Raw genomic sequence first — 288,358 nt, forward strand, 5'->3', positions numbered from 1 at the left:
CTCCCTCTTTCTCTTTCTTTCTAACATGAGGACACAGCAAGAAGGTGGCTGTCTACAAGATAAGAAAAGAGAGCTCACCAGGAACTGAATCTGCCAGTGCCTTGATCTTGGACATCCCAGCCTCTGGAACTGTGAGAAAATTTTTGTTGTTTCAGCTACCCCATATATGATATTTTGTCCACGGCAGCTCGAGCAGACTAAGACAGTAGGACCATTTTGTTGACAATATTTTGAAATTGATAATAGTGACTTTGTACTGACAATGTGGGGAGGAAAGTTGCTAAACAGCTATAATATTTCAACAATGAAACGATAGCTTTTCTGAAGACCACAGGATAAGAGATCACATTGCTTGATAGCTTGGAAAACCATTTACAGCAAGAATGAACTTGCTAAAAGAGAACACCAATTTTTATTTAACTACAAAGTAGATGCTTGAGACGTGTGGCTAAATAAATGGACCAAAATATATAAAGAAACAATGACCCATGTTTCTTAGAACATAGCTGTAATTTTCCAAAAGACAGTAAAAGGGAAGTGATGAAACTTCACTCAGTATTGGGTTGAATCATATTAAAAGTAATACTTTGGTAAGGCAAAACTGATCTCATAAGAGCAGTTTCATCTGGTTTAAGATAATACTAAACAGTGATGTTGCAGTAATTCTTAACATATGAGTTTTATGTAATTTATCACGTTATAGTGTTAGAAAATAAATTCTTAACTGAACACAAATTAGTAAAGTAGCTTTTTAGAATTTGTTTTCTTAAGACTGTGATCAACCAGATCACTAGTAATAAAACTGTAAATTATGAAATTAACAGAATCTGATCTTTGGCTATATTTTAGGGAATACTTTCTCATAAAAGATAATTAAATATTAGTTGAAATAAAGTATTTAATTTCAAGGTTATTGCTTTGTAATTCGTTTCCTTTTAAGAGTAAAGTAAACTGAATTTATATTAAAAGTAGACAATTGTATTTTTATGCCACTTGAAAAAAATTGTTGTTTTAAATAACCACAGGATCATTAAGTTACATCCTTTGTGGAAGAAGGATCCCAGGCCAGGATTTTAAAACTCTATGTACTGGCTGTCTCTTAATACAAGATATTTTGGGAATGTATTTTTATTTTTCCCACAAAAATATTATTTATTTCTCTAACTGAAAATTTATAAAAGCTACACTTTCCTTGATATATTGGGAGACTAAGGCCCTGAGCCAATCAAATCTAATTGTGTCCACAACAGAATATTTTAAATACACATACCCTGGCATGAACACACACATGCACACACCTCCCCCAACCACACACACACACACACACACACACTCAGTAGCAACAACAAATAGCATGCCCTGATAGCCCTTTTCCTGAACAGGAAAAAAAGAAAAAAAGAAAACCTTTCCTATTAACAAATAACACTAATTTAACTGCAGTGTTTTCTGTAAGAATTTCTTTTATTTTCATTTTTATTATTTTAAATATTTTATTTTTAAATAGATAATATGTGCATGTGGGAGAAAAAGCTGAAGGCACAAGAGAATAAATGGTAAAAGTTGAATCTCTCCCTCACCCTCCTCAAGTCTCCCAGTTCCTTTCTCCGGAGTTAACTACTGTGAACTCGTTTTGAAAATCATCCCAGACATATTTGATGACAGCTGAACAGCTATTACAGCACAGCACAGCGGAACGAAAATGCAATCCACGTAAGCAAGTGAAAATTTTCTAGTAGCTACATTTTAAAAGTGAAAAGAAACAAGTAAAATTAAATGTAATATTTTATGTTATTTAAAAACTAATAGAGGCAAGATGTTATTTTGAAATGTAAGCAAGACCAAAATATTAATGAGATATTTTACATTCTTTTTCTCTACTAAGATTCTGAAATCCTATGTGTAGTTTATACTCAGAGTACATCTTAAATCAGACCAGCCACATTTTGATGTGAAAAGTGGTCACTGTAGTAGACAGCATGGTTCTATAAAGTCTATAAAGTATAAGAATCTTAAAAAGAAAAAATGTACAAAGAATCTCTTTAAAAATCCTTTCATACAAAATACATTGTTCTTCATCTTCTTACTTTTCCAAACATTGTTAGAGTCATATACTTATAAGTGCACACATTATAAAAATAAAATACAGAGAAAAAGTTTTAATCATCTATAGTCCTATTTTAGTACAAAGCTAGTTCTGAACCTCAAGGAATAAGTATATAATATAAATACATTTCAGTCAAAAACACATAGCTCTTTAGTAAGCTGTGTACACTAAACATGTACAGCATTTGTATGTTAATTTGACCTCAATAAAGTGGTTGGGTTTTTTTCTTTAAAAAAATTAAATAAGTAAAACCACCATTTCCCAAGCAAAAGCAAACAACTCCCAAAACTCATAAATCTGAGAATGCTGCCCAAGATGTCATTCAGTTAAAATTCTTATTGTGAGGTAAGGGAGACTTCACTAACCAATAATAAATGTGTATATTTTTGTTTGAAATGTGAAATCAATCTGTTTCTCTCTCCCTCTTTCTCTCTCTTTCTTTCTCTCTTCTTTCCTCTTGCAAAGAGAGGGCCAATGGCAGATATCGCCAGCAGCTGTTTTGGGGTTTGGATTTATTGTTTTACTCTAGTTGGGGTAGGGGCCCTGTAGTACATTTGATTGAACAAATAGCACGCCTTGCTTTGAAACAAGGGTGAGCAGGCTTATTCTTTGCCTGGAGCCAGTTTTTGCCTTCATACAGCTGTGTTTGGATATGTAGATATGGTACAGAAATTTGGAAAATTACCACGTGAAATTATTGTTTATCTTTTCTTCTCAGGGGAACAAAGTTTTGAATAAGCTTTTCATTGACGAATAAAAATCTCAGTGTCTAGTTAACAACAAAGTATGCAATACAAAATCACGTGATTCTGTGCCGTGGAAAGAACACCAGCCTGGATTCAGGAATGTTCCGTGTCAGTCCTCACTCTCACCTGGGGCAAACTTCTAGTGGGACCTCTAGGAGCCCACTCAGCCGGCTGGGCCCCATCTCCGTGTTCCCTGGATTAGGAGGCGGGACCAGGGATTTGTATAACAATCCTACAATTCTTCTTGCCATAGATCTGCGCAATGTTTTCAAAACTTTCCTTTCAAAATAATGATTCTAAATCCTAGTTACAAGAAAATGTATTATTCACAAAAGGACTCTTGGATAAATTTTTTGGTTTACAGCAGGGATTGGCAAACTGCAACCTCCAGAGCTAACTGTTTCTGTATGGCCATTGAGCTAACAATAGTTTTTATGTTTTTAAATGACTGGGAAAAATCGGAAGAAGAAGATGTCATGACACATGAAATTTATATGAAATTCTAATGTTAGTGTTAATAAAGTTTTACTGAAAGCCGGCTACACTTATTCATTGATGTATTAACTGTACTGAGTGGTTGCAACAGAGACTAAAATATTTACCGTGTGACCCTGTACAGAAAAAGTTTGTTGCCTCTTGATTTACAGTGTTTGAAAATAAATGGTAATCTGCAGAAAGAACAGGTAACATAGGAAGGCGCTTAGAATACGTTAGGCACTGTACTAAGTGATGTGGCTGAGTTTTAAAAATATGACCATCTTATGAAGTAGGTAGGAGCATGAGCCCCAATTTCGTGGATGAGGAAATTCAGGCTTGCCCATGTCATGTACCTTCAGGCTTCCCATGTTGCAGAAAAGTGGCAGAACCCGAATTTCATTCCAGCTCAAGCTGCAGAGCCCTTGTCTTCTACCTCTGCTCCAGAGCATGGACCTTCCTCCTCCTTTCACTCAAAAGACAGAGTTGTTTTGGCAATGCAGAAAGGACCAATCTGCTTAGGAACTCCCTGCCAACAAAGGTATTGGTGTCTTTGGGACTATTAAAAAGAACTTAAAATGACATATTTCACTTAAATCCATCCATCTACAGAATGTGTAACAATGCAAAAGTAGAAAGTTAAAGTTGTATCTTCAAAACAGCAAATAATGTGTTGCAATATTTCAGAAGCTGAGTGTTCTACTCAGTGTTACCAAAGTGCCAACTAACAGACTGTTATCCATTCCTGATCAAACTGTCACTGATATAGAGTAAAACAATAAAAAGAATAAAAACAACATACTGAGTTTTTCATGGAACTAATTATTCAGCTTAAAGATAGTTCTCTATTGTGAGACTATATCCTCTCAAATTTTGGTGTAAAATAGAGTCTCTATTATAAATAATCATGCTATACCTTAGGCTTTTTTCTTTAGTGTACTTGCTTGACAAAAGTAAAACATAAGCAACACTATTTTGGGCCTTTATTTGTTTTATTTTATTTTGAAATTTCTTGGTCTGTGGAATCCTAAAGTCTGGGAACCTCTGGTTTGAATGTCTTTTGACCCAGTAATTCAATTTCCAGGAAATTATCCTCTGGAAATAATATGTGGCATAAAAAACAATCTATAAGCAAAAACATACACTGCACCATTATTTGCAAATAGCAAAATTTCAAAATAAGATTGTGCAATTCTCAAATTATGATATAGTCATGTAATAAAATAACATGTGGCCATTACAAGTCTTTTGTGTAATGTATCCAATGCCATGAAAAATACTCACAATATAATGCTAAGGGGTTAAAAAAAAAGCAACACAATTCTATAGATACAATATGATTGCAACTTTAAGAAAATTAAATGTATTATCGTAATATATTTTTAAATGTCTGAATGTAGGCACAGTTATGGCTTTTTTTTTTTTTTCAGATGAAGAATGTTTTTTTCAACTTCTTTTCCAATCAGTCTGGGCTTTTTTTATAAGCAGCCATAATTGCATGTGAAATCTGGGGGTTTTTTTGTTTTGTTTTCTGTTTTATTTATTTATTTATTTTTGGTGCTTTTGCCTTCTGTTTTTTCTCCCATTATTCTCATCTTATTGTCTTTTACTTCTGTGTCCTGGGAGAGCTCTAAATGTTGATGCTATTGTCTGTGGCATCCATTCCGCAGCCAAGGTGTGGAATGAAGCCTTTGATTCTATTTGACGTTGGTTTCTTTTTGATCCTTCTCCTTCCACTCATCATTGTCATCTCTTCACAGTTTCTGCAGCTGTTCCAGAGAGATCATATATATTTGCATCCTCATTGTCAAATTATTTTCTTCTTGGTACCTTGGTAAATAATGTTTAGAAGGCTTTCACTGAATGGCATTCCTCAGGACATTCCTTTGCTCTTGACCTAGAGCAATTTTTAGTAGGTTGTGTTTGATCTTGTTTATTCTTAATCGAAGAGAGATCTCAGCAGATCCAGTATTTGCTGACAGGGGAGGTGGCCCCCTGCTCCTCTCCTTTCTCCCTGCCCACATGGGGATGGTCCAACCCCTCTCAGACCCAAAGCCGGAGAGTTGGTGGACTTCAGGATCCCTCCCAGTGTTCTGCAGTGTGCATCCACTGGACTGAAGCAGGGTTTTCCCCAACACCTTCAGGGTTTCTGCCACTGTGAACCAATAGGGACAACAAGCTCCCCAGGCTGTAGGGTCGTGAGGCCTCTTAGTGTCCCTTTTGTTTTTTTTTTGTTGTTGTTGTTGTTTTTTTGAGACAGAGTCCCGCTCTGTCGCCCAGGCTGGAGTGCAGTGGCCGGATCTCGGCTCACTGCAAGCTCCGCCTCCCAGGTTCACGCCATTCTCCTGCCTCAGCCTCCCCAGTAGCTGGGACTACAGGCGCCTGCCACCTCGCCCGGCTAGCTTTTTTGTATTCTTTAGTAGAGATGGGGTTTCACCGTGTTAGCCAGGATGGTCTTGATCTCCTGACCTTGTGATCCGCCCGCCTCGGCCTCCCAAAGTGCTGGGATTACAGGCTTGAGCCACCGCGCCCGGCCTTAGTGTCCCTTTTGAACCTCCACCACCCATCCCCACTGTTATGGTCGAATTATATCCCCAGAAATTCTTACTGAAGTCCGAACTTCCAGGATCTCAGAACGTGACCTTGTTTGGGAATAGAGTGTTGCAGTCGTAATTTTGTTAAGATGAGGTCATTGTGGAGTAGGGTGGGCCCCCGATCAGGTATAACCGGTATCCTTATGAAAAATAGGGGAAATTTGGGCACAGATACCCACACGTGCAGAAAGCCATGTGAAGACACAGGCAGGGATGGGGTGATGCCTTTCCATGCCAAGGAAGTCCAAGGATGGCCTTCAACCACTAAAACCCAGGGGAGAAGCATAGCACAGTTTCTCACGACCTGAAGAAGAAACCAACCCTGCCAGCACCTGGACCTTGGACCTCTGGCCTCAAGAACTGTGAGATAATAAATGTCTGTTCTTTAAGCTGCTCAGTTCGTGGTGCTTTGTTACAGCATCTGTCACAAATGATACACCCTGCCCTGCTAGAGGATAAGACCTCATCTCTTCTGGCTCCATTCAAGTCAACCAGTGCTTGAGTGACATTAGAGCTGCCTCATGGTTCTTCACACACACTGTGTTGTTTCTCTATCAAGGAAGTCTTCTCTGTCTGGAATCCCCCCCTTATTCCCACCCTAATGCCCCATACATACAACCTACAACCCACCCTTACCACCTATCCTTACCCCCTCACTTTTACCAACCTATCTTACCCGCCCACCCTTTCCGCCTACCCTTACCCACCCACACTTGCCAACCTATCTCTTACCCTCCAAGCCCTTTTTTTAAAAAAATTTTTTTATTTTTTATTTTTTTGAGACAAAGTCTAGCTCTGTCGCCCAGGCTGGAGTGCAATGGTGCGATCTCAGCTCACTGCAACCTCTGCCTCCTGTGTTCAAGGGATTCTCCTGCCTCAGCCTCCCAAGTAGCTGGGATCACAGGCGTGCACCACCACGCCCAGCTAATTTTTGCATTTTTAGTAGAGACATTGGCCAGGATGGTCTCGATCTCCTGACCTCATGATCCGCCCACCCTGGCCTCCCAAATTGCTGAGATTACAGTCATAAGCCACTGCGCCCAGCCCCAAGCCCTTCTTGACTTGGAGACTGAGTTCAGAAGTCCAGATTGATCTACTCCAGAAAGCCTTTTCTGGGTTAGATGGCCTTTCTAGAGTGACTAACTATCTCAGTTCGTCTGGAACTGGGGGAGTTTCTGGGAGGCAGGATTTTCCATTCTAAATAAAACCAAGAAAGTCTTAGGCAAATGAGGACAAATTAGTTGCTCCATCTTTCTCAGTCTTCCTGTAACTCCCTGTACATTTCTTTCTAAAATTGTTCTTCCTAAATGTATAATATGATGATCTGATTTATATTAGGATAATCTGGTTTGATCAGATTCACACTAGACCAGGAGCTCCTTCAGAACAATATTTTTTCCTATCTGTATCTCAACCCTTCCTACATAGTAAGTGCTTAGTTAACATCTTTACTTTTTCTTTTTTGAGACAGAGTTTCGCTCTTGTTGCCCAAGCTAGAGTGCAATGATTCAATCTCGGCTCACTGCAACCTCTGCCCCCCGGATTCAAGTGATTCTCCTGCCTCAGCCTCCTGAGTAGCTGGGATTACAGGTGCTCACCACCACCCCCAGCCAATTTTTTGTATTTTTAGTAGAGATGGAATTTCACCATGTTGGCCAGGCTGGTCTCGAACTCCTGACCTCAGGTGATCCAAATGAATGAATGGTAAGAGCACTGCCAAATCTCTTCAGGGGTACCTTTGCATAAATGCCTCCATCTACTCCACATTCATTCCTGGACAGCTACATTCTGGGTACTTTGCTCCAATTAATAGCTTTCATGTCTGCTCAACTTAGGAACCAGAGGCCTCAAAGTGACATTACTCTAGAACTGTTGTATGTGATACCTACTGTATTTCACAAACACACCAAAAGTAAACCATAACTGCTCAGCCTGCTAACAAAGTAGTTTTCCAAGAATCAAAATTTGACATTCATCAAGTCTCTTGGAAAAATATATTTCACCTGAAAGTTGTTTGGTTGTTGCTTTTTTAAAAATACAGCCTTCATATCAGAAGCTGCTACAAGTCCCCCTTCTTAACTGATAACATGTGAATAGAAAAGTGATCAACTCAAAGAATACTAAAACAATTCTTTCGAATCATTCCTAAAAAATGATTCAAGAGCATCTTGGAGTAACTCTGTATAAAGTGAATAGTGTCAATCTAGTTCTCAAGGCTTTTTGAAAACAATGAGATATCTGCTCAGAAAAATATTATTCTGATAAATTTTTAAAAATATATTCTGGATTATATAAATAATATATGTTTAATGTTTTTGCTTGTTTGTTTGAGACAGAGTTTCACTCTGTTGCCCAGGCTGGAATACTTGGCACGATCTTAGCTCACTGCAGCCTCCACCTCCCAGGTTCAAGTGATCCTCCTGCCTCAGCCTCCCAAGTAGCTCAAATCACAGGTGCCCACCACCACACCCAACTAATTTTTGTATTTCTAGTAGAAACAGGGCTTCACTATGTTGGACAGGTTGGTCTCAAGCTCCTGACCTCAAGTGATCCACTGGCCTTGGCCTACCAAAGTGCTGGGACTACAGGCGTGAGCAACCATGCTTGGCCTGTTTAATTTTTCAAAATAAGAAAATATTAATGATTAGAAAGAAAGGAAATAAAAACTAACCCATAATTATACCATTCTTAACACAGTTAAATGAACATCTTTACAATATATAACTATAATTATCCAAAAGGATATTAATATCTATAGTATTTACTGTATGAAAACATTTTTCAGTATTATTAACAATTCTGTAAGGAATATCATTTTAACCAAATATTTGTGTATATCCTTATCCGTTACCTTAGAATAAATCCTTAAAGGTGGGATTTTCAGGTTAGGTTACATTTTGAAATTCTTTTGCTTTAAATGTTTCGCATATTTTTTCTAGTCATATATTTTTGAAGTCCATAAAAATATTTATTAGCTATGATCATTTTTTATGGACTTGTATGGCTATTTTTCATTCTTTTCTAATTTTCACAATTCAGTTAGGAAGATAACATTATTGTAGATCAAGAATCTTCTTGATGACAAAATGTTTACTTTTACCTAAAAGAGAATTATGATGAAGTTATTGCATCTTAAGTTAGGTATAAAAATTATCTCTATATTTACATTGCTTAGGAGAAAAGTAATTTGGAAATGTAGGTTGGAGATGAGTGAGTTAAATGTACCAACGGTATTTTAGCTGTCTCACTGAAGAGACATTCCAAAATCTTGCAGCACAAGAAATACTTTGAAAGTCGGCCTTAAACTTAATCCCATAGGAGTGGGGCTTGGCAAACGAGTCAGCAACTTTCTTGTAACCCTAAGAAGTTCACAGATTCCAGTAAGCTTCCATGTGTTTTGCAATCCAGATTCTACTCCATGAATCTTTCTTTTGAGTTCATGAAATTTCCTAATTTTCCTAATACATCCTACAAATGCTCTCACTGCCGTCTGTCTCTCAATCATAGAAGTGCCATATCGATTTATAGTCTCCAAAAGTCAATAAAGCCTCCCCTCCCCACGTAATGGGGAGAAGGATCTGGAATCACTTTATGAAGTATACTTAATAATAATATGACAACAACATGCCACGTTATCATAGCTCAAACTAAGCTGAGACAGCCTGGTCAGTACTTGGCTATCTTTGAAACAAAATCACATTCTTCAGGAAGTGGTGCCGGTAACTCAATAAGCAGCAGCTGTTCCTGGGTCTTTGAAAAAATGTTTCATCATTTGACCAGTATTCAGTATCCAGCATTATGTCCCATTATAACTGACGGCCAACATGGAAAACCTCTGGGCAAATAAATACATGAAAATAAAAATCGCTCTTAATCTGAGGATCCTATCTCAATTTAAATGTACTCTGTTCACATCAATTTCTCTGTAATGTTAATTTGCACTTATTACCCAGAAATTCCATACACATAAAATGATTGCTTCATTCCTTCCAATCTTTATAATGAGCACTCCATCCCTATGCCATTTAAAAGCTTTCTAAAGACCCTTTTAAAAGGAAAGGTGATATCACCGAATGTAATGTTTATTTACAAGATAGTATGATCCCAGGCTTCCAGATGCTCAGTATAAATAAGAACCCAGAAACATGCACTGCATTTAATAGAAATTTGAGCCCATCAATTTTACATGATCCTACCAAGGGGAGTGTAGAATGCTAATGATGCTAATGAGAACTAGATGTTGACAGAAGATTCATTTATAAATAAAAATATCGAGAAAGATGATTAAATCAGAGGATGGTTTGTCAATATCCACCCCACAGTAGGCCTATCAAGATGAGCAACCGCAGTTTCAATAACAATAACAAAAACAATTATGATTCTCTGTACTTATGTAGCACTTTTCATCAGTGAACTGAAAAAGATCTGTATTAAATGATCTTCAGAGCCCTTGACCACCTGGGCTTGAAGTATCCCCTTGGAGGAAGAACCTAAATCAACATCGTGTTCATTATTATGTTTAAATGGCCTTAGCAATCCATGCTCAGCCAGTGACATCTCACACTGTGTGCACCCACACCCAGATGACAAACAGAAGAGGCCTCTGGAAAGGAGAGAGGGTGACAAAATCCAGCTTGTGCTTCCAGTCCGATTCTTTCCTATGCCTTACTTCCCCCAAGGTACCTATGGAGCTGAGATGTTCAGGGTTTATACAGTCCAAATAGAATTACTAAAATGTATACATTACGCTTTAAGGTTAGTAGGGGTCTCTACTCATTTTTAAGGAAAAACAAAAAGCTAACTATTTTTTTTAATCGAGCTTGAGTAGTAGAAATACAAATGGAAGGACAATTCATAAACTACTGTGTATTCTCTTCTATTTTGACAGGTTATGACTGTCACAAACTTTGGTATGATATTAGAAAAAATTAATTTATTGCCACTTGTCATAAAGATGCCAACTCTGCCAGCCTCTGATACAATTTGGATGTAAATATTTAGTGATAGATAAAGAAGCTCACCCAAAGAGCTTCCTGGGTCAGATTTTCACCATTCTCCTTTAACAAAGGCAGAGACGATACTGGGCAGGCTGATAGGACAGCAAGTAATCCTCCAGCAGGAATGGAAATGAAGACAAGTATGAGGCATGGTTGAAGAAAATGAATAAATAAGGAAAAGGGAACACAAAGATATAATAACTGCTTCAGGTATACAGAGGCCTATGATATGAAAGAAGGAGATGCTTGATCATTACCATCCTAAAGAGGCAGAGCCAAGGCCAGTATGAGGACACCCATTGGTGGATGTTTCAGTTCCCAGTGATGAAGCAAAAGTCATGACTATTCTACAGAGTCGCATCATCAGGAACAAGAAAGGAGACAAGGTATAGGTGTGCTCACTATGTACTCACTAATTCCGCAAATACTTGCTAAGCATGTATTCAGTGTTGGGCACCATGCAAGATACTGTAGATACAATGGTGAGGAAAGACAAATATGGTACGTGTTATCTTGGATGTTGGTCTGGTGAGGATTCTGGGCATCACACCCATCAGTGCACAGCTCCAGCTTCAGCACATCCTGTTGAGGGGCAGTGGGTGGACTGTGGGGCTGTGGGGCTGACCTAGTGTTGAGTTCAGAGAAGCTTCCCTAAGACAGAAACAGTTGAGATGAGATTAAACTAAGAGAAGTAAAACAAGTTAAAAAGCACAGGGGACAAAAAAGATTCCAGAGAGAGTTAGAAATTCCAGCTCAAGAAAACAGAAGAAACGGGAAGGGGTAAAAGAGCCCTTTTAGGTCACATTTGAGAATTTTGTCTTATTTTAGGAAAAAACATAAAGTCATTAAAGATGGTGCTGTGGTTTGACTGTGAACCCCACAAAGAATGCATTGGAAACGTAATCCCCGACGCAGCCGTGTTGGGAGATGGAGCCTGGTGGGAGGTGTTTAGGTCATGAGAACTCCACCCTCATGAATGTATCAAAGCTGAATATTCCAGGGCTCAGGGCTGGGAGTTCAATCTCTTGCTATCTCTAGTCACTGTCTTGCCCATCCACCTCCCTCCATGGGATGATACAGCACCAAAGCCGGGGAGGCATCTTTTTGAGAAGTGAAGGAGTGGTGACCTGGTCACATTGCTACTTTGAAAAAGTCAAGTCAGATATACGATGGAAAGTGGATGGAATTGGCCAAGGTCTATCCAAGGAAGCAGAAGGGGTCTGCCCTAATGTCAGATGCTCCTGGATCTAGAATAACTTTTGTTTCATGCACTTACTAATTTAGTCAGTATTCAACATGTTAAATGATATTTTGAAAGTAGAAGTTAGATTTTATGTCAGCAAAATAACTTGTTAGTGTCTCTGATATTACTGCTGTGGTTGCCAACAATATTTCCTTTAGACTTCAGGAGTATTATTCTGTGTTCTTAGCGATGTCAAAATAATGTAATTGAAATATGTCGTAAGTTATTATATTATCAAAATAATCACAAGACAGCATTTGTTGATACCATTTATTGTCTTATCCAGTTGTATGCCAGATTTCAGAAAACAGCAGAATGAAGTTAACTTGAACAATTCGTTGCTTGAAAAATCTGCAAAACTTAGGATGAACTTAAATTTTCTCACCTCCGTAAGTTACATTATTTCTTGTGATGACACATACTTAATACACAAATGAAGCAAGCCCATGATAGCTTTTACATACAGTGATATTATAAATAAATGTGTTTATAAAGATTTTATGGAACAGTATGGAGAAGTAAAGAAAGAGCTGCTATAACTCGAAGGTATTTTCTGTAAGTGTCCAGAAAGCAATGTCAACAATTTCCGCAGGCTGGTTATTAAATCAATGTGAGTGAATGTTATTATTCCTTTGTAGAAATATGTTATTCTTTCTACAAAGAACATGTATGCAAAGCTATTCCTAATTATTCATTTATTTATTTTTTAACAGTGGTTTATTTTGTGGCTTAACCCAGTCACTTACAACAAACTAAATGAGCTAAGGATGAGTTCTTGTTTTGTATGTGCATGTATGTTTATGTGTACGTTAAGCCTTTGTTGTGGGTGGAGGGTGGGGATATGTGGGAGGAAACTAAAAGTAAAGGAACATGATGAATCCCACTTAGAATCAGAAGAAAGGGATGTAAACTTTTAAAGCGGGCTATGGTCAAACAGAATGATACAATGCAGTATTCTCATTTTGCATGCGCTTTGCCATGGTATGAGTCTAGTTTGACATCTAACATTCTGACAAAATAAAAAGCAAAAACAAAAATATTAGCCAACAACAAAAACACATACATGTACTACTGGGATTATCCTGTTAGGGGATAAAGCTTTCAGTTGCGCAATACGGATCAAGTGCTTAAGAATAATAGACACACAAGAGCGTGGGCACGTTTCCCACCTTCCATCCATACTGTGAGAACAGACACAGAAACACACCTGGAGGCCCCTGGGCTGCAAGGGGAACCCATGAAAGGAGGATACTGTCTTCCTTAGAGATCTCCAAATTGTGCGCTCAAATTCTTCAATCCATTCCCTCACACAATCATTCATCATTTATTTAACAAATATCTATCTCCAGCACGCCAGGCCCTGTTTCAATGATCCTGACATATGCTACGGGGTGAATGAATGAAGCAGGTGGCACTGCACCCATTTTACAGGTGTAGAAAGGGACAACAAAGGACCAAGGGGTGACAAAGTGGAAACCAAGGCCAGGGTCCCAGGTATCTTGTTCAATATTTGTTCACTTTGGTTTAGTTCAGAACAGTGATATTTAAACCATGGCTGATTTTGGCTTCTGAGGGGCCAGGATTTCTGCTACAGTGCACAGAACAGCCCTAACAATAAAGAATGATCAGAAGCAAAACGCTGATAGTGCTGCTATTTAGAAACCCTGGTTCAGGGGGACGACTTGGAAACTTCAGTGGATGATCCAGAATTTGTTTTTGCCTATCTGGGTAACGGGAAAAGTTTAAAACAAAAAAAGTGAATTTCTTCTAAGCTGTTGACACAGACTTGTGATTCTTTCATAAATGAGTTTCAATCTAAGTTCTGATTTTTGAAAAGAGGTGTTTACTTTGCAAACTTAACTTGGATTAAAAAGAATTCTACAGTGTGACTATCCATTGCCACCATAAGCAGCAGCACTTTTACCTGTCAGTGATGGCGCTTTAGTGTGCAGTCACAGAATGCACAGAACAGAGGACTTCTCACTGCTGTGTTAGGACACTGGATCCATGTGTCGTTTCTCAGGTGAAACTGTAGCCCTCCTGCTGTAAAAGTCACCCGCTCAATGAGGTGCATTTACCCTGTATTAGTAAGAATCTGTAGTTCAAAAAAGCTATATTTGGGGCAAAAATCAACATCTTCAAATTCAAGTCACCTCACCCCCTCTCTCAGCAAGAAGTTTATGTGAAGAGACAGCTGGAAATTCTAGCCCTTAAGATGTTAAACAAAAATGGGATAAATTTACTGTGTTTACATGGCATCTTTAGTTTCCAAATGTGTTTATTCTAATATCCCTGGGAGATAAACTGGGGCAAGACTCGACATCACTACTTACTGAACTGGGTGCAGGGCAGGGTGCTTAGATGTAAAGACAAAGTGGCTTACCTCTATGGCTTCCTGGCCAGGACAACACTGGCTTTGTTATTTACCTCCCTCTCAAAGTCATAGTCATGCCCTTAGATCATGACTGTAAGCATTTCAGAAGGCTGAATGGTTCTAAACGCTATAGTTATATAATTTTGAAAATCAGTTATAGCTATGTTTTTGCTCTTCAAATCTCCTTCACTTAAGTAAAGGCCCCACTGGGAAATTTTTAGATTGCCTGTTAAAAAAAACCTTGTCCAAGAACAATTGTTCTACCAATAATCATGACATCAAACAAAAGTGTAAACAAGAATATCTTAATTTCTTTCAAAGCATCCAATCTAGTTTTCCCTAAACAACAAAATGGAAAACCTCAGGCTTCAAAAACCTCATGGATTTTTCTCAGCTTTTCCACCAACACACTGGACTCTATTCTCTCTCCTGTCTAATTGGGTCTGATAAACATATTTATGTAGGCAAATAATGAGCCCATTTGAGTTTCTAGCTTTGTCTTCCCACAGGGAGATGCGCAAAGATGTTCAGTTCTTTCCTTCTGAAGGCTGGTCAGTTCTGTGTGATGCACACACATATTTCTAAGCATTTTGCAGCACAGTGACATTGCTTAATGCAACTCACAGGGGTGTGAAGGGCTGAACAAGACCGTTGAGGTGAGTACATGTGATGAAACAACACAGAGAAAAAGTATAGCAGGGACTAACTTATTTACAGTAAAACAGTTCCTATTTCTTTACCTTCAGTCACTCTAATCATGTTGAAGTGAGGTTCAAAGAGAAAGAAATGGAGCCCGCACCACACCATGAGAACCTGGAAGGAAAAGGGTAGCCCTGAGCTCATCCCCTGCAGAGGGGCCAAGGTAGATGACAAGGATAGCTGACCTCCACCAGTAACTGCCAAAAGCTCCAAGAAGCTCATATCTGCCTCCAGGCCCTTCATAACCAGAGGTTGATTTAGACCCTAGGAAGAAGACAATGTGATAGGACTTATATAATTTATATAATTAATAATTATGTAATAATTATTATAATTTATGTTATATATTACATATTATATTTATATAAGTATATATAATTAACTATATAATTTATATAATTAATTAGAATAAATATTAATATAAAAAGGGGCTTTTAATATATTGAATACATATCAACATATCATTTTGATATTATATATCCTATTGATATGAATTATAAATTGCATTATATAATTATATATTATACTTAATTATATAATTTATATAATCATATTAACTATTAACATAAAAATTGTGCTTTTAATGTATGGATTACATATCAATATAGCATACTGATATAAAAATTAATCCCTCAATTCAATTCCATTCATTTATCACCCACAAGCATTTACTGAGTACCTGCAAGCCTAGGTTGAGTACCTCCATGCATGTATGGAGCACTCAGTCTCTTCCTGGCACCATTCTTATACTGAGGACACGGAGATGAAAATGCACAGCGCCCCCAACCCCATGGCTCACAGCTCGTTGCACAGACTAAAGCATAAATAAGTCATTACAAAGTGAAGGGAGCCACAACAGAGGTGTAGGCAGAACAAGACACAGCACAAACAAGGGCCTAAAATCTTCACCAAGAAGTGATGGGTGAAGTTCTCAAGTATGACAAAGGGTGTGATATTTGACGAGGGTGGGTACTCTGAGTGAGCAGAGATAACATGGAAAAAGGTATCTGAGTCAACTGCACAACAATTTACGAAGGGCCCTCCAGGAAGTATGCTATGCAAAGTATGGAACAAATGAAGAAAGATGGTGTCTCCAGGGGAATTCCTAGTTCCTATTTTTAAAAGGATGTATGTTTTTAACTCCTTGAGATTAGCAGAATATGAAATGGACACCAATTACCCATACTTTTGATTGATTGCCTTTAATCCTCCATTCCTCTTATATGTGGTTACAAATCCTGCAAAATATTGATGAAATATCCTAAAATGATAAAGCAGTGATGCCAACAGATAGATAGCCTAATGATATGCAGAAACATAGAATTAGTGAACACAGAAATGGAAAAATCTCAATCTCACTATTAATTGAAAGTATGCATTTAAAAAAAACAGTAACTTTCTGTTTATTGTGTTACCACATATTTTGCACAGTGATCATGTCTAATCCTGGGAAGCATCTAGTGAATCTATATATTTACATGTGGCAATTGTACTATATGTCTTTAGACCCTTGACGTCAAAGGAAAGGAGAAAAGGAAACCTCTATGCACGGAGATGTTCACATCAGTGCTATTTATGAAATAAATAACAAAAATAGAGAAGCAAATGAAACTTCCAAAATTAATAAGAGTGCAAAATCACTGTACATTTCAGATGAGTCATGGTATTATTCTTATTATTCTTAATATTAACATTTATAATTATTAAAGCTCTTGCCACATGGAAATACTTTCAACATAATGATTATTTACAAGGGTTAGAAAATGGCATGAATACTATGGTTTCAACTGTATAAAATATTTATTTACATAGACAAGAATCAGAAGGAAATATCAAAATAATAATATTACATAAACACTTTTTTGTTATCTTGAATACTCAGACTTCCTGCTAATAATTTTTAAGCAGTTCTAATAAGACTAGAATTTGGATCATTTAATAAACCACATAGTAAGGAAACAGCATACACAGCAGTTCTGCAAAAGTCTTAGACACACACGCAGACCTTCATACTAAGGTGAAAAATGTACAAGCATATGAAATTGAGAAAAAAATTTCTCCCATGGGTGGGAGTGAAGATTCATTCCAAATTTTGCTTTGAGTAGATCTGCAAGTTGTCATTACAGTGCCTTGTCTTATTTATCAGTCTGAGCACAATGGCAGAACACGGTCATCTAAATTATCCATTTACCTTCTATATGGAATTCAGAGCTCTGTGTTAGGGAGCTCCAAATGTCAAGAGGCAGAGTCATGCCGGGGATTGATTCTGCAGATTAGAACATCTCCACCAAGGCATTTGGCCTGTGAGATGTCTAAGTAGATTAATTGAAGTAGAAATGCATTATTTATTATTTAACACTTAGTGAAAGCAATCAGCAAGCTAGGTTTAATAACGATTTCTTTTAGACACTCACCGATGCATAAGAATTAGGTAAACATGACCCAATCATTACTTGAGAGGTTTATCAGGTTTCAAAATCAGAACTTTTTTTAAAAAAAGAGGCAATTAGCATTGTGATATTCTTCTTGCCTGTTAGAAAAGATAAGTTTTATGATAACTATGGGATCTCTAAGAATTAGGCTTATTTAGACAAGGAATGAGAGAGGACTTTACAATGTTGACAGAGGTCCATTCAGTCAGGGCTATGTTTCTGATCCCTGTAGATAAATCTAGAAGACAGGAACACAGTAACTGACCTCGACACTCCTAATGGTGACTATTAATTATTTCAGAATTGGAGGAAGACTTGCCTTCCTGTTACAGCTGCCTGGATTGCTGGAGTCTAATTCATACCTATCCATGTAGGGGAAAGCTGATCTGCTGCCTGGACAGTATCTTGTCACTCCTGGATGCCTGGCCCCTTGGTGTGTGCTCCCTCTAATTCTTAAGTTGCAGCATATTTCTGGAGTCACTTTACCCAGCACAGACTGATTGAATCTTCTTCTTTTTCAGTGGAGTCAGGCTTTGACTGGAGAATCCCTAACCCGTGGCTTCTTTCTGGCTTTGGAAGATGGGACAGAAGATGTAGATGGTTAACCATCCCCCAAGGATGGAGGATCTCACTACCCTTCACACCCAAAGATGACCTCATCATTAGCTCATATATGAAGTCTAATACTTCCAGTTGCATAATTTGGGGCAAAATACTTAAACTCTCTAGGGTTCACATTTTTCCTTGTAAATGACATCTACGATAGAGGGGTTACTGCTGGGATTAAAGACAGAAAACAGGCCAATGGCATTCTCCAGTGGCTTATAGACAAGCAGTGCCTGATGTATTTTGGGTCCTCCATAGCACTCCTTTTTAAAAAATTATGGTAAGAACACTTAACATGAGATCTGCCCACTGAACAGATGTCTAAGTGTGCAACACAGTACTGTTATCTACAGGTACAGTGTTGTACAGCAGATCTACAGAACTTACTCATCTTACCTAACTGCAACTTTATGCCTGTTGAATAGCAACTCATCACTTTCCCCCCACTCCCAACCCCTGGCAACCACCTTTCTACTCTCGCTTCTGTGAGTATGACTATTTTAGATGCCTCATGCCACATTTGTCTTTCTGTAACTGGCTTATTTCACTAAACACAGTGTCATCCAGGTTCATCCATTCTGCTGCATATTTCATGCTTTCCTTTTTTGTTCAGGCTGAATAATATTCTATTGTATGCATATACCGCATTTTCTTTTACCAATCTTTGTGTGTGTGTGTGTGTGTGTGTGTGTGTGTGAGAGAGAGAGAGAGAGAGAGAGAGAGAGAGAGAGAGAGAGAGAGAGAGAGAGAGAGACAGAGACTCACTCTGTCACCCAGGCTGGAGTGGAATGGTATGATCTTGACTCACTGAAACCTCTGCCTCCTGGCTTCAAGCAATTCTCCTGCCTCAGCCTCCTGAGTAGCTGGAACTACAAGTGTACACCACCACATCCAACTAATTTCTGTATTTTTAGTAGAGATGTGGTTTTACCATGTTGGCCAGGCTAGTCTCGAACTCCTCACCTCAGGTGATTCACCCACCTTGACCTCCTAAAGTTCCGGAATTACAGGCATGAGCCACCACGCCTGGCTTCTTTCCACTCTTTCAGCAATGGACATTTAGGTTATTTCTATAATTTGACTATTGTGAGTACTGATGCAATGAACATGGGAGAGCAAATATCTCGCTGAGGTCTTGATTTCGATGATTTTGGATAAATACCCAGAAGTGGGATTGCTTCCATTGGTAGTTCTATTTTTAATGTTTTTCATTATCCTCCACAGATTTCTCTAACACACGCTTCTAACTTCAAATTTCTTTACTCATAGCACAGATTCCATTACCCACCCACTCTCAATGCTGCCCATTTCTGTCTTTTTCTGAGAATTTCTAAGTATTTTACGAATAAGTATCTCTTTTCTTGGCTAATGGATAGAATTGAAATTGCTTTACAACTACCAGCGGTAACTTTGATGGGAAGGATGACAGCTGATGCTAAAAGATTAACACTGACTTCAGAGTGGTAGCAAAAAGAAGAGGGTTATTTCAGAGACCACAATTTATAAACAACAGATTTCCTAACAGGCTAGAACAATAAGAAAGTAAAATTGTGGATTCCTATTCTTTCAGTGTTGGTTTGTTTTGTTTGGTTTTATTATAATTATATAACAAATACTATACTTTCATTTTATATACAGAAATTTGAATACTAAATTTTATTGTAATAGAATCTTTAATACAATCAACAAAAATAGTACAGTGTAACAAATACACCTATCTCAGAAAACACATTGAGGGCAATGCCAGAAAGAATATTTACTTGTAAGTACAATCAGTGGCTTCAATTATAGCTGAGTTCCATAGACATAAAATGTAAAATGTAACTGTATCATATGTGATGGTTTGCGTCCTGTGAACTTCACTCATTAACACCTTAAAGGCCTTCCCGTGATCTTGTTTAATAACATGTTCTTAAAAGGGTGTTATTCTCTGCAACACACATTTTTTAATTCTGGATATTTAGAAAAAAAAAAACTCAACATTTTTCTTGGCATTTTTTGCAAATGAATTGGAGTTCATTCAGACATTCAACTCAGTAAAAACAAAAACACATATATTTCTGCAGAGCCACAGCTGGAGAGCATGGGCTTCGGAGAGCAGACCCCCGGGTCTGGTCCCAGTTCTCCTGCCCCGCCCCAGCTTACTGTGTCACCTTGGCTGTCCCAAGACGTGCGTTCCTCCCTGGAGATGCAGTTCACAGCCAGAGTGATCACTAAGCTTCCTCCCTGCATTAAAATTCTATTATTCTAAGTCTCTCTCACTTCTCTGGAATTTCCTGTGATATGGATGCTTGCAATTATTACACCTCTGACAATTGATGCCAATAAAAAAGCATCTACAACATTGGACAATGAATTTCTTATGTTTTTATTCCATACAAAATCATGTAGTTAGGTTCAGAAATAAAATATTCATCACACATTTTGTGGTAGGCTGGTCTTGCTTCATGGAGTGAAAACGTATGTTGCAAGAGGGAGCAGGTTTGCCTAAGGACCCCTACGAACAAATTCAAGAACCTAAACTCCCAACAATGCCTATCTCTCAATCAAGAGCTTGCTCTCACTACCAACCACTGTAAATATCAAAAGTTGATCAATGTAGAAGACTTTCATTACACATTGTTCCCACAAACTGCTGTGACTCACACGCTTAGGACCCCAAACACAGTGTTCTCACTTGCATCCGCTGGGTACACACTGGGGAAGTGTCTAGGACCTGGTGGCAAGTAAGACTTTTGGAAGTCTTTTTCCTGGAAGAAAACGATGGCAGGACGGTGAACTGACTGGAGGCAGACAGAACAACCACAAAAGGCTCGAGAGTACTTGCAGCGTTACAGGCTGATCATTTTTATTCTGTGTTATTATATTTAAGAAAGCTCTAAATATTTTTCCAAAAGCCTGAATGTGCTTAAAAGGAGATACTTTTGTTATCCAATTGCTTGTTCTCTGCTCAAAGGACAAACAAATGAAAACATTAGAAATTCTCCAATAGCGGGAAACAATGCAAAAGCAGTCAAACCTCCAGGAAAACTTCTGAAAGTTGAAGCAGGTGTGTGAAAAATCAGCTTCATTAAAGCAATCTATGGGGGCTGCTTGTCTAGTAATAGCTACTGTATGTTGTGGCACACACTGGATTCCTAGGGACTCCTGGAAGTTACACTCAAGAGTGCATTTCATACCAGTCACTCCTCCATATCCAATATCTTATTTTACAGTCTTGCGGAGGGGGGAGGGGGAGGGACAAATGAGAAGGAGAGCAAGAGGGAGTACATCAATGAGAAAGAATGATGCTGAGATAGTTACAGTGAGCAACAAAGAATTCATCATAGGGACAGAGGACCAGACCAGGGATCAGCTGCCGTATCTATTGCCTCGTCCTTGTTGTTCTCTTTTAGTAAGACCTGAGTATAGAATAGAGTGACACAGTAGACCAGGATCTTACATGTCCATTCCTCTTCCTTAGGAGAGTCTTCAGATGATCCTCACACAGTGTGGCCTCTCCTTTAGGACAGGGCTAGCTGTTTGACTGGGGCTGCAGTCCCTGGTCATTGTCATGAGATTCTGGGTCTTCACAAACAGGCATAGAGAACCTGCTGAGTGTTTTTCCTTAGGCCTCAGTCCACCGATGAAAAGCTTCCTCAGTTAAAAGCCCATTCATCACCATTTGGGCACCCAAATAGACCCAAGCTATGCCTAACTCCACCCATTCACTGTGTGATTCCATTCCTGGTACAAAGTACATGGTATCAGGAGCAGTTCTTACAGTGGGCCCAATGGTAGGATTGTGTCAAGGCTGGATTATGTCATTGTAGAAGGAATTGAGAGGGTACAAATTACTGATTAGGAAAGACAGAGTCTTCAAAACTTAATAAGCCATGTTTTCAGTAACAAAAAGAGGAAAAAGGATTGGGTTGGATGTTAGTTTTTTCAAAGTTTAACATAGACTATTTTTTAAAAATGTACTAAGCATCTACAATATAATGTAGAAATGGAGATAATGAAATTACAAGTATTCTTTTTTAAAAAATATTTTTTATTTTATTCAAATATTGTTAAAGACAGGATCTCGCTTTGTCACTGAGGCTGGAGTGCAGTGGTATAATCATAGCTCACTACAACCTCGAACTTCTGGGCTCAAGAGATCCTCCTGCCTTGGCTTCCCAAGTAGCTGGGACTGCAGTGCGTGCCACCATGGCCTGTTAATTTTTTTTATTGTTTTTAGAGATAGGGTCTCACTATGTTTCCCAGGCTGGTCTTGAACTCCTGACCTCAAGCTCTCCTCCCGCCTCACCTCCCAAAGCAATGGATTACAGGTGTAAACCACCACACCTAGTCTATAAGCATTCTTAAAGAACTTGAAAGACAGAAGCTAACCAAAAAACAGACAGAAATGGGGAAATATTCAGCTGAATGCTTAATTATTTTGAATATGCAAAATTTAGCAACATCAACCTCTAACAATTATTATGGAACTGGGAAATTATTTTCCATTTACTTAAGAGATACCTCTATTGATTAAACACATGTTACATGTTAAGACTTCCCTGGGCATTGTACTTGTATAACTTTATTTAATCCCCAAATCCTCTGAGGTAAATCCTATTATCAAAGGTTGCAAGTTTTAGCAAATAAAAATACAAAATGCCCAGTTAAATTTGAATTTCAGATACAATAAATATTTGTAATATAACTATGTCCCAGGCAATGTCTGAGACACAGCTACGCAAAACATTATTTGCCATTAATATGAAATACACATTTAACTGGGCATCCTCTGTTTTACCTAGCAATGATATTATTATTATTTCAGTTAAATGATGATTAATCTTCAGGCTACCATCTTGGTCAAACTCTTCTTAGGCATTACTTGGTGTTAGCCAAAGGGTACAATAACTGGATGAGGCCAAGGTTCAAAGAAGCTTTGAGACATTTTTAAGGTGGCTTACAGACTTAAAAAATGTGGCACATATACACCATGGAATACTATGCAGCCATAAAAAAGGATGAGTTCATGTCCTTTGTAGGGATATGGATGAAGCTAGAAACCATCATCCTCAGCAAACTAACACAGGAACAGAAAACCAAACACCACATATTCTCACTCATAAGTGGGAGTTGAACAATGAGAACACATGGACACAGGGAGGGGAACATCACACACCAGGGCCTGTTGGGGCATGGGGTGCACGGGGAGGGATAACATTAGGAGAAATACCTAATGTAGATGATGGGTTGGTGAGTGCAGCAAACGACCATGGCACGTGTATACCTATGTAATAAACCTACACTTTCTGCACATGTATCCCAGAACTTAAAGTTTTTTATATATGTATACACACACACACACACACATATAAAGTTATATATATATAAAGTTTTATATATATAAAGTTTTATATATATAACTTTGTTATATATATAAATTATATATATAAATTATATATAAATTATATATATATAAATTATATATATAAATTATATATAAATATAGATATAAATTATATATATAAAATATAGATATAAATTATATATATATAAAATCCTTTCCATTGTCTGTCTTCCCAACTCCCAAAGGTAGGCTGAACTGGGGACTTAGAGAGGGCTTACATCACTTGCCCAAGACCTGTGCTAAGCTACCTCATGTACCCTTAAAATGAAATATGACATATTATTCTGAGTTTAATACATCTAAAGTCAGGCTACCTTAACAAAACGTCTGGCTCAAAAATTAACCTGTGAGCACAAAAATCCATGGCAGAGCTGAGACCTGGTTTAAAACGGTGATGCCTGAGGAAAGCTAGGAACAACTAACATTAAACCCTAGGCCCCCAACACCCAATTCTCTCAGGCCTCTCAAGAAAGATAATTTTTATCTAACTGATATTTGTATTGCATTTACTGTACTGGGTGTAGTTCTGTATCTTTTATTCTTCTGATCTTCATAAAACCCTACGATGTCGATCCTATTATTATTCCAATGCTACAGAGGAGGAAACTGAGGAATAGAGGGGTTACATAATGTCCCAAGGTCACACAGCTAGTAAATGATGAAGCCAGGTTTCAAACCTGGGCAAGCAGGCTCCAGAATTCATGTTCTGAATCACTAAACAATGCCAACTCGAATTCCATCTATCGTGAAGTTTTGGAAACAGATCAAGAATTCTCTGCATGTATGAAAAAGCACATGATCTATTCATCATTTCCAAAACTATTTTACAAACATCATCTCCTTTGGATCTTAGAGCAACTAGATAAGGTGTAAATGACAGGTAATATAGTATTATTATTGCTATTTTGCAGACGAGATTAAGAGAGATAAGATTGTGAGTGGTGATGCATGACGGGTTCAACATTAGCAAATTAGTAAACACGGAGTCTTATCTAAACCAGATTCTCTATCCATTCTACCTAGGATCAATATGGTAAGCAAAAATAGAACCCAGAAAATGCTAAGAATGATTGTCTTGCTCTGATTTAAAAATCTGGATTTCTCAATGCGGGAATGTCTTTAAGTTTGGGATTACAAGAAATCTGAGGCAGGGCTGGGCTTGGTGAAGCAGGATAGAAGGAAATGAAAGCCATCACTCTGAATTATTTGCTCAGTAGTCTTGGGGTAGCTTGGTAACGAAGCCAGAATGGGAGGCTTAGGAGTCATTATAAAGGAAATCTCTACTTTGGAAAGTGACACCAAGTGCAGTTATCAACAGAGAGCTAACACCTTTTTTCTGCCAACTGGAGGACTTCTACTACCAAAACTCTGATCTATGCTTAAAGTGCTTATCAGTGTGCCAGGCGCGGTGGCTCACACCTGTAATCCCAGCACTTTGGGAGGCTGAGGTGGGTGGATCACCTTAGGTCAGTAGTTCAAGACCAGCCTGGCCAACATGGAGAGACCCTGTCTCTACTAAAAATACAAACAAATTAGCTGGGCGTGGTGGCAGGTGCCTGTGATCCCAGCTACTCAGAGGCTGAGGCAGGAGAATCGCTGGAACCCAGGAGGCGGAGGTTGCAGTGCGCCGAGATCATGCCCTCCAGCCTGGGTGATGAAAGCGAAACTCTGCCTAAAAAAATAAATAAATAAATAATAAAAAAGTGCTTATCAGTGAAAAAGGTGAAAAGGTGATTATAGTTGAATGAACACAAAAGTTGAAATCTGGGTACCTCACTTACCAAAAGTTAGTTAGTTTCCGAGGTACAAAGTTTTATTTCTGAGAAATCACTATGGCCTGGTATTAAGTAACAAGATGATGATGGATTTAGATCTAAAGCAAAAATGAGAGAGCTATTAAACAGAAAAAGACATTAGTGTTTATAATGTATATTTTAGAGAAAAAGCTGTAATGTATGACTTTTCCAATGGAAAGCAGAAATCAGCTGTGAAAATAGCTACTGTTGTTGAGCTCGAAGTAAGTCACTGTCTGCAGAACTCTTCTGAAACAGAAGAATGTGGGCCGCCAGCGCCCAGTCGCGGCTGTGATCTTGGAGATGTCGGAGCAGGCAACATGCCTGCTAATGAGACCTCAGAAGTGTCTGATCATCTCTTCTAATTGCTCTAAATAATTGGAGAGCCGCATGGCCTGGCCTCTCCTTCCTGAAGACGGTCAGTTCAAATATGCAAATATAAAATTATTTGAATACTGCTCTAATTGGCGTCCAAGCTACCCATTATTTGCTGGAGAACAAAACAATATGACTAAAACCATTGACTATCAAATCCTTCATTTTAAGCTTCACTGAGCTCCCCAAATTACCACAGGCAGTCCTGACAGGGACCACTTTACAAGAGAGTTGATGACCCCTAATTAAGACACAAGGCGCTTCTAGTTATGTTAATATTTGAAATTGAAATTGGTTTGACCTTGCAATTCCATATAATACCACCAAGTGAAACTCAAATCCAGGCACCTTAAGTTGACAAAATGTCCAAAGCCCATTAAATACATTGCAAATTCAAGTTCCATCCACCCCCCGTATTCCCCCAGTTGATTGCATTACAGAATGACAAATCTAAAATATCATACCTGATCACATGGTTTTCTGTAGAAACTTTATCCAACAAAGGATATTGGACAGGCATTACAAATTCTTCTTCCTACCAGAAGTTGGGATCCACCATGCACACGTTTGGCCACTCTGAGCTGGAGTGAGTGGTCTCTCTCAGTCTCTCTCTGAGAGGCAGGACTAGCTGGATTTCCTAGGCCGACTAACAATCACTAAGCCTAGCTGAGAAGGTGACCGCTTCCACCTTTAAACACGGGGCTTGGAACTTAGCTCACACACGACCAATCAGATAGTAAGGAGAGTGCACTAAAATGTTAATTAGGCAACAACAGGAGGTAAAGAAATAGCGAATCATCTGTTGCCTGAGAGCACAGCAGGAGGGACAAGGATCAGGATTTAAACCCAGGCATTTGAGCCGGCAAGGGCAACCCCCTCTGGGTCCCCTCCCTTTGTATGGGAGCTCTGTTTTCACTCTATTTCACTCTATTAAATCTTGCAACTGCACTCTTGTGGTCCATGTTTTGTTATGGCTGGAGCTGAGCTTTCGCTCACCATCTGCCACTGCTGTTTGCCACCATCGCAGACCCACCGCTGACTTCCATCCCTCCTGATCCAGCAGGGTGTCCACTGTGCTCCTGATCCAGCGAGGTGCCCATTGCCACTCCCGATCGGGCTAAAGGCTTCCCATTGTTTCTGCATGGCTAAGTGCCTGGGTTCATCCTAATCGAGCTGAACACTAGTCACTGGGTTCCATGGTTCCCTTCCGTGACCCATGGCTTCTAATAGACCTATAACACTCACAGCATGGCCCAAGATTCCATTCCTTGGAATCTGTGAGGCCAAGAACCCCAGGTCAGAGAACACGAGGCTTGCCACCATCTTGGAAGTGGCCCACCACCATCTTGGAAGTGGCCCGCCACCATTTTGGAAGCAGCCTGCCACCATCTTGGGAGCTCTGGGGGCAAGGACCCCCACGGTAACATCTCCACTTGTCTTCTCATCAATCTCTTCTTTTTTAACAAGTCTCATCTTCTGTCCTCTCCCTATTCCAGTCTTCATCTTTCATTGTGTTCCAAGGTACCTTCCCCTTCACTGACAGGCCTGCTCACAACTTAGAAATTTGGGTGTTTTTTTTTTTTTTAACCTTTCTAAAACTATTTCTGCATCTACCTCAGTAATATCTAATCCCATTCTACCACAATTTTCTAGATGAAGTTACAAAACCCTGCCTTCTCTTTTAATTTGTGTTAATTTCATCTCTTCTTCCTATATCCCATTTCCTCATCCTCAGAAACAAAAGTGAAACTCTCACCTTTTCCCAACTGCACTCAAATTTACTCTCTCCACCCTTCCCATCCTGGCTGTATTTCTTGAAAGAGTAGTTGACACCTCCTGCCTTCACTTCCTCATCACGCAAGAGTTCCTTGATGTTTTATAATCTGTTCTCCAGCCCTACACTAGAGATAAGTTTTTGGCAGAAATTAAATGTTAAGGAACTCTTGCTTTGGAGTCAGATCCCAAGCGCTGGATCCCCTGTTCTCTTAAGGGCTAAATGCCTAGCTACGCAATTTGTTTTTTCTTTTTTTGAAATATATTTCAGTGCCTCACAGTTATTGTAATTAGTAAGTGACACACGTGCTTGATACCACACTGGTCCAATTTTAAGTGGTCAGAAGTGCTGAATTTTGTGTGTTTTCCATTGTTATTATGCTGTGAGGCCAAATTCCATGATATTCCTCAATTTTCATCTTCTTTAACTTCTCAGCACCATTTATTTCGAGATTGTTTAAGGTATTTAAATGTTCTCCTTACCCATGACAATTACTCATCTAATTCTGCCCTTATCTCTGATGATTTTTCTCCTGTCTTCAGTGGATCCAATTCCTCCCCCATCAAACTATACACTGTCTTTAGAAGTGTAATCAGCTGATCCTCACCTCCTCCTACACTATTTTCCCTTGTGATCTCCCCATGACCAGAGCTCCTATTATCCCTGTTGTATTTATGGGTAACTCCCAAATGTGGAAGGACAGGCTCAGCCTCTCCCACAAACTATCTGCTAAACAAATCCTGATATGCCATCATCTCACATCAGCAAGTTAAAACTAACAAATAAAACCAAACATCTTTGCCCTCCCTCCTCCATAAGGTCTCCTATTCCACTCTCCCTTATTTCTGCAAAAGTCATTGGTAAGTCCCAGGCCCCAGGCTGTGAAACTGAGAGCCATCTCTAACTCTTCTTCTCATTTGCTCCCAAACTCAGAGCATTATCTTTATCTCTTAGAGATACAGAGAATTATTATGCTGAATCCAAGCAGATGGTTGGAATAAGAAGAAAGGAAATCTTGGAAGAAAGTGTTGTTTTGGAGGTTGTAATGGCTGCGAAAGAATTAAGGAAAACAAAAGTTTCCTTTAACACCTACCACATTTCAAAGACCATGTTAGGTGTTTCTTTCCCGATATAATAATGAAAAAGTCATTATTTCAAAAAGAAAGGGAAGTGTGCAAAAATGAATTTCTGATGATAAACTGGGAATGTCTTTGATGAGGGAAATCAAGGAGCAATGTCTACAAGGATGAGATGCCCAAGGGTCATCCAGTGGGCTGGGGCTTCTCAAAAACAAGGACAGAAGGGGAGAGGAACTCATAACCAGTAATATTATCTTGTAATGAGATTATTGACAAAGTCTAGAAACATAAACCTTTAAAAAAATCCCCAAGGCCAAGAAGGAAGAGGTGGATTTCAGTGTTTTACTGCACTGAGAAATAGGTCAATGTATGTCACAGGTAATGGAAAGGAACTGAAACTACCTGAAGTCCTATTTGGAATCATCTTTTCTGTTGACAGTCCTCTTCCACCTAAAAAGATTTAGTGCTATGATAAAGCTGAGGCCTGAGCTAAGTGAGAGTTGACATTGATTATTTAATTACTGTGTGTCATGGACACCTCATTTAATCTTCACAGCCACTCTCTGAATTAGAAAGTTAAGTTTCCAGATAAAGACTGAGACCCCACAGGCTGGGCGCGGTGGCTCACAGTTGTAATCCCAGCACTTTGGGAGGTCAAGGCAGGTAGATCACAAGGTCAGGAGTTCAAGACCAGACTGGCCAACACAATGAAACTCCATCGCTACTAAAAATACAAAAATTAGCTGGGTGTGGCGGTGGGCACCTGTAATCCCAGCTACTCGAAAGGCTGAGGCAAGAGAATCGTGTGAACTCAGGAGGCGGAGGTTGCAGTGAGCAGAGATCGCGCCACTGCACTCCAGCCTGGGTGACAGAGCTAGACTCCGCCCCCCAAAAATAAAAAAAAATAAAAAAATAGATATTGGGACTGCATAGATGCTCACGGCACTCAGTTATTTAATGGCTGAGCCAAGATGTTTGCACTGTTGACTCAAAAAGCCAATGAGTTGACAACTACATGATGCAACTCCTCACGTCTGTTATCTCTATAAAACTAACTTGGAGACTGGGACACTTTACAGGGGCGATCACTGAATCATTGGCAATCTCTGAGGAGATATGGAGGACAGGAAATTTTCAAAAAGAAGAATAAGGTCATCTTAGTTTTCAAAAAGAAGAAGAAGGTCAATTCTAACATGACTCAATAATCAATTGTTATGTAGATGGTTGTGAGGACTTAAACAGGACATGGTTAATACTAGGAGCAACACAGATTCTTAAAAACAGACTAAGTCAGACTTACTGCATTTTCATTTTTTTCTGCTGTACGCTTACAAACGAGGGAGGGAGTCAGCAGACTGATGCATAAGCACAGAGTTTCACATTGGTGACGAACTTCAGGGCTGGTTGGATGATGTTTAAGTTCACATATGACATCTTCACCAAGATGTCACTTGGCCTTGTCAAATCTCTAGCGTATGGAACCCACTGTCTCACTGCCTTGCATAATAACACATTTCATTTGTGAAGAGTTGAGACTATTTTGCATAGCCTGGATGAGTTAGCAAGTATTTTCCTATATTAAGTTGAAATCTAGTGAAGGTTTCCACCACTTGGTTTTGCTTTGAACATTTGGAGGAAATTTGGCATAGATCTGACTTTCTTGCCCCATGGAAAGTGGTTCATACATGAACACAAAGACTAGGCCCCTTTCTCTCACCTCCTCCCTCTGTTTCTTTAATCAATCTTCCTTGGAGAGTTCAGTTTCCAATTTGCTACACAGCGTGAGACCACGTAGGGAGATTTTTGATATTTTTAAAGATCTTCAACTACGAAATCATTCCATCAATCAGACAAAACTATAGAAACATTATATCCACCATCCAACTTTATCAGTTTATAACATTCTATCATATTTGCTTCAAATCTCTCTCTATATTCAATGTATAATCATTGCAGACACATTAGACCCCCCATTTATCCTTCTCAGATGCCATTTACTTCCCTCCTCCCCACTATGGGTTGAATCGTATCCCCCCAAAAAATTCACATACTGAAGTCCTACTCCCCAGTAACTCCAAATGTGACCTTCTTTGGCAATAGGGTCATTGCAGATATAGTGAGTTAAGATGAGGTTATAATCAAGTACGAATAGGGACTTCTGGCCTCCAGAACTCTGAGATGATAAATTTCTGTTGTTTAAACCTTCCAGTTTATGGAACTTTGTAAAGGTAACTCTAGCACACTAATTCACTCCCCAGAGGTAATCACTATCATGGATTAAGTATTTATCACTCATAGAGATATGTAGTAATATATTAGTTTGTTCTCATACTGCTATAAAGACATACTGAGACTGGGTAATTTATAAAGGAAAGAGGTTTAATTGACTTACAGATCCGCACAGCTAGGGTGGCCTCTTAAAATCATGGAAGAAGGCAAAGCAGGCACCTTCTCCACAAAGCAGCAGGAAGGAGTGAGTGCGAGAACAAGGAAAGCCACACTTTAAAACCCTCAGTTCTTCTGAGAATTCACTTACTATAATAAGAACAGCATGGAGGAACCGCCCCCATGATCCAGTCAACTCCATTTGGTTCCTTCCTTGACATGGGGGGAGTATAGTTTGAGATGAGATTTGGGTGGGTCATAGACCATATCAAGTAATATGTCTAAAAATATGTGAAAGTATTGTTTTCTAGTTTATACATTTTATATAAATGCTGTGGAATTATAAATATCCTTCAACAACTTACATTTTCTTGGTGTTTGAGACTTACCCATTTTGATACAGATACAGTGCACTTTAAATGGGCTACCGAAAGTTAGGATGGCCAGAGCCTCAGGGAAGTTCCCATGGAAGGCTTTTCTTAATACTCTAGTGTTCCATGAAATTACCAGCAATTGCTGTTCTCATTCATATAAGTTCCGTACTGTGTTCTAAGAATAAACCATGATTTATTTGTCAATAGCATAAATACAGGTCGATTTCTGGACTCTCTTATTTTGTTCCATTTGTCTATTTATCTGTCTTATCCCCAAGTCACTCTTTCTTGATTACTACTCTACAGACAGCCTTAAAATATGCTGGTGTATAGCCTCCTCATTCTTTTTCTAGATGGTTGAGTACTCTTGATCCTTTTCATTCCCATATAAATTTTAAAATTCCCTGGAAAATTATATAAAAGAAGCCTAGGAGATTTTAGTGGGGATTGCATTAAATCTATAGATCACTTTGGGTTGAATAGAAATCTTAACAATACTGAGTTGTAAATCTCTGAACATAATATATCTCTTCATTTTACTTAGATCTTCCTTAATTTCCCTCACCAGTGTTTTGAATATCCAGTATAGAGATCGTTCATATAATTTTTTATGCTATTGTAAAATGGTACAGTTTAAATTTTCTGGTCCAATTTATGTTGCTACTATATAGAAATATAATGTTTTATATATATATGTTATAGTTATGCTATATAGTTATGCTTGAAGATATCAGTACCATCCCCTTAGGATCTTTAAGCATAACTATATTTTCAACCTTAAAACTATATATATATGGTTTTATATATACACACATATCTGACTTGTTTATAAATGACATGTATGGTTTTATATATATATGGGTAATGTATGTATAAAATATATATACATATACATATAAAAACATTGTATTTCTATATAGTAGCAATAAAAAAGGGAAAGTAAAATATATATACATATATATAAATCTATATGTATACATATGGACTTTGTATCCTGCAACCTTGTTAAATTCACTTTTTTTTTTTTTTTTTTTTTTTGAGACACAGTCTCGATCTGTTGCCCAGTGAGCCGAGATTGCAGTGGTGCAATCTCGGCTCACTGCAAGCTCCGCCTCCCAGGTTCATGCCATTCTCCTGCCTCAGCCTCCCAAGTAGCTGGGACTACAGGTGCCCGCCACCACGCCTGGCTAATTTTTTGTATTTTTAGTAGAGATGGGGTTAAATTCACTTTTTGGTTTTAGTAATCGATCCATGATTCCTTAACATTTTCTAATATACAGTCTATGTAAATACAGATAACCTCATGTTTTCTTTTCTAGCTTTAAGGAATAGGCTAGAAACTCTAGTACAATATTGACTGAAAATTATGAGAGTGGATATTATTTCCTTATTTTCAACCTTAAAGGAAAAACATCCATTTTTTCCCCATTAAGTATAATGTGAATTATAGATTTTTGTGCATGCCCTTTAGTCATCTGAGAAAATATCCGTCTATTTCTATCTGTTTTTTCCTTACTTACTGAGATGAAAATGTGATTTTTGTCCCTTATTTTCTAAATTGCATTGATTGATTTTGAATGTTTAGCCAGCATTGTATTTTTTGGAAAAACACATATACACACACACAAATGGCATGATACATATCATTCTTTTCTATATATTGTGGATTCAATTTGTTAATATTTTTTACAGAAGTTTTTCATCTATATTCATGAATTTTTTTTTGAAATGTCTTTATCAGGGTTGTCCTGGCCTCTTAGGAAGTAATCCATTTCATTTATTTTTAAAAGAATCTGTGTAAGGTTAGTATTATTTCCTCCTTAAATATTTGAGAGAGTTTACCATTAAAGCTAACTGGAACTGGAGTCTCTTTTTGTGAGATTTTATTTTTTATTTTATTTTTTATTTTATTTTTTATTTTATTTTTTGAGACGGAGTCTCGCTCTGTCACCCAGGCTGGAGTGCAGTGGCCAGATCTCAGCTCACTGCAAGCTCCGCCTCCCGGGTTCACGCCATTCTCCTGCCTCAGCCTCCTGGGTAGCTGGGACTACAGGCGCCGCCACCTCGCCCAGCTAGTTTTTTTTTTTTGTATTTTTAGTGGAGACGAGGTTTCACCGTGTCAGCCAGGATGGTCTCGATCTCCTGACCTCGTGATCCGCCCGTCTCGGCCTCCCAAAGTGCTGGGGATTACGGGCTTGAGCCACCGCGCCCGGCCTGTGAGATTTTAAATTACAAATTTTATTTCAACATCAGAATATGGATAATTTCCATTTCTTCCTGTGTACATTCTGCAAATATCTGGTTTTTAGAAGAATTTATTTAAACCACCATGGCACATGTATACCTATGTAACAAACCTGCACATTCTGCACATGTATCCCAGAACTTAAAGTACAAAAAAAAAGTTTATGGTGTGAATTATTGCTAATTTAAAACCCATGTGCTTTAATACAATTTATTTAAGTTGTAAGATTATTAAATTTTTAGTTTAATACAAAAAAAATTTATTTATTTCAATTGGCCTGATATCTTGGTATAAAAATTGTTCCTAACATTTTTTTTCTTTTAAGATTGAAGGACCTTAGTGTTGCTTTTATTATTTTATTCATAATATGGTGATGGTGATTTCTGTTCTTTGTTTTCTTATTACATCTACAAACAGGATTATCAATTTTGTTAATTTTTCAAAAGAACAAGTTTAAATTTTATTTATTCTCTCAATCTTGTGTCAATTTCCTCTTTCATTTATATCTGCTGTTTCTTAGTTTCTCTTCTTTACTTCATCTGAGTTCAATTAGCTCTTCTTTTTCTGCTTCTTATGATGAAAGTTTATATCATTTATTTTAAACCATTTCTTTCTTTCCTAACATAAGCATTTAAGGCTACCAATTTCTCTCTAAACAGTACTTTAGATGACTCTCATACACTTTCATCTATTGTGTTTTCAATATCTTTTAGGACAAAATATTTCCAAATTCCCAAATTTGACCCATGAGTAATTTAATTTTACGTAGCTTAATTTCCAAATATGTGAGGATGTTTTAGATGTCCTGTTAGTGATTTCCAATATAATGCTGATGTGGTCACAGAGCATACTCTATATAATTTCACTTCTTTGAAATCTATTGAAATTTATTTTGTGGCCCAAAATGTGGTCTATCATGGTGAATATTTCATATGTCCTATAAAAGAGTATATTTCTGTGGTTGTTGGCTGGTCATTCTCATAAATATAAACCATAAAGACTTGGTTGATAGTACTGCTCAAATCTTTTACAGACTTATTGATTTTTGTCTAGTTCTATCAATCCTGAGGGAATGGTATGGAGATATCCAAGTATAACTATAGCCTTGTTTATGTCTCATTTTATGTCTAAAAGTTTGCTTCCTGCATTCAGATTGCCGTTTTTGATGCATACATATTTAGGATTATATCTTCTTGAAAATTTTATCATTAAAAATAGTATCTTTATCTCAAGTAATACTTGTCTTTAAGTCTATTTTGTTGATATTCATATAGCCACTTCTGTTTTCCTGTGATTACTATTTGCATGTTTTAGCCTGTCTATCCTTTTTGTTTAACCTAGCCATGCCTATATATTTAAAGTGAATCTCTTGCAAGCAACATATAGCTGAATTTTGCTTTTTTTTAAAAAAAAGGCTTATAATGTTTGTATTTTAAGTAAATGCCTTCATATTTAATAATATGATTGTATGGCTGAATCTCCTAACATTCTATTTGTTTTCTTTTGTCTCAGAAGTTCATTGTTTCTTTTTTTTTCTCTTTCGCATCTCCTTTTGAATTCAATTTGTATTTTATAATATGCTCTTATCTTCCCTTATGAATTTTTAGAACACCATATATTATTTTTCAGTAGTTGCCCTAAGGATTATGATATTTGTCTTTAGCACAATATAATCTATGTTGAATTAATAATATAACACTTATTATATAAGAAACTAACAAAAGTATAATTTCATTTACCTTCACCCATCCATTGTGTTACTATTGCCATATATTTTTCTACATGTTATAAACCATTTTTATTATTTTTATTATTCTTGCTTAAAGAGAAATTAATAATTGAGAAAAGAGCATCTTTTATATTTTTCCACATATTTGTAAGGTGTATCACTCTTCACTTCTTCCTGAATATCCAGATTTCCATCTGGTAACATTTGTCTTCCACTTGCATAATTTCCTTTAACATTCTTTGAAGTATAGGTCTACTACACGTTCTCTAAGTTTTGGTTACCTGAAAAATGTTCTCATCCTGCTTTTATTTTCACAGGCTATATATGCTATATATAGAATTCTATGTTAATCTTGTTGTTTCTTCAGCATTGTAGATATATTATTCCATTGTCTCCTGGTTTATATTGTTTTTGCCAGAAGTCTAAAATAATTCTTATCATTCTTCCTATGTATCTAATTTGTCTTTTTCCTCTGGATGCTTTAAATTTTATGTTTAGTTTTTATCAATTTTATTATAATGCTCCTAAAAATGACTTTGTTTTGTATTTTCTTTGTCTGGGTTTATTTGAGTTTCTTGAATCTGCAGATTGACATTTTTAGTCAAATTTGGAAATAACTTGATCTTTTATCCTTCCTTATTTTCTTCTCCAATTTCTCTCCTTATTTTTTAGGATTCCAATTATAAATACATTAGATCACTTGATATTGTGCCACAGGTCACTGAAGCTCTCATTATATTTTTTTCAGTCTCCTCCTCTCCTCCTTGTCCTCCACCTCAGTGTTTCAGTTTGGGTAGTTTCCATGGACCTCTATGTTAATTCACTTCTTTTTTTTCTTACTGCATTTTCCAATCCACTGGTAAGGCCATCCTGGGAAGTTTCTATTTCTGCTATTTTATTTTTAAGTTATAGAAATTTTATCTTGTTCTTTTTGATACTTTTCATTTATCAGCTGGTAGTTCCCATCTGTTCATTCATTATGTTGATATTTTCCTTTAAAATTGGAACTTCAACTTTGGTTCATTAGCACCCCAACATCTCTTTACACTATGTGTCCTCAGGATTCTCCATTCATCTCACAGTACCTGACAACTATGCTCTGCCTGACCTCATGGAGTCTTATCTGCCCATACAGAGCTTAGTATGTCACTCAAAACTCCAGGGAATCCCTATGGTGATATATAGAACTCCTCTCTGTGAGGTTCTTCTCTCTCTAGTGCCTCAACCAACAAACTCAGTTACTAATGCTGCTCCAGCCTCTAGTCTGTTTCCTCTGCCCAGTGTTGGTTCTGCTTCCTTGTGTCACAGGCTAGAAAGTGTACCCAGGCAAAAGACTGAGTTGAATGTGGGGTTGACTTTATGTGTCTCCCTTCTTTTGAGGAGCACAGCCTTGCATTAACTGTAGAATTTAATATCTGAAAATAGTTGCCTCATGTATTTTCCTTACTTTCATTAATTGGCAGCTATGTCTAAAACTCATCAATTCATCATGGCTGCAACTGGACATCTCATTTAGCATTTTATTAATAGTAGTGTAGCTAAAAGGGTATCTAAAAATATTCTATTTCATTCAACTTTTCATTATAGTATGCTTCTTTAATTTGGTATTCCAAAGACAATACGATCCTTAAGCTCTCAAATACCATTGTATAGAACAAATGTTCATGAAACGGTCATAAAATAAATTAATGAACAAAAGTAAATGTAATTTTGTTTTATTATTTCTAAAAGCTTTTCACTGTTCATTATTTCCCAAGTGAATTTGCATTTTTAGGTTTGCTTTCTCCTTAGCTTAATTTGTTTCCATTCTGTTTCTCCTGGTGGAGGCTGGGATAAAGATGTAAGGTCAACGCTCACAGAGTTTCCAGTCTAGAGACATAAAGGGGCCAATTAAAACAATAAGAATTAGTCTGTATCAGTTGGACCACTGAATGAGACCTTATCTGTAAATAATAATAATATTTTTAAAGTATTTGTAAGATAATCTTATCACCTAATACAACGAACACTAAACATACAATGAACACTTAACAAATGCATATAAAATTAGTCTTTTGCTCTTATTTTAGTTTTAAAACTCAGTTATTGGAAAAGGCAGAAGCTCACTAAGGAAAATCAGAGTTTTGTTTTACTTCTATTTTGCATGCTACATGGAAAGTGTCACAATAAGAAAATATGAGATTAAATTGACTTAAGAGCAAAGATCCATTGTTTTTTAAGTACCCTATCAAATTATTTTCAGAATATAGACTAGAACTATGCTCTGGAAACACATCCAACTATTTAAACCTACAGTAATTTATGTTGATTTCTGTTGCCAGCTATTGCTGCTCAATGCTCAACATTATATCCTGTGTTGAGGTGAGTAAGGTAATGAAGCATTAAGTCAGGCCTGGACTGAAGAACAGGCCCCATCTTGGCTGCATGCCCATGAACAAACATACGTTAGGGCACCGCCAAACTGGTAGTGTCTGGCATTTCTTCCTGGCGGTCGCCACAGCTGACCTTTTTTTTTTTTTTTTTTTTTTTTTTTGTAATACTGTGAATGTGTGCGTGTTCCAATAACTCAGCTTAAGTTATGCGTTGGAGATGCAAGACAGATCTTTGGCTTGTCTCTAGCTGAGCTTTCCCTTCAAAATTTCTGGCATGCTTTAGAATGAAGACTTAGACAAAATTTGAGACATATCTTTTATTAGGACGCAACCATCAGTTGGTCAAATATAATAAACTTCCTTCTCCCACAGATAGTAAATGGATCTTCAACTCTCACTAGCACATTTACCAGTCTGATGAGATATGTTTTAAATTTTCCAGGAGAAGGGACCTCTATCAGGCAGCTGTCCTGGGAGCTCTGCCCTGACTCATAAGTACCATGAAACTTACTAAACTCACAGCCTCTCAGAGAGGTTTCCATAAACTGACCTACTTTTTTCAGTCATTTCACAGAAATACTAGTGTTTAGTTGGTGACTTTGTATTGTCATCTAGGTGGACATCTATAAATATACTTTCAATTGTAGGATAAGATCAGGCTCAAGAATAAAGTTGATCGGCTTCCAGCATATTCATAAATGTCTAGACATTCACACTTCTTTGTAAAGAAACCCTTTATATTAAAAAGGTAAGACATAGCAGCCCAATAGGCAGAGGGGAATGATTCTTTTGGGAACCAAAGGATCCAGAAACTTTAATGTCTTCTTTTCTTCTCCACAGATGGCTACAAACACAATTGTAAAAAAAACTGATTTCCAGTGGCATCTGGATCCTACTTCCAGGCCCTTTCCTCATGAATTGGTTGTTTCCCAACCACCTCTTCCATCTTCCCTTCAGGCAACCTCTGTATTGCCATGCTCCCTTATCTTTATCAAAACCTTATCTTAGAGAAGGTCATTATATCAGTCATTCACACCTTAGTATAAACTAAAGTAGATGTCTTATCTTGATAGTTATATTATACACCACCTTCCTCCACTAGAAGGAATTTCTAATATCAGAGTATAAAGAGTTATTTAAGATAAAGGAAGAATTTCTTAGCACCATTGAACCTGAAAACTTACTCTCCTAATATGTAAGACCATCTCTGGACTACCCTAACCATTTACTTTTGTGTTCAATCTCTTGGCCAACAATTAGGATAAAATTAATTCTGGGACAACAGTCTTGAGCATGATGAATATGGTATTTGGATTCAGAGATTCAGACGAGGAAGACAGCCCTTCTGGTTGAAAAAATCCTGGAATTCTTTATGGAGGAAGTAAGATTAGTACTGAGCCTTGAAATGTGCATGCTAGAATCTTCCTCTGTTTCTGCAGCTGTAAAATGTTTGTGGTGAGATTTGACTAGAACAAGGTGCCTAGAAGAACCTGACCAAGATGCTCTACTGGTTGACTGCCGGAGTTTGGGATTTGTAGGGAAGACAGAATCACAGGTAAGTTTTGGCCTCACTGTGTCATTTTTAGAGGCCACCTTCAAAATATCCAGCTAAGTGCACGTTTTTCTCCTGTTGTCCCATGTACACCAATCAACATTTCCTTTGGGGTAAATCCCCTTAAGGCTACCTCTGGGAACTGGGAGAGGCTGTGTAGCCCTCTCTCATTGATCCATCTCTAGACTAGATCCCATAGCTGATGGGCAGACAGTAGCTTGAGAGACGCTAAGAGTTGGGAAAGGTAAATAAATCAACAAAGAGACAGATGATGACAATGTAAAAGCCAGTGCAGACAACGTATTCACATCTATTTATCACATTTTTATTGAGTGCCTCTACGCTGCTTGCTGGTGCGATAGTATCTGCTGTGCATTGAATTGTCATGGGTTCAACAACATTCATATGTTGAAAGTCTAACCCCCAGTACCTCAGAATGTGACTAATTTAGAAATGGGGTGATTACAGATGTAATTAGTTCAGATGAGGTCTTGCAACAGGCCCCTAATACAGTATGACTCGTATCCTTATAAAACGGGGAAATTTAAACACAGAAACACACACACTCAGGAAGAATGCCAAGTGAAGATGAAGACAGAGATGGGGTGATGTGTCTAGAATCCAAGAAACACAAAAGATTGCCAGCAACCCTCAGAAGCTAGGAAAGAGCCTGGAACACATTCTCCCTCACAGCCTTAGAAGGAACCAACCCTCTAATGCTTTAATATCAGACTTCTGATCTCAAGACAATACATTTCCTTTTTTAAGCCACCCAGTTTGTGGTGTGGCAGCCCCAGGAAACTAATCCAGCATCAAATAAAGTATACTTCCTCTCTTGGGGCCCTTATAGCCTGAAGAGAGCCAGGAGAACTTTGATAGGGGCTGGAGGAGAGCAGGGAGGTAACTCCACCATGTGGTACGAGTGTGCAGGAGTTGGGAGGGGCTGCCTGAGGCCCATTTCTGGAAGGTATGGGGGAAGAGCACCGGATGAAGAGTGAGGAGAGCCAAGCTTAATTCAAGCTTTGCCACTCTCTAGGTGACCTTGGGACGTCACTACTTCTTGCAACTACAGTTTCCTAAATCAGTAGATAAAAGGTTCCTAAACTAGTAAATCAAAGGTTAGGATGAACGAGGTCATTTCTAAGTTCCTCCAGCTCCACTATTCACCTGGCTCTGTGTCTGTTCCAGACGTTGCTGAAGCCAAGGAGGTTCAAGGTAAGAGTTTCCAAAATAATCTCTGAAGCCTTTTTAAAATTCACCGAGGGCTAGCTCTCAGCATATCTTGGGTATGAACGTTACATTATCCATTGGCTTCATTTTATTACTCTGTTTTGTTGTCTCTGGCTGTGCATGGGACTCAAGTTGCTCACTCTGTGAGGTTGGGTCTATGGATGTAAAATGCTCTTTAAACAGCATGCAGCACAGCATGCCATGGAGCCAGATGTCTTGTAAAGGCCTCTCTGTTGATTATTTTCAAGAATGGCTTCAGACTATCATCTGTTTGGTATTTCTTTTTCTTCTTCTTTTCTTTTCTTTTCTTTTTTTTTTTTTTTTTTTTTTTTTTTTTTTTTTTTGAGACACAGTCTCACTCTGCACCCGGGCTGGAGTGCAGTGGCACAATCTCAGCTCACTGCAACCTCCAACTCCCTGGTTCAAGCAATTCTCCTGCCTCAGTCTCCCAAGTAACTGGGATTACAGGCACGCGTCACCACGCCCAATTAACTTTTGTATTTTTAGTAGAGACGGGGTTTCACCATGTTGGCCAGAATAGTCTCTGTCTCCTGCTCTCGTGATCCACCTGCCTCCCAAAGTGCTGGGATTACAGGTGTGAGCCACCACACTAGGCAAACCTGGTTGGTATTTCTAAGACTTTCGTATTGCTCAAGATCACTGTTGAAAATTACAACTCTCCTTCTAGCCTACCACCCAGCACTTCTTCCCCAGAACATTATCACCCTCTGGCCCATTATATACTGTATCATCTGTGATATTTACTTTCTGTCTCCCTTGCTGATAATGTCAGCTCCAGAAAGGTAGGACTTTTTAACTGCTTTGATTGCTGGTGTATCGTCAGTGAGAAATGACTGCTATGGTTTGAATGTCCCCTCCAAAACTACTATTGAAACTTAATTCCCAGTGTGGTAGTATTGAGAAGTGGAGCCTTTAAGAAGTGATTGCGTCATGAAGGCTCTGCATTCATGAGTGGATGAATTCACCCATGGATTAATGGATTGATGGGTTAATGGATTAATGGCTTATTGTGGCAGTGTAACTGGCGGCTTTCTAAGAAGAGGAAGAGGGACCAAAGCAAGTAGGTGAGCACTCTCAGCTCCCTGGCCATATGAGGCTCTGTGCCACATCAGAACTCTACACAGGGTCCCCACCAGCAAGAAGGCCCTCACCAGATGTGGCCCCTTGACCTTGGATTTCTCAACCTCTATAACTGCAAAACATAAATTCCTTTTCTTTATAAACTAGTTTCAGGTATTCCGTTATAAGCAACAGAAAATGGACTAAGACAATGAAAAAGAGGATCTCTTAAACATACATCTGCAACTGGAAGAAGTCCCAGCCCCCTGGCACCCAGCCTAGGACCTGGCATTTAATAAATGTTCAGTGACTGTTTGTTGAGTGAATACATGATTGCCTGTCACATCACATAGATTTACAGTCTTCACTGATAATTCCATATGTACAGACATGGATTAAATAATTGAGAAAGTGAAAGGACTTAATCAAGTTCATGTTAATTAAAGGTGGCAACTTACATCCTCGGTCTTGGTAACCAACCTGCACAGTCCTATAAAGCAGAACACGAGAAATGCCTTAGCAGAAATTAAGCACAGAAAGAACTACTAAAGAGCATTTGGGCTGAGGGATCTTGGCCCTAGTAGAATGTGGGGCCAGAATTCTAAGATGGTCCCCAAGATACCCTCTCTTGGTGTATGCAAGCCCTATAAAATCCCTTCCTCCAAGTATCAGCAGAACCTTCGAATACAATAAGGTATCAGTCCTGGAATTATATTACATTATATGCAAATGGCAGATTATTTGGGATGAGCCTAATTCATCAAACAAGGTTTTTAAGAGTGTTTACTCCAACTGGTTGCAGAGGAGAAAGTCAGAGAGATGTGCTGTTGTTGGCCTGAAAGAAGCAACTATCATGTGGTGAACCACCTACAGGGGCCACATGGCAAGGAATGGCAGGCAGTCTCTAGAAGCCAAAAGCCTTCCTGGGCCAACATCTAGCAGGGAAATAAGGACCTCTGCCATACACAAAGAAATGAATCCCACTAACAGTGAACTTGGAAAAGGATCCTGAGCCTCAGGTGAGAACCGTAGCACCTTCAGATGAGAAGAGTACAGTAGTCCGTTCAGCATCTTAATTGTGGTCTGTGAAACCATCAGCAGAAAACCCTGCCATACGCAGCCTGGACTTCATACCTACAGCAACTGTGAGACCATTGATACGGGTTGTTTGCAGTCACGAAGTTTGTGGTAATTTCTTATTGGGCAATAGAAAACCAATACACATCGTGAGCTAACCGAGTTTGCTTCTTAATGGTTAAAAAGATGAACAAATAGAGGTTACCAAGGGCTGGTGGGGGTAGGAGAAGCTTTTGCTTAATGGGTACAGAGTTTCTGCTGGCAGCAAAGAAGAAGTTTTGGGTATAGATAGTGGTGATGGGTACACATCACTGTCAGTATATTTTAATGCCACTGGGTTGTAAACTTACGAATAGTTAAAATGATAAATATTATGCTATATATATTATCAGATTTTTAAAGGAGGAAGGATGAATAAATAAAAAGAGTATTGGATCACTCTACTTCTTTGATTATGGTCAGTGAAATTCTTCTCGGGCTCCTAGTCTCAGTCCTATTCAAAATTAATTCTAATTGACTCAAAATATGCTTCAACTTAAAAATAAATTTTATTTTTTAAAATATTTTTAAAATATTAAAAAATAAGTTCTCTATCAAATAAATGTTGAGTCTTGCTGACTCATGTAGTAGAGGGATTAGAGAAACCAATACAACTCAGTAAGAGTGAAAAATAGCTTGAATAAATATGAAACATCTTGAGCTTTGACAGACAGGAAAAGAAAAGACAGAGTTATATGCCCTGGCAAGATGAGAATGGGTCGGGTCAGAAGAGTAGCACCCATAAGGCAAGATGGAAAACCTTCTGGCATTTTACTTAAGCCCTACGGCTGCTCAGGGCTGACCTAAGCAGGACAAAGAGACCACCAAGGCAGGTGAAGGGCAGGACCCAGACAGGAGGTAGAGAACACCAGCCAAACTGTGGGAGAGGAAAGGGGAGAGCCCAGCAATGACCAGGAAGCTTTTTGTCTGGGGCCATGAACCTGGGACCCTACCCAGCAGTGATGGTCCAGATGACCTATCAGGGAAGAAGGTCCTGGGAATGGTGACAACATGATGCCATGGAGGGCTGGGATGCTCAGGACTGAGATGTAAGGATTGTCTCAATGGCGCCTTTCTAGAAGGGGAGGATTTTTAAGAGTTTCACTTCAGAATTTGGTTCCCTAGGCATTGATTTTTGTGCATGGTGAAACGTGACTATCTCAGTACAGGCCTATAGTCTGATGAAAAGAAGAACTGAGCTCTCCTGGAAGGTAGACTTCATGGCTGTGGATTGTGGTCTGCTCCGTATGTCCTCAACAACTCCACATGGAGCTTCTTTCTTGGTTTCCTAATCTCTCATCCACACAATACCCACACCCATACAAAACCCCCTGCCCTACATACCATTCTGCCTTTTGTTTTCATCTCACATCCTGTACATCACCTGCTTCTATGGAGGATCCTGCAATTTATTACTAATAATAATAACAGCAGTGGCAACAGTACAAAACCAATATTGCTTATTGGCCATCCACAGTGCACTGAAGCCGTGCTAAGCACTCAAGAGACCTTGTCTCCTTCAGTTCTCACCGTAGCTTTAGGAGATGGGGGAGGAAACAGCTCACCTCAGAGAGGGTAAAAACATGTCCAGTGTCACACAGCCAATGAGTGGGTTATGAGTTTTAACTTAGGCTCATCTGACTCCAAGACCTGTGCTTCCAATTTAGGACAACCCAACTCTCCATTCATTATGGAATGAGAAGGAACTTCATAAGAGGCGGGCCATGGTTTCTTTACGTGGCCTTTCTTGCCAATAGTCTGGAAGCGGCACTCTATGTCAGAGGTAGAAAGGAAGCAGGCATCTTGCCATCAAAAGGAGAAACTGGGGGCAGACACTTGATGACTTACAGAAATTTAAGAAAAAGCATAACACGCATGAGTATATTCTAATCAAGCAAAAGATGAAAGGCCTGATGGCAAACAGGATAGACAATTTCAAAATAACAGAAAATTTGGTTGGTGTGAGGTCTTGTTTAGTGAGCATCATTCATAACGTTCACTAAACATTAGGAAACAAAACCAACACACTACACAGTTGTCCACAGAAAACAGTCTGGGCAGAACACAACACTGCTTCTCAAAACATTTGAGAGCATGCGTTTTCGCCAAGCGCTCCCTTAACATGTTAAATCTTCTTTCGCTGCAGTATCTCTTAAAAAATACAATGAAATAATGAAAGCTGTCTCTCACTTACATAACACTCCAAATATTTTGAGTGCTCACAGTACATATATATATATATATATGTGTGTGTGTGTGTGTGTGTATATAAACACATTTGTAACCCTAGTTCTGCAAAGGTCCTTTATCTCTCGGATATTTTGCAATGGTTTCCATAACCTGGGATACTGCTTGTAAAATTTATCTTGACAAGCTAACAGATTTTCCCGAAGGCTGGCCAAGAATAATTTTAAAGAAATAAAGTGGCTTAACCCAGTTTTCTTGTATATTCAGGAAAAGACAGGATATACATTTATATCCTTAAGAAGTAAGTAATCCAACTTTCTTGGCCGGGCGCGGTGGCTCAAGCCTGTAATCCCAGCACTTTGGAAGGCCGAGATGGGCGGATCACAAGGTCGGGAGATCGAGACCATCCTGGCTAACACGGTGAAACCCCGTCTCTACTAAAAAATACAAAAAAACGCCGGGCGCGGTGGCTCAAGCCTGTAATCCCGGCACTTTGGGAGGCCGAGACGGGCGGATCACGAGGTCAGGAGATCGAGACCATCCTGGCTAACACGGTGAAACCCCGTCTCTACTAAAAACTACAAAAATCTAGCCGGGCGAGGTGGCGGCGCCTGTAGTCCCAGCTACCCGGGAGGCTGAGGCAGGAGAATGGCGTGAACCCGGGAGGCGGAGCTTGCAGTGAGCTGAGATCCGGCCACAGCACTCCAGCCTGGGTGACAGAGCGAGACTCCGTCTCAAAAAAAAAAAAAAAAAAAAAAAATACAAAAAAACTAGCTGGGCGAGGTGGCGGGCGCCTATAGTCCCATCTACTCGGGAGGCTGAGGCAGGAGAATGGCATAAACCCGGGAGGCGGAGCTTGCAGTGAGCTGAGATCCGGCCACTGCACTCCAGCCTGGGTGACAGAGCAAGACTCCATCTCAAAAATAATATAAAATAAAATAAAATAAAAAACTTTCTTTCCAACATGAGTTTGAACATGTTTGGAAGAAGAAAAATAACTAACTTATTAAGTATGTCATTTTATTTTGCTTTGATTGTTCCAGAATTACTTAAAGATAGGGAAGATAGACAGCCCCCAAAATGTAAATTATAGAATAATCATAAAAGTAAAAATATTGTGTTAATTACTTCAAAAATAACAAATCGAATTGGGAGTTGACATATTAAGAATGACACTTTCTGTGTCTGGAATTTTTGGAGAAAAAGTTACTATAGATAATGTTTGAATAACTAAAGCCTGATTCTTAGCAGAAAAATCTTTTGCTTTGAAGTATTTTAAGTTAAATGTTTCTAAAATCTGCCTTTAAAAAAGTATGTCCTATATATCAATTATTGTTCTGAGGTCCAATGAACAAATAAACCCCATGCTATTGACCCAAGCAGGACTAAAATTACCCATTCACAGAATGTTCCCTAAGGAACCCAGGTCTCAAACTTACACTTGTCCAATTTGTATTCATACTTAATCTTTTCCTTTTTGTTCCCTGTTTATCATGAGAAGCAAGACTGTGGAGTAAGTACTGCTTTACCTGAGAGGGAGTTAAGAGCTAAGAGGAGGCTGGCGGGGCGCGGTGGCTCACGCCTGCAATCCCAGCACTTTGGGAGGCCAAGGTGGGTGAATCACGAGGCCAGGAGATTGAGACCATCCTGGCTAACACAGTGAAACCTTGTCTCTACTAAAAATAGAAAAAATTAGCCGGGTGTGGTGGCGGGCGCCTGTAGTCCCAGCTACTTGGGAGGCTGAGGCAGGAGAATGGTGTGACCCCAGGAGGTGGAGCTTGCAGTGAGCCAAGATCGTGCCACTGCGCTCCAGCCCGGGTGACAGAGCGAGACTCCATCTAAAAAATTAAAAAAAAAAAAAAAGAGCTAAGAGGAGGCTTTGCCCTTCTGCAACGCGTGGGTTTTTGTTGGTGGTGGTGGTTTTTCTTTTTCTTTTTCTTTTTTTTGTCAAGAATGCTGGAGTTTTCACTTAGGTTGGGCCCACCTCCAAGTCTCAGCTCCTCTGGGGTGGAGACTGCCATACGTCTGATGGCTGGCTAGAGAGGAAGACGGAATAGGGCAGAACGAACATTTCCACTTTGCTCTTTAACAGAGGTTTATCTCCATTCATAGAAAAATGCTGCCTGTGACAAGCAGTTCCAAGCAAATTCCATCAAAAAGTGGTAAGATGGTAACATAGTCATGGTAGAATAAACTTCATAGCTGTGTGGAAAGGTGCTGTAGACAGAGGGGAATCCAATCAACTGACTTTCTGTGGAATGGAACGACTTTCTACAGGGATCAGGAGTAGAAAATAGGGAGGGAGAATGAAAGTCCAAGAAGAAAGGCTGTACCCTGTAGCCAAAGGTGGGAAAGAAACCAAATTGTCCCCTACAACACTAGGCAGTGATTCAGCGCAAATCGTCTGAAGGCTTGAATTCATTTGGACTATTATGTGGATACTCAAATGGCTAAAATGAAAACGTCTACGTCCTTAGCAATATTTTTAATTCGAGATCTGATTAAAAAGCAATCATACAGTCAGCAAGGGCTGTGAAGACCTCTGGAAAAGGTAATGCTGTCAGAAATAATCTGAGCTTTTTACAGAAATGGAGCGAGGTTCCCCTATGCACACACTAAGCGTGTGTATGAGTCACAAGCCAATCAGAAAGAAAAACAGCAGAAACAGAAGAAGCTGTTTAGGAACATAATACATACTTTTAAAACATTAAAGTTGGCATGGAAAACAGTAGCAATTTGCAATTCTTACACTTACTTTGCAGGTCACTGGTGTTTTATTTTTGGATTACAAACAGGCATTAGAGGGGCCATGATCATTTTTGTGCGAATGGCCTCTAGACATCTGAAGAACAGCTTGTTCAGAAAGCAGGGAGACAAAACTACGGGAGTGGGTAGACCACAACCAGCAGCAGAATTAGGGTGAAGAGAGCCAGGCACTCTCCTTGGACACAAAATTTGAAGAGGCAACAAAACAATGCAGGAATCAAAATCAATCATGTTTTAATGCAATATTTTTTAAAAACCAAGATCAATGCTAAAAGTTGTGATGAACAAAATATCAAAATTTTAAATAAAGATGGAATCAGCATTCCTGAGCCTTAGGCATGAACAGGCTCAGCTCAGCACTGTTACAAATCCTGTCATTATTTAGACTTTGACAGTTTGTTCATCATAGATTTTTCTGCATTAATTTTGATTTTAAAAATATATAGCATTAAAATATTATTTATCCTGATTACAGGGGTTTTTGTGTGTGTTTGTCCCCTTAAATGATATGCCTGACCCCACCCTAGAGAGATTTAGAGAAAGCTCCATGGATAACTGCTCAGGGCAGACAGAATGCCACAGACATGGTCATTCGCCATCTGTAAAAGCCACCAAGACACCTGGCGATGGTTTCTAAACTCTTCCCACTTGAGTGTTCCTAAATTAGCTCTAAATACTTACTTTTTAATTCAGGAAAGAAAAACAAAAATCATTGGCAAAAGGCATAAAGTTAAAATAATATTGAGAAGGATTTCTAGGTTAATACCTTGACTTCCATTTCAAGAGCAAAATTCTAAGTTTTCAAACAGATCTTTTCCATCTCTGAGATTCCTAAACTCTAGCATGTCTGTGAACTTGTTACTACTCAACTTTCTAAATTCACAGCCTAAGCTTCACTATATATTCTGCTTGTAAATCAATGAAGAGTGATAATTTTAAAACAGCATAAACTAGCACTGTTTTTACTTTTGTTTTTACATGCCGAAAAAGAGGAAATATCCTTTAAAATGAAAACAAATTTTCTAGCCACAGGAAGAAGACAAAATTCAAGTAAATAAATTATACCTATAAATATTTTGGCTGATTGTTCTAAGGCTTGAAGTTTTAATTAATTGGAAATATTTTACACAACGTTCGGCATTAACATATATAAACATATAAAATGTGCAAAACTTCTAAAATGGCCTGGTTGTTAAAGCGTTAAAGTATGTGCTAATGGAAGCCAGCGAGGGAGCTCTGCAGAAGATCTCTCTATATGTCCTCACTTTGCAGCATACGAAAGATTGCTCTGCCACCTATTGGCCTTCCTCATGAAATAGATTTAATCTTACCTGGTAGCAAGCATTTACCTGGTCCTGGACTTGCAGAAAGCCTCACCTTAGCAAACTGCAAGCAACTCCATCTGGTCCTCTCTCGGGCTTTTGGTCAAGACTGGGTCCACCATGGAAAATAGCAGGACTCCCGCTGTCACCTCTGTGGACCCACTCTGAAAGGCAGCAGATTACTCCCCTCAACTGCACTTAAGAGGGCCATGTATTCACAGCACAGGAGGCCAGAGGCTGTTCAACAAATGCTTGCTGGCCCCACCAGCCAGGACACAGCCAGGAATTTGGGCTGAATTAACCGCTCACTCTCTGTACATGGCCTGAGCACATCAAAAAAGGATGTCCTCCCCAGAAGGGTTTGGAGGACCAGGATGGCAAAGAAATATAGTAATTTAGCTCATCACTGGGTCCCACTCAGGGAATTCTACGAATGTGTGTGAGTTTACCCTGACCAGGTATCTTGACCTGGAATTTCTTGAATTAACTAGAATGAGATGTACCTAGTTGGGATGGGAACATCTAGGACAAAATGATGACTCTTTTTTGTTTTCTTTTTTTGAGACAGGATCTTGCTCTGTCACACAGTCTGGAGTGTAGTGGTGCAATCACAGCTCACTGCAGCTTCAAACTACTGGGTTCAAGAGATCCTCTAGCCTTGGCCTCTCAAAATGCTGGGATTACAGGCATGAGCCACTGTGCCCAGCCAATGACAACTCTTGATTTTCTTTTCTTGCTGATTAAATAGCACCAACCACTAATCTTTAACAGGTTGGGTCAAGTAACCAATAATATGTGTGTTTTTAGCAGGGAAATGACTAACATGTAGCTCTAGGCCGTTGACACAGTCTGCTTGGGTCTGTCTACCTCCTGCCTACCCTCCCCATCCACAATGCCGCCATATTTGACAGCTTCAGTGGCCTCTCCATTGAGCCTGTCTGGTTCTAGTCTTATTCCCCCATCCCAAGATCACCTACTCCTTCTCTAAGCTGCTTCCAGAGCGGGTTTCCGAGATGCAAATCTGGTGACAACATTCCTTTGTTTGAAATTCTTCAGCAGCTCCTCATCCTCCATCAAAGGAACCTCAGATCTTTATCATGGAATATGTGACCTTCTAAGATTTTACCTTCCTTTCCAGAGTCCTTTCCCATCAATCCTTCATCAACCTAATCAATAGTATGAGTGGGGTGGAGGGAAGATTAGAACTGGTATAGCAGGAATGCTAAGAGAAAGCATCTTCCACTTGAATATTAAAATGTTCAAGGAAGAATGAAGTTTTAAAGAATCTTTTAGAGTCCATTCATGAAGTTAATAAAACAGAAGAACATCAGATACATGAAAAGTCCATCCATGGTGCTGTGAATCCATCCTATATGCTAGAACCATGGGAGGCAGCCGCCTGGCACATCATTCAGAATTTTTCAGGACATAGTAAAATTATCTTCGTCCTTTTGGTAGCTTCTATTTAAAACACAATTTCAAAGGTCTAATATGACTAACTTCATTTAACAAATCTCTAAACAAGGAAAGTAAGGTTTGCAATACCCTTTTGCAGCGGAGAAGTATACAGAAAGATCAAAGTATTTCCAAAAGTATTATGGAGAATTATTTATGTCTTCTAAAAGATTATATCCCTGTGCAGTTTCCTACGATAAGGACTTGGATTAACTTTGTTCTACAGAGAAAGAAAGCCTGATGTATTATATGCTTTTCCACTGCCTCCTTAAGTGGAGCCAAAGAACAAAGCATTTTCCAGAAGGAATGAAGTTGTATCTGTCCTCTGAGCTGCCTAGAGATCAAAAGAATCTTTCTAGCAGTTTTATTGGAAATTTCAGAGGCCCTTAACTAATATTTAGTTTCATAAATGATGGGTGTTACGGGGTGGTTGTCATTCATAATTTTTGAAAAATGTTACCTAACTCAAATAATTTCTGATTTCTCCTTGTTAGTATGATGGTTTTCAGTTTGTTTACAGGTAATCTCTCAAACCATTGCTTATTTCTTATCTGCCCAAAGGTAAATAAATCATGGTAAAGCAGCATTCTATTTTTCAGACAAGAAAAATGTACAAATGAAACTCTGTGAGCCTATTCAACTCCTGGGGCTGCTATAACTAAGGTCCACAAACACAGTGGCTTCAACAACAGACATTCATTGTTTTCAGGTTCTGGAGGCTCCAAGTCCACAATCAAGGTGTCAGCAGGGTGGGTTCCCTATGAGGCTGCGAGGAAGAATCGGTTCTAGGCTCTCCCTGGCTTCTGGGGCTGCTGGCAATCCTTGTTCCATGGCACATCACCCCATCTCCACCTTCGTCCTCTCATGACACTCCGTGTGTGTGTGTGTGTGTGTGTGTGTGTGTGTGTGTGAAAATGTCTCCTTTTTATAGGAGATTAGGGCCCAGCATAGTGACCTCATCTTAACAAATCACTCCTGCAACCACCCTATTTTCAAATGAGGTTACATTCTGGGACACTAGGGGTTAGGACTTCAGCGTGTGGATGTGGGGGAGACAATTCAATCCATAACATTCAGGTAACCATGTTTAAGGCCTAATTTTTAAACAAGAATAATCGGTTGCAGCTGACGATTCCTCATGTGACTCTTGCCTCCTTCAGTTCTTAGAGGCCCATTTAGTCTGGGGTCATCCTGAAAGCTGGGGTCAGACAAGGGAGTCTGCGGCCACAGGAGTCTAACCTCACAGGGCCACTTTTTCTGGACAGTTCAGGACACCAGGGCCTGGTGCTTCCTGGGCCGGCTCCTTCAGTGGCCTTGGCTCACGTGCTGGGGCCACCATCGTCCCCGGTGAGGTCGGTCGGCACTTTCTTCCTGCAGAGCAGCTGGGAGCATCCTGGCCCAGCCCTGCCTCATATCAGTCCTGGTCTCTTGGCCTGCAGATCTTTGTTCAAACTCAAAAAGATGCTTCTGTCTTGAACCAGGTGAATATACACTCACATCAGATACACAGAGAACAGTATTTTGAAGAGTAATGTTACAAAATGTGTGACTCCTAGAGTATACACGTGTCCTTATTAACTGGCATACTTTTGATCATCTCCACATTATTTTCCAGGTATCCTCCCAACTTGATAGTACAAACCACAGCGTATCGGAGTTCTGAGCATGCCAGTGTCCTTTCTTCCCGGGAGAGACACTTCTGGCTCTTCCCTAAATGCAACAAGACCCTGGAACTCTACAGAGTTTTTCTTACTAAACTAGGATATGTGCCAGCTGTACTTGCTACTCCACTCATAGCCACTTGAGTCCCTTTTAGCAACTATGCGATAATCAAGGAGTCACTATCTCACCTCCTATTTCTTCTCAGCCTGCTGGGGTGTCCTGATTTGCCCCGGACTTTCCCATTTCAGCACTGGTGTCCACATTCTGAGAACCTCTTGGTCAGGCACGCCTGGACAGTCCCCCTACTGTTAATTTACTTTTTAATATTTTAATCAACACACAGCCCAAGTATTCTCAGCTTGTAGCTAAGCAGAATTTAAAGATACTATCCCTAAAACAAGCAAAAAAGTGAACTACACGGAAAATTAGTTACCCCTTCCTCATAATTTTTCTGGAATAACAGAGGGCATCAAGAATCTCCAAACAGGTAGTTTCATCCTACCTGGGCCTTGCTAGAGCTCCAGTCCTGATTCTGCAGCCATCTTCCAAATGTCTCTGTGTGTGCCATAGCCCTGCTCAAACCCAGGCTGTTTCGACAGCCCCCAAACCTCCCGAGCTCTCTGTTTCCGCCCGGGGCTCACCTGTTTTCCTCCTGCTCTCGGTAAAAAGGCAGGTTCCTTTCTTCTCTCCTTCTCAGTCAGCAAATCATGCTGCTTCTTCCTCTCTTAATAAGAACAACTTAGTTTCTGTGATGCTTCCTGGGTTTACAAAGGGCTGTTGTAACCATTCATTACTAGATCTTCATCGCAACTTAGTGCAGTGAGGTGGTGAAGGAGAATTACCTTTATTTTCAGATACAAAGACCAACTCAGCAACACCGAGGCTGGTCAAACTCACATCACTAATCAGTAAGTAGCAAATACTGGTTCTTGAACGTGGGTCTCTTTCCCTACGCTGTTTCTTCCTTTTAAAAGACTCTGATGTTCTGTGTGTGTGTGTGTGTGTGTGTGTGTTTTCTCACTGCTGACACCCTAGACGAAGCTGTCACCACCCGCCACCCAGATCATTTGGCCCTCACTGGATTTCCTGGCTGGAGATTATCTTGCCTCCAGCAATACTATACACTAGAACCACAAAACCTGGGTCCCATCATACCCGCTCTGTTACAAACCTCAGTCACTCGTCCCCACACGCAGGAGGAAGTCTTCAATCCCTTTCTGGTAGCCAAATGCTTTCAAACCCTTGCCCCACTTCTGTTTGGCTTTACCCACTCGGACCCTGAAATATAGACTCCCAATCCAGCCCGCCACTGCAGTCTCCAGGCGTGGCACGCATCCTCAACCGCACGTCTTTGCTCTCCTTTCGCTGGGACAGTCCATGTCCCTTCTTGGAACAATCCAAGACCTATTACTTCAACTCATGCACTGCTCCCCGCTTAAGGTCCCCCTCAACCACTCCAGCCCCCATTTATTGCCACCACCTTCAACCAAGTCCTGCGGCCAGTTTGCAGATCCAAATGGGCTCACTCCTTACCCACTATCATCCCCTCTAGTGCACCTTTATATGCAAAATTTGATGAAAACTATGTTTTCCATTCTCATTAGCAGCTCAGGTTCTCTCTGGTCAGTAGCTACATTCTGCCAGGCAGGTCACCCAGGGGAAACTTGGAAGGGAGCTCCCTAGGAGCACCCTGGAAGCACACACAGCTGTGGCAGTCATGAGGTTTCTCCTGTAACAAATCCATGCTGTGGGTGGGTGTTCCTCCTGCTGTGTTGCACACAAGCATAGCTCTCTGAACCTCTTTGTATTTCCACACACTGCCCGATGTCATATAGCTTACAGAGCTTCAATTAGCTAGACTGGCATACGCTATAATGCTCCTGCTAATTTTGGTACTTCATCAAATACCACCATACATTATACATTTAAATCTCTAATTGATCAGATACTCCAGCCCCCAGCAGACACATGTAGCTCCTTCTGCCTTCAGGTCCACAAGAAGAAACACTGCAATTGTCCCCTGCCAAGAATGCTATTGGGCCACATGGCTGAGCAGAGATCTTGGAAGGGAAGGAGAAAGAGTAAACACTAGGACATGAACCTGAAGCACCCCGCTGCCTGGGAATCTGCTTTTCAGTTTCTCTCTTGGATTCCTTTCTGACTTGCCTTTCTTGGCAATCCATGTGTCTGGGTAGGAAGAAGAGCCTGGAGGTGCTTTTCACTTGGAAGGGGTCTCCAGAATAAATCAAGAGTCAAGTAGGAAATGGAGCAGGGAAGCCAGGTAACCTGCCTCTGGCTTCAAGCCACATGCTGGCAAGACACAGATAGGTTTCACACCAGCATGTTAAAAAGCTGGCACAGATGGAAACAAAAACACTTCATTCTTCCATCACAGCAAGTGTTCATATAGAAATGCATTCACCTCTTTTAAACAAAGTAGAGATATTGGGGGAGGAGTGGGAAGATGGTACAGATCAATGTATATTGTCCAGACTGGTTTCTTAATTTACATGTATTTTTTTCTAAAATAAAATAAAAATTCCTTTGCCATTCTTTCCCTGTTCCTCAACTGTCTTTTGTACCCATCATAAAACTTGAATCCATTGACTTGTTACCAGGTGACAAATACTTGCAGGCTGAGTCCTTTCATTTGTTGTGTCTATAATGCTCATGGCTGGATCAGGGCTTAGGACATAGCAGCCACATGTGCTAAAAAAGAAGTTCTCCAGTCCAGTTTAGTTTACCAAGGGTTGAACTTCCTTAGAGAGGTTTACACCAATGCCCTGGACATAACACAATATACCCAGTGATCTTGAGTCTCTCTCTCTCTCTCTCTCTCTCTGGCCACACATGGTCGTAACTAGCATAACTAGCCCTTGCCTACACTTGCAGTATAAACCGCAGAAGTGCAGGAAACAGGCTCTGGGCTTCAGTCATCTCTCCATCTGCTATCTGGTAATTGCACAAATACTTGCTGAACAAATGCATTTAACACTTTACCCCTTGAAAAATTCGCATGGAGTCCATTTTTATTTCTTACTTGATAAAAAGACCCCTTCCAGAGTTATGACTTTAGAAATCTGGAAATTCAATGTGGCACACATATGCTGAGATCCCAACACAGGAGAAAAACTAAAAACAAACTGGGGTTTTTTTTTTAAGTAATAAAAGACAATAAGAAGTCTAAACCATATATAAATAACTGATGGGAAAAAACTCTTTTTAACAAATTACATCACAGCCAAAAGTAAAATAAAGTAAAATTCAGTGTTATTTTATTATTTTTACTGATTTGTAATTGTTTAATTATTATAAATGGGAGTCATTGCAAAAATAGCCATTTTTGTCATAGTAGCCCATTGATGAGTAAGTTCCACCGAATGTTTAACAATGTATGGAACATTTTAAACCAAAAAAGTTAAGAGTAGCGAATACATACTCCTTCATGTTGGTTTCGCTTATAGCTCTAAATACTGATGGAAAACCTGTTCCATGTCATAGAAAACTACTCCTCTAAGCACTTGCACTGCACTAATTGGTCTTTCAATTGGCTCAGTCAACACTCTAGTCTTTCTACACAACAAGTTCTAATTGCTACAAGCAACTGGAGCAACACTCAGATTGTCAAGAAGACAGAGGCATCCTATCAACCTCTGCTTCAAGCCACATGCTGGCAAGACACAGATAGGTTTTACACCAGCATGTTAAAAAACTGACACAGATGAAAACAAAAACACTTTATTCTCCCATCATAGCAAGTGTTCATATAGAAGTACATTCACTTCTTTTAATCAAACTAGAAGTACTGAGGGTGGGGGGGATGGTATAGATAAATGTATATTGTCCAGACTGCTTTCTTAATTTACATGTATTTTTTTCTGGAATAAAATAAAGATGCCTTTGCCATTCTTCCCCTGTTCCTCAACTGTCTTTTGCAGCCATAAAACCTGAATTTATTTACTTGTTACCAGGTGACAAGTACTTGCAGGATAAGTCCTTTCCTTTCTTTGTATCTGTAATGCCCACAGCTGGATCAGGGCTTAGGACAGAACAGTCACCTGTGCTATAAATGAGTTTACGTCTAAAATTCACTCCTATTTGATGAATGTCTTTTCTAATTAAGTAATAGCAAGCAATCAGTAAAATGTTATAATAAAGCAGGATTTGTTAACGCTGGCACTATTGACATTTGGGGCCAGATCATTCTTCTTTGCTGGGCTGTTCTGTGCACTGCAGGGTATGTGGCAGCGTCCCCAGCCTCCACCCACTAGACACCAGTAGTACAGAGTAGCCCCCCTAAAAATCATTACTTCTGTTGAGAAGTCCTGGAATAAAGATGCCATATATACACAGATCAGACACCTTCCTACAAAACTATACAATTCAGGCTTATTCATTTTTTTCTAGAAAGTTCTATTCACGAAAACAACACTCCCTGGATAGGCTCAGAAACGAAATAGAGAAGAAGAAGGGGGAAAAAAAAAAAGCTGATCTAAAGTAAGTGATCTCAAATCAAGCAACTTTAGTGGATTATTAAAAGCCGTCGCAACAAAAAACAAATAAACAAAAAGCCGTCGTAATCCACATCTCTCTGAAGGAATTGTCTGGGGTTATTTAACCCTCCAGCCAGCCTTTCTGTGTGTCATCCTCCATCCATTCTTGATGACTCGTCTCCTAAGGAGCTTGTTAGGAGTTCCAAATGCAACCAAGGAGGAGTCAGGTCTCTCGCTGACAACGGATTATGCTGGTGTAGAGCATGCTTTCCAATTTACAGACAGAAGAAACCGACTGGAGAATGATTCTTCAACTCATTGATTCATTTATGTCCTTATTTCTTCCCTCACACCCTTCCTTCCTTTTTTCCTCCTTCTTCTCGTCTTTCTACTTCTTCTCCTCCTTTTCCTTCTTCTTTTGACTTCTATACTCTTTCATTTCTCTAGATAAACATCAATGTTTTCTATCTAAATGCTGAAATTAAGAAATCCTTTTAAAATAGTTTTGGAATTCATGGCTTAAAAAACATTCAAGGCAGCAATCTTTTTATTATTATTATTATTATTATTATTATTATTATACTTTAAGTTCTAGGATACATGTGCAGAACGTGCAGGCTTGTTACATGTGCCATGGTGGTTTGCTGTACCCATCAACCTGTCATCTACATTAGGGATTTCTCCTAATGCTATCCCTCTCCTAGCCCCTCACCCACCAACAGGCCCTGGTGTGTGATGTTCCCCTCCCTCTGTCCATGTCTCCTCATTGTTCAACTCCCACTTATGAGTAAGAACATGTGGTGTTTTGTTTTCTGTTCCTGTGTCTGCTGAGAATGATGGTTTCCAGTTTCATCCATGTCCCTTCAAAGAACATGAACTCATCCTTTTTTATGGCTGCATAGTATTCCGTGGTGTATATGTGCCACATTTTCTTTATCCAGTCTATCATTGATGGGTATCTGGGTTGGTTCCAAGAATTTGCTATTGTGAATAATGCTGTAATAAACACACGTGTGCATGTGTCTTTACAGTAGAATGATTTATAATCCTCTGGGTATATACCCAGTAATGGGATTCCTGGGTCAAATGGTATTTCTGGTTCTAGATCCTTGAGGAATCAAGGCAGCAATCTTAACAGTGCAGAGTTAAACCTCTTCAATCGTGTTTATAAAAATGCAATGCTTGTTCCAAAAAATTGACTTCCATTGTTGGTTCTTTAATAATGAGAGAAATTCACACACTTACATGCACGTACACACATGCGCACGCACACACACACGCACACACATACACAAGAAAAATGAACTCTGGCCCATCACAGTACTTTATATGTATTCTAAAATATTTTAAACCCAAGCACTAAACACCCTGAACCCCAACGTGGCATTCTGAACTTCACAAATACTGTGGAGTGCTTTCTGTGTAAAATTGAAAGCCATTTCAACAGAGTTCCTCCTGAATCAACATCACCGTGCCTTGCCCTTGTGCTGCTTCCTGACTGGTGTCCAGCTGCATCTATTGTTAGGCTTCTGAGAAGCAACACCTCTTTCCTGATCCAAGTGGTCCACTTTGCAGACCTTGCTTGGTGAGAGTCCAACTCTGCTTGTGCAGTCTGATAAATTCTCCTGGGCTTCATTTCCCCACAAAGAAGGAGGAACTCTCTGTGAACTGAATCCACTGTGCCTACTCCACGGGATTCCTGGTGAAATTAAAACCAATAATGCATCGGAAGCACATAGCACAGGGTTGGGCACATGGCCAGTGCTCGGAAAATGTTACCTGCTACTGTGCCTTTACTTTCTTATGTTGCTGCCTCCTATTGTTGATCAATTGGATCGTTAGCACCAATACCAGCATTGTCATCCTGAACACTCAACACTTACCATTTTTGCCACTTAGTCACACTCAGGCTCTGCTACCTTGCCTTGCTCTTTATACTTAGAGAGCATGCCTTGTGTCCCCAACTTTATCATAAGTTGTTGCAGGATGGAAAGGAAATCATGCCTGGTAGATGCAAAATAACCCTAATAACTAGCGCAGGACAGGGAGAGAAGGCTACAGATACCTATGTTGTTTGGGTCTCTGTAAAGAGAAGCTTTGCTCACCCTGACATTTACAATGGACGGGAGCTCACTCTGTTTAAACACTGTATGTGCAGGAGCTTTCCTGCCTGATCTTGTGTCATCCTCGCAGACCCATTTTATCTGTATTTTGCAGGGATCTGGGGCTGGCTAAGGAGAGGTGCCTGTGAGACAGTGAGGGGTGGAAGTGCGCCTTGAACCTACTTTATCTCACTCATTCTTACCCAGTGCCAAGTGCTGCTCTAAATAATTCGTATTTAAGTTATTTAATATCACAACTTAATAATATTAATTAATGCAATCAATTATTTTAATTAATATATTTTAATCAATTTGATTTAATTAATTTAATTAATTGACAATTATGTTGATTAATTATGAGTAATTTAAATCCATATTTAAGTTATTTACTGTCACAACTTAATAATTCATATGATGTTATTTAATGTCACAACTGCCACTGGTGGCTGAGCAGGGGAGTTTCCGCTTTTATCCCATTTTACGGATAAGGAAACACCTTCCTATCTTTGTTTCTAATGTTCATGAATTCTAAGTCTCTCCTGCTGGGAAAAACAAGGAAAAGAAGGATCCTGAGAAGAGAAGGAGACACGGTGCGAATGTCAGAGAGAGAGGGAAGCTTTGGGCATGAAGCCACCTTGGAAAAAAGAGAGGAAGCCTAGAGAGGAGGCTCCGAAGCTGAGCCCTGCACCCCGCGTGGAGAACAGCGCCACCGCACGCACGTGGGCCAAGGCAATGCCACCTGCACTGGGTGTGTGCTGGGAACTCAAGAAACAACTGTCAGCTCTAATATAACATCATGATGAACTCAACATGGATGCAAGTCTGTTTTTCCTCCTCCTTTCTTTTAGTTAGGGTACATGCAAGCTACTCTCCCTCTTTGGATCCATGGCTGAATCTGGAAACCAGCAGTGACCAGCTCTAGAGTAAAAAAATCAGGAAGGGGGCTGGCCACACTGGGTTGGAGAATCAGACTTGAGGATACCATGCCATGAGGTGTGTGGCCTCTGGGCAATACAACAACGCCAGTTTAGACTCATCTCCTTGAAACTGAAGGAAAAGCCAGGCTTGAAAATATGGGTTAGAATAAGGTATCTTGGGCCAGGCACAGTGGCTCAGGCCTGTAATCTCAGCACTTTGGGAGGCCGAGGCGGGTGGATCACTTGAGGTCAGAAGTTTGAGACCAGCCTGGCCAACATGGTGAAACCCCGTTTCTCTACTAAAAATGTAAAAATTAGCCTGGCATGATGGCTGTGCCTGTAAAACCAGCTACTGGGTAGGCCGAGGCAGAAGAATCGCTTGAATTTGGGAGGCAGACGCTGCAGTGAGCCAAGATCACACCACCACACTCCAGCCTGGGTGACAGTCTAAAGAAAAACAAAACAAAACAAACAGCAAGGAATCATGGATGAATAACTAACTTAGCATGCAGAAGATGTCAACAATACCGTGTTTAACATACCAGCTGTCTTGATTTAGGGCCTTCCACGAGTTCATTCTCTTTCATTCTACATTCCCTGTGAGGTTTGCATTTCTCAGGTATGAGTTAGGTTTAAGGAGAATTCTCAGACACCCAGACCTCACAGAGGAGAGACACCATCCTACGGCCACATGGCATTTAAGTGAACTCATCTGATAGTGTTTCAGGCTCGCCTAATTGGAGCGGGTGGGGTGTGGACCCTAGACTCTAGGACAGAAGCTTGTGCTTAAGGAACTCGGCCAAATTACACACTGGCTGGAGAAACACCTCAGGTAGATCTAATAGGCCTGCACAGAAAGCATAAGGAAGCTGTGTCCTAGAGGGAGCAGATGCTCTGTGGAGGAGGAGCCTCTGTGAAATGAAATGACAAAGGCTGACCAGAGCTGAGTGGAGCGTCTAGACATGGAAAGTGGTAGAAATGATTCCGGTACTACAAAAGGATTTACGTCAACCCTGGTTCAATGCTACCTCCTCCAAAATGTCTTATTTGAGGCTATTTTTCCCCTCTGAATACACATCTCTAGCTTCGTAATAGGAAAGAAGAAGAAAAATGAATTTATTTCATGGCCAACTTTCTGTGGTGAGAGATAAGAAAAACAGACTTTTTAAAAGGTTCACATTTAGCATTTAAAGAAACCAAATTCTGAAAAATGTGAATTCCTTACCTGCATTCACACAGCTCATTTGGGAGGAAACGTGGGTTAAAGTACAAGTCTCGTGGATTCCAGCAAAGTTGGAATAATCCACCACTGTTTGTGTAGGAAAAAGGCACAACAGGAAAACGTGTATATCGGCCTTTTTTTTTTTTTTTTTTTTTTTTTTAAGACAGAGTCTCTCTCTGTCACCCAGGCTTGAGTACAGTGGTAAGATCCCGGCTCACTGCAACCTCCACCTCCCGGGCTCAGACTATTCTTCTGCCTCAGCCTCCCAAGTAGCTGGGATTACAGGCATATGCCACAACACCACGCTAATTTTTGTATTTTTAGTAGAGACGGGGTTTTACCATGTTGGCCAGGCTGGTCTTGAACTCCTAACCTCAGGTGATCCGCCCACCTCAGCCTCCCAAAGTGCTGGGATTACAGGCTTGAGCCACCATACCCGGCCAGCTTACTTTTAAAAAAACAATAAAAATACAGAAAAAGGGAACACCAAAAACACTAAAATCAGGTTACCTACAATGGGGTGTAAGATGCCAGTGACAAGAACATGAAAAAGTGAAGCTTCTGTAAGTAAAACGGTAATATTTTGATTTTTGAAGACATATTTAGAGTCCACACATTTTTAGAAAAATATTAGTAAGAATGAGGAGGAGAAAAAAAAAAAACTAAAACCAAAAGACTGAAAAAAAAAAAGAAGATAACTGTATTTCAAATGAATATCAGACAATGATAAAGGGGAATAAAGAAAGTGAGAAAGCAGGAAAGCAGTACTGGAAAGAAGGGAAGGAAGGAAGAGGGAAGCAGAGGCGGGGGAAAGAAAATCCAAGTAACTTGAAGGAGTGAAAATCCAACAAATTTATGAACACAATATCTGACTTTAGAACCTCTGTTTTGGGTAGAGTGGAACGGGGACAGGAGAATTGCAAACAAATCCTGACTACTTTTAATAAATAAATTAATAATTAGGTAATAAATTGCATGAATAATCAGATGAATTAAAATTCATCCAATCAGAGGAATTTCTTGTAGTATATGGGCAAAAAAAAAATTCTGTAACTGTTTCGGATGTATTTAAAGAGCAGCAAATATAAAAATGTGCTGATGTTTGAGAACCTTGCGGTGTAGAAAAAGGAATATACAAATATGTGATGGAAGAAGGCAAGAAGGGATTCTGTGGGGATAGATTTGAATTAGAGGTACTGGCATGAAGTCATGATTTCTAAAATATGTGTGCTTATATGGTATATTTTGTGTATATTTCCAATATATAATGGAAATATATGTACAGGATCCCTCTGGTATCAGGTAGTGCATTTAATGGCCCTGTCTTTTTAGTTTCCCTGTTTAATCAGGAATATTTCCATAGGCTTTCTTTGTGTTTTAGATGTTAACATTTTGAAGAATACAATCAGCTCACGCCCCTACTTGTTTTAATAGAACATTTCTCATTGTGGGCTTCTCTGATTTGTGTGTGTGTGTGTGTGTGTGTATCCAATATAAAATGGAAATATGTATATATTTCCTATTTGTCCACTGAAAGAGCCAAGAAATTGTGAGAAGAAAATAAAATCTCAGAACCCCAAACTCCCTATGCCAAATAGAAAGTTAAGCTTAAGAACTAAGTCTCTCAAAAACTTCCTAGCTGTAATTTCGCATGCTCACTTTGTCTTATGTAAAATGCAGATTTACTGAGCCGGAGATGAATGCACAATTGACTTTTCCTCCCACTCCTTTCTTTTCACATGTAAAATGTAGATCTACTGAGTGCTAATCAGCCTCACAAGCATGGAACCACTTGCCTCATTGCCTACCCTCCCTCAGCCCTCCTGCTGGTTCTTTCCACTTTAAATATTGAAGCCCTCAAAACCCTCTGGAAAAAGCACAGATCCTACTGTGACTTGTGTTTCTTTTTCCTGGGTGCATCCTCAGCGTTGGCAAAATAAACCTTTAAACCGATTGAGATCTGCCTCGGTCATGTTTTACAAAAACAAAGACATTCAGTAGCAATGAGTACTCGTAGAGCTCAGCTCTTCACTGCAAACGCCATCCCCCACTAAAAGGAACAAGAGCTCTTCAGAGGAATAGCTAATTCTAGGGCTTGGGGCAGGGTAGGTCAGCATGAGCTGGAAAGGAAGAAAGTAGCTTATAGAATGAGAGTTATGTTGCAAGGGACACAGGAGCCACTGAGGGAGCTCCCAGTGGCCAAATTGTGGGCAATTGGAACCCCAAAATAATGCAAATAGAGTAACGAACTATTGACAAATAGGAATTCATGAATACACAGGCATAAAAAGTAGGGAGAGAGGGATGGATCCTAGAGTAGAATGCCAAAATCTGACTGACAGGTGTGGAGAGCATGGCAGAGTTGGAAAATCAGCATTCTGCAATAATCATAGCAAAGACTGGATCAGGCAAGAATTGTCAATGTACGCTAAATCTAAAGGGATTTTTTAAAATGAGAATCAGGATATTTTCAGGGTCTTAAAATGTCATCCCATTGACTGCTTATTAGTTGTAAAGGAGAGAAAAATAGTAATTAAACAGTGAAGATATCAAACACCACTTGAACCAACTGATCAATATTAACATCACCAAAGATGGCCCTTGAGTGTCCCCAGATATGGTACTCTGAGAAGGACACACCCTTCCCTATGCGTTATTTCAGCATGGAGCACATGACCTGAATGTAATCACACACACACACACACACACACACACACACACACACACACAAATCAGAGAAGCCCACAATGAGAAATGTTCTATTAAAACAAGTAGGGGCGTGAGCTGATTGTATTCTTCAAAATGTTAACATCTAAAACACAAAGAAAGCCTATGGAAATATTCCTGATTAAACAGGGAAACTAAAAAGACAGGGCCATTAAATGCACTACCTGATACCAGAGGGATCCTGTACTGCAGGAAAAATGCGCTAAAGGACATTACTGGGTCAACGGACACAATTGGAACACAAATGGTAGATTAGATAAAACATGTTGTCAATGTTAAAATACCAAAGTTGATAAGTGTACCGTGGTTACGTAAGGGCATATCCTTATTCTTAGGAAACAGCCCAGGAAGAATTTAGGCATAAAAGGGCATGAGATATGTAACTTACCCTCAATAGTTCAGAAAAACAGGTATTTGTGTGTGTGAACACACGTGTGTGCATATGTGTGTGCACATGTACATGTGAATGGAGAGAGAAAAAACACAGAGATAAAGCAAATGTTAAAAATGTGTGTGCTAAACGATTCGTGTCTGCTCTTCACATTATTGTCATTTTTGCAACGTGCCTTTCAGTTTGAAATCATTTTCAAATAAAAAGTTTGAAAATGATGCTTGTACACATTGAATGCATGTATAAATCGCTGTCATGAAACAGCCCAGCAAGTGTTGCTGGGAGGCCCTTATTAATCAATACATATATATTAATATGTCATTTCTGATGTTTTACACCACATTTTAATTGTCCACTAGAGCTTTGATTTCCAAACCTTGCCCTTTAATGGGCTGTATCTGAATCCTCTAGGATGCTTTTAAATAATACAAATTCCAGGAACCCAGACCCTGATATAGAAGATCTGAGGCGGGGCTTGGAATCTGTTTTTCAAACAACCACTGCAAAGAGAATACATCCACGCATATGCTTATGAGCACCATATTCTTTAAAATTGCACCCAATTTTTGCGTTTGCGAAGTGACATTCCAATCATGTCAGTCCTTCACACTTGCACTGTATACTTAATCTCCTTTGGTTCTTTCCTATAGACCATCACTCCATCCTGGACTGCCCAGGCATCACCCACTGAATATCCCCCGAGGCCAGGTTAAACTTTGGTTCAGGGCACCCTATTCCCTATCTCCCTCACTCAGTCTTCCTGCTCTCTACTGTTCTATAGACCACCACATGTATCAGCTCTATTCCCCTTCTGATCTTCATCACCCCTGGGATCAAACCTGAGCTATCATCACAGCCTCCAAGTTTCACCTATTAGAGAAATGATCCTCAGGTAGAAGGGCTTGTAATCCTTCCAGACGTCTCTGTGATTCTCAGCCTGCCTGGTCACCTTTCCTGTTTGTTCCTTCTTTTTTATCAAAACATCTTTACGTGTTACAGAGTGATATTACCTCGGTTTCAGCATAGCAATTTGTTCATCTGATCACATCTAACTGAAGCATCTGTCAAGGATGAGATAAACATGGTTTCACAATGGGGACTGTCACCCAACCTGGCAGTCTCACCTCTCAACTGCCTTCTGGGCCTGTCTAGATAAAAGCTGTTGTTCTGTGCTATAAAATAACAATATAACGTTGGTGTGTTTTTCCTCCCCACCAAATAGCTCACAGCTATTCTCCTAAAATTGATGGTGTTTTCTTTCTTTGACACCTTCTTTAACTGGTTCAATCACAAGCTCATCTGATTTTAATATCAGCATCTCGATTCCAGTTTAATCCTTAAATAAAGGAGCATCCAAGTAACGAATGAAGCAAGGACTCAAATGGCATCACTCTGTTTTATGAACCTGAGCATGTTTCACACAGTGCGCCCACTGCTTGACCTCATGGGCACTGAGTTTTCTGTGTTGTAGTGAACAAGTTTTCAGCTAAAACTAATCAAGAAAAGATCAACAGGCTGCCCTATAGGAATATAAACTAAAAGGAAATTTTATGATTTGTGCATACACTTGTTTTCTAAATACTTGTTTAGAAAATAATAGAAGGTTCACTTTTTACCTGCAGCCTCAACATTTTACTGAATCAATAAAAATTCAAAATGCCTATGTTTTATGAGTGAACAGGAGTGACCTTTCCCTACCCCTCTACCCAAGGCTCCAGGGTAACTTGAAAATGACAGAAGTCTCTGAAAATGACAGCTCTGCATACAGCAGTGGTTCTCCAAGTGTAGTCCCTGGGCAAACAGCATCACCTAGGAACTTGTTAGAAAAGCAAATTCTTCCTTCCACATGTCCACGTGTTCTTGTCATTTAGCTCCCACTTACAAGTGAGAACATTCGGTATTTGATTTTTCTGTTCCTGCATTAGTTTGCTAAGGATAATGATTTTCAGCTCTATCTATGTCCCTACAAAGAACATAATCTCATTCTTCATGGCTGCATAGTATTCCATGGTGTATATGTACTACATTTTCTTTATCCAGTCTATCATCACATTTTCTTTATCTAGTTTATCACGGATGGACATTTAGGTCAATTCCATGTCTTTTCTATCATTACTAGTGCTGCAATGAACATACATGTGGTTGTGTCTTTGTAATCAAATTATTTATATTCCTTTGAGTATATACCCAGTAATGGGATTGCTGGGGCCTATTGGACAGTAGAGGGTGGGGAGAGGGAGAGGATCAGGAAAAATAACTAATAGATACTAAGCTTAATACATGGATGATGAAATAATCTATACAACAGACTGCATGACACAAGTTTACCTATGGAACAAACTTGCACATGTACCTCTGAACTTAAAAGTTAAAAAAAAAAAAGAAAAGCAAGTACTCAGGCCCCACCCCAGATCTACTGAATGAAAAAATCTATTATGGGGCCAACAATGTTTTAGCAAGCCCTCCTCCAAGAGCTACATCATTGTCCAGGTGCTGGAGATCTGAAGGCTGACATTAGCTTCAGGAATTCTTTGACCAACTGAAATCAAACAGGAAAAGAGAATATACATAAGTTTTCTAAAGTTTTTCTTAAGCCTAAACTATGTGTTTCACTATCCAATTAAAGTTGAACATTCCACTATTTTTCCTGTTTTCTGAAGTGATTATGGAGAACATTTGCCGCATTCTTTATTTGGCTGGAGATGCTTGTGGTAACCAAGGCTGAGTTATGGTGCTTGCCTGCATTGCAAATTCAAAGGCACAAAACTCATGAATCAAGACGAATATTAATGCAATATTTAAAAAGTCAAAACTAATCCAAAAAATGGTGATGAACAAAACAACAAAATTTTAAATGGAGATTAGGCCAGCCCGGAACTTATATGACTAATTCCTCTTACATCACTCTAATCGTGGCCTTGATAGTAATAACCTCATATTATCATCAATACATTGTGATAACCTTGGAAAAGGAGTGTATCAGTTGTGCCTCATATATGCTCATTTTTTCCTGAGTGTTTTGCCAACGGCATGGTCATAGATGGCAGCGTATAATGGGAGCAGAGAGGACTGGGGAGCAGCTGAATGGAGCTCAGGCAAAGTAATGTTCCAGAAGCCTAGGGACAGTACCATGGTGGGGGGGGACCTAAGCCAGGACTTAAGGTAGACGTGGGAGACTAGAAACAAGTGGGAAACTGGAAACAGGTGGGAGTGATGGACATAACTATTTGCCAAACGCCATCATGGGACAGGGATTAAAACAAGTAAAAAGTCACGGTCAAGTCTACACAAATAGCAGGAGACAGAAAAAGTCTGAGCCATAAAATCAGGCAAAGCTGAAAGGAGGGAGTTGACCTTGAGACCAGGAAAGAAAGTGAGCCTGCACTAGAAGAGACAGTCCCAGAAGGTAGCATGACACATATAAAAAGTCAACATGCCAGGCATAGTGGCTCATGCCCATAATTCCAGCACTTTGGGAGTCCGAGGCAGGAGGATCACTTGAGGACAGGAGTTCAAGATCAGCCTGGGCAACACAGCAAGATCTTGTTTCTACATAAAAATGTTAAAATTAGCTAGCTGTGGTGACTTGACTCTCACCTGTAGTCCCAGCTACTGGAGAGGCTGAGGCAGGAGGATTGCTTGAGCCCAGGAGTTCAAGGCTGCAGTAAGTTATAATCATGCCACTATACTCCAGCCTGGGCGACACAGCAAGAAAACACAAAAATACAAGTCAACAGTCAGGACATCACTGAGAACTATGCATATGTATATAGGTCTGTAACCAGCTTTTTTCAATTAGCAATATATTCAGGAAAAATTTTGTATCAGAAAATATGGCAGTGCTTCATTTTAAGGCGACACCGTGGTATCTGTATTAGTCAGGACTTTCCAGAGACAGAACCAGGAAGAATGGATGGATAGAGATTTGATACAGAGATGACTGACTGATAGGTTGACAGAAGATAGATAGATAGATGGTAGGTAGGTAGGTAGGTAGGTAGGTAGATAGATAGATAGTAGGTAGATAGATAGATAGATAGATAGATAGATAGATAGATAGTAAGTAGCTAGCTAGATAGATAGATGGTAGGTAGATAGATAGAGAGATAGATAGATAGATAGAGTGATTTATTTTAAGGAATTCGCTCAGGGGATTGTAGGGCCTGGCAGATGTAGATGCTGCAGCTCTGGTCTGAGGGCAGAGTCTGGAAGTACATTTTCTTCTTCCTCTGGGGATCTCAATCTTCTTCTCTTAAGGCCTTCAGCTGATTGGATGAGGCCCACCCATGTTATGGCAGGTAATATGCTTTACTAAAAGTCTACAATGTAGCTAAAAAATCATAGCTAAAAAATAAAACAGCTTCACAGTAACATCTAGACTGGTGTTTAAGCAAACACTGTGCACCATGGCCTACCCAGGGCAACACAGAAAATTAACCAACATTAACCATGAAATTAACTGTAACCATTACAGTTTAGCCACAGTAATTTCTATACCCAGCTAATGATTGATACAGATTTTTCCTTATTTTTCTATTATCATGAATAATGATACATACAAATAAAAATGTTTTATATGCTAAATGATGATACAGATTTTATATCCATATGTGACATGATACTGTTACATGATAATATTGTATTACTTTAACATGATAATATGAATATTTCTGTTGCATACATTCCTCAAAGTGGACCTGCTGCTCAGAAGGTATGTGCACTTAAAAAATCGTAATGGATACTGTCAAACTGCCTTCCACAAAGCTTCATTCCACAACAGCGTGTGAGAAAGCTTGTTTCCCTACATGTTCTTGGACACTGGGTATTTCCAAACATCACCATCTTTGCCAATATACTTTTCACGAGCATAGCCAAGGGAAGTGGGTGGAAATGGGAGCAAGAGCAGTAGTGGCTGGAACAGGCAGGCCCTGGGACTTTCTCCACACAGAAAGCATGCTGCCCACCATGAGACATTAGAATGATTCACCAAGGTAGTCGATGTCTTAAAAACGAGAAGCATAAAAGAAAGGCACTGTGTCGCTCAGGGAACACTGGCACAATTGTCTTTCTTGAGATCCCAGCTGATCCTGCCTCATCCTTCTGCAGAAATGACAAAAGGAGTCACCCCAGGGGGATCTCCTTCAAAATGTTCTTTCAAGGACACTTTTGGAAGAGGAAGGAAACTGGATTAGACCACTCTTGGATTTCTACACAGAAATACAAGATGGGCAATTTATAAAGAAAAAGAGGTTTGATTGGCTCAGGGTTCTGCAGGCTGTACAGGAAGCATGATGCTGGCAGCTAATTGGCTTCTGGGGAGACCCCAGGGAGCTTTTACTAATGGCGGAGGGCAAAGTGGGACACCTTGCTATCCCATGGCCAAAGAGGAAGTAAGAGAGAAAGGAGGGGGATCTAAGTTCCTTGAAACAACCAGCTCTCATGTGAACTAAGCAAGAACTCACTCATCATCAAGAGGATGGCGCTAAGCCATTCATGAGGGATCTACCCCCATGACCCAATCACCTCCCACCAAACCCCACCTCCATTGGGAATCACAATGCAACTGGAGATCTGGAGAGGACAAACATTTAAACCACATCAGGAACCTGCCTGAGCTGCTGGGAACTCACCCTCATCTACCCTCTAGCCAGAAGATCCACGTGGCAGGCACTGTTCAGACACTCTATGTGCATTGACCTAACTGAGTTAAGTACAATGTTTCTCCCATTTTAGAGATGAGGAAACCGAGACACAGGGTATTTAGGTATTGACTAAGATCATACAGTTGAAAAATTGAGGAGCCAGATTTCAAACCTATAGGCATTGACTGGGGGACCGTGTGAGAGGTTCCACTCACATCTGTGTAAGGTTTCAACTGGCCAGAAACATGAACAAACTGCTGCTATCGATGGGGCCAGAAGTGACACCCTTGGACTAGGAATTTGAAGAAAAGCCCCAGAGTAACATTCCAGGTACACACACATGCATATAAGTGCACACTGGTTCATGAAAGCACCCACACTTTTCCCACTCAAACTGCCATAGCATCCAAAGTCTACCATGAGAAATTCATGCCTATTCTTCACTACCCTTTCTTCTTTTAAAATTCAAATTCCACACCATGTCAGATTACAGCAATCATCAGGTTATTTGATCCCTGTGAGAAGATGATCAGATTCAAACTTAGGAATAAAAAGCAGGAAGGTGCTGGGTGAACTTAGAAGGCATGGTGCTAAGAGAAACATGGAGTGCTAGAAGAAGACCCACCAATGCATTCCACCACTTTCTGGAGTGTTCAGGCTTGTCTGAGGATGTCTGGCAGAATGGTGGCGTGCAGCTGCCTGGAGTCAGTTTGCATGCAGGACCTAGGAATATTCTAGAAAAAAGCATGTGCAGATGCAATACAAAGATAAGCAGACAAGGCTGGCTTGAACAAGAGTCTGCTTCCGCAACTTTCTGAGTGTAGCAGGGTCTGTTTTCACTAGAGATTTCCTGAGACATCTGTGCGTAGGTCCTGCCTTGATGATCCTCTCATGACACACAGAGACCAAGTGGGAGAGAAGCTTCTCCACACTTCGGAAGGCACCTTGGGTGGAGAGGACTCCAGAAAACAGAGTAGCCTCATCACCCCAAGACCCAGAGATGCTGTAGATTGCTGGTGTGCCAGTGGTCATGGGCAGAAGGAACCAGGGCACAAGTGCTGGTGCCCAGGAGAGCCAGGGTATCCAGGAGAAGAGGCAGAGGTCCTCTGTGAACAGGCTGGTGGTAACAGAAAGCAGTGTTTGATAGGCATATTTGAGAGCACTATCATTCACTAGGAAATACTTGCTCAGAAATATGTGAGGGGGACTTAACAGAGAACTAGGGATGAGGAGGCTAGGCAATGTCATCTAGGGGAGGTGATAGCAAAATGTGGAAAAGAATTTTCCTATTATTATGAGTGAATTGTGTCCCCCATCTCCCAAGGTTTATATGTTGAAGCTTAGTACCTCACAATGTGGCCTTACTTTGAAATAAGATCATTGCAGATATAATTAGTTAAGATGAGATCATACCAGCTTAGATCTACCCCCAAAATGACTGATGTCCTTATAAAAAGAGGAAATTTGGTGGATGCAGTGGCTCTCTCCTGTAATCCTAGCACTTTGGGAAGCAAGGTAGGCAGACTGCTTGAGCCCAAGAGTTTAAGACCAGCCTGGGCAACACAGCAAGACCCTGTCTCTACAAAAAGTACGAAAATTATCTGGGCATGATGGTATATGCCTGTAGTCCCAGCTACTTAGGAGGCTGAGGTGGGAGAATTGCTTGAGCCCAGGAGGTCAAGGCTGCATTGAGCCATGATTGTGCTACTGCATTTCAGCCTGGGTGACAAAGCAAGACTGTGTCTTTTTAAAAAGGAAAAAAAAAAAAAAAAGGAAACATAGACATGCACACAGGGAGAAGACCATGTGAACATGAAGGCAGACATCTGGGTGATGCTTCATAAGCCAAAGGAATGCCACGTTGCCAGAAATCCACCGGAGACTAGGAGAGAAGCACAGAAGCTTCAGCCGACAGCCTTAGAAGAAACCCTCCCCACTGACACCTTGATCTCAGTCTTCCAACCTTCAGAGCTAAGAGACAATCAATTTATGTTGTTTAATGCGACTCAATTTGTGGGACTTTGTTACAGCAGCCCTAGGAAACGAACACAATGAGGAATGTAGCTGCATTTGTACCCACAGGCCAATGTGACCTGGGTCGGCCAACATCTGCAACTAGAAGCTCACCTTGAAAATCAATGCTCCTTAAACTCATCATCAGGACCTGATTATGATACAGTCAGCCAACTAATTACTGCCAAGAATAAGAAATAAAAGTTTTCTGTTTTCACCAGTGTGAGAAGGTCCAGCTGTTCCATTAGGAGCAGTGATTAATCCAGTTTTGAAGAGCTGGGTATTTCCTGTTGAGCTAGGTCTTTCCTCTGGGGAAATTCTTATTTTTCACAACCAAGGAAGAAAGTCTTATTCACTACATGGCAGGAACTCAAGAAACATGGTATTGAGGATGTTGATGACAAAGATGAAGGGAGTAGTAGTGGTAAAAATAGAAATTAGCCATTTCTTCAATAATCTTCGCTATAAGAGTTGGATGGAGCACAACCATCTTCCCCTGGAAATTGTTCCTGTTTTCTCATTTCACCTTCTGACATCACTTGTAAAATGTATATTAAGAGAGCAGCATACTATTTTTTGAAATGAGACACTTAAAATACCTTGACTCAAGTAAAAATATGAAAATCTTTAAATTAATAACAAGGACTTGCTGGCCTTTACAACATTCGTTTGAGCTATTTTTGATATGTGAGAAAGCTGTGCAATCTCGTCTCTTGTAATGTAACTTTCACTAATATATTAGAGAATATGTTATTCCAATTTGCAAAAATTATGTAACCAAGAATTTATTTGCTGGCTTTCATATGCCAAGCAGTGTGTAATGGAGAATAAAGAAACTCAATACGTGGTTTCCGCTCTGAAGGACCTTACTTGTCAAGCAGGGCAAGACCTTAAGACAAGAAGCAATAATGGGTGAATAAGGTGAGGTGTTGAATTTTTCAAGACTAAGAAAGCTCAAAGAAGGAAATATGCAGTCCTTGGAGAGACAGAACCCAAAGCAACCTTACAAAACCAGTCCTGTTTTGACTGGAGAGTCTGTCTGGCTTAGGCAATCCTTTTCATCTTTTGGTTTCTAGTTTGGTACAGGGAAAATGTCCTTGATACTCCAAAGCATACTCATGAGAAATGCACCAATATTTTTAAAATGTGCATTTATTTGATGGTCAGCAAATGTTAGGTTAATTGTGATAAAACTTTTTCTGACCAAATGGACACCTGTTGGTTTTGCCTACTCAGCACCCATTTCCTTGTTGTTGTTGTTGTTGTTGTTGTTGTTGTTGTTGTTATAATGCAAATATTTTCCTTTGGAAATCACCTCTCACCCACCCTCAGACCAACCATATTGGCTGGGACTGATCCCACTTATCCCTATTTTCCTATGGGCCCCGACAGCAGCCTGGCCATTCAGAGCAGTCCATGCCTCAGGCCAGACTTGGGCTCAAGAATTGGCATAGCTTTGTGTATATGGAGCCAAGACTTCCTTTGAAAAGTACAACGTTGTTTAATAAGTATTTAAGTGCCCTTTTCATCTGCCAATCAATTTATAATAAGGTACTGAACTACTAAAGTCTAAATTAATGTCATAATATTAAAAATAAAATGAATATGATATTCAAAAATATATCAATGTCTTGGGAGGGTTTTAAACAAGCGTTTTAGAAATACTTTAGAAAGAATTATCTGGGCCAGACAGATATAGTGCTTTATGGACTGAGTTGTAGGTTTATGATCCTTACATTATCTGAAGCACCTGATAAATCATAGGGCTATTTCAGCTCTTTCCAATGGTCACTGAAAACTTTGAGTAGATATAATTATCAATGTTATGCACATTTTCTACATATTGAAAGCACTGGAAACTCAACATAAAGTGTAAAATCATGAAATAGTTTGAAAAATGTGTCAGGCTTCATTTTATTTGATAAAATGCTGTATTTAAATATAATTAAAATAAAAAGTCAAGACCATAGTAAAACTGTGGCAATATTTCAGCAAAAGGTGATTTTCTTTCTCAAAATTCAGAAATCTATCCCATCTCAACTGATGTTCCACGGACTATATGGTATATTTCCTGTACGTAAACAAGTAAAAATAACACAAGACTGCTCCAGGGCTTCTGTGTCAATATGTCATCAGAAAATGCCACCTATCTCTCTGCCTTCTTGGGCTTATTAAAATGAAATTTGGGAAGTTAAATCAATTAGATGAAAAATACTTTTTTTAAAAGTTCAATTTTATATTTTAAAATTGGAAGCAAAAAAATCATACTAGACTTTTGCTATGTTGAAAGCATTGCTCATTTCTTGATAATGAAGAAAAGGGAAATGTCGCATCCAGTTGAGAGGAAAAAAAAAAAAAAAGATGCTGATGGTGATGCCGACTTAAAATAAATAATCACAAATAGCCACGCATTTGTAGCCCATGCACTGCCAGACTTTCCCTTCATGAAAGCCCCTGGGATTGGGGCCATTTTTAAAGGCTCTGGAGTGACCAGAACATTAGCTAATTTCAGAGAGTACAAAATGAAATACTATCTATGAATTCCAATAAGTATCGTCTCTAAAGATGACTTCTCAGAACTGCGGAACTCTTTATGGAGATTTTAGCTGGGATGATGGTGCTTGTAAGTAATCTCACCCCAAAGCAGTTCATTTTCAAGAAGACACATCACTAATTGTTCTCACTCAGAGAGCTATTTAATGCTCCCAGACCCTCCAGCCGCACCCCGCCCCCCCGCCCCCCACTCCTCTCCTGTGTTCCAATGCTGTCTTGTCTCCTAATGAGAAGCCTGCAGCATCTATCAGCCCTCCCAGAAGCCCTGTACTTCCACCTCCTGCAGGGGAATGTGTAACTGCAGAAGGGCTCTGAGCAACAAATGACTCTTCCTTAGTGAGGAACGAGACAGACTAAGATAGTTCATGGCAAGAAAGCTCAGAAAGTGCAAACAGAGCACCTTAAAAAACAATGACCAGCAGTTTAGTACAGATAGAAGTAACAGTGAGTTAGCAAGCTCTAAAACGGAATTGTAAACCACTGTTTTTCAAAAAGCATAGTACATTCTAAGGAAAAACCGAAGTATTGCACACTCTAGAAATCTAAAAAAGGCAACTCTAAACCAAATGAAATGTTTCTACCCCAAAGAAAAGACAAATGCTGATCCTGGAGAGTTTACATGCTCCCAGAAATCTTTGAGGTTAAAAATTCCCCAGATGGTTCCTTTTGACCACCTCGATTTTGGTGAGAAAGGAAGAAGACAGCTTATGATGTTGAAATTAATGTGCATGGTGAGTATTCGCCCTGCATGGAAATCACTTCAAAGAACACCTTAAGTTGTTAATTTCATAGACTTAAAATACTTTAAGCTTCTTAGCATTTATAGGAAAAATTAATACATTTTGTGATAAGCTGAAAACTAACAATTTTCAAGAATTTTCTTGTATGAAAAGAGGAGGAGATTAAAGGTATCTCTCTTGGGATCATGGAAAGTCATCAAATTGATACAAATTGAGTGCTAACTCCTTTTCTGTTCCTTTATATTGCATATCCCCCTGTCATTTATTCTCTTTGTGGTCCAGCGCCCTTCTTTGTGGAATCAAGCTGTTTTGAAGATGCTAAATTCTCTACCCAGGAGGATGGTGTACATTCTAGGAGTAAGTGAGCCCCCACTGAGAGATGTGTGAATTCGTCCTACTATAGAATGGCGGACAATGTGTAAACTCTCTTCCAGTACATATACACCTAGTAATTTAGGTAATTCTATTAGCCATATGTTGCTAGAGATTTCCCTTTTCCATAAGCAAATCACAACAAAAGGAAAGGTTGTTTGAGCATCAGCCAAAAAATAAATAAAAAAAGAAAGAAAGAAAGAACGTTTACTGATTGCTTTCATTGTGCTAGATTCTGAGACTCCGTGAGATAGCCCATTCCCCCTGGGTTTTACCTGCCAGCCCGGGAGCTATGTATGACACAAAGCCCCAGAGATGAACAGAGCAGCTTCAGCTCAGTGTTGGCTGTGAAGGCGAGAGGCACATATTCTAGGAATTGCAGAAAGGAGGTGATACAAGCGACCGGACTGGGCAGCAAACAGCATTCTGCAGGGATTATGACTTTTTTTTTTAAGACCTTTTTATTTGGAAATAATTTCAAACTTACAAAAAATTACAAAATACCACAAAGAGCTCCTTTATGTCTTCACCAGATTTCTCAATTATTAACAATTTGTTATTTTTGCTCCATCATTTTCTACCTATGAATCATTTGAGAGTAAATTACAGACAAGATGCCTCTCTACTAAACACTTCAGTGTGTATGTCCTAAGAAAGATACTCTCTTACATAAGCTCAGTGTAGTTATCAGAGTCAGGAAGTGATCATTGATACAACACTCTCGTCTAACCTTGGAGATGACTCTTCAACTGCCCCTTTTGCACAATTTCTCCTATTCCATGGGTTTCTGTGTATTGAAAACAATAAAAAACAACCCTCATTTTTATTTGGGTCTTAAGAGATTCCCAACAGAGAGAGAGGTGGACCTCAAACCATCCAAACCTCGGTCCAAAGAGTCTCCAAAAAGATGGCATTCAACTCTCAAAGGAAACACATTTTCAACTCATCATTTAGCCAGCTTCATTTCTCAAAATTCCCTCCGACGGCAAAAGTTTTAACAGTTAAGTTTCTGCCAGAAGAGTTGTCTAGCAGTTGTTCCCGTCCCCTGTTCCTCCGTGCCAGCTTCCTCCCCCTCCCTGTCTGCCCTATGTCTGACACCGAAGCCACATCAGACGCTGGGAGAAGAAGCAGACACACACCCTGTCAACACATCTTTGGCTGCCTGACTCTCAGCACAGTAATGGCGGGGGGTCACCAGCAGACAGGATGCTTCCCACACGGGGATGATTTAATCCCCAGCGTTTTCATCCAGTGCAAGAGAGAAGCCCGCTGCTTGTGAGCCAGGTGATGGGAATTAGGCAGGAGCCGTGGTAAGAATAAAGGCGCTCCTGAGTGACAGGCATCACCCCTCCTTCACTGGGGTTTTGCCATAGTAAGGCTCAAAATACCCGACAACAAAAAACTTCAGAAATTAATCTGGGATTTTCATTTTTAAAAGAGTTTTGAGCCCTTTTAGGCAGATGCTGAAATCATTTCAACATGCTCTTCCATAACAAGGTTCAGTGTTATTTTAAAAAATTACTTGGAGCAGGGTGTTCATGCTTGGTAACAGATACATTTTAGGACTTGGCTCCTGGGAGGGCCTGTTAACCAAATACAATCATGTGATTATTCTAATGACACATCTGGGTCCTTCCAGAAATGTGAAAGAATGAACAATCTAATAACCAATTCCTGGAATAAATCACATGTGCTTTTCCAGAACTTTCTCACAACCTAATATAGTTTTCTTCCATTACAAAAGGCATAACATTTAGCATTTTCTCTGGCAAAAAAAAAAAAAAAAAAAAAAAAAAAAAAAAAAAAAAAATCATAAAGAACCCACAAAAATTAAAAAAGTAAGTGTAGAGAAATATTTTTATGATTGTTTTATAGTTTTATTTATGATTAGTTGAAATGAGAACGTGGATTTTTTTTTTTTTTTTTTGAAACAGGATCTCGCTCTCTTGCCCAGACTGGAGTACACTGGCACAATCTCGGCTCACTGCAATCTCTGCCTCCCAGATTCAAGCAATTTTCCTGCCTCAGCTTCCTGAGTAGCCAGGACTACAGGCATGCACTATCATGCCCAGCTAATTTTTGTATTTTTAGCAGAAATAGGGTTTTACCATGTTGGCCGGGCTGGTCTTGAACTCAAGTGATCTGCCTGCCTCGGCCTCCCAAAGTGCTGGGATTACACCACGCCCAGCCAGAAACTTGGGTCTAGACATTTTGCTCAAAATGCGAACCAAAATGCGACATCAGCATCACCTGGGATTTGTTAAAATTCAGACTCTCAGGTCCCACCCCAGGATCCCTGCATCAAAGTTTGGAGTTTAACAGGATGTGTGAGTGATTTGCATACACACTAAACCGTAAGAAGCCATTTTGTAAACAGGTATGCCATCCAGGCAGGGCTAAAAGAAGTTACCAGAGAGTGAAGAAAATCACAACAGAGCTCGCAGAAGAGGTAGGGGCCACAGTAAACTTAAGGAGTACGAGTATTTTCCAAAGAACCAAAAAACTAATATCCCACTTAATTTTTCCAAAATAGAGTTACCAGATTTAGCAAATAAAAATACAGGGCACCCAGTCAAATTTAAATTTCAGGGCAAAAATGGACAATTACTTGGTATGTCCCAAGCAGTATTTGGACACACCTTTACCAAAAAATTATTTGTAGATTATCAGAAATTCTAATTTAACTGCACATTCTATATTTTATCTAGTAATCCTATTTCCGCACTCTAGGTTAAAAAGCAAATTGCAAATATGTCTTTCTGAATGAAGGTTTCCCTAATAAACTTTGATGAACTTTGCTAAAAGAATGATAGCCTTTTCTTTCCTTAGTTATTTGTATTTGTTTTTCTCTTTTTTCCTTCCCTTCCCCTTCCCCATCCCTTTCCCCTGCCCCTTCCCTTCTTTCTTTTTTTCTCTTTCGTTCATTCCTTCCTTCTTTTATACCTGAAGTTCATCTTATTTCTCATGTGTTCCTGAGAATACAGCCAACCTATTTTATTATTTTTTACCAGAACCCAGGCAAGTAAGTGTTAATCTGGAATAGTTCTCCTTGTTGTGGCATGAGAACTGCTCACAACTGGAAAAAAATGGTTTTTACTTCCTGGGAGCATCCTGGCTAAATTTGTAAACATGTCCTTCCATTACTGATAACAAATGATGTAGGACCATACCACCCAAATACCTATCTTCCAATATTTTAAAGTCCTTAATTATGAAATGACACATATAAGAAAACTTAATAAAATATAGCAAATATTTTATAGTTCAAGAGCAAGATTTTACCTTCTAAGAACAGAATGAAAACAACCAAACAAAAATTCTGAGGCCCAGTGATTTCACTCAAATGAGAAACACAGAAAACAATGAGCGGGCCAATATGCAGTAAAAGGCACATTACATTCATAGAAAAGGAAAGAATTCAAGCATGTGTTAAAAGGGCAATAAAATAAAAAGGAGAAAAAATATAAAAGCCTATCTATTAAGCCACAAAAATATTTCTTTTGATGCTTATTTTTGTATTAAATACCACAAGGATAATGCCATCAATTAACCATGACCTTCGTAATAAAACAGAATATTTTACAGCCAAAAAATATTGGAAAACCCAGCTTTTAGTTCCCATGCAATATCCTAAAATTACTAGAACAAGTTCGTTGCTAATTTTCTTCTCTGTTACAACAACAGAAATAAAATCTAGCAGAGAACAAAACAGTTACCATACCCACAACCAACATCTCTATGCATCTTTTTTTTTTCCAGCTGCTATTCATATCAAGTTTAAGAAGCCACCCCGTAAGTCTCCCAGAAGTCTCTGAAAAATAAAAATAGGCAGAAAAGATGATTACTGAGGACTGTGAGTGGGAAAACTTTGTTCCCAAAGTTTTGCAAGAAAGCAAGATGATTGTAATAACATATTTGCAGTGATTACTCTAAAAAGACCATGCACTATAATGAGTGCCGAGTAGTGGAGTTGGTGGTGACAGTTGGGTTGGCATTCTTAGACCCAGATGTTCTGAGCCAGCATCAGCCCTGATCTCCCTGATGACCTGCACACTCTTAAGATGCTGCTTTAGAAGATTTTTTTGCAGAGTGGAAAATACTGAGGAAAGATGCACAGAGGAGTGCTGAAACCTAAATGCTGTCTTAGTTTGGTCAATTGTACCATCGAAGGAATTGAATTTCTAAGATATAAGAGTTTTTGTGTACACTATAAGATGATTTTTTCTATTCCTGATCACTAGATGGGGTGTAGCAGTCCAGAATATACCACCCCAAAATATGCCACTTTAGCATGAGAATTATTTTGAGCTGAAGGCAACTGTGAATCAACAGAAGCAGGGCAAGTTATCTGCCCTCCCTTATCTGCCTAAAAACAGGGCATAAATTTCCCTTTGTGAAAGTGTCATATATTCCCCAATCCCTCCTGGACCAGTATGAAAAGAATGACCTTTATCACTGGAGAAATATGACTGACACTAAGTCTGCATAAACAAATTTTAAAATTACCCTTAACTTTTGTATTAATCAGAGGGACAGAACTCTAGAGGGACAGAACTAATGGAATAGATTAGATTAATAGAAAACTCCATTAATTACCTGACCTCCATAACCCCTCCTTTAACTGAAGGACCACAGTGACATTTAAGGTCCCCTGTGATGAACATCAGTTCAGAGCCAGTATCCAGTAATCCTCAAAAAGTCTGATCATTTCACTTTTCCCAATGCACAGTTACCCTGGTAAAAGACTGGAGGTGTCTTTGGGGAAGGATAGGAGAAAGATTCACTGCAAAAATTGTTGGTAATGTAGTGGGGTCCTTCCTCAAAAGGACCTAGACTCTCCTTCATTCAAGGGGTTCTGGGTCTGTAAACCGTCTCAAGTCTGGAAATTGATTGAGAAGCCATGATTCTCTGCTTTTATAATTCAAATTAGTCTTTCGTCCATTTGACCTAGAAGTTTTCTGCTTATGTAAATCAAGTAGGAATGCAGTAGGCTTCCTATCAATTTCACGTCTAGGAACACCATGATTAATTATCCAATGCCAGAGCTCTACATGAGTCAGACTATTCTGATTGCCACTTTGCCTCTGCTCTCCATTACAGTAGCTACACCCACCTTGCCATTGGTAGTTGAATGCTGCCACTTGGCCCCTGCCACCTAAAGATCCAATTATTGCCATTGTATTTAAATTTTGTAGTTGAGTGACTGTGGTTCCCACTGTTAGATTTGGCATACAGAAAAGAGCAATTACAGGGCTCTTCAAAGATGCAGGTGCTGCCCTCAAAATCCATTTTGCAAAGCATTGGTCAAGGGTATATTTTCTGGACCCTCCCAGCTGGGATGAGTAGGTCTAAAGTGACTAATTCACTCCACCATCCCAATCTCCCTAAGCCTTTGGATCCCTTCCTCTACATTAAACCAAGGGAGATCAGGCATTTCCACCTTGCTCACAGGGGTCATTTTTTGATACAAATTTTAGCTAACCAGGCAAATAAACTATTAGAACCTTTTTTTAACTTCCCGAGCTGTAGCATTAAAAGGAGAGTCCCTACTTAGTGGGCCCAAATCAATAAATTCAGCCTGATTCAACTCTATGTTCCTTCCACCATTATCCCGCATCCTTAATATCCATTCCCATGCCTGCTCTCCAGATTTCTGTTTATATAAATTAGAAAACTCAAGCAGTTATTTTTGAGCATAGTGCACCCCCACATGGGTCACACTCTCAACCTCACCTCTAGAGGCCTGCTGGAACTTTAGTCTATTTAGAAATCTAGAAGCAAACAGGGGTGTTAGGGGTGGCTCCTGAGGAGAATCAACATTATTTTGCCTAGCAAATGCCTCAGAGGAGGCCATCACTGTTGCCTCAGGCAGTGTAGCGTTTATCTCCTCAGACAAAGGGGGAAAGGCTGATGGCAGCATGGGTCGGGGAGGGGATATTGCCACTAATGGGAATGAGGAAGCTGTTTCTTCTGGAAAAAAGGTTCATCAGAGTTTACAAACACAGTGTCCCCAGCTTCATCAGGGTCCTCCCACACGTCCCCATTCCAAGGTGCAGGGTCCCATTCTTTTCCAATCAATGCCCTCACTTTAACAGTAGACACCTAGTGAGGCTGTGCATGCACCTTTTGTTGTAGGTCAGACACTCGCATGATAAGAGCTTGCATCTGTTTTTCCACAATTTCAGCTCTTTCTCTACAGGAGGTAAGACTCTCAATCAGGACAATCTTAGCAGATTTGAGGCTCGGTACCTGCTTCTGAAGTTGGGAAACAGAATCCCTGAGTTCATCATTTTATTCCAGTGAAATAAAATGTCCAGTGAGCTTCGGAACAACCTTTGTCCAGTGAACTTCGGAATAACCAACCAGCTTCATTATGTTCCTTGGTTCTCCACATATGGTCAAAGGTATTATGTATAGAGTCACTTAACTCCTTGCCTCTCTTGAGTGATAAATCAGGAGTGTCAAATGCATTTATTTTGCATAATTCTCTAAACAGTTCATACCAAGGACTATCAGTGCTCTCCACACTATTAGAAGTAGAGTCCTTAACATTTTTTGGTCTAATCATATTAAGCAGTCAGCTTCAGAAACCCCAAAACCAATGAAAGAACTCCATCCTTAATATTCTTTTCCTCTAGAACCACTCCTGGTACCAAAATCTGTATTAGTCAGGGTTTTAGTCAGGGTTCTCTAGAGGGAAAAAAACTGATGGAATATATATATGGAGTTTATTAAATATTAGCTCACATGATCACAAGGTCCCACAATAGGCTATCTGCAGGCTGAAGAGCAAGGAGAGCCAGTCTGAGTTCCAAAACTGAAGAACTTGGAGTATGATTTTCAAGGGCAGGAAGCATCCAGCACAGGAGAAAGATGTAGGCTGGAAGGCTAGGCCAGCCTCTCTTTTCACATTTTTCTGCCTGTTGTATTCTAGCCACATTGGCAGTTGATTAAATGGTGCCCACACAGATTAAGGGTGGGTCTACCTTTCCCAGCCCGCTGACGCAAATGTTAATCTCCTGTGGCAACATCCTCACTGACATACCCAGGATCAATGCTTTGTATCCTTCAATCCAATCAAGTTGACAGGCAGTACTAACCATCACAACAGTCATTAGTTTTTCCTACAAATTTCCTAGTTACTTTTCCACAAATTTTCAGTCCTGGAAACACAATTCCTCTTTCCTTCGTCCAGGTACTTCTTCACAATTTATTACCCTTTGTTAAAATGGTATATAAGCCCCAGAGTCTAACCACTTCTTTGTGTTGTCAACTCCTGGGCACATAAAAATATTAACATCAATAAAGTGTATATGCCATTTTCCCTGTTAATTTGTCTTTTGTCAGTTTAATTTCTATGTCCCAGTTACTAAACCTAATAAGGTAGAGGGAAAAGTGGTTTTGTTCCTCCCCTACACGTGGCACAGGGTTGTAAAATATGTTCAAGTTAATTGAATCTGTTTTAAGATTTAATGAGACGGGTTTTATTTCAGAGCACAATGAACTTTGGAATTCTTTCCTCTCAGTTGCCTAGAGGCAGGTATGACACATCTGAGAAATTATCCAAGAATTAGCTTTATCACAAGAAGAAAAAGTCAACCACCTATGATTGTTGCATTCCCAGAAACCAGGGGTGCATCTTAGAATTTCTGCACCTCTGACTTGGCAGGAGCCTCAGCTTCATGAATAGTTGCAGGAGGTAAATTGATGCAATGGGATGCTGGGCAGGTCTCCCAAACCCAAATCTCCTGCCTCCTCATGTTCCCTGTAATTTCCATAATAGAAGACAACAGCTTTTCATTTCACAATTATTGATAGCAATCACAAAAGAATACCTGTGAGAAAGGTTACACTAACAATCCCACATTCAGTTTTCAATGGTTAAGAGACATCTTTTCCAGCAAAAGATGTGGATGAGACTGAAAAGGATATCACAGATGGAGGAGAGAAACACTTAAAATGGGGTCTAGACATGATGGAGATAAATTTCACCTACTTCTGAGTTTGACAGGTCAACCCCTACTAGGCTTCCATCCATCAACCCAAAAGCAGCTACTCAGATGTCACTTTTCAAGCATTGTTTTTTATGTGTGTTTAAAAAAAAAAAAAATCCTGAGTTCATCATTTATTTTGTTTTGTTTTGTAAAACAATTAATTTAATTCTTGCCTTCAAAGAGCTTTTCAACTGGAGGAGGATGTAAAGAAAAATGCATAATTACGTAGAGTAGAAACATAAATATATTCTAGCAATTTACAGTCCTTTAGAGCCTAAAGTTTAGAAATACATACATTTCAATACATATTCCAAAAATACTTCTGCAAAGAGGCAACTCTGTCCTACCAAGCTACTAAAAGAGTCCACCATAATGTCTAGATATTAAAAATACATAATCATACAATTAGTGAAAACCTATTTTTCATTGTGTAAAATTTCAAATATCTATCAAGGTTGGTTCTGTCATTGGTGTGCTTGAATTGGAGGGTGAGCAAGGCTCCTCTGCTGCACCTGGGAACACACCTCTTAAATCTGTTAATACGTTATCCTTCTCTTTTTAGTTTTCTTAAAATTTGTTTGTTGAAAAACCTAAAGCATATTTTCTACATTTTGCATGTTGCTGACTGTATCTTCATGGTGATTCTTGATAGATTTATTTTTCCCTTGTGTTTTCTACAGGCCTAGTAGTTAGATCTAGAGGCTAAGATTTAGCTTAGAAGGTTTGAGTGATAATGTATCAGGAGATGTGCTGTGTCCTTCCCATTGCGTCCAACTGGAGACACGTAGTATCTGGTTATCTGTCTTTTTGTGATATTGGCATTGACCATTGGGAGTAGGTGATGCTAGCTTCATCCAAAGCTTCCCTTCAGCTTTTTGTCTAACAGTTTTAGCAGTCATTGATAATCCCTGCCTAGACTCATTGTTTCATTAGTGGTTACAAAGTGGTGGTATTCTAGCTCCTTCTAATGCCTCCTTTGTTTATAAATTATTTTGCAATAGAAAAAGCTTATCTCCTCAACTATTTTGGTTATCCCAAGGTACAGCTCTTTCTGGAAATTGGGGATAAATGCTTGATTCTTGACCTTTATTTGCCAGTTTTCAGAACAATGAGTTGGTTTCTGGCATCCTACAAGGGGATTGCAAAGCTTTTAAAATATCACTATAAATGCTTGGATTTTGACATACCCTCTATGTTTCAATACATGGTGGACATTATTCTTTGTTTGTTTGTGTTGAAAATGGATTTCCTGCTGTTGCCCAGGCTGGAGTACAGTGTTGCAATCATAACTCACTGCAGCTGCAGCCTCGACTTCTTGGGCTCAAGTGATTCTCCCACCTCAGCCTCCTGAGTAGCTAGGACTCCAGGCATGCACCACCACATCCAGTTAATTTTTCATTTTTTTATTTTTGGTAGAGACAGGGTATCACTATGTTGCCCAGGCTGGTCTTGAACTCCTGGATATTGTTCTTTTTTAGATCCATCTTTGAATATAGTTTCTTCATCTTTGGCCAGTAGGAGGCTTTACCTGTTGGGTCCTGTGTGTTTTGAGTCTTTTGCCACTGCGTAAGCTGTCTCTGAAGGCTTCTTTGCTTTCTGGTATGACAAGATGTTACCAGCTCATCTTGAACATTTCTTGCCCCAGGCTGGAATTAACCTTTTTTTTTTTTTTTTTTTCTCAAGGAGCCCTGGTTCCTTTCAGTAAAAAAGGCATTTGGATACTAAAGCATGGATGCTTGGGAGCTCCTTGTTCTTGGGGGGTTAATCATTGGTTCTAGATCTTTTCAGTGGACACATCCAGAAAATGTTTTTAAATAGAAATACATCAGGAGTTTATACTGATGTTTACAATCCAAGTTAAGAGCTACAGATTTTTAAACACAGTGTCTCTGATTTTCTATTTAATTATCTTAAGTCAAAAAACTTGATTTCTTATGACATAAATATAATAATTTTGTGCTTTTCCTGGTTAATGTAAGAAAAAAATTTTTTTAATCCATACCAACATATTATTAACAAAATAACTACTGAAGCAATTTAATATTTTGTTGCAGTTCTTTTTGTCCTGAGGACATATCCCACTGCAGATATACAATCAAATAGACAAGAGTGTAAATCACTTCAAATAATTCCTTTCTATGTGGTTAATACTCAGATTGATTTATTTCATTTTGTTTTTGAATTAAGGGATTTTATTTTACATTTTGTTTTATAATTTTGTCAAATATTTGTATATTTTCAAATGAACAAAACAAAGCAAACTGAGGAAAACCTTGTTTCCAAATCTGTTGCTTTCACTGTTTCCTCCCTCATCTAATTAATCACTTTTATTAATTTGTTGTTTACTATCCTACTGTCATTGAATGTGTTAAATATTAAATATACACTCACTTTTCTTAGGCAAAAGGTAGCATAATATACATTCTAATTTTTGTCTTGCTTTTCGCACTTAAGAATATATTCTAAAGATTACTCCTTGGCAGTACATAAGTTAGTCTTTTATCTCTTTTAGTAACTACATAGTAGTTCATTGTGTAGATGTAGCATAGTTTATTCAATCAGTCCCCTCCTGGTGAATATTTGGGCTATTGCCAGTCTCCTTCCACTGCCATCAGTGCCACAAAAATAGGCTTTTGCAATTTTTTTTTTCATATTTGGTAGTCTATATTTGGGATAGATTCCTAGAAGTGGGATTATTTGGTTAAAAGACATTTAGAGCTATCATGTTGCTGAAATCCCTACCTAGGGGCTGTACCAATTTGCATTTCCACCAACGATACATAAGAATGTGTGTTTTCCCAAGAAAATATTTTCAAATTTCAAAGTATTCAGTTAGAACACCCACCAAGAAAGATCTTTATTAGGAGAATCAATATAAAGATATTGATACTTAAAATACACCTAATAACAACAATTTTTAAAGCTTTTGACAGGTGCTTTTCATGCATATAGACCTAAGAATTTGACTTAGAAATAACAGAGAAGTTGTACTGAAAAGATAGAACTAGAGAGAGGAGACCCAGTGGAAGAGTAGAAAAGTAGAGTCATTGGCTTCAAGAGTTGAAAAATAGATCCTTATCTCAGCCCTGCTGTGAGCCAGGTGTGTAATCTACACAAAATTGCCTGCCACTCTGGGTTTCAGTTCCCTCTGATGCATAAGCAGGGGGTGAGGTTTCTTACCTCACCCTGCTGTCAGTTGCCTTCCAGATCTCTCATCTGCGTGCCTGCATGCAGAAGGCGAAAGGAATGCTACAGGAAGCCATCAGACCAGGGTGGAAGTAACTGGGGGAAGCCCCACTTCCACATTAGACCAAAACCAAGTCAGAATACCAGACACTCCCAAGCTGGGTGTTGTTTGCAAAACATTGTGTTCCTGGGACCTGGGACCAAGGCTGGGCAGAGGGTGGAGTCTTCAACATTTACCAAGTTCCTATTTTATGCTGGGTATCCTGTAGCTGCCCAGCATTCGTCAACTTGCTATTGTCACTGTAATCTGTTTTGCAAATAAAGACACATGGTCTCAGAGAGATTAAGGGATTTGTCCCAAATCACACAGCTGGCAGCAGAGCTGGGGTGAAAGTCTGCTTACTGCTTTGTACCTATGAGCCCTACACTGCTCAGAAATACTGCAAAAAGTTGGTTCTCTCCTAGACGACAGAGGCCATGTGCTGAACACAATTAGTTAAACCCCGTGTAAAACTGGAGCCTTCTGGGCATGCTACAGAACTTCTAGCTGCCTTTGAACTGTCTCCCAAGAAAGCTGTCAGATGACTCACTGCCTGATAAGGAATTAGAAAACCATAAAATAAAATAATCCCGTCAATCTACTCACTGAAAGCTAGAAGTTCATTTGTTACCAAACTCCTGGCCAAGCAAAAAGGTGTCAAAACAGAAATTAACACTTAATTGATCAATAACTATGCAGAAAGCATCATGTTGGGTGATTTACAGATGCTACTTAATTTAATTTTCATAATATTCCAATAAAATAAGAGTCGTCTTTCCATTTTACAGATGAAGCAACTGAAGCTCAGAGAGATAAACTAAATGCTGTAAGTTCTCGCATTTAGTAGTGGTGGGACTACAATTTTACCATGTTTCTTTGTGATTTCAAACTCACTCTCAATTCCCCAAGTTGTATTAAGCCAATGTGACAGGCCCAAAGGAGCCCTGCAGTGGATACAGAGCAGGATTTGTTCTCTGGTTTTCTCGGTAACCAGCTATGTGCACATCACATAAAGACTTCGGAGTTCAGCTAATTTTTGTCAACATCTTCTCGTTCCCTTCAGGTCACAGCCCACATTCTTAGGATGGCCACTCTGCCCTATGGCTACCATGGCCTATATGACCTCATCCCTGCCTACCCAATAGAAGTCACTCCTACCTACCACACTCTAGCTCCCCTGGACCCACTAAGTTCCTTCAGAGCATCACGTCATCCCACCTTGGAGGCTTTGGGTACACTGTTCCTTCTGCCTAGGACTCAGTCCCACATGGCATGGGCAGAATCCAAACCCAGGTGGGAAGATTTGGAGCCCACTAGGAATCCCGCCTATTTGTAAACTTGCTTTGTATTAAATGATTAAGCACAGACACACTTATCCTAAAATGGGGAGCACATTCCCTGCTTCTCAATTGAACTTGAATTCTCAGAAACATCCCTCTCCCACTCCATCCCCTGGGTAACTCTTATCTATCCTTCACGGATGAGTTTAGCCATGTTTTCCTCAAAGAAGTTCCTGATCATTCGATCACATAAGATTACTCTGCTATTTGCCTCCATAGTATCATAGCCTCCTTTCCCTTTTTAAAATAGCATTTGTTAATTTTAACATGATTTCTTCATCGTATTTTCTATTTCAAAGTTCATCTTCTTTGTAAGCTCCATGATGGTGACAAACACACTATCCGTCTTATTCACTGATGTTTCCCCAGAGTCACACACAGCATCTGGCTCCATAAACACATGCTCCCGACTCCGTCCCTCCTGCTTACCCCTTCCTGTAGCCTGGACAGGAGACTTGGGATGCTTCCAGGAGAGATGCTCTAGAGTGGACAGACTTCATCTATCATTGGCATTTTTAAAAAGACTTGATTAGAAGCCAAAGTAACAAGTATGAACTTCATAAGTCTAGATTAAATGATGAAAATGCTGGATGTTAAAAACCAAGATTAGAACTCCACGTTGTGTCTTGTGACCTCAGTTGCCCATGAGTTTGGCAAATTGCAAAACCACTCATAAGAAGGGTTATTGCCTCAACTGTTGCTTTGGATCAGTTTAGTCAGATGTGTATATGACAGAATTTTTTTTTTTTTTGTTGACGGAGTCTCGCTGTGTTGCCCAGGCTGGAGTGCAGTGGTGTGATCTCGGCTCACTGCAACCTCCACCTCCAAGGTTAGCGATTCTGCTACCTCGGCCGCCCAAGTAGCTGAGACTACAGGTGCGTGCTACCATGTCCAGCTAATTTTTGTATTTTTAGTAGAGATGGGGTTTCACCATGTTGACCAGGGTGGTCTTGAACTCCCAACCTCAAGTGATCCACCCACCTGGGCCTCCCAAAGTGCTGGGATTACAGGCATGAGCCACTGCACCCAGCCCAGAAATTTAACATTAGGTATATGTCATCAATTATAAGGCCCTGAGCACGGAGAATTCATCTGTTGCGGAAGCTTCCCCTGTGGCCAATTTACTAGAAAAATACAAAGAAACCACACCAGGAACCAGGAGGTAACACCATCAGCAACATCTTTGCATAAGACAATCTCTCCGTCTAAACACATTCATTTTTATTTTTACTTTACGATAATTTGCTTGATAAAAACGCAAAATACTCTTCTGTGATAAATTACAAATACTTTCCTTCAATATTACAATTAACTTATATTCCTGAACCCCAAACCATGGCACACTAAGTGCCTTGCACACACTATTTTGATTGACTCCCACAGTGACTTTAAGGATGGGACTGGTGTTTTCCTTGTAGACAGCCAGGAAAGGGAAGAACAGAGAGATCGAATACTGGTCCCACACGGCATGGGTGGAACCCAAACCCAGGTGGGAAGCTTCTAAGCCCACTAGGACTCCTTCCTGTTTGTAAACTTGCTTTGTGTTAAATGATCAAGCTCAGACACACTTATCCTAAAATGCAAAGCACATTCCCTGCTTTTCGATTGAACTTGAATTCTCAGAAACATTATTTATGGGGGAAAAGTCTTACAACTAAAGAAGTCAGCTAGCTTCTCAGTCCAAAAGCTATCTAAAGAAATCTTTTATTATTGTCCAACTAAGTTTGGCAAATTGCAAAACCACTCGTAGGAAGGGTTACTGCCTAAATTGTTGTTTTGGATCAATGTAATCATATATGCATATGGTTGAAATTTAACATCAGGTATGTGTCATCAATTTAAGGCCCTGAGTATAGAGAATCTGTTGCATTTTTTTTATGGTGACAACATTTACCAAATTGACAGTTTTGAAGCATTTACCAAGTCAACCGTTTAGTATTCTATAGTTCAAAGGTGATGGGTGTTACATTTAAAGGAAAGATGACATAGTCAACGATGCCACTAGCATAAAGCACCTAATTTCTAGCCTCTCCACTTCCAGCTCTCCTCTGTCAGGCTGGAAGTCACTGTCATGATCTCATCACTAGAAGGGAAAAGAGAACTCTATCCAGCTATGATAGTGAAGAGAAAGCTCAAAACAAGTGGATCTATGGCAGTTGTGCTCAGACTTGAGCAGACATCAGAATCCCATGGAGGGCTTGTAAAGATCCAGATTGCAGGCTCACCCCTAGAAGTGGATCTGGGGTGGGGGGCGGGCATGATTTTGCATTTCTAGCAAGTTCTCAGGTGATGCTGACATTGCTGGTGCAGGGACCACACTTGAGAACCACCTACCCATGACACTGGTGCTCAATGTTTCAAACTCATGCCTACAGCAGACAGGATGCATCTACCCACTTCTTTTTTTTTTTTTTTTTTTTTTTTTTGAGACGGAGTCTCGCTCTGTGGCCCAGGCTGGAGTGCAGTGGTGCAGTCTCGGCTCACTGCAAGCTCTGCCTCCCGGGTTCATGCCATTCTCCTGCCTCAGCCTCCCGAGTAGCTGGGACTACAGGCGCCCGCCACCACGCCCGGCTAATCTTTTTGTATGTTTAGTAGAGACGGGGTTTCACCCTGTTAGCCAGGATGGTCTCGATCTCCTGACCTCCTGGTCTGCCTGCCTCGGTCTCCCAAAGTGCTGGGATTACAGGAGTGAGCCACTGCACCCGGCCTACCCACTTCTATACCTGGCACACCTGCACCACACAGGAACACCACATACCTGCACAAGGTATCACAGGCATACCCATCACACACATACACACCCTTTTTTGCATGTGTATGCCAGAAACACACTATACATCTGCACCACTCAAAGGTAACACAAACTGGCATCATGCACACAAACACCACGTGCCTACATGACACACTGTCAGGCACACACAGCTGTACCACACGTCTGTAACTCACATCATACACATTCACCTGTATGCAGACAGGCACTCACATACACACTGCACATAAACAGTGCATACCTACACCACACACTCCTCACACCTGCTCCACATATTTGCATGCACGCATACCCCCAACCTACACATCATATGCGCTGTTCCTCTGCACCACACATGTGTCTCACAGCTACACCACACCCACCGTATTGCGGATTCTGAGTTACCTGCTGCTATCACCTTGCTCTTGAGACACTCCCTCAATACTTCTCCTTTTCCCCTGCCCTTTGACCTCATCCTATTTTTCCTCCTGGCTGGCCCAAATACTTTTCCTGAAGTGTCCATCCAAAAAGTCTCCCCACATTGGAGGCATCTCTGTATTTTCTTCCCACCCCCATTTGACTTAGCTACTCTTTATGAACCAAGTTCTTTATGTTCAACTTCAGTCCAAATACTTTCATTTCAACTTAAATAAATGCAGCAAATAGTTACAGATCTTTTCCCTGTGCAAAGCCTTAAACTAAGCATGTTGATGAGCAAAAGTGATGAACAATATGACCCTGACATTCATTCATTCATTTGTTCATTCGTTCGTTCATTCATTCGTTCGTTCATTCATTCATTCAATGTATTAGCTAGGTACTGGTGAGCCATGGCCAGCACAGGTAGGAGGTACTTGAGAAGTTTCTTCCCAGAACTCTTCAAATTCCAGAGAGTGGACAGCAGGGTCCTCTTCCCTCCTCTGAGGTAACTTCTGGCCCCTACTACAACTCCAGATGGTTCTCCGAGTATGGAAGAATCATCCATACCAGCAGACAAAAATTAACATTTTTATAATATTAACAATAATACTAGCAGCAAAAAATAAAAAATAAAAAATAAAAAATTGCCACCTTTTAGTGAGGACAGTATGGATATGCAGGGCATATCTACATACTAAGATATGTAGCACAATGCACTACATATCTTAACTGGTAATTACTCCTCCAGATACTATGAATCCATTTTCCAGGTCAGAAAATAGAACCGTGGGATGAATCTTGCAGGTGGGGAACGGAGTTTCAATCCAAGTGACTGACATGAGCCAGCGGCTGCTTCCTTTCCATTTCAGCACATGCAGCCCCTTCTCCAAATTCAGACAGAGCTCCCTTGACTGTGCGATCTGAGGCAGCATCATGGCAACTCACAGAAATGGACGTCTCTGTCTCACCTGCTCCGTGTCTGTTATCAGGGAGAGCAGTGTCATAAGGTCAAAGGCATTAAAGGTGAAAGCAGGCATCCAAGACAAGCAGATGAAATCACAGTAGGAATTTATTTCTTTGTATCATTTGAAACAAAGCCTTAACTTAGAGTAAACAGGCTTTGGCAAAGAGATGACTCCCACCATGCAAACCCTGAATTCCATTCTTATGTTAGGAAGGTCTCCCTGTTTTAATGGAGCCACATACCTTCATGTGGCTGGTTACATAGTGGGTATCCAGGTAGTGTAAGGACTGATTTAATTTCTCTGTGATTCAGGCTTGTCCAGACATTTGTCCTCAAGCTGTATTTGAGGGCAACAAGAATAAAGAGTCTCTTGGCCAGAAGACACTCCGTTGTTCACCTCCCACTTGCCCTGTCTGCTGACCTCCAAGGAAATTTAGTCCTGCAGTTAACATCTGTGGTCCCATCAGCTGGGCTGAAGTAAAAGGTACTTAATGCACGCAGCTCGTTTTGCAAGGTTAGAAGGAATCAATAGGAGATGTGTTTAATGTGGTATCACTATCAGGGCTCATCACATTTTCAAAATTGAAATATCCACAGTGCTGTATAATCTTAGTCTCACTGTAAAGAGAATGGGTTTAGTGTGGTTTAAAATAGATTTCATGCTTATTACAGATGCACACACAAAAACATTGGTGAGTGTCCTCTGGAATTTCACTATTTACTTATCTTCTTACATATCTTTTTCTTTTCTTTTTTCCCTTTCTGCTTTTCTTCCTTTCAAGCATTCTCTTCTCTCTCTTTTCCCATCTCTCTCTTCTCTCTCTCTTTTTCCCTTGCTTCCTTCTTCCCTCCTTTCTCCTCTCTTTCTTTGTTCTATCTTTCATTCTTCCCTCTAATTTTAGGTGTCTAATTCCCTCCCATGGAAATTTGCCAGAACTTCAGCAAACCACCAAAAAAAAGCTAGCTAGGTGATTTCTCTTTGAGTTCCCTGGAGCACACAGGTCTCCGGTAAGATTAAGGCTTGAAAACTTTCTCATCAAAGAGAGGAGCTGATTGGAACCCATAGCCTTATAACAAAACCAACTTTTCCATAAGCTTTCATGAAATTATTCTGAAAGAGAAACCTGTCTGAACAGAGCATAATTAAAGATAGCATATTGTTCTTTTGCTAAGTAGATTGCAAGGTAAAAAATCTTTGTTGATTTTCACACATCATATATAACACTAGGGGAAGATTAGAAATAGTAAGGTCAAGAGTGTATTATGTGTTTGCGGGGCAGTGGGGGTGCTGTTCAATTTCATAATGACCTATGTAGGGAAATCATGGTCCACAACAAAGGGAAGTGTCAGAAGAGATGAAAGAAAGCAAACCTTGCTTAACCAGTCCCTATCAACACTAGCAACACTAGCACAAGGCAACCGTATGGATATTCAGCTCTATGAGCATTTGCCTACAGCATTCTTAGTACACAGTTCTGATTTAAGAGTAACTCAGCAGTACAGTCTAACGCTATTCCCTCAGATGACTGTTTAGAGAAGTGACTCAATTGCTTGACTTGGAAAGTTACTGATAACTACCACTGGTACAATTTTCAACCAAAATGGCTAAACTGGGACTTAAACAGCTCATACTGGTTTGCTAGAGCTGTCATAACAAGTACCACAAACTGGATGACTTCAACAACAGAAATATGTGTCACTTCTTTCACAGTTCTGGAACCCAGAAGGCCAAGATCAAGGTTGGTGAGGTTGGTTCCTCCCGACAGATGTGAGGAAGAATCTGTTCCAGGCCTCCCACCTAGCTTCTGGAAGCTTCAGGAACTCTTCAGCTTGTTACATTCTCCCCATGCCTTTACATCACCTTCTATTTGTGTGTGTCTGTCTCTGTGTCCAAATTTCCTCTTTTTACTAACTTTTCTTGTTTTGTGAGACAAACTCTAGCTCTGTCACCCAGGCTGGAGTGCAGTGGTGTAATCTCTGCTCACTACAACCTCTGCCTCCTGGGTTGAAACAATTATCGTCATTATCGTGCCTCAGCGTCCTGAGCAGCTGGGATTACAGGCATGTGCCACTGTGACCAGCTAATTCTGGTATTTTTAGTAGAGATGGGGTTTGCCATGTTGGCCAGGCTGGTCTCGAACTCCTGGCCTCAAAGTGATCCACCCATTTCGGCCTCCCAAAGTGCTGGGATTACAGGCATGAGCCACTACACCTGGCTCAAATTTTGTTTTTTGTTTTTGTTTTTCATAAGGACACCAGTCACGTTGGATTAGGACTCACCCTAATAACATCATCTTAATTTGATCATCCACAAGGACCCTATTTCCAAATAAGGTCACATTCACAGGTGCTGGCGGTTAGGACTTCAGTTTTTTTTTTTTTTTTTTTTTGAGATGGAGTTTTGCTTTGTTGCCCAGGCTGGAGTGCGATGGCGTGATCTCGGCTCATGGCAACCTCCACCTCCCGGGTTCAAGCCATTCTCCTGCCTCAGCCTCCAGAGTAGCTGGGATTACAGGCATGCGCCACCACGCCTGGCTAATTTTGGATTTTTAGTAGAGATGGGGTTTCTCCATGTTGGTCAGGCTGGTCTTGAACTCCGGATCTCAGGTGATCCACCTGCCTCGGCCTCCCAAAGTGCTGGGATTACAGGTGTGAGCCACCATCCCCGGACAGGATTTCACATCTTTAGGGGGACACAATTCAGTGAATAACAACAGGCATTCATTTTCATATCCACATGTTCATCACTTAATTTTATCCTTACTGAGTTGTAAATGCACACTGTATGTCACTTTACATATTCACACCAAATTCCCTTTCATATGCCCTAAATACCTCTGACTTGAGGGGCTTACATGCCAAAAAGGAAATGAAATTCCACTTATTTTCCCTATTTGACCATCCAGAGAATAAGCCTTTCCAATGACACAGGACAAAGATGCAACCCATGCCATACGAGAAGGGTTGAGGTCCCAGCCAATCCAAACAGAAGTGTCCATTGTGGAATGAGGGTACCCATTGTCATAGCCACTGTCCTTCCTCCAGGAATTCACCAAAAGTGAGGATGAGGCCTAACTAGGCTAGACTTGGTTATATGAACGCAGTACTCTGTCTTTCATGTAAGCAATAAAAACTAGTTCATGACATGGGTAAGCTACACATCAAATTCAGTCTTTTGGCAATATTACATAAAATCTGACATGACTAATGAGGTTGTCCATCCTATCTCATTAATATCCAAATTAGTAAATTTCTTTTGCTGATTTTCCTCCACGTTTATAACATTAAATATGCAAAAAAGTACTTTTTTACTAATGCCCTTATACCAAGTTCTTCATAATTTATTTTTTTCCTTTTTGTGAGACAGGGTCTCACTCTGTCATTCAGACTCTGTGATCCATCCACCCACTGCAGTGCGGCGATCTCAGCTGACTGTTTCATCATGTTGGCCAGGCTGGTCTTGAACTCCTGACCTCAAGTGATCCTCCTGCCTCACCCTCCCAAAGTGGTGGGATTACAGGTATGAGCCACTGGGCCTGGTCGGTCTCCATGATTTAAATATCGTTTCAGTATCAGTGTCAAAAATTTGGTGAACATGTAAGTATCGAATAAGTCTACAAATCCTGTGACTATGGTCCCAGGAAGTAACAGGGGATTTCCCTTCAGAGAATCAGCATTTTGCCACTTCAGGCCACCACTTGAGGAGCAGTATACTTAAAATATCATAGCTAGAGGTTAGGGCTTCCTTAACTTGATTAACCCAATTTAGGGCCCAGCTTGAAGCCACAGCAGACTGTACTCAATCTTATTATTTTATTTTAAAACGAAGAGTGCATGTACAAAGTTCCGAGTTTACTAATTTCATAAGCCCACTCAAGAGTGTCTCAGATCTGAGAAACAAGAACTTTTTACAAGAAAAAATTCAAAACTAAAGAACAATCACTTTTAAGCACAAAGGAAGGACAATTGAAAAAAGGAACTATGTGTTTGTAAAAGTAAGAATATTTTCCTTCTCTTGGATTTATAATGAATTTCATTTTTCCTGAATAAATCACATAGACATTAAGGTACCATTTAAATTTATTTGCAAATCAAGAACTTAACGACCCCTTGAAACTGGAAGTAATTCTAATATCTATAATATTCTTTTTTATCTTTGGTGAACACTGCAATGAGACAAATGCTTGTGATTATTTTCAGTCTCCGGATATAGATGGATAAAAAGTACCAGAGCCCTATGAATATTTTTTTGTATGATTCTCTATATGTAGTATGGCCACTGTTGAAACTCTGGGAAAATTCTGAATTTTGTTATACTCATATAACCTACGTAAAGACAAAGACCATGTATGTGCCTAACCAAGAGCACCTCATGGCCTGATACCAGCGGAGTGAAGAATTGCAGCTGGACCATTCATCCTCCTGACTCCAGCCTCACCCGACTCCCACTCACCCTCTGTGTCCTTTAGTTTCGAGCCACTGAAACCTGTAATTCAGCACCTTCCTCCTTCAGGAGGTCATCCTGGCTTTCCTGGTCTGCTTATGAACATTCTCACATTTACCCATTGATTTCTGTCCTAAGAACCTCATTCCCCATGCTCTATCCCACATGGCTCATACTCCTAATAATGCACCAAAGGTGAAGAAGGAAAAGCTGAGCAATGGAACATGTTGACCTCGGTGCCCCGAGGAACCAGAGACTCATGTGACTGGATGAAAACCAAGGCTCTGGAGCATTGGTTTTCTATAAAGGATAAACTATTTCCAAAACCACATTGTGATTGTGAGAGTCCAAGGATCTAGTGAACCTGGTCAGAGTAAGTGCTCGGCAATGTTAACTATTTTATTAACAATAATAATAACTAGTTATTATTGTTAATATTTTGCCATCTAGATAGGTATCAATACTTTACCACCTAGATTGTTGGTCAATACTTCACCACCTAGATAGATGTTATCTATCACTTGTTTACCATCATATCATGAATATATTTACATTTTAACAGCAAATGAGACACTGGGGCTCACTGACTTTACCATTCTCATCTAATACATGGAAGGGAAAGGGGATCTGTACAGCAGCTACCAGCAGAGCCAGGGCTAGGACTCAGCTGCCCTAATTCCCTAATTCCTTACTTGCCCTTGGCACTAGGAAGTTTCTCTCTTGAATCCTGAGAATCAGAGGATTCATGTTCACCTTATCAAAGAAGATCTATTAAAATTATAAACTCAGGAAGAGAGGAGACTATTTCATAGTTAGAGTTCCAAATTCCTCTTCATTCCCGTCTGCATTTGGGGGTGTGGAATGCTTTGAGATATCCCTCTAAAGCTTCAAGATACTCTCCTGGGAATGCAAGAGTCATGCCCAGGGTCATTTGATGTCAATGATGCACCAATAAAAACAATGCTAAAAATAGCATTAGTTAACATTTTCCAGAATCCATATCTTCCTTAATAGACATTAAAAATCCCTAAAAATGCAAAATTATTTTTTCTTCTGGTTGAGTAGACTCTCATGAAACAATCATGAGGAAAGCACACTGCTTCCCTATACTCTCACCACTTTTGACACCATATGTAAGAATAGTGTCACACTATCTACCTGGAGATAGTGCTAGATCCCAGAGCTTAAGAGCTCTGCCACACAGAAGTGCCCCCACTTCATATGCCAATCACAAGCCCCAGGTTGTGGCTTGTGCTTTTGACCCAACAGCTATAAATTAATGGTTCCCATGACTCCCATCCTTGGGTTTTATAATTTGGTAAGACAGCTCACAGAATGCAGGGAAGTACTTTACTATGTTTACCAGTTTGTTATAAAGGATATTATAAAGGCTGTACATGAACAGCCAGATGAAGAGGTACTAGGAGCAAGATACTGGGTTGAGAGGGGAGAGGGTGGAGCACACAGTTTTCATGACATAAAGCTTTTTCCATGAAAAAAGTAATAATATATGTGTATTGATTTCCTAGTACTACTGTAACAAATTACCACAAACCTAGTGGCTTAAAACAACACAAATGTCTCATATAATTCTTAAAGTCAGCAGTCTAAATGGGTGTATTAGGCCATTCTTGCATTGTTATAAATAAATACCTGAGGTTGGGTAATTTATAAAGAAAAGAGGTTGCATTGGCTCAGGGTTCTACAGGCCATGCAAGCATGGCACTGGCATATGCATCTGCCTGGCCTCTGGAGAGGGCTTCAGGGAGCTTTTACTTATGGCAGAAGGCAAAGCAGGAGCAGGCAAGACATGTGGCAAAAACAGGAGTAAGAGAGAGCACAGAGGTGCCATGCACTTTTAAACAAGCAGACCTCATGTGAACTCAGAGAAAATCTCACTTATCACCAAGGGGATAGTGTTAAATCATTCACGAGGAATCTGCCCCCACGATCCAATCACCTCCCACCAAGCCCCATCACCAGCATGGGGAATCACATTTCAACATGAGATTTGGAGGTGATAGACACTCAGTATATCATTCAGCACCATGGCCCCTAAAATATCATGTCCTTCTCACATTGCAAAATACAATCATCTCTCCCAACAGTTCCCCAAAGTCTTAACTCATTCTAGCCCCAATTCAAAAGTCCTAAAGTCCAAAGTCTCATCTGGAGATGAGTTTCTTCCACATATGAGCCTGTGAAATCAAATACAAGTTACTCACTTTCAAGATACAATGGGGGTACAGGCATTAGGTAAACATTCTTATTCCAAAAAAGAGAAATCAACCAAAAGAAAGGGGCTACAGGCCAGCAGGGCAATCATTAAATCTTAAAGCTCCAAAATAATCTTCTTTGACCCCATGTCCCACATTCAGGGTACACTGGGGCAAGGGGTGGGCTCCCAAGGTCTTGGACAGCTCCACCCCTGTGGCTTTGGAGGGTGCAGCCCCTGCGGCTGCTCTCACAGGCTTTCAAGTTCCTGTGGCCTTTCCAGACCCCCACATTTCCCCTTGGCATTGCCCTAGTAGAGATTCTCTGTGATGGCTCCACCCCTGCATCAGCCTTCTCCCTGAGCACCCAGGCTTTCACATACATCCTCTGAAATCTAGGTGTAAGTTGCCAAGCATCCTTTACTCTTGCATTTTGAGCAGCTACAGGCTTAACACCATGTGGAAGCCACCAAAGCTTATGGTTTGTGCCCTCCAGAGCCATGACCCAAGCTACACGTGGGACCCTTTGAGCCAAGGCTGGAGCCAGAGAAGTGAGGATGCAGGGATCAATTTCCTGGGTGGCTTAGGCCATTGGCACCTCGGACCTGGCCCACAAAACCATTCTTTCCTCCTAGGCCTCTGAACCTGTCATGGGAGAAGCTGCCTTGCAAATCCCTAAAATGCCTTCAGGGCCTTTTTCCAATCCTGTTGGCCATCAGCACTTGGCTCCTTTTTAGTCATGCAAATCTCTCTAGTAAGTTGTTGTTCTGCAGCCCACTTGGATGCTTTCCCTGAAACTGGGCTTTTCTTTTCTACCACATGGACAGGTTGCAAATTTTTCAAATTTTTATGTTCTGCTTCCCCTTTAAATATAAGTTCCAATCTTAAGTCATTTATTTGCCCATATATCTGCCAGTCCACCTCTTAAAGGCTTTATTGCTTAGAAACGTTTTCTGCCAGATACCCTAAATCATCATTGTCAAGTTCAAAGTTCCACAAATCCTTAGGACATGAACACAATGCAGGCAAGTTCTTTGCTAAAGCATAACAAGGGTGACCTTTGCTTTAGTTCCCAGTAAGTTCCTCATCTTCATCTAAGATCTTATCAGCCTGGCCTTCACTGTTCATATCTCTATCAGCATTTTGGTCACAACAATATGACCAGTCTTTAGGAAGTTTCAGACTTTCCTCATCGTCCTGTCTTCTTCTGAGTCCTCCACACTCTTCCAACCTCTGCCTGTTACCCAGTTCCAAAGCTGCTTCCTCGCCTACAGATATCTTTATAGCAATGCCCCACTCCTTGGTTCCAATTTTCTGTATTAGGCTGTTTTTGTGTTGTTATAAAGAAACATCTGAGACTGGGTAATTTATAAAGAGAATAAGTTTAATTAGAGTTCTGCAGGCTGTGCAAGCATGGCACCAATATCTGTATCTGTTTGGCTTCTAATGAGGCCTCAGGGAGCTTTCACTCCAGTTAGAAGGTGAAGTGGAAGCCAGCACATCATGGGAGAGCAGGAACAAAAGAGTGAGGTGGGAAGTGCCACACACTTTGGTGATAAGTGAGTACTTGCTCAGAGTTGCACGGAAAACTCACTGAATTTGCATGGAACTCTGAGCAAGAACTCACTTATCACCAAGGAGATGGTGCCAAACCATTCATGAAGAATCTGCCCCCAGAACCAATTACCTTCCACCAGGTCACACCTTCAACATTGGGAATCACATTTTAACCGAGATTTGGAGGGAACAAACATCCAAACCATATCGATGGGTCTCTAGGTTAAAATCAAGGTGTCCAGAGGGCTGTGTTCCTCCTGAAGTCTTCCATCTTCTATAGACTGCTCACTTTCTTTGGCTTGAGGCTCCTTTCACTGTCTTCAAAGCCAGCAATGGTACCTGGAGACTTTCTTGCACTTCATCTCTCTGATCTCTCCTGCCTCCCTCTTCCACTTTTACAGACCCCTGTGATTACACTGGAGCAGCAGAATAATTTCAGATATTCTCCTTACTTTAAGGTCAGCTGATTAACAACCTTAATTCCATCTGTAATCTTCATTCTTCTTTGTCATGTAAGGCAATATGGGTTCTGGGGATTAGAATGTGGACATCTTTGGGGGAGCCATTATTCTGCTTTCCATAAGATGTAAAGTACCTGTTTAGTTCTAGTACTTTTCTGTCATAGAGAATTTATTTTTTTCAACTGAAAACACAGACAGACTAATTAAAACTTAATTTAATGCTAATGCAGCAAACAGGTTTACCACTTTGGGTTGAATTGTTTCTCCAATTCTGGGCTTCCTAAGAAAATCTTCTCTAACACCCCCATTTCACAGATGAGCACCTGGGGCTCAGTGACTCACGTGGCATTGAACAACCAAGACAAAATTGGAATCTGGTGTTCTGTGGTTTCTCCTTATCACATTCCACCATCATGAAGCCCCTTGTAGTTACTGCTCCAAAAACTGGTGACTGTCCCCTTATTCAACAGAGTGGACTGACCCACAAGGCAGCCTACAATGGCTGATCAAAACACCCATGTATATTCCAGAGAAAATTCGTGGAAAGCACAATTTTTTTTTTTTAATTCTAGGACAGAAAAAGTTTCATCAGCATTCAGAGTATTTTTTTAAAATTCTGACATGTATACACAAGCCTTTCATCCTTTGTATAATCAAAGGCCTTCATACAATAAAACTACTAGGTTGGTGCAAAAGTAATCACAGTTTTGCATCAACCTGACACATCCACCAAGTTTTGAAGGGAAAATATTTTATTAAAGAATCTTGTTGGCTGAGCACAGTGGTTCATGCCTATAATCCCAACCCTTTCAGAGGCTAAGGCAGGTGGATTGCTTGAGTCCAGCAGTTCAAGGCCAGCCTGGGCAACATGGCAAAGACCCCGTCACTACAAAAAACACAAAAATTAGACAGGCCTAGTGGCACACAACTGTAGTTCCAGCTACTTGGGAGGCTGAGGCAGGAGAAAAGCTTACCCCAGGAAGTTGAGGGTGCACTGAGCCATGATTGTGACACTGCACTCCACCCTGGGTGACAGAGCAAGACCTTATCTCAAAAAAAAAAAAAGAAAGAAAAAAGAAAATTCTGTGGCCCAAAAAGTTGGTGTCTACATGTGAAGGGACGTGAAAGAAGTTTGGAGAAAGCACACAGGTATCCCTGGGCATCTGTGTTCAGGATCTGCTTCAGCTTACTAAGAGAAAAACCCTATAACATAATACGATAACATGTCTATAATCCCACTCTAAAATCACAGGTGACACCAGCAAAAACTGGGAAGTGGGCCTAGATATAATATGGGAACTAAAGACTACTAATATTCTCACTTTACGTGGAGGCTAATCAGCATTTAGTGCTTTATTTCTATGTCAGTGGCTTAATAAACATAAATGTGTTTAAAATACTAATATTATTAAAAGCATTTTGACAACAAAGTATATTACTAGTAGAATTTAAAATAAAATTGCTACAGAAAAGAGCAAAGAAAACAGAGTTCCTTTTTTTAAAAAAACTTACTAGGAAAATAGCAGGAAAAAAATTTTTTAATGAGAATAAAACAAGATAAAGAAAGGAAGCACAATGACATCTGTAATAATAACATACACATCTACCCTTAACTGCAAAGTAAAAGACAGCCACATGGCTTGATTTGGTTAGTTCAAGCGGTGAGTTAATCAAATTCAACCTAGTATTATTTAACAGCCCTAACACTTAAAAGAAATTGGCACATAAGCATTATTAAGTGATTAGGCAAAGATGTAACAGCTAAAGGCAAGAAGAAATAAAATAAATATAAGAAGAGAAAGTAGGAGTTTTCACATTCTTATCAGGTAACAGAGAATTAGAAGAAAAAGCCATTTCCTGAAATGAAGAGAGTTATAGTATTTTGATGATAAAATCCAAAAGGAAACCATGAAAGTCATAAATCTTTAAGCTCCAAATAATATTTTTCAAAATACAGTAATCACAAATTATTCGAGGAATAAAGATAAGTTAACAGTAGTGGAAGCCTTCCTCCATCTTTCACAGTTGAAGTATGCAAATACGTATACACCTGAGTGGGGCATAGACAAAGAAGTTCCAAATAACAATAAGATTTATTATGTTTACAGAAAGTTTGGTGTCTTACGAGAGAAAAGGATGATATATTTCCTATCATGCTTACAAAGAATATTGGCAAATAGTAATTATATAGTACGCTATATACTCTCATAAGCCCAAAAAACAGAAAAAAAGACCGTCCAAAATTACCACATCACAAATTATTCTCTAAAAAAACAATTGCACCACAACATGGAGAAACTCTGTCTCTACTAAAAATACAAAATTAGCCGGGCATGGTGGCACATGCCTGTAATCCCAGCTACTCGGGAGGCTGAGACAGCAGAATTGCTTTAACCCAGGAGATGGAGGTTACAGTAAGCCAAGATCACACCATGGCACTCCAGCCTGGGCAATAAGAGCGAAACTCTGTCTAAAACAAAAAACAATTCCACTAAAAATCAGGCACACCACTAAGGATTATTTGGACACTAATGAAAGTGAAAACAAAATTTATAAAAACATCTGGAATGCTGATGCCGTTATACACCAGAGCAAACCTATAGCCTGTAAGACTTTTATCAGGACATCAGAAAGAATGAAAATTACTAAAATAAGTGTTCAATTTTTAAGAATGGAAAAACAAGAACAAAGACAATTTAAGGAAAACAGAAAGGGGGAAAAATAACAGCAGAAATTAATGAATTAGAAAGTAAATTCTAGACAAAATACACAAATCTAAGAGTGGATTCTTTGTAGAAAAAAAATTTCTGATCAAACATTTAGCAGGCCTAATCAAATAGAAAAGAGAAAAAACCTACATATATAAAACTGGGAAAAACAATGAATATGACCACAGACACGAGTAAAAATTGTGTAATATTGTATTCTGACAAACTAAAATTTTAAATTAAATAGATGATTGGTAAAGAAAACATAAATGATGCCAAAACGCTTAATGAATAAATAGGGAAGAAAATTTCACAATTGTCTAAAATTCCTTGTGGAGAAAGATGGAAGACTTTTCCATTTTTTATGGCAATCTCTACACAGATATTTGAAAAAGTGAAAAACTCCAGAAATATAAATTTAGAGACCAATCTTCCTCACAATTATAAATGAAAAAATTCTAAATCAAATATTGACAATTTAATTTGTAAATGCAGTCTAAAATTATTATATCATGTTCAAGAACAATTTCCTCTAAGAATGAAAAAATTATTTACTATGGAAATTTCAAAAGAATTTACTGCATTAGGTCAAAAGAGAAGATGCTCAAGGGTACTGATTCTGGATAAAAGAAGTGACAAATTATATTTTAGAAAAGAAATATCAACATTAAAATTCTTCCCCCAAAGAATTAATAGGCATAATTAATTTTGTTTAAATCCAGTAAGATTTTTGGAAACATGGTAATAAAAAGCTAAAGTACATCTGGGAGAAGGGAATACTTAATAATTGGACCATTCAGTTAGAAAAGCAAGAGATATATAAGTTGATTTCAGAAAATACATAAAATTTATGAATATGTAGTATAATTACATGTAGAAGCATATATATTGTGATATTAGTTAAAATGACAAAAATGAAAACAAATTTGAAGGTACAATACAATACTCTACACCTAGACTATTAGGTATAGAAATTATGGAATAACTATATAGAGATTTCAAGGCAGATGTTAAACATCATATAGAAAAATATTACACCAGTAAGTCCATGTTCACATATTTAAAATGATCCCAATCCTACAGATGTATATGCACGTAAACTATATATGTAATACATAAAATATATTTGTGCTGTCCCCAAAACATTTTTTATTTATAAAAAAAAAGCCACAATGTGATATCAGCCATAACAATCCACATCAACAATGTGACATTGCTATGTTGATTCTCTCTAAATGACATGTTTTTGGATGACTATTATTTTCTTTTTGTGCTTTTCTGTATTTTTCATATTTTCTGAAAGGAATGTGTTATAATATCAGAAAAGATCTTTTGTATTAATCACGCCACACTAGTATTGTGCATAATGTTTTGCATAATTCTAATCACAGAAATCTGAAAATCTTATAAAATTGTTAGCACTTTCCCCAGAAAAAATAAATGCATTATATACAAGTAAGCATCAAATTTTATATAACGTTACAGATTTTACAGACCCACTGAAGCCCATTCAAGAGCTCTAGGTGAGAAACACTGTGGAAAAGTTCAAAGAAATTCCTTATGCATTATCTCAATGGAGTCTCATCAAAACTTTGTAAATAGGAATAGCTACTATTTTTACCAATTTAAGAACGAATAAACTATGTCTCAAAGAGGTAAAGAACGCACAGTTGACAGGGAGAGAATTCACACCAGCAGCCACATGCTGTTGCCTTAGCATTGTGAGTTTCATGTCGTAGCACAGGGTGGTTTATTATATACAGAACAGGATATTGTCAAATAACAAAACCAGACCTTCCTTGAATCCTGATTCACTCGTGAAATTTTGAAAAATCTCCTGACTTTATCATGCCTTGGTTTCATCATCAATAAAGTAGAGATAATAACACTTGCCCTGCATATCCCCCAGAGTTGTCATAGAGATAAAATGTAGGGGGAAGCACTTGCAAACATAATTTATCTTTATTATTATTAATACATAAACGTGTCTATTACGAATCTATTACAACTCAGGCCAGCACTGGGGTAAGTGCTGATGGGACCTAGGTGGGGGAAGAAAAAGACAAAGCATCTTACTAAAAGGCAATTAAAACGCACCGTTCTAGTTCAAAAAGTCTGTTTCCATGAGTAATTAGCAATCTATTATGCATCTGACAATGGTTTGTTGGCTATTAACATCAGTTCCGTATGGCCATCCTATAAAGGGAATCAACAAAGCAGGGAGTTCCCAGCTTTAAAAAATGTTTGCTTTCACAGGTATGTGTGTAATTTACGTCTGTGATTTAATTTCAATGATTAAAATTTTAAGTTAATTTTGAAGTCTGCTCTTTTTCCACTGCATTCATCACAGACTTGCTGAAGACTCCCGGACAATTAAGGCACATAAAAGCGTAACAAAGCTCCCTCTCCCTATTTGACGCTATCAGCCTTCATATTCTTACTGTTAGAGATAATCCACATGCCTTGATACCCCGGATACTTTGGTTGCATAAGTAGGCTAGGTCTTTCATAAATGTGAGTTGAGCTGAAGTATGTGAATAAGATGCGGGGTTAGTGCTCCCTGAGGTGCTCCAACCGTGACTAGCTGGGTACCATCTCACCTCCATGCAACTCAGTTTTCTCATCAGTAATCTGGGTATCATGAAGCCTGTTTTAATGGGAAAAGTCTCTGCAAATTGCAGTGGCCCATGAAAGTGGAATAAATCATGATTTTTTGCATTTAGAACTTCCCTCAGCCAGTTCTTTCCAGTATCTTCTTCATCACAAACAGTCTATGACATCACCTAATGTACTTAACAGTCTGCCTCTAAAACTGAACTGAGACTCACGGCCGGTGTTCTTGTTTGGGGTTTTTGCTGCAGATTGCACTCACCTATTTAGATACCCCTTGTTCACTATTCACCAGGGGATGGGCCATCTGGATCCATTATCTGTTTTATTTCTTATGTACCCCACAGAAGGGTAGTTAAAGCGAAAAACTTCACGTGCTGATCCTTTCATTCTTAGTCATAACCCTTCTACAGTTGCTCCGGAGTGACGGTACGGAACCCGTAAGTGTGAGATCACTCCAGGCTGCTCTTCTAACCTCTAAATGGAGTCAGTCCTCAGGGATGGATGGAATTTCACTGCATTTTCTCATTTCATTTGTATAATGAAATCATTGTTTGGCCTTTTCGTTCTGTACTTTTGCCCTTTTCGGTCTTAAGGTGGACCATTCAGTAGCCCCTTCCTATTTTTCTACGAAAACTAAGAATCATAAATGGACTCTCATCAAATCTCAACAATTTCATGTATTTCCAAAAGTATCACATCAAATACATTCCGCCTTCACAGCAGTATCCATTTGTTATATACTTGCATGTACTTATATACACATAGAAGTGAATATGTATATAAATCTACAATGTGTGGACGTGGTAAAACTCAAACCGTCACCAGAAAAATCAATCGCTTATCATCACTGATTGGATCAGCTGTGTGATGATATGATCCACGTGTGATCGGATTCAACGCCAAAGAGCAACATGCAATGAAACATCAGCCTTCCCTGAAATCACCTGGGGTACTTGTTAAACTAGAGACAATCAGACCTCGCCCCAGAATGATAGGTGGTTTATGGAATAAACAGAGATAAAGTTTTTTAAAAAATGTATCTGTTGATTTATAGCCAAAAATCTCCCCAACGTTACATGGAGGGCAACAAAATGGAGAGTTGTTGAGTAAATTGTACAATATTCATTTAATGTGAACACCACAGTGATTAGCAAGAAGCCAGTTAAACAGAAAAATGCATGTGGTATTATGATAAATAAAAAGCCAGCATAATAATTGATGGATCAGAGAAAAAGATCAGCAGTAAATCAACATACTTGGGAAGCTTTAGTTTTGAGCAAAGATGATCATTCACATTAGTAGGGAAATAATGTATTATCTAAGAAATAGTGGTGAGGCATCTAAGCAGCTACCTAAAAAATCGTATCCTCCTTTACACTTACACCAGCACAAATTCCAGAAGAATGAATGAAAATAAAGCCATAAAAGCAATAAAGAAGAGCATAGAAAATATTATAATCTCAAAATAAGAGAGTTTTCCAACTGTAACCTAAAACCCAAAAGACAATTAAAAATACTGATCAATCCAACTGTGTCCAGGCTTGTTTTTAGAAGCTTTTTCTCCCCAAATAAACACCATAAACAAAATAAAAAGACAAAGAACATACTGGAGAAAACATTTACAACTCTTAATGTACAGGGCTAACTAATACATGAGTCATTAAAAGTCAGTATTTTTAAAATTCCATTAAAAGTGGGTAGATGACAGAAAAACATACAGAAAATAAAATGTGATAGTTTTTCATCATATACAAAGTTTCTCAACCTTATTGTAAAGAAATAGACAACAAAACTTCAGAAAGATACTATATTTCACTTAGGTTAACAAAGATCAAAAACCTGATGACACACTATGTTGTGAAGAAATGAGCACTGTCATTCATTGCTGGTGGGCGTGTAAATTGGTAAATCTCTAGTCAATTAAAATATAAAACACACACACTATTCGACCCAGGACTTCCATTTCCCATAAATTTCTCACGTAGTTGAGAATTTAAATTTTAAAGGAAAATGATAACTCTTTCTTGGTCACAGTCCTAAGGTATCAACAAGTCACTACCACAACTTGTTATAACGACATCAAAATCGGCCGGGCGCGGTGGCTCACGCCTGTAATCTCAGCACTTTGGGAGGCTGAGGCAGACGCATCACGAGGTCAAGAGATGGAGACCGTCCTGGCCAACATGGTGAAACCCTGTCTCTACTAAACATACAACATTAGCTGGGCGTGGTGGTGCACGCCTGTAGTCCCAGCTACTTGGGAGACTGAGGCAGGAGGAACACTTGAACTGGGAAGACAGAGGTTTCAGTGAGCCAAGATCGCGCCACTACACTCCAGCCTGACAACAGAGCGAGACTCTGTCTCCCACACACACACAAAAACACATCAAAATTGATCAGTGACAATCCACTTTAGTAACATACTTCTGAAAGCTAGCCAATCAGTAACAGCCATACTTCTGAAATCCAACTATTAGCAACAGGCACACTCCAAATGCCAAGCTTTCACCGCTAAAGGTCAATTAATTTCCACACACACTTCTCACAGTGTTTTAATTCCTGAACTTAATGCTTCCCAAACCCTATATATGATCAGCATTTGCTTTGTTTTAACAGAACTGTGTCCTACAAGCACTGCTGTCTCTTGTTTAGCAAGCAATAGAGTCAGATTTTTACTTTAGATATTGAGTGGCAGCCTTTTCCTTCCATCCAAGAACTAGAACATAGGAGAGACAGCATACGCATAAAGATGTTCTACTCTTTTTCAAAGCATTGTTTAGCATAGCAACAGATTGCAAACAATGTAAATAATCTCGAAGGACCTGTAAATTAGAAAAACAGAAACATCAGATGTGTCCTAGAAAGGGAACTAGCTGGCATGGGGCAAAGAAGGAAGGAGAGACAAATACATTTCATATACACAATTTTGGAGTTCTTAACATTTTGCCCCATTGGCAGATATTACATATTAAAAAGTAATTGATTTAAAGTCAGAATTTTAAATTGTATGTGTAAAAGGAAAAAATACATATGAAGTTGGTATTAAACCAGTAACTGTTGCTATGCTAAATTATCAGTGGAATAGTTTTTTCAATGTCTCTTTCCCTAAACCTTTCATAATGTTGTGATATAACTTGTCATTTTAAATGGAAATGATTTCTAAATTTCATGCACAATATCAAACCAAAATGCAGCAAATGAGATTATTCCATTTTAAATTGGCATATAACCACAATATTGAAGGCGCATAAAGCTAATTTCTCTTATTAGGAGAAATAACCAAGGAGAAAAGAGGAATTGGAGAAGTCCAATTACATTGCATGAGAGAAACTGGCAGAACAAAATCTTCTTGTAACATTAAAAGGCATCAGGCAAAGCCCAAAAGCTCTGTGAGACTTAGAGCTAACACTTCCATTCCCAACAGCTTGGAGAGCAACACTCTTGTTGCACTGGCACTCAGGTGCAACTATAGACACATGTAACTATTTACTTGCAAAAATAGACAAGAAATGCATGCGTATTGCAAACTTTGCAATTACTTGTCTATTTTTTAAAGTTAACCTAGTAAAGAGTAGACACATATTTTGCTTTATTTTAAATTAGTTCTTTCTCCCAAAGATCCCAGCAGCCTCTACTTCCAGAAGACAGCTACACGTACAGCACAATAGCCATCAGAAATAACATCTCCCACTATCACACTTGCTGAGTCACTCAAGTCCTCAAAAAGCAAAAAAAAAAAAAAATAGACCTTAATTTTCTTACCACTGTGCAGTGTGCTCTTGGAATTCAGAAGCCAGGTGAAGCTTTCTTCTTTCAACTGGAGAACTCTAAAAGGAGGAAAGAATAAAACAACTGAAATCATGTTGCTTAAAAGCTATCCTGAGCTGTTGAGTGGGGAATAAAACAGTACATTAAAATGATCCAAAGTATCAAACAGAACTATTTTCATCCATCATTGGATAGTGACAGATAACTCAGACTGTGCCGACTTGCATGGTGAGGTTAAGTTGCAGGGTTTCAGCCACCCATTAATTCTAAGGAAACTCACAAGGCATATTTGTATTATTCCATCACTTAAGACAACTTTAATCCAGTCTCCCATTCCATTTTCATTTCTAGTGTTGAAATACTTAACACAGGGTAAACTGATTACAGAAAAAAGTAACACTCTTGGCATAGAATTTAATTTTGCAGTTTATTCATTTTAATTGGTGACTATACTCAAAACTCCTGACAAACAAGAAATTTGAAAGATCTGATGATTAAACTGTTAATCCAAACTTCCTCCTGCACAAAAAATTGTAATTTTTAGGATGAAAACCAAAAGGCAAACTTTGAATATATTTGTATTTCTTTTCATGTTTGAGAAATCACTTAACTAATCACTCGTATCAGTCTTATACAGAAAATTTAGAGTTTTAAAAGTTTTTTTCAAAGGCTGTCATTAGCCAATCTGGCAATATCTAATAAAATTAAAAATACGGAAGGCCAGGCACCATGGCTCATGCCTGTAATCCCAGTCCTTTGGAAGGCCAAAGTGGGGATATTGCTTGAGCCTGGGAGTTCTAGACAAGCCTAGGCAACATAGAGAGAGACCTAGACTCTACAAAAAATTTTTAAACATTAACCAGGCATGGACATGCATGCCTGTAGTTCCAACTACTTGTGAGGCTGAGGCGGGAAGATTCTTTGAGTTCAGAAAGTCGAGGCTGAAGTGAGCGGTGATTATGCCACTGTACTCCAGGCTGAGTGACAGAGCAAAACCCTGTCCCAAAAAATAAAATAAAATAAAATCCTTATGCTACAATTCCATTTCTGGGGATCTGTAAAGGCACATGTACCATGACTCTCATTACAGCATTGCCATTTGGAGGTCAAGAACTAGAAACCATGTTAATGCCCATAGATGAAAGAATGGTGGGATAAATCCATGGAGCAATGTTATATTCACTGGACAGAATAAGAAGCATTCATGGAAAGTAATTAAATAGCATTAATTATATGTTAAAGAATTTTGTCAATGATTTTGATTGGGAAAAGCAGTAGGCAGAAAGAGAACAAAATGGTTTTGTAATAAAATGGTTACTCTATATATAAAAAATATGTGTATATATGTAGATATTATATATCTATATATATACACACACACACATATATACATATATAAACAAATTGTAAAACTAAGCCTTCATATCAATTATTCCCAATCAAGAGTGATGTTGCCTGCTAGGGATATTTCATGATGTCTGGAGACATCAAGGCTGTGGGGAGCATGCTCTTAGCACCTGGTGGGTGGAGGCCAGGGATGCTGATAAACATGCCTCAGTGCACAGGACAGCCCCCCACCTCAAAGACTTATCTGGCTCACGTGTCAATAGCACTGAGGCTGAGACATTCCTGTATGTGGTGATGACATGATTTTATAATTAAATTACATAGGTATAGAAAATGTGTGGAAGCTCACACACCAGGATGTACACGTAGCTCATCTAGCAAGAGATGGGGGTGGGGATGAAGGCTGAGATGCTAGTGGAGAGGAAGAAGTAGTAGATGGAGGTGCCCAGGTTAGGGTCAGTTTTATAATACAATCTTTTCTCTTATATCTTGATATGCTTCCGTTCTGTGTTTCCACCCAAATCTCATCTTGTAGCTCCCATAATTCTCACGCATTAAGGGAGGAACCCAATGGGAGACAATTGAATCATGGGGGTGGGTCTTTCGCATGCTGTTCTTGTGAGAGTGAATGCGTTTCATGAGCTCTAACGGTTTTAAAAAGGGAAGCTTCCCTGCACAAGCTCTCTCTTTGCCTGCCGCCACCCACGTAATATGTGACTTGCTCCTCCTTGCCTCCTGCCGTGATTGTGAGGCCTCCCCAGCCATGTGAAACTGTAAGTCCAATTAAACCTCTGTCTTTTGTAAATTGCCCAGTCTTGGGTATGTCTTTATCAGCAATGTGAAAACAGATGGATACATACCTGTATCAAATTACCTTGAAATTATTACTGTCATGTTTCTTTTTGTTTCTTAGATGCAGCAAAGTAAAGGCATAACTTTAAAATTTCACTAAACCACACTCTTCCCAGATAAATGAAAAATAAACCCAACTTGGAAGGAAATCCCAACTTAAAGGCCATCAAAGGGAGAGAAATGATAACTTAGCCAGCGTGGCCTTTGGCCAATCTTTGTACAATATTGCTTCTATTCTCCTAAATAATCTTGTTGATTTCAGTTAATTTGAACTGGCCTCACCCTCTTCCACTGTTCATATAAGTAGTTTAGTATTTTTATTACATGATAGGGCATTCAATTTTAAATATAGCAGAGCACCAAAAATATGAAAAGTCATTCATTAACTTTGCACAGATATGAGTATGGCTGTTGTAGTTTTCCTGCTAGCAAATCCACAAAATACACTTCAAAATGAGTATTCTGCCTTATGTCAGATGTGAACCACACCTAGTCAATGCCATTTCTGAATTAAGAGGTAGTACTTTTTGTCATCTTTCCTAAACTGCTAGTCTTCAGGTGTTTTGTGTAGATTTTAGCAAAAGCACAGAGCTTCATTGTATTCTGAGTAAACCTTTCTTTGATGAAAGCCCTTGTGAAGCTTGTATATGGCTATATGGCATTACTGTCAGACATCAGCGCCACCAAGAAAAAGTACCTATTCTCACTAAATGCCACATGTCAGGTTACTGCATACACATAAAACGCCAGGAACACAGAGGGTGCTATGGGAGGCCAAACTGATCCTCACTATTCATCAGGGGAAAATAACATTTTTTTGTACTCCTATTTCTGACTCTTCCCAGGCCCTTGCCCCTTGATTCCATTCATCCTGCTCTCACTGGGATGATAAATTCTCCTTCTCCCATCTTTTGCTCCCATCAGTTCTTCTCTCACTCCTTCCTGATGATTTTATTTTATTGTGGAATATTTCCTTACTGGACTGTAATGTTCTGTAATTCTCAGCATAAAGTATTTTTCCACCTGAAGTCTCCTTACCCAAATATCTATCCTCAAGCTATTGTCTGATTACACTTCCAATCTCATGAAGATGCTGCCTCCGGTCCAGCCTACATATCCACACTCATCTGTGTGCACTAAGTGCTTGTTTTCTGATTACCCCTCTGAAGAGATGACACCACAACCCTTTGATGCCCACTCTGTTCTGATTCTCAAGGTCTATTTTAACTTTCTTGGTTATGTCACAAAACACAGATTATAAGACTATCAGAGTAAAGCCGGGAGCACTGACCCACAGTAGCCAATAGGTTTCAATTCCCCTGCTAATGCCATTCATTGGAAAGTTTGTTTTTGCAGTGTCCAGAGGAATGCCTGTAGGGGAGGCCACCATGATGCATTGGCAGTGCTGGCATCAGTAGAAGTGGGTAGTGGCAGTGGACATGGCCAGTACCTGTTTATTGCCCAAAACTAGTCATAAGGGACCTTTCAATGACAGGGAAAATCTAGGGTATATGTGCCTGGTCTATGTCCCTGAAGTGCATTTAAGAGTGTGGATATATACATAGACATGCACACAAACCACATGTGTGTGTCTCCCATGTGGAAAAGACCAAAAGTGTTTGTAAGCTGTAGACAAGATACCAGCAGAGATTTCTTCTTGTTTCTTCCACATTTTCCAGGAAAGTCCAAATTCCTTCCTGACATAACCTTCTTCCCTAGCCTTCTGTTGGGCAACTCTTTGAAGAGCCACCCAGAACATGCTTCTTGCCAGCTCTTGTGACTGGTTCCTTCAATGTATGCAAGTGTCTACTCGAAGGTCACTGTGATGGTTAATATTAGATGTCATCTTGATTGAATCTGAAGGATGCCTACATGGCTAGTAAAGTATTATTTTTGGATGTGTCTGTGTGAGAGTTGCCAGAGGAGACCGACATTTGAGTACGTGGACTGGAAGAGGAAGACCCACCCTCAATGTGGGTGAGCACCACCCAATTGGCTGCCAACATGGCTAGAACAAAACAGACAGAAGGGATTTGCCTTGTCTCAGATGAGACTTTGGACTTAGATGTTTGAGTTAATGCTGGAATGAGTTAAGACTCTGGGGGACTGTTGGGAAGGCATGACTGTATTTTGTAATGTGAGAGGGACATGAGATTTCAAGGGGCCAGGGGCAGAATGATACAGTTTGAATCTGTGTCCCCACTAAATCTCACGTGGAAATGTAATCCCCAGTGCTGGAGGAAGGGCCTGGTGGAAGGTGAGTGGATTATGAAGGCAGAATTCCCACGAATGGTTTATCACCATCCCCTTGGTGCTGTTCTTGTGACAGTGAGTGAATGAGTTATCACAAGACCTGGTTGTTGTACAAGTGTGTGGCACCTCCCTGCTGTCTCTCTTCCTCCTGCTCCAGCCATGTAAGACTCCTGCTTCCCCATTACCTTCTGCCATGATTGTAAGATTCCTGAGGCCCCCCCAGAAGCAGAAGCCACTATGCTTCCTGTATAATCTGCGGAACCATGAGTCAATTAAACCTCTTGATATGGTTTGGCTGTGTCCCCACCCAAATCTCATCTTGAATTGTAGCTCCCATAATTCCCGCACGTTATGGGAGGGACCCAGTGGGAGATAATTGAATCATGGTGATAGTTCCCCTATATTGTTCTCATCGTAGTGAATAAGTCTCATGAGATCGGATTGTTTGATAAGGGAAACTCCTTTCACTTGGCCCTCACTCTTCTCTTGCCTGCCGCCCTATGAGATGTGCCCTTCACCTATCATCATGATTGTGAGGCCTCCTCAGCAACATGGAACTGTGAGTCCATTAAACCTCTCTCTTTTGTAAATTGCCCAGTCTTGGGTATGTCTTTATCAGTGGCATGAAAACAGACTAATACACCTCTTTTCTTACAAATTACCCAGTCTCAGTTATTTCCTTACAGCAGTGTGAGAATGGACTAATACAGTCACCTCCTCAGAGAAGCCACGTCTGACTGCTGTATGAACAGGGCCTGGCCCTGCCTCCTGGCTGTTCAGTCCCAGCCTCACTCTATTCTATAAGCCAGCATCATTTTCTTCACAGCATGTGTCCCCTTCTGATGTAACACTATCAATGTTTGCTGGGTTATGTGAATCTTAACCCTGTGTTCATCCCCTGTCCATGCTCACTGTGTTGTGATCACCACCGTGGGAAAGGCTGGGGTGTCCTCTGGACCAGGCATCTACCACAGGGCAAGGCATGAGGTGGACACTGGACAGAGGTTCATGCAATTTCTTAATCTGTTTTCTGTACGTATGAGGAAGAAAGGCCCAGAGAGATGATGCAACCCAGCCAAGGTCACTCAGTAAATACTAATAAGTGAACATTTCATTTGAGCCCAGAATCCTTTAACCTCAAGCACTGGCTCAGATTTAATTTACTTTGTTTTGTTTTGTCTTTCAGAAAAAACTATAAATAACTGATGCAGACTGTTTTTTCCCCAAGGGAAGCCCAGAAAAGTGGCTGTATATTCTATGAAGAACATAAGTATGTCTCAGTCATGAGCCAGACATTTTCAAGTAATTCTCAGGAATTCTCAAGGAATTCTGAGTTCTGACCCTCCTCTTCCCATGGTGAACTCAGAGCCACAAAGTCTGCTGCACACAGAGCTTCTACAGATGCAAATCTGAGAACCCTGTTGGCTCAAAGGTATCACTGCCGCTCATGCTAAGTTGCTTTGCCTCAGCTTCCAAAAAACCTCACTGAAAAAGCAGGCTCAAATTCTAATACCCCTTATCTTGAGTCCCTGAGACAAGTCACCTCCTTGCCCCAAGGCTCCCATCATCTCCTTCTCCTTCTTCCTCCTCTTCCTCCTCCTCTTCTTCCTATTCTCTCATTTGGCTCTTCATTTGTGTTTCGATTATTCCTTGCACCTAGTTCTTTTACAACATCCATGGCACTTCTTACTGTTAGGTATTTGCTTATATACACAGTGAGCATCCTAGATTTCAGAACCAAGCATGTGCCAAGTGTCTTGTATGTTACAAAGTTAATTTATTTAATCCTCCCAATACATTTATGCAGCCAATATTTGTATCCCAGTTTTAAAGATTAAGGCAACTGGGTCTCAGACAGATGAATTCACTTGCCCCCTGATAGTAGAGCTCACAGACACAGCCTGTCCCAAAGTCCAGTTCATCTCTTTACATCCTTGTAAGTCATTATAATCCCTTTGTGACTTACATGAAATGCAGAATGGGGAGAGAGTGTAGGGAGAATGGGAGACAGGCAGGCAGTATAGAAGACGTAAGAGCTTGGGCGTTGGAGTAGACTTTGTGTTTGAATCTTTATGAACTATGGACACGTGATGTAACCATTCCAAGCTTCACAATTCTCTTCCAAGCTTTACAAATCTCTCTTTCAAAAAGTAAAGAGAGGATAACATTTTCCTCATAAAACTGATACAAGATTAAATAAGAAAATATATGAAATGTATATTTGCCCCAGAGTCTAAAGGATAAGTGATGTGTAAATACATTATCTAGGAAACGCCAGAGGGGCGCCAGTGTGTACATCGGTGGGGCTAAGTATCTGGAGGCCCTGGTTTTGGGCCTGTGTGCAAAACCTTAAGGTATAGCAAGATAGGAGTCCTGAGCTGTTCTGACCCTGGAGATGTGGGCTTAACTACAAGTGCCTATTACCATGTCTTCCCCAGCCACCGACAAGCTAGAATGCCTAAGATCACCAGACTGCCAGGAACAGCTGGAAGGACACCAGCATATGATAGGGGACAGAGATCCAGAGCACTTCAGGAGACCACGGAGAGCAGGCACCATCTTCCACTGAAGGGGAGGCTGTTATTAATCGGGGAAAATAATTGTTCTCAAAATCCTGGTTCTTTTAAAATGCAACTACCATATTTTATTTTTCTAGTGAGTAGAGTCACCAAATTTAGCAAATAAAAACGCGCTATAGCTAGTTACATTTGAACTTTAGGTAAGCAACGAGTGAATTTTTATTGTAAGCATTTCCCATGGGATATTTGGTAACCTTAGCTCTGAGCACTGTTGATTTCTAGGTATCCCTTCTCTAGTTTAACCATCGGAGATGCGACTGTGTTTGAAAACATTGGTTCCCAGATGTCACAGGAATGGCTGATAAAGGATGGCTCTTACAATTCTGAATCAAGGAAAGACCCAGGAACGCACAAGTATTCTATATCTTAACCACTGTCCCCAAACAGCATTGCTATTGCTATTCTTAATTCCCTCTGCAGTGGCAACTAAAACCCCTCATTCTGCACACGTGAAGTGTCTCTCCACTGTACGTTGTTTGTTTCCTTTTAATTTTCAAAATTCATATTCTTCACATTAAAATACCAGACACTTACATTAAGACAGAGTCTCTGTCTGTGGCTCAGGCTGGAGTGCCGTGGTACAATCATACCTCTCTGCAGCCTTGACTTTCTGGGCTCAAGCAATCCTCCCAATTGCCCCTTCCCTCGTAGCTGGACTGCAAGCATGTGCCACAACGCTCAGCTCCTTTTAAAAATTTTTTGTACAGACATGGTCTCGTTATGTTGCCCAGGCTGGCCTCAAACTCCTGAACTCAAGCAATCCACCTACCTCAGCCTCCCAAAATGTTGGAATTACAATGCACCCAGCTCTTTCTTCTAAATAAATCAACAACACTTTGATTTCTATTTTTAATCACTCCATCCCCATACGAGATCACTATTAATCCTGGTTGAAATTTCCCACAAATTCAGTGCTGTCTTGCTTCGCACTATCAAAAGTTATCCTTATGGCCTACAAGGAATTATTGGGTTGGTGCAAAAGTCATTGTGGTTTTTGCCATTACTTTCAATGGCAATGGCAAAAACAGCAATGACTTTTGCACCAACCTAATACAACTACTTAAGATTGTGATGTGAGTTCTTTAAAAGTTTGATTATCCCAAATTTGTATTTAAAAAAACTACTTTGAAACGTTTTAGGTAAGTATCTATGAGTCAAAATATTTGTGAAGGGGGAAAATGACAATTTATCCGAATAGGAAAATAGTATTTCAAAGATCCTATCTCCAACTTTACTGAGGTACGACTCGCGAAGGACAGTGAGAGACGGTCCCAGTTTTGTGTCTGGTTTCATGTCTCTATTCCACCCATATGTGGAGGTCATTTGATGAGCATGGGTCCTCCTCATGGCAGGGGCAGTTCCTTATCCATGCTCATGGCCCTAATAGTGATCTTTCACGTCATTCCTTGGGCAGAAACACATTTAATTATTGTTATGCAAGAAATGTATCCTTGTAAACCATGGAACTTGTCAAAAGGTGGTTTGTAGACGTTTCTCATGCAAATAACTCTCTGGTGATTGACAGCAGTCCCTTCTAGGGCCTCTTTCCTGCAGTGCTGATTCAGTGGGGCGGGATGGCTGGTGGGTAGGGTGGGGGATGGGGTGGGGTGGGGTGTGGGGAGTGGGGCCAGGATCCTGAGTTTTAACCACTACCCCAATCTGACCCAAGTGCCCCTGATTCTCTCAACGCAGTTCGAAGAATAATGCTGTCCCCTCTATAAATTGCCCCCAGATATAGGAAGATGCCAGCAAAGTGACAGAGAAGGTTTATAGGTTTAAGATCTTAAAAGAACTTCAATCCAGGATTAAAGAGAAAAGCAAAACGAAAAGTTAAACTTCAGAAGGATACCTCAATCAAATGAGCCTTCCAGGGTTCCTTATTCTTCCCCAATTCCTGAGCTTGATATTGACCTGGGAAAGGTCAGGCTTTAAAGTTAAATGCAGGCCGGGCGCGGTGGCTCACGCCTGGAATCCCAGCCTTTTGGGAGGCCGAGGCGGTCGGATCACAAGGTCAGGAGATGGAGACCAAGGTAAAACCCCATCTGTACTAAAAATGCAAAAACTTAGCCGGGCGTGGTGACGGCGCCTGTAGTCCCAGCTACTCGGGAGGCTGAGGCAGGAGAATGGCGTGAACCTGGGAGGCGGAGCTTGCAGTGAGCCGAGATCACGCCACTGCACTCCAGCCTGGGAGACAGAGTGAGACTCCATCTCAAAAAAAAAAAAAAAAAAAAAAAAAAGTTAAATGCAGAACTTTTTAAAAGCTACCTCTCTGGGGCCAAGGAGGGTACACATGTGGGGCAGGACCGGGGGGGCCATGCCGTTCCTGTGGCCCCTGCACCCCTGGTCCTGCAGCACCTAGCAACCCAGCCTGGATCGGGCATGACATGTCATGCCACAGAATTCCCCTCTGCATCTGAACATAGTCTTTCTTTCTCAGATACCCTCCATGGCCACTATTTTTCTACCACTGCTCTCTTCTGACCTAAACTGGTAAGTACAAGTTTTCCCTTTGTTAGGCAGTACAGGCATGATCTGCTTTTATCATTCAATGGCAACAATATCTTGATATGGTTACTTGGTGTCCTCTGAAAATTACTTCTTCTGGGACACAGGTCGCGTTTTGATGCAAATAAAAAAACTGTTGTCAAGGACAATAAAAGTCTTGGCTTCCTGCAAATAGCAAAATTGAGATAAGGAAGCAAAGTTCACAGCAACATAACTGAGTGGGGCTCAGCTCCAGGGCCTGACCAGTTAGGTTTCACAGCTCCACCTCCACCATCCGACTACCCCTGGGTAAGTTAATGAACCTCTCTGTGCCTCGGTGTCCTCATATTTATTTTTTTTATATCTCTTAATTTTTATTACTCATAAAAGCTTTAGTTTGAATTTAGCTTTCTGCCTCTGTGCTTGTTCCTTCAACACTTTTGACAATGATTTTCTGCTCCTCAATAAGGAAAGCATGCTTGATTCCTTCACAAGCACAGTTAGCACACATGGAACCACCACAGGCCCTGCTGACATGTTTCTGTGTTTTGGACAAGCTCATAAGATTTTAGGTCTCACAGCATGAAACCCTTGAACACGCTGAGTACAGATTTTGGTGCTATCGCAAGCTTCTTGGTGTAAAGGTAAACAATTTTACTACCACAGGTTCTGGGTAGCCGAGTGTAGTGAGAAGCTGGATTGTGGGAAAGCCTGTGATGGTTTGTCAAACACTGGATCATTCTGAGTGCCTCTAGACAGCGTCCCCAGAAGAGGAAAAAGCTCATCTTTAAATCAAAGAAAACTCCAGCACGGCCAGGCGCAGTGGCTCACACCTGTAATCCCAGCACTTTGGGAGGCTGAGGGGGGTAGATCACGAGGTCAGGAGTTCAAGACCAGCCTGGCCAAGATGGTGAAACCCCGTCTCTACTAAAAATACAAAAGAAAATTAGCCAGGTGTGGTGGCACGCGCCTGTAATCCCAGCTACTCCAGAGGCTGAGGCAGAGAACTGCTTAAACCTGGAAGGGCAGAGGTTGCAGTGAGCCGAGATGGCTCCACTGCACTGTAGCCTGGGTGACAGAGAGAGACTCCGTCTCAAAAAATAAATAAATAAATAAAACTCCAGCACCGATCTGGTGAGGAATGCTTTGAAATTTAGATGTTGGTTGATATCAAGTGCATAGAATCCAGTATGCTCAGTAAATATGAGCTCTCATCATCACAAGAAGAGAATGTTCGGAGCATTGATGCCTCCATCGGCTCCTATGAACAATGATCATAGTTCCTGTCTTTCTGTGACCTACTCAATAAGAAACTATTATTGCCACTGGTTAGTTGCATCATTCCATTGGCCACGCTAAGTACATTCATCTCCCCTTCCTTCCGTAGAGCATGAACATATATGCAGTCTCTGAGACTCTGTTATGCCTATGCTTTTCAAACCTCTGTCAATTATAGATGTGTGTGTGTGTATGTGTGTACGTGTATGTGTGTATAACTGCAACTTTGAGAGCAATGTTTGTCCCCAAAATAAAGCAAGGATTCATTCTGTCTGCCCTTCTCTGATTCTCCTATCTTTCCTCTTTCTCATTCTTTCTTCTATCCTTTGTCTCTGTCACAGTCTCTCCCTCTTCCTCCCTCCCTCCGTCTCCCTCTCCCTCTCTCTCTGTTTTCCTCTCTCTCACACATACTCTCCTAAAATAGAAGCATAGTATTAAGAAGAAAATAAGTAACTGTCTAATTTCCTAACATAAACATTTCATTTTATTTCCTATGGTTCCCCCCAACTACCCATGTGAAGAGAATTGAGAAACTATACTACCCTAGAAAATCAAATGACTAGAAATAAGCTTGCAACAGTCAATCTTTAAAATCCTTTCATTCCCTCCCTACACTTTCTCTCCCTTAGCTATGTACCATTTGCCTGTAAGGCTGGGTGTCCTGGAAAATAAGTGAACATGTAGATTTGCCCATAGAGAAGCCATGCTTTCTCTGCAACTCAATTGTTATTAAATACTTCAGAGCTATCATTTGGTAAGATGAGCTAATAACCACCCTTCATCCTAACTCCTTTAATTCTTTGCCCTTAAACTGCCAACAGGGAAGAAAAGTTGGAAAGCCCCAAATTCTTTCACTGGGGCTATACCTGCAAGCATTACACTTCTAAATGAAGCCGCAAAGGCGCAAACAATGGAATAGTGAGGAACGTTGCAGAAGAAGTCATCTAAATATGCCATGAGGAGTTGTGCAGCTTCAGAATCCAGTGGACTTTTTTCAAAGGGAGAATGCAATTGGGGAAGAGAAAGTGGAAGACAGAGGGTCTGAGATCATAAAGTCTTATTCTGATGAGAACTAAAACGTTTCCTAGAAACCAGAATGGGAAGTCAGTTTTTACAGGTCCTAGCATTTCACAACTTCCGAAGATGTGCAGGTGGCTAAAACTGACTTTTTATTTCTTAAAAAAAAAAAAAAAAAAAAAAAACTACCTGGCATTGCATTTGCAAGAGGGCTCAGGCCTACTGCTGCTTTGTGTCAGAATAATTATCACCCAGAAGTCCACGGTACCATTTTCTCATGAGAACTACACAATAGCCAAATTTTCTGGAAACTTAAAACATCTCAAAATGCATGGTACACTTTCTTTCTTTTTTTTTTAACCAAAATTTCCCTAAAATATACTGTTTTACAAGGTTAATTCCTAGAATTACAGAGGAAAAAACCCTGAAATTATGAATTCATGCAGAAGAAATTAACTACAGTAGCTTGTACTTTCTGAAATCATATTCTGTGACTTTGTTATAAAAGTTCCAGGCTAGGCATGGTGGCTCATGCCTATAATCCCAACACTAAGGGAGGCTGACGTGGGAGGATCACTTGAGGCCAGGAGTTTGAGATCAGCCTGGGCAACATATTAAGACCTTGTTTCTACAAAAAATTAAAAAATAGCCAGCTGTGGTGGCACATGCCTGTGGAAGCTACAGGAGGATTGCTTGAGCCCAGGATTTCAAGGCTTCAGTGTGAGCTGTGATTGTGCCACTGCACTCCAGCCTGGACAACAGAGCAAGACTCTGTCTCAAAAACAAACAAAAACTCCAGCATATATAAAATACTTTCTTGTTTTTCTGACCAGGGTTTCAAAAAGGGAACAACCCAAATGTGATGGTCTACCTAGTAAATCACAACCATATTCATATCTATAAACTCAAGTTGCTTAACAAAGGCAAATTAGAATTTTTTTCTCTTTAGGTATTTGTTAACACCTGTAAAGAATGGGACACAGTGGAAACTTGATGCAATATATAGTAACAACCAGTGTAAAATGAAGAGGCCAGGCACAGTAGCTCACGACTGTAATCCCAGCACTTTGGGATTATTAAATCCCAAAGTCTCTATTAAAAATACAAAAATTAGCTGGGCATGGTGGCAGGTGCCTGTAGTTCCAGCTACTCGGGAGGCTGAGGTACGAGAATCGCTTGAACCCGGGAAGCAGAGGTTGCAGTGAGCCGAGATCACGCCACTGCACTCCAGCTTGGGCGACAGAGCAAGACGCCATTTCAAATAAATTAATTAATTAAAATAAAATAAAATGAAGAATGTAACTGAAAGAAATAAATATGACGTAAAGAGAGATTTATTTGTATATTATTTCCCTAAGACAATTTCCTTCTAGAAACTTCTAGAAGTTGAATGACTGTGCAAAAGTATCTTCTTGTTTCTTAACTCGTATTGCTGGGATGCATTTCAATGAAAATGGTAAAGTGGAATGAGATCTCTGCTTCCCTTAGTTACTCTCAGATTGAGTGGCTGGTTAACAAAAGCCGTCTTAGGTATTAGTAGCTCAAAAACCTTCTCTACATATTACAAAGCCCTACAACAAGTGAGCCCAGGAGGTCAATGAAAATGCAATGTATGGACTTTTCCTATCCAGGCAGGACTCATTTTCCATTGTTTTTATTTCTGAAATGAAGAGCATTTCCCAAGCTGTTTAAGGAAGTTGGGCTGCTTGATGATTTAAGAGACATGTGATAAACACCCAAGTTCTCCATCTTAGTCACCACATCAGCATCAGGGATGTGATAATAGCTGTACTGTCCTAAATGCATACTTTCCAAAGACTGGTCTTGTTTGTTGCTTTCTGGAAAGGAAGTGGCCAATGCACGCCTTTCTTCTTTAGGAACATCCTCCATTATATGCAGCTTCAGTAAACATCTCCCTTTGGTTTGATTTCCCACTCTTCAGACAATTAATTATACTCTTCAGGCTCCTAAGAGTAAAATCTAAATTCATTACTTTTTTTTTTTTTTTTTTTAATTTATGACTTTAAACAGAAAACTAATGTTACTGGAATAAACAGACCTTTAGAAATCAAGCCAGTAACTGTATCCCACATAACCCCCTATAAAACAAAACAAAACACACAATTAAAATAGAAAGTCAAACAAAAATTAAAAAGACAAAAGTTAGACAAAAATTAAAAGCCGAAAGTGCCATGTAATTGTGTGTACAGTTTATCACCCTGTAAAGATCTAGATGAATTGGTGCAATGCAAATAAGACTTCAAATAAGTACATCAAGTTAAAAAAGAAATGAGTTCCTTTTCCCCCATAAAATTAGAAAGTGATAATAGGGAAAACAAGAAAATGTTGAAAAGATAACAGATGGGTTGGGGTTATTCTGTTTCAGACTTTACCAAGAGAAAGCGATTGGAGAGTTGCCTAATCCTGGTATCATGTTTCCGGCTATGACAGGAAGAGATAGATCATAATAGATAAAAATGGAAAATGTTGTGAAAAAATCAAATACTTCTAAGAAAGACAAAATGCAAGACTCAGCTGTGGTGAGTGTTAAAGGAAATGAGTGTCGCAACTAGATGAAGCTCAAGACATATATTTAAACATGTTCTAATGGTGGAACAGTGAGAAGAACAGCTAAGAATAATGGCCTAAGACAGTCTCAGAAACCCAGAGCCCAGCCCCCGACTCCTTACCCTCAGTGATTCTCGCCATCAAACCCCATGATCTGTCCTATTCTCAACACATCCCTTGATGGAAGTCTAATCTCAGCTTCTAGATACTCTAACCAGAGGTCTAAGTCAATCCTTTCTGAAATTTAAATTCAATTCTTTTTTTAACCTGACTCTCAAGAGAAAAATTCAGGTACTTTCTACTTCCAATTCCCTTCTCTAAACTGAAACATAATGTAATTTACTTACTCTTCTCCCCATGAAATAGCTTACAACTTTTTGACCTCTACCAATGGAATAACTCTCAAAAAAGTAAATGATCCTTACCCTCACACACCTACTCCTATGATCAAGTACCTCTGATAAATATTCAATTATGTTTTCCACTTCTTCCCAGGGAGCTGCATGCAACAGAAACTGCAAATGGCATATGAAAGTTTCCTAATTAAAAAATAAACCATATGAGTGATCATCTGCTTAACGTCTTCCTCCTCACTGGAATACAGGGTCCATAACAGCAGAGACCCTGTCTCTCATTCTCAGCTGACCCATGGCAAATACTGAATATGCATTTGCTGCATGTCTGGATCACTGAGTGAGGGAATGAATGGACCAACACAACTCAGGGCAGAATTTGTCTTTTCTCATAACCCCAGACTTTCCCATCTGTTTTGTTAACATGAGACACAACACTTCCAGAGAAGTGAACAAGCTAGTACTGAGGTCTGGGGGGCCTTCACAGAGAATGCTGGTGTTCTTGGAAAAACACGATAGTGGTCAAAGGAAAAGGAAATGCAGCCATCATTTGTTCCAAGGGAACTAAGCCTAAATCAAACACGTTTGACGACTCAGATGGGCTCCAAAAACAAATACAGAAATATTTATTACCCGAGTCGTTAGGCAGACTTAGAACAAGCAGACTTGTTTAGATCTCCTTTTATAAATAGAGTTAAGTACAATATGCCTTTTCAAAAATATATTTTCTAATTGTAAAGACTCTTGAGATTGTCTGGAAGAGAAAACAATAATAAAAATAGCAACATTCCTTGAAACATACCTTTCTGATTACTCATGAATCCTCATGAAAACATTTTGGGGTGAAAGATATTAGTATTTAGTTTAAAAATATAATCAGCAAATCCAGGAGAGAGCAGCTTCCCTGAAGATAGCTCCCAACACTGATCCTGGGACTGAAAGGGGCATGGAACGTTCTATCACCTCACTGACATTCTGGACCACCTGGGAACCAGCTGCCACTCTCATCTTTAACCCAGACACCAAGTTCACTGTCCTCATCAGGACCATGATCTTAACTTCAGATATGCATCAGAAGTAGAAGAAAAACAAAGCTGTGTTCTATAAACAGTAGTAGTATCTTACATTTTGCATAGTGCCTTGCCATTTACAATGAGCTTCTATTATTTCACTTAAAGACCAGGACAATCCTGTGAGGCAGACATGCTAGTACTATGAATCCCCGTTTAACAGATGAGAAAAATGGATCTAAGAAGGTGAAGTGAAGGTTGCCCACCATCATGTGTTAGACAAGTCTAGAGCCTAGGATATCTAAACCTCAAAGGAGTGGGAGTCTTACTACCAACTGTGGTTAGATGACAGCTACCATTTGCCCTCTATTCAAGACAGATATCACAAATTAGGTTCAGAGCCTAGCAAGTAAGCATTCATCTGTTAAAATTTTATTTTTCCATAGTAAAAAGCTTATTGAAAGGAAGCAGTAGAGAGGGAAGTCATACTTAGTAGCTCTGTGTCTCAGTTTTCTCACCTGTAAAATGGGTCTAACTATAGAACCAAATGCATAGAGGGTCTAACTGTAGAACCAAATGCACAGAGTTGTTGTGAGATTGTAGAGACCCTGTAAAGTTGCTGATGATGGCTTCTGGATGGTAGTCATAGCTTAGCTATTACCATAAATGAAATTGTCCAGACAACTGCAATAGGAAACTTATTTTGCATCTCTTCTTTCACAGGATATCTGGCCTGAGGTGAATTCAAACTTTAAAAGGTGGATTAATTACAGCAGTAAGTTAATAAGTCACTATCATGTAGATTGTAGGAGTGTTTGCTTTAAATTATATGTAAACTAAAGAGAGTCTGCGCTAGAAGGATAAGCACATGCTTGGAACCAAACAGATGAGGCAGCCCTGAAAATCAATCTCTGTTGCTTCTTTCTGGTGTTGGGTTCAGAGATACTCTGACTTTCTCGTTCTTGATCCATGTCCCCATCCACTGCTCATGCTTAGACATGAGCCTTTCTTACTTCCTTTTATACACAGAAGTGATGCTAAAGCAGGTGCCTTCCTCTTCTTTTCTGAGAAATCCTGCAGTACAGAAACTTGTTAAAATTAGTTTAACCCATCATTTTCCAAACTTAAGTAAATAAAAAATGATTTTTTAAGTATTAATGTTCCACAAACATGATCTGGAAAACACTGCCTTAGAGTACAGAATGAGCAAAAGTCAGGAACCTCTTAGATACCACTGAAAGTTGACAGTTGAGAGGTATTATCACCTATGAGTAATCCTGTGATGTGAACCCAGAGAATAACTTTTTGGCTGCCCCAGTTAGTTCCCAAGAACATGGATGAACCTCGGTCCCAAGCTTCATATCAAGTTAGCTTTAGAATCTTTCCAGATACTGCTGGTTCTGGCTACAGAATAGACTAAGTTATTATGGAAATCTTAATACTATAAAGCAATAACAATGTTGAATAAAATAAAAATAAGTTAAAAATGTAACTGTGTACACAAGAAAGAAAGTAAAATCACAGATTCCAGAAATAAAGAGGGAACTGAAGGCAGTGTCTGTAAGCACTGGAACTGAAACTGGTGAGCCTAGGGAGGGAAGAAAAGAAAAGGTTTGGGAGGAAGGAGATTCTAATGGCTTGGGAAGTGAGAATCCCAGAGCTTGGAGACCAGGTTTTTGGCTCGCTCAAGGTGGGATGTTGACACTGAGACATTTTCATAAACTCAGAATTTTCAAATGACCCCACCCCAATTCTTCTCTATCCAGCTAGTCAACATTGCAAAGATTTTCTATGCCCGGAGATCTTCATGGAGAAAGAAAGATCTCCATGAAAAATAAAAACCCTATGCCAGCATGAGGCACAGGTTGAGAGACTGCCATTATACTACCTCTCTGGTATTCAAATCCCCAGAATAAGAATTTAACATAAAGTTTGCCCAGCCTGGTGAGATGCTGGAGGGCTCACATTAGCAAATGCAAAATCACTTCAGAGAGACTCTCCTTAGGCCACAAAATGTATTTCTTGTAAAAACAAGTGCATAGTAAAAAAATATTAAAATACACCAACAAATTTATTAACAATAAACTCAAAAAACAGAAATACTTGAAATCTAAAGATATCAGGGGAAAAATCTGAAAAAAACTATCAATTCAAGATGTTAAAATAAAGATATGAAATAAAGAATAAAGCTCAGTAGGTAAAAATAAGACTACATGTACAAAAAAGCATAAATTTTATAAGAATAAAATAAATCTAGAAATTAAAAAATAAGATACCAAACTTAAAAGTCAGCGCATGAGTTAATCAACAAATTAGACAAAGCTGAAAACAGAAATGGTGAACTGAAAGTCAATGCTGAGGAAAATTATACAGAATGAATCAGAAAGAAAGAGATTTTAAAAATGGCTAAGTTATGATATGGTGGATAGAATGAGAACAGCTAGCATGAATCTAATAGGAATTCCAGAAGGAGCAAATGGAATGTGAGAGAAGTAATACTTGAAGAGACAATGGTGAAGAATTTTTTAAAAACTAATGAAAGTTGTAAGTCCTTAGATTAATTGAATTAGTAAATTCTAAGCTGAATGAAAAATAAATAGACTAAATAAGTGGAACTGCATAACATCTAGGACAAAGAGAATATATCTGTAAAAGCTAATTTAAAAAATCTACAAATTAACAGCAGTTAGATTGTGAAGAACTGATCAGCAACAGTAGAGCAAAGAAGAGAATGAAGTAATACCTTCAAATGGTTAAGGGATATTACTAAATTTTAAAAAAAATGAGAGTGTTTGTACTCTTAGACCTGCACTGAAATAATGATTAAAACATGATCTCTGTAAAAAAGGAAATTGAACTCAGAAAGATGTGGTGAGATTAGAAAAAGCAAAAATAATAGTGAGTAGTGAGTAAAGGCATTTATAAACATAGTTCTATCTCATAAACATGAGTTATAAATATAACAATAATGATGGTATTTATATAAAAGCAAGAGACCAATGGAACAGAACAGCGCCCTCAGAAATAATACCACACATCTACAGCCATCTGATCTTTGACAAACCTGACAAAAACAAGAAATGGGGAAAGGATTCCCTATTTAATAAATGATGCTGGGAAAAATGGCTAGCCATAAGTAGAAAGCTGAAACTGGATCCTTTCCTTACTCCTTATATGAAAATTAATTCAAGATGGATTAGAGACTTAAATGTTAGACCTAAAACCATAAAAACCCTAGAAGAAAACCTAGGTAATACCATTCAGGACATAGGCATGGGCAAGGACTTCATGTCTAAAATGCCAAAAGCTATGGCAACAAAAGCCAAAATTGACAAACGGAACCTAATTAAACTAAAGAGCTTCTGCACAACAAAAAGAAACTACCATCAGAGTGAACAGGCAACCTATAGAATGGGAGAAAAGTTTTGCAATCTACTCATCTGACAAAGGGCTAATACCCAGAACCTACAAAGAACTCAAACACATTTACGAGAAAAAAACAACCCCATCAAAAAGTGGGCAAAGGATATGAACAGACATTTCTCAAAAGAACACATTTATACAGCCAACAGACACAGGAAAAAATGCTCATCATCACTGGCCATCAGAGAACTGCAAATCAAAACCACAATGAGATACCATCTCACACCAGTTAGAATGGCAATCATTAAAAAGTCAGGAAACAACATGTTCTGGAGAGGATATGGAGAAATAGGAACACTTTTGCACTGTTGGTGGGACTGTAAACTAGTTCAACCATTGTGGAAGACAGTGTGGTGATTCCTCAAGGATCTAGAACTAGAAATACCATTTGACCCAGCCATCCCATTACTGGGGATATACCCAAAGGATTATAAATCATGCTGCTATAAAGACACATGCACACGTATGTTCATTGCAGCACTATTCACAATAGCAAAGACTTGGAATCAATCCAAATGTCCATCAGTGACAGACTGGATTAAGAAAATGTGGCACACATACACCACGGAATACTATGCAGCCATAAAAAAGGATGAGTTCATGTCCTTTGTAGGGACATGGATGCAGCTGGAAACCATCATTCTCAGCAAACTCTCACCAAGAACAGAAAACCAAACACCGCATGTTCTCACTCATAGGTGGGAGGGAATTGAACAATGAGATCACTTGGACACAGGAAGGGGAACATCACACCAGGTCCTATTGTGGGGAGGGGGAAGGGGGGAGGGATAGCATTAGGAGATATACCTAATGCAAATGACGAGTTAATGGGTGTAGCACCCCAACATGGCACATGTATACATATGTAACAAACCTGCACGTTGTGTACATGTACCCTAGAACTTAAAGTATAATAAAAAAATAAATAAATACAAAAAAAGCAAGAAAAAATAAAATATTAGACCACAATATGATAGACTATTTGGGGTTTTTACAGTTATAAATACCTTCTAAGGTGTTTATATTGTGGAAAAGAAGAATAGAAAAGGGTAGAGATAAAATTTAGTGTTTTTTTTTTTTTAAATGTTAAGTTTACTTGTTAACATAAGAGTAGATACTGAAAATGGAAATAAAATGCATGCTTCCCAAAGCAAGGAAAAGATAGGGTGGGGGTCAGGACATAATGAAAAGTCAATCGAATATGAGTATAAATATTAAATTTTTAAAAAAGAAAAGTATAACAAATGTCTCAATTTTAACAACCAAGTCAACATATGAAAAGAGAGAAAATTAACCCTCATCTTGCACTATGTGGAGAAATATATCCCATATAAATTAAAATCATAAAAATAAAAAAATACAGTATATATATACACACGTATATTTTTATAAACACATACATCTTTATGTATGTAAATTATATATATATATATAGCTAAAATTGCAGAATATGATAATGATGTCTTAGAAAACCAATAAAAGAAGCACAAACCAAAAGGAAAATGATTGATACAACTGACTCTATTGTAATTAAAATGTCTGTGTATTAAGAGGGACCATTAAAAACTTGAAACAAGTAAAGACTTGGAGGAATTATTACTACTTTCTGTGGTGGAGAAAATGTTTCAAAGATGGCTGCTGTGACATATTCCATTGCATCCTGTGTGTCTTTCTCACAGTGTGATGTTGACACTCTTTCCACAGAGTGGCAAATTTCACGTCCCGTACCTTTGACCCTAGCTGAAACTTCCAGTCTGCCTTGATCAACAGAGTACATGGAGAGCAAGGCTAAGTCAGTTCTGAGGCTGAGCCATAAAAAAACATCATGCACTTCTGCTTTGTCTCCTGTGAGGCTTGCTCTTGGAACCCACCACCACACTGCAAGGGAGCCCAGGGCACAGTGGAGAGGCCATGTGTAAATCTCCCAACTGATAGCCTCATCTGAGGTGGAGTCAACCTCCAGCAATAGCTACCAGATGCGTGAGTGAGTGAATGAGCATTTCATTAACCCAAGCCCCAGCCATCATCTGACTCAGCTGCATGAAAAACCCCATGTGAGCCTCCTGGTTGGGTCCAGTCAACCCACAGGACCATGAGAGATAATAATAGAGTTACTGGTGTGGTTTGAAGCTACCTAGTTTGGGATAATTTATTGTATAGCAATGCATAACTGACCACTATTCAAAACCAAAAAGAAAAAATAACTCAATAAGTAACTTGGTGAAAAAAATATGAACAAGTAATTCACAAAAGAGGAAACATGGTTAGATGATAAAGATACACAAAAAGACTCAACCTCATTTATATATACCAGAAATCAGGTATATACAAATAAAAGCAACAGCCTAAGACCATTGTACACTTATCTTTTTGTCAAAAACTTAAAACTCTTTTAATAGCAGATATTGAGAGATACAATCTACAGTTATGGTTAAGAGGGCAGGATCAGGGGCCAGGTTGCCAGACATGTAATTCTAGTTCCACTCACAAACTTTGTAGCCTTGAGAAAATAATATAAACTTTGTATGCCTCAATCTCCTCATCTGCAAAATGGGTTTTTGCCTAGGATTGTTGTGAGAGTTAAATGAGTTAATATGTGTTAAGTGCTTAGACTGTGCCTGGCAGAGGGAGCAATGAGTAAGTGTTTATGATGACAATAACGATGACAACAATGAGGAAAGCCTAGAAGTCTTGGGCAGTTTTGGTGGGACTGGAGTATAAACTGGTATAACCAAGATTTAGAGAGCAATTTTTCAATTCTCTTGTTAAGGTGAAGATGTCAATACCCTTCAACTGAACCACTCCAATTGTAGAAATGTGGCATAGAGAAGTGCTAGGACATGCACAGGCAGACACAGGCAAGGATCTTCACCGTGGCCTCATTTTCTAATTGCAAATTCTGGAAACAACCTGGAAGTACTCAGAGTGATTAGAAAAAGTGTAGTAATGGGCATTAGCTCGGTTTCTTGGCAAAGGAGCCTCCAACACTGAAGATATCATTTCATTCCTGGGACTGAGGGCTCAGACTCATCCATGGAAGAATGGCGTGGGAACAGAATGAAACGTTGTCTGCCATCCAGCGTTGGAGTAGAAACATCTCTTATAGTCAGAAGGAGGAACACGGGGCCAATAGTAATGGAACCCCCATGACCCAGTGTAGAAGGCAGAGCTGATGAGCAGTTCAGGACCGGATTGATGGTATAGGACAGTCATTTCTGTCCTGTGGGTCTTACTCATCCCACCTTAGCTTTTCTGTGTTTTCTTACATTGGTACAGAAAGATGAATAAATCACAAGTGTGAATCATCATGGAGTAGCACTTAGAAGCTCCAACTTTAATCCTATTCCTCTGCCCTAAGAGACACGGTGGGGCAGCTCTGGCCAGGGTGGTCAGTCCAATTCAGGTTTCATCAGTAACAAGCAGTGCAGTTGCATGGCCTCTGTAAGTATCAGTGAAAGTCTTGAGTTCAAACCCCATCAATGCCATTTAGGAGTTGAGTTTCCTGGAACAGGACATGCAATCTTAATGAACCAGCATCTACATCTGTGAATTGGGACTAGTCATATCTCCTTCCAGGGACATTATGAGACTCAAGTGTTTGTTAAAACACCTTATAAGCTGTACTCTCAATGGCAAGATTGACTATTCTGCTTGTGAGAGAAACCTTGGATTTCTGTGATCCGGTAATCCCACATAGTGTAGCTTGGATATCAGAAATAGCAACAAATCTGGAGATGATTTAATACAACCCTAGAGTTCCCATTATAAAATTTACATAGCCCCATTTTTTTGTTGTACACATAATAAATCGTGGTGTTAGTCATTGGTCTTTGAGGACAAGCTATTAAAGCAATAGAATTCTTAATTAATTTAGTGCAGAGTTTATCAGTTCTGTGTACAAAGCTTACTCAGAGCCCACTATATCACCCAAGTGTGGGGTTGGATAAAGTCAGCTCCCATGGAATAAGCCTTATCTTGTGACCTGCAGTTTCCAGAAGCAATTCTTCCTAAGTTGGAGATTTGTTATCTGCTAGCTCCTTCGTAATGCATTTCCTGGAACAGGTCATGAGTAGTTGAGTCAAAACCTTCTATAGAATTAGCTCAGCACTAATAGAAAAGGGTCACTGTGCCGCCATGAGACTCACAAATATCTCAATGTACCTGTCAAAACTAGACCTCAAGTGTTCAGGAAGAGACAGAAAATGTTATAAGTAAAAGACGTTTTCAAAGCATTTTTGACGTTTAAAAACCATAGAGCCAGTTGCATTTTATGGTGTGTAACTATAGAAAATAATTTATCTAAATAATAATCATTCCCATATAATTATTTTTCACCGTGCACCTTTTCTTCTTAAGTTCATGTGCAAATCTAGTCATAGTAAGTTTAGAATGTATAATACATAAAAAGCTTTGACACAACCTGTCATGCCATTTTAGGAAGCATAACGATGTCCCATCACTTTCTCTCTGCAAGGGAACCAGGGTGGGGGGAATCCTTAATTCATTTCAAACACTTTGACAAAGTCTACATGTGGAAAAACACCTGTGTCTCATTTTTTACTCTGCCTCTTCCTCTGTACCATCCTTAATTCCCACAATAGCATGTTCTTTACGGAAAAAAGTGGAACAAGGATTCTTAAGTGAAGGGTGTTCCCTATTGCTGATTTGGCCAGGAATAAATAAAAGGCAGACTAAGATGCGTTCATTGCTCTATCTGCCCCACGCCACCCTCCTCAGGCCCCCTCCCACTCTCTCCACCTCCCGATGCTCCTCAGATGACCTCATCTGCCTCTTTAACTAAAACTAGGGGGTATCAAAGACAATTCCCTTGTTCACTCTTCCCTCCACCTCTAAACTGATCTTAATCACCCTTCCTTCCCTACTCCGCCTCCATAAGACAGATATTTTAGTAGATAATCCCTTCATCTGGGCCCTTGATTTTAACCCTCCCATCTCTTTTGGACCGTTTTCCCAGGAATTATTGCCTTTTACCCTGTATCCCTATTCTATGCCTGATGCCTCTACTGGTTCCTTGTCTTCGAATTATAAGCACCAATGGTCTTGTCCATATTACATATGTATTTTAGATGTATTGTATGTGTCTGTTTCTGCATGTGTTTATCTATATTCAAACCCTAAAATGATCTTTTATTCTTCTTGTTCTTGCTTCCATATTTTCCAAACAAGTGAAAATTCCTTCCTGCCATCCTTAGCATCCTATTGAGGAAACTCTCTAAAAGGCCACCTGTAGCATGAATCCTACCAAATCTCCAGGCCTATTTTCAATCATCATTTGCCTTGGAACTCTCTGAGACGTTTTCTCCCAGCATTGCAAAGCCATCGTCTTCCCATTACTCATCAGCTCCTGCTCTTGAAAGCATCTTTCCTAAGCTCAGAACCATCCAGCCTGTCCTTTCTCTTTGAGCACTGCTCCTGATTTTCTTTTGCTTGTTTCTCTTATTTCCATTTTCAAAGTGTTCAAAGACCCTGCCCACCCTCCTCTTTTCTCTATTCTCCCTCCCCAACAAGTGATATATAAGTTTTTGGTTTCAGCTGTTGCTGCCCTAAGGATAAGGCTGAGGCTTATTTCGGAAGCCTTGATCTCTTCAATGAAGGGCAGGGACACATTTTCAGCTGTCATCTCCAGTGTTCACTAGCACTTCAGGCTTCTTTCCTTTCAAAGTTGATTCTGCCCTCCCCTTAATCAGCTTCTCCTCCTAATGTCCATCCTACTTTTGTTAATGGCAACCTGTCTGGCCAATTAGCCTGACCTCAAACCGTGGAGAATTTTTTAACCCCTCCCCTTTTGCTTCCTATATTCAATCAGGTATCAGATCTTGATTCTACCTAAGCAATGTGTATTCTCTTCTTGCCACATTACCTGTGTCACCATCTGTAGTCTCTTCTGTTCTAATCACATTTAAAATTATTCTAAAACTAATATTTGGATGCATGAATCATGTCTCTTCACTAAAATGTTCAATGACACCTAACTGTTTATAAGAGTAAACCTTATCTCCTCAATGTAGCAAACACCTTTGGGACTTGACTTCCAACTAAATCTTGCAATCCTATTTCCTATAACCCCCTTCACTACCATCAGACTCTTATCTGTGGCCACCCTGTGTTCCCCTGTAGCCACGACTTATCTATAGTCCTTCTGCTAGAAATGCTCGCTCTCCATCTCCAGATGTATGGATCTGTGGTGCCTTTAAAGGTAAGGTCGAATAATTTCTTTTTCTGCAAAGCATTTCCTAATCCTTTAAGTTGACTGTAATCTCCCCATCCTTTGCAGCCCAAATTATTTTCCTGCTGTCAAAATTACATAACTTGGTCCAACTGCATTTGGGAGGGGGAAGAAAGTAGACGCATACTACAATACCATGAATGCATCTATTTTCTTCTCCCTACTTGATTAGAAGGTCCTGGAAACAGAGATCATGCTTACTTCTCCTCTGTGCACCTGCTTACAGTGCCATAGCACAGTACCTTGCACTTACTAGATGCTCAATAAATGTTGATGTATGATATGCCATGGCAGCTAAGAGCCAGGTTTCAGAGTTGAAACCAGAGTCACGGGATTATGATCAAATGAACTCAAGCTCTCTAAGCTTCATTTCACACATCTGCTAAATGCAAATGACAGCAACATTGCTTTGGGGAATGATTATTGAATTAAGTGAAAAAATGCATGCTTATGGTGACAGTACAGAAATGTGGGGGTTTGTTGTTTAAGTGAGTATAAAACGTTGTAATTTTTCTCTGGGCAATTGGACAATGGGTATAATAGCTTTAAAAAGTGTGTATAACATTTGATCCTGCAATTCCATTTCTGGGAATGCATTTTAAGGAAATAGAGGCAGTTCAATGCAAAGACTGTCATGAGATAGAAATGTGTATAATGCCTAAGCAAGCAAAGCAGCACAAATTTGTAACAGGAGGACATTGGTAAACTTTGACACATCTGTAAGAAGAGACATGAGGCAGTTACTATACTTGCTCTGGGAAAAAAATGCTTACAATATATTGTAAAGTGCAAAGTACAGGGAGTAAAATACTTTCTACAATAAAATTTTCTTGTGGTAAAAGAAGGTGCATGTGTCAGTAGAATCTGTATATGTGTGAACATATGGGAATATAGGACACAAACAAAATGTTTGACAGAGGCACTATATGGCATGAAGTGATTTTTATTTCTTCCCTGCGCTTTTTTTCCTTTTAAAATTTTCTGTTTTATACTTTGAACATGTATATTTTTGGTAGCCAGAAACAAATGTTACTATTCGTGTGTCTATTTTTTTCCCTTTTTCTCTTCAAGCATGCCTAAAAATAAGTAATAAAACATTCTTTTTAACAACTTATCTCCCTGAGTCCTGCAAAACAGAGCACCTCCTTCCTCCTCAGCTGTTAAGTGTTCCTCGTCTGGATTGAGGGTAAAACAAACTCAGAATGAATAAGCCAAGGTTCATTCATGCATTCATGACAAGGACTGTCAAGGCAAAAATCATGTGAAGAAACCCACCAGAGCCCTCTGTAAACCTCAACTTGTAGAAAGATAGGATGTGTTGTGTCTGGGCCAGGGTTGTGGAGGTGGCTGAAAGTGGCTCCCATTGGTGACGGATTGTTCTGGGTGATTCTGTCAAAAGCACAGCCCACTCCCCACCATCACAGTGGCAGGAGCACTGGGCTTTAGCCACACCAGAAGCATTCAGCACCACAGGTATGTCCAGAAATGGAAAATTCTTGGAGCTTTTGCCAATTTCAGGAAGGCAGGGTAAGACAGAATGGGTAGGGAGGGCAGAAAGTTGCCCCTTTTATAAAACACTTATTGACATTGGTTATCAAATCAAATTGATTATTGGAACTTGAGTCAAAGAATAAAACAATCTGAAAGTAGTTAAAAAGAATTACACAAAGTATATGTACAAATTACACTACTTTTAAAGTGTGAGCTATTATAAGTCCTAAAATGATAAGTCATTTATACTGAAACAGAGTTAAACCATCTCTACTGTGAAAATAAGTTAACTAGCAAATGGTCTGGAAAATGATAACATTTTGTGCTCTCTTCCTGACAATGAACAATAGACATAAATGCTTCTCTTCTTTCAAGATCTCTTCTGAAAAGAAAGCCTAATTCAAAGCAACAAGTTGAATAAAGCTTCTATGAAAATGCAAGCAAAACTCTTAGACTAAATGCAATTCAGGGACCTCCACGTTAATGGATAGTCAGTGCATCCCGCATCCTGTCTCCAATGATAGTTAATGCATGCAGACTATGAGGGGGAAACACCCAAACCATACCACTTACAATAATGTAATTCTGATGTGAGAACTCATAGCCTTCCTTGACCTTAGTGATGAGCATTTGTCATTTGTCAAGCATTAGATTTAATTACCCTTATTTAAGTACTTATTCAGGCTTCCTGGACATGATGGTCCCTTCTCAACACATAGCAAAAGCAGAATGACTAGCCATTGGGAAATGCAACTGAAAACCCAATCTGGAGATGTATGTCTCTAGTTTGACAACATCACCTACAGCTGATGACCTGGTGTACCGAGGGCAGGGTAGCTCTCCCTTTCAAATGCACCCCACTGTTTGGCTGCCTCTGTGGAGGTCAGGAAAAGAAAGTCGTTGGAACACACAGTGGACAGGTGGGCTTCTATGGTTCCTACATATGTTATCAGAGAGCTGGGGGGAATGGAGACTCCACTGCCCAAGGCCTCAAGGGCAAAAAGAAGCCTGGCAGGAGTAAGGAACTGAGGCAGCAGGCAGGGAGCACCGACATCATATTCTATGCAAGTGTTTTCTTGTTCCTCCTGAGCATTCGAAAATGAGAAAGGGGCATGTGGGTCGAACCCCTGAAAGATTGACTTTTAAGTGCTTTTTCCCCTGGAGAACGTGCGATGGAGAGGAAGAGAAAAGTGAGCTTGTGATGGAGGCAGGAGCCATTTGAAAAATGATTGCTTGTCTCTGGGTATCTGATGATGTTAGGGAAACAAGAAGAAAGGCTCAAGGGCAAATGGAACACTCAACCCCAAGTGAGACCTCCATGTGGGGCTTTCTCATCTGTCAGAGGGAGGCTTTGGGGATGCTTAATTAAAGAATCAAAGTAGGATTCTCAAATTGCTTTTCTGTATCCACTTTATCCTGTTCGATTTTTTTTTCTTATTCAACTACAAAATACACACTTTTTTCATTCCTTGTTTGTTTGTTTGTTGAGACAGAGTCTTGCTTTATCGCCCAGACTGGAGGGCAGTGGCACGATCTTGGCTCACTGCAACTTCCGCCTCCCAGGTTCATGTGATTCTCCTGCCTCAGCTTCTCAAGTAGCTGGGATTACAGGCACCCACCACCACACCTGGCTAACATTTTAATCACACTAAAATTAATAGTTAACACTTCTACTGCTAAGTTTCCATTATTTTCTAGTCTAATTATTTTACCTCCAAACAGAACTAAAATAACTTCTTAAATTTCAAGTGACCTTAAAAAATGTGCTCATGGTTGATCTGGAGATTGACCTTTAATTTGGGAAAATGACCTTATTTGTATCAAGAACCTTTATTTTTAATGAACTTCACAACTCCCCACACAAGTGGACACACAGTGTAGCAACTGAATGCATGTTTTTTGAATGAGTCAGTGAAAAAATGATCTTGAAGGATGATGATTATTAAAGAAAAAGGTGGAAACCCAAACCATTGTCTAGACATGAAAGTGATGGACGGTTTATGCAAATCATTCCTAATGCACAATTTCCCAAGGAATTTTCATGTGGTTCTTTCAGCTTTCCTTGTAGATTAAAATCAGCTCAGTCCTGATGTTTTAAATCCTTTCTATAGGAAAGGAGAATAGGAAAAGAAGAAAACCAAATAGGATATATGCACAGAAGCAAAATTGCATTGTTGATGGAGTTTAGCTGTGGGGGTAGGGTGTGTTTAGTCCTTTAATAAATTGTTATCTTGTATTGTTGATTAAGGCAGGATATGTATGCTTTGTATTTGCTGCATTTTTGATATCCTTGATGTCCTAAGAGGACATCGCACCCTGGGAAAAAAGAAAGGCTGGCTGGAGCAGCAGGCAGCACACACCATTAGAGGCAGCACTCGGTAGCAGTGGCCTTTCCGGCAGCTGGCGTCATTATAGGAAGAAATGGTTTCTAATTGTGCTATTGATTTTTCCCCCTCTTTAATGGATTATTCTCCCAACACACTCTAAGTTGAGACACTACCACATACCACAGGCATGTTGCCAGAGATGTATGTAAAACTATGCATTGCACGCACATGGAGCTTTTCCCTGTGTCTTACTTAGCAGGTGGAAAACCCCAGGAAAAGGGATCTCGAGAGCCGTGGGTGAGCATGTGCTTACTCCAACTGCAGCCTGGGTGAGTGCTTTGCACATCATTTCACTTAGTCCCGAGAATACCCTAATGATGTAGGGTCTACTCATTTTGTAGATGAACAACTAAAGCTCAGAAAGGTAAAGAAACATGACCAGGAGCACACAGCTAGTAAGACATGGACCAAGGATTCCATTCCAGGGGAGTCCAAGTCCCTTTATCTTGGAAGTGGGGGCCAGAGGACAGGGTCCCCACAAACACGGGACCTGACAAGACCCTGCCCTCAGAAGAGCCTGTGCTTGGTTCGATTCTCTGCAGTCACTGTCTTGAAATGCTCAATAATTTTTGGGTAAGGAGTCCCACATTTTCATTTTGTATGTGGCACCTGTTATGGCCCCAGGATTCACATGTTGAAGCCCTAACCCCCAATGCAATGGGATTTGGAGATAGAGTATTTTGGAGAAAGTTAGAGTTACATAAGTCATGGAGATGGGACCCACATGATAGGGTTAGTGGCATTATAATAAGAAGAAGATAGATTTCTCAATCCTCTACTCATATCATGTAAGAACACAGTGGCCGTCTACAAGCTAGAAAGAGAACTCTTAACAGAAACTGACCATGCCAGCACTTTGACCTTGAACTTCCAGCCTCCAGAACTATGAGAAATAAATTTCTGCTGTTTAAGCCATCCAGTCTAAGACATTGTTGTTATGGCAGCTTGACCTAACTAAGACTCATATCTAGATCAAGTTCACACACATCACAGGAATCCAGCATGGTCTCACCACAATAGTGGGTAACCTTGACCCCACCCACCACCCACACTTCACCTTGACTAACACACGATAGAGGCACTTCATTGGCATGCACTGTATATGGAGTGCAAGCTTTGAGAAAGGCAAAATCAAATCCAAGCATAATAGATTCCTACTTTTCTGTTACACCAGCAAGAAGAAAATGCATGTAACAAATTGTTCCTACATTACACACACACACACACACACACACAAAGTAGACAAGTGATATACCATATTAAGAAACAAATTATCTGTGGACACTACAATTGAATAGTGTTCAATTGAAGTGAATTCCAATCCTTTGAAATCTAGGAAGTCTTATGGGAGATATTTTATGACTTTGTTGAGTGCAAGTAGTTTATTTGGAAGGTATAGAAATGGGAGAATGAAACAGGGAAGGAGGAAAAGCCAGTGAATAGATGTTACTGAGCTGGACAGCAATGGAAAGCCAGTGAGAAACCTTTTAGAAAGTGCCTTGCGTGTCCTCTGAAGAATGGGAAACAGGCATCTACCTCTGGCTCCCATCCTCCAGTAATTAAAAAGTACCTTGGAAAGTGCATCTCCCCCGCATTTATGGGCTACTCTGTGATGGATCGTGGCACTCCTGCCTTCATAGAAAGCCCTGAAAGAAAGAAGTCCAGGGATATTGAGGGTTGCCCTTGGGTTGGGATTCTATCAGCCTGCCTGGGAGCTGTCCATTCCCATCACAGCTGAAATCAGAGGGGACCAGCACTTGTGCTGCAAGACACCAAAGCATTTGTTCCACCTCTGATTTGTTGACCCAACAGATTCATCTCTCAATGCAATTATTGTTCAATGTGACTACTCTCCTCAAAACCCTTCAGTGGTTCTTTGCTGTCTCCTGAATAAAGAACAAATTCTTCAGCCCAGTTATCAAAGGCTTCAACATTCCAGATAAATTTTCATCCAAATAGCCTTAGTTCTCTCATTCACACACAAACTCTGCTCTAAGAAGCACAGTCTCATGTCCCTCTAGACACTTTCCTCACATCTTCATTCAATTCCTCTCATGTGAAAGAAACTCCTACATCTTACATATCCCTCCAGAACTAGCTCAAATCTTCCCAACACTGTCCCTATATACCTCTCCACTCCCTGGGAACTTAACCACACTGTGTGATGTGTATTATCTGTTTTCCCAACAAAATGTATATACCTTCTGAGGAAAATGAATTTGCTTACTCTTTCTTTATCTCCCACAATACCTATGCCATTGCACAGTTACACATTACACCACATTAAATACTGTTGAAATGTGTATTCAGGTAACCAGAAAGATGTATGGCCCAGTAGTTGCATTTTTCTGGTTAATTCTAATTAATTTCTCTCTATTTTAGAAAGTGAGGGTGTTGGCTGCCCAAAGTGGGTTATTATAAGGATAGGAAATGATCTCATAGGTAGGGAGAGGAACCAAAAGCACAGCTGGTCCACACAACCAGGAAACTCTTGGAAAAAAAAGCCTCCTCATTACTCAACAGCCCTGTGGTCTTCCTTCTTCCTCTATTTCTCACTGTCTCTTGGGATTTTTCCTCTCTGCCTCTTCTGTCTCTTCTGTCTCTTCAATGAAGTCAATGTAGACACCAGCTCTGAGTTTATCAGGTGCAATACCCATCACCAATTGGAGACAGTCTCTGTCTCTGTTTAAATTTGTAAGAGAGATACTGATTGGTCACTGGCCAACAAGCTGATTGGTTGGTATTGGGTCACGTGTCCACTTCTGCTGCAGTCACTTATGGCAAACCTGGTGAGGTAAAGGAGCTAAGGATGGCCACCTGGGTCAACCTCCTCGGCAGGGGTTATGAGAACAAGTCCTTAGAAAACAGGTCCAGGAGTCTAACAGATGCACTAAAGTATGCCATCAGGTGTGAATCATTAAGGACTTGTTAAGACCTTGAATAATGTGTGTGAACTGGGCAGAGCTCATGAAACACGTAGAAGAGATACAATTAGGATTTGCTAAATACTGGTCCTAGGAGAGCACAGTGTGTATGCAGGAACGTTTCTATACGAGCCGTGCTCTTTCATGCCTGTCCTTCCATAATTGTGGGACGCCCTTTACACATCGCCCGTCATCAAAGGCCAATTCACTCATCAAAGGCTGGAACCAACAAAGAGCTGCTCTGCTTCCCTCGCAGAAATAGTAGCTCCTACAGCAACATGTCTTCATTCATTTTTTATTCATTCATTTATTCATCTATTTAATTATTTCTTGAGTCCCTTATTCGTGCCAATTCTTCTTCTAGGTTCTGAGGATACAATTGTGAACAAAACAAAGCCCCTGCCCACATACACTTTCTATTCTGTTGAAGGAGACCATTAAGAAACACTCATCACACAGACACTTGGTCAGCTATGGAGAAAGTACTAAGACAAGTAACACAGGGTAAGAAAATAATGATAGAAAATGGTATTTAGGGTGGCCAGGAAAGGCCTTTCTTAAGAAGTGATATTTGAACAGAGACTGGTACAAAGATGTAAAGCAGATGAACACCTGGGAAATATGTTCTAGGCAGAGGAAACAAGGGCGAACCTCCTGAGGTGCCATGTTTTGAGTCTTAAATGTACAGCAAGAAAGTCAGTGGTGAAGAGAAGGAATGGCTGGAAATGAGATCAGAGAAGTAGCTATGGCCCAGTTTATACACACATTTCCCCAATGCCATCTTCTATTGCAGTATGGCTAATACTATAAGTGGGGCCGGCATTCTAGACATGCAGAGTTACACAGGGACCCTCATTCACAATGGTTCCCAAGTTGATTCAATGATATGTTATGTGGTCATCATCTTGAAATTCTAAGTTTTGAGCAAGGGGCTCCACAAATAGATAGCCAGCACTGCTGATTATAATTATTTGTATAAATGTTGAATTCTCTGTCTCTCTCCTTTTTTTAGATTTTGAGTTCCTGAAAGCAGAGGATGTCTGATTTATTGTTATAAATTTTTATTTGTAAATATTAATTTTAATCACCCTGAAAATTGACTACCATTCATAGCTCAAAAGTAGTGCACCAAAAGAAACATCAAATGACAATTTCTTTTTTTCAAATATTCAGAACAAATACTACTTTCAAGAAGGAGGTCACCTTGTATTCCACATAAGTGCAAGAGTGTTTGAAGCATGAACATGGAGTCTCCATTAATATTTTTATAAAAGCTAAGAAATTCAAAATGGAGTTCACCCTTTGGAATAATGAAGAAGAAATAATGGGCCTACTCACTGAATACAAATTCAACATATTTAGAGTCATCTTTGTTGTTCCTTTTTTTTTTTCTTCTCAATCTTAACCACCACTGCTGCCTACTTTTATTGTTCCCATTATAGAAAATGCTCAATATACTCCTTTATAATTAATTTCACAGTAAATTTGCATGCAATTGACCTCTGCATGGCATTGACAAGAAAGATGCCCAAGATAAAAATGGAGGGAAGAACTACTCACATCTGAGTTTTTCAGTCAATCCAGTTTCCTTATTTGTTCCCCTTTTATTTCTACTCCCAGACTTCCAATGTGCCTAGAAATGGTCTCCAAACTACTGCAGAGCTACCTCCCCACAAATACACCGAATTCATCAGAATGTATATTAATACCAATGAATAGTGCTCCATTGGAATTTCCTATTTTAAAAAACCTATAAAAGAACTCTCTTCTCTCTCTCTTCTCCACCACATTCTGTTTTTTGACTTGTTCACATTGAGCTAAACAGATGGGTAACTGAGCCTCAAACAGGATCACTCCTTCTTAATGTCAAATGGAAGGAGAAATCAATAAATTTAAGATGGAACCAGGACCACCATTTTGTGTGACTGTAGTGATTTCAAACGAAATATTTCAAAACTCTTCATTGCTACTGAGATTTTCATAGCTTGGACCTTTCTAGTCCCAATTTATCTCATGCATTTTTTTTCCCCTAGATTTTAAAAAAAAAAAAAAAAGAAGAAGTAATATGAAGTATTTAACCCTTTCCTGACTCCACATGCCTTCCATCTCCCCATCTAAAACGAAAAACAAAACAAAACAAAACAGGAAACAGCCAACATAGAACAAACTCTGTTCTTTTTTATTATTGAAAACTCTCTTACAATCCAGGTTTCCTGCTCTAATTCTCTACGCACTTTCCAGCTTTCTGATTAATTTGCATTTGTGGGTCAGCTGCCAGCGCCTGATCGGTCAAGTGCTGAAAAACTAACCTCTTGCACTCCTACCTCTGTTTCAGTTGTATAACCAGCACTCTCTCACTCGCTCTCTCTTGTCTCTCTCTCTCTCTCTCTCCCCTCCCACCTCCCTCCCTTTCTATACCACCCCTCTCTGGTCTTTTTTACCCCCATCTCCCACCCAACATTCTATCAATGGGTAAGTGGTTAGTTCCAAATACCTGATATCTCTATCTCCCTCATGGATCTACCATTTTTATTCCCACTGGCAGGCCATGCCCCTGTCTGCTAGGCTAGTGCAGTAACCTCCCAATGGCTAGCCAGCCTGGAGTCCTCCTCAATCTCCCCATCCTCTATTCTGCTGCAAGCATTAGGATTCTAAGAATGGTATAATCTCAAGCTTTTCCATAGATCCCCTGCTCCCCATACCTACAGTATATAAAGCAACATCCACATTCATTAACCTGGCACCAGAATCTCTCTAAATTCCTTTTTACTTAATCTGCCATCCTTGCCTTACATATTGTAGTGGATTTATTTGGGTCCCCAGAGACGGTATGTTCAAGTCCTATCCCACCAGGTACCATGTGACCTTATTTGGAAATAGGGTCTTTGCAGAAGAGATAAAGTTAAAATGAGGTCGTACCTGAGGTGGGACCTACGTCCAATGACTGGCATCTTTATAAGAGAAAGGGAGGTGATTTGGATGCAGAGATATGAAGGAGACCCAGGGAAGAAGGTTGTGTGATGGCAGAGGGAGAGATTGGAGTAACGCAGCTATAAGCAAGGGAAGACACAAGAAAGGATGCTTCCCCAGAGGTTCCAGCCTCCAGAACAGTAAGCAAATAAATTTTTATTGTTTAAACCACCCAGTCTTTGGTATTTTATTACGTTTATGACACCCCTAGCAAACTAATAAGCCAAATTTTAAAAAGGAAAAGGAAACAATTGGAATTAATTTTAGTGACATAGTATTGGCCCAATATAGCCAATATATTATCATTTTAACATGTAGTCTATACAACAACTATTAGTCAGATATTTAACATTCTGTTTCTGGTACTGTACAGAGTCTTTGAAATCCTTAGATACCTCCCAAATTCCCTTCCCTTCCCAAGACACTCAGCCTTGTCTCTCTCTGTTTCTCCCAAGTGTCCAACGTTTCAGGCACCCCAGTGAGTGAGATGGAATCAGTGAGCAACAAAACTTAACATTGTGTCCACTGGTGCGGGATTACCTGTAATTTAATGTTTACTTTTTCTAGTAAAGTTTAAGCTCTACAAGGGCAAGAACCAAGTGTGATTATTTTACCAAAGGGGGCATTGATATTTCTTGAATGCAAGAAATAATCATTAAATGAATGAATAAACTTGATCTTTATAGCATAGGGCAGTTAACCTAAACTGCATATTTGACAGATGGCCTGTATTACATTGTAGCATAATAATGGCTTTTTCCATGAATGAGTTTCTGACCTTTCCATTAGAACTTTAAAAACCAGGAAAGAGGATCTCAGGTTAAATTTTTCGGTGTCTCTCCCAGCACCTCATGTCATCCAATATGCATAGTAGATACTCAATAGGCTATAAACAAAAAGTATTTGAAGATATGGATTGCAATAAATTTTGTCTATTTTCTTACCCATTTTGTTATTACAAATAGATGTGAGCAAAAACAAAAAAAAGAAGGGGAGAAAGAATGGGACCCCAGAATGAAATGCTGGCCACTTACTTCTTGATTTGAGTGGAATTTCTTCCAGACATTCAAATGGCACTTTAACTAAAATCAAAGCCTGTCAAATGTGACTGCAGAGAATCCAGATTATGCCAGGTCTGTGCAGTGCTCAGTACTCACATCTTACACCTTCAGACACTTTGTCCCAACTCCACCCAGCAAAAGGCCAGTAATACAGACTACCTCCTACCTCCAAAAAGTTTGCCTTTTAAATTAATAGACTTTAATTTTTTAAAAACAGTTTTGGGTTTACAGAAAAGTTGAGCAGAAACTGCAGACAGTTCCAAAAGACTCCCTCCTTGCCCCAAGTTTCTTTTTATTAACATATTTTATCAGTGTGGTACATTTGATACCAATATTGACTAAAGTCCAGAGTTTACACTGGGATTCCTCTTTGTGTCCTGTATCCTATGGGTTTTGATGTATGCATGATGTCATGTATCCCCTATGACGGAATAGTGTCACTGCCCTAAAAGTCCCCTGTGCTGCATTTACTCACACCTCCGTCTCTCCCTCCAAATCCCTGACAACCACTGATCTTTTCACTGTCTCTATAGTTTTGCCTTTTCCAGAGTGTCATATAGTTGGAATCATACAGTGTGTAGCCTTTTCAGATTGGCTGTTTTCACTTGGCAAGAAGCATTTAAGGTTCCTCCATGTCTTTTGTGGCTTGACAGCTCTTATCTTTTTATTGATGAATAACATTCAATCCTATGGATTATTCCAATGTATTTCATCACCTACTGAAAGATATCTTGGTTGCTACACATAAGGATGCTATAGACTTTTGTATGTAGGGTTTTGTGTGGACACAGGTTTTGAGCTCATTTGGGTAAATACTGAGAAGCATCCTTGGTGAGTTGAGTCTCCTGATAAAAAAAAATGTTTAGTTCTGTAAGAAACTGCCAAACTGCAAAACATGGTTTTGATTGCCATTATCATTTTGTCTCCTTTTTTGGAATAATGATGTTTGAGAGTTAATCCAGCCCACACTGATCGTGCTATACCCGCAAAAATAAAGGCTTCAGGGTAGAAGGAAAGGCAGGGGAAAGAGAAAGGAAGAAAGTACATGTGAGAACATAAGCTTCTCAGGATTTTCAGCCAGCTTGTCAAGGGGGAGGGTTTCCTGTTTTTCTCCTCCGTGTTACAGACCAAACGTTGCTGGTCTCATCATCACAGACAAATTAAAGCAGCTGCCAGCGCTGCTGGGAAGTCCTAAGTCCAGCAGGCAGCTTCTCAGTTGCAGAGACACCTTTGGGTAAATTCGACTCCTCCAGGGCCTGTTTGGAGGGACTGTGTGAGCTGTTCAGCAGTCAGGGCACAACACATAAACCAGCAGCAAGAGTCTTCTCCGCATCAGTGGTTGACATGCATTTAACAGGCAAATCTGAACCCACATCTGTTCATCCCCGTAACACACAGAACATGCTATGATTGTCAATGCCAAAAGCCTGAAGTTCTAAAAAGCAGCTCCTGAAAGTTCCTTTCCTAAACAGTCTGGGGCTAAACCCAAAGCATGTGTCCATTGGTGAGAGAGGAGGAGTGGGCTATACTCTCAGATATGGAGCCATAATCTTAGAAACTTCCCTGCCTCCCACCTCCACCCTCAGCAGCCAACATTAAACAAGAATAACATCGGAAACCATAGGAGCCACCCAGACACAACACAATTTATAATAGTTTAATCACTACTGGGCTAGACAAATGTCTTCCAACACAAACTTCCCACACATCCTCCATTCCTTTTATTTTACTCCCACGAATCCATAAAGTTCCTGCATGCAGATATTGCAAAACCTCTGTGCAAATGGGATAGAGCTTCCAGCCTTTTGCATGATTTCGTGGGAGCTTCGGTACAACAGAGTGGTTTAGTATCTTGGAAAGGCTCCTTCCAGAGAGAAATGGGATGACATTGCACATTTAAGGTGTCAATCTAAGACTAATTTGCAAGTGACGCCTCTGTACAGAGTATGTCAGTGCTAGAAGCCTAGGAACCTGGGTGGGATCTGCAGCTGGCTTCTGCTAAAGCAAAGTGTGTGTAAATTTGGAGAAAAAGCTCAGGGACTGTGCATTTCAGTTCTCTCTTCTCTTGTGAAGGAATTGCCCTAAGTGTTCCTCTGAAGCGTATAATAAACTGAAAAGTGTATTTATTTATTTTTATCAAGAGATGTCAAAAAGAAGCCTATCCTTTATATTAGAGTTAAAATTAGTACCTTTCTGTGCCTGGAAAAATTCTCCTGATTTTTAAAACAGGTCTCCATACCTTTTATAAGCCACAAAAGGGCTTCTTTGGGGGCAAGCCGCTGTCAGCTGGTCTCAGACAGAAAGAATTCTTGCAGTAAGCCAGGCAAGCAGTACATATCTAACAATCTCTATTCCTCCTCTTCTCCCTGACTTTTTATTATTTTTTTTTATTTTTTTGCCAAGAGCAAGTATCGAAGTATAGAACCTTCAAAAGTGCTCTGGATTCCATTACAAAGAAAATCATGAATAATGCATCCCCACCTCCTTCTTTTATTTAATCTCAATCAGTGAGAGCTAGAAGTCCATTACTGTGTCCAGCTGCATTCCTGGCTCTGGAGGCTGGAACTTGGGGCTGAGAGAGCCACACGCCCCACAGGTGCTGTGCACCGCAGAGCCAGTTAACCAGCAATCCTGCTCAAGCCCTGGGAGACTGCAGCACCGAGGGCTCAACCCTTCCGGAAGTCTGGCTTGCCATGGATGGTTCCCTATACCTAGGGAACTGCAGAACCCACTTGGAAACTGGCACGGCTTGTGTATCCCGGGGTTACGTCTTCCTTTGTTTTCATAAAGCCACGTTGTATTCCTAATAAAAGGAACAAACAGCCTATCCCACATTTTGAAAGATCATGACAAGAAGTCTGCCCAGTCTATTGATTCGATGTCCCACAAGCTAAGTCTCTCTGCGCTCGTGCACATTAAGCATGAAATATAGGCAAATTATTATTTCTATCCATCAAGAGTGAATTATGATGATAGCTGGCTTTCAAATGTTAGATATTGTAGTGTTTTTAATTTCTGGGAGCACATCTTGTATGTCACTATGTGCTATGCCTTTATGTTAAATAATATGTTTATGTTGGGATACAAAACAGTACGATGGCCACATGAAAAAAACTTCATAAGGTACATACATATGTCATGTAGCAACATAGTTTAATTAGTGTAGGTTCAAAGTATAGAAAAAACAGCTACTCTTGGCTGGATGTGGTGACTCACTCCTGTAATCCTAGCACTTCAGGAGGCCAAGGCAGGTGGATCACTTGAGCTCAGGAGTTCGAAACCAGTCTGGGCAACATGACGAAACCCCATCTCCATAAAAAGAATTAGCCAGATGTGGTGGTACACACTTGTAGTCCCAACCACTCCGGAAGCTGAAGAGAAAGGATCATTTAAGCCCAGGAGGTCAAGGTTGCAGTGAGCCAAGATCACAGCACTGCACTCCAGCTTGGGCCCCAGAGTGAGACCCAGTCTCAAAAATAAATAAATAAATAATAAATAAAATAAACAAAAAGAAACAGCTACCTTCTGTGATGCAATCAGAAGTTTTATATAAGATAACACTTTTGAAATAATCAGGAATGTAAATTTAGCTGGGACTTTGTGTTAACATCTTTCTCATTGTGCCTATTTTTTATGTTTTGTCATGCTAACATTTGCTGTGTGCCCCCCCTCCAAACACACACACGCGTGCAATTCTTTTCTACTCTATTAGCCTCTGGTTCTGTACGTTTCCATCATTAACTGAAGCATTTGCAGAACGAAATGGAGGTTTAGCACTTTGAGAGTTGTTTTATTTTTACAACCTTGGCAAAGCAAGTGTCATTGATTAAATGTCTGAATTCCAGGAGAGAGAAACTTGGCAGATTTTTGCTAGGATGTTGGACAGGTCCCAACTAAAGTAGAGATTCCAAGTGGTGGTTCTTATTTGAATGTATGCTAATAGATATCCTGTGGTTTGTCATTGGGTCTCCAAGGGGAAAAACAAAAGGAGTATGTGGTGTGTTGGGGAGAAGGATAATAGTCCCTGCAAATAGGGTGGAGGGAGGAGGAATCCTGAAGATGAACAACCGCTTCATTCATTTGTATCCCTTAGAGCAACATGTGCCTGCATCGGTACTTAATAACTCTTGTTCCAGAGTGTCCCCAAATCATTATCCACTGGTTTCACTAGTTTTGGTGAAAAATGATGGATCAAAGCTTCATCCTAGCTTGAGATCACTTTTGGATGCTTTTGCTGTTTTGACACCGGTATGCACAGCTGGATCCAAGGAGATACCACCCTTATATAGTTTCACTGCAGCCCACACTTGGTTTTGATTAATTTATTAACCCAAGGTGTCCCTGGGGAGAGGGGGGTTACGGGAAACACCTTGAATTCTTTTGTTTTAACATTTCAGCATTGCTATTCATAGGAACTACAGAGCCTTTAATTCCCCTATCTGTTCTTGCCAGCAAAGTAAAATATGTTTTTAAGTGTTTGAAAACAAGGGAGAGTAAATGTGTTTTAAATGTATCTCGCTCACACACACACACACACACACACATACACTTGCCCATTATTGTTCCTGGTCACTTCTTATATCCAGAGGCTGAGAACTTAGACTTGCCCTCTGACCTCCTAAATTATCAGAGGTAAAACTCCCTTTTAAGCAAGATCTATATCTTAGAGAGTTTCCTTTCCCTCCGTGCATTCCCCAGGCCCATCTTTTCTACAAAGTGCTAGAGTGTCAGTTTTATGGGATGTTGAAACCTTCCCAGTATAAATTCTGCCCACATTACTCTTTTCAGGAAGGCTCTGCAAACATTTAATAATAAAAGTGAAGTGGGTGCGACTCTTAGTTAATAAAGACCTCATCTTGTGGGAAACATGAAGCCTTGAGCATAACACCAGAGCTATCTTTTCATCTGGGCCTGTCCATCATCACAGTACCCAAGTGCTTAATTTAAACTGCCACTTCGCCAAAAACGCAACTGGGCAGAGAATGCACTGTTCATGCCAACCACTGAAAGGCCAAATTATTCTATTTCTAGCAACAATCACCTTCCTCAGAAATCTATAATTTTCAGCTTATGATAAACCTTCAATACTATGGATTTCCCGGGGGAAAGTCAATATTAAATTAGAAGGTAATTATATAGCATTTTGCATACAGGCTACATTTTTATAGTTACATAAATGCATACTTTATTCAAAGAGGTCTTAACCATATGTGTCCCAATTCAGTTTCTAACAAATTTCCTTTCACAAAAAAGATAAGAACTTATAATGGTCACATAATATAGATAGGTTCTTTTAAGACGTATGAAAAATGGTTCTTTTAAGACGTATGAAAAATTAAGTTGAGCATCTTCTGGATATGTGCCTGATTTTGTTTGTCTAAGCGTTAGCCTTTGAGCAAATGGTGCAAACTATCTACTAGTGACTTAGGAAATAATGGTATTTTTATTATAAAATTAATAATTGGTCAGAAAGGAAACATTTGCCAATATCATTCTCCTTCAATGTCCATCATTTCTGAAAAAATAACTAAGATAACATTTTTATTAATATTTAAAAATTGATACTTAAAAACTTTCTTAAAAAACTTACAGTCTGAAATATAATAGATTCTCAAAGAAAAATACACATTCTCCTTTCCTCTTCATTTAGTATCTGTTGTTGGCCAAATTACAGATGATGCCTTGCCTTCAGGATAAAAATCCAGCTTACATGTAGGAGCTTGAATGAAATTAAGCTCCACAAGGTGTGAATAACAAGGGGTGGCCTGCTCTAGTGACAATAGGCAGCTCTTCTCAGGCAAGGACCTTGAAAGCTCGTTAGTGCTAATTGAACTACTTTGCAGCGTATGTCCCCATCTGGAGGCTGACATCAAATTTGAGAGTCACAAGGAAACACAAAGGTCACTGTGGCAAACCGGGGCCATGGCATTGCACAATTCTAGCCAGAGGCCAGACTCCTCAAAGTCTAGGGGAATGGTGCCCCCTGGAGCTGTGCAGTGCACAACCTGTGCATCTGGATAGGTCAGTCCTGAGGCCAGCTGACTCATTTTATAAGGCAAGAAACTGCGGCCCAAAGAATATATATGCCTGGATGAAAGTTAAGCAATGAGGCACATTTCAACTCAATATGAAGAAAACATTTTTGAAAGAGGAAGCTGTCAAAGATGATATTGGTTGACTCAGGAGGTAGTGAGGACCCGTTATAGGACATTTGCAAGCCTAGGCTGCTCTACCATCTGGTATGGACTTTCAGAGGCGGCTTGAAATTAAGCTGTGGGTAGGGGCTGGCCTCCATGGCTGTTAAGGTTTTTCCCAACCCTAAACTCAGGAATCCATTGTTCAAACACAAGTTTTCAGGCTACTGAGCACCAATCGAGGTATGGGGACACTGAAAGGCAACAGAAATCAAAAGATCTAGTTCGAGAGGACTCTAACTTAACTACAGCAGGCAGCAACATTAGTGACTTTCTCAGTTGCTACAAAAAGTAAACCATTGTTACAGACACGATTTACCCATTCCGCCCCTCCCCGCCCCCACCGCGCACTTGTGTCATATCCAACTTCCCCTTCCCCTCAACATTGCAGAACTTACTGATAACTAAGCCATGTCTACCCTCTAGGAGTAGTTCAAGAGTCCTGGTAAAGACCTAACCGGAAGTAGAAATTACGTGTAAGCTGCATGAGTGCATGCCTGTGTGTGGTATGTGTGTGTGCATGTGCGTGTACACAGGTGCGTGTGCATATGCACACTCCATGGCTGTATTCCCGTAAGCCTGCTTTGCAAAATCAAAAAGTACTTCCAGCATCCACATTAAGGCTGTCCCCAGCACTGCACGCCATTGACATGCTGTAAGTCACATAGGGTCAGGCAGGTCAAGAAGGCGCATTTGTAAGGGCTGGTGGCATGACAGCTCCCATCTGTTCTCTCACTTTCTTCAGAAGTGAAAAACTAGCCCGGGATGGTGTTTCATGATATACTGAAACTAGAAGTCCCTTAACCTCATCCCTAAAACTCAAAAGGCGGGTAGCAATTAGAAAGGTCATGGTGTTTTGGATCTTCAGTCCTGAGTTCCCATCCAACCTCTGCCACCTTGTAGCTGTGAAACATCTGCAAGTCCAATTAAACTTTCTGCGCATGGGTTTCCTCATCGATAGAAGAGAGAGAATACCTTCTGCTGCATAGGGTTGTTGTGAGAATGAATAACACATAAAAAAACTCTGTGCCTGGTACCTTAGGAAGACAGATGCAGGTGGTTATATTTCAAACCCACAATTCCTTCCTCCTGATGGCAAAGCAAACGAGCAGAAAGAGCTGTACATGAAGAGGCATGGCTCGCTCTTTGGTAATTTTCAGCTTGTGATACATCTCCAATACTTTGGATTTCCCGGGGAAAAGTCAGTATTAAATTAGAAGGTAGTTACATAGCATTTTGCACAAAGCCTGCATTTTTATAGTTGCATAAATGCATACTTTATTCATAGAGGTATTAACCATATCTGTCCTAATTCGGTTTCTAAACGACATTCGGTTTGCCGTGCCAGCAGTCCAATGGCATTCCCAGGGCTTGTTCGCGAACCAGCTTCACTCAGGCAAGGCTTTTCCATAGTTTGGGTTGCCCCTTTGAACAAAGCAGGCAACTTAGTTATATTATTAATTACAATATCTGCACTTTTCCCCAAACATTAAATGGTGTGGTTCTTCTGAGACGCACACTGAAGAAATGAAGCAGATTCCTAGGTAATTCAAGCACAAACTGAATGGAAACCTCAAATTTCAGGCAAAGGGAATACCTTAGCATGAATCACATAAAGTAGAACCTTGCAGGTGTGGACAGGCTTACGGCATCCCTTGCCACCTATGTGAAGTAGGAAATGCAAAAGGAGAGGAAAGCCATCACCCCAGAGAAGCAGCTCATTCACAGTACAACAATGAACTCCAGAGCCAAATGAAACAGCATTCCTAAGCTTCCCATGACACAAGATTTCCTATCATATTCCTTTGAGAACCAATGAGGTCAATTCTCCAGGAGAATAAGAGATGCAGGGGTTTGAGGAATGTGCTGTCCAGCAGTCCCATCCAGGGGTACTGGGACAGGACCCACAATGGGGCTGTCAGGCAAGCTCTCGAGACATCCTTCCAGAAAACAGGACCCCAGTGAGCATGGTTTTGGGGAATGATGTAGATGGTGTAAATATCAACCGAGTCACGCGACTTCACTCCTCCCGGACCATTCTACTCCTCTCTCAGCACCCCAGCCTGTACAGAATAGAAGAGAGAGTGGCAGGAGGAATGAGAATGCAGGACAATTTTGAGGACAAGGAAAAAAAATCTATACCCCAAATAAATTTATGATTGCATGTGGCCAAAAAAGAACAAAAATGTTTTGTCATGCATAGTAGGTAGGTTCCACTCATTTACCAGGGCAGGAAAAATGTTAAGTCTCTACGATCCTCAGAAATACTGCTTCTGAATTAAATCCCCGGGAAATTTTCTGAAAGTGCTCCAGCACGTTCTGTTTCTTGATCAACTTAGTACGCCCAGTGGTGGTCTCTTTACCACCCCCAGGAGATCTACAAAGAGTAGATAATAGCAGTGTTTTACTCTGCCTCGTACCAGATGTGTGGCTGCAGGAAATTTGCATGATCTACCTAAGTCTTAGTTTTTCACATTTGTAAAGCGGGACTGATAATACTTACTTCAGGGCACAGTTGTTGATAGATAGAGGGTGTGGGTGGGCTTGGCCTCCAGAGTATGTCATGCATAAATCAGTCTTCATTTAGGGGATTTTTTTTCTCTAGGATCAACTTTACCCTATAATTCTCTTTGCTGTTGTCACCCTGCCCCACCCAGTCCGCCCAATTCTGCAAATAATAGACTTTCTTTTTCTGACTCATGATAGAAAACTTGAGACATACAGGAAACTATGAAGAAGAAAACAAAAGCCTATACTCCTACAATCCAAAGGAAACACCAGTAAAATTTTCTTAGGTATACTTCCAGTCGAAAAAAAAGTTTTTACAGTGAAGTTCCAATTATTGATATAACTTTTAGGTTCTTTTTTTTTTTTTTTTTTTTTTGAGACGGAGTCTAGCTCTGTCGCCCAGGCTGGAGTGCAGTGGCGCGATCTCGGCTCACTGCAAGCTCCGCCTCCCGGGTTTATGCCATTCTCCTGCCTCAGCCTCCCAAGTAGCTGGGACTACAGGCGCCCGCCATCTCGCCCGGCTAGTTTTTTGTATTTTTTAGTAGAGACGGGGTTTCACCGTGTTAGCCAGGATGGTCTCGATCTCCTGACCTCGTGATCCACCCGTCTCGGCCTCCCAAAGTGCTGGGATTACAGGCTTGAGCCACCGCGCCCGGCCTAGGTTCTTTTCTTTGCCTATCATTTTATTACGACAGTTTTCTCTTGTTACTAGAACTTTTGTTTGTAATGGTATCTGTGGTATGTGTGTGTGTGTGTGATTATAAAAATGATATACTTTGCCTGGAGGCCTTGTTTCATGACAAGAAATGGAGCACCTATAAATTGCCCAAACTCATCATGGCCAAGAGGAAGGGCCAGCTCCCAGGATAGGAACAATTATAAAATAGGACTTGGGAAAACCTTTCTTGGTGAAGCCACATGGCAAGCATATTAAGAGCTACATAAATGCAATCAGCAAAGATCCACAACCTGAGTCCCCACACCAACTCTAGGACAGGGCATGAATATAGAAAGACCTGAGTCATTGAGCCCTTGCTTAAAAAAAAAAAAAAAAAAGAGAGAGAGAGAGCGCGTGCTCTGGAAAAGCCATGTGGCCCACTAGGAAACTGAACTGCCTGAAGTATACCTAAAATGCAGTATTTCTGGTGTACCTATGGTAGATATGGTTCTGTTATACAGGAAAAAGTATAGTTTTAAGGAAAAAAAGGAAAGGAAAGCAAAGAACATGATCTGCAAGGGGCTAGAAGTCTTCTGAATAAATAGGAACTTTAGAAACAGACAATGGGAGAAAATGTTCAGCATGTAGAAAATAATAGTCATGACCAAATTATATCAGGATAATTCCTGAGAAAAGGATGTATTTTCAATTGTATTTTTCTATACACATTTTAATAAAAGTTGAATCGTAAAGCTTATCCAACTTTACTCCTGCTTTTGTTTTTACATGTGACTAAAAATTTCTTACTCACTCCATTATAATGACTGCAAAATATTCCAGCAAGAGGATGTACCAGAATTTCTATCATTGTGTGTATGGTTGTTGCATAATTATCTCAGTAATAAATATCTATGCTGAGAGCTTGGTTTTAGCTTCTTGTTATTATACTTCCAAGGAATAGATACCTAGTAGGGGACCTCTGGGTGAAGAGTATCGACTTTTTTGTAAGATTCTTACTATGCAACACCATTTAAGTTTCAGAAAAATATTTCAATTTCCACCTCCCTTAGCAATGACTCAACAAGTCTACATGGGCACACCCTTGCTAACAATGGCTTCATCAAGATGGATCTTTGCTAGTTTGATGTACAAAATGCCATTATGGTTTAAATTTGCATTCTTTAATGTGATTTCTTTGATTTTGATTTACTTGAGATTTGCTTAAGAAACACGTTTTCCTGTTTGCTTACTGCTATTTGAGTTTCTCCTGTGACTTGTCTTCATAGCTTGTGCCTATTTTGCTCCTGGAGTTTCCATGCCTTTCTTGCGAATTGGTATGAGTTCTTTAAATAAGGATGACTGCTAACCACAAGCTGTCTGTTATATTTGAAGCAAATAATTTTTCTAGTTCATTTGCCTAGTAATGTTGTTTATAGTATTTGTGACACTCAAATGTTTTTGATTTTTATTATCTAATAGTTTTTGGGTGATTTTTTTCTATTAACTTATGCTTAGAAAAATCTTTCCTAATCTGTTTGCAAGATATTCACTTCTATTTTCTTATGCCATTTTTGAAAATGGTTTCATGGAGTATTTTGAGAAACACTTTTGAGTTTAAGAATTTCAGAAACCAGAATTTTCATTAGCCACAAAAGCAGTGTTGGGGGAGTGTGAATGTTGCTGCCTGATTTCAGAAGTATGGGACTGTCATTCATTGGCTCACCTTTACAGCACATGCGCTCAGATAGTGCCCTCCAAGGTTGGTCAGGGAGGGCTTAAAACTGGTTCTGGTGACTACATTATCCTCTGTTCAAAGAATAATCATTTTCCCTTCTTGAAATGAAAACATGGAACATTTGTATTTTCGGTATCTATCCATCTCTGCCTCTTCCACTTCTCCCCCACTTTCCTCTATCTCTATTCACTTCTCTTTAACATTGCTTTATATGTTCTCTATTTCGTACCTATCTACCTTCCCTATTGACCTACTGACCCATCCATCTATCTCTTACCTATCTACTTACCATCTTCCATTGATATCTAACTCTTTAATAATGTCTATGAGCCAATATTCTATATTTATCTTTCCATTCATCTATATCTATTTCATTATTTCATCTCTTTATATTTCCACAATAGTCTAAAAAGGAATCTATAACTTTTTATTATCATTCAGATTTCTACAGTGTTGATTCCATAGTTTATCTAAAATGGATTTTAATCCAACGTTTGCAACTTCTAGTTTCCTTGCAAATCCATTGCATTTTCTCCACCTCTCATTTTCCTTTCCAGATATTCCTTTCCATTTTAGTCTCTTATGCTCTCACTTCACTTTTAAATTTTATGTTATGAAATTCATATTGTCATATCTTATATTGAGAACATAAAACAGATGCTTTGTAAAGTTTTCCTGCTGGTGATAAGATGCTTTATCTCTGTGCTATGTGCTGAATTACGACCCCCCCCCCAAAATTCATATGTTGAAATCCTAATGTCCTAATGGACCTCACAATGTGACCTTTTTTGGAGACAGAGCTGCAGATACAGTTAGTTAATATGAGATCACACTGGAATCAGAGGGATCCCTAATGCAGTATGACTGGTGTCTTTGTAAAAAGGGGAAATTGGAACACAGACATGTAAACACAGAGAACATCACGTGAAGATGGCTGCCACAAGCCAAGGAACTTCCAGAAATGGCCTTTCCCTAGATCCTTCCAAGGGCACATGGCCCTGCTGACACCTCAGTCTCAGACTTCTAGCACCTCCTGAAGTCCTGGATGTTTCTGGACTACATCCAACTACAATGCAATACAGATGTCTGTTATTTAAGCCACTCCGTTTGTGGTACTTTGCTAAGGCAGTCCTAGTAATATACTCCGTGTCATCTTTTATGTTTTGAAATTTATTTATGTGTCTGGTGTTTTACTTGGTTCGTGTGCATTATTGACCGTCATGGTTCTGTCCCAGGTAGCAGTGACTGTGTCAGTAAACCAGGCTGGATTTTGTTATTGTTGCTGTTGTTGTTTTACTGTCTACTAGGTTATATTAGGAACGTTCCCTCTCTGTTCTAAAGACAAGGATGAGTTGATGTCTGTGTCTCCTGCTCCACACTCATGTCCAGCATCCAGCAGTCACTTGATCTGTTCTGGTTATGCTTCATTGAGAACATTCTTCACCTCTACCCTGGGGCCTGATGACCTGAAAATGCCGATTTTCTTAAGTATTTTGGTTCAAGGTGTTGTTATTCCCTTTCTAATGCAATACATGAACATTACAACCTTCAGAAAAGGTAGTCCCCAAAATGTTTGCCTTCCCAGACCATTTCTTTTCCCAACTCCACCCCTCCCTATACAACTCACACCACTTCTCATCTCTGCACCAGCCCGGATGCATTCCCAGGGCCTACAGTCTCATTAAAATTTGGAGATGTTTGGAAGGCTGTGTCTCTCTGGGTGTAACAAGACTAACTGTTCAGAATATCTCAAAATGCAACTAGTCAGTTAGGATGCGTTGGTGCCTCCTTTGTCCCATGAAGGCCCTGAGACCCTGCAGGAGGTATAGCCATGACAGCAGGTGCAGTCTCTCACCTCCATGAGGTGATTTTCTTTATGGGCATGTGAATATTCCTCCTTAGGTCTGGCAACCATTCATACATAGTTCTACTTTTTAGTCTTGTTGACATCCTCTTTGCATAGCTTTTGGGATTTTAATAAATACTTTAATGTCCCAGGAGGAAAGTACAGAAGGCCTGCCATCGACTCAAAGAAAAATGCCGTTTGTAAAAGCTGCATCACATTCCACCATACAGACATACCCTGTGATTTTTATTCATTCCCCTATTGCTACACTTCACTTTCTTTATATATTTTCTCCACAAAGAACATTCTTACAGACAAATTCTTGCCCACACTGCACAGTATGTCCTGAGAACAGATTTCTAACTTTGCAATTAGTGAGACAAAGACATGATCACTGTTTGTTTTGTTTTGTTTTGTTTTGTCTCCAGACAGAGTTTTACTCTTTTTGCCCAGGCTGCAGTGCAATGATGCGATCTCAGCTCACTACAACCTCCTCTTCCTGGGTTCAAGTGATTCTCTTGCCTCAGCCTCCTGAGTAGCTAGGATTACAGGCACACACCAGCACACCCAACCAGTTTGGTATTTTTAGTAGAGATGGGATTTCACCATGTTGGTCAGGCTGGTCTCAAACTCCTGACCACAGGTGATCCTCCCACCTCAACCTCCCAAAGTGCTGAGATTACAGGTGCAAGCCACCGCACCTGGACACGATTCTTAAAATATACTGGCAAAGTGTTTTTGAGACAGCCTTCCCCAATAAAGTTCTTACCAACAGTTTGTCAAAGTACCCATTTCACTTGATTTTTCATAACATGATTTTTTTCTGATAATATTATATTTGAAAAATAACATTTAAAGAGACAAATATGTGGGAGTGGGTATAATAAAGATCCAACTGTGCAGAGTCTGTGCCTTCCAGAAGTTTATATCCCATTTGGAGGAAACGTTGGTACTGCAGATGCCTTGAAGAAGCCGGAGTAAGAAGACAAAGGGTGATGTTCCGAGGTGGCTGGGCAAGACCTCTCTAGGAAGATAACATCTGAGCCCAGGCTGGACAGGGGAGCCTTATCTGAAGGAAGAACTTCTTCAGCAGAGGACGTAGCAATGCCAAAGCCTAAGGCCAGTACTAGGTGGTGAGCCTGAGATAAAGAATGCCCAAGAGGCCCCAGTGCAGGGAGCAGATCGCACAGGCACTTGTGGAGAACTTAGATTTTAATTACAAGGAGCCACGTTGGGAGAATTTTGTTTAACAGAGGGATAAGGCAAGGACTAAAGGAGACTCCATTTATAAAAATAAGCCTACTTGTGAAGGAGAAAACAGACAGTAAGGGCATGAATGGAGCCTGGGAGCCTGCTGGGAGGTTGCAGCACAGTCCAGAAAAGTGATGAAGGTGTAGGATTGACTCATTAAGGTGCTGAGAAGTTGTCAGATGCAGGAAACATTTTGGAAGTAATTGAAAGGAAACTGGCTTATAGGAAACAGAGGCTGAAGTTACTAACCTCTGCCACTGATGGAAAAGGCTGAATGAGGCCAGGAACATTAATATTTCTGTTGCAGCAATGGAACAAATGGGGACCCATGCTGAAAATGTAGATGTGAGGGTCATTTCTATAATCTGGAATCTTAGCAGGGGAAGCAGAATCTCAGGGAGGGCAGAGAAAATGGCCTTGCCCAGAGCCCCTCACATAGCATGGCAGAGAAAATACAGAAAAATCCATTAAATGTGAATGAATCAACCATGAATAATTTCTTAGAATAAGTATTTCTCATGCAATATTTGGGACATACTTATGTTAAAAAAATTACTGTTTATCTGAAATTAAAATTTGACCGGAGGCCCTGTGTTTTTATTTGCTGTATCTGGAAACCCTGCGTGGGGGCATTCCAATAATCCTGGTGAAGGAGGATTTGGTTAAGAAGAATCAAATGGAGTATTTGTATAACTGGAAGAAAAACAGGTGCAATGAATGGTTAGTTTTATTTGTCAACTTGGCTGGGCCACAATGCCCAGATATTTGGTCAAACGTTATTCTGGATGTGTCTGTGAGGGTGTTTTGGGATGAAATTAACATTTGAATCAATAGACTTTGAATAAAACTGATTGCTTTCCCTAAGGTGGGTGGGCCTCATTCAATCAGTTGAAAGTCTTAATAGAACGAAGACTGACTTCCCCTGGGCAGGAAGGAATTCTGCAGCTGAGACCTCTGGACTTTGAACTGTAGCATAAGTTCTTCTCTGGGTCTCTAGCCTGCCAGCCCACCCTGAAGATCTTGGAACTACCCGCCTCTACAATCACATGAGGGAATTCATTAAAATCTCCCTCTGTCTCTGTCTCTCTCTCTCTACAAACACACACACACACACACACACACACACACACATCCTGTTGATTCTGCTTCTCTGGAGAACACTGACAAATACACCAGGAGTGTGAGGTGTCCCAGAAAGGCAGAGGTCAAAGAGCTTTGGGGGGAGGGAGAACTGACTTGGCAAACATAGTCCACTGGTGAGCTTAACCTAAGTTGTGGCATCTTATCATTTTATTTGTATTTATTTAATCAGATGTGAGATTCCTGACTTTTTCTTAGTGATTACCCATTTCTAAGTTCTTTATAACTACAGCCTTGAATCATGGAGTAAGGCCTTTCTTTTCTGACATGAATATCTGCGATTTACTTTTGGCGGATGCTTTTGGTGGCCCACGTGGCAAATAAATATAATGCCAGGTGGTGGTAAGTGCTGTGATAGAAGGCAAAATAGCAGAAAGGGGAGAAGCTGTGGCTGCTGTTGTTAACACGGTGGTCAGCGAGGAGAGGACATCAGAGCATAGACCTGAATAAAGTGAGGGAAAGAGTGAAGCCAATATCTGGGGGGAGATCATTGCAGACATAGGGAGCAGCCTGTGCAGAGGCCCTGGGTGGGAACACGCGGTGGTTGGTCTTCCTGCTGGGGACAGGCAGCAAATTGCAATCAGAGAACTTGGGAGTCAGAGTTGGGTAAGTTCTTGTCCCAACCCTGCCATTCATCAGCTGCTTCACATGGAAAAATTCCCTTCTTTTCTTTCAGTGTCGGCTCTCTTGATCTGAAAAGCAACGCAGGTGGATAAGTAATTCCTTATGGTCCTGGTTATCCTTCACATTTCAAGGCAAAGAAGTGTTGTCGTCATTTTTTTTCCAGCAGTGTTATTTTCAGTGACTGCAGTTTTGCATTTGCTATATCTGCCTATTTTGAGTTCACATTCTAACGTGTGTAGAAATCTTTTGTTTGGAGATTTAACATTGGAAGGCGTCTTTGGAGTGATGGAGCATGTTTCATCTGCGATGAATGCAAAAGCTTCCCGTCCTCCCATCTTGCTGGAGTTGTGTTTTTACACATCCTGTGAAGGGCAAGACCCAGTGGGATACTGCTTTCCCAGAGAAATGATAAGACTACAAGAAAAAACTGGAGCCATATAATTTATGGCACCATGTTAACAGGAGCATAGTCAACACGCAAAGCCGACTCTGCCAGATAAGAACTTGCTATGGAAACTGGCCCTGCACAAATCATACCCATAGCAGCAGCACTTGGATGAGGACTACGTTCTCTTGTATCATTAGCTAATAAAGAGCTTTCAGAGGAAAAGCAAATATCCCAGTTCTTTTTAATGACTGCTACTCAAAATAAAAGAATACTTCTGTTTTGTTGTATTGTTGAATTTGCTAAAATACTACCTTTTTACTTCACCAAGGCTAAAAAATAAGGAAAATTGGCACCAAAGGAAGTTTCTCACAAACTTATCTTTTTCAGGACAAAGAAGTAATTCAGTCAGATGGAGAACAATATGCAAATTGTTAATAAGTGAAGAAGATCATTCGTACCCTGCGCCCAGCAGGACAGACAGAGGTACAGGTGGGAGCAGTCTCCCTCTTCTCTGAGCTAAAAGGCCTGAAGTTATCTGCATCCAAAACCTGGGTATTATGGCTAAGGGAAAGAAACGACCTTTTCAGGTTTCCTCCAGTCTGTTTGCAGGCCTATGGTAAAGGCCAGGGTGGGCTGGTGGATCCTCAGGCGAACTCCCCCTGAAACTGTGGGGAGGTGATTAAAGGATTAAAATTTGCATGCAAAGCAATAGATATTCAAACCCTTCCTACCCACCCCCCAACCCTCAATGTAACAGAGAAGATAAAAGCTGTTTCCTTTCAAAGCTTCAGGTTAAAGATGGAAGAATTAGCCAATATGTAATTGTATAGCAGGGCACTCAGAAAGGGCTGAGAGGAGAGAAGGCAATGATATCCAAATAGCAATCTGTGCTTAGAAAAAAAATTAACCTCTGAAAAGGGAGAAATGTCATTGTCTAAGGTGGTTCTCTTAATGGCGGGGGAGGAGAGTGACGATCCTTACGCCTTCCCGGGGACACTTGGCAACAGTACAAATGGGGGTGGGAGGTAGGGGTGCTACTGGCCTCTAGTGGGTACAAGGTAGAGGGGATGTTAATGCCTAAGGCAGCCTCCCGTAGCAAAGAATAAGCCAGCCTCAGTTGGCAGATGTCGAGATGGAGAGGCTGAGAAAGGTTGAGAAACTGTGGTCTAAGAAGAAACTCTGGTCTAAGGATCTATTCTGGTTTTTATACAGTTTATCTGCTCAGGATGTTTCCAGACCCATTTGACTATTCCCAAGGAACCTCAACCCGACTCTTAAAGTGAAACCCCAGGGCTTTGCCTTGTTCAGCCTTAGTGCCTGGAACCTCTTGGCCTGTGAAAGCCTTACACCCGGGGAAGCAACTGGAGAGAGGAATCCCTGTCCAGGGCTAATTGATTCCCCCAAGAACTGTGTATCTGCTCTCTTTGTGGTCAAGGAGAGAGGATTTATGAGATACATTAAAACCTATCTGTGTCTTTCTTTGTAAATAAATTGTTTAGAGTTCTCAGATTTCGATCTAAATAGTTACAAACTTTATCAGGCTTTGCTGTAGTGTTGTTCAAAATAAGATCCTGCAATTATCACTCAATTGCTGCCTGGAACTGAGACAGGCAGGCGCCGTGGCCACGGCCCAGGACGGCACACTGCTCAGAGATACAGATCAGGGAGATGCTTCCACTCTATGTTTCCAACAAAGCACAGGACATTCTTTGTAACACATGTCTGTGTGTACTGAGAGGGTGGATGAGGAGCCAGCTGAACTGTCTGCTTCAAATTTATAAGAGTCTTTTTGAAAAGGAGACTGACAGGGACTTGCAGCCCTGGTACTGCCTCCGTCAGTTGCAGGGAAGACAACAGACTGTTCACACCTGTATACTCCGGGAACCAGGGGATGACATGCCACTACATGCTCAACTTGAGACAACTGGTACGAAGGAGTCTATAAAAACACTTGGTCTTCCAATTACTTCAATTAATTTTTTAAAAGCATAGCTGTGCTTCAATTTAACAACCATATTCCTAAAAATGTTAGGCCATATCAGCAAACATTTTTGTCCTTTTTTCCATGATCACTCCCACAAAAAACAAAAACAAAAACAGAAACAAAAAAACCTTTCGGACATTTTTCTGATTGCTTCCCCAGCTCCTTGAAATTTTGATATGATGCACTGTGTATCTGGTTATGTATAATGGTCCTTAGGAAGGCCACACACCTTCATAGTAGCTAGGATCTCACCTTGGGGGCAATACCAGTCTCTCTGAGCATGCCTGTGCTACACTGCATCTGCCCATTTGATTTGACACTGACAGTAGCCACTATCAAAAAGCATTCAAGAAGCCGGACGTGGTGGCTCATACCTGTAATCCCAACACTTTGGGAGGCCAAGGTGGGTGGATCACCTGAGGTCAAGAGTTCGTGACCAGCCTGGCCAACATGGTGAAACCCCATCTTTACTAAAAATACAAAATTAGCAGGGTGTTGCGGCACATGCCTGTAATCCCAGCTACTCTGGAGGCTGAGGCAGGAGAATTTTCAGTGAGCCAAGATCACGCCATTGCACTCCAGCCTAGGCAATGAGAGCGAAACTCAGTCTCAAAAACAAACAAACAAAAAAATAATGAAGCATTCAAGAGCCTGAATTTTTTTTTTTCGGCTATTTTTTAAGTCTATTTTTATATGGCTCTTTGTGGGAACAAAGGGAAGAAGATTAAAATTATCTGCTAGATAGATTAATCAATTAATGTCTGCAGACAGCCTTTTCTATGAATGGACTTATTTATAAAACTGATTTATACAACATTCATTGTTTAAACTTACTTTTTATGTATACTTGGAACAATTTTTCATGTAATTACATACATTTTGGACATCCTTTTTATAGATGTGTAATATGCCATGCTAAGTATGTAGGTTATCAAATTTAAAGAACTAGTTTTGTTGGCTATTTAGGCTAATTCTGATGTGTCTATTAGAAAATGCTGCAGAGAACAATGCAGCTCATCTTCATGATTTTTGGATGCATTCATATTATAAAATGTTAGGACTTCTTTTGCCTTTTAATTAAAATGTGCCAGCACTTAAATGATCCATTATAATTGAAAAATCTCTCTCTAGATTAAATAAAGCAAAACAGTAACAGATCTTTGCATGTCTGTGTCTGTGTGCAACTTAGACTTTAATTTGTTATTTAGCATAAAGCAATGTTTTCCTAAATGCTACTCTAAGGACTTGTACTTACCACCCCTTCCACCAAACACAGAAACCTTCCAGAGGACCCTTGCCCTCCAATGAGATCTCTATTGTCTTATATTTATTTAACCCTGCTGTCCTAGGTATATCAGAAGTCCCACAGAGTATGCCTGCTTTAATTTCCAAAGGGACCATATAAAACATTGTTCCTGGTCTGCTCAAGTCAGTTCAGTGAATTACTATCAGGACTTCTTAGAGTCTTCTTTCCCCTAAGATGCCCCAGTTTCCATGTTGATGGCACATGTCCAGGTGCAGTATCCCCTCCAAACCTATGACTAGATCACTGATTGGAATTCTCCCTGGGAGGCTGCCCCTTCCTTCACATTCTCAGCTCCATGCCCTGCTACCCGCTCCTCAAGTAAACAGTTCTTGAGATTTGACCCAGGAAACGTCAAGTCCAACAGAAACTCCCAGAACACTATACCCCAGCCCCATTTGTTTTGAAAATAGTTTGGAAGTATACAACTGCAAACATACAAGTGCTTAATTATTGCTCAGTATCCACTTTATTTCTAGATATTCATTGAATTCCATTCAAATGCAAATATTAGCAATATTACAAATAGATGGCTGCAATTTTTCTACTGATTATATAAAGACAGACACTTTAGGTAATGATCACATATGACATGATTAAATTGTTTTGCTGTCATTGTGTTAATTGTGTGCCAAAGTAAAACGTATTTATCTGCAAATTAAAACCTGCCTGGATATTACCAGTAATTATGGCAGTAGCAGTCAAATAAGTGTCCTTGTATGGTTGAGAGAGTGTTCGAGGCTACGACAAATATCATAAAAATATGATAGTCTATCATGCGTTTGAAATACGATTCTCTGATAAATGACTACTTTTTTTTTTGAGACGGAGTCTCGCTCTGTTGCCCAGGCTAGAGTGCAGTGGCCAGATCTCAGCTCACTGCAAGCTCCGCCTCCCGGGTTTACACCATTCTCCTGCCTCAGCCTCCAAAGTAGCTGGGACTACAGGTGCCCGCCACCTCACCCGGCTAGTTTTGTGTGTGTGTGTATTTTTTAGTAGAGACGGGGTTTCACCGTGTTAGCCAGGATGGTCTTGATCTCCTGACCTCGTGATCCACCCGTCTTGGCCTCCCAAAGTGCTGGGATTATGGGCTTGAGCCACCGTCACCCGGCCAATGACTACTTTCTAATACGTGTTTGTTTTCCTGCATATGAGGCAAATGGAAAGGAAAATACTTCTTGAATGAGCTTGTTCACTGACTTCAGAAATGGTGGAAACCTTTGCAGTGTCTGCATCTCCCTGCTCTGTACTCAGCCTGGGGCAGCCACAGAAGGCTCCCAGCCCCTCACCCAGAGATACCAGAATTACTACAAAAGTTGAGAAGCAGCTGGTGCTTGGCAGCTGAGGCAGAGAATATTATTGTTATTGATTATTGTATCCTGATTATTGTTATCCTTCATGCCATCTTCCTGGTAAGGAGACCCGTAGACAGGTAAGAGCCCATGAGAGTAGTCAATTTTGATCTTTGTGTTCATCTCTGTGGTTTTCTTTCTTAATCGATAAAAAATGTCTTTGTTGAAGAAGGTGTTATGTACCAAATGTTTGTGTCCCCCCCAAAATTCACATGTTGAAGCATTAATCCTCAAAGTGACTGTACAAGGAGAAAGGGCCTTTACAGAGGTAATTAAGGTTAAGTGGAGCCATAAGGGCAGGGCTTGATCCAATAGGATCAGTGTCCTTATAAGAAGAGACAGGAGAGTGCTCAAGTACTCTCTCCACCATGTGAGGACATAGCATAGCAGGAAGGCAGCAGTCCACAAGCCAGGAAGAGAGCCCTGACCAGGAACCAAATTGGCTAGCACCTTGATCTTGGACTTCTAGCCTTCAGACATGGGAGAAAATAAGTTTCAGTCATTTAAGTGAGCCAGTCTATGGTATTATGTTGTCGCAGCCTGAGATGATGAATACAAAAGGGAATTAAAATAATGGGGATTCTGGCTTAGCTTTGGCACCTGGATTGTCTGTCACCTGTAGATCTACTGAGCATCCAGACGAGATTCTCTGAGTTGAGTCTGTGTGATTCCTCTGAGGCTTGTTGACCAAGGGAAACAACTGGACTACAGTCCAAAGTTATGTGTGTGTGTGTGTGTGTGTGTGTGTGTGTGTATGAACCTCGCTGGGTACCTGACTCTGTGACCAGTGATTGGAGACTCAAAGATCTGTAAGACACAGTTCTTACCATTGATAACCTACAGGTCACATTTGACAGGCTTCCATCAGGGAGGTCTTGTGATTCATGGCCACATCCTGTCCCCGAGCAAAGAACCTTACTGTGAGTTCCTCAGATTGTTGATGTACTGATTAATGCATGACCTACTGACATTAAAAAGGACACTGATTTGTTTCTGAATCATGAAGTTTCTCTGATTTGTCTCTGAATCATAAAGTTTTACTGATTGTCTTACACGTCCACATTTTAGCCTGTATATTGCAAGCTGTAGCCAATGATTATAACCTCTGTATTGCACCTTAACAAAAAGGATAACTCTATAGAAGGAGTGGCTTCCTTCCTTCTCAACATTCCTCTAAAAGCCTTCCTACTTTTAGACCCTAGAACACACCTGACTTTGTCAGTGTGTCTTCTCTGGTCCATCTTCATACTTGATTTTCAATAAACCTGTGGAGTCCTGATAAGATTAAGATAAGATAAGATTAACCTCACTTGGCAGAGAGCCCCAGGTGGGGAAGAACAATGAACAATTGTTCTGACAGCCAGCCAATCACAGACAACCCACAGACATACAATGACCTTATTCCACCTATAGTCCCCTCCAGCTCTGCTGGCACCTTGATCTTGGAAAAACCACCTACCAACATGGGTGAAGGCAGAGGACAGGACCTTCCTTTGGGGCAACTGCTCTGGTGCCTCTGTTCAGGGAAGGTGTCACATTCTAAATAGATGAGCATGGGCAGGAAGCACGCCAAGAGTGCCCAGGTAAAGAATAGTGTCTAGATCTGAGGACACAGTTTCCCAATGAGCTTACATCCCAGCACATGGGTTTTGAATCCAAAACTGGGGCTCAGGGAGTGGGAGACATTAGGAGAAAATGAAACTTTTGAGAGTAATGCCCAGGAACACCCATGGAGTGGCTGAGCCAGAAAGCTGCAGATTTGTACGGATATCACCAAACATTAAGCAAAAGGCTTTTCCTCTCTGAAGACCAAAATGACCAATCATGGTGATCAGCCTTGGAAACAAATTAGAAAAGGCTATGCTTGGGAAGCTGGGAGGTACGATGACATTTTAGCGCCTTAAATCTGAGTCAGGGTGGAGATAAGATTCTCTGAGTTGAGTCTGTGTTATTCCTCTGAGGCTTGTTGACCAAGGGAAACAACTGGACTACAGTCCAAAGTTATATATGTGTGTGTGTGTGTGTGTGTGTGTGTGTGTGTATAGAAACATATATAATATATATGTTTCAAAGTTTTGCTACTACTGGACTACAGTCCAGAGGGGATGGATATATACACACACAACATATATATGTGTGTGTGTGTATATATATATATGTTATGTATATAAAGTGGTGCAATGGACTATATTTTTATGTCTTCCCAAAATTCATACATTGCCAAGGAGAGGGGCCTCTGGGAAACCAGTCCTACTAACCCCTAAGGTAATGGTACTAAGAGGTGGAACCTCTGGGAAGTGATTAGGTCATGAGGGAGGAGCCTTCAAGAATGGTATTGCTGCTTTTATAAAAGGGATCCCAGAGAGATTGTTTGCCCCTTCTACCATGTGGGGGCACAGGGAGAAGACAGCCATCTCTTAGGAACTAGGCCCTCACCAGACACTAAACCTGCCAGTGCCTTGATCTTGGACTTCCCATCCTCCAGAGCTGAGAGAAATAAATTTTTGTGTGTAAGCTGCCCAGTTTATGGTATTTTCATTGAGGCAAACCAAACAGGACTGAGAGAAGTAGTATTGCTGGAACAGGGGAAACAATAATGGTAAAATATACAGGGTAGAGGGGCCCTGGTCTTCACAGACATCACCTTCTTTCTTATCCTTGGACAGAAGCAGCAGAAAACTAACAAGCACTTCCAGCAGCAGGTGCATGGTGAGCACATCACTATCGCAGTCAAATCAAGCTGCCATACAGGATACCGAAGATGGGGTAGCGTACACACCAGGCATGACTTTCTCAGTTTTGGAGATGGTAAGTCCAAGATCAAGGTGGCAGCCAATTCTGTTCCTGGTGAGAGGTCCTCTTCCTGGTTTGCAGATGACTGGCTACTCTCTGAATCCTTATATAAGGAAGAGAGCAATCATCTCTCTCCTGTGTCTTCTCCTAACAGCACTAATCCCATTCATGAGGGCTCCACCCTCATGACCTATCACCCCCCAAAACCCCATCTCCAAATACCATCCCTTTAGGGATTAGGACTTCAACACAGAAATTCAGGGAGGGGGCCACAAACAGTCCACATCATTAACTCACAACTTCTCTCCTAGTTCCCTGTGGATGTGTGGAGGAATGGGTGTCTGTCAAAAGTTAGACACACCAGGGGAAAGGGAAGCCTGTTGATTCTGTAGAACCTTCCTTGTACTCCCGTCTCCAGTTCAGGATCCAATGGCAAGACAGTGGGCAACAAAATCCCCTGAGAAGCTCATGAGGTCAGCACGGAAGTTGCCATGAGTCTCCTGTGATGTTGGGAAAGGCATCTCTCTCAGTGGATACTGTGGGGAGGGAAGAAGGGTCTGGGAAACAATGCCTCTCTTGCCTTTTTAAATCTAAGAATTGCACATTCAGAGGGGACTGGGAGTATAATCATATCATCGTCTCCACATTTGATAAAGGATCCCCCTCAAGTCGCTGGGTGAGATGAAGTCAAACAGTATCAAACCCTTTCATTCTGCTAAAAATGAGCCAAGACCATGAGCTGTAGGCATTTGCTCCAAAATGGTATCTTGCAGCTTTGCAACTTTCCTTTCTATGGCTGCTGCTGTCCAAAATGCCACTTCCCTCTTAAGTTCTTCTATGTACACTTAGAAAGATAAAATGCTAAGCAGTTGAAAAGGGTTGAAAAAGAAAGATGTAGGTTTAGGTCCGAAGCCTGGCGCACCAGCCCTAATTTCAGACAGGGACCCTGGGCGCCTGCAGCTCTGGTTCGGGTTGAGTGCCTCCTGTCAGGATGTGAAGCTGCTGTCCCCCCACCCCGCGGGGGGTCTCCAGCACTGCTCAGGACTCAGCAGTCAGCCTCTCCTCCCACTTGGGCTCATTTACAGAGAGCATCTCCAGGAATCAGTCATGGGGAAAGGGGAAACGCAGAGTGACAACCCAACATGTAGAAAGTTCTCTGCCGCCTCGGTCAGGCTTGTCAGCCTCACAGCCCGTCCTGCTCCTGCGGGAGGATAAGTGAGCAGAGCTCAGCGCGGAGATGAGCCGCAGGCCAGCAGCCCCTGCCTCCGCCCTGTTTGTTGTGATTGCAATGCAAGGCTCTCTGTAGGTGTGGGGGATTCGGGTTAAATGGGTCTCCAGTGGTCCAGCGCTCCCAGCAAAGGCCGACCACAAGAATCAGCGGGCTAGTTATTTACCATAACCATATACAAAACCGCAAGCATCAGCGTTCCCTCAAATACATCCGAGACGCTGTATATCTCTTTATTAAAGCCTGTCAGGGTTTGTTATTGCACAGCTTGGCCTTGAACCCCAACTAAACCAGGCTGCTTGAGCGAAGAACCAAGCAATGCACATGTGCAGGCAGGACCATTATAAACCTGAGGCCAAAGGCAAAGGCAGGGGGAGGAGACGTCTTCCTCTCCTGCCTCTCTCCTTTCACTTTCACTTTGAATTGATTTTTAACTACATTCAAGCTCACGATGATAGATGGCTGTAAAATATTTTAATCATTCATAAATAAAGTATTTATCTAGTGTGACTTATCCGGTCTCCTTCACTTTAATGTACACAGCATACATCACGTTAATCCATTACTATCAATCATAGTTTCAAGGTAGGCAACGTAAAAACTTAGAATTGTTGTCATCCCTTCTAGGCCTTTGGACTAAGATCAGGTTTGGTTGCTGTTCTTATCTGTTTGCTTAGTTTTACTTTCCCTCATTCTCAGACATTTTTTTCAAAGCCATGATGTAAGTATTCTAGCACATGGATGTCATTTTGAGTTTGAATGCCCCACTGGTTAAGAAAACAGCACAATGTGGAATTTTCAGCTTTCAAAAAGATCTCTGCTACAAAAAAGGTCTTTGCTACAAGACGACTCAGATAAAGAATTTAAGCCAGGCGCGGTGGCTCACGCCTGTAATCCCAACACTTTGGGAGGCCGAGGTGGGTGGATCCCAAGGTCAGGAGATGGGGACCATCCTGGCTAACATGGTGAAAGCCTGTCTCTACTAAAAATAGAAAATATTAGCAAGCTGTGGTGCCGGGCGCCTGTAGTCCCAGCTACTTGGGAGGCTGAGGCAGGAGAATGGCATGAACCCAGGAGGCGGAGCTTGCAGTGAGCCAAGATTGCACCACTGCACAACAGCATGGGCGACAGAGTGAGACTCTGTCTCAAAAAACAAAAAACAAACAAAAAAAATAAGTTAGCAATAGTCAAGACAGAGTGGTGGTGATTAAGCGATGTAATCAAAGGATTGCAAGTCCTATTCTAAATAACTCTCTAACCTCAAATTTGACTATAGGGTGGCCAACCTATCCGGGGGTGCACTGAACTTTCCTGGTTTGGGAACTGAAATTTTTGTGTCCTGAGAACTTGCTGAGTCCTAGGCAAGCCAGCCTGGCTGGTCACCTAACTATGACAAATTCAGTTTTTGGCATAAGTACATACTGTTAAAACTTGTGTTAAGACACGAGAAGGCAACCATCAATCTATGGTGTGAACTAGATGGAGAAGCTCCCCACTGGTGGAACACAGGACAGTCTGCACAAAGGGCAAACTCCTGCTAGTTGACTTCTCCTGCCTGTCGCCACCACCTCTAGATTTTGAGTAGTTGAAAGTGGTCTCTGCAGGTACTTCTGAAGCTACAGGAACCTCTGGGCCACGGATGTCTTCTTCAGGGCATTTTCCTCCCCTGGTAGCATTCATAGGCTTTCTCAAAAACAGGGCCTTCCCTTTAAAGGACTAGCAAGATGAAAACAGCAAGGCTGCCCTTAGGTAGAGCTGCAAACTTCACAGAGAAGAGGACAACACTCAGAACACTGTGTTCTGTCACCACCGCCACCTGTCCTGCTTTGGCTAAAGCTAATGATGACTGGGGAAGGAAAGACTCCCTATCTTCGGTCTTGGAGCAGCCCTGGGGCCATCTCTTTGCCTCTTAGGTCCACAAAGCCTCCTGAATTTAGCACAATGCTGGCCCCTGGGGTCACCCTTTGAAGAGCAGGATAGGGGAACTTTGCAGAATGTAAATTACACATACAGTACAACCTTCTGGAAATACAGCATATGAATGCACTTTGACCTCCTGGATCATGATTCCTTTGTCCCCTACAAATAGTTTCTCTTTCACCTTTTTAATACCTTTCAACTTTCAACTTTTTTAGAAAAAAAAAATGCTGAAAAACTAAAGAGAACGAAAGAAGAGGAAAAAGAAAGTTGATCAATACCTGTATAACTGAGGAAACCTTTTCCCGTTTCTATTGTATATTTAAAAACCAACTTAGGAATCAGCCCTTGCTTGCTAAATGGTTTACAGAGGTCAGTAATGAGGAACTCCAAGATGCAACCTCAGTTTCACTTGGTAGCTTTACATGGACATCCTCACATTTGGAAACAAGAAGTGAATTTCATCTCCACACCCCTTAAAATATCCATCAGGTTACAATAAGGAGCAGTCAATGTAAATGTTTAACAACCAGTTCTCAGTGGGAAGGGCAGAGGGGAAGCTCTGATTTGTAGGGTCTGGGAGTACTCCCACCATGCTGAGTTCAAGTTACCAAGGTGATGTCACTGAACCAGAGCTGGGAAAACATTCTCCAGGGCTGGGTAAGAGATGGGTAAGCAGGCATCTTCAGCACAAGAGGAGAAACAGAAGGAAGACTGGCTAGAACAGTGGTTCTCAACCCTGGCTGCATATCAGCATCAACTGTTGAGCTTAAAAAAAAATCCCAATGCCCAGGCCACACTCCAACCAATGAAGTTGGACTTTCCATGGGTAGGACCCAGGGGTTTCTGTGCCTGAAACTCCACAGGCAATTCTAATGTGCAGCTAAGACTGAGAACCACTGCTCTTTCAGGGAGTTGAATAGTATTCCCTTTTGCAGAAATGCCCCAAATACTTCTGAGACATCGTATACCTCTTTACAATAGCTTGTCAGGGATTCGCAGTTTGGAAACTGCAAAACCGTGAGTAGGATGGCAATCATTCTTGAGTGACACCTTTTGGCAGGGCTACGCTTGCCATGGTCACACAACCATGGGGGATGAAATGAGGACCTAGGGGAAAGAATGTGATAACCCCAACATGCAGAAAGTGCTCTGAGGCCTCTCAGCTAACAGATGGCTGCAGGCCTGGCAGCACTTTTCAGCCTGCTTTGATTGCAATGCAATCTATAGTTGTGGTGATTTGGGTAATTAGATATCCAGTTCTATGTAATATATTCTGTGTTTTCCTTTTTATTTAGGCCAAGGCATTGGTATAAGAGTGAATATTTACCTGAAGTAAGTCAAGATATTTGTATATATTATGGATGTAGAAAAGGTAAAAAATGCTAAAAATAGCACAAAAGCCAAAGAAATATCATGATGTATCTCTTAATGAAGTTTCTGACATGTGTCTATGGTATGTTTAATAACTGTGTATGCTGTATGTTAAGTATGGAAAGAACTCTATCAAGATTGAGAGAACTCTTGTTTTGGTTAGGCACTGGGGAGAACCGAATCTACTACTTCCGCGTTATTAAGAAAATGTCCTAATCCTAATACTTTGGGGGGCCGAGGTGGGCAGATCTCTTGAGTCCAGGAGATCTCTTGAGTTCAAGATCAGCCTGAGTAACATAACAAGACACTGTCTCTACAAAAAATTAGTTGGGCATGCTGGCACACACCTGTAGTCCCAGCTACTATAGAGGGTGAGGCAGGGGGATCACTTGTGCCCAGGAATTTGAGGCTACAGTGAGCTGTGAATGTATCACTGCTCTAGCCTGGGTGACAGAATGAGACCCGGTCTCAAAAAGAAAAGGAAACAAAAGAAGAGGAAAGAAAAGAGAAGAAAAGAAAGAAAAGAAAATGTTCTTGTTGAAGTACATGCACACACAGAACAGTGCAAAAATCATAAGTTTATATCTCAGCAAATTTTCTCAAAATGAATATATCCATGTAACCTCTATGCCAGATCAGAAGATGGACATCCCAGTACACCAGGACCTTCACCTGGTCCCACCTGACACTGCTGTTTTCCCCTTGATGTAACCACTATCCTGATGGGTCACCACACATCAGCTCCCCTGGTCTTTGAACTTCATGCAAATAGAATCATCCAGCATGCACCCTTTTGTGTCGGGCTTCTTTTACTCAACATTATTTGTGAGCTTCATCAACAATGAGACTTGCAGCAGAAATTCATTCATTCTCACTTTTGGATAGTATTCCATTGCATGGATTATGCCCCAATTCATTTATAAATTCTGCTATCGATGTAAGTTTTGACACTTAAAAATACTTCTCCTATGAACATTCTTGTACATGTCCTTTGGTGCATGTGAGTTTACAATGTGTCTTTGTTTTAAATTTCTGTCCAATAAAACTCTGTCCAGTGTCTGGTGAGGTTGAAATTCACATAGCACTTCAGGTTATGACCAAATTGCCACTGATGACCTGTTTTTAATGTTCTTACAGGCAAGGTTGTTATATTTTCAAAGCCAAAAGGTGAAAACATGAAAAACTGCCTGTATACTGAGCCCCTAGCATGAGATAAAGAACATCTGGAAAGAAGTCAGAAAGTCTGAGTAATTTGAAAAAGTGCAAAAAGAAACTATGTAATCCATCCGAGGTGATATGGTTTGGCTCTGTCCCCACCCAAACCTCATCTTGAACTGTAGTTCCCATAATCCCCACGTGCCATGGGAGAGACCTGGTGGGATGTTATTGAATCATGGGGGCGGTTACCCTCTTGCCATTCTTATGATATTGAGTGAGTTCTCATGAGATCTGATGGCTTTATAAGGGGCTTTTCCCCCTTCACTTGGCACTGCTCTGTCTTGTCACCATGTGAAGAAGGACATGTTTGCTTCCTCTTCCACCATGATTGTAAGCTTCCTAAGGACTCCCCAGCCATGTGGATCTGTGAGTGACTCCCCAGCCATGTGCAACTGTGAGTCAATTAAACCTCTTTCCTTTATAAATTACCCAGTCTTGGATATTTCTTCATAGCAGTGTGAGAACAAACTAATACAAGAGGGTATTATGTTTGAAAGGAGGCTTAGAGAGGAATGGTTCTCTTTTTTAGTGGGTGAGGAATCTGAGGCCCAGGGAGATGAAATAACTCATTCAAGGTCATATAGGCAGAAAGCAGCTGAACTGTGCCAAAGATCTTTTCAACTTCTAGTTGGCTCCTTCTATAACATTAAACTGTCTACATTTTTAGAGCTAGACTGATGAATTTCAGAATGTGCCAACGTAAGTCAAAATGTGAGAGGAGAACTTGTTTCAAACACCTCAAACTGAATTTCTACCCCAATAAATAATTCATAAACACACCTCTCTGTCTCTCTGTCTCTTTACTTTTCTCTGTCCTCACTCAAGCTGCTTCCCAGTGACACCCAAAATCCACCATGGCCTCCTCCAATTTGTTCTTCAAGTGGACAGCATGGCCTTTACATACATAAATCTGATCTCTTTATGCCCTTGTAACACTTGTATTGTTCTTAGGATAAAGGTCCAAATCTTCAGGGTGCCCTAAAAGGGCCTGGAGAGTCTCATTCTTTCCATTTCTCTCTTTGGAATGCTTTCCTCCTGTGCTATGCCGCCTTTGACTACACCTCCAACAAACCCTGCCCTGTGAAGCCTTCTTTCCCTTGAGAAGCTGGTTTAATTATCACTTCCTTGGGAATCTTCCATAAGTTCCTGACTTGGTCCATGCCCCTATTACACCAGGCATCTCCTCTTGGCAGCATCCATTGTAGCTGTAATACTACATTTACTTATCTGGTCTGTCCTTCAATTTATGCTATCTCCCTTCTTAGACTCCATGAAGGTAGGGTCACATCTGTTTTTGCTCATGATACCTGATCCTCAACAAATATCTGTTTGGTGAACAAATGTCTGAATGATTGTTTTCTAGTACTTTCTGTTTCATCATTTGTATTTGTAGACTATCAAAAACAAGTCTGTTACATTTATCAGAATTTTACAAATTTACCACTATTTACTTAAATATCAATAACTATCAATTTAGATGAAGATATGGAAGACTGGCTAATCACATTTTCAGGTAACAAAAAGTTAGAAGGGACAACTGGGTAGAAGAATCAAGATTGTAAAAGTTTGGAATGACAAAGTAAATTTGAGCAATCTTACAGCATGCATGGGACAAAATAGCATGTCCATTTTTGAAGTTCCAGAGGTGAATAAGTGTGATTCCTGAATTGAAAGAGCTCATATCTGATGGAAATATAAAATGTGAGCATGACCTTACCACAACACTTCATGTGCTTCCATCTGATGTGAAATTATAAGGTCTCTAAATTAGTACTGTTTCCCCAGGGTTAGGCCTGATTATATGGAACTACCAGACGTAAGACAGCATATGATGAGTTCAGCTTCATTCTTGCTATTGAACAAATAATTTTTCAACTGCTATGAGGTTTTCAAAAACTTTTAAATGTGATTTGGTGAAATTTTTAAATCTCACCAGAAGAGTATCTGGGCATTTTTCTCAGTCAACTATTCAAAAATATCACGTACAAACATTTAAAACATCTGTCGTTCTGAGTGCACTTCTCCCTGCAACCACATCTGGAAGTCTCAAGGGTTCTTACCCACAGTAACCTAGGGCATAACCTGGCTGGTCCTCACACCTGGCAGTCACCAAGATCCTATCTAGATATCTCTTAGTAGATTTCTCCAAAATTGGTGCCAGCTACCAACTTATACACACCCCAGTTCATATACCTCTAGGCCAACATTAATTGTACTGAACTGTCACCTTGATTCATGAAAATACAAAACAAAAAACCAACTTTTTAAAACAGATTACAGACACAAACTCTGACATAAGTAGTAATGCAATACCTGGCTGAAATGCTGCCTTTGCCCATGCATGGATTTAATTAATAGAGTCTTTACCCTCTAGGGTGGACAGAAATATCCAGAGCTGTGCTATGAATTATGTACATGGAGGCTGTTATAGCCTAAGTTTGAGACCCCCCACTCCATCATCAAAAAGAAAGAAAGAAAAAAGACCAACTATCCATTACAAAGGGAATTGCATAGTAAACCCTGGCCAGAATTCATGGAGAGATAATTTTATTTATGCTGGCTTCTTCTTTCTCTCTTTTAGATATTCCCCATTGGCTTGGACACTTCTAACTTCCTTTCCTCCATATCCCACAATTTGGATAAAATAGGCAAACCCAGCTTTGAAAAGAAATTGACACTAGAAATAGAATCCAAACAGGAAACTCTGTGATCAACTTATTTAAAGTATTAAAAATTATGTTCCAATTTTCAATATATGGTCTCCCCAGGTAAAGTTGAGGGAATAAGATTTGGTGCCATTAGACTGGCAAAACGGAAATTATGTTTGGTGATACGATTTGGCTGTGTCCCCATCCAAATCTCATCTTGAATTGTGGTTTTCATATGTCATGGGAGGGAGCTGGTGGGATGTAATTGAATCATGGCAGCTGTTTCCCCCATGTTATTATTGTGACAGTAATTTTTCACAAGATCTGATGGTTTTATAAGGGGCCTCCCCAGTTGCTTAGTTCTCACTCTTCTCTCTCCTGCTGCCATGTGAAGAAGAACATGTTTGCTTCCCCTTTCACCATGATTGTACGTTTCCTGAGGCCTCTCCAGCATTGTTGAACTGTGAGTCAATTAAACCTCTTTCCTTAATAAATTACCAAGTCTTGGGCATATCTTTATTAGCAGCATGAGAACAAACTAATACATTTGGTAAATGTTTTATGAGCAGACAATAGCCTCTTAAATATCTCTGAAAATGCTAGAAAGTATAACGGAAACGAAACCAAAAACTGTGTTGCAGAAATATCTTGGGGCTCTTATTGCTTAAAAAAAATACAGAGCATTCATTATTCAGATTTGTGTCTGTTCTATCTTAATGCTATCCAATTAGATGTTCCTTCTGACAGGAGTTGGTTCCATCTAATAAATTCGTTAAATTATGTCAACACTTATATGACAAGACTTGCAAAATCTTGTTCAGTACTCCCATTACACCTCGTCAGTCCTCATGTAGAAAAGAGAACATCAACAAAAATGGAAAGTCAAAAATCTTCCTCATAAGAGAAAGAAGCTAATGTTTGCAAAGTCAGAAAGATTAATATTTTCTCCTCTTTTGTGGATAGTCTCATACCCTTGGGGCCTCATTTTCAAACTGGCTAAAAATGAAAGGATGAAAGAGTCCACAAATGCATAGCATAATTAGTCTGGATATACTGCAATGAGACATTAAAGGTCAATAATTATTGTTGGATGGAGTGTCCCTGTCAGATGTCAAAGCATGATGATTCTGTCTGTGGCTCAATGTATGGTCATAACATTTATAGGATCAGGGTGTGGTGAAGATGGCACAGTAAGCACCTTGGCCAATTGTACCTTAATGTAAAATTGAAAATGAACTTAGTTGGTTTTAGTGAAGATATTTTTGACTTACACAAAATATGCATTGGATCCATTGCTATTTCTCAGTAGGTTCTAGATTTAAACTTTGAACTGAAGACTAAAACTTCAAACTGGACCCAATGCATTTGTTCCCTTCCTTCCTCCACGGATCTCCAGCAGCCCTGTTTCTCCAATCACGTGAGGTTTTGTAGTGTGCATCCATTACTCTATTATGTGTTCTCACGTTTCAGATGTCTCTCTAGATACCAAATTCTAGACTCTTAAGAGGACAAAAATAGTTCTTGGTGGGGAAGGAGCAAAAACTCTTTATGTCTAACCCTGTAGTACATAAACAAACATGCAGCATTACAATTTTAAGGAGGAGGGAGATTTGTTTTTAAGAAATGTCTAAAAAGGCTCCTTAGAGATACAATAATGAGAAAATATATATTGTACAATGCTGGTCTAACTACTATAAAAGCTGTTAAGGAAAGGAAGCTTGCCTTCTCTTTCATAGTTAAGAAGACTGATATAATTTTAGAAAATAAAATTTGGGGAGAAGAAAGGAAAGGGAATACTCCTTGCCCCACCACTCCAGGATTGCTTTTTACTTCTAGTTGATATGTGCACATATTTTATATGATGATGATCATCGAACAGAGAGTCCACATGCATATTTACATTCTGATTTGTTTCTGTATCTTCTATCATCACCTTGGCATTTTTATGTTGCAGAAAAAACATAGAAGGGCATTACATAATGGTAAAGGTTCAATTCAGCAAGAAAAGCCAAGTATCATAAATAGATATGTACGCTACACAGGAGCACCCAGATTCATAAAGCAAGTTCTTAGAGGTCTTTATAGAGAATTAGACACCAACACAATAATAGTGGAAGACTTTAACCCCCTACTGACAATATTTGACAGATAGATCAGGACAAAAAATTAACACAGATATTCATAACCTGAACTCAGCTCTTGATCAAATGGACGTGATAGATACGTACAGAACTCTTCACCCCAAAACAACAGAAAATATTTAACAGTAAGGAAGATTAAACAATCCACTATATTTAATAAGCAGGGGATGATTAAACGATGCACAGCCCACCTCTTTGCGATGGGAAAAGATGGATTTAGGAGGCACTCATTCTCCAAGTATTCCTTGTGGCTTGCACCATTTATGGGCTAAATTGGTGTCTACTACTTGTGAAACTATTGAGGTGTTTTTGAATGTTCTGAGCGGTATTGGTCAAACATGGACCAACAATTACATAGTTATAACCAGGGACACTCTCTTTAGTAAAGTGCTGGGATGGTGGGGCAAGGTTCTTGTGGATGAAATCTAAAGGAGGTCAAGCACAAAAGTCAATTAAATAAAAATGAAATGTACAAAGTGAGAGTCAGAGGCTTTGAAATTGACCCATCTATTACTATAGGCTGGTCCCTCATATTTGGTATCAGAAATTACAGGACAGGGTGAGGTGCAATGGTTCATGCCTGTAATCCCAGCACTTTGGAAGTCCGAGAGTGGTGGATCACTTAAGCCAAGGAGTTCCAGACCAGGCTGGGCAACTTGAGACCCTGTCTCTTAAAAAAAAAAAAAAAAAAAAAAAAATTAGCCAGTATGGTGGCACATGCTTGCAGTCCCCAGTTACTGGGGAGGCTGAGGTGGGAGGATCGCTTGAGCCCAGGAGGTCAAGGCTGCAGTGAGCTGTGATCATGCCACTGCACTGTAGCCTGGGTGACAGAGTGACACCATGTCTCAACAAAAAGAAATTATAGGAGAGAAGGCACAAAGTCTTCATGCTAGACCAAAGGAGAAGAGGAAACTCTCAGGTCATTGTTGCTTCCTAACACAGAAGTCCTAGATGAGGCCTGACCTTGCTCTTTAATGCCCTCCCCAGGGGTCTGGTGACAGTCAGCAGCCAGATGCCATCCAAGAAGAGCTTAGCCCTTTATATCTGTTTACCTCCACAAAGGACCTACACACACAAGTATTTGCGAATGATGCTGTCTTCCAAAGCCTCCTGTGCTGTATATTGCTCTACTTGCTTGACCTCAGGTAGATTCAGAACAAAACTGAGAATTGTTTCTTGACCAGATGGAAGGTTATTCTACAGGGATTAGGAAGACTGTGTTGCAATATGAAAATGCCTAGGTGATAGAAGATACACAAACAGATCAGAATGTAAAAATGCATGTGGACTGTGCGTTCACATCACCACATAAACGATGTACACATATTAAGTAGAAGTAAAAAGCAATTCTGGAGTGGTGGGGTAAAGAATGTTCCCTTTCCTTTTCTTCCCCCAAATTTTATTTTCTCAAATTATATCAGTTTTCTTAAATATGAAAGAGAAGGCAAGCTTCCCTTCCTTAACAGCTTTTACTTAGACCAGCGCTGTGCAATATATATTTTTCATTATTGTATCTCTAAGGATCCTTTTGAGACATTTTTTAAAAAAACAAATATCCCTCCTTTTTGAAATTGTAATGCTACATATTCACTGTGTACTATATGCATATCTATGGTTTAGGCATAAAAAGAATTTTGCTCCCTTCCTACCAAGCACCGTTTTTGTCCTCTTGAGAGTCTAGAATTTGAGTCCAGATGGACATCTGAGACATGAGTACACATAACAGAGTAAGGTAGTCTTACCTTTGTTCATTGCCTGGAATAGACAACTAGATATTGGTTTTAGTTTGAGGCAGTAACAAGAGCGCTAAGATTAGCGGATTGCTGCTGATTTGAATGATCTGCCAGAGACCCAATCCATGTGGAATTAACCCAAAAGTTTAGACCCTTTCTGATCCCTCTGATGAGGGCCAAGAGGCCCATGGTCAGCCTGAAAACCTCTGATACTGCCCTTGAGGCAGTCCCAATTCCCAATCACCCCATGAATGAGCATTCACATTCACTGATGAGTGTTTTCCCAGAGAAAACAGCCCAGTATCCGCCTTCCATCAGCTACCCTAGTAGGTACCCGGAAGCAGAGGACTGAAAGATTGGTGCTCGCTGGCTGAGACTTCTTCAGGGAAGCACAACCCAGATGGCTTTGAAATGACAGTGTCTGGAACCCGCACAACTTACTGTTGCTGTTGCAGAAGAGCTCATCAAAGGAGCTTCCTCTGGAGGGAATTACGCACAAACAATACTAAAAGAGGTTTCAAAATAACTTCACTTTTTGGGAGAAGGAAAAGAGCACTTAATTTCTGGACTTTATTGAAAGTCCCTGTCATGTCTTCAGAAATCCCTTGATGGGCTGTTTTATGACCCATCAGCAGATTAGGCTCTTCCTGCTCCACACAAATTGCTAAGCACTATTGCCTAATAATTGTGCCATTAACCTATGTCAGCAGTGAAACTATTGTGATCCCCATGCCATGCTCAGAAGAACTGTTTCATCTAACCTTTTGAAAGTAGAAAATAATTAGACAGTGGAATCTATTTCTCTTTGAATAGTTGTTAACTTACACTGGCCCAGTGATATTAATTTTTGACACATTTCTATTTTGACATATTTACTTAGCAAAATGGAACATTGAACCTTTCTGCTTTCCTAAGTACATGTATTAAGTGCTTACTATGTAGTCACTACCAAATTAAAAATGGAAAAAAATAAAATAACCTCAGCTGTATCTCTTACTAAAAATATTACATAGATCTTAAGTTATACTCTCCTTACTGCATACTTTCATCTATTTATTTGCCATTTATAATAGCAAAAATGTTCACTCTTCCTGAATGTTAATGGCCAATGAGGAATGCATGGCCTTGGGCTGTTCTTCAGATCAACACGGAATTCCCAACCAGGCACTAATTCCTGCAGAAGTGTCTTGGCTTTGGACGTTTGTGCTTCAATAGTCCACATATGACTCTCTTAACCAAGCCAAATGCACTTATTTCCCATTCTGGACACCAGAGGTAGAGAAGCTCAAATCTACCTGCAGTCAAAGGCTGAGGAATAAGGTAATTTAAGACTTCAGTGGTGGTTCCAACTTACAGCACCATCTGCAACCCTATTGCAGGAACCCACCCCCAATATTTCAATGCAGGTTCTTTCTATTTTCCCTAAGTGTCAGCCAGTCTGAGAAATAAAGAGAAAGAACATAAAGAGAGGAATTTCACAGCTGGGCCACCAGGGGTGACATCACATATCAGTAGGACTATCATGTCCACCTGAGCCACAAAACCAGCAAGTTTTTATTAGGGATTTCAAAAAGGGAGGGGGTATACAAATAGGGAGTAAGTCACAAACATCACATGCTTCAAGGGGCAAAAAGGAGAATAAAGATCACATGCTTCAGAGGAAACAGGATCAGGGCAAAATCAGAAACTCCTGACAAGGGTCTATGTTCAGCAGTGCATACATTGTCTTGATAAACATCTTAACAGAAAACAGGGTTCGAGAGCAGAGAACCAGTCTGACCTCAAATTTACCAGGACTGGGGTTTCCTAATCCTAGTAAGCCTGAGGGTACTGCAGGAGACCAGAGCGTATCTCAGTTCTTATCTCAACAACTTAGGACAGACACTCCCGGAGTAGTTGTTTATAGACCTCCCCCTAGGAATGCAATTCTTTTCCTATGGTCTTAATATTATATTCCTTACTAGGAAAAAAAATTTAGTGATATCTCTCCTACTTGCACGTCTGTTTATAGGCTCTCTGCAAGAAGAAAAATATGGCTTCTTTTGCCTGACCCCGCAGGCAGTCTGACCTTATGGTTGTCTTCCCTTCTTCCCTAAAATCGCTGTTATTCTGTTTATTTTCAAGGTGCACTGATTTCATACTGTTCAAACACACGTTTTATAATCATGTGTGTACAATTTGTACAGTTAACACAATCATCACAGGGTCCTGAGGTGACATACATCCTCAGCTTACGAAGATAACAGGATTAAGAGATTAAAGTAAGACAGGCGTAAGAAATTATAAGAGTATTATTAAGAAAGTGATACATGTCCATGAAATCTTCACACTTTACGTTTCCTCTGCCATGGGTCCAGCCAGTCCCTCCATTAGGGGTCTCTAACTTTCTGCAACACAACCGCACTGGAGACCTCAAAACTATCAGACTCCACAGACAGCGCTAAACTGCACCCTGTGGATTTGACACTAATACAGTTTTTCTTTCAGTGTCACTTAATGTCATGTGTTACAAATGCTTATGATCTAATGCATTGTATTAAATTTTGAAACATCAGAAGCTTAAAAACTCTACAAAACCCTTATCATTACATGTAGGTAGGTTTGTTTCCATAAAGTCAACAGAAATTAAGGGGAAACTATAAAATGTAAGTGATAAAAAAGTGTTAAATAATACAGTTTTATAGCAGGCATAAAAGTTATTACAGGAAGGGATCTTGGAGCTCAGTGGTTCAGTCTCGTCCAGGTGAGTGCTCAGTGGTGTGATGACTTGTAAGGTCATGCACAGGCCCATGATGTATCCCAGAATTGTACCCAGGACCCAGAGCTTCATGAGCAGCAGGTCTTCTCATGCCCAGTCTCTCACCATGTGTGTTCTAACAGAGGCTTCCCTCACTTCTGGACAGAATCATGGCTCTTTCTTTCCATCTGAATGAGGGCTTTTCATACCATCTCTTTCCCTCTGGGCCCTTCCCCATGACCACTCCCTTCTCCTCTCAGGTATGTTCAAGCACAAACCCATCCCTTGCTCTGAGGATCTCATCCCGGCTGCATAGCATTTCCAGCCACACACCTTCTCTTTAGCTGATGTTTCCTCTAATTCCTTTCTTGACATCCTTCATTATGAGCTTCATCTGAATGAAGGTCGCCTTTTCCCATTTTCACCCTCCTGTGTCTGTAACCCCTTATCCTAGGTTCCCATCTCTTAAATATTCCACATTTTTATATTGAAGCATCAGGGCATTACAGCGGTTATAGATATGAGCCCTGATTTCAACGTGTACTAGCAGTGTGACCTTATCTGGCCTTTCTATGCCTCAATCTCTTCATATATAAAAAGTGACTAAGAATAGTACCCAAGTGGGGACCAAGTGGCAGAATCCACATGAAATCCTTAATGTTCTTCAATTCCTATCAATCAAAAATCACCCAGGGTGTCAGATATCATCCATGGACTAAATCCTGCATCCCTTCTAATGTTTTCACTCCCTCCCATTTCCAGGTTCCAGAGAATTCCCATACACACTACCTGTTTACACTGACCCTCACTATAAAAACGTTTTGTTGAATTTTGCCTCACCATTAAAATGTGCCTGGTCTGTGATCCATCCTGGGGAACCAATAGTAGGATTATCTTGTTAATTTGAAAAGAACATTTTTAACCTGAAGTGTTAGTGCCAGATATCAGATTACTAATTATTGCAGAGCCATGTGAACTAAACAGGGTCAGATGTGTGGGACCAAGGGGGTAGTTACAAGCACCTCACAAATCATGCCACTTTTCAGGTAAAAGTCTTCCCCACCTGCAGGTCACCAGTCTCCCAGTCTCTCTGCTGATTGGTGCATTTGTCTTGCCTCCCTTAATAAATTTTAAGTTCAAGGGCAGATACCGTGGTTAATCCAAATGTTGTTATCCCCCTTAAGATGATGCAATAAGTCATCATGACCATAATTATCAACATCATCATCATCATCAGAGAGTCAGTAATAGCAGGCACCCATGTTAATCAATACCTAGAATGCAGAAACACTCTAAAATGCAGTAAAAGCAAAGGAAAAGATTGCTACCACTAACACCCAGAAAAAAAAAATCTAACTTATCAAGTCCGTCTTGCTCATCTCTGGTTTTATGACATCATGAAGTAGGCAACTCCAAAAACCACATGATGACAAGTAGCAATGCAAAGCATTATTTGTAGTGACATTAGCATCACTCAGCCTTCCATCTGGGTCTTTAATCTGTAAAAATGCATTAACACCAACTAACTGCAGTCCACAGTCCAGCCATAGATGTTTCATTCATGTAAAATATTGACATGTTGACAGACATAATTACTGAGCTTTGTTGACTCAGAGGGTCAGTAGGATTCTCCCAGCGGCATTCTGAATCAACAGTTTGGCTGTGTTTAACAGTCCCTACAAGGAGCTGGTTTCACAAAGAGTGTGATAATTCTGGGTGAAGAGGGAAGCTCAAAGGACCTGAGACAGAATCACAGAGACCTGATACAATGTAGTGGTTTGTTTTTTAGCTAGGGTTTTACAGTTCTTCATAGGGAAAAGGAAATAAGTAACCCATTAAACATTAGCATTATTATTTCAGAAATTTCACCAAACCCTATCTAAGGCATGTCCTGCCCAGCAAACTGTGCATGCCAAGTGCTTTGTAAGGTGCCTGGTACATCATTAGGGCCCAGTCAATATCAGAAATACTGTCATCATTTCTTGTTTCCTCTATCCACATGGAAAAGTCTTTTTCATATGTGATAGCATTTCCCAAAGCAACTATTCATACCCATGTATAATTAATTATATACTTATTTGTGATATTGTGATATAATAAAAAATATCTATCTGGTCTTCATCCCTCATTCCCAGCACAGAGCTCCTGTCTTTGTGCAGGCTGCTATAACATATTGCCATAATCTGGGTAGCTTAAACAACAAACATTTACTTTTCACCATTGTAAAGGCTAGGAAGTCCAAGACCAAGGTGCCAGCTGATCTGGTGTCTGGTGAGGACCCTCTTGCTGATTTGCAGATGACTATCTTCTTGCTGTATCTTCACCTGGCAGAGAGAGATTCAGCAAGCCCTCTTCATATAAGGACACTAATCTCATTCCTGAGGATTCTATCCTCTTGACCTAATTACCTTCCAAAGGCCCAGCCTCCTAACACAATCACATCAGGAGTTAAGATTTCAACAAAAGATTTTGTGAAGGGAACACAAACATTCAATACATAGTAACTCTTAAGCCCTTATAATTTCCTGAATAGGGTGATAGAAACATCTTTTGTTATAATGTTTCATCTTAGTCCCCAGTTCCTGACATAAGAGCTTCTAATATCCTTGGAACCCCCAGAGTGATAAGAGTGTCCTTTTGAATGCTAACAAAAGGACTGGTGGTTGGTGACTGGTGGCTCCCAGATAACTTCAGAATGGAGGGACAGAAAGACCAAGGCATGATTAAAAGGTTGAAACTTTGTACAGTGCCCCAATCCCCTATCTCCAGAGAGATCAGAGATTAAGTTAATCATCAATGGGCAATGATTCAATCAATCATTCTCAAGTAATAAAATTTCCATGAAACTCCTGTAATCTACAGGTTTCAGAGAACTTCCAGCTTGTATTCACATGAAGGTGCTGGGAGGATGGTACACACAGCAAGGGCATGGGAGCTCTGCACCCTTCTCCTCTGTATTTTGTCCAATGTATCTCTTCCATTGACTGATCCCGAGCTGTATCCTTTATATTAAACCTGTAACCATAAACGCAGTGTTCCCCTGAGTTTTATGAGCCATTCTAGTAAGTTATCAAACTTAAGAAGGCAGTTGTGTGAATCCTCAACTTGCAGCTGATTGATCAAAAGCACAGTTGGAAATCTGAGACTTGCAACCAGTGTCTGAAGTGCGGGAAGTCTTGTAGGACTCACCCCTTTGCCTGTGGGATCTTCCTCAGCTCCAGGTAGTTACGTCAGAACTGAATTGAATGGTAGGATACTCAGTTTGTATCCAGGGAGTTGGAGAACTAATTGGTTTGGGGGAAAACAAAGCAGTTCAGACAGTTTGATTTTTACAGCTTAATATCATCATGATAATTACAAAAGCGGCACCTTGGATCACAATGTCCTAATGTAGATATGGCAGTTACAGTTAAAATTAGTTCATTCTACGCTTATCACCTGCCAAGTTCTATGCTAGATCCATTTAAATAGTTAGTCACCTATATTGGTTTAGGGTTATTAATTTTAAAAGAAAAAATAAATTTAAACTAAAACATTGTCTGATACTAAACCAGGTTGGCACCCCCTCTAAGAAACATCACCTGGCTTGGTGCATCCTCTCAGAAAGAGAGCCATACAATGAAGCGGAAACACATCCAAAAGCTCTGCAATATTCCTAGAAACTCTCGAATCTCCTTGTTAACAGAGCTGCAGAAGGGTAACACAGACAGGAAGCACCTGTTTGACTCAGACAGAGGCCCCAATGCAGTGCCACTCAGGAGCACTCCCTCATTTGAAGACCCCTCAATTACATGAAATTATCAACCCTATTAAATTCCAGCCACTGCCATTAAATATCATTAGGGCTAAATCAGTTATCTGATCACATCCTGAAAAAGTGGATTTCCCGAATAAGGACCTCCCAATTAAGAGAGGCGTCCTATATCAGAAAGCCTAAATTCCCTGAGTAGTCACTTAATTACCATATCTGCAAGTTTCTACCATGCCGATCTCAAGCACAAGTTGCTTGCAAAGCAATGGAATGAAGCCAGCAGACGGGCAGAGAGAGGAGGCGCATTCAGTTATGGGTCTAGGTAATTAACTCTTCAACAAACAACCCTGGCACTCTACAGAGTTACTCTCACCATACTCCACTCTCGCTGCAGAATCTGCTCTTGTATGTAAATGAGCATTTAACCTAGGCATGTTTCCATAGGGCATCTTCAAAATCAGCGCAAAGTATAAACCCAGCCCCTAGCTTGCTTGTTGTTCTCCACACTTGACACATACCGCATGTCGCCTTTTCCAAGCAGCGTCTTCTTTGGGTGTGCATTGCTATAATTTCTACACCTAGACATGGTTCTTACATTTATGTTTCTTACGGCACTGAACATAGCGTCTTGCATATAGTAAACACTCAACACTTTTTATGAGTGAGTAAATTATGAAGCTGAATATGAGATTTTAAACCCAAAGATTTAAGAAATGTAAAAGCTAAGTCTTTTTCTGGAATGGTGTAACACCAAGATGATCCATAAAATGCCAAATAGTAAGATGAATTTTTGGCAAACACTACAAGTCTATTATGAAACAGCTTATCATAATAGACTTGGATCTACTTGAGTCTAATCATATCTCCCTAAACAGAATTACTAAAAGCCTAATATAATACAACTAGCTTATAATCCCTGGGTATCCCACAAACAAATCAAACTCAAGTTTCTAAACCAGGACACATTATTTTTCCCTTCAATTTTGTGTCTAGACATATCGTATGTCTAGACTCTGTTAATGGAGTCACCACTTACCAAGAGTGCCAATGCCAGAAACCTTAATTTCTATCATTTCTTCACCTGCCTCTTGCTGGTCCTCCCCAGCTCTCTGATGTCCCATTACATCTATTTCCACACGTATAAGTATTGGCAGAATGTTTTTCATTGCCACCTCAGAAATGTCCCTCAAGTCCAGCTTGTCCTAGCTTCACAACCCCTGTCTCAGCTCAGACCCAAATTATCTTTCTCCAGACGACTACCAACAGCTCAGCCTCCATGTGTCCCTCAACGACATCATTCTTCCTACTATATCCAGGGTAATCTTCCTCAATTAAAAACAGAGGAAGCCAAAAAGTTGGATCACTTTATTCTCCTGAGTTTTTTTTGTTTTTTTTTAAAGAAAAAGAAAAAGTCAGTTATTGCAAGATAAAAATCTACAGTCCTTCATTTATCATCAAAACTCTTTGCAATCCTGCTTGGATGGGCCCAGATATGTGCCTCATCCTGCAAAATGGAACAACCGTGGGTTCTTCCTGTAAGGTGCCCTGATCCTGTTTGAAGGGGCCCTTGTCTCTCCACCATTTGTTTCAGTAAGCAGAAAGTTTTCACAAATTTAAAAAAATCCCAGTAGGAAACCCTTTCCAGAGGTGTGTTTCTAACATGACAATCCATTTCCCTTATTTCTGCACATTTTTTTAATGGCACCTTTGTTGCATTGGGTGGCTTTTTTCCTGATTGCTCATTCTTAAGCAATTGAAGTCCTCACCAGACCTGACCTTTGATGGCAGACAGGGTGTGCGTGTTGCTCTTGGCCCGACTCTTTGCTCACTTGCCCACTGTGTGCTGGACAAATTCTCTTCTTGGATGTGCAGCTCAAGATTGCTGTATAAAGCTCCTGACCCAAGCTAACGGCCATCAGGTTATCTTTTCTTCTCTTTGTTTAAGTAAAATGTTTTAAGGTATCATTTACATACCTCATATTTTAATATATAGTTTTTAAAAATATTTTTATAAATACCTAATATTTGCACAAATCTATGGAATGGGGGTGACATTTTGTTACATGCAAAGAATGTGTAGCGATCAAGTCAGGGTACTTAGGACACGCATCACCTCAACCATTTATCATTTATCTGTTCTGGAAACATGTCAAGTCCTCTCTTCTAGCTCTTTGGAAATACGCAATACATTATTATTAACTATTGTCACCCTATCCTGCAATCAAACATTAGAATGTATTCCTTTCATCTACTCGTATAAGCATAAAGTTTGATGAGTTTTGAGAAATATGTATGCCCATGAAACTCATACTCTTATTAAGAGACAGAACTTTTCCATCACCCCAGAAACTCCCCCTGGGCCTCCTTACATTCAATCCTTCCCATCTCCCAACCCCGGCAACCCTCGTCCACTTTCTATCATAGTTTTGCCTCTTCTAGAACTCCTGTGAAGGAGTCATATACGACGTGGTCGTTTGTCCCCGACTTCTTTCTGCCAGTATGTTTTTGAGACCCATCTGCATCACTGTGTGGCCTGCCAGTCTATTCCTTTCGTTACTGAGCAGGATTTCAATGTGTGGCTACATCGCATTGTTTCTCCATTTACCTGTTGATAGATACTGGGATGTTTCCAGTTTGAGGAAACTAGAAAATACATGTTTTTGTAGAAAGAAAAAAATAAATCATGGATTCATATCGTATTTCAAATTTACATGAAAAAATGTAGGATTTCTACTTGATTAGTTGATTTTATTTTGTATCTCCAGGATGCAAATCTGATTTTCTAATAGCATTAACAAAATTACTTATTTCCTTGTCCTATGATATATTGATATGTACACCTGTATAATTGTTTGAAATAACAATACTGATATTATTATAGAATTATTATAGAATGTGGTTTAAGATTTTTCTTTATGTTCTCTCCTTAGCTATGTCCCGCATGGAATATATAACTAATTTCTGTGCTGTCATATAGAAATTTCTGTGCTGTCTCTGTATTTTTAAAATTTCATTTTCGTTTTGATGTGTAATGTTTAGTCTATAAAACATTCACCTGGTTCCAAAGTCAGATCTATATAGGAAGACCTATTCAGAAAGGTCTAGTGTCCAACCTTGTCCCAACATTTAAAAATAGTTTATTTATCATTCTACCGGTTGTTTTAAAAAATCTAGACATGTGTGACTATCTATGGGTATTACTCCTTTCTTACACAGAATGCTAAACACATGGATATGGTTTGGCTTTGTCCCCACCCAAATCTCATCATGAATTGTAATCCCAAAATCACCATGTGTTGTGAGAAGGACTCAGTGGGAGGTAACTGAATCATGGGGGTGGCTCCCCCAATACCGTTCTCATGATAGTAAATTCTCATGAGATGTGATGGTTTTATAAGAAGTTCCCAGCTTCACTCAGCACTTACTCTCTCTCCTGCTGCCCTGTGAAGTGGTGCCTTCTGCCATGATTGTAAGTTTCCTGAGGCTTCCCCAGTCATGTGGAATGGTGTATCAGTTAAACCTCTTTCCTCTATAAATCACCCAGTCTCGGGTATGTCCTTACAGCAGCATAAGAATGCACTAATATACACATGCTCCTTCACCTTAAAATATACCTAGAAGATTACTTCATGAAAACAAATCTTTCTCATTTTTTTACACAGCTGCTTTTGTATGGATGCACCACAATTAATTTAACCAATCAACCAATAGCTAATGGACACATGAGTTGTTTCTCGACTTTTGTGTTTATAAACCATGCTTCAATAAATAATCTAGTGCAAATATCATTTTATATTTTGCCAGTATCTTTGGGATTGTCTTCCTGAAATAGTATTGCTGGTTCAAAGGGTACATCCTTGAGTATTCTTTCTAAATCGTGCCAGATTTCCCTCTATAGGTGCTGTGTCATGTTGTGCTCCCACTAGCAATGCACAAAGTGACACTTACCCCAGCCTTAACACAGAATGTGTTGTCAAACTTTTTCATGTTTACCAACCCCATAGTTGAGAAATAGTATCTCAGTATAGTTTGAATTTGCATGTTAGCCAGTTGCCCTTTTAATGGGGAACCAAATCATTTTTCCCTTTATATCTGCATTCACACCTACAGATGTTTTCTAATTACACAGAAGCCCCTATCTCCCTTTGCTGGCACGGTAATTTCTGTTCTCCCCCAGAATCCCCTAACCCTTCAGTCAGGGCCACAGCCCGGGTAGAATTTCACCACCTGACTCTCCCTTCCACAGTGGAATCAAGTTTGCCTCAAATGCGGTTCTGGAGTGACAGTATCCTGGGATAGAAGTGATGTCAAAGGCAAAAAATACAACTTTGCAACTCTTTCCAGAAATGTATTTTTCAATAATTATAGATGTCGTTACTTTTACATTACAACTTTCATTTTCCCTTCCTTGCTCAGAAAATACCACTGTAATGGATTCAAATATTATGGGAACAAGCTGTTAGAAGAGAACACATTATCTTACTCTGCCACCTGGACTTTGAGTTCCGAGGCCCTGGGTTGGTAAACTCTAAAGAAGATAAGCTGGGCTCCTCATCTATGTTAGCTATGCTCACAAGGACATCTACGATCACATTCTTTTTGCAGCCATGCATCAGACTTGGGAAAAAAGATAAGAATAAACCATTGTAAAATTCAGCTACCACTTAACATCATGGTGGCAGAATGAGAAAGAGTTGATGTGAACCCGATTGCCAAAGCATTACTACGAAATAAAAGTCAACCTCTCCTGATATCTCCTGCCATTTCTTTCTGGGAAACTCTGTCCACGTGGCATGGACTTCGTCAGCAGAGGCACTGAGTCCTGGAAACGCATGGAGCTCTCCAGGCACTGACAGGAACTGACCAGGCTAACCAGAACCTCCAAGGACTCACCCACAATCCCACCATCGGGTCAGTGCTTTTGTTCTCTGCTCTGTCTCACACTGTCCTCTGGAGAGGTTTAGGCTCTAAAGCCAAAACCCTCACCCTTTCCACAAACAGAGTTTGTAATATTTTAGTGTAATTTCACTGAGCATGTTGGGAAATGAAATAGCAGCCCACACCCAGCGGTCTACTTAAAATGTCAGCAAGAAAGGCAAAAATTCACTCCCAAGGTGACAAAAAGCCATTCCAATCCTTAGAGAACGAGCTCAGACATCTACTGAGAACCAAACAGAATCATCTGCAGAGGGTAGCTGGGCTAAAGGAAATTGTTTAATCAAAATGTGCACGCTGGTTTCAAGAGCAGGAAAGTCCAACCTCACATGTGCTTTGGTCGGGAGAAGCAAAAGAGCAGAAGAAGGAACTGGGGGCCACATTTAGATCCAGATTACTGGGCAGAAAAGTACAGACATAAAAACTCAGAATCAGACGGTGGGTTGGCAGCAAATGACTTTTTTCCCATTAAGTAGTTTGTGGGTGGAGGCAGATCTCCAAATACTTCGTGGCAGTGCCACTGAGTAAAGCATGGTTCATGCCTCGATTGGTTAATACCAACACTGACACATGCTCCATCCTCCTGTGGAATGAGAAATATTTTCATTGGCATTATTTTTGGGTAGACCTTTCTTCCTTTCTCTGGTCAAATTATTTTGCATGATACATTAAACTAAAAACTGTCCGCAGAAGTGGCAATACTGAAGTAGTGATGATCTCATTTATTTGAGGTTTGACACAAGCCAGCAGAGTGTTTACGACTCCCAAGCAGCCATCAACAAACCCCAAAGGCTGTTATCAATACTAAGTATTTGCCTTAACTAGGACATTCCAATAGTGGCTTCCCATAGTGGTCAAGTGGTAACCTCTGTGGTCAGCTTTACTTGGTGTTACAAGTTATATAAGATAAATACTGGAAGAGCTGGTTTAAATTCCATCTACCTGGGCTGATGGTAACTGTGCCAAAGAACACACTGTCATTAGCATGTTCAGTTGAGAATTACATCAGATTGTGATGAGTGTAATGACCTCAAACATTTACCCATAAGACTAGGGGCTTATTATGATGTGCCACTAACGTAAAGAGACTGTAAAACAGTGCCCTTCAAACCTTAAAGTGCATGCAGATCACGCAGGGATCTTGCTAAACTGCAAACTCTGATGCAGGAGGTCTGAGATTCTGGATTTCTAAGAAGCTTCCAGGGAATGCCCATGTAGTTGGGATGTAGTTGGTCCATGGCACCCACTTCGAGTAGCAAAGCCGTAAAAAACACCAAATGTAGAATTCAAACATTGTCATAATTTTTCTCCCTTCAAGGCAGTCCTAGGAATGTAAATTCCAAATTTGTAGCCACTGATCAAAATGTTCTTTAATTTAATTTCTCTTTTAGATACAATTTTGCAATGTGTTCTAAAATCAGTTCAGGTTATTTTCTAATTTCCTTTCTATTTCCTTTTGGCTCCTGATAATAATGCCCCACTGGCTTGTTCAACTCATCTGCTAGCCTTGGTGCCAAAAAAGGCATGAATTCAAAAGACGGGCTCCTGCGTCCACGGGCAAGTAAAAATTTTTCAAAGTTTTATGGAGCGATGGGAACTGTTCTAAAAGGACCTGCAATCATTTGGAAACTAAAGTCAAATGTCTTAGTTAAATACTAGTCTTGATCATTAGCTCTTCCTATGCAAAAATAATCAAAAAATAATAATAATAGTAATAATATAACTAGTACTTAGATGCATTTTGGTTTGGTTTGGTTTGGTTTTTGAGACAGGATCTCACTCTGTTAAGGTGCATTTAGCCATTGGCTATAAGCATGCTATAACAGTTGTTTTCCCCCCCTCCCATATCACCTCTGGGCAGCATCTGGGAACTTTGTGGGACTACCTCAATGCAACATAATTAATTAATTAATATAAATACAGTAATCTTTATATTTCATATGGTGATATTATTTACATTTGTATTTGCTATATAAGATTTACTATGTGCCAGGCACATTTCTCAGGGCTGTTTTACATGCATCCACTCATCTGAGCCTCACAGCAACTCTACAAGCAAGTTACCCTTCTTACCCCCATGTGCAGGCTGAGACACCTGAGGCACAGAGCGATACAGTGGGGTGGGGGGGGGGTTCCACCAAGTTGGTGAAAAATCAAGAGCCCAGGCTCTGTCACTCCTGCACCTTGGTGGCTGCTGTCATCAGGAGTTGGTTTGCTTGATGCAGATAGATAAGTGAAAGCCACTACCCACTATGACTTCTGTGGAGCTGGGACTCCCCAACACACATTTCCCACCTTTGCAGCTGCCTGTGCATGGTGATCATGCCACAGCAGGGAGGTAAGGCCTGGCCTTGGCATGCTGAAGTCCAGAGGGAAGCACTGAGTTAAGCTCACAAGTAAGAATCAAGGACATTTGGGTCATCATTTGAAAAACCCTTGTTATAAGTACCAACATCATGAAACATTTTTATTTTGTGCATGAAGGAAGAATTGCTTCATACAGCGGTTTAAAAAAAAAAAAAAATTCTGTGAAACCTCTGTGTTGAAAATGGCTAAAAAATATTAGGACCAGTTGTAGATAAAGATGTTTTATCAGGTTCCCTTGTTAAGGAGTCTGTTCTGGAGCTCCTAAGACATGCCAGGAGAGCCAGCAGTAAGTTAAGAGTGACTTCAAAGACGGTCCTGTTAAAATAGATACTAAGCATGGCACCCTGGGTCTGGCTTCAGGTAGTAACTGATGTTTGGGAGGTACACATTTTATTTTATGAAAGGAACAGATAAGTTTAACATCATCAGATATTTCTCTCTCTCTCTTTCTCTCTCTCTCTCTCTGGAAGCAAAAAGTATGTTTGCTGTGTGTGAATCAATTTAAACTGGTGTGTGATGGAAATACTTCATGGTGAGTTATCCATGTAACTGAAAAAAATTGTAATAATAGCAAACACGTAGATGGTTTATGCTGTTTATAGGTATTAACCATTTTAATCAACAAGTTGATCCTATGAGACAGGTACTATTATTATTCCTATTTTTCTAATGCAGAAACTCTAGAGTTCTGCGACTCAACTGAAGGGCCAGAAGGGGAGTAAGCCATGGGGATAGAATTTAAGTTGGGGCAGTCTGTCCTCAGTGCCACTGCTCCTGCCCTCCAGGAAACTGCCTCTCCATCAGAGTTCCTCTCCTGGTCTTGCCTCCAGGGACCTCTGCACAGGCTCTTCCTCTCTTCCTGCAGAGTCAAAATCCTGCCTCTAATCCTCAAGGAATGACTCCTCTGGACTCCCTCAGGGTTAGGGTTGCCAGATAAAATGCGGGATCAAATATTGCATAGAACAGGTTGGGCACGGTGGCTCATGCTTGTAATCCTAACACTTTAGGAGGCTGAGGCAGGAGGATTGCTTGAAGCCGGGAGTTCAAGACCAGGCCAAGACCAGGGCAACACAGTGAGACCCCATCTCTGAAAACAAAATTAGCTGGGCATAGTGGCACATGCTTGTAGTCCCAACTACTGAGGAGGCTGAGATGAGAGGATCACTGGAGGCTGAGGCTGCAGTGAGCTATGATCATGCCATTGCACTCCAGCCTGGGTGGCAGAGTGAGACCATCTCTAAATATATATTTATATGCAGGCACAAACTATACACACATACATGTGCGCACACACGTATAAACATATACACATATTATATATTGCATAGAACATACTTATACTAAAATTCTATTTGTTGTTTCTCTGAAATTCAAATTTAACTGGTTGTCCTGCATTTGTATTTGCTATTAGGTTGGTGCAAAAGTAATTGCAGTTTTTGCCGTTACTTTCAATGGCAAATACTGCAATTATTTTTGCACTAACTTAATATATTTGACTTCCCTACTTAGAGTTTAGCTTCAGTATCATCTCCTCAGAGGCCTTTCCATAGACTCAAGAGCACACTCCCTCCCCACATTGCCATTGTCCCCTCACTGTAAATCTCTGCATGGTACTTGAGCACATCTGACTCCTGCTATAAGAATGTCAACCACTGAAGCAGAAGACAGACATGCTTGTGATCTGGTCTACCACTCTATAGACTGGATAAAGATAATGTGGCACATATATACCATGGAATACTATGCAGCCATAAAAAAGGACGAGTTCATGTCCTTTGCAGGGACATGGATGAAGCTGGAAACCATCATTCTCAACAAACGAACACAAAAACAGAAAACCAAACACTACATGTTCTCACTCATAAGTGGGAGTTGATCAATGAGAACAAATGGACACAGGGAGGGGAGCATCACATCCCAGGGCCTGTCAGTGGGTGAGGGGTTGGGGGAGGGATAACATTAGGAGAAATATCTAATGTAGATGGGTTGATGGGCAAACCACCATGGCATGTGTATACCTATGTAACAAACCTGCACGTTCTACACATGTACCCCGGAACTTAAAGTATAATTAAAAAAGAAAAAAAGTCTAAAAGAGTCTCTGATGAAGAATAGGTATGTGATAACAGTATGTGGAAAGAATAAATGAATGTGTGTCACCTGCTGCAAAGACTACTGGAGGATGTTTCCTTACCTCCAGAGAACACAGAAAAGTTCACCAGAAGATGTGCTGTGCGATCTTGTCTTTTCCACGCTTTGTGTGAATAACTTGGAACTAAACACACTGTCCTAATTTCCTACTTCAAGGGCGATGAATTTCCCAGTGCCTGATGATTATGTATATTTTAAATATTTTGAAAGAAATATCAGTTTCCTTGCAACAAATTAAGTGTATGTTCTTGGAAATGGAGAGCACAATGCCCTGAGCATGCATGGTAAATGCCCTCGAACACCCAAACAGAATCCACATCTTTGAAAAACACTTTGAACACAATAACAGCCAGGAAGAAATGGTCTATTTTCATACAGCAGCCCTCCACATAATACAGCAAATCATACACATTATTTCACTAATTCTTTTTTACCTGTTGCTTCAGGTGAATGAAGTCACAATGTGTATAGAACAAGTGAGTGACCCTTTACAAAGATTCTTGTTCCCTCTAGACATTTCAATGTGGCAAGGAAATAGCTCTAGGGTAGATTATTTTTAGCCTAGTGAACAGCCACAATAAATGTTTGATAAAAGACGAATCCAAATGAAGTAAGAACGGGAAGCTTGAGACTGTCTGTGCTGCTCAATCCACACCATTTCCAGAACGGGTCAAGCACTCAGAAGTGTCCTGTGGCTGTTTGGCACTAGGAACTCATGGAAAGCAAATTTTTTTTTATGTTTTATTTTTCATTAAAACAGACTAAGAAATTGCTTAAAGGCAAGTTCCATATGTTTGGCTGTTGTTTAAACCTTAATTTCTTAAATACATTTGAATAAAACTATGACAGAAGAATCACTGGTTGCTAATTTTAAAGAGTGGTTTAATTTAAATATTAGGCAAAGATAAAATGAATTATTGACTTTATAGTTATAATATCTTAAGTTGGAAAGACTCTTTTACTTTAATCACCGTGGAGAAGAAGTATAAGAAAACTTTTAAGACTATTAGGGATGCAGACCACAGTGTGCAGGCTACATCTACTTTGCTTGCACCCTTCTGAAATTCTTATATCCTAACCTCCTTTTTCATCCAACCTTAAATGATACCACAAAAAATGCACTTATTGACCAAGTCTTTTTTTATGTCAGAACTTTTCTCAGAGCGAAAAACACCAATAATACACATCCTCCATTTTCCTACAAATCCCTCTTCTTTCCCTATATCTTATCAACCTTTCAACGATTTGATCAACACTTTCCATTAACAAACTTTTAAAGTAAGAAAAATGGATGATGACTGCTTAAAATGAGAATCCTAGTGTAAAAATCATTGATTCTTTATCTGGAATTTCTAAAATGTCACCCAATGTAAAATGAACTGATTAATGAGAATTTTACACTGAACAACTTTCTCATAAAAATATTATTTAAAAAAAAAATAGGGAGGAGTGAAAATGAACTTACTCTGAGGTAAACTAAACTACTTATTTTGTGTTTGGGGGCATCTGTGGAACCATTTAGAGGTACAGAAGCCCTCTCTGAAGAAAGAATGATTTGACAAGGTTATATGAAACTTCCCAATGCCAATCTTTTCAAAGTCTAGCTGTTCTATTAGTTACTGAGAGAGGGATATCAAAATCTCCACCTATGGTTGTGGATTTATCTATTTCTTCCTTTCATTTTGTCAGCTTGTCATTTTTCTCAAACTGTTGACTAAGGATGAACATCTGTTAAGAAATGCCACCTCCCGTCTGAAAAACATGGAGCATGCAAATCCACTGTAGGGAAAATAACACGCAATCACTATAATGCACAGGCTTTCCTTTAAGTCAGCATTGCCATGTAATCTCTTCAGCATGCAATAGCTGCGTAGCCATTGGGATGTTTCTTAACTGCTATGAACTCAATTTCATCATCTGTAAAATGTGTATGAAATAACTATATCATTAGGTTGAAGGCCATGAGGAGATAAAGTGTATATAAAGTGCTGTTCATATAGTAGGTGCTCAATAAATGCTAGCTTCCCTTCTGTATTTCTGTTTATATACTAGCAAGGTCAAGAGCAGATGCATAAACAAGACTGAATTTTCTAGTCCATATTTATAGATCTTAACTCATGTTCAGTAATTAACACTAATACACACAAATGAATATAAAACAAAAATGACTTATACACACTTTCAGGTGTCTCACACACAAATGCTTTAAATGCTGTTGAAAAGTTTTGGGACCTTTTCGGTAGCTTTGAATATTCTGTTCATCGATTTTCCTTTGCCCCCCAGGCACCATTTGGAGGTCTCACTGCATCCTTCTCTCTGTGACTCCCTCTGGTTGGCACCATGGCTGGCAAAGTCCTAGAGGATGCCAAGACAATTCCCTTCCATCAGAGCATCTGGAGAAGCACACCACCTACAGTGCTCCTGGGACAGGTCCAGGATTTTAAATGTCTGTTTAGAACCATTATCTGTTCTCTATTACACATATAGGGGACAGTCCACGAGCATTCATTGCATCAAGATTAAAACATACTGTGTTGTAGGTAGGGAAGATACACATCACTTGGCAATTGCACTGCATTTGCTATTCAGGTTCTCAAAGCCTTGAAAGACAGCAAATATCAACAATTTCCCAGCGCGAGATGATGAGAGATACAAACTAAATGGCAGAGATCGAAATCTCTTCTTGGGCATTCCATGACACTTCAGACAGCTTAGTGCCAAGAACACCAGATTTAGAGTCTAAAGACCTGGATGTGGACCTGAATTTTACTTTAGATACTGGTATGTTTCCGAACCTCAAATACGAGACCTGTAAGACGGGGATAATAAAGACTTCCTCCCAGCGTTATTGTTCAAGAATCAGATAAAGCAAACATGTGAGATATTGGGATCATCTCTGATTACCTTGTAAGAGGCAGACTTGAAATCATTTCTAGGAATTATCAATGTCTATACCTTCAGTGCTGTGACTATTCTCACCTTTTGCCAGTAACTTTCCTCCAGCTGGAGTAAACTGTAAAACTCCTCACTGGTATCACTGACACTGTTTAAGGAGGTGGTTTTTCAGATGACAGCACCAAGGCCAATGTAAATGCCACATGCATCAAATTCATGTGTGCTGATTCACAGACTAATAGTCTTTGAGCTCTGCACCTTCTTTGTGACAAAATAAACTTGTCATCAGTAATGAAACTTAAAACTTGGCTGTCGAATCCTTAATGCTCTTTGCCTTTAAAATAAAATTTGAAAAACCTTCAGTTCCATGTATTGACATCTTTACCTCTGATATATTAACAAACCATTAGCAGTTTAGGGGCTGAAAGGCCCGAGTAGTGTCATGCATGATGTCTGGGACATAGCTGAAATCCAAGGGTTTCACACCATGACCTGTCCATTATTTCAACTGAAATCTCACTCCTGTACCACAGGCACCCCAGGCACAGGGGATATTCTCAGAAAATGGGATATTGGTGGCATTGGAACGTGGTGACAAGATCTTATTAACTAGAATTATCATTCAACTTTGTAAATTACTTTATAACCGAATGCCATTCTCATGGATAATAAAACAGGACACCCAAGCCAGTTCTCAACACTTTGAGATCATTTGAGTTTGGATTAGACAAAACTCCATAAAATATACACATTTGTATACACAGAGAAAGATCAATATTATGTGTACCTGTACTTGCCTTACCAATTATAAGTGGATTTTTCGTGTATTTGTACATGGTTTATACCCACATATAGGCATATATTAATATTTACAATGAAGCCAAAATTTTTTTAAATGTGCTCCAAATCAAGTTAATACTCATTAAGAAAGGAAGAACAAAGTACAGCAAATTCTCCATTATTTGTGTGAGTAAGGCTAAGGCACAGATTCAGATTTTGCTCTGAAATGCAGAATGTGATGATTTTCAGCATGTTTATTCGCATTAAAAATTTCCCCTCAGGACAGGTGGAGAATAGATAACTCCACAGCTATGAGAAGTAGTATGGGAGTGAGTCAAACAACAAAATATACCAGGTGCATGGAATTTTAAAAGCTTAGAAATCACAGCATTCCCATTTTCCAGGTAAGAAAACTGAGTCTTAAACCACAGTGGTAATAAAGAAAAAATTGTTCATGACGTGTTAAAGACAGGAAGGAAGACTTTATTCAATGGGAGACTACTGTAATAGGGATAGGGGCTACTGCAATATAATTTTTGAGTGGGAGAGAAAGATTGGGACTAATTCCAAATACAGCAAGACCAAGTGGAAATTTACAGCCAAGGAACAGAGTAGGGACCAGTGGATGGAAAATTACTAACAGGAAACATCAGAGGTAAGAGGAATATACTTATTTAAGACAGGAAATCAAACACATTATTTCACTAATTCTTTTTTACCTGTTGCTTCAGGTGAATGAAGTCACAATGTGTGTAGAACAAGTGAGTGACCCTTTACAAAGATTCTTAGTGGGATTCTTGCTGAAGACAGGCCAGGGTGGTCAGCCATTATGGGGGATAGTGAAGGATTAGGAATCTGATCAGACATAGACGGTGATCGAATATTGAGGGGAAGGGGTTCTGGGTCAACTGACTTAGCAGGATTCTTGCCAACACTGGATCATGCATAAGAATTCAAACATCAAGACCTAGTCAGGGAAAGACTTTAGAAGGAGAGAATCTTGGCTGGGTGCAGTGGTTCACACCTGTAATCCCAGCACTTGGGGAGGCCAAGTCGGGTAGATCACGAGGTCAGAAGTTAGAGACCAGCCTGGCCAAGATGGTGAAGCCCTGTTTCTACTAAAAATACAAAAATTATCCAGGTACAGTAGTGGGAGCCTATAATCCCAGTTACTTGGGCAGCTGAGGCAGGAGAATCGCTTGAACCTGGGGGGCAGAGGTTGCAGTAAGCCGAGGTCACACCACTGCACTCTAGCCTGGGTGACAGAGCAAGACTCCATCTCAAAAAAAAAAAAAAAAAAAAAAAAAGGAGAGAATATTTGTCATTCATCAAAGCGTACCACGAAGCCTATTCCCCTTTTCCTTTTGTTTATCTTTAGTTAACAAACACTTAAGTCAGTGTAACTGTGCACCAGGCACTATTGTAAGGAGCTTTATACATCTTAACTCAATTATCCCTCTGGACCACCCATGGAGGCAGTACCATTATTAGCTTTGTTGTACAGGTGAGGAAACTTAGGCCAGAGAGCTTAGTAACTTGCCAAAGGTTGCATAGCTGGTAGGTGGAGGAGAAGGGATGGAGTGCGTCTAGGTTTTGTGAGGCCTGAAACTTACACAAGTTGTGGAACTATATAAGAAAAATAATACAAAATAGAAAATACAAAATTAGTCATGAATGGGAGAATAAATCATAACAAATAACTGACACCTTGGAGATTCAGGGCCTTTTGAATCTAGTTGGAGTAGGGAAGCCAATGTGTGGTCAGGGAACATTGCTAGTCAATTGACTATTGATGAGATACCAATATCAACTATTCCATTCAAGAGATATTAACTATTCCATCCAAGAGATATTAACTATTCCATAATTTGCTCCCAGGACATTCCATCTGCATTTCTAACTCATCTGCTTTGCATATTACGTTCTTTGACTTCATCAGGGCCTTCCTTGCCCTTCCACTTCCCCTAATCTTACTCACTCTACTGTCTGGGATCAAGTTCTATACCATCCTTGACACACTAAAAGCCAGGGCCATTCTTCCCTCTGTGGTCTCCCAGAACAGTGTTTCCCAGGCTTTGAGCTGTGACTCAGCAAAGGCTGACAAAATTAAAAGAAGAAATAGATAAATCCACAAGCATAGGTGGAGATTTTGATATCCCTCTTTCAGTAACTGATAGAACAACTAGACTTTGAAAAGATGGACACTGGGCAGTTTCAAATAATATTGTCAACAATTTGACTTGTCCAGCTGTAGTAACTACAAAACTTCAGAATACATGTTCTCTCAAATGTATGTGAAACAGCCACCAAGGGAACCACATCATGAGCCATAAATCACATCTCAGTGACCTTCTGGGAAGAGAGTATATTCTCTGATGGCAATAAAATTAAATTAGAAACCAATAGCATTAAGACATCTAGAAAACCTCCAAATATTTGGAAATTAATAACATACTGCTTAATGACTCACGGGCCAAAAAGGAAGTCAAAAATTAGAAAATGTTTGGAGGACCTATCATCCTTTGTTACAGAAAACTAAATGTATTTCCCATCACATGTATAGATATGGAGGGAAAACATCGGATTTTAAGCTTTTTCTCATTTATGCCACATCCCGTGATCAATTAACCCTCAAATTACTGAGTTAGTAACTTCCAGCTAATGCACATCTCTTGTGATTTTCAAGGACTAAGCAGAAAGAATAAAGCCTTGTATTTAGAAAAACACAGAACTTGCAAAACATAAAAATAGCAAGAGGAGGGTGAGTCACTTCTCCTGGAGTGCTTCTGAACTGGTAACCCATTTGAACGTAGCTGCACTCGCAGTTGAGAATCTTAAATCTGTACATGCAATTTGCCATTGGTTCATTTTCTTCTACAGAAGATGGGAATCTCTTTCACATAATTTTTGTACAGTCCTCTATACGATACCTTCCGCAGCTGGGTACTATGGAGAGATTGGCAGGATGGCCTTCTGGATGACAGCAGTGTCTCTCTTGGAGTTATTTGCCAATGAGCTAGCTGGACTGGAGGCTCTTCTTGCCCAGTAAGAAAGACTAGGCGTAGTCTCGACCACTCACCTTGCCTCTGCTGAACAGCCAACGTCTCCAAACCAGGTTTGTAACTCCCCGGAGCAACTGGCACTTAAGCTTGATCTGCTTTTCTTCTGCTATTTTAGTGGCCTTTTCAAAGAACTCTCTAGAAAAGCAGAGCTACTGGGAGCAGGGTCTCTGTCCTGGAACACAATCTTGATGTATCCAACCACTTTTGGCTTCAATATATTTCTCCCCAGTATCTGAGAAGTGATGTCCACAATAGTCTGTGTCCTTCTGCCTGAAAGTGTGATACTCACTCAATACCTCCCTAGGCCCTTTGCTCGACAGGACTGAATGCATTAAAGTGATAACAGATGGAGCATTAACTGGCTCTCCCGGATGGAGTAACATACCAGCTCAACACAGAAGATCACATTGGAGCCATCTCGGCACATACGTTCAGAAATACTCATTTTAAAACATCTTACAGTGAAATTTATGGGAAGAAGTCAATAATCTACATTATTACAAGTTTATAAATAACTTTTTCATTGGTAGACAGTTAATATCTTCACAGAGCTATAATTTTTCCACTGAATCCCCTGTATATAAGAACACCTTGCTTAAAAATTAAAAGTTAATAATCTTTTTAAAAATAATATCTTCTATGTTTATACAACTGGGTCTACAATTTCCGCACAGAGAATGTGTTCTGTATACATTACAGAGGCTTCCGCAACCACCACACATGGCCAGATTTATTTTTTAACAATAAATATAACATTGTGCTTTAGAATGTTTCATTGTCCTTTTTATTTAAATAAGTTATCAATGTGCCTGCTGCACCCATCACAAGGCCTCTGGGTATATTTATGAGACATATGTGGTTAGTTGATTTTCACGGTAAGATCCAGTTTTCCCTCTATGACTAATTCTAGTGTTTTAGACAAATATCATAAGAAATGCCTATCTTTGGAGCAGATAGATTTTTGCAGAACTGTGTATATCTGTGCTCTGGACCTCTTCACTGTAGTTACGTCATTCTGAAGAAATTAGTAATATGTACCATATCCTTCCAACACCAGAAAAAACGACCAGGTGGGGATTGGGCAACAAGACAGATTAGCATTCTGATTGCATCTAAAGCAAAAAGTAAAATTCTTAAATAATAACTTTTGACATCTCTGGAAAGCCAGTAGCAGACCATCTTTAATTTTAAAAAAATTAAAAAGGTTGTCTCTAATATTTCCCTGACGGTACCTTATACCACCAGTTTCTTAAGCACCTTCCATGGACCTAACCCCAGCTATAATTCTGGCCCTCACTGGAGTTCCAGGCACATGAAAGCAAGGACTTACTCATTTTGTCCACTGCTAAACCCTCATGCCTGTCCCAGTGCGTGACACATGGCGACACTCAAGAAGTCTCTGCTGGTAGAGTGTGTCCACTACTGTATGGGAGCTTAAGGCTACAGGCTCATTCCAGCAGGCTCATTTCCTGGTCTGCCCTCATGGAGAAAAGAGAAAGAGAACAATGGAGGGAGGGAGGGAGAGGAAGACAAGGAGAAGAGTAAGGGGAAGAGTAGGATAAGGAAGAAGAAGAAGAGGAAGAAGAGGAGGAGAGAGAGGAAGAAGAGGAGGAGGAAAAAGAAGGTGAGGAGGGGGAACAGACCATGTCTTGTGCTTTCATTACCCCAAAGCATTTGAGTCAAGAGTTAAGAAATTATGTACTCAAACAATAAATTAAACTTATCATTTTCTACCTGATATTTTAAACACTATATGGTTACCACCTTAAGAAATATGAGAAAACGTAATCATATTGGTTAACAAGACTTCCCATGTTTTGTTCCATATTCATAGAAATGCCATTCCTAAAGTAAGCTTTTAGCTAGAACAAAAAAGCAAGAATCCCACTACTCCATATTCTACTGCTTACTTCCTACCAAGCTCCAACCAATGGAAGCATAGGCAGGTCTTCTTTTGTCATGCTTGTCTCCTGCCAGTCTTCCCACCTTATCCACAGAAATCATTTTATATAGATCCATAGAATGTCACATCCAGGACCATCAAGTATCATACTCAGGACCATCACTTGTCATGGAAGCAGCCTACCCCCTTAACCCACAGGATACAGCTAATGCCCTTCTGAGACTATTGAGCTGTGGTTTCATGGAAATTTCAAGGAATGTTCTCACTAAGGCTGTGACCTTAGCTTGGAGCATGGTCTCTAGGGCTGGATGATCTTCTAATAGTATGGGTTCACCATCCCTTTCCTTCCACCATGAGAATCTTCTCTTGGGCCTCCACATCTCTATGGGCTTCAGTACTACATGCAGAAAGCCCCAACTCAGTGTCACTACAAGGTGCCTTGACCTTGACCTTCTATAGGAAAGGCACTGAGTGTTATTCCAAGGATAAAGACCCATCATTTTAGGACCAATACAGAGTCTAAAAGATCACAGCATGAAAAGAGAGATCGGAGCAAAGATTAGCACAGAAACGCTTCCATTGCCAAGGGCAACAGGTTGCACCTAAAAATATTTCTAAGGAGAAATAGTTCAAATGACTTCTTTAAAACAAATAAGCCTGAATTACTACACTTTACAGATTCCTATTTGTAAGAAAGAAGGTTCTAGACTTAGAAGATAAATAAATGAGTGAATACATAAATAAAAGGTTCTGACCTCATGGTCCATGCCCAGGACACATTCATTGATGGCACACATTCATAAATACTCTCTAAGAACTATATAGCTGTGGTCAGTCATATTGTTTCTTGATTAAGTTTCACTCAGATCCTTTTTAAAAAAATACATTTTTAGCTTATCTCCCATTTTAAAAATATATTTTCTCATTCTTGCCATTCATGTACTTTGAAATGCTTCCCTAAAGATCAACATCAACAGTGTTGAAGAAAGTAAATATTTGGGAATAGGAATGAACCCTAGTGGAATGGGTTCCTGCACCAAAGATCCTATGAATCCATGCTTCATTGTGCAAAGTGAACCCTTACTCTTGTGGACCTGCTGCTGGAGCTCTGATAGGTGTTGAATGATCCCAGAACATGAAGGACCTATTTGAATTCAGATCATTGGTCTTCTTATCACCCTCAGTAGCTATATCTTTGTCAGTCTACAAGTACTAGCCTTGAAGTTTTATGACACTTTATTTCTCATAAGGATCATTTTTTTTCCATAGCAGACAGACCCTACATACCCCTCAATAAGCCCTTTTTTGCACTATAGAGTCTATGTCAAGGAATCCTCACTGTATTTACATTCTGATTTTCAAACATTTCAATTTGCAAGTAAGTGTATGTGTTGCCTTCAGGGCAGTGTAAATAGCTTGCCCAAAAATCTCAGCATAAATTTTCATCTCTTCTTTAAAGGCATCAATTCTCTTCTCTACCTCTGATGATGTATTGACTTGGGTATTAATCATCTTTAAACATTTAATTAGTGTCTGAGTTTAATTAGTGTCATGTCTCACCTTCAGTGCCGTTCCTCACAAAGCTGGATCCGGTACAATACAGCATATTTAAACCAATGCACAAATAACAGATTTGTTGCTGCAAAATACTTTTCTGCAGCATCAATAAAACCTCTCCAGCAAGCACAGAGAGCCAATGGTCAGAGTCCCAGGGGGCCTTCCACACAGGATACGCATCTTGTTACAGAATTCCTCAATGCCTTTTTGCTGTCTCCCTAATGACCAGTTAAATGGTCTCCCTCGAGGATGCTTGAGTCAGCGCCAGCTTGAAAACTGCTGAGGAAACATCCTCTTTTACTGGAAATGATTTCCATCCAACGGCCATGTGCCATATTTAGACTCATGGCTTAGTAACACCCAACAGAAGGGGCTAAGCTTGCAGAAGAGGAGGCCCTGTGCTGTGAGAAAAGAACTTGCTTTTGTCTGGCCAAGTGACCGCAGGGGCTGGAGCTGGTGAGTCTGTGGTGGTCTGGAACCCGAGGGACAGAAACGCTCCATTCTATCTGGAGAGACAGGCGTCTCCTCTGCAGAGCAGCTGGTTCTTCCCATGCTGCTTGTCTTACACATCAGAGACCTGACTGGGGAGGTAGTGATTCAAGTCTAGCCCACGTCTGCCTGGCAGTAAGACATCAAAACCCAAGGACTCTGTTTGCCTGCATTCAACAGGCGGGATGGATGGCAGGCAAATCTATCTTCATCTCCCTTTAAAAGTAAATCACACAAGAATGCTATTAACATATCTTGAGTCATAGAGTAAAATTCTGCTAAAGAGAGAACCACTGAATTACAGAGCTTTAAAATATATCTATACATATTAACACTAATAATTTAATATAAACATTTAAGTGTGAATATGGGATTTTAAGTGCTCTCTTTTCTCTCTCAGTTTTCCTTGGCCTCTCTATTCTCCCTGCTCCCCAACATCCACCCACACTAACTCATACAATCAACTTAGCTTGCACCCTTCCATATTCCTCCTCATGTTCATCTAGTTTTATGTAGACACGCATACATATATGCACACAGATAACATCCTTTATGTCATTGTTTTCTTAAAAAGTAGAATCCCATGACAAACACTTCTCTGCACCTTGCTTTTCTCTCCTAAAAAGAGAAAGGAAAACACCTCCATGTCAACCCCTATAGCTGTGACTCAGTCTCTCTAATAGTTGTGTATTCCAGGCTATGGAAATTTCATAATTTGTCCATCCATTTCTTTATGGATAAGGCAAAACTTCTTGCAATTCTTTCTTGCTCTATTTCTATAATTTCCAACTGGAAATCAAAACAAAGAATTCTTGCGCAAATCTTAAATTTATTTTCTTTAACAAAAACCAAGAACATTTCTCCCTTAAGCCCTAACACAAGCTCATCTTATTTTCAGTGCAGAGGGCAATGCTGTTTTAAAATGTGGGTTTTATGATTATCCAAGGACTATGAGGCCAACAGCTCAGGAAAGGACTACAATTGCAAAGATAGCTCATGACTCATGGTTCCCCCGAGGAGGAGGCAGCCATGTCATGCAGGGTCATATGCGGAAGCACCAGGGTTGGCCAGGAGGCTGAGGGAGTGAGGGGAAGGCATGAGGAGAGGCTTTATGAGGGATTCCAAGGAAGGAATGAGTATAGCAGGATAAGCAAGCTAAGCAGGTTTAGGGTTAGCTAGCTTGAATAACTTCTGCAGGCTCGAGGGTTTAGCAGCTGTCCTGGGTTGTCCAACATCTACTCTTGGTGTGCCTAGGCAAGGTGAATAGTGGCCCAGAGGTGGTTGGAGGGTATGGGCTTTGGACTGATCGGTTTGCAATGAAAGGTGCTCTTCTAAGTTAGTTGATTGTTATCTTTGGGAATTAGCTAACCCTCTCCCCTCCAAGGGGCAGTCCCTCCTGACCTGTGAGGCCGTAGGTGCTAGAGCTTCAAGAATACAGAAAATAAGAAAGAAGTTAATACAAATATCTAGACACTCAAGCAATATTTGATAAATGATAGGCATGCTAATCAAGGAAGCACAAGACACTCTGCCTCCTGCCCAAAGGCACAGCTTCACAGACTCAGCCAGGTTGTCGCACAGAGCCTTAGTCTCTGAGGGGTGCAAATGAGCTCATTCCCAGGATGAGGTGGGGAGGAGTACTGTTGGGGCTGAGTGGCTGACAGCTAACAGGACAGCATAAAGTATGCGGAGCTACAGCTGGGTCACGAAGGATGACCATAGCCGCTGTTTGTCCTACAAAGTTTGCAGTCCTATCTAGAGACACCTACTTGGCCTCGATTTCCTTGCTCCTTTGGCCAATTGTTGCACACCCTTGAGCAGCAACTGGAATGGCAGAAGCCCCCTCCCTAGAGTTGGGGAATCTGCTGCCAGTTCTTTGACCACGTTTTCTTCTCCACTGAAGAAGCTCTCTGTCCTTCTGCCTGCCTCCAGCATCCCCACATCCCCTGCTCATGGGAGGAAGGATGAAATCAGAATTCTCCTTGCCATGAATGAAGAAGGATCTCATTAGACCTTGTACTGGGGCTTCTTTGCTAGTTACGCCCCTGTCCCCACACACAATGGTACATAATCACTCTGTGTTGTATGCATTCATTCCTTGTCATTTTGTCATGCATTTATGAAGAGGATATAGGGTTAGAGATATGTTGTTCCTGAAAATAAATATCTGTAAAGGGGATCATGAGTGCAACATGACAAAAGAAATCAAGGTGTTTGGACTTTTCCTCTTCCTCCTCATCAGCCTTCCTTCCTCTGTTCTCTCTTCACTGTTTGGCCCTAATGCAGGTGTTGTTGAGTTTGAGGTAACTGAGAAAGAAAAAACTGAGTTTAAAACTAGCCAGTCCAATTTAATTCATTCAATAAGTATGCACTGTGAGTCCATTCTATATTAGGGTTGCAGATGCTACAATGAGCAGCATGGTCCCTGCCTTCAAAATGCTTGTTATTTAATGATAAAAAAAAAAAAAAGATTATATATTGAGCACTGTCAAAAACTATGAAGGGTCTGAAATTATAACCTACTTGCAAGCCAACAAGTTAGTCCTCCACAATTTCATGGATGCTGGTAGAAGACAGAAGACTCCTGGGTCAGAGAGAAAGAACTTCATTACTCACAGCACAGCAGGCAGCATGAACTTCGCATTTACTTTGGTTTCCCTTAACCCCCGCAACCCTTGCAGAGGTGAGGAGGAGAAGCCCATGTGGATGCTGCATACACAGTGAATTTGTGTCACAACTGAGGAACTACAAGCTTAGAAAATCCAAATCTTCATAAAGGGCTACAAGCAAACCTGCCTAGCCCTTTGCCCCAGCAGGAAGCACTATCTCTGTCATCCAAGGATTTGCATGACACAAACATTCCTGAAAAGATAGTCCAGAAAAAAATGTAGTTACTCTTCTTCTTATAAGACATGCAGAACCATGAGGGACCTTGGGGAATTGTCTCCCTAAAAGCATTTACCACCTGTCAGGAATTGTCCTAAATTCATGATCTCACTTCATCATCACAGCCACTCCACTTGACATCCCACTTCCTATCCTGCAGTGTATGAAATTGATGCATGCCTCAACTTCAGGCTCAACAATACATAAATACATAACTGAAAGTGGCCAAAGAAATTGAATTCAAATCTGATTCCAAGATATGACCTGCATCCTCAAGAAGTTTGTCCATCTTCTTGTGGGGGGACAATCAACTGTCCAAGAGATGTATATTTTCCAGGTACGTAGGTAGGAGTTTTGCAAAAGACAGGGCAATATTTACCACTCACTTCCCTGATACGACCTACCAAAAACAAAACAAAACTCACTCAGGAGGATCCTGACTATGTACTCAGAAATGATACCCATGCACAGATAACGACGGAAGTCATGAGGCAAATCTTGAACAGATTTAATGAGCTAAACCTCACAGGCAACTCTTTTCCTCCATGAAGGTCTTTAACCTGGTCAAGGCATCAAAATGATCACTGTGTTACTGTAATATATATTTATCTGACAGGGTAGAACAATACCTTGAAATTTGCAAATTGAAGTATTGCAAACATAGGCAATTGTGATGTTTACCTCGTGTTTCTCCATTCCAGAAATAATTATTTAAGTCCTCCTAGGGCCAAGCTGATTCTGCCTGCCCTTGCTTTGTGGGCATTTTCCATTCACAGTCAGATCTTCCAAAAGCAGAGTCTCTGAATGTTTTAACTGTGGGTTTCCTTTTTTTCAAAATCTGGTACATGTTTTTGATGTTTAATAAACCATAATGAATAGCATTGACTATATCTTCCCAAACTTGGACATTTTCATCTCATCATTCCATGTTTAACCTGGGAAACAGTGGCTTGTGTAATGAATGTGCCAGTTTTATGCTTTGTGTTAATTTGACCTAAGCTAAATACAATTAAATTTTAAATTAACATATCCTTATAAAAATAACTAATATCTTTATGTTCTCTAACTCTTCCTCTGAAGAGAAAATTATGCTTCTGCCCAAAAAGCAGCAAGTGTAGTATGTGCCCAACTTCATATTTAGCAGGGTGGTGTTGCCCTTGGATAGGGAATATCTGGATGCAGGGACACACTGATAGACTCCATTTCCATTACTACCCTCCACCAAAAAAGAAAAAGAAAATAAACACTTTAGGGTTTTTTTCAGTTACTGAAAATGTGTGAACGGTGTTCTGTGTCTGGTCTTCATCCTAACTTCAATTCCCACCCTCAACCCCAGGCCACCCCTCCACCTCAATTCCAAAGAACCTCACTTAAATTCCCCCTTCAGCCAACGGACAACACTGAGTGTTACTATGGGTTGTATTAGTCAGTTCTCATGCTGCTATAAGGACATACCCAAGACTGGATAATTTATATAAGGAAAAGAGTTTAAATGGCGCACAGTTCAGCATTACTGGGGAGGCCTCGGGAAACTTATAATCATGGTGGAAGGGGAAGCAAACACACCCTTCTTCACATGGCAGTAGGAAGGAGAAGTGCTCAGCAAAAGGGGAAAAGCCCATTATAAAGCCATCAGATCTCGTGAAAACTCACTATCACGAGAACAGCATGGGGGGAAATGGCCTCCATGATTCAATTACCTCCTACTGGGTTCCTCCCACAACACATGGGGATTATGAGATTACAATCCAAGATGAGATTTGGGTGGGGACACAAAATCAAACCATATCATAGGTTAAATTGTGTTCCCCACCCCAAAAATGTATATGTTGAAGTCCTAACCTTCAGTACTCAGAATGTGACATTATTTGGAAATAGGGTAATTGCAAATGGAATTAGTTAAGATGAGATCATTAGGATGAGTCCCTAATCCAATATGACTGGTGCTCTTATAAAAAGGGGAAGTTTGGACACAGAGCCATACACATGGGTGGAAAGGATCCCAAATGAAAGGATAGGCAGAGGGTTGGAGAGATGCATCCACAAGGAACACCAAAGATTGACAGCAACACCAAGAAGCTGGAGGAGAGACCTGGAACATATTCTCCCTCCCAGCCTGAGAGAAACCAAGCCAGCTGACACCTTGACCTCAGGTTACCGGCCTTGAGAACTGAGAGACCCTGGGTTTCTGTTGTTTAAGCCCCTCAGGGTGCGGCACTTTGTTACGGAAGCCTGAGGGGACTAATACAGGTGTCTTCATAGCTCACTGAGGGAAAGTGACAGGAAAGTAACAACGATTTATGTTCAAGGCTCCAGAGGAGTCAATCAGATTCTGGGGAAGAAGAAGGTACAATGCTGGCTTCTCCATACAGCCTAGACCCCAACCCTTGTAGGGCCCAGGGCAAGATCTAAAGCACTCCCTCACCTATGTATCTATATGCTGTGACTCCGATAAACAAACTATTAAACAATACATGTGTCTTGTCCCTCAACCTGACAACTACACCTTTATAATAGCAACATAGGAAAATATCTGAAACTATGGTTTTTAGACAACCAAATACCAGCAAAATGTAGTAATTCCTATTATTAGATATGTTTAAGTGTTCAGCTGGTGGGTAAGCAGAACATCTTCGGCAGAGTGATAAAATTAAAATGTACATACTATTATGTTTATTCCCTAACATTTATTTCTTTAATTTCTCTCTCTTTTTTTTTTTTCCAGACAGAGTCTCACTCTATCACCCAAGCTAGAGTGCAGTGGTGCGATCTGGGCTCATTACAACCTCCACTTCCCAGGTTCAAGTGATTCTTCTGCCTCAGCCTCCTGAGTAGCTGGGATTACAGGTGCCTGCCACCACGCCCAGCTAATTTTTGTGTTTTTAGTAGAGACGGGGTTTCACCATGTTGGCCAAGCTGGTCTTGAACTCCTGACTTCAGGTGATCTGACCTGCCTCAGCCTCTCAAAGTGCGGGGATGACAGGTGTGAGCCACTGCACCCAGCCTATTTATTTCATTTCGAATGTCTATAATCAAAGCTGTCACATAAAATGCATTGCATTGACTCTAATGCCACCTGAGACAGTGTATTTTTTTACTAATTTCAATTTCAAAGAAAAACTTTGTTCAGGCAGTAGTGAGCAGAATCATCAATAACAGATTTAAAGTAGTACTTACATTTGAAAACAACACATTAATTTTACATATCATCTTCAAATCAAAAATATTACAAAATATTTTAACTTCATCCTATAGATTGCTATTACTTATATTTCTGTTTACACCATTTCTTAAAGCAACATCTAAGTAATATATAAATATCTAGGGATATGTGAAAAATCAGTTTCATGCTTTATACATGTTCTATCAAACTGACCTATACATAAATTCAAGAATAACAGCAATTGTGTAATGTTGCAAAATATTTCTCAGGTAACATGAGATCACCTATTAAGAACACCAAGCTAATTCACTGGTTCACAAGTGCCCTTCCAAACCACAAACTGGAACACAAACAGAAGCAAGAAGATGGATGTTTGGAAGGATTCGAAAAATGATCGTTCATACTGCAAGAATATATTGCCACCGTATCTGAAAGACAGCACAAGTTCATTAATTTATTCTTTCTCTTACTTCTCCTAAGTTGTGTCCATCTCCAAGAACAACTATTGACAGATCAACTATAGTATACTTGGGACATCCTTATACTAAAAATATTATTCATTATTGATCTGAAATTCCAATTTAATTGGGTATCCCTTGTTTTTATCTGTCAATAATAGACCCACATTCTTTCATGGCATTTGGCCTGTTATCTTTTGCTTGAGAAGCAGAAGACGGAGGTGGAGAAGCATCTCCCTGAATGGTGTTACTCGCTACAGTGGATGTTTTAACATCTCAGGTGCCTTTGCCTGTGCCCAGTCCTGGGTCCCTGAAGTCAGAAGTGCTCATCTGTTCTTTAAGGCAGGCTCACTTTCTGCCACCACAGGGAGCAGTCATTATGCATACTCCTGTTGCCAGCTCTCAGTGAACCAACACCATTCTCTTTTCTTTTATATTTCATTCATACACATCTATTGTGTACACACTATGAGCCAAGCACTTCGTAAGGCACTTCTAGTGAGAAGGAAGAAGTCAGGACACCACAGATATGAGTGAGAAGGAGCCTACCGGCCTGGTGCGGTGGCTTACACCTGTAATCCCAGCACTTTGGGAGGCCAAGGCAGGCAGATAACTTGAGATCAGGTGTTTGAGACCAGCCTAGCCAACACGGGGAAACCCTGTCTCTACTAAAAAACAAATACAACAATTAGCTGGGCATGGTGGTACGTGCCTGCAGTCCCAGCTACTCAGGAGGCTGAGGCATGAGAATTGCTTGAACCTGGGAGGTGGAGGTTGCAGTGAGCCGAGATTGCACCACTGCACTCCAGCTTGGGTGACAGAGCGAAACTTCATCTCAAAATAAAAAGGAGCCTACCACACAATTGTTGACAGTCTATCACAGAGAGTAACAACATCAGCCAAAGGTGGCATCTGCAGAGATCAGACAGGGGTCATCTCAAAAGGGAACGGCCCTTAATTTCACCTTACATGTAGATGGGTTTGACAGAAAAACAGGAAAACAAAGGAGCAATGAATGTCCCATTAGAAGACATACTAGGAAACTGTCATGGGGCAAAATTCATACGTCTTAGAGATAAAAGTTGGTAAAGCATAATTGGAGCTATTTATTGTTAAAGCACAATTGAATTATTTCTTGTTTTCTTCAGTAATAGAAAAGTTGGACATTTTTCTTCAGAGAAATCAACCGCAATTATCCTGTGAAGAAACTCAGTAACACTAGTCAAGGATCAGGCTGGTCGCTTTCACGGAGCGGGAGTTTCGGCAGCTCTATTGTTCTAGCATTAGTAATGCATGAGACCTACCGCTGAACACTTCCAGTTAGGGAAGCTCTGCAGAGATCTTGCACTGTGCCACGGATGGCCCTGTGCTTTTGGCTATTAAGCTGGAAATGCAAAACACGTTTTGTGGTTCAAATAATCTCCAGGAGACAGTTTCCTGGAAGTTTTAAGTCCTATTTCTCATATCGCCTCCATCTAAATTGATGATTTCTATGAACTTTTCATCTACTTACACTAGTATGTTGTACCTATTTTTATTAAATGGTTCCATTACATAAGCCATTATATGCTAGCTCCTCCTTGTTGCTAACCTCATGAGCCCACCTGCTACTTCTCCTCACTTTCACATCGAGGACAGCATTCTTCAAGATGGAATTTGTTATGTTATCTTAGATCTATCTAAGATTTTCACAAATCACTTCACTAACACTTAAATATCAGAGACAGACACCCAGAATTCTACCAAAATCCTTGTGTACCCGCACATGAAGTGGTGCATAGACTGGTTCACAAGACAAGGAAAAAATGGAAAGCACTTTTTGAAAAGCAGGAAGAAAAAACATAACATTCCAGAAGAGAAATTAGGAAAATTTAAAAATGGGTAAAAACTGGGGAAAGGATGGAGAGTGGCTGGAGAAGGCCCTCTCGTGCCAGCAGCCATTAAAAGACACAGCAGAAGAAGCCATCATGGGCAGCACAAACCAGCCCCCATCCCGCTTTTGAATCATAGAGAAGTTTGCAATGTCAAACAATATCCTTCTAATGTGTTATGAGAATTCTATCAGACCCGAGCTAAAGGTAGAAATGAACAGATACTTATGAGAATAGCATCAGGGAAAGAATGTGGAGAACTGCATCACCACGTAGTTGTACAAGTGAATTGTCTAATATAATGGTTAGAGTATTAACATTGCATGGCCTTTCCGCTAGTTTCTACTCCACCATATTTACTGCATCTGAGTTCTAAACTACTATTTTTATTTTATTCCCTCCCGTCCGATAGTTGGCATTCACCTAAGCAGTCAGGAACATCTGCTGTATTTGTGACAATTATTCAGAAGGTATAAAACAAAATTACATGCAGCATGTAGCAGTGACATTTGATTGCAAGGGAGAGAATCCATCTAGAAATGTTGACTCACTGTGTTACACAGCATCATGAAAAGAGGCTGATGTTAGCCGGCGGTAGGCCAGTAATAATATGCCTACACCATATTAATCGCAGATAAACCAAATTGCATTGCTAATTTCATTTGCATTTGCATTATCATTGTGTATTAATTACTACAGTTAGGCCACCAAAGACTAATATCCAAATCTGACAGCACCAATTCCCTGGATACATTTTGTGGTTGCTAAATGATTATTGTTCAACAGTTTGCTGCTTTTGACAAACACAAAGCAACATAGGCTTCCCAACCCTGAAAGAATGAAGGAATAAATGAAAGAATATCAGGCATGGTCTGATGCAGAGTTCCATTCCAGCTCCAGGCATACGGTCCTTGCTCAAAGATAAAACAGCCATGTTTCCCAGGACATTCCCTGTTAATGTGTGCTGTTTGAGAAGAGGTCAGGGTCAACTAGGTATGGGAAATACCAGGCTAAACAAACATGGACCCTATTGCAGACCTTCTTAGAGCCTTTAATATGTTATTGTACATTGTGACTCTCAGAGAGGGAATAGAGTTTGCAGTGTTCGCTAACACTTACTTGACCATCTAGTCCTTTTTCTCACTGCCAATCTTCTGGAGTCATTATTTCCCAGGAATGCATTTTTGAAAAAGCTGAATTTGCAGAATATAACCGTAACCAGAACCATGGGCATTCCCATGTAAATATAAGTCATATGTTAGAAATATTCTACTGTACTTAACAGAAACTCATAGTCACCAGTCCACAATATCCAGACAACCCTCCTGTCTACATTGTGAGTCTAATGTTCCCAGAATTTCTGCAAATTATTGGGGACTTTCACTCTCCTGGACACTTCTGGCCTAAAGCCCCAGGTTCCAGTGAGCTAGGCATCTATGGAACATCTCTTTTTCCAGCGCACACTGTTTCCTTCCAACCTATGTGAAGCCAAGTATGCAATCCTCCTTCATTTCTAGATTTCCACCAAAACCAAGCAACTAAATAAATAAATCCTTTCATGAGGCTTGCTCAATTCTGTGGAGGCATTTGGAGGTTATCCTGCAGCAATGCAAGCAACCTGAAATTGCATGTCAGACACACTTGTGCTTTCTTCGTCCAATGCTTTATTGAAATACAATTTACATATCATAAAATTCACCTGTCTAAAGTAGAGAACTGAGTGGTTGTCAGTATATTTACAATGTTGAAACACACCTGTTCTTAACTTCCTCTGTAATTTCTGACCGATTGGGTTCCAGTTTTCTTCCTCTCCTTCTCTGTATCTCTGTAACCCTCAAATTCAATTTCTTTTTTCTTTTAATTTCCATAGGTTTTTGGGGAGCAGGTGGTGTTTGGTCACCTGAGTAAGTTCTTTAGTGATGGTTTGTGAGATTTTAGTGCACCCATCACCGAGTAGTATGTCCTCTAGTCAATGTGTAGTCTGTTATCCCTCACTCCCCTCTCACCCTTTCCACCAAGTCCATTGTATCATTCTTATGCCTTTGTACCCTCAAAAGCATATATATATATACACACACACACATACACACATATATACATATATATACACACATATACATATATATATATAATGACAATAAGGCAAACAATTGACACTATTTGAGAAGCAGTTAACAAAGAGACACACACACACACATATATATATATGCCTTTGAGAGTGCAAAGGCATAAGAATGACACAACGGACTTGGGGGAAAGAGTGAGGGGGGAATGGGTGAGAGGGATAACAGACTATATATTGACTATATATACATAACTATATGACTACTATTCAAATTCACTTTCTTTCTTTTGCAACCCTTTGGCTTTCTTGTCTGCAGCCAAACCCACGCCCTTTCAATCCCATCTCAACTCCAAACAGCTTGCCTGGGTAACTTTCTAAATAAAGACAGGGCTCTTCCTGAGAGACATTCAGATGTCAGACATTAAAATTAAAAAAATAAACGAGACAAAAACAAAAATAAGAATAAGGACTTCCTCGCACTGGCCTCTCCTCTATGGGAGCCTCTCCATGACTTCAACCAAATCGCTTCTGGCTTCTGCGTACGCAGCCCTATGCCCTGCGGGGAGTTCCTGATTGCTGCTGCCCTTGCTCATCCTTGAGGCAGGTGGTCACTTCACCCCCCTTCCCTTTGTGAGAGTCTTTATGTAGTGCTCTTGACCAGAATGCGGCAATATAGCTGCTTCTCACTGCTTGCCACTGCTCAGTCCATCCCTTCCACCTAGTTATGTCCTTCAGATAAAGTTTCCAGTAAGACCCCAACAGAGAGCCTGGTTCAGACTCCACAGTGACATCATGCCAGCCTCTATCCCAGCAAGAAGTGAAGATGCATGAGTAACCAATTCCATAGAGTCGGCAATTTCAGTGTTTCTGTTTGGTTAAAGCCATGGCCATCTCAACAGCCTTGAACCCAAATATTTTTAAACAAAGGAGGGAAGGAGGAAAAGAAACAGAGGAGAAATAGTAAAGGGGTTCAGGATGCTGCACAATCGGCTTTGGACAGGCTAGGTCAGACGTCGGGGTGGAGGTAAGAGGAGAGCCTCAAACCTCTTCAACAGCCACAGAAGCTAAAGAAAGCACAGGAAGGTCTGTCCTTCAGGCCCCTCCCTAGGGATTTCTTTTTTTTTTTTTTTTTTTTTTTTTTTTGAGACGGAGTCTCCCTCTGTCGCCCAGGCTGGAGTGCAGTGGCTGGATCTCAGCTCACTGCAAGCTCCGCCTCCCAGGTTTACGCCATTCTCCTGCCTCAGCCTCCCGAGTAGCTGGGACTACAGATGGCCGCCACCACGCCAGCTAGGTTTTTGTATTTTTTAGTAGAGACGGGGTTTCACCGTGTTAGCCAGGATGGTCTCGATCTCCTGACCTCGTGATCCGCCCGCCTCGGCCTCCCAAAGTGCTGGGATTACAGGCGTGAGTCACCGCACCCGGCCCCTAGGGATTTCCACTGGTGGTGAGTAAATGGCTCAGTTGCAAGATGTAATTATGAGTTCACTGTTCAGGAGACACCTAGAATTCTTTCCAGAAAGGGAACTCTGCCAAGATTTTACCCCCATGTTATTACCACCATCATACTAAGCTGTCCACATTTGCATTTGACCCACAGCCTCCCTGTATTCTGTATGTGTTCAATTCCTGCATGTTCTGCAGAGGCCATCTAAAACTAGGTTTTATTCACTTCCCACCTTGCAGCATTTGCTTTAAGGAACTTCAGCTTTCTTGTATATTTCTTCATGGTTTAGATCCTAGGAAAATCTCCCTTCAACACTGAGATCAAATAGGTGGAAGCTGTCGACATGCAGTAAGGTGGCATTGAGAGGAAGCCAAGGTGGTGTGAAGGAGTTCCTGGTAAATCCACAGTGTATGTACATCATGGCCTCACTTCTCAGAAAATGACAATAAGGCAAATAATTGACACTTTTTGGGAAGCAAAATGAACCAAGACATGGGAGTTGGAAAGGCGTCTGTACAGATACTGCTGGCCCCCTACAATAATTCCATATTTGACGGGCACGTGGCAGTTCAGAAAACAAGCACATTTTCTTCTTTGCAGCTGGGTGGTTGATTTGCAAATGGGCCTTTATATCTCCAAATAATGAAATAAACACGTGTTTAGATTTTAAGGCAATGCCATATTGTTATAAAACATTCTAAGTGCTTGACTCTCAATTCCTGTGCTTATCTTGGAGCAGATGGTCCCATAGAATGTGAAAGGAAGAAATGTATAAAACTTGCAGGTCGTGCCCCAAAAGGGGAGCCCATGTTCTCCCTTGCTCCATGTTCTCCCTTTCTCCTTCACACTCCCCTTCTTGTTGACTAGAAAGCAGCTTGGCCATGAGCCACCATGGACCACGGAAGTGTGACCAACATGCTAGGATAATGGACAAACAAGACAGAAGGATCTTGGGCTCCACTGACTTCACTGAGCAAACCTGCCATGCCAGCTTGAACTTTTGCACTTCTATCTGGTTTGGAAGACTGTTACATTAGTGACAAAGACAAACCCATCTTCTTAGCAATATGTGAACTCTGGATCAAACTGTTCCGGGGGCATCTGTACACACATGGATGTCTGAGCATACACACCAGCACTAAAAGTATATCAAAGTCCAAACTGACTCTATGTCTCAACATTTGGGCAGCACACTTTTGAAATCCTGATTGTTGCCGGGCGTAGTGGCTCACGCCTGTAATCCCAGCACTTTGGGAGGCCAAGGCAGGCGGATCACAAGGTCAGGAGATCAAGACCATCCTGGCTAACATGGCGAAACCCCGTCTCTACTAAAAATACAGAGAAAAAAAAAAATTAGCCAGGCATGGTAGCGGTCGCCTGTAGTCCCATCTACTCGGGAGGCTGAAGCAGGAGAATGGCGTGAACTAGGGAGACAGAGCTTGCAGTGAGCCGAGATCGCGTCACTGCACTCCAGCCTAGGTGACAGAGCGAGACTCCATCTCGAAAAAAAAAAAAAAATCCTGATTGGTACCTTAGCAAAACCAGAGTGAAAAGTTGACTGTCTTTCTCTCTATGTGGGGACAGGCCAATGTCTCCTCTGAGCTCTGCCAGCCATTTCACAAAGATACACCTCAGCCATAAAAACAATATATGATTATACGTATCCTAGAAAACAATGTGCCGTAATAAAGTGGCATAAAGGAGCATATGTTTTTTAGGGATTGAGAAGAAATTTTACAATAATGTTTACATAAAACAGTGAAGCAAATTTAGAGAAAACAGCACCTTTGCAAATGTTTCCACAATTGGCACACTGACCACTGACAAGATTCAAAAATTGGACAAACATTGAAGTCAATTTAAAAGCACTTTTTTTTTTCTTTTTTTTGGTATTTGAAAACAGCGAACTGTTGAAAGTCTTTTTAAAAAAAAAAAACCCTATTATGCTGACAATTTAGTAAGCTCATTCGTTTACAACTGGTTTTTTTGTTTTTGTTTTTGTTTTTGTTTCTTTATCCCCAGTGTATGTTTTCTTAAGTGATATCTCATTTATTTTAAGCCTGGAATAGAGCTTTCTCTGCATTTGAGCAGTCCAGGATGGAGCTACTGAAAGAAAGGTCTGTGACCAGTGAGATCCAGGAAGTATGTGTAACCAGTCTGCATCAAGATAAGCACAGAGGCTGGAAGTTAAGTACCTAGAAAGTTTTATAGCAATATAACATAACCACGACATCCAAATGCATGACCGACTTTCTAATCATTAGTTTTCACCATATTTTACCAAAGCATCAATACTCAATGGATTTGAATTTTTTTTTAATGGCCCTTCACCAAGATAGCAATGGTCTAGTAACCAACTTGCAGATATAAAGACCCATTTACAAATTTGCCTGCAGCTTCCTATGCCTCCACTCACACACAACTGACATCAAAATTTCTTACATACACAAGCACATTGCACGAGCTACTGCCCACAATAAAAACAAAGCGAGAACTTATTTCACATATTATTGCCACCTGACGATAGGGCAAGACGGTTTCAACAGACACATTTGCAATTTATAGTTTTATGATAACATAAGAATTGGGCAGCAATTATTTTTATAAGAGAAAACAACTTGTATTTGTGTGTGTGCATGAGTATGTGCCTCCATCATAAAAACAATAATCGCCCCCATGTCTTCTCCATTTTGTCTTCAATTCTGGTTCTTAGGATTTTCTCCAGGTGTTAGTAGCTACACCTCTGGAAAGGGTTTTTTGTTAATACCAAAAGCATTTTGACTTATTTCTTCGGGGGGGAAAAAAAAAAAAAGAAACAGAAATGAAAGCATGCCCTCTTTTAAACTGGAAAGCTTTATTTTACCCCTGGAGAAAAGCAGCCTGGTTAAATGTCTGAACTTATTGTTATTATTATTTTATTGAGCAATAAACTAAAGTGTGATTGAGCCACCAGTGACTCGGATATATTGTTAAGCTTGGAATCACATGGTTGAATGACTGGCTGGCCCAGAACGTGGGCGATTCAAATGATTCAGAAGACAAATGAGGCAGGAGCAAGAATGTCTCACACCAATACAAACCCAATTAACGTCAACAAAATCCTGCAAAATTTATTGTTGCTTGGCCTCTGAAAATGGTGGAACCAACTCTTTTCCTGTGCCTGCAGGGCAAATTCATTAGATGGAAAACGGGATTTTGTTAACCATGAAGTTCAGTAACATAAACAAAGAGTCAGTGCCATGGTCCTTGAGGCACCTGCAGAGGGTCAACCGCAAAGAAGGGAAGGAAGAGAGAGACGCTGATCTTGCTCTGCAATGCCCATGAGTGGTGACACAGTTGGTGTTTCATAAATAATGTCTTCTTAAAGTCACAGTCCAGGATAAAACCAGTATATCTGATTGCCATTCAGTTTGTTAATTAATGATCATATATAAAGAGAGAAAGAGAGAGAAGAGAGAGGAAGGGAGAAAAAGAGATACTTTGCCTGCAAGTTCACCAAAGATTACCATCTTGGTTTGTGCTTGGTTTTTTGTTTCAGTTTCTCGAGTAAGAGTGATTCACTTGTGCTGATTCAGCTTGAACCATGTTTACATCAGATGCTCTTATGCCCACAATTGACAAATCTAAGAGTAGTCATGAAACAAAACGGGCCTCACTGGCCCCAAAGTCATCAAACCTACAATTTTGACCTCTATGCTATGTGCCCACAGAACTGGACGACGCTTCTGAACTCATCTCACCCTAAGCACTGTGAAACGCTCCGTCACTGTGATATTTGACAGCAAGGATGGCGCCACCTCTGAGAGAACTCATGCCGCAGAGCTCAACAACATACCCGTTGTTCAAAGTAGAGATGATGGGTGTTGAAAGGGCCACAACACAGAGGGCTTTTGTGTGATCAGACTTACTCTGCGTGGGGTAATAGGAGTGTCGTCTGAAGAGTGGTTTGGCTGGATAAGACCACACACACACAAAAAAATGTACCAAACAATCAAAAAGCTCAACCATGGATTATCAAGACCATTTTCCCACCCACACTTGATTCTGAATTCAATCAAACCCTTAATGACTCCTATGAGGATTTCAGGGTGTTCTATCAAAAATCTGTTGAAATAGACCCAAACACAGCAAAATATTAAGGTGAAATATTATCAGTACCAGAAATATTATCAGTACCAGAAAAATATCTCCAATACTTTTTCTCAGTTTTCTGTTTCTTATGATTATGATGATGATTCATTTGTGCTGATTCAACTTGAACCATATTCATATCAGATGCTCTTATGCCCACGGTTAACAAATCTAAGAGTGATCATGAAACAAAACAGAACTCAGAAAGCAGGAAAGTATCCCCAATACTTTTTCTCTTATAAAGAACATACCATTTGTTGCTAGATACAGCCCACTATGGAAGCAGGAAAAAAAAATCTACTTAGTCACTGAATCAACACTTACCATGTGCCTGGCATGGTGCAAGGCTCATGAGGTGGGATTTATTTCTTCATGCTTTTATTTTGTTTCCATCTTTAATAGTGATCAGAGCGATGAAGAAAATCTTGGAGGGCAATGAAACAGAATCACAGAAGGGAATTTTGTTTCATTCAGAACTGGGAACAGCCTATTTGAGGGAGGACAGTTACGTGAGATTTAAAAGATAGTGGTTAAGCTACTGTGACTCCCAGTGTCTTTTAACTTTGTATTTTTACTGAGACCCACAAGAGAAATTCATAGGGGACTGTTGGTTCTGGATTTTTAGGGACAACCAAGATTGACATGTGATTAATTTTCTGAAGACAACTAGATTCTGGTCATGACAAGGGGCTTCTGGAATGAAAAGTTAGGACCACAGAGGGCCAGGGCGAAAGTGGGAATGGGACCAAAAACACCAGTAGGACCAAGAACCAGCGAGGACAGGGCAAGGGAGAAAGGAGTGTCAGAGAGCAGGTAACATGGCCTCCAAGAAGGTCAGGTGCAGAATGAAGGACATCAGGAGAGTATCTGTCCATTAACCTGCCTGGAGCCCTCTTTGCATTCTCCTAGACACCTGAAACTATTCTGCAGCGTTTTTCTTTGCTGATTTAGGCATTACAAAAAATGTAGAGTTTCACTGCTGGTTTTTCTCCAGACCATTTGTGCATTCTTGCTCTGAGCACCCCAATCCATAATCATTGTCAGCTGAGACGAAACTAGCTGCTAAACTACTTACCAATGTATTATTCAGTCTCCACGGCATCGATCCCAGCAGAAATGCAGATCAGCTTTCCAGGGTGAACCTCCCTCCTGAAGAAGTGAGTCTAGGCCAGCAACTGCCGCCTGGAGGAATCCTGAAGTGCCCCCCAGATGTGTAGGGTCTTGGTTGTCACAGAGTGCATTTGACACATCACAGGCAGGGCTCCGTAATCTGCTGCCTCCAGCAGTAAGATAATGATGTTGTAGTTTCTCTTCTCTTCCTCTTGCCCACTAGAATTTACTTGGATCCTAGCGAATAAAGAAGGGAGAAGGGAGATGAGTCCTCCCCATCACCTGCTAGCATCCACCACCATTTTGGAATAACTGGGCTCTGCAGCTGTGTAGACGACAAGGTGCATACCAGTGCCACATAGCCATGTTTCAGGACCAGCCAATAGTCAGGGCACACAGCGTAAAGTGAGAGAGAGGAACCGAGGCTGGAGGGCTCAGGGCACATGCCCAAAACTACAGACACTAAAATGACTGGAACCCTGTTAAATAAAGCGAACCCTCTTTTCCACAATTTCCTTTGCTTTCTATCAGCCTTGGCAATTGAAAGAGCCTAGCTGGGGCCACGACAAGAAGGAGCCTAGCTGGGGCCACTCTGCAAATTCATGAGGCAGGGGAGACGTCCAAGCTCGGCATATGCATGATGATTACAGGAAGAGGAAAACATCTGAACTATTTAGCATCTCACAGTTCAAATGGGGCAGTTGCTGAGACGCTGGTGCAGAAGAGACAAATGGGGTGGGGAAAATTTTCTAATCTTAATAAAATCCTTTTGCTTTTTCCAGTAAGTAAAGGAGTGAGTGATGACGTGTCTGACCCTTCTTTAATATCATCAACTGGAGCAAGAAAGACCTGAAAGAAAATATTTAGAAAAAGAGTGTTCATATTATGCCTTGCCTGTGCTATGCCTTAATACATTCTCTCATTAGCAATAAGCCAATTCCATATAAACAATGTTTTCTCAGCAGGCAACAGCAAGTTAATAAGGTACTCTTAACACTCATTAAAGCTTATATGCTTCAAGAACATGCTTAGAAATATTGTGGGTTTCCTGGCGCTCAGCACACATTTCAATGGGGAATAAATGGGTGCATGGAATACAGTGAAGAGCAAGTTCCTTCAACACGTTCTGTCTTTTCTTGCCACTGCTCAGTAACAAAGGAAGCAGTGAGCAAAGCAATTATTTGGGCTTTACCTGGAAACAGGAAAAGACCAGACATCTAAAATTGGACAAAATGTACATGTCAGAGACTAATTCAGACTTTTTTAAATGACATTTTTTGTTACCTTGGGAAGATGTTTTAAGTTTTGATTGGAAACAAATGTCACCTTTGAGGCAGATGGGAAAGTAATCTAAATTTAGAAAATGTAAGTTATTAATTGACCTTAGTTATCAGAGAAAGTTTTTTTCAAAGATCTGCTAACTTCAACTCCAAACTGGACACAACTGCTTCCTTTAACTTACTTCCTTTAACTCCTCAATCAGCTATGATAACTCATACTTGAGATTGATTTTATTTGCCTTTAACCAAAACTTGTTAGAAACAGCCTGGACAATTATTTCTCTTTCTTCATCCTATTTGTTTTTGTTACTTCTGTGGGAAAATGTGGCCAGTGTTTGCAAAACACCACAAGAAACACCTCTCAATTGTTTTCTGGCATTATTAACTTGCTATTGTTACCAGCAACTCTGCATCTCCACAACTACCAATATAGAGTTTATTGCTTGTTTTTTTACTTGGATTGATTGACATTAATAGGGTGAAATGTAACAACTTACAGTCAGTATTTTGGAATAACAAAAATGATTATTTTGGAAGTTCTTTGCAATATTCTATATAGTTCAAAAGCCAACATCTAAAAATGTATACTCCTTGGAGAAATATAACAATTTAGTTTCAATTATAAATTAAATACATGTAAACTCCTTAAATCATTCTTATAATTGGCAACTGTAAATCAGTTACCAGGATCTTTCAAGAATATTATTTAAAGCCATATAGTATAGAAGTGTTTTCTATTGATTAAAAATAGATGCAGATAGAGATTCCATACTAGATGCTTACCCACATCTTCATTTACCTTACTTTTTCTTTCTCTTATGAAGCAAAACTGTTTTTACAAAATAGGATTGTTATTTCTAGGCTCCCCTAATGACCCATTATGATCAAAATGACGAACTTAGTAGTTTTAACTTTAATTGGTTTGGTACAACCAATGCTTTAATTTGGTAGGTAGATTCACTTCTCCATATATTTCACATGTTAAAAGGTTACTTTTATTTTTAAGTAAAAATAAAATAATTGTGTTAGTTTCAATAAAATTACTTCCTTTTTCCTTTTCAACTCCTGCTTTCCTTCTTTCATTGGACGTTATGTGCACTTCCAGCATTGCCAACATTTTACAGTTTCAATACCCTACTGTGAACATACTTATTTTTAATTTGAAGCAAATTGAAACACATTTTAAGAGTTGAAAGTTCACATCCTCCTTTTAAAAACCCCAGTGCACTTCAGTGTGTCACAAAGTCAGATCTGATTACCACTGAGTTAGCGGTCAAATTATTTGTATCCAAATTAGGATTTCTCATCTTTCTTTCTAAAAATTGTCTGTGTTCTGAAGTTTTTAATAGGAAAAAAAACCTTATTTTTATGATTCTGTTTCTGGCAATTAAATAATTTTTGAGACAAAGGGATACTTTGGCTCAAAAATTATTTTAAGAATAAGAAAATCGAGCTCTAGTACATATAATTTATCACGTGGCAAACAAGAAAAATAAAATGCTGAATTAACTGACAACTAACTCATTAACAATATTCCTTTGTTCAGTGTCTGTTATGCTGTTATTGGGAATCCAGAAAAGCAAATCTATTGAATACAATTTTTAAGAAAACAAGTTAAATTTTATATTCTACTCTGAGATGTTCTGGCTGTACTGTCACCTGTCCTAACTGAAACAAGGGTATTAAACATCATTTTTAATATAAATACATTTCATTGTCATTTAAGTTATTATCAAGCCGCTGAAGGGCCTAAGAGTTGATATTCCTTCACTTCAAAAGAGAATATCCTGGTGACGATGTGCCCAGCAACTGCACTCATGTGGTTTTGATTTTTATTCTCTTCCTGTCTTTATAATTTTTACTTTGATTTTTTTCATATAGTCACAGAACTGACTTAGCAGTGTGACTTTTTTCCTAATTCATTCATTTGGCCATTCTAAACCTTTCATTAAGCATCTGATATATAGTCATGTAGTTTATTTAAATAAATAGGCAGTAGTGCAGGACAGATACTGAAATTAATCCCAGCTGTGTCACTACTTAGCTGAGTGAACTTGACTTTGACCTTGCTTAACCTCAATTACCTCACCTGAAAATGGGGACAATATAATGATTATATAGGATTATTCAGAAGGTGACATGAGATCAACATAAAGCACATTGCCCTGTGCCTAGCGTATTGTAAACTCTCAAGAAATAGTAGCCACTATGAAAGATAAAAGCAAGTTACTAAAACGCTATAAAATTATATGAATTTAATTGTAGAACTTACTAGAAAGGCATTCATTATGTAAAAGAAATCTTAGAATGGAAATAGGAGCCTCAAACATTAGCATGATTGAAGACAATAGGGACTGTTTCAATATGGCCAGAGTAATACTGACATGGAGCCGGTATACTGATATTTATGACATTAAGCCCTTCTTGTCCCATCAGAATTCTGGGCAGCTCTCTGGGATTGATATACATTCTGGAACTTTCTAAATGAGCTGATAGGCCCCACAGTCAAGTTACCTTTGAATCCTTAGTTGTGAAAAGCATGGTGTTGGAGCTCCCAGACCGTATAGTTTAGTTAATGCCTCCCCTATTTTGCTGTAGTATTTTGTTCTGAGTTATTTGTGCTTTGTTACTTTCCAATCACAAACAACTATGTTTATTTTACTCCTCCTAATGGATGTGCCATGCTACAGTATTTCTTTACTAACAAGCTTTACATCTTAAACACTTTTAGGGTATGAATTACCAAGGGGAAGAAGTACTTTCCACTCATTTGCCTTTTAGCATTTACGTTTTCTTCTTAGCTATACAACAAGGAAGAGCATTTGGTATATCCCAAGCCCCAGAACTGGGTAATGAGTTCTTTTATTTATTTAAACTATTTGCTTCATTTGTTTAAATATCAAATAAATCATTAGTAATTTCTTCAGTGTTCATTACACATTCAAACCAAGAAGAAAAAGAAAAACAAGTATGATCATATTGTGAGGTTTATATGATAAAGAGTAAACTGAACTCTTGATTTACCACAGAGGAGTGTTGTGCAGAAAGCATGATCATCCATTTCCACGGGTAAGTTTTCTGACTCTTCATAAAACTTGCCAAGCTTTCCTCACATCATTAAGAGTCAAATTCTAACGCAAGAAATCATTTGTTTTTACCTCAACAATTGTATCTTGACTTTTATTTATAGCCATATGAATGTTTTCCAGTCCCTATGTCTCTCCTCAATCAGATTAAAAAAGAAACAGAGAGAGAGAAAGAAAAAAAATTCCCTTTCATTGCATCCCCACAAAGTAACTCATGAAGTTCATCATCTGTGAAGGACAGAAAAGGCAAATTAACAGTACGACTGAAAAGGGAACAGGCAGCATCTTGACGTCTCATAGAAGAACTTTTGGATGCGCTTCCTTTCGTGGTTCCCAGGCCCAAGTGAAAGTTCCCAAGCACCTTCTTAAGCAAGTTTCATGTTGGGAAAGTTTAATGTTACGAGTCATATTGATTATGTCAGTCCATTTTTTTAAGCCTAAACGAAATTAATAGCATCACGCATGACTTACAATAAACCCTAATGAAACGCTCAGAACCGTTTAAAAAGCTGCAGCAGGTTTTTAAGGAAATTGGTTGCCTGTATTTACTCTTTGAATTAAGTGTTAAAGGAAAACAGAATAATAATATATAAAACCTGGGTTTCCTGTAACAACAATAATTATGATAACTAACATCTGTATATGGCTTTACAGTTTGCAAAGTGCTTTCTCATACATTACCTCATTTAGCGGAGTGGAAATGTTTAATGATCCCAGTTCCAAACTGCCTTTCATTAATAGTATGTATGTTATATTAATAAGCACATTTAGAAGAAACTATCTTTATAAGCACTCTGCTAAGTGTGAACAAACGCCTGATAAGGAGATGCTGAAATCCAATATCAACCCCATAAATCAAATAAACATCAAATAAAATCTGTCAAACACTTCATAACATTGTGTGCGTGTCATCAAACTCAAGGCAAGTCCTGCTGTGTCACCTCAAAATGATGAAGAGACCTAAGGTGTGAGAGCATGCTGTTAGAAGTTTCATTAAAGCCTTATTTACTAGTTCAGAACGAATTTACATTGATCTTTTAAACTATTGCTAACCACAAGTGCATTAAACCTAAACAGTCTTCATTTACTGAGAAATAAATGTGTCAGCAGAACCATGACTTTTGTCCAATGTTGTTCCGGCATTTAAGGCATTTAATTCACAAAGGCTCAGTGTTAAGCTTTTTATTGCTTGTTGTGCTAAAGCATGTTCGTTTAATTGCAAATATATTTCCTTCCTGCATCATTATCAAAATTGTTATCTTAAGGAAATATTGTTTTTAAATAATCTGCTGGAAAACCAGTGTGGTACATGGGCTTATTCAGAATAATTGTTTCCTGCTACAGATGGGTTAGCAATTAAGTGGTAACATTGCTTAAACAATTTTAAAAGGAGGTGAGGATAAACGGAGTCAGATTGTGCTGATCCGAGTTATAAGAAGCTTTGGCATTTTTGTGGAGTCAACATGCACTCGTGGCTGATTTAATCAATACCTCACTGTTTACATTTTTAAGTAACTTTGTTACTGGTTCCAGGGCCTAATCTAATAAATAAGCAATTGCAATGTATTGTATAATTTTGTGAGATGTAAATTATGTCAAAAGTCACCTCGGTCTTTCTGTCTTTGAAATGGAGACAAACGTCTTGGATTTGACTTTGACTTTGAACTTTTCCTATATTAACTTAGGGAAAAGTCTTGAAATCAGGCTTCAGATTTTAAAAATCCCAGTAACACTATTATGAGGACACCAATACTAAAGGCAGAAAATTAGGGACACTATTTTAAATAAGAAAAGAAACGGCAACACCTGACTTCAGATACTCCAGGGATTACATGCAGTTTTTAAATTGTTTTTCAGCAGCTAAATACAACAGACATGAGGTTTCCATTTCAGTGAGTGAAAAATTACTGACAGTACTCCCACTAAATCACACTAAATAAGTTGCATCATGTTGTCCAATACATGGGACTTTAAAAAATGCTCACTAAAAGATAAATCCTTTGCCTAATTGTATTTAAATTCAAGAACAGAACAACTCTTTACTGAGGAGATGAGGATAAAGGCACCTTTATGAGTATTCATTATTCCTGGAGCTAGTTCTATTGATAACTAGAAAGTAAACCACAATAAGCCAAGTTTCCAATGGGAAGCAACTGAGGTAACCCACATTTCAATATCACTGTCCAGCTAAAAATAAAAATCCCAGAAACTGACTAGATATTGTTCTATTTCAAAAGAAGTGAGGACTCCTTCTTGTCTCTATTATGACATGGAATTATGTCTCAGTTTATTTCAGGGGAGAAATAATTTAAAAATGAATAGCAGCACGACACTCAAAATGGGTGGACTCCTGCAGGGGACCAGTGAGTAATTAGCCACATCCTGCACAGCCAGACTGAGTGACACGGACAACACATGGTGATAAGTGAGAGACAGAGACAGGTAACCACTCCCTGCCTTCATCCACCAGTCTGTGCTCTCAGAGAAATGCCCTCTCCGCCATGGGGATCGGGGTGCTGGCAAGGGGAAGCATGGCGTTCCGAAGGTACAGATGGCACCCACCCCAAACTTCAATGATGCATCTAAAAGCTGGACTGCCGTGCGGCCAGGAGGACATCTGACTTGTCTAGGGCATTTTCTCTTCTTTCCCTGCAGAGCTAATGGGGCCGGGGGGGTCCAGCAATGGGATGGAAATGGATAGCAGCCATTAAATAGGTACAAGAAAGGGATGTCTGTGTTGGGAAGTTGGCTGCATCTTTGAATCCTTTCTCTCAAAGAATGGCGGTGTTACCTTGACACGATATGGACATCCTCCCAAGGCTTTGCACGCATGAATCTTTTAACATGTTCTTCTCTCGCCGCAACTTTTTCCCGTTGTCATCCTCCTCCTCTCACAGGTCCCTCATCGTTATAAGTATTGCAATTCTGGAGCACTTGTGTGCCCTTCCAGCGGCTTCGGGGCTCCTCTCTCTGCCCTTACCTTCACACACCTCCCACCACTTTCTTTTTGAGCAAACACTACCTGTGGTTTTCTAGTAGTTTCCACCATCCATTTAGGTACTCCAAAGTGTTGGGTTATTGTTTTAAATGCCTTCTCGAAATCAAGGCCAAATTCCTTTCTGAGGTCAAAGCTCAGCTTTATTCTTGGCCACAGTGACCTAACATTCAGCAATCTTCTGCCCTCCATAAAAGCAAATGGCATGCACTAAATTGTGCTGCATGGTAGTAACCCTTCGCTGCTCTAGAACTGCAGAAATGCTCAGCTCAGTTTACCTTCTTTTGGTCTGGTCGTACCTTAGCTTTTAGAAGACACCAAATACAGTCACTCTTCAGTATCCATATGGAATTGGTTCCAGGACCCTGAGGATTATCTACAAATGCCCAAGTCCCTTATATAAAATGGCACATTATTTGCATATAACCTGTACACATCTTCTATGCAGTCAAGTGTTACTTAACAACAGGGATGCTTCTGAGGGATTTATCGTTAGGTGGTTTTGTCATCAGATGAACATCACACTGTACTTACACAAACCTAGATGGCAGAGCCTACCACACAACTAGGCTGGATGGTACTACCTATTGCTCCTACGCTATAAACCTGTACAGCACGCTACTGTACGGAATGCTGTAGGCAACTGTAGCAAAATGCTAAGTATTTGGGCATCTAAGCATATTTAAACATAGACAAAGTACAGAAAAAATAAGGTATCACAATCTTACGGGATCACCTTTATACATGCAGTCAGGTATTGATGAAAAAGTCATTATGGGGTACATGACTCTACTTTAAATCATCTCTAGATTACTTGTAATAACTAATACAATGTAAATGCTATGTAAATACTTGTTATACTATATATTAAAATTTTTTATTATCTTCACTATGTCATTTATTTTCTGAATATTGATTCTCAGTTGATTGAATCCATGGATACATAACCCATAGAAATGGAGAGCTGACTGTATATGCATTTGCATTCCCTGAAAATTCAGACATGTTGCTTCTTTATATCATCTTCTATCTAATTCTTCTCTTAAGAAAATCTTTGTTCAACGAAAATGTAGGGTCCCCTGGAGATTTTAGAGGGCAGAAAAACATCTGAGGACCTTCAAAAGTACAGTAAAGTTTCATTAGAAAACCTGAAACATTGTATGCATTCTTTTTATGAAAGGCAACATCAATGCTGACATTCAAGTTTCTGTCTTGATATCAACACAAAAGTTTTGGCAGAACAAATCAGACTGGCAAATGTGTTTTATTTAGCATATGCAGCCTTGTTTATTTTTTCAGTGGATTTGATTGCCATACTTAAAAATCTGATGGCCTGACAGTAGCGACCACATTCCCAGAGAATGAGTGAGCAGTCATTGCCCTCCACAGATTCAACATGTGCTTTCCAGGTTTTCAGAATCCTAGCTCACTTATCTTGAATACAGAACCCATGCAACCCCTCAGGGCACCTTTCAATCAACTTTTTAATAAATTAATACATTACTTGATGAACAAAAAAATACATTTTTACTCATAAAGGGTTCTAATGTTCTAATTTTTCCATGTGCTTTTGTATACATTTTCTTAATTATTCCAACCATCTCCCAATCCAATGACTGTACCTATTTGCTGTTTTTGATAGATGAGGAAACACGGTTAGCTCCTTTGCAGACCTGGCATCTGACAGAAACCATAAGCATCCATCCAGGGCATTGAATGCTAACCTCATTTAAGCTTTGCAAGTCAAGGGCTAAAGAATCATGAACCCACCCAACTGTTCACAGACAGTGCCCTTGTCCTGAAGATTATGCCGTGTGGTTTAAGCACAAGAAACTACTAGCAGAAGCATCTTTAAATATTTACAAGTCTCTAATATATGTATATGTTTATGTTTTGGTCAGTTTGTCTAATTGGTGGGAGCTTGGTTTTTATAAATTCAGGATGCCTTCAATGCATGAACTTTTAATTCACATCAAGAATTAGATAATAGTCCCAGCTACTTGAGGGCTGGGGCAGGAGAATAGCCTGAACCCAGGAGCGTGAGACTGCAGTGAGCGATGATCATGCCACTGTTTGACAAAGTGAGATTCCAACTCTCTTAAGCACATATACACTGTGGAATACTATGCAGCCATAAAAAAAGGATGAGTTGATGTCCTTTGCAGGGACATGGATGAAGCTGGAAATCATCATTCTTAGCAAACTAACACAGGAACAGAAAACCAAACACCACATGCTCTCATTCATAGGTGGGAGGTGAACAATGAGAACACATGGAAACATGGAGGGGAACATCACACACAGAGGCGTGTTGGGGGGTTGGGGACTAGGCGAGGGATAGCATTAAAAGAAATACCTAAAGTAGATGACAGGTTATAGGTGCAGCAAACCACCATGGCACATGTATACCGATGTAATGAACCTGTATGTTCTGCACATGTATCCCAGAACTTAAAGTATATATACATATAGAAATATAGACATTTTTCAGCTGTAACCTTATCCGGCCTGTTTACCTAGTATGAATTATAATAATTATAGTTACCATTTCAATAATACTGAGCAGTAAGTGGAACAGATCCCACTAGAAAAAAACTAAGAAGACGACGACCAAGATTATATACATTATAATGGCATCATTTCAGGAGCTTATGTAAGGAATAAGCCATTCACTAATGAGCATAAACCATATTTACACATTAAGTAATTCTAATCTTCAATGCATTGTTCTATTTTTTCTTTCAATATTTTATTTTCCCCTGATCTTCCTTTACTCCTCAGCAGGACTCACTGGAAAAGGCATGTTCTTTGCTAAAACAAGGTCAATAATATTGTCATTTTCAACTGTGCTATCATTTTCACAGGTCCAAGTTGAAATGAAATCAATTATGAGAACAAATAGCATAGTTCTATCACTAATGAATGGATTTAGCATTGTTTCCCATATTCCTACCACTTAAAATGGAAGAAATAGAGCAAATGTGGTATACAGAAAGCTCAAATAGTCCGTGCTAATGGTGGAAATGATTAAGTATCATCCGTATACAGCTAATATAAACCAAAGTGGTTTATTACCGCGGTTTTGTGATTTATGACTCACATCATGACTTTATTTTGAAATGGTTGCATGAAATATTAATGTGTGGTGAAAAAACACACAACAAGGCGTAGAGATCACGTTTTATCAGATGTACGGGTGCTCAGTGATTTCTTCCTCGTAAGACACTGAGCTCCAATCTCAGGATCCTATTTGTTCTCTTATTGTAATCAGTCCCTCATAATCAAACTTTCCAAGGTGAGGCAGCTCTACTTTTGCTCCTAGATTATAGGTTATGTACCGTTAATTTTTAAAAAGATGGAGTAGTTTATAACAAATGTGAATAATTTATAGCAAATGTTCTCAGCATTGATTAGTGTCCTTTGGAAAAAGAACGTCTTCTTGATATGCATCATTTCTCTAATGCCTTATGAACAGTCAGAAAACCTGTTACTGCACTGCTTAATGGACAAATCAAGTTTAATTTTAATCATATATAATATGAAAGATAAGTCCCTATGTTTTTCCCTGCTTGGAATTTGCCAGGCATTAACACTAAGCATTAGCTCAAAGCAATCTAAAGAGAAGTTAACAATAGGAGAGTTGCCTCTCCCTCGAAATTTACATTTTATCCAGTTTCTTCAAACTCTTGGATCTATGGTTTCTATAGTTGTTTACTGTGCTGCCTCTTAGGTCATTCCTCACCCCACTTCGCGAAGTTCCAATCTGGGGCCTTGTTTAAGTAACAGATTCCACAACAACTTTACTGCACAGTAATCAATTTACACTGAGTTCCTTACTTCATTTTAATTTGATCAACTATATCTGACGCATAAAAATGGAATATCTTTTTGAATCATCACGAAAGTTATGTTTGGATTCTATTGTACTGAAGTCTCCAACCATAATTTTATTCTACTGTTACGTATTTTTCAATGTCAATTGCTATAAATAAAAATAACATAAAATAATAGCTAATACTGCACTTTCTATGTGCATGATGTACACTGTCTAAGAGCTTTGCATATATTAACTCATCTATTCTCTCAATAACCTGGAAATAAGTACTGTTCTAATGATTATGCAAAGAGGAAACTGAGGCACAGAATTGGTAAGTCGCCCTGATACCACCACCAGTAGCTGCAGAACTGGAACGAAGAACTGAGCTGGTTTGCCTTCAGAGTCCATGCTCTGACCACTATACTACCATTTCTATTGTCCTTTGCCCAGAAACATTTGGTTTCAAAGCTCTTTGTAAAAAAAAAAAAAAAAAAAAAAAAAAAAAACAGAAAATGATAAAGATCTTTTGATTTGGGATTGCAGGATACAAACCTAACTTTACAAAGGTCCAGTGTTAAAAATAGATGTGTCCTTCAATATCTACGGCCATCCAAATGGCTCCTTCCATTCTCTGGGAAGGCTCTGTGAAGCAAATCCTCCTCCAAAATCCTCCCAGAATAGTAAAATGCAAAGCAAAGGGCACTTTGGTCAAGGAGAGCTTGCATATAAATCCAAGCTAAATCACTTCCTACCTGAGTAATCCTGGGACTGTTATTGAACCTCTCTGAGCCAAGATTTTTATTTCCAAACTGAGATCATAACACTCACCAGTAGTACAGTTGTAATGATTAGAGATAATGTTTGTAAAGTGTTTGGCATCAAGTGGACTTTTGCTATGATATATAATAGTTGTTATCACTGTTTTTGTTCTATCATTGTTTTTCTTTCTGCAAGCCTATCCTTGGAATGAGTCACTACATGAATTCAGGGAACGCAGCCCTTGGTAACATTAACCCTTAAGATCTTTAGCTAACTCCCCTTCCCCTTTCTAGGACCACTCAAACTTTTCTTAGAATGTATTCAGTTAAATCCACATGCATTCTTAGCCTCAAACAGCCAATGACGAAATCCAGTGAGGAAATTTTCGGTGACAAGAGACACTGAAAATGCAGGGGAGGGTGTGACGGTTCCACATAAATATCACTGCTAAGGAGAAGTCCTTTCAGTGAAAACTCCTCACTCTCACCTGTGTGGCTTGGTTGTAAATACCTGACCTCCAGGATTCCTTGTCTGTTAATGATGAGTCTGTTCTTACTTGGGTAAGGGCTTCACTGAAGAAATAGAACAAAAAGCTGGTAGGAAAGAACACCAGAATCCCTGTGATTTGGGAAAAGATGACAAAGGGAAACAGACAGGAGAGAGAAAGGAAGAAAGAAGAGAGAGGGAGAAAAACTGTCTTCCAGAGAGAAAGCAAATCGATGGTAGACACTCTGTGGGGAATAACTGTGGTAGAAACAGAATGGAAACTGAGCCAGCGTCATTTATTGTTTGGTGCATTCAGTTATAGGAAACAGCATGAATAACAAAGAAATCTGTCCACAGACACAGAACTCCCCCACAACAGAACAGGCCAATTCCAATGCTATGGTTTTTTGTTTTTCTATTTTTACTTTTTAAAATGAAATAGCACAATACATTCTAATGGCTGCTTAGGTTTGTAGCTTAGTTGTCACTGGTCAAGAGGAGGAGGTCTAATTGCTCCTCCCAACCTCACCGGAGGTGGATGAAAATGCAGCCCTGGCCGGGCGCGGTGGCTCAAGCCTGTAATCCCAGCACTTTGGGAGGCCGAGACGGGCAGATCACGAGGTCAAAGCGAGACTCTGTCTCCAAAAAAAAAGAAAAGAAAATGCAGCCCTTTCTCTGCCTAAAGGCATCATTCTCAAATATGTGATTTTTAAAGTTGCCTCTGTCTCCTAAGATATAATCATGAGGTGAGAATTGTCTCTGCTTAGAGCAATTATCAAAATGCTGCTTATTTTTTTTCTTTATATTTATCATACCTTTCTTTTTACCCTTCTATGTCACAGGGACCATGACCACTTCTTTCTCTCTTTTTTTTTTCTTTTTTTGAGGGAGGGTGTCACTCTGTCACCCAGGCTGGAGTGCAGTGACATGATCTCGGCTCACTGCTACCTCCACCTCCTGGGTTCAGGTGATTCTCCTACCTCAGCCTCTCTAGTAGCTGGGATTACAGGCATGTGCCACCACGCATGGCTAATTTCCATATTTTTAGTAGAGATGGGGCTTTGCCATGTTGGCCAGGCCAGTCTCAAACTCCTGACCTCAGGTGATCCGCCCACCTAGGCTTCCCAAAATACTGGGATTACAGGCGTTAGCCACCATGCCCAACTCATGACCACTTTTTAAAAACTTTTCTGCCTCCTTTCTCTCATCTTTCTGTCCCAATTTTAATCTTCCCCTGAGTCCAGCTCAGAACCCAACCCCTATGACAGGACTTCAGTCTAGCACCCTGCATCTCTCCTTTCAATGACCCAATTGCCTGGCTGAAATGAGTAAATGCCATAGGAATGAGATCTGTATCAACAACTATCAATGTATGCTCTATGTTAAACATTCTTAAAAGCCAAAAGGACTATTTTGTAGGGACTACCACACTAATTAGAAGGCAAGCTCTTTTTTAAATACAACCGCTCATGTATACTAAACACAATCACTCTCAAATAATATGTTGCACATATTCTGGTTCTAGTGCTGTTGACAGGTAGATTGTTAAGTAAACCAGTTCATTCATGGATTATCCATACACATTAAAAATCAGAATTTGGCAAATGTAAACAAGCTATTTGGGCTCATCAAATCTATGTTTAGACTATTGCTTTTCAGTTGTTAAAAAAAGAAATTCTCTTTGTAGCAATTGTGAATGGAAGTCCACTCATGATTTGGCTCTCTGGTTGTCTACCGTTGGTAGAAAATGTGGTACATATACACCATGGAATACTATGCAGCCACAAAAAGGAACAAGATCATGTCCCATGGAACTGAAAGCCATCATCCTCAGCAAACTAACACAAGAACAGAATACCAAACCCACATATTCTCACTCGTAAGTGGGAGCTGAACAATGAGAACACAGGGAGGGAAACAACACACACTGGGGCCTGTTGCTGGGTGGGAGGAAGGAAAGCATCAGGATAAATAGCTAATGCAGGCTGGGCTTAGTACCTAGGTGATGGGTTGATAAGAGCAGCAAACTACCATGGCACACGATTACCTATGTAACAAACCTGCACATTTTGCACATGTATCTCAGAACCTAAAAGAAAATAAAATTTAAAAAAAAGAAATTGACTTTTGTAGAAGAAAAGAGTTCCCAGGATATTTGGAATATCGTGCATTCTAGACTCTGAAAGGAGTTATGAGTTCCAGTTTCAACCAAAAATTTTTTCCCTAACTAGTGATTTCAGAAAGAGAAAAAGGTAAGATGTGTATGCCATAACTCAGGTCATTTTCACGAGAAGAAAACAAGACCTAAAACAAAAACAAAAACCAATCAGGCCCTCTACCTTATATGAAGATAAAGAAAGATCTTCCTCAATCTCAGTTTACTTTATATATTGAGAGGTAACCATGTCTTATCTCCCTCCAAAATTCCTTTTAAAAGGAAATTTCCAAAGATGCTTTATTCTGTGAATACTAAGGCCTACTATGTACCAGGCATCGTGCCACAGCTGAGAGGATCCAGCAATGAACATGAGATCGCCCTTGATTCATGAGGTTTACAAGCTAGTAGGGATAGAGAACACTTCAAAATAAAAAAATCGTTTTTTGTATATTTAAGTTTTCTACATTCTTATATATGTGATATATTTCACATTTTGAAGAATGTGCAGAAAATAATCAAGCTTCCAAATAAAGAGTTTTTTTTAAGAACTGCAATAGTGAGAATTTAGGAGAACAGGAGAACAGATCAGAGGGCTGCAGGGGCTAACCTAGACAAAAAGCCCATGCAAATAAGTTAAGAGTAGAAGGGGGCAAGTACGCACCTGCTTCGTCTAGGTGACCAGCAAGCATTTAGCAATAGTCTTTTCAAAACAACAGCTCCTTATATTGTCAAATCTCAAGAAGTGATATTTATGATTAAAAAACCTCAGACCCAATATAAAACCCATAAGGGAGATGGTTTTGGAAAGGCAGAATTTTCAGCTATGATGTCCTTTTATAAACAAGCAGATACTTTCCCCAAATATGATTCAATGCCCCAGTCTACCTCCTGCTGAAACCACTAACACCACCACTAAAGACTGAATATATGGGAAAATTTAGGGGTCACTTTCAAATATGTCCCAGGATAAAGGGAATTTAAAAATGTAAAATGCCAAAGATGCAAAAGAAACATAAATGAAAAAAATATCTGGCACTAAAGTTTTCAAAAGCTTGGGAATATGATTTAAAATAAAAATAAAATAAAATCAGCCAAGCGGTGTTAGCAGTTTAGCCAATCAAGTTGCAAGAAGTCAGAAAGACAAAATCAACATCATTGGCATTTGACACCACTACTGGGGGAAAAATAGGGGATGGAGTTCTGTTTATAGCCTTTTTAAAAATGCCATTACTTGGACAAGAGTCATAACAGAAAAGCACAGCTTATTTCAGTTCTGTGAACCGCAAATATCAGAGCCAACACTCATAAAAAGTTCAACATTGGCCAATTGGTTTTGCCTGGCCAATTGGAGATGGTAAAAGGCCTGCTATGGATGACACTCTTTCTGATATAAGTTGTTTCTTGCTTTTTCTCCCTCTCTACTGCATGTCTTTAAATTCTTTATAACATTCCTTTCTCACTACCATCATTCAATTAGCTTTCAGATGAGTGAGGAGCAACTACGCACCAAGATTGCCACCGTACCAAGTACCATCACAAGAGTTCACAACCAGCTGCTTAAAAGTAATTGGCATCATAATGTGCAGAAAAAAATACTTTTCTAATGGTTGCCTGGAAGATTTATATCACTAAAATGTAATTAAAAAGTAGATTTAGAAATATACTCAGCAACCAAAAAGATTAAATATTAATGTGAAGTGTAATTAATAAATTATACATCTCTTGATTACTAATGGCTTATTGACTGTAAAAGCATAACATTATGGAATATTAGGACAAACAAAGGCTTTTGGGGAATATTGTTCAGCTTCAAGGATGCTGCTGCTGCTCTTGAATTTCCACAAGAAATCCTGATTTTTGAAGAGAAATAAAAATTTGCCTAATTATTTCCATTATCATTCTTCACTCATTCTATATGTCACTAAGTCTGTTGTTCTTTACAAAATGAAAACTTGGTAGTTTCCTGAATCCTTTTTTATTGCACTAAGACAATTTCTGCTGCATGTTCTATTGGCTATCCAGTTGAAATTAAGTTTTACATTTAAAAGTAGTTCTAAACCTCCCATACAAAAATAAGGTGTCTAATACCATTGGCAGTGACATCAGTACAGAGAAATATCTGGAACGAGGTGGGTGTGTGATGGGTAATGCCTGCAGGGCAATGCAGTCTGCAGAGTAAGATAAAACCATGAACAGAAAGAGGGGGCTGTCCAGACATCGATAAACATAAGTAAACTGCAATCACTTCATACTCTTTTGAAAACATAAGTAAACTGCAATCACTTCATACTCTTTTGAAAAATGTTCAGGCCAAGTGCAGGGGCTGTAATTTCACGCCTGTAATTTCAACACTAGGAGGCCAAGGCAGGAGGATCACTTGAGTCCAGGAGTTCAAGTCCAGCCTGGGCAATATAGTGAGATCTTCTCTCTATAAACTAAAAAAAAAAAAAAAAAAACCTGGCATCGGGTCACGTAGCTGTAGTCCCAGCTACTTGGGAGGCTGAGGTGGGAGGATTGCTTGAGCCCAGGAGGTGGAGGCTGCAGTGAACCATGATTGTGCCACTGCACTTGAGCCCAGGCAACAGGGCAAGACCCTGTTTCAAAAAAAAAAATTCAAGATATTCATCAGAATCTTAGAATGTGGGGGTTCTAGAAAGTGCCTTGGGGGTTATGTAGTCTACCAGCTTCATTTTGTATAAGAACTTGAAATTCTCTTATTCAAGGCAGTTGCATGACTTAAGATTTCAAGACTAGTCAATGGTAGAATGGGAACAATAGCTCAGGTTTCCCCACACTGATAGCAATAGGAGGCCAACAAATTCTTAGGCAGACAGGGATAGGTCCCTGGTGAAACTCAACCTTCAAGCCAAGGACAGTCTGAAGCCCTCAAACCACCAGCTCTGGATAGAGTCCACAGACTGGAGTGAGAACTTCCATTCCCATTGTGTGCAATCACCCCCGACTGGTCCCAGGCCAAGATCTTGGGCCAAGCCTTCACTTCAACCCCGATTTGTCCCAGGCCAAGCTTTCATTTCTGTCCCTGATTGGTTCTTTACCCTATCATATCTCTTTCTGAAAGGCGTTTTTCCCAAGCCTACCCATAAACTAATCAGCACATGGTTCCCCATTCCAAGCGCATAAAAACCCCAAACTCAGCATCACAGCTGACAACCTCCTTCCGGGTCCCCTCTCATTGCTAAGAGCTTTCTTTTTGTCACTCAGTAAAACTCTACTCTGCCTTACTCACTCTCCAGTGTCCACAATACCTCATTCCTCTTGGTCGTGAGACAAGAAGTTGGAACTCGCTGAACTGTGGGAGTGAAAGAGCTGTAATACTCCCTCCTCCTTGCTGAACTATGGGAGTGAAAAAGCCACACCACCACCAATCCAGAGTTTTTTCCTTTGTTTCTTGTGATAATTGAGGAACCACAATGGTCTGATTTGTTATAGATCTTAACCTGCAGGTCTTTTGATTTTTGTGTTTTTCTAAGACATTTCATTATGTTATACACAGAAGCAAGCTATGTGTAAACCATTAGAACCAAGCTTCAAATAGCAACCATTAGGATCAATCAAGGGCTGAAGTGAAGGCTTGGTTTAGGACCTTGGCCCAGGACCAGTCAGGGACTGAGTGCACCAAATGGAATGGAAGTTCTCACTCTGGTCCATGGACTCTATCCAAAACTGGTAGTTTGGCGTTCAGGATTCAACCATCCCATAGTTAAGATTTTCTCCCAAATCAACTCCCACTATCTCTTTGTCTAAGACAATTTATGCTTTAGGCCAAAGCATCTTCCAATGGAGAAAAATCAGCAGAGCAAGATAGGACCACAGACCTAAAAATCAGTCTTTTTTTTCCTTCTGAAATCAGACAACAGCTTATTCCATTCCCCAGCCCTCCAAAGCAGAACAAATAACTCAATTCAGCATTTAGATCAAAAAAAGAAAGACTTTGGCAGGAATAATATCGGGGAAACCTTGGCCAATAAGTTTTGCTCTGAAAATTTCCCAGAGCTGGACCAGTGAAGGTCCCCAAAAAATTCATCTTATTTTTAAAGTGGAGTGCTTCCTGAGTCAGAATTCAAGGAGAAGGAAGTCTCATCTCTTATCCTACAGAAAGCCCATGAGCAACTAGACCTTGGCTCTCATCTCACCTTCAATGTTTTTTTCTTCAGGTAGGCACACTCTACTTGCACACTTTCTTCATAGCATGCATCATAATTATACTTTTTGTCTATGTATCTAACTATTGTATCTATTTATCTGTTTTAGCTACATTTTTGTCTTTCAGCTTATTTTATCTATTTGTCTGTTTAATGCTATTTAGGGCTATCTTTTAGAGTAGACTCTAAGCTAAATGAAAGGAAAAATTTGTACTCATTTAACACCATAGACAAGCACCATACTGGAAGCCTGAATGCTCCATAAGTATCTGTTGGGCAGTAACGGCATCCACAAGGACAGAACATTCCTGAAAAACCCCCAAGGTTGCTCTAGCTCTGCCTGGCATTGGCATTCTAGGTCAGTGCTTCTATTTCAGTAGTGGAATCTCTCCCAGTTTTCCCTGTGCAGCCAAAAATGTGAGAAAGAAGGAGAGAGTCTTCCCTCACTACGAAGATGGCCACCATCCACATGGAAAATGCTGTGAGGACAAGAATGGGACAATATGCTCCATTTCACTTTAAAGCCAACGTGGATTGAGGTGCACAGCACTTCACACAAGAGGAAAACCTTCTAGAATTGAGCAGTCGGTCTCACCCCAGAGACAAGGAGGAAAGGATAACTAAACTATAGCCCTGAACAAGAAATAAAATCAAACGGGGAAAAAAAAAGTAGGCAAGGCATTCCCAAGTTATCTTAAATACACGATTCTAGTAATTTCATTAATAAATACATGATTTTTTATTTAACAGATACATAATTCTTTTTTTCACTTGAATTTAGTTCACAAACCATAAATTCTAGTTCATAGAATTTTCCTTGGCTACTTATAAAAGATGCCACTTATATATCCTTATATATGTCACTCTGTAGAAGTCCTTGGTTGAATTTTTAAAATTTCAACGTAAGTTCAAAGATGTCAGATTTGTTGCTAAAGATAAGATTTTAACATTTTGACAGCATGACATCATATCACTTCTTGAGCAGCGTTCCTGTCTCAGTTCACTCCACTTTCTCTAAATTGCCATTTCGTTGCTTCTTTTCTGTGACCACCAATTCAGTAGCTGACAATAACAAAAAACCTGGAAACTGTGTGGACAAATTAACATGGACTCCAAGTCTCGAAAAGACAAACTCATTTGCTCAACTCTAATAGAAATTATATCACTGGAAATTACTTTTCTAATTATAAATAATGACATAATCAACAAATCCTTATGATGCTATATTTCTGCAGGCAAACAATGTTCAACATCACCAGCAACACTACTCATTTAACAAGGAAATTTTTTAAACTGCTTAACAAATCATCAGTGGTTCAGAAATGTCATAAAATTTCTCATTTCAAAAATGAGAAAATTAAGGCCTTGTAGGGTTGAATCGTTATCAAGTAATCAGTCGGCTCGCTGCCCAGTGCGGGCCTGGCCAATATTATGGCGCCAGCCTTTGAGAAAAGGAAAGCTTTATTTTGAATTCACCTCACTGACCTGGGGTTTGGGTCGGGTTTTATAAGCATAGTGTGATGGGCAAATTCAATCTGATTGGATCCTGGATCCCGTCATAGGGTATCTGTTCTTAAATCAGTCCCTGATCCTTGGTCAGAGCGAGTGCTTAGGCTCCCCCTGCAGTTAAACACCTGGTTCACTGGGCAAGCTGAGGTTATGACTTTCAACCTGGGAGTCCGTGGTAACTGAAAAAACTCAAAACTTCTCTGAGTAGAAGTTAAGTCTGATTCGTCTAGTGTCTTTATAAAATGACTTAAGGTCCCACAGTCATTTTAAAGTAATACATTACTTAACTGGTACTCATTTTGATGCCATTATTTTATTTTATAAAACTAGTCATCCTGGCAGAAATGTACCTGATTAACACCTTGACAACGACTTTGCCTATTTTATTAACAGCTGCATTTAACCCACGTGGCAGGATAACTAATTTCTGTTGTTTTTGTATTTTTGCCTCCTCCTTCCAAGATAGCAGTAGAGTACTGTGTTAAATCTTGCTTCAGAAGAGCTTGTTTAAAATAGTTATGAAGAAAGTAAAATGCGTAGAAAAACACGTTATAATTTTAAATTAACAAAAGATGTCTACTGTGAATAAATTATGCATGCATATAAGGTCTGAACAAAAACATGAAAAGATGTGCTCTGAGTATCAATTTTAAAAATTTCTATCAGTATGATAATTGCTCAAACAAAAATTAAAATTTAATATAATTAAGTATGTATTCCAAGACAACAAATGGAGGTTGACTGTTAATTCTGGAAAAGATTCCAAATACTTTGACCAGTAGTGCCTAAAAGTATAAAACCCATCATGTGGCATTTTATCAGACACGCTGTGGTTATTTAATGAGATAGTTTCGGTTGGTAACACTTTTGTAGTTTCTGTTGGTAACACAAACATTTTGGACTTTCATTGTTTATAACCACAATCCCTTATGACAATGTCAAGATCCAAAAATTTCTGGAAACTGAAATGTTTGTGCTAATTCATCAGGGGGCAAAACCTGCTCTACAGTCACATTTAACTATTAATAGTCCTTATCCCACTAATGGGACTACTGATACTTTTGACGATAGAAATAGTAACAGTTTTGATTGTGGAGCAAGGCTGCAAACCCTGCCAGGGCTGTTACAGCGTGTGTGATGCGGGTATCATATGACCTTCCAAAATCGGAAAACCTCCAAATTTCAAACCTCGGTTCAAGAGGTAGATGTTGGGCCTGTATTCTGTCCTTTTTCGCTGTGGAATGTTGTCATCCTCTAAGGAACAGCATCCAAATCCCTTTGCTGTGCTTCCTCCCTTGATCACAAGCCACACAAAACCCAAATTTGAGCAGCTCTTGGTGTTAATCACCTGAAAACTTCCCAGCAAAATGAGTCAAGGAAAACCATCCTTGGCACTTGTGGATGGCTTGTTGGAAACCCACAAAGACAGACGTGAGATCGTGGGCTATAGAGGTGGTGAGAAGTGAAATCTAATAGATGCTATTTTAAATACTCATCTACCTAAAATATTCTGGAAGCTCTCAAGAATGTAAGACACTAATATCTCTAAAATGTTTTCTATTTTAAAATGAATAACAATAAGGGTTTGTGATTTGGTTTTGAAAGAAAATTATTTTGCAGCAATTTAAGCACTAAAAATACAGAATAATCTAGTATTTTACATTTATGCAGGGGTGCTCTGGAAGTGGAAAAATAGGAAGAATAATTAAGCTTTGAATATTTCAACTTTCAAATAATTTTTAATATTTGGAAAAAGAGGTCATTAAATGTTCAAATCCATGTGGACTCATGCATACCTGTTACACAAAAGCATCTTAATATCCAAGGTGACTTTTTCTTGAAATAAGAAGTATTTTCTATCACTCTATAACCAAATCTTAGTCTATGTCTCCCTGTGTAAATTCATCAAATTTACAAAATGAACAGGCAGCACAAAGAGAGCCACTGAACCCTCGATGAGTAAAGTACTCCATGGATAAGTCATATTTTGGGTAACATATTAACTCTTTGGAGTCTGCTCAGGGGCCGTTTAGCATATTTAAATCATGAATAAGAAAATCAACATCAATTAATATTGTCCCAGTGCCCGGAGGGTACTTGGCACTGTCTATTGGACTCATGTGAAAACAGTCATTAACTGTCTCTGTTCTCAAAGGGCACTTTCCAAACATACAATAACACTCATCTGATTCTTTCCCCAAACCTCAGAAAACCAACAGAAAATGTAATTTCAGCAAATTCAGAGACTTTGCATTTTAATGGATACTGTACATCAGCTGGCTTAAATCTGTGTCTTTGAGGTGGTAGAGGAAGGACTGGGAGAAATAAAGGTACAAGGCAGAGAACTGATGACAAGAAGAAAGAAAGCAGCAAAGGCCAGAGAGAAGACTCTGGTTCCTTGTGCTGGGTGTCCATGGAGTATCCCCTTCCCCAGGGCACACGGTTCATCCTTACCTTCGCTCATTCATTTATTTCTGTATTCCCAGAGCTTGTTCTGTGCCAAACATTGTCCTGGGTTCTGGGGACAAGAGGGAATAAAGTAACCCTTGCCTTCAAATATACAGTGGGGACAGTAGTGGTCCCTACCTCTTTGGCTTGTTGTGAAGATAAAATGAGCTACCAGAATAAAGCCCAGAGCATATCTTACAAGGAACAAATGCCCTAATATTTTTTAATAAAAAACTAAAAGAGTCTAGTTTGGAAATAGGCACACAGACATTGTAAGTGCAGTGTGATGAGGGAAAATAGAGGATACTCTGGAAGCAGAGAATCCAGGCTGCAGGAGGGAGGAGAGGAGGAGGTTAGGAGGGGCTCCAGAATCCTGTTGCCTGTCTCTGCATCATGCAGATGGCAGTGCTGTGCAGGTTAGGCTACCCTATGGAGCAGGCACAGAAGCCAGGCTGCAAGGAGGGAGGAGAGGGCTAGATTAGGAGGGGCTCCAGAATCCTGTTGCTGTCTCTGTATCATGCAGATGGCAGGGCTGTGCTAGTTAGGTTGCCCTGTGGAGGAGGCAGGAATCCAGGCTGTGAGCCCTCCCCTAACCATGTCGCACCTGGGGCCATATGCACCACAATTAAGGGACGTCTTCTCTTCAGACAAAGGTGACTTCCTCTCTGCAAGCCCCATGTCCTCCAAGAGGGGAGCCTCCCAGGCTTTAAGCAAGAGGAGAAACTGATCAGGTCCCTATTTCTGGATAATCACACAGGATGACTGACTGTGCTTTGCCCACAGTCCCGGAGCACTCTCTTAGGTATAGTCACTGTGTCCAGGCTCTGTCTGTGGCATTTTCCTGCCCTTTCCCAGGGCTGTCTCAGAGGTTGGGAGAAGGGCCAGACTCTAGCAGACCTTGACACCACCTAGAAAAGCCACCTGCATGGGCCCCGCCAGTCGGGGGTGCTGAGACTGCCTACTTAGTTGCCAGCACAACCAGTTGTGGGCCAGCCTGTGGGCCACGTGTCTTCAATAAAGTGGGGGACACTGGAAACCGGCTAGTACCACATAGGGCTGAATGCAGCTGCTGCTGGGGTTCATGTTCCATCAGTTAAAGTCTAGAGAGGAAGAGAGAAGGAGGGCAATCCCAAATACCCCACCTGGAGGTGGCAGCATGACATCCCTGGCGGGTGACATAACAGGGATGCAGCAGGAGGTGAAGGTCATGTTCAAGGTGGTTTCTGCACCTGTTGAATGAGCCTTGGGAACCTGTTGTGTGCGAGGCCCTGAGCCAGGGCACCAGGGATTCAAAAGTGAATAGAACACAGCTCCAGGGTGCATGGTCAGCTGCATCAGACAGATGCACAAATACTTGAAGTAAATGGTTTGAGGGAGGGTGCTATCAGCATACAAGAGTCCACACAGGCCATAGAGAGAGGGGGGGTAGCTAGTTCTATATGCCAGAGACTCAGAAAAGGGTTTTCTGAAGGAAGTGAGCTATGGACTGAGATTGAAGCTAAGGGGCTGGGGTGGGGTGTAGTTCTAGGTGGACCCTTTGCCACACAAGCAAACAGAAAGAACCTGGCAACAGCCTGGAGCCTCTGGGAAATTCAGGGACTTTAGTATAACTGGAAGGCGGTCAGACAGCAGCTCTGCCAAGACAGGACACAAAGGGGAGGCTGGTCCAGGCCAGAGACTTGAGGCTCTGGAATGCCAAGTGAAGGAATGTGGTGTCCTTTGGGTAAGAGTAGGCAAGGGCCCCTGAACTTGGGTAGTAACAGGAGATGTTGCAGAGGAAACGTCAGCAGGATTTGTCACCATATTGCCAGGAAGAGGCAAAGGAGCCCAGTAGGTTAGAGGGCTCCAAGCAATAACAAGGATGGAAGCAATAATGTCAGTGCCACGCACCTGCCCTTCCTGCGCCCAGAACACCTGGTCCCATCCATACCCAGGGGCTCAGGACTGGTAGTGGCTGGGCTGGATTGTCACTGACGCCCCACTGCTGGCTCCACTGGGCCAGGCTGAGCTTTCTGCATGGAGGGAGCTGGGGCCAGGTGATGTAGGCGCACCCTGGAGAAGGTAAGGTGCTCTAGTCCCAGGCTCCTTTCCCATTTCCTGGCCTTCCTTTGTGATTGTTTCCCTCCCTTTTACCATCAAGTCACCCTGCATACTCCACTGTATGAGCAGATCACAGGATCTGCCTTCAAGTCTGCTCTTGAGAACCCCAGGTAAACACCATACTCCTCTTTCTCAAGAGGCTTCTCAGTTCCACTTACAAATGCACTTGCTCCATCATCCAAGGCCTGTGCTCTAAGAAAGAGATCACTGTTTTTCGGTAGAGTTAGAGGTGGCAGACAATGCCCAATACCCCCACCAATTGCTTAGAGCGTTTATCAGTCAGGGAGCAGGCTGCCCTGGGGAGTCATCTGCATCAGCTCAGGCCCTGGGCCTCTCACAATGTCGTCCTCCAGGCCCATGGCCTCTACCCCGCCTATCTGTGCTAAAGGCTAACTATGGCACCCCTCGAAGAAGGGGGTCCTGAGTTAAACCCCAAACTCCAGAGTCCCTTATCCCATCTGTTTCCTCAGTCCATCCCACCCCCATTCCAAGGTCTTACTCCTCCACTTTTAAACCTCCAAGGAAACCAAAAATAACTCATCACATAGCCCAGGGCTTGGGAAGCTACCTTCAGTACCTTAGAGGATTACAGAGGAAGTGAAAACAAAACCACCATGACTCAATCTCTCTGCCATTTACAAATTATGAAAATAAATATTCACTTAATTCACAGAGGTGGTGTGGATTAATCTTTGGCTTTGAACTTTCAAGGTTTCAGAAGTTCCGAAAATTGGGTAGGTCTCTATGCCATATAAATGATTGTTTCTACTGTTAAAAAGAAAGACATGAGGATAATTTTTTGCCCACCAATTGGGAACCTGGATAATGCTGTGATGTCATGGAGTTTATTTCAATTCTTTAGTTATGTATATAATAAAGAAAAATTCTCAATTTACAGAAACTTGAAAAAAAAAATGAAAGATGTTCCTGGTGCATGTTAGTCAAACTTCTGTTTCCTGAGTAAACTAGGGACCCTCGGATCAGATTTCTAATTCCAAATTCTAATACAGTATTACATAGGTAACACTGGAAGTTATCTAGTGCCTGTGACCTTTATTGTGCTCATTTATAAAAAGGGGATAAATGAAACCCACCTTTCTTGTGTGGGCTCAAAAGTGACAGCAGGGATGTGGGCATTCAGAACATGGAGAAGTTGTGCACCCATTCTTTCCTAATGGATGAAATACACAGCATGAGACTGTAAAAGCCAAAGTCCTTGTACATTATGGTCTGAGGATTTGCCTGCTTAGAAACACCAGAGACCAAATTATTTTAAAAAAGGGAAAAGCCAAAAGTAAGACTCAAAATCTTGTGATGCAAACATCCTGGGGCTTGAGGGGATATCAGGGTTCATTCACTGCCTGCTGTCCCCCTGGTTTACTCTTCCCCTCAGAGACCCCGTTTTTCGAGGTCAGACCTGGACAATTCTCTAAAGACACAGAGCAGCAAATAGGAGTTAAGGGCAGAGTGAGCTGGGTGCAGCAGTAGGGAGAGGAGAATTTCTCAGCATTGTTTTCAAGCTCGGGTGAATGTCAGGAAAAGAACTCACGTCATTCCCAACTGGGCTCTAAAGACAATTCACTGAGCACCAACTATTGGCTAGAAGTGTGTTGAATACTCTAAATGCCTTACCTGAATCTCATCCACCCCTCTTAGAAAGTAGGCATGTCAAAATCCTACTTCTCCAAGTTCTTAAAGGGAATGACAAAGACATGTGCAAAGTGACTCATTGACATAAGCCGTGGTTTAAGCCCATCTGCACTTTCTGAGAGTAATCACACGTATCATTTAGTAAGCTCTTACTCCGTACCAGACACTGTGCCAGGTGCTCCATATGTATTATTTCTAGTATTCCTCCCCAGATCCTACATGTCAGAGATTATGACTATTCCCATTTTATAGATAAGAAAACTGACTTTCAAAAAAGTAAAGTTACTTGCTCAAGGACACAGAGCATGCAGGATTTACAGCCAGAATTCATCTTTCTCTCTGCTCTATTTCCTCAGAATTAAAGGCTCACACTTTAAGCACTGATGAGGCAGGATATTATTGAAATAACTCCAGGTTCTGATCTATATAGACTTTGAAAATATCCCAGGGTAGCCACTCCCTGGCCTACAGAACCCTAATTTTGTTCAGGCAGTAAGTAACATGTCATCCTGGATGAATTATTTGTTCTAAGAAAATCATGAAAACCCCAATTGTCTTAGCCAGTGACTGGTTTAGTGGTTGCTATGTGACTGTCTTCTGATCAAAGAGATGAAAAAAAGTCTGTTCTTTACTTCTGGGAAAGACTTTTCTCCCTGACTGAGAAGACCTGTGGAAGAGAAAGCCCTTTTGTGGCAGCTCCTCCTGCTGTCTGGAACACTATCATGTGAGGACATAATAGTTGGAGCAGGGGCAGCTGTCTTGTGAGCATGAGTGGAAGGCAGTGGGCATTGCTCATACTCTAAGGATATCGGAATGAAGAAGAAAACCTTTAGAAGCTTGGTTTCCTAGTAACCCCTCAAGCCTACCCTGAGGCCACTTACTTCCAGAATTTTTGTAACATCAAATAAGTGTTCTTATGGCTTAAGCCACTGTCAATAAATTTTCTATTACTCCAAATGCGTCCCAACTGATATAGCTATAAAGTAGAATCAAATCATAATGTATATTTATTCTGAAAATGAAATTTGAGTGTTTTTGGTGGCTGAGTTGCTGACTCTGAATATGGCTCTATTTCTCAAAGTCACCTAAAAGGACTGTTAGTGACTTGGAGATTTGAACCAACTCTCTTTGCTTCTGTAGGAGAGGCAAAACTTTTCCTCAATCCTCTTAGGTTCTGCAGCAGAGGTAAGTTCAACTAACAAAAGCCAGATTAGCAGGAGAAACGCATACAGATTTTATTTGATGTTAATTTTTTCACATGACACATAGGACTTCATAGAGAAGAAGTGAAAACCTGAAAGGAACAGGTAGAATTGAGAGCTTATATACCATTTTAACAAACAGTGATACATTTGTGAAAAAGTGACAAGATAAAGAGGTTTAGGACAATAAATTGTGGGAAATTACTAGAAAATACAGCGGGGTAACCAATGGAACAGAAGGGTTATTTTAGGAAGGTTTATTTGTGCAGACTCATCTTGGTATCATCTTGCCGTCTCTGATGATACAAATGTTCTCTTCTTCCTGGTACCAGGAGAATACCTTTCTCATAGGAAATTGATGCCCTCCTTTTAGGCAGAAAAGTAGGGGGCAGATAGCCCTTCCTACATCTGCTTTTCTTAATTGCCTTCAGCTCAAAATAATCAATATGCCAAAGCAGCATATTTTGGGGTGACATATTCTGATCGCTTTTACTTCAAAGTAAATAATATATCTATGATTTTACCTTCCTGTTTAAAATATAATAAATCTTTTCTATTTAAATAATTTATATTTAAGTTTTAAATATAGGTATGATTAAAACATTAATTTTATGATATTGTCATATTACTAAATAGCCTACTAACATTTAATCACAATGCTTACTGCATTTTGCATTTAAACTTTTTAAATTAGTATGTAATTATTATCACTTAACCATTAAAGAAATGCATAAAGCAAAAGTGAAGGCTATCCCAGAATTAAAATGTATTAAAACTTCTTTTACTAATTATAAAATTAATTTACATTGCATTTGATCTTCACCCATGTTGTGTGTATGAATAGCTTAATTCCTTTTAAATGAGCAGTATTCCACTACACAGACATACCACAGTGTAATTATTGATTCTCCTATTGATAAACATTTAGATTATTTCCACTTTGAAACTATTATGAATAATGCTGTATTAACATCCTTTTACATGTTTTATTTTTTTAGTGGACCTTTTTTGTTTTCATTTATCTGGACTGGAGAGCAAGCAAAGCTAAGTTGTAAGGATAGAAAACAGAACAATGGTTGCTGCTAAGGGTGGCACAAGGGGGTTTCTGAGGTCATGGAAATGCTCTATGCCCTGACTGTTATGGTGATCGTGCAGGTATATACATTTATCAAAACTTATAAAACTTTGAGCCTTAATGTGTGTAAATTATACTCTATTTATAAGAATCATAAAAAAGAAAAAAGAAAACAGTCCAAAAACAGTATAAGATTGTGGTAGATGCAGAGAATCTGTGGTTGGCATTCCTTCCGGCCATGCTCTTGCACGCCTTCCAAACTGCAAACACTGGAAAGTTGAGAACCACATTTCTCAGATTCCCTTGAATCAAAGAGAAGGAGCCAACTGGATCTTCACCCATGTTGTGTGTATCAATAGTTTAATTCCTTTTTAATGAGCAGTATTCCATTGCACAGACATTGGAGTCAAACTGGCTTCTTCAAACTAGATACATTCATGCAAGACTTGCAAAGGAGAAGCAAACAGGGGCAGAGGTGGAGGCCATCATCCCATGAACTGGAAGGCAGCAGGGATCTCCTGCAGTTCCTCTCCCATACCAATGGCCAGGGCAGCTGGACCCCTGGCAAGACCAAATCACCATCCCAGTGTCCAGTTCCCAGCCTCATGCCTGCTGATGTAAGACTAGCAGCAGCTACAGAAAGAAGCTACAAGTCTGGTTTGTTTTATTTTGTTTTTCTAACCAGGAACCTTTTGGGGCATGCATAATAGTTGACAGTATTATATAGTGAATACACATATATCTATCACCCAGATTCTACAAGTGTTAACATTGTGTTAGATTTGCTTTATCGTGTATCCACCATATATTCATCCATTACTTGGCCTTATTTTCTGATAAGGCCATCATTGATGGTTTGTATTTTAACTCAGCAATTCCACTGATGGCCTCCCACTTCCATCCTGCCCAAGGCAGTGGCTTCTCTAGAGGACCAGCACCCACACTTGTTCTTGGAGTCTTCCTGGGAGCCAGTTAGGCCTTCCAATGATTGTGTAGGTTCCTCATTCATCATCCCTGCTACGGTCTGTTTTACTGCAATGCATCTTTCAAAGGCTCCAAGACAGTTCATATAGTATTAGGAGTTAGGAGGTGATGTCCCTTTAACATGACAAGTGTGTTGGTTCATACAAGTTTCTTAGCAAGAGAAGCAGGAAAAGAAAAATCTTCAGCTTGACTACAAAATATTTCCTAATTCTGTCCCAGGAAAATTAAACCTGAGCACCTACAGCAGAGGTGTCCCTAACCTTGAAGGTTCTTGCAAGGAGCTGGTTGCTCTTTCTCTTGTGCTAGGAGCTTCCATCTGTATTTTCTCAATCCACACACTAGCATTTTGTTTTTTAAATTTTTCATTTTTAACATTCTTGAGGCTAAGTCCAATCATCACAGTTCATGCCTCAATTGCCCAACTGTCCCCAAAGTTACAAGCATCACGTTTACCAATACTGTGGGTGCAAAGTGATGTAGGTTTTGGCGGTCTGCACTGAACCTGTATAACTGTGTTAATAATTTTGAAAAGCACAGGGTTTTTCAGGAATATACATATTATGTTATAGAAGAAATAACTGTGTTAAATCAATTTCTGGTTAAAACAGCTAGAGTAACTCTGCCACCTGCAATTGAAATCCAGCTGATACAGAAATAAAGTCAAGCATCCCGCCCTACCCCAGACCCCAGCTCTATCCCAGTAATAACCATCAAAGACAGATTTTTGGATCCTTTCACCTAAGAGACTATATTGCAGATGTCTCCCTATACTGGGCCACACTTACCCACATTAACTGAGCAGTCTCTCCAACACCAGGGCACGTAGTTCTCTCTCATTATCTGGGGTTTGCTGTAAGTTCTTTAAACAACTTTCCTCCTCCTTTCACCTACGGACACTTAGGATGTTTCAACCATTCATTACAAGGAACGGTGTAGTTGGTGTCTTTCAAGATACCACTTTACCTAAGAGACTGAACACGGGTGCAGGGTGCTTCCTGAGAGAATGCACATGGTTTGTTGTTGTCCTGCAAAGGAGATGTTCTGTCACACTCCCCTTGAGCTGACAGACACACAAGCACCATCACCAGCCAATTTTAAATTCGTTTTTGTCATTGTTCATTTGATGGATTAGAAAAAAACGGCATCTTGTCTTAATTTGAGTTTCTTAATATTGAGAAGGGTTGAAGAGTTTTTGTTTACTAGCCATTTACCTTTTCCCTCCAATGGATTGCTTGCTTTTTTATTTTAAATTGATCTGTAAATATTTTATATGTCAATGAAATTCACTCTTTGTCCAATGTATTTGAAAATGTTAGGGCTCACCATTTGCCTTTTGGGTTTACTTAGTTTTTTTGTCATGCAGAAATTTTCAACTTTTATGTAACTAAAATCACCAGTCTTTCCCCTTTTTTTACCTCTGATTATGATGCCATGTTTACAAACTTCTCACCCTTTCCAAAAATATATAGTCTTTCCCTCAGTATCTTTGAGGGCTTTGGTCCAGGACCTCTCACGGATACCAAAATAGTGGCTACCCAAGTCTCTGATAGAAAAAATTGCATAGTATCTGCATATCACCTATGCAATCCTCCTGTACACTTTAAATTATCCCTACATTATTTATAATACCTCATACAAAGCAAATGCCATGTAAATTGCTGTTACACTGTATTGTTTAGGGAATAAAGACAAGAAAAATGTCTGTACCTGTTCAGACACACAGTTTTTTTTTCCCAGACATTGTTGATCCAAGGTTGGTTGAATCCACATGTACAAAACTCATAGATATGGAGGGCCAACTGTATATATAATTATTTATTTTCTAGTAATATAATTTTTTTATGGTTAACTCTTTGGTCCCACCTGAAATTGTTTTGGTATTGAGAGTGGGGTTTTTAATTCACATGGGTAGTAAGTTGGATCAACATAATTTACTGAATTATCTTTATTTGTGAATGAATGGGCTTCCTATAAATTTTGAGCTATTTCTGGAACATTCTGTTCAATCCCTATGTCTGCCGTTACTCCAGGTCCAAATGTTTTGATATTGTAATAATACAAGAAACATTCAATATATGGTGTAAATTGGCTCCCCTCTTAATACTCTCTTCAAATGTCGTATTTTTTAGAACCTGTGGTCAGAAGCCAGAAACAGGAACTTCTAGGGAGGAGCAAAAAGAACAGGAATTTATTCTGAGCAGGGTGGCCAAATATACATATTCAATAAGCTACAGGAGGAGAGATGAATATTTATGAGAAGAGATACATGTGCATGTGCAATTGAGCTTCCTGCCTCTCCATGTGACCCACGTACAAAAAATGGTGGTACTAGCATGATCTGAGGGTGGAATTTCCAGTCTTTTGAAGTCTAAACGTGAAGCAGAGGACATGCAAACCCTTACTGCACATTCTTTATAGACTATCCAGAATCATTTCATGGTTGGTGATCTCTTATCAGGCAAAAAAGAAGAAGCGTTGCAGTTGCTTGCTGTCAGTGGTGGAGTCTTTTGAAAGGGCTTGTTTCTGTGTAGCCCTTAGGGAAGAAAGCCTAATTGTGGTGAGTAAGGGAGGGGGCTGTATTAGAGTTCTCTAGAGGGACAGAACTAATAGGACAGATGTATATATAAAGGGGAGTTTATTAAGGAGTATTGACTCACACAATCACAAGGTGAGGTCCTACAATAGGTTGTCTGCAAGCTGAGGAGCAAGGAAGCCTGCCTGTCCCAAAACCTCAAAAGTAGGAAAGCCAACAGTACAGCCTTCAGTTTGTGGTCGAAGGTCCAATGGTCCCAACACTGAAGAACTTGGAGTCAGATGTTCGAGGGCAAGAAGCATCCAGCATGGGAGAAAGATGAAGGCAGGAAGACTCAGCCAGTCTTGTCCTTCCATGTTCTCCTGCCTGCTTTGATTCTGGCTGTGCTGGCAGCCGATTAGATGGTGCCCACTCAGATTCAGGGTGGGTCTGCTTTTCCCAGTCCACTGACTCAAATATTAATCTCCTTTGGCAATACCCTCACAGACACACCCAGGATCAATACTTTACATCCTTTAATCCCATCAAGTTGACACTCAATATTAACCAACACAGAGGTATAATGAGGCATGTTCAACCTCCCATCCCCTCATGGATGAGAACTCAGTTTTCAAGGTTACTCTGGAGCCCTCTTAGCCAAGAGAATGTCCATTCCATCAGTTGAGGGGACTTCAAATTTTATTTTTGGTTTATAGGTGGAAGACTCAGAGCCCATCAGGAAAGCATGAAGAAAGCAAACTAAAAGAGAGAAGGTGGTGGACACTTGGAATAATTAAAAAAAAAGTCTTCCTAGAATTGTGTTTTCCTAAACTTTGGGAAAATTTAAAAAAACAACTCTCTGCTTTCAAACAGTAACTTGGGAGAAACAAAGTCTGACTGTCTGCTGGTGACGGATTATCAACACCAAGTGCAGTAAACCTCATTAATTTTCCCTAATTGGGCAGAAAGTTTTGGAAAAGTCTGAAATAGAGAAACAAATTCAGCTTAATTTCAAGTTCATATGGTAACAAGGATGACAGGGCCTCAGGAAGGGAGAGAGTAGAATGTCTCGGAGAATTTTTTAAGGGTTTCAATAATAGATTTTTTAAAGTCATTAGGAATTAGAACACTCACTGATTCACAGAAGGATTTAAATACAAAACGGTTTTACATGTATTTAGAAACCTTTGTTGGCCTCCAACCTTATGAAGACTAAATAGTTTCCTTTTTACACTTTTAATTTGCTTGGCAAACCCTTCCCCCCACTTCAAGCCCTAATATATCAATGCACTTTACCAGCATTTTAAATTTATCCCCAATTCTGAATTAGTGGACTTCTCACTGGGCAAGATTACATGATTTTTTTTTCCTCAAAATCCTCAATACTTTTATGCTCCCAGGAAATGCACCTGTCAATATGTCATGTGCTTTCTCTCATTTGCTTAAAAGCAGGAACTAAGTTTCATTTTTCACCCTGGATTCTAAAGCAGTTGGAGAGCTTGAAAGTGAAGGGGCTGTCAGAGAGGGAGCAAATACATCTAACCATGGTGAAAAGGTGATGAAAGACTTGTGCCTACATTTCCTCAATTTGTTCTTAAAATAATTGTTGACATACTCTGATTGAGGACCAACTCTAGATTTTCCAAGGCTTCGGTCACAGAGATTGGGAACAAAAGACACTGTTATTTAAAACACAAATGTGAGCAATTAGTTCCCACTTTTTCCTCTTAATATTTTCAAATATACTAATAAGTAGTTGACTTCTTTGAATTTGGTATTTTGCTCCTTCCCCCTGCCCACTCTTTTAGAGATATGCAGTTAAGACAGTGAGCTACTTAAGAGCAATGACATGAGGAAAATTTGAAAATATGACACAGGCTATGTAAGGCCTATGGGCATTTCTAATAGACCAAACAACTCAACAGTGGATTTAAAGGGGAAAAAGATATGTGTGATATTGGGCGGGTATGTGAGTTTGTTCTCACACTGCCATAAAGAAATATCTAAGACTGTGTAGTTTGTAAAGAAAAGAGGTTTAACTGGCTCATGGTTCTGCAGGCTGTACAGGAAGCACAGAAGCTTCTGCTTCTGGGGAGGCCTGAGGAAACTTACAACAATGGTGAAAGTCACAGGGGAAACAATGAACTTGGCGTGGCCAAAGTAGGAAGAAGAGAGAGAAGGGGGAGGTGCTACACACTTTTAAACAACAGGATCTCGTAATTCCCGCACTCGCTGTCATGAGAAAAGCATCAAGAAGACTGTGCTAAACCACGAGAAACTGCTCCCATGATCCAATCGCTTCCTACCAGGCCCCACCTCCAGCACTGGGGATTGCAATTTGACATAGGATTTGGGCAGGGACACAAATGCACACCATATCATTCCATCCCTGGCCCCTCCCAAATCTCATATCCTTCTCTTATTGTAACAGAGGGGAGGAGACTAAAACTGGGGAGTGTGGCAAATAGCATCAGTATTGCAACAGTGTCCCCAGGCACTCACGGTCCATATCACAGTCAGACATGATACTCTTTACCTGCTATATAAACACAGACAACTCCCAACCTTCTTCCTTATTGACTTCACCTTTATAGCGTACCACTGGGAGGCTGGAGGTGCTAGAAGTTAATGTCCCTGGAGCAGCTCTCAGCCCAGAATGAGTGGGAGTTGGAGGACAAATATTCAGCTTTTCTCCCCTTAGGGCAGGACAGCTCTGAAAGCATATTCTACCCTACTGTTCAATGACACACCTTGCAAATGAGTCACTGACCAGCCTTTGTTCTGGACTACCTTGTCAAGGATGTCTGTATAGAAAAACAGCCTTGGAACATAGAGATAACACCTCCCTCTGGAGTGAAGAGCAGGCATGCTTACTGCCCATTATATGAGATTTGAGTTCCCTAAGTACAAGGTTTCAACCCACTGATTGTGCAGGCAAAATCTAGGCCCCACTGTACCACGCCCACGGGACTAGGGGGGCAAGGAGAACCAACACAGTGATGCTCATGCTGCCTGTTGTGCTGAAAGGAATAGAGGTCTTTGTCTCTGATATAATGGTCTCATATCATCTGCCAGCATCCATGCCATGTGGCAGGCCAACTCATTAGCTTCTAAGTACGGGGAAAGATCTCAGATCCATCACAGTTCTTCACTAAACTCACTGACCTCACATCATGGAAAGCAACCAACTGCAGGATGAAATTTTAGTTTGGTTTACATTAAAAGAATAATTTTCTAAAATCGTTTATTTTAAAACTTTATTGTTCAGATAGAATCAGAATTAAAATGGAATACTTTGATAAATGGATCTCCTGTGTTTTTCTAATCACAAAATTTGAAGATGAACCACTCAAGTCCCCAGCAAGTGGCAGACATACCATGAGCTATTGCTATTGAGTTAATACAGTGATTAACTCAGATGGTGTTGTTGTTTAAAGATTCAGGAGACAAGTCCAGCTCCTCTTCCCGAGAATGAATGCAGCCTACAGGAATGAGGAACTGTGAGCTTCCGGGGTATACAGTAATGGGTATGTACACTGTGTACACAGTAACAACCAAATACAATGAATTCATAACTTTTGCTTCTCACTTGTGACCCTATAGGTCAATATTTATATTTTATTTGTTTATTCATTTATTACAGCACAAAATGTTTATTAAGCATATGCCTTAAAATGATGAATGAAGGAAAAATATAATTAATGATGGAAAAGAGAAAAGTTGTTTTGCAAGTTAAACGGGAAGAGCAAACACACGTCTGGCACTGGGATTGGCGATGGGCTTGAAGTCCAAAGCATTTTCGTACTTGTCCATAGGTAACCAGACCATGTGCAGACAGAAACAAGAAGCATTAGGAAGTTCATCATCTCTCTGCAGCCCCATGGAAAGCGGTTACCTCTATTTCACAGATCATTGAAAACAAATCAATCCCAGTATGGCTTAAGAACCTTGGTTTTGCTTTCACTAACAGTTCTCATGTATGTTAATAAAAAGTATTTCAGAAAAAGCTCTTTCTAGACTACCCATTAAAAAATGGCTTATTTTACTATCACTGGTGCTCTCTATACTTAAAATTTCCCAATCACAGAAAGCACAAAGTTAGGACAACATTGAAAAAGTTAGTTATGTAAGCTTCACTGTCGGCATAATAAGCTTCGCTTCAAATCAAAGACAGAAGAAAGACCCAAAGCCAGGGAAATAATTTCACCCTTGCTTAATATGCTTTTCAGATTAATCTCAGAATGACACCAAAAGGCCAAGATAAGAAATGCAGGCAGTGAATACAAGCAAATAGCATTTAATATTAGAAGTTTACATATTGCATACATGATAAAATAGTAGGTATTAACAATGTTCTCAAACACCTTAATTTGTCTTCATTTTGCTTGTTTGTTTAAGAACTTTCAGTTTCAAATGGAAATAAAATTAGTTTTCTCCCTTGGAAATAGGATATTCATTGCCTGGCCTGATTTTGACACTGATGTTGTAAGTAATTTGGACAACAAACGCCCTCAAACACACAGTCACTTACTAAGTACCTGTGCCACACCAGACATTTGTGCTCGATGTTAAGAATTCAAAGAGGAATAAGCAGGGCCTATGCCTTTGAGGAGCTTGAATTCTGATAGAGACATTTTTTTCCCAAGATAAAAAAATGAATACGTGACTTAGTTTTTTTATATAGGCTCTGAAAATTGGATTTTTTTTCCCAAATTTTCTGAAAAATAGAAACCCAGGGAGAAATGAAGACAAGGTTTTATTCAGCAGGTTAATTACATATTATAACTATGGTAGAAGCTTCCAATTTCCTTACTGGGGTGGGTAGAAAATACACATCAAAATCGCTTACGTTCATGTACGTTTTTTAGGTTACCTCTCACTTTAGTTGCTTGGTTTCTTGAAATTCCTTCAACCAGAACAATGAAATGGTCTTGAGTCTGTGTTTGATTGGGCCTTGATGGGACAATGGAGCCCAAGGCCAAGAGCATCTCCAAAAAGGTGAAAAACGGGATCCTCATAGCCCAGCCTAGATCCCAAAGACAGAAGATCAGCTGTGGATTGAAGAGCAAGCTTCCACTGACAATACAGGAGGCTCCTTGGCCCGTCCTGTCCTTAACGCTAAAGACAGAGTGTGAAGAACCAAATAATGTTGAGGTATGTTCCTCGAACTGTTCTCTTTTACACAAATTATTCCAGGGGAAGCTCCCTACCTCAACTTATGATGCTCTTATAACCTAGGAACCAAAACAAGGACATTACAAGAAAAATTTACTATAGGCTAATAATCTATCTTATGACTACAAATGCAAAAACCCTAAATAAAATACTGGTGACCTAAATCCATAAGACTTAAATAAATACATGATGGCCATGTATGATTTATCTCAGCAATACAGGATTAGGTTAACATTAGAAAAATCTCCAAATATAATTTGCAGCCCATTACAGGAGAAAAGCTATATGATCACCATAATAGATGCAAAAAAAGCACACAGGCAAAATTCAACATCTTGCATGGTAACAAAACAAGTATCCTAAATAAGTTAAGAGTGGAAGGAATTCACGTAATATGATAGATGGAATCTATCCAAATTATACAAAATAGTCAAGAATTAGAAGCATTCTCCTAAAGGGAACAAAGCAAGTCAGGAACAAAACAAGAATGCCTACTCTAGCTGCTTCTATTTAACATTGTACCAGAAGGCCAAGATGAGAAGATCACTGGAGCTCATGAGTTCAAGACCAGACTGGGTAATATAGGGAAACCTCGTCTCTATTTTAAAAAAAATAAAACTAAATGACATTGTTCCAGGGATCCTAGCCAGCATGACAAGGCATGGCAAAGAAATAACTGATATAATCCTTAGAAACGAAGAAATAAAATTGCCATTATTTGTAGGCTATACAATTACTTACTTAGAAAATTCAAGAGAACCTACAACTCATTAGAAATAGCAGTAAAGAAATAGCTCAGAAGAACTGATAAACAGACCAACTTACGCATGTGCATTTCACATATGACAGAAGGGTAATATAAACCAGTGGGGAAAGAATGAACTATGCAAAAAATGGTTCTGGGTCAACTGACTATCCATTTGGAAAAAAACAACTTTCTCTCATTCCAGTTACAAAAAAATAAATTCCAGATGAATTTGAAAAGGTTTTCTAAATTTAACATTTATGGAAGAAAAATCGAGATTTGTTTTAGAACTCCAAAGCAGAGAATCATTTCTAAACCAAGGCACAAAAATGACACATAATAAAGAAAAGAGTGATACATTTTTTTGCTACATTAAAATTTGAAATCTCTGTGTGGCACCGTAAACAGAGTGAAATCTAGAAGCCAAATACTGGAGAAGACATGAGCGACACAAATAGCTACAAAAGAGACTTTGTTTTAGGTCTTCTTGGTCAGAAATAGGTCTGGGGAAGCAAGGAATAGGGAGAGACAGAAAATTACAGCTAGATAGGAGAAATAAGTTCTAGTGTTCTATACTACTGTAGGATGACTACAGTTGACAATTATATATAGTTTCAAATAACTAGGAGAAGGATATCGAATGTTCCCAACACAAAGAAATGATAACTGTTTGAGATGATGGATATGCTAATTATGCCGATCTGATGATTATATATTATATTCATTGAAACATCACTATGTGCTTCATGGATATGTACAATTATTATTTGTCAATTAAAAAATAAAATAATGAGTCTGATGACCATCAATCATCGCTCATCCACAACGAGGAAGAACTGTCTTCCTTTCTTAGCACACTGTCTCTTTATACTTTAACTAAATTGGGTCACTTTTCACAAAAATGAAAGGAGAAAAATGTTGGCTGAATAAACAATCTATAGCATCTGGCAAAGGCAGTTCACAGACAAATGACAAAAGAGCAAACCAGAATGGCTGATAAACAAATGAAAAGTTGTGAACCTCACTGGTAGTTGGAAGAATATAATTTAAGAGAGAGAGAGAGGTCACCATACAACCAGCATACTGAAGCATTCTAAATAATCTAATAACACCAATTTATTGGGGTTTTCTGAAGCCCATCTCTGCTTGCCTGTCTTACAAGCTTCTGAAATTCAATGTGTTCAAAAGCAAACCACTTCCTCCAAACGCTTTCTTCTTCTCAATCCAGTAAATGCTACCACCAAGAATTCGAGGGAAAGACTTGAGTCATCCTTACAACTGCCATAGCCTCACCCCTGTTATCCAGTCACCCTGACAATATCTGTAAATCCTCTGGGTCTGTCTCTACACCTCTAGAATCCATCTCCACTGCCTGGAAGATGTTGTCATCATTTCCTGCATGGATAACCTTTACATCCACTTAACCAGTCTTTCTTCCTCCTTATCTCACTGCCTGCCAACCATTATTCAGTGAGCAGTGTGACTGACTCTCCCACAATTAAATACACTCTATAGTCTTTGTTATAAAGATCAAGTTGAAATCCCAAATGGGATGGCCCTTAACAATTTGCCTGTTTCTCTTCCAGCCTCATATACAGTTTCCCCTGTATTTCTTCCTGAGACAATAGGAAGTAATATTGTTCCAGTGATATGCTGCTTTAGCTGCCTTCCTCAAGTTTTATGATGGAGTATTTTTGTTTTCTAAATACTTTAATTTTCCATCATTTTTCTTTGCTTCATGTTCTAACCCTTTGATTTTGCAAACTTTTTTTTTAATTTCCATAATTATTCCTTTACACTCTCATCTGAGGAAATCTCATCCAACACCCTGACCTTAAACACCAACTAAAGACCAATGATTCCTAATTTTATACTCTCAGCTCCTGAGCTCTAGATATGTAAATCAAACATCCTACTTAATATTTGCATCCGAATGCCTAATAAGTATTCACAGACTTCATGGCAAGCAACATGCCTGATTTCTATTCAGAAGGTCCTTTCCCTCAGGCTACTTCTTTCCCGTCACCCATTTGTCAAAAATGTGGAGCCATAATTAATTTTTCCTTTCTCCTTCATCCCTACAACTTACCACTCACAAGTCCTGTCACCTCCAGCCCTACAGCACCTCCCTGGCCAGTTTACCCTCCTTCCCTTCCACTGTGGTCATCCTGGTCTAAACATCTGTCATCTCTTACCAGCACACCTGCCTTGCCTCCCAGCTAGAGTCCCTGCCTCTCCCTTTATCGCCCACCACTCATTCTCCGCACGGTGGGTAGAATTATCCGGACCCTATCCCTGCCCTGTTTAAAACCTCCAAGTGTAGCTCATCAAACCCCTTTACCAATGCCCATTAGAACTGGCCCTTGTCTCCCTCACCTTACATGATTTTTCTCTTTGTTTTTATATTTCAGCCATACTGGCCTTTTCATTTTAATAAAAATCATTTAGGGCCTTTTATGCCCAAATTTCTCTTGGCCCGGAAGGTTCTTGCCCAAACATTTTTCCTTTATCCGCATCTCAGACAGGTCTTCCCTGGTCATTCAGTCTAAAATGAACGCCTTTCCTGCAGTCCTTCATTGTTTTAGAGATGAGTATGTTGCCAACACTGGTCTTGAATTCCTGGGCTCAAGCAATCCTCATCCCTCAGCCTCCAAAGTAGCTGGGATGACAGGCATGTGCCACTACACCTGACTTGAATCTCCTTTTTTCATTACACCACTGTTTTATTTTATTTTTTTTCTATTGTACTTATTGCAACCCCAAATTCTCTTATTTCTTTTTGTTGTACTTTCCTATAACCTGTTTCCATGAGAGCCAAAAGTCTTGACTAATTTTTCACTGCTTTAGCTTAGGATGATACCTGGCACACAACAGATGCTCACTATAATGGTTTGAACGAAGAATTAATAAATGGACATGAGAATATACTCACGATGGGCCGTGACAAGTGTTTGAGAAAATAGTTCGAGACCATGTGCTGCAGAGCCTGTGTTGGTTAAGGGATGGTGAGAAACAGGTGGGTGCCTAAGTACCCAACGAAAAAGTCAGGCAGGAAGGAATATGGACACTGTCATTACCTTTGACTTCTCCAGCCTTTGAGTTAAGATTCCTTGTCAGGCTGAAGGCTTGCTGTATAGTTGCCTCATGTTTGAAATTTAGTCACCAGTACTATGAGAGTCAAATAAGCAGTGGGGAATATTGTAATAAGTGACTATTCTAAACTCTAGGGAAATCCAAAAATGGAATTCAAGTCTTCCTTAAAAGAAAAGAAGACATCTTAGGAAATGAGGTCTTTAAGATAAATATTACTAAGCATCAATTTGGGCATTATCCGAATTCTGACATCACAAGTGAAAACAATTTCAACTCCACTTACAGAGATGTCAGATTCAGGGAGTTTTACAACAGGAAATGGAAAAAGGTTAAGGCTTTAACTTGATTCAGATGTCATTTGATATATATACATAGGAAATTAGGTCACTGAAAATAATGTTTTCAATCGAGAAATTTACAGCCCAGAATAAAATGATGTTTTAATCCATTTTAGCCAGTGTTCCTTATCATTTAGCTGGTGACGTGTCATCCTGCACTGAACACTTAAAAGCTACAAACAATGGAAAATTTGAAAAAGATTGCTATGCTTGTTTCTCTTACTAGCATTTTAATGACAGTAAATTTAAGCTATTGAGCACAGCTATTTGCATGAAAAAAAAAAAAAAGATTGGTGACTGCCATCCATTAAGACATGGGTGACCAAGACTTTGATACCAGCCTAGACAACATAGCAAGAACCCATCTCTACAAAAAATAAAAATAAAAATTAGCTCAGCATGGTGGCACACGCCTGTAGTCCCAGCTACTTGGGAGGCTGAATCAGGAGAATTGCTTGAGGCCAGGAGTTCGAGGCTGCAGTGACCTATGATCACACCACTGCATTCCAGCCTGGGTGACAGAGCAAGACTCTGCCTATAAAAAATAAAATAAAGACTTCATGGGTGACTACAAAAATGCAGGAAAGATTCATTAATGTCAAAGTCACTCAGTTTATGAAGCAAACTACCTCTGAGGAATCAAGCCAAAAAAGTGTGGATGAACCCTTATGTCTACGTAAGCAATCAAGACCCAACTCAAATATTACCTTCTAAGAGAACACTTGACACTCCTCTTAAGAAGGATTATCATTCCTCCCTCTGTTTATCAATGTATAAATCTCTATTCTTATACACACTTCATTAGATAATAAATCAGTCTCCCACACTCAACTGTCAGCTTCTTAAAAACAGAAATCCTTTTCTAATCAACTTTGAATCCCCAGCTCCCAATAGCGTCAAGCATTCAAGAAAGATTTACTGAAAAAGCAAAGTAAACAAGTATTTAAGTGAGGATCTCCTACATAACAAGTGGTGATCATTGTCTCATTAGCAATAATTTTTTTAATCCAGTCTATTCCTGCCCTTAAATACTTTATGCTCTGGGTTCTGGGATCTAAAGGGGAGGGGGCCTGCTTTCCATTTCTGACTCTGCCTTCACCCACCTCACTTTGTCAGGAGCATAACAGCAACCTGCCTGCATTTCCTCTGGCAAAAGTTGCTTATGTTCCAAATCAACACACACAGTCCTAATAATAAAGAATCAAGGAATTGTGTCACATCAAAAGAAAAATTTAAAATGCAACATGTGCAAGTCACTATACTAATTTACTTAGAAAAGATGTCTAGTAAAGAGTGGCTTCTAGCATAACTTATACATTTAATATGTCCAGCTATAAATCAAAACCACTCACCACAGGGTTTCTCTACAGAAATTGTCCCACTCCCCATTAATTTTGCTGACTGGAATTTCAGTGAAAGATTAAGCAGTTAATTTTTCAAGTAGTAGCACAAGCTCTCTTTTCTCTTAATGGAAGATGGTGAGAGAACAGTATTTTCCACATTTCTGGCCTATATGTAGAGATGAAACAGTCTGGTTTTACCAGGTTGCAAAAATAATGCTCCTATTTAGGTTTTCTTTATTTACCATATTCATTGTGTAGAAGTTGAGAATGTTCTTATTCAAGGGAATTACAAAATACATATTTTATATTTATTTTAGTTATGGGAATACGTATAAATAAATACATACTGTATATGTTTTTACTTACCATGTATTTATATATGGGAAAATCTGCTATACTAGAGATATGTAAGTCATGCCATCTTAATTGTGTGAAATAGTTATGATTTGAAATACTATGTTCCATTATCCCCACAAGAATACTCAGACCTATCACACATTGAGTTTGGTATTTGCTTTGGATAATAAGGACCCTGTAATGACCACACTATGTCACCCAAACTGAGATACAATAAATGGGTGTTACAACACAGCCTTCCTTTTGGGATTTGGTTCTGTTCTTTAACTCTGATTTTATAAGCAGCCTCACTCTACTTTAACTCTTTTAAAAAGCTACTTAACCATATATTTCCCACCAGGCAGTCTTAAAGATTATTGTGACCTTGCCTACAATATAAAATTTTGTGGTAGTGCTGACAGATATTTCCTAATCCCGATAATCAGCAAGTGCCTCTTAAACATCTTATGCTAAATATTATGTCTTGTACTAATATTAATACCAATTTTTCTCAATTGTTTTCCTAAATCACGTGATAAGCATTCCAAAAAGGATGTCTTGCAGAAAGAGAACACAGAAGTACAGCTTACAAAGAAAATAAAGAAAGATGTAGATTCTGCTTTCAATTTATTCAGAATATACTGTTCTTTCCAGTTAAAGAAGAAAATGATTACATATTCAGTTATCTTGAAATAATTAAAAGGTCATCAATTTTCTGTCACCGATGTGATACGGTTTAATTACATTCTATAAATGTATTGACCAGGCCACCAGGGGAGACCGTCTTGCTGAGAGGTTATTATCTTAACAACAAACTGATGTCTATTGAGAGGAATAGAAGTATGTATATAGAGATTTGTGTACATGCATGGATTAAAAAATGACTGAGAAACTGGGAATGACAGAGTTGGCTGGAACCAAAGAGAGCATGAGATTTGCTCATGTTTTCCGAAGATAAAATAAAATATTTATTCATAGAAATACAGAATTGGCTTATATTAATAAATAAATTTTTCCCTGTACAAGAACTTTTATCCGTATCAGACTAACTATTGAAACTGGGCAAAGAAAGTGGCAGACAAAAATGTAATTAAATAGAACATCTCTCAAACTAATCACATTTTCAATGTCCCCTATTCTATATTAAAACAGTTAAAAGAAACAAGTTTGCATGTGTCTTGGAAAGCTAAAGAATTCATGCTGGTATCACCCAATCATGTGTCTCCACCAGCTAGGAAAGGCCTACATAGGAAGTGGCTTGGAAAAAACAGAAACGGTAGCTTCCGCCATGCCTCTGTTTACTCCAGGATTCCATCCAATAAGCTCTACCGCAAATAAGAGGGTGGACTATGAAGTCTATGCATCCTACATTAGGCCAGTACCCACACAGGCTGCTCTCTGAAGCTGCATGAATGTAGGTATTTAGTTCCACTTATGTGTTGCAAGCTTCTTCCTCTTGCTTATCTGATCTTATCTGATCCCAACAGATTCCGGCTCTGCACAGAGCCATAGTGATTCCCACAGTCTACGGTGGCACCTATATTAGAGTATATTTTGAAAGCTCCTAGGGATTATTCTAAAGTGCAATAAAGTTGAAAACCATAGCATTCCATGCTGCTGACTCCAGCCCTTCCGGAATCCTTACATGCCTCTCCCTAAGTGAGCCCCTCTCTGAGTGTATTTTACTTGTGTTCCTTAGTTTGCATATCCTGCTTTCTACAACACCTTTCAAGGCTGAAACCAAGTCTCATTTATCTTTAAATCACTACAAACTTAGCCCAGCCTTTTGCAGATCGTCAATATACTGATAAACAAATAAATGGGTAAGATGTTGAATAAATGGCTCCACATTACTAGTCTTCTGTTTTCTATTCAGAAAAATGAATATATTCTCCTCCTACCCACAAAGACATTGGAAAAGTAAATTGAGTTTAAGGAAAGCATTTGTTCAAACAAATGTATGCCATATAGAGCAATAGTATTGTTAACGTCTAAGAAGGTATGTTCACTTTCCCTTGACCAAATAGGAAAGCTGCAGATAGGATGTTTAGTAAAAACTTATATCAATTTACTCATTCAAGCCTCTCGCAGGAAATCATTCCTTTTCAATTTGTGGCTTTCAGTCATTATCCTGGAAGTAACTTCTATAAAGCAGAATTCTTGGCTGTAGCGATTTTGAATTCCTCTCAGGGAGACAGATAAATGATGAGCTAAATTTCATTTCACTTATGAATGAGACTAGAACGTGAAGATGTGGACCCAGAGGGTCACATAAAAGATTACGTGAGAAGTCAGTCCTGCTCCTGGATTGAGCTGGATCAAACTCTGAAGAGCAAAACAAAATCAGAAGCCACTATTGATACTAACTCAGCAGCCAAGGCTTGAAGAGGCAAAACCTAGACTGCCCCAAGAGAGAGAATTATGTATACTGTGCTTGAAGGGTGCTCTGGCCAACCATGCTACTGCCGTTGGGATATGGAAAATAGCAGTATTCCCTTCCAATTGCAGCTGTAACAAATGACCACAAACTTAGTGGCAAAAAAACAAAAACCAAAAAGCAAAAAAAAAAAAAACAGAACATAAACATCCCAGAGATTTATTCCCTTAGAGTCCTAGAGATCAGAAGCCCAATGTAAGTCTCAAGTAGCTCACATGGAGATGTCAGCAGAGCTGGGTCTTTCTGGAAGATCCAGGGGAGAATCTGTTTCTTGCTTCTGCCAGCATCTGAGGGCAGCAGGCAGCCCTGAGCTCCTGGCCACATGGCTCCAATCTCTGCCTCTCTGGTCACACGGCCTTCTCCTCTCTTGTAGTCAAGTCTCCTCTGCCTCCCCCTTGCAAGGACTTTTAGGATTGCATTCAGGGCCCACCCCAATAATCCAGGATAATTTCTCCTTCTCAAGATCCTTAGCTTCATCACATCTGCAAAATCCCAAGTCCCTATTGCCATGCAAGGTAATATACATGGGTTCTCGAGATTTAGGTGTAGACATCTTTGACGGCCATTATTCAGCCTACTACAGACCCATAATCAGATAAAAATTAGGTGTAGCCACAAATAACCATAATGATAATTAAATGTAATTAAATGCTGCAAGTAATGATGTTCTAAGAGAAGTACAGATGGAACCATGTGGAAGTGAGAGAGGGGATGAGTCCTTCCCACCAAGAAGGGTCAGGGAGGGCTCTGAGGGCTACAGGACGTCATCTTGTCTTGAGAGACCAGAAGAATTCAGAAAGATTACAACTCAAAACATTAAGTAAAAAAATCAATAATCAATACTCCTCCCATGATGCACACATACCCAAAATAAAACAAAACAGCTTTTTAAAAAAGAATGATATTGAGAGAACTGTGGACTTGTCAGCCGGTAACCAATGGTGCAAATTGATAGTAAGTAGGATGTTCTAATTTTGGAATCAACAGAACAAAATAATCAAGAAATAAGGTATCTCATAAATAAAAAATAAATATAATGTATGGTTTTTATTTTAAGAAATATTTTAAATGAATGAAAAGGGGTAAACCATTTCATAAACAGCCTTGGAGTGGGCAACTGATTAGTGTGTATATATATATATACATATATATGTGTGTGTATATATATGCACACGTATACATACATACATATATATATTCAGATTAGAATCATTCACCAAAATAAGTCAAGGGAATTTAAAAATTAAATGTGAAATATCAACGTATAAGAAATCAAGAAAAAATAGAAATAAATATTTACCATCACTGGAGGAGGTACAATTTATTAAACTTAGAATAAAAACATTAACATATTTAACTGTGTTATAAATGTAAGCTTCTATTCTTTCAAAAATAAATAAATAGAAGCAAATTAAAAGGCATCTTATTTGGGGGGAAATAGAGGAGATATTACATAGACAAAGTACTAATATTCTTAAAAAGCTCAATCAAATTGAGTTTTAAAATACTGAAGCCTCAATAGATAAATTGGCAAAGGATGTGAATAGGCAATTTCCAAAAAGGAAACTCTAAACAATCAACAAATGTGTGGAAAACACTTTCCTTCACTAGCAATCAAAGAATGGCACATTAAAATAAAAATGGAGTAACATTTGACCTCTATCAAATTAACCAGATTTTTTTTAGAAAGATAATGATATCCACCACTGCCGAGGGCACTGTGAAAGGGTACTCTACAGTATTGCTAACATTTTGGTATAATCCTTTCGGAAAGCAATTTGGCCAAGAGCCTTATGATGTTTATACTCTCCAATGCAGTACTTACACTTTTGAGAATGGAGTCTAAGAAAATAATCCTGAATATTGAGGGGCATTATTTTTAATAGCAAAAAAAAAAAAAATTCAGAAGTAATCTAAATACCAGACATAAAAGTAATAGTTACACAAATCACATATGTTCACTCCATTAGTTATTATTTAACTTTAAAAAATTATATTTAGAAAGAATATGCAAATATGAAAAATGTATGTCAGTGTTAAAATATAAAATGAAAAACATGTCAATGTTCAATTAAAAAGCAAAAAAATATTGTATTAATAACATTTCTACTTAGATTATTTTGTAAAATAGAGTAAATATCAGAAGGACATATAAGAAAATACTGTATGATGTCTGTCTCTAGATAGTGAAACCACGAATGATTATATAAATATTACATACGCTTTTTAAATTCTTATTTTTTAATTCAAAGTCCTTATCTTTTTGTTGTCATTGTCAAACTCTTACAGTATGTCACATAAACTTTATCTAAAACTAAAATTTTTAAATGACCAAAATTAAAGTTTTTCCTTCGATGTTAAAGAAATAATTTTTTATTTCTTTTTTGTAAATAATAACTGGGTTTTGTATTTACTTTTTTGTTGCTGGTATGTAATAATGCAAGAATCATAGATTTGAGATTTCTCTCAAGAGAAAATCCAGACCTCTTTCCTTCTAAGAAAACTGTTATCTGCTACAGCAGTTTAAATCTACATTGATTATGCCACAGCCATCATAAGGTGTTTCTACTTGCTCATAATTTCCCCCATAAACTTTAAGTTTCAAATAAGAAATGTAAAAAATCTAATCACGCTTTTTGACAGATATGTATCTTGAGATAAAAGCTAAGTTGATTTCATGATTTTTAAAAAGACTCCCCAATATTAATACCATATATGAGTATAATCTTATTAGCAATTAGCTTTTAAACTGTTTGTTCATTGAAGGTAACATTTGCAAATCATTTTAAGAAATTCATCAAATGACTCTCCACTGTTGGATTTGGCAAAAATGGAGTTTAAAGTTGAGGGAAGGGGCAAAGAATGCAGAACCTAGGGATCTTGCCAATTTGGGAACCAAAAACCAAAGGAGAAATTCAAAACGGAGGTGCCAAGGACATATCCTAAGTCCCGGATCCTCAATCAGGGAGCCAGTTGGTGCTGAGAACAAAATGGAGCATTCTGTCCTAGAAACCAGACATGGAATATACCTGAGAATGAGGTTTGCTTGGGGTATTTTAAGAAAAGGAACCCACTTTTGTTCCCCGGTATGTCCAGTCCTGCACCCTCTCCCTTCTGCTGGGCAGTAGCTACCCCGACTGTATCTTCTATAAGAGTGCTGTGCAGCAAAGCTTTCCATCATGGTGGGAATGATTTATATCTCTGCTGTCCAATGTAGAGCCCCTAGCCACCTGTGACTTAACTTGGAATATGGCTTGTGCAACTGAGAAACTGAATTGAAGGATGTCTTGGCCACTGAAGGAACCCCATTCCCATGGACCAGGAAGGCTGCCCTGGTCAAACATCCTATTGCCTTTAGGATGTAGGGGAGCCTTTGAATCGCTTCTTTCACTTCTCTTGCCTGGTTTATAGCTGTGCTGGATCAGGTGGGAGGCTGTGGCCTCCTGATACACTATGACATTCTAAACAACCCTACCAGGCTTCACCTCACCACGAATACCTCAACGTTCTAGAACAGCAATGACCAGTGCTGGAACCAATAGCCACATGCAGCTATTTAACTTTAAATTTAAATAAATTAAATTTAAATAAAATTAAAAAATCAATTTCTCACTTGCACAAGCCATAATTCAAGTTAAGCCACAGGTGGCTTGGCACTCCGCATTGGACAGCACAGATGCAGACCATTCCTGCCACAATGGAACGTTTCCCTGCACAGCACTCTTGTAGAAGGTACCTGGTCTAGCAGAGGCTGAGTGGGCCTAGTTTCCTCCTTTTCTAAGACACAGAAACATAGAGGGTCTGACTTAAAGAGCCTCCAGGGAAGAGGCCTAAGTGCTGTTAGCATTTAATTAATTAATTAAAATCTGCCTTCAGCCTGGTGTAAGATAGACCCCCTGACTGTGGTCAGCAGTTGCACGCAGACTTTGTCATTTTGCTTACTGACCACACATTCTCATGGATCAATTCTAAATTGGATTATTGTTAGTTTTAAAAGCGCCTGAGCAGCAGAAAGCAGCCGAGATGGCAGGCAAAGAGGAGATTGATAGCAGAATAAACAGGGAAAGTGACAAGATCCGAGGCTGAATTGATCACTGTCAGCGCGTCCGTGGTCAGCTGTCTGCCCTTTAGTGCCCAGAGTAAACATCAGAATAATGTTTAGACAAACACATTTGATTTTTGAGGTAATGGGTATGTCAACTAATGACAAACCTTAGAAAGGTCAAAGGGATATCCATTTTTCAGACTTTTTCAACCATTAATCGTTGATTTTGGTAACAGTGTACTTCTAGGCAGAGCATAGAGGGAACTTTGGCGTGGGTGGGGACCAGGACAAACCTCCCTAGAATTCACCTGGCCATCAACATTTTCCTCTATAATAAAATTTTGTTGGAAGCAGAGAGTTCATTCTTTAAAAATGGAAGCTTCACTTGATGCAGAATTTCAGTTGTCTAAAGAAAATCTGCAACAATCTTCTCAATCCTCCAAAGGGACATGGTCCATTAGCACCCACTAGAATTACACGGACCTTGCCTGTCACCAAAAACAAAACAAAGCATGGAAAACTGCTTTATCAGCAGCAGTTTACCATTGAGGAACTTACGCTATTGTTCCAAAAATAAGATAATGTTGGTGAATCATGAGTACCCAAAATTACAGTTCGGTACAATTTATAATTGGCTGGGTTATACTTTAATGCGATTTTTTTTTTCTTTATACTACCATCCATTAACTGTGACTTGGGAGGCCAGTCGGAATTGACGGCAACTATACTGAGAGCTCCAAAATTAACGTGGTTTTTCTGATCATGTAAGGCATTTTTCTTTTGCCCACACAGATGTAGCAGATGAAACCAGATGGGAATGGAACATGGTCTAGAAACTGGCTTGCCTCTAGAAAAGCTGAGCACTACAACTCTGCTTCCCACAGAACGTCATGGTGTGAGGGCATTTGCTTTGTTCATATAATCAATCAATCTGTTTAAATAACACCACTTACCAAAATGCTGGGACTCTCTAAAGTTCCTCAAGCACATAAGTGCACCTTGGAAGTCAGAGAAATGTGAAGAATGTATTTGGGTTGTACCTGTAAAATATGTGTAGGATGCATATCCCTCAGAGAAAATAGCGGGATGGGAGAGAAAGCACAAAAACATATGGACGGCTGTTTCCTTAGTTGTGTAAAATCCCAGCAAACTTACCGCAGAAGGTGGGTACGTAGGAAATAAGTGTGCATTTGAATACATTTGCAGGGTGGGTGGTGTCAGCTCAGGCTGCCATAACAAAACACCCTAGACTGGCATAAACAACAGACAGTTATTTTCTCAGTTCTGGAAGCTGGAAGTCCAAGATCGAGGTGCCGGCATTGCTGAGTTTGAGTTCTAGTGAGGGTTGTCTTCCTAGCTTGTAAACAGATACTCACTTGGCGCAGGGGAAAGGAGAGAGGGAGATCTCCCTAAAGTCTCCTCTTCTAAAGGCACTAACCCCATCATGAGGGCCCCACCTTCATGACCTCAATCTAAACCTTTGGCTTTCCAAAGACCCCATCTCCAAATACCATCGCATTGGGAGTTGGGCTTCAGCACATGAACTGACAGTCAGAGGGACACAGCTCAGCCCATATTGGGAGGCACGTGCTTACCAGTTTTTGGAGGTAGGTGTTACTGATGTTCACCAATTTCCAGTTCTTGTCTATTTCTGGTGAAGCGCTAATTACATTTCTTCACTCCCTTGAAATTAAGCTTGGCTATATGGTTAGTCATGGTTCATGAAATATGACGTGTGTCACTTTTGGCATTTCATGACTGTTACTCAGCTCTCCTCCCATGCCTTCCCCTGTTAACGAGCCCCAAAGCCCCTTGGGGAGGTCATGATGTCATAAAATGACAATCTAGTTACTATTGCTGCAAAAGAACTAAATGGCGTAAAATAATCATTGACTTATGCTCGTGGGAGATAGGGATCTGTAGATAAATCAGGGTATGTGAGTCCTGAGTCAGCAGTAGAATACGCTGCAATTAAAAACTTGATGTAAGAGTATTATTTGGCAAAAAGAAAAGGAAGGTGTACTGATCCATGCCACAGCATGGATGAATGTTGAGAACATTATGCTAAGTGAAAGAAGCCAGGCCCAAAAGGTCACATATTGTATGATTCTATTTATATGAAATAACCAGAATAGACAAACCTATCGAGACAGAAAACAGATTAGGGATTGCCAGAAGATGGAGGGATGGGGAACAGGAAATGATTGATTAATAAACATGGGGTTTCCATTTGGGATGATGAAAAAGTTCTGGAACTACATAGTGGTGATTATTCCACATTATACATGGACTTAATGTTACTGAATTTTATATGCTACAATGGTTAAAATGGTAAATTTTACCTCAAAAAGAAAACTAATATGATATCCAAGCATATTACAGAAAAACAGCACACAAAATCAAAGAACTTCCTCCTAACACTCAGAATATAAGGTCCTTATTGGGTTACTGGGTAGAGTGTGGATACATCCCATTAAAAATGGTTGACTGAGAAATTAAAGAGCAATAGAAATAATAAAAAGCCTAGAAAGAGATGCTGTGCCAAAAAGTGACTAGATGTAGAGTGATTAACACTGGACAAGAGGCAGCAATAATATTTAAGGATAGGAGAGTTTATCTAAGATTGTTTGACCTACCCATAGAGGTTCTATTAGGATAACAACAAAATAGTGTTTCTGCTTAATTCCCTACCATAATTCATTTAGGCAAAAAAGTCCTATCCCAGAACCACTGGGGTGCTTCATGCCAACTTTTAATAAACTTGGTAGATAGAAATCCATTTTCATTATCTTCCCAAATTTCAATGTGTGGTGAAATTCAAATCTTTGTGTAATATTTTCCTCACAAATAGGAAAAGCTGACAGTTGTGCCATTTAGAAGACAGAGCATGAATTGGTGCCTATTAGAGAAGGAAGGTAAAAGATGCCTCTCTCTAAGTAGATGGCTCATGTTATGATGATGTCATTCCAGTTACTATTGCTGCAAAAAAAAAAAAAACTAAATGGCATAAAATAACCATTGACTTATGCTCACAGAAAATAGGGACCCACTGTGGCAGGCTGTCAGCCAGAACCAATGAGCAGAGTGGCAGCTGCGACCTGAGAGGTAATTCTCCGAATGAGAAAAGCCCTTTATTTGGGAGGAAAACTACATTGATAAGGTTAACTAACAAGCTACCGCCAGAATGCATACCTAAGATGACCCAGAGAGTAAGGGAAAGGCCCAGACAGGTAGAGTCAGGCTCCTTTCCTAAAGTTGATATTTAGCACCACAAGAATGTATTTTGTTTAGGTGTTTCTAAGGTAGTCATTTTGAAATTCGTACACTAGCAGGCAGTAATAATTTCATAAATCACACTGCCCAAATCCAATGATGAATATCTCATGTACAGTGGCAGCATCTCAGAGTGAGGGCAGACTTGGAGGAGGGACTGGAAAAATTCCATCTGGACCACTGGCCTTAAGCATAAAAATACAATAAATGATTCTGAAATGACTTTCACAGATAGACACATGTTGCCCTATAAGCATCTTCAGGAATCTTCTTTAGAGAGGGCTTATTGTACACTATGAGTTAGAATTGCAAATCAGCATCTAAAGAGGGAGAAAGGGGTAAATTTAAAAAGCAGATTTCCATAGAGAGACACAAAGGAAGTCAAAAAGGGACAAAGAAACAAAAATGGGAAGTGAGAAAGTGGGATCAAAGGAGGGACAGAGATGAAAACAACAAAGATGCCAAGACAGAAAGACTCATTTCATCCCTTGAAATGTTCTGGTGCCCAATGGAGTAATGGGAGATTCTGTCATAGGTGGACAGCTAAGAGGAAAGGAGGTAGGACGTGGTTCGCTTTTCATTTTGTCCTGCCCTTTGCTTATTCTTTCTGATCAGACACAGCAAAGTCTGCTCGTTCATTGGCCAAATGTCAAAAAGTCACCGTAAGGGGCTGGCAAGGAAAATGACCAGGAACACACGGCACGCCAGAGTCACTCATCTTATCTGCTCCATTGACATAAATTCCACAAAAGGACACTCTGTCATCATGAAAGGACAAAGATGGGTACTTGGATGATCTTGAGCTTAACCCACTTACAAAGGACTTGGGAAACCAGGAGACCAGCCAAGTCTCCAACTCCCCTGGCCCCAGGGTGTATCACTTATACCTCCATCCACTCACCTATATCTGAATGCCCAAATATTCGGCAAACCTTTATAAAAAACAGAACTGTGCAGAATGCAGTTTATACTCTCAAGAAGAAAGGAGGTATTTTTGTTTTTGTTTGTTTGTTTGTTTGTTTTGCTGTTTCAGGTCTGCAAAACTCTTCAGAATGAAACCAGTACTTTCTCTACACTGTGACTAGGAACCTGTCTTTTCCCCAGGTCTCCTGCAAAATTTCTAGCACCTTCCTCACACAAGTTGCAGGAAGCATAGAGCTTTGAAATTATAACGATGGAAAAGGAAATGGAAAGATAGGCCCAACTTTTAGTCTTCTGGGACTCCAGATCATATTTATGTGTTCAAAACAGTAACTTTCCCCTAGAAAAGTGGGATGCCACCATTCTACACACTAGGTGGACCATTTCCTAGCTGCATTTGCTACAAGCACATAGGGCCCTGGCAGAAACCTCCTTTGATTTCTACCATTGCCCTTTTTAAATGTAACAACAGCCAAAGTCTACTCTCTCCCTGCATTGCATCTGTTTCATTTGTATCCCGGGTTTCTGCAATAAAGCAAACCTCCAATTTATTAATTTTTTTGAAAAGATAACTTAAGTCCAAGAAGGTTACCAAATGTCTTCAGCTAACCAAAAATGTAAAGACCAGTAAGGATTTAGAATTCCCTATACTAGTCCCTTGATCAGTAATCAGGTGACGGGTTGTTTGTTTTTTCATTTGTTTATTTGTTTTCCAGGCATGCTATGATGTGAGGTTCTTTAGCTATATGTATGTATCTCCTTCAGTGGTCTCAGTGATTTCCAGCTTTGCAGGATATCACCTGGAGACAGAATGATGCAAACAAAAATTTTAGATTTAAAAAAAATTTTTTAAACATAAGAAATTAAAAATAAACCCTAGATTCAGGGCTTTCCAAGAGCCAAATGCTCTGAGGGCCAGTCCCAGCTACTTTCCAGCTGTGTGAGCTGAGGTCAGTTACCTAAACTTCCCATGCATCAGTTTCCTGCATCGACAAAGCTCTGGTAAGGATTTCTGCCCTACGTAGTTCACAACACTAAAATGAGAAAATAGGAAAGTGCTAAGAATTTTAAAGAATTCGAATATGAGGTCTTATTACCGCTAACACAGACTTCCGCCCACAACAATCACTGGAAGACTTTCGGGTTATGTATGTTCCAGTCACCTGTTATAAAGTAACAAATCAGCAACTTCCTATCCAATCTACTACATAGCTTCCTCCCATAACCTAACCTTGTGTATGTTAACAGCCCACCTACAAATGGATTTCTCTCTCTGATATTTCACACCCATTAATATTTATGCAGCTGTGTCCAGGTTAAAAAATAAGTCAAGCCAAGGTAAGAGGCATTTTAAAAAAATTATTTTATAAGTTAAACAGTCAAATTGACTTCTTTCCCTTTTGGTGTAGAGTTCTATAAATTTTAACACAGCTGTAGGTTTGTATAACCAGCACCACAATCAGGATACGGAACAGTTCTATCACCCTAAAAAAATTCCCTATGACTCTCCCTTTATAGTTCCACTCTTTCCCCTGCTCCAGCTCCAAAAACCATTGATCTGTTCTCTAGATCTATTCTGACATTTTCTAGATAGGTCACATAAATTGAATTATACAGTATACAGCCTTTTGAACCTGCCTTTTTCCATTCAGCATAATGCCTCTGAAAATCATCCAAGTTATCACGTGTATCATCTGTTCTTGTTTATTGCTGAATAGTATTCCATGGCATGGATATACCAGTTTGTTTAATCATTCAACTGTTGAAGGACATCTGGTTTATTTCCAGATCTTGGCAATTTTAAATACAACAGCTATAAACATTTATGTGTCAGTTGTTGTGCGATCATAAATTTTCATTACTCCAGGATAAACCCCAAGAGTGGGATTGCTATTAAACAGTGACTTGTAAATATCAACATCACATTAAACATCCAGATTTTATTCAAGGCAACCTCATGATATAAGAGACTGATATCACGATTTATCAATGCTCAAAAACTAATATGCCTTAACCCCTTTGAAAATTTCAGTTGTTTCATCTACAGCCATACCACTCTGAACACACCCCATCTCGTCTGAAAATTTAAGTTGTTTTGATGTATTTTGTGGTATTTGATTTTTTGTGGTATTACTATTTTGCATAAATGTTAACGAAAAATATCATTTTAACAATTGTAAAAACATTGCAGTGATGCTTTCAAGAGTTCTTCCTATTGACTTAAGAGATTCTCATTCAATTTCCCAAAATAAAGTAAAATTTAAAATCTAAGTAGAGAGGAACCAACACTTCAGAGTCTGAGTTAATACAAACTTGGTCTGGCATAATTGAAAAATCACTATGCTAAACTTTGTAAAGAATACACCACCATGCCCCACACAAAGTACACCCTAGAGTGTTTGAAGATTATATTATGAGTGGCCCAAATGCCTGGGTTTGGCATTTGTTAAACAATTCTAGAGGAGCTGCTGTCGCTGGGGTTCTGTGGGTTCATCCGTGGCTGACACCTCTCATCCTGAATCCCTTGGGTCTCACGGGCCCTGGAACGATCTATATTCTCCCGGTTGAAGATGATAGCATAATGTCAGTGTACTTAAAATTCAATTTCATTCTTCCTAATCTATGCACCATTATGCAGGTCTTTGAAATAGTCTCCAAAGAAGGTAAGTCTGTATTGATTCCATTCCCTTACATAGCAACTGGTGTGTAGCAACCCATAGTATAATATGAGGGGGAGAAAATATTGATTCTGGGAAACTTAATACTATTAAAAGACAGTTGTATTAAATCTCTTTCCTGGACTTAGCTGAGCACTTTTTTTTTTCCTTTTCCCATTTTCAAAAAAAATCAATGAAGCTAATACTCTTGTTAGTTTTAGAGTTTCTACTACAGCAGTTTCGTGTCATCATAGAACCTACGGGAGGTTTGTAGGCTCAGCACTTGAGGCTTGGAGTCCTCTGCTGACTGATGAGCATAACATTTCTCTGTTCAGTTATTCCGGCCACTCAGAGTGGGCAAGTAGTATTTAAATTTTATTTTCCATGGTATCTGTTTTCCCTGGTGTGTAAAAGTCTCAAGATATGGCTTAACCTTAGTTATAAACGCCTAAGTGCATGTGATGAAGCTCATTACACACATGCAATTTTCAGTTTGAGAGAAGTCTAAAGAAATAAAATCAACATGGGGGTAGGGGGAGGTTTTTTTGATGGAAAACACCTGCCAGTTGAAAATCCCAGATTCTCTTTTTTGAGGACCATCCAAACTTGAGCTTTTTTAACAAAAAAAGGAACAGCTGCTTCTGATTTGTGACAAGATTAAAGCATTTTGGAATCTCTCTCCAGATATCCAAGTTCTGATAGAATGTCTGCTGTGTCATTATCAAATATAACAAGACTGTAACATGGCTCCAGAGTCAATGAACCAAACATTGGAATCTTCTTCTAGTTATATAATATAAAACTACTTATAATTCTGATGCCATGAAGTTGGAATTCGTGATTAAGATGGGTTAGGCTTTGCTAAGCAAGCGTTTTCTTCATAGATACTGCAAGCCATATTTTAAAAATAAGATGGCAAGAATAATGCTGAAAATATGTGAAAAACAAACTATTTCCAAACCCCTGAAAGACTCTAGAAGCCACAATTAGCATGAAAATATTTGTGGTGCTTTTAATAGTTATTTTATATCTCTGTCTCTGGCTTCTCTGGAGAGTGGTGCTCTCCTTAGTTGCCAGGAGAACAACTAAGTCCACCTGGATATTCCAGACCCCATAAATGCATATGCTCCAGACTGGATGTGATTTTTGTACTCCTGCTAATTGTTCCTCCTGTTTCCTCATTTTCCCATCTTCACTGTCATCTACAAGAGAAATTCAAAAAGCGACCAAAGATCGCTGACTTGGTGGACACAGCTTAGGAAATTTCAGTCTCATTTGCCTCCTCTCCCCTAAAATAGAGTTTGCTGCCTCCTCCTTGCTCACCTGGATCATGGCAAGGGCCTCCTGAAGGGCTTCCATCTAGTATCTCTTCCCCAACCTCTGCAATCAGAGTGAGCCTCCTGGGGAAAAAAAAAAAAAAAAAAAAAAAAGGTGTCAAATCATATTGAAAACTGCTTCGCCATCAGAGAAATGCAAATCAAAACCACAATGAGATACCATCTCACACCAGTTAGAATGGCAATCATTAAGAAGTCAGGAAACAACAGGTGTTGGAGAGGATGTGGAGAAATAGGAACACTTTTACACTGTTGGTGGGATTGTAAACTAGTTCAACCATTATGGAAAACAGTATGGCAATTCCTCAAGGATCTAGAACTAGATGTACCATATGACCCAGCCATCCCACAACTGGGTATATACCCAAAGGATTACAAATTATTCTACTACAAAGACACATGTACACGTATGTTTATTGCAGCACTATTCACAATAGCAAAGACTTGGAATCAACCCAAATGTCCATCTGTGGCAGACTGGATTAAGAAAATGTGGCACATATACACCATGGAATACTATGCAGCCATAAAAAAGGATGAGTTTGCGTCCTTTGTAGGGACATGGATGCAGCAGGAAACCATCATTCTTAGCAAACTATCACAAGAACAGAAAACCAAACACCGCATGTTCTCACTCATAGGTGGGAACTGAACAATGAGATCACTTGGACTCGGGAAGGGGAACATCACGCACTGGGGCCTATCATGGGGAGGGGGGAGGGGGGAGGAGGGAGGGCTTGCATTGGGGAGTTATACAAGATATAAATGATGAATTGATGGGTGCTGACGAGTTGATGGGTGCAGCACACCAACATGGCATAAGTATACATATGTAACAAACCTGCACGTTATGCACATGTACCCTAGAACTTAAAGTATAATAAAAAAAAAAAAAAAAAAAAAAGAAAACTGCCATGGGCTTGACATCACCTGTCGGATAAAACAGTCATCAGCATTGTGTACTAGCAAGGCTTTGCATGGACAGATGAGGCAGAAGAGCCCAGACAGGCAGCAACAAAGAAATACTTACGTCAAACTTGGGTCATGGTAAGAAGACCAAATTAGCTCGAACAGGGATTTTTGGTAAGTGATGGTTATAGAAGGTAACTACAAAGAAGTAAAGGGGGTCCAGATCAGTGAAGACTCGAAAGGCTCAGTCTGAGACTTTCTGACTTTATCCCTCATGCCACGGGGAGCCATAGAATGTTCATGAGCAGAAGAGGCAGATAAAACACAGTCCAGTTGGAATCACCAATCACTCCCCCAATAGCACACACACCACTGAATGTCATTAGGCTACTAGTTATTTTTCCCAGTGACCACCCCCATTGTCTTTCACTAAGAAAAAAAAAATTATTGACAAGTAATTCTTTAGGTGCTTCCCTTTCATATATTTTCAATTTTTAAGTAACACTTTATACTGGCTTAACAAACATAAATGCCATTCTAGAGATTTACAATATAGTAGTATAATATTAGTGTATGATTTAATGTGTTGGCTCTTTCTCCAGAGACTAAAAACAAAGAAGCATAATACATCGTCAGATAAAATATTAACATATTAACGAAAATACTTCATTTCCCTGAACTAAAGAAAACAAAAATGATGATGAGGAATGCATTAATGAGGGTTTTAAGCATAAATGACAGAAATTCTAATGTCATTTCCAAATACGCTAAATTACTTAAAATTAGAATAAAATGTATCAATACTTACAGATCATCAGAGTCACTTTCTATCCTGACCAGTATGTCACAAGCCCCTAAGCTGAGCAGTTGTCACTTCCAAGATATCTCTAAAGCAGCTCAAATTTACCATGGCCAAAGCTGAACACATTATTATCTTCCCCAAATCTTCTCGGTCTCTGTTAAGGGAGTAAGTGTCCACCTGTTCCCCTCAGCTAGAAATGTTGTAATCATCCTTGTCTCCTTTTTCTCTCCCTAAACCCCTGCATTGGTTCCTCATAGTCATCACTTTTATCTCCAAAATGTCTGTCTGAATCAGGCTCACTCAGCATTCTCACCATCAATGCCTTACCATCAATCAACTCCCAAAAGATTCCAGTAGCCTCCTAAACAGCCTCTTACCAATACTCCAACAGCCAGCTGGTCTCTTCTAATTTGAACATTCCTGGAATCCCCTCTCTCCCTCCTCCAACTGACAAACCTCTCTTACCCTTCCAGCCTGAACTCAAATGTCACTTCCCTTGCATTCTCATCATCTCCCACTTCCTTGCCAAAAGAATCAACAGTTTCCTCTTCTAGATTCCCTCTCCTATGTGTTCTTTCTTGATTACAACACTCATGCCGTTTCTAAGACTCAATGCTTAAGAATCTGTGTCCTTGGCCGGGCATGGTGGTTCACACTTGTAATCCTAGCACTTTAAGAGGCCAAGGCGGGCGGATCACAAAGTCAGGAGTTCGAGACTAGCCTAGCCAACATGGTGAAACCCCATCTCTACTAAAAATACAAAAATTAGCTGGGCATGGTGTTGGGCACCTATAATCACAGCTACTCGGGAAGCTGAAGCAGGAGAGTTGCTTGAACTCGGGAGGTGGAGGTTGCAGTGAGCCAAGATCGCGCCACTACACTCCAGCCTGGGTGACACAGCAAGACTCCATCTTGAAAAACAAAACAAAACAAAAATCTGTGTCCTCTGATACATTTGTGCATTTATTGGGGTTCGGGACCATGTGTTTTCTTCTTTGAGTTTCTGGTGAGTGCGGTTCATGCCACCCTCACTACGCTCTCCTTTGAGTAAAGTGATTCATCTGATCCAAAATGTCATCATTTGCAATTTAAGCTTTTAAAATTTTCATAGCTGCACATCTTGACTCATGTAAATTACCATTGCCCAACCTTCTTTCGTAGTTGTTTCTATTTGGTCTTCTTAAGAATGGAGCACTTACATGCAGAATTTGGTACAAGATTTTACCCCTGGCAGGATGCCTAAATGACATACAGAGGAACGGGCGGAGAGAGTAAAAGATCTATATGTACTTCAGCAGGTACCTCGATAGCCCACACCCCAACCCTGGTATTGGCTTCTAGAGAAAACAGTTATGCAGAGAGAACCATCTGTGCTCCCAAAGCAGAGACTAGAATGTTCTATGATTGATAATCATCTGTGGGCAAAAGTAGCAGCATGGCCTCTGAAGCAATCGCTCCTCATGCCAACTAAACGGCTTTCTCAGCCCACACCTGCCCTGAACTAGTCAATTACCAAACGTTGAGAAAGCAGGAAATGAATGGCTCATGATTTTAAGCATCAATAATTTAAATAAAAAAGTCATAAAGAGTCATCCTTCTTCCTGGAGTGTAAATGAATGTGATTCTAAGTGTATGGTAAAGACACGATAATTGCCAGCAAATTAACTCCCAATGAAGATGAAGAGGGATATCTGTCTCCTTTGACTCTTGGACAATTTCCTTCCAAAGGGATTTTATTGTCCCACATTAGGAGTGAGAACTCAACTCAATACAGGCTGTGCTTCTGTGTTGAAGAATCATCACCAGGCAGTCACATAGGAGCGGCTTTGGCCAGCGACATTGGTATCCCCACTTGCAGCTGACAAGGTTATGTACTCTGCAACTAGTGTTCTGCAAATCCAGTCATGAGTTGGTCCAGAGTTGTTTTTAGGTAAGGAGAAGTCAGTTCTTCTCTCACTCAGATCCTCTCTGGCACACTGACCTTTGAGAATAAGAAGCGTGCATGTTTTAATTCTATGCTCAGCAATGTGCTATTGTATTTAATCAGAGGCTGCATAATTTTCTAGAACTCAAACTGGTGTCAGATCTCCATTAAATTGCAGGTGGCTTCCCCACCCTTTTTGCCTTCATCATGTCTCTCTAGTTTGAGAGTCCTCTCTACCCTGCAATTTTCACCAGTCTGTTTAATCCAAAGTAACTTTGTGAGACAACCTCATTAAAACTAAGGTATTGGTGGTCCTATGTGTTATCTCCTCCACTGGAGGAGATCACTTAAAAATCATTTGGAAGTTTCTTTTGCTGTGCAGAAGCTCTTTAATTTAATTAGATCCCATCTGTCAATTTTGGCTTTTGTTGCCATTGCTTCTGGTGTTTTAGTCACGAAGTCTTTGCCCATGCCTATATCCTGAATAGTATTGCCTAGGTTTTCTTCTAGGGTTTTTTATGGTTTTAGGTCTTACATATAAGTCTTTAATCCATCTTGAGTTCATTTTTGTATAAGGTAAAAGGAAGGGGTCCAGTTTCAGTTTTCTGCATACAGCTAGCCAGTTTTCCCAATATCATTTATTAAATAAGGAATCCTTTCCCTGTTACTTGTTTTTGTCAGGTTTGTCAAAGATCAGATGGTTGTAGATATGTGGGGTTATGTCTGAGGCTTCTGTTCCTTTCCATTGGTCTATATCTCTGTTTTGGTACCAGTACCATGCTGTTTTTGTTACTGTAACCTTGTAATATAGTTTAAAGTCAGGTAGCATGATGCCTCCAGTTTTGTTCTTTTTGCTTAGGATTGTGTTGGGTATACAGTCTCTTTTTTTATTCCATTAGGGAGTTGACCAATGAGAACACATGGACACAGGGAGGAGAACATCACACACCAGGGCCTGTCAGTGGGTGGGGGGCTAGGGGAG

General features: G+C 39.9%; 1 long non-coding RNA gene across 2 annotated transcripts; it reads right to left on the bottom strand.

Moving 5' to 3' along the window:
- Positions 1-15,063: 15,063 nt before the first annotated feature.
- On the bottom strand, positions 15,064-225,889 carry LOC104658773. Of its 2 annotated transcripts, none has more exons than XR_747490.2 (3): positions 225,783-225,889; positions 109,778-109,842; positions 15,064-15,495 (listed from the first exon to the last, which is right to left on the bottom strand). It is a non-coding gene; the product is annotated as an uncharacterized LOC104658773 (long non-coding RNA). The 2 variants fall into 2 exon arrangements; XR_004052497.1 differs by lacking the exons at positions 15,064-15,495; positions 225,783-225,889 and adding exons at positions 83,424-86,813; positions 113,021-113,166.
- Positions 225,890-288,358: the final 62,469 nt, after the last annotated feature.

This window comes from Rhinopithecus roxellana, chromosome 13, assembly GCF_007565055.1.
Source record: "Rhinopithecus roxellana isolate Shanxi Qingling chromosome 13, ASM756505v1, whole genome shotgun sequence".
Taxonomy (NCBI): Eukaryota; Metazoa; Chordata; class Mammalia; order Primates; family Cercopithecidae; genus Rhinopithecus; species Rhinopithecus roxellana.